At 45.4% G+C, this 207500-nt stretch overlaps 6 protein-coding genes across 9 annotated transcripts in view; 4 read left to right on the forward strand and 2 right to left on the reverse strand.

The window, feature by feature from the left end:
- Positions 1–2677, forward strand: part of setd5 (SET domain containing 5) — a 23010-nt gene extending 20333 nt beyond the window's left edge. For both annotated transcript variants that reach the window (XM_036531003.1, XM_036531004.1), the window contains exon 23: positions 136–2677. In XM_036531003.1, the coding sequence (XP_036386896.1) occupies positions 136–717 (582 nt within the window). In that variant the 3' untranslated portion in view covers positions 718–2677. The remainder of the gene's footprint in view (positions 1–135) is intronic.
- A 13910-nt stretch (positions 2678–16587) lies between these two features.
- Positions 16588–63409, reverse strand: lhfpl4a (LHFPL tetraspan subfamily member 4a). Of its 2 annotated transcripts, XM_036531375.1 has the most exons (4): positions 62163–63409; positions 26820–27056; positions 24427–24443; positions 16588–16891 (listed from the first exon to the last, which is right to left on the reverse strand). In XM_036531375.1, the coding sequence occupies exons 1-4, from the start codon at positions 62566–62568 to the stop codon at positions 16838–16840; spliced, it is 714 nt and encodes a 237-aa protein (XP_036387268.1). In that variant the 5' UTR covers positions 62569–63409; the 3' UTR covers positions 16588–16837. The 2 variants fall into 2 exon arrangements, with proteins under 2 accessions (XP_036387268.1, XP_036387270.1); XM_036531377.1 differs by lacking the exon at positions 24427–24443 and having other exon boundaries at positions 16823–16891.
- Positions 63410–69791: 6382 nt separating this feature from the next.
- On the forward strand, positions 69792–92850 carry mtmr14 (myotubularin related protein 14). 2 transcript variants are annotated; one of them, XM_036530483.1, is made up of 19 exons: positions 69792–70628; positions 71171–71319; positions 72052–72160; positions 73234–73309; positions 77514–77574; positions 77864–77986; positions 78376–78449; positions 78811–78881; positions 79123–79197; positions 79512–79578; positions 80544–80629; positions 81237–81313; positions 82500–82536; positions 82892–82962; positions 83222–83280; positions 84917–85052; positions 85568–85744; positions 88905–89063; positions 91582–92850. In XM_036530483.1, the coding sequence occupies exons 1-19, from the start codon at positions 70494–70496 to the stop codon at positions 91760–91762; spliced, it is 1923 nt and encodes a 640-aa protein (XP_036386376.1). In that variant the 5' UTR covers positions 69792–70493; the 3' UTR covers positions 91763–92850. The 2 variants fall into 2 exon arrangements, with proteins under 2 accessions (XP_036386376.1, XP_036386377.1); XM_036530484.1 differs by lacking the exon at positions 88905–89063.
- A 2021-nt stretch (positions 92851–94871) lies between these two features.
- Positions 94872–176111, forward strand: LOC118778775 (copine-9-like). The gene is made up of 21 exons (XM_036530486.1): positions 94872–95151; positions 103553–103593; positions 111981–112027; positions 118729–118832; positions 128464–128503; positions 129004–129006; positions 130737–130813; positions 154485–154548; positions 157063–157166; positions 157544–157648; positions 159037–159078; positions 160460–160535; positions 160713–160766; positions 160894–160955; positions 161847–161893; positions 162070–162251; positions 165433–165560; positions 171040–171142; positions 171825–171882; positions 174879–174952; positions 175929–176111. Exons 1-21 carry the CDS (start codon positions 95075–95077, stop codon positions 176109–176111), a joined length of 1671 nt encoding a protein of 556 aa, XP_036386379.1. The 5' UTR covers positions 94872–95074.
- Positions 176112–185201: 9090 nt separating this feature from the next.
- Positions 185202–194028, forward strand: si:dkey-156n14.3 (zinc finger protein ZXDC). Its single transcript, XM_036532337.1, has 10 exons — positions 185202–187306; positions 187773–187925; positions 188407–188485; positions 188901–189031; positions 189581–189751; positions 190737–191491; positions 192223–192307; positions 192457–192626; positions 192841–192942; positions 193330–194028. The coding sequence occupies exons 1-10, from the start codon at positions 185215–185217 to the stop codon at positions 193414–193416; spliced, it is 3825 nt and encodes a 1274-aa protein (XP_036388230.1). The 5' UTR covers positions 185202–185214; the 3' UTR covers positions 193417–194028.
- Positions 194029–194967: 939 nt separating this feature from the next.
- cfap100 (cilia and flagella associated protein 100) lies at positions 194968–205053 on the reverse strand. The gene is made up of 16 exons (XM_036532338.1): positions 204934–205053; positions 204402–204461; positions 204030–204098; positions 202970–203073; positions 202282–202468; positions 201291–201358; positions 200290–200453; positions 200032–200112; positions 199759–199943; positions 198849–198954; positions 198535–198580; positions 198204–198358; positions 197507–197642; positions 196906–197108; positions 195681–195774; positions 194968–195081 (listed from the first exon to the last, which is right to left on the reverse strand). Exons 2-16 carry the CDS (start codon positions 204451–204453, stop codon positions 194968–194970), a joined length of 1764 nt encoding a protein of 587 aa, XP_036388231.1. The 5' UTR covers positions 204454–204461; positions 204934–205053.
- Positions 205054–207500: the final 2447 nt, after the last annotated feature.

A 207500-nucleotide genomic window follows, 5' to 3' on the forward strand; every position in this document is an offset into this window, starting at 1 on the left:
GTCTGCGCTTGTGTGTGTGTGCGTGTATGTATGTGTGTGTGCGTGTGTCTGTGTGCGTGTGTGTGTGTGTGTGTGTGTGTGCGCGTGTGTGTGTGCGCGTGTGTGTGTGCGCGTGTGTGTGTGTCTGTTTTGCAGTCGCTCATGGCGGAGTCCCACCAGCAGGGGGAGCCCCCCTCCTTCCTCCAGCAGAGCGCCTCGTCCCCATTCCGCGGCTCCTTCAGCCCCTCCGCCCCCTCCCCCGGCCAGAGCTTCTACCCCCGCCTGTCCTCCCAGGATGCCCCTCTGCAGCTGTCCGCCAGCCCCGCCCACTCTTACCCCAGCCAGGCCCCGGCTTCAGCGGACTCCAGACAGACAGGGGGCGCCCAGCAGCAGCCCGGCGGCGGCCTTGGAGTGGAGGGACCTCACCTGTACACAGGTAGCCACCTGAAGGCCAGCCTGTTAAACGTGGGTGCGGGGCAGCCCGGCTCGGCCGGGTCCGCCCCCAGGTCCCCCTTACTGGCGCAGGGGACCCCCAAAACGGACTCAGGCAGTGCCGCGGGTAGCCCTGCCTCCCACGCTTCCAGATTGTCCCAGCAGCCAGGGGTTCGAACCTTAAGCCCCAGCAACCCTGGAGGCCGCGTGCACGCAGCCCCCGGCAGCCAGCCCTACCCCCAGCGGGGGACGTCCCTCAGCCAGTTCCAGGGCTCAGGGGTACGGACACAGTCGGGAAGCTTTTAGGATGCCCCGCCTCCTCGCCACAAACCTGTGGAGCTCCCCGGGGGGAAATGTACAGACCTAAGGAACAAGGACTTGGCTTTAGAATCGGGACCTTTTATTACTTTCTCTTTTCTCTTTTCTTCTGCCGGGACGGAGGATACCGTGCCCCGCACACGGCAACGCGTGGGCTTCAGCGTCACCGAGGAATTCAAGAGAAAACAAACGGACACATTAAAAAAAAAAAATCATGTAGAGGTTTTTAATTCCCCCTCCGTTCACAGACGTATGTACAGACCATGTGCAAGCAGGAGACATCGACGGGAAACACAAGTACAAGTATCAGTACCTGTTGTTTTGGTACTTTAAACGATTATAATAAAGAGCTATAACGCCAGTACAGTTTGTTAGGTTATTGTATGATTTGGTTTACAGCCAAGTCAGTCTTGCAGTAACAGATAACGTTTTATTTGTAAATTTGAAAAAGTTACAAACTAAACATATATTTGTATCATCCGTTATAAAGATGCAGAGAGAAGAGGGCGAAATATATGTGAGACTGGCCCCCTGAAAAGATCATTCCATAAGATTTCCAGTTTCTTTTTTTTCTCTCACATGTGTATATCAATAAGAGATCTGGAGTCAGGATGTGCTCTTTTTTAATTGATCTTTTATTTCACTTATAACTATTCTAGGCTTGCTATATTGTACTTGACTCATACAGATCTTATAATCCATGGTGCTGCAGTCTGTTTTTTTTTATTTTATTTATTTTTTTAATCCAATAATGTTCTCCACACATAGTAAAATCCTTCAATCTCTTTGTAATCGGAAACAGGCTTGTTGAAAATTGACTCACAGTGATTGGAAAATGTTTTTTGTTTTTTTTTGAAAACGGGCGCATAGTGATTGTCTCAAAACCTTCAGTGTGCAGGAATGCAGGGAGAACGAGAGGCCAAAAAAAAAATCAATCAAAACTTTGTTTTCTAAAAATAAAAAAATCCTGTAGGGTTTCTGCAGAATTTTGGAGAAATTTGGAGAATTTATTTTCTCCCCTCGGACCAACCCTTGCATTCCGCACACCGGTCGAGGGGAAGGGAGGTGCGTGGGAGGATGTTTTGGTGGAAAAAGCTGCTGGGTTCTCCTCATATTTGTGTTGTTGTTTTTTTGTTTTTTTTTAACACAAGTGCTGCTTCAAGAATTTTCAGTTTCCACAGAATGCTGTACCTCTTTTTAGGTTTCTCACCAACTGAGTCAAAAACACAGCGACGTTGCAATGTCATGTGCCCTGACCGTTTGCTGAGGGACAAAAAAAAAACAACAACAACAGTGTAAAACAAAATCGACAGAAACGACAAAAAAGAAATGCTGAAAAGTCAGGTAGACAGTACACTCGTCTCCCTTCAAAAACAAACAACAAAATAAAAAAGAAAGAAATGACCCTGGACAGACTTTCCCTGACTTGGGAACAGTGGAATACAGTGTCTGCCTGAGGAAGACCGTCTCTTTCACCTGCCAATCACGTGGGTCTTGTAAGGCTGGGACCTGGACAGATGGTCACGTGATGCGTCATGTGACCCATCCCTTTGCCTCACCTGTAACAGACATAAGGGTACTCACTGGTTACATGAATGTTTCTCCTGACGGAAGACTTCAAGAATACTTGTGACCCAAAATACCAGCACCTTAATTAAAAAAAAACAAACATTATGTATGATCATGTGTACTTGTATAAAATGTGTTATATACTGTACGAAGAAAATATAGTACACTAAATTTGCAGCATGATTTTCTTTTCAGACTGACTAATGGTTTAGAGCTGAGGGTTGAATCTGTTCTAAAAGTAGGTTTTTTTTTGCCCACCCGTTATAAGGTCCTGACAGTTAAAAAAATGCAGTATCCAGTTATTTTTTTTCTTTTCTTTTTAGCTAAAGATTACATCTTTTTTACACAAAGGGCATAGTTATAACTAGCTATTTGGACCTTCCAAACAAGGAAAAAAAACAACAGGAGATGTTCTACGTTTTGATAATAAAATACTCATGATGATAATGACGTTTTGAAAATGGCCGTTTCGCTATGTCCTGCTTTACTGAGGTCAGCCTGCCACAGAGGAAACCCCAGACACTCTCAATTCAGCTTTTTTGGCACTGCTTATCAGTACAGATCAAAGGAGTATTTAAGTAGTTATGCAAAAGTGAGAACTCATAGACATAACTAAAGTAGTGTCTTTACATGGCTGTCATTTAGCAGACACTTACCCAGAGCAACTTGCATAGGTTATAATGTGATCATTTTACACAACTGTATATTTATTGAGGCCATTCTGGGTTAAGTACGTTGCCCAAGGGTACAACAGCAGTGCCCCAGTGGGGATTCAAACCAGCAACCTTTTAGTTATGAGCCCTGCTCCTTACCGCTGTGCCACACTGCAGCGCCTCATTGGTGGCATTTGCAGATAGCATTAGCATGCACCTCCTCATTCCACGTTTTGCCTCTTTTGGTAGGTGCAGGTGTTAGTGGTGAGGGGGACGTGCACACCCCAGGGAAACCCATTAGCCTGGGGCTGATCTGAACCCTGCTGTCCGTGGGACGATGGAACGCCTGCCGCGGGGGGGGGGGGGGGGGGGGACAGGACTTCTAAGCAGCAGATGAGTGGAGTAGCAGTTCCTCTCATTTCTGAATGCAGCAGCTGCTCTTTTAAGATGTATCTTCCATGCCTGGAAAGCGCTAACAGAAGCGCTTAGCAGTTCATCTTCCTGCCGAGTGGACAGACAGTCACTGCGTGGGAACAGCTTTGGGCGGTGGGGGGGGGGGGGGGGGGTCTTCCTGACTTAACACCTCAATAACACCTCAGGGTGGTTATTGGATGCACTCAGACGGTCCTCTGAGCGCGTGTCAGAGAGGGATCGGAGCGAAGCTTCCTCTGCCTCAGGTAGTCATCGTGAGAGAGAGAGAGGGAGTGAAGCGTCATGCATAGCACCGCCCAAAGCGCAGCATGGTGCGGCTACCCGATCCAGCTGTAGGCTCGGCTCTCCCTCTCTGGCAGCTCCCGGCACACCACCCGGTATCCGTACTCGGTGGAGACGCGGCGGCAACAGCCCAGCCAGGAGGTGGGCTTCTGCGGCCTGTGGGTGGGGAGGAAGCCTGCTGAGTACTCGCGTGCACATTTACACAAATACGTTACATTACATTATTGTCATGTAGCAGACGCTCTTATTCAGAGTGACTTGCATAGGTTGCAGTCTAACATGTTACTCAGCTGGATATTTTACTGAGGCAATTCTGGGTTAAGTACCTTGCCCAAGGCTACAGCAGCAGTGCCCCAGTCAGGAATCGAAACGGCAACCTTTCAGTTACGAGCCCTGCTCCTTACCATTATGCTACACTGCTGCCAAGTATGCCTACCTTCAAGGCCCGCAACAGCGTTGTGAGACGAGCAGGAATCTCAACATCTTGTTAAATTTGTCGGTCAGGGTCACACAAGAAGGACAACCCACTTTGACTGAGAGCTGTCCAAAAATTTGTCGCGTTTTTTTTGGGCTGGTTGTGTTGCAAGAGGGCAGTGAAAATTGCCACAAACAGACGAATAATTTACTGTCTGCAATTTGCCTCATGTTCAAGTCCGACAAAAACGCTTAGGGAAATAACAATACCAGGCACCTTTTTGTAGCACTCTGTCAGGCAGGTTCACAAATGAGAGTCAACCCATTTGGCTGAGAACCAATCTAAAAATGTGTTGCTTGTCTTCATTTTTGGTCCGGTTTTGTTGCAAGCGGGAAGTGTAACTCACGAGAAGCGGACGAAGCCCCTCTGGTGGCAGTAGCACTTGTTGCAGCCCCTGAGGAAGGTCTGCCTGGGCAGGAGCAGGGTGGCCTGGTGAACGCACGCACCTGAGCAGTGAAGGACACAGGTAAAAGGAAGTCTCTCCTCATGAGTGAGTCAGGGACACAGACCACACGGGGTTAACCGGCTGAAATATTACCGATACCTTCTCTCGTTTCAGGTGTCATCTGATCCACCGTATTGTGAATGACAGAGTCTCACGTTGTTTGATGAGAATACTGGAGTTACCGTCAGGGAGCTGAGCTGGAAATGTCACACCGAGAGTTATTACAGTTCAGATTAAAACGATGCCGTTTAGCAGTTTTGCTTACACCAAATTAACGCCTTCTCTTTCACGGTTTTGTGTTAACACACTGAATTAGAATGACTGTGACTTAGATATTCTGTAATCTGCCTGTGTACGCCACTCTAGTTCAGGACGCGTGGGGATGACCAGCACAAAATGTCCATTAGCCCTCCCTCTAAGCATGTGACCACGCATATGACACAGCATGAAGTCACACCAGCTCTCTTTACCAGTGTGACTATTTCCCACTGTGCACCTCAGTGTGAAGGAAAGAAATTTTCAAGTTCACCACACGTGTCTGCACGTGTCCAAACACACTGTACCCCTGAGAGTCAGCTTCACAGCCAGTCACCCCATTACTTGTGCATTTAGCTTTTATATAAAGCTGATCATTGCAGTGAGGTAAAGCTGGGAAAGGCTGGGGAAAAGAGAGCTCTAAGACTGAACGGACTGTCTGTTAAACAGGCAAGCTCAGTTCAGGGTTTACCGTGATGGCTATCTGGAGGGATAATTTCTTCATAACTGCGGAATAATTCATGTTGATGGCGTATTCTTGGTTTTCCACGGATAGCACTGAGCCGTGCCAGGAGTAAGCTCGACAGGCAGCACCTTCCCGTGATGGGAGGGGTAGATCCGGGGCTCGTTAAAGTGCACTCCACAACCTTTAGAGTTGCACTTCACTTCCTGTCAGCACCATTGCCAGAGGATTGACCTTTGACCTCATCCAGCCTGTCTGAGAGAAGCAGCACTGTCTCTCCTCTCTTGCTGAGGAGAACGTGTGGCCACCAGAGGGCGCTGTTACACCAGGTAGGTACACGATGGTCGGCTCTTCACTCTGCAAAGATGAGCTGACTCCGTGCCTTTAAGCTCCACTCCAGTTTCTACTGGAACCGCTGAGACAAACCATTATTGCTGTGGGATTGGAGACCTTGTGTAGCACATATTAAAACAGCTCTAAGAAGTTAGTTCAAATTGCTCTTCTCAATAGACACATCTAAGAAACATAATTTAGGAAAATGTTATTATTACTGTTATTTCAAAAAATTAAATAAGTGTTGGCATTACTCCTAAGAAATATTATGGAGGAGCTAGAGGTGAGTATGTAGGAAGCAGCGTTTCAGGAACCCTGCCAGGTTTGGTGAGGTGTGGAGAGGTGAGCCTTACCTGTGTAGTGGTAGACAGCCGCCTGTGTTGGAGCCATGCTTCAGGTGAGGTTGAGAGACAGAGAGACGGGCCACAGCATGGCCCTCGAGCTGGGGACGGGGGGCACAGACGTGCCTCTCACTCGGCATGCTGGTGTTGGGCTACTCCCCCACAGGGAAAAACCAAAATGTCCCCAAAACGGATCTCAAAACTACAGCCACAGGGACTCCAAGCATTTGGAGGCTTTGGCAAAGCGCTTCCGAATAATCAGAAAAGGGAGGCATCCGAAGATAAAACTGTGAGGAACGGGCCGGGTGAATGAGGCGGCTGACAGAGGTGCAGGTGTGGGAGCAGAGGCTGTCGGAGAGAGGAAGTCCCCACCCTCAGTCCTGCTGCTCGCTGTCCCGATGGCAGCCGCCAGCGTTTATATTGCCTCCCGCACCCGTCTGGGGAAGTTGTCCTGGATAAAACGCCCTCGTTCCATCCCATTCGTGAGTTATTTTTCATCATCCCCCCCCACCCTCACCCCTACAGGTGCCTCTCACCTGTGTCTGGGCGCATCAGGTCTGGCTCCCCGGGAAGGAACGTTCCTGTGAATGTTCTCTTCTGTGTCGTTGGGATTACATGAGCTATGTGCTGTGTCTGGAACGTTAGCCATGGGAGGGTAAGGCTAGCACTGATGGGCGGGGCGATGTTGGACCGCTGTCAGAACCGGCAGTGTTCTGTGGAAAGGAACGTGTTCTGTTCTTGCACTGGTAGAAAAATAAAGTGAAGGGAAGAGTGGAATCTATATGAGCAGGTCTTGTACAAAGTAGCGGTGCAGTAGGTCATAACGACCGCACATACCACCGGTGATCCCATTGAGGAAACGTCTGAAGCGCTGGGTCTTCGTGACTTTCCTCTTGTACCTGCGTGGATGTTGTTTTCGTGGAGGCTGTGTAGCCCCCTTCTCCAGCCAGGGGTACTGGTGCAAGGCGCAGAGAGGCCTTCACGGGTTTTGATGGGTCTGATCCTCCCGTTTCTACTGCGTTCTCTTGTTCCTTGAGAGGATAAACGTGTTCGCAGATGGACCAGAAATGGTTAGAGTGGGGGTCAAAGGTCAGGGTGGGGGGGGTTATCTGTATCCCCTGCCAGTCTCTTTCCAGGCCCCCATTGACCGAAAGGCAAGAGAGTCGCCCTGAAAAGTGCTGCTGCATGGTGGGTCTCACCCTGTTTTCGAAACTGCCACGCAGAGTGATATCAACACCAGTACGTGCTCAACCAGACCTCAGTCAGGACAATCTGTTCTTTCTGCTTCTACCCTCTCCCCTACCTGAGAAAAACCTGTAATCGTTCACTCCTTGAGTTTTCCCTCTTCACCTGTGTACTGTGGGCTGTTCGATTCTCAATAGTCTGTCACTTTGGTTTTTGAGCTGAACAATCCACTTCTTAGAAACCTAATGATCGCCAGAGTCTGTGTTTGTCCTGTCTGACCAGACCATTCTCGCTACTTTAACAACAGTAATTTGTGCGCAAGTGCTGTAGCTTATTCTTTCGTCCGTTGAGTAAGAGCTAGGAGACCCACACAGGTGCATACCTTGGCCCAGATGTGCAGTGAGCTCATAAGGATGGAATCGGGTCAGCAGTGGCGCAACAAGCACAGTGAAAGCAGCTCAACAGCGCCTCCCCGTGGCTGCAGAGTGAACTTGGCATCCTCTGCCTCGGTAGTTTACTGCCGGCTGGCAGACAGACAGGGGTCTGACTGCGCAGACTTACCTCTGCCCGGCGCCTCGTCCCGCCTCCACTGACCTCGCCGCCGGAGGTGTCTGCGGGAGGCGTCTGTCCGTCCTGCGGTCCGCCGGGCCCAGCCACACTCCCGGTGAGGGGAGCAGACAGGAAAAGAGCCAACCGCCAGACCGGCTGAAAGACCGGCCATCTGTGTTTCTCCCCCCTCCCCCTTCCCCCCGCCTCTCCCTCTCTCTCTCCCTCTCTCTCGCTCTCTCTCTCTCTCTCTCTCCCTCTCTCGCTCTGTCTCTCTCTCTCTCTCTCTCTCTCTCCGTCTCTCTCCCTCTGTTTGCATCCCAGCATTCCAAAGGGCCTCCTTTCTGTCCTCCTGTGGTACAGTGGTGATGGTGTAAGGGTGATTGCGGTACACCTCTCCAAATCCCGGTGGAGAGGGAATGAGAGCAGGAGGGGGGAGGCTAGCCGTAGAGCCAGGAGCCCCAGGTGTCTCCTCATCCCCCCCCCCGTCCGTTCCCTGCAGCCCGAAGCCCAGACGCCTCCTGCTTCAGCTCCCTGACCCTGCTTGGCTCTTTAATGGCTGCCTGACCCGAGCATTCAGAACCCAGGGTCCAGGCCAGGCTAAGCAGGCTGCGGCGGGGATGTTTTGGGCCGGTGTGACCCCGCAGGTTTTAGGGGGGTTAGGGAAGGTGGGGTTCACAGGCATGTCACACCGAAGGCTGCGGTGATAACCCCCACGGTTTGGGCAGAGAGCGAAACGCCAGTCACAGCTGACAGCGCATTCCGCCCGTGCCCCCCCCGGCCATCTTTTTTTTCCGCCTCTCTGTGGCTAAAAATAGCAGCACGCTAACCGATGCACTGGAGTGGAGAGTTTTTTTTTTTTTTTGTTTTGTTTATTTTGTGGTGTGCCAGGAGATTTTTTCCGGAAGGATGAATTTCACGTTAATGTGTTCTGTGGGAAACTAATGTCCCTCCATCCCCTTTGCTTGTTACTGCCTCCACTGACAGAGATGCTTGTGAAATGCAAGGACGCAATACTCAACATCCTAAAAAATGGAAAATAATCGCCTTGGGCTCACAGCATGTCTGTTGCGGTTTGTGTTGTATTGACACAAAACACTACTGCATAAGACATTTCTCTGTTAGGTTTGTACAGTCTACAGATCAATTCAACCAAGGGCTGCTCTCTGCTGTTTCGTCAGCAGGTTACCTCACACTACCTTTTTAAGATTATCGCTTAATATTAATATGCAAATGTAGGTCGAGATTCATTTCTGAGGGAAAAGGTCAGGGTTTTTTTTAAGATGAACCCTGGGGAAAAGGCGTAGTTGCATTTATGAAGCACTTGCCAAGTCAATGGCCCCTATACAAGAAGATTCATAAGTGCTTTCCACGAAATGCTTTCTGATTTTTAATGTGTTGTCAAGCGAACTCAGGTGCCTTGGAAAAATACAGATACAAATACAACCTTTTAACCTTTTTAATCTCCCAATTTCACACATATTTCGATTTCTTCCTCCTTGCTCCTTCTACTGATATTCGAATTGACGATTGTATACTGATGCGGTAACAGTGTGGCACAGTGGTAATGATCAGGGCCCCTAACTGAAAGGTTGCAGGTTCGATTCCCTGCTGGGGCACTGCTGCTGCACCCTTGGGCACTTAACCTACAATTTCCCCAGTAAATTTCCAGCTGCATAAATGGATAACGTGAAATTGTAACATATGTAAGTCACTCTGGATAAGAATGTCTGCTAAATGACAATAATATAATGTAATGACCTGTAAGCCTACTGTACTCTGTGGTGCAAACAAAGCAAGGCACCTTTACGTAAATGTAACCATACGGTGCCCGTAGGAACGGGCTGTCTGCATGGATTGCAGTCTGTAATGCCGGCTCGTCTGAGCACGTCAGGGGGGGGGCTCTGAGAGAGGTGTGGAGTTCCCAGAGTTCACTGCTGCCCGATGCCTTCTCATCGTGATGCGGAACCAGGTAAGGACGCTAGGGCAAAGGGTGACCTGCACTTGTGATCACCCACGAGGCCCCGTTTGAGGACACGCTCGGCTCACTCACCCCCTACCCCTGTCGCTGTGTGCCGAAACGGTCACGGAAACGAAGGCCTCCCGCGCGTGGGTGCGGAGGGCGCTCCTCTCCCTCTGATGGCCCCTCGGTGGGTAATTTGATTACGCGGTGAGTGTTGACACCTCCCTCGATGATTGATCTGGTTACGCCGCCGTTGCTGATGCATTTCCCAGCGCTCCTGCCTTTCAAAGCACCGACCAAGCAAATCGTTTTACATCACAGATGAGGGGAAAAGTCTTAACAAATGACCAGAACATTCGAGATTAGAATGCTCTGACGACTCAAAGACAGCTGGGATGGAAATTATTCTTCCAAATTTTTTTCTGGTTTGGCCTAAACTTTGTGTACGACATCAGAAAAATGTTGTTTGTTTGCATATTAATTATAGTAATGTACTTACTATGAAATGAAGAACAACCACTGTGCAACTAACAAAATGGCTTTCCTTAGTACTGTTCTAAGGAACATTAATTCTGTCCTTTATCCGGTTAGCGCACTGATGATTGAGTGTTAGTCGAAGACAACAGGCCCAACATTAAACTGTTTCTGATGTCAGCATCAAGTGCAATGCTCTTCTCCCTCTGACACCCGGATGGGATAAAAGGATTGAGATCACGGCACTTTGAGGCTGTATTGCATCCATATTGCTAAAGAAAGAAGAGTGATGAAAACACACCTTCAGAATAACTACTATTTTCCATCAGTTTGAGTCCGCTTACAGTCATTTCAGAGCTGCCATTTCCAGCGCAGAGTGGAATCTGACCTGGTACGTGATTTCATTTTTGCATTTATGTTCCATTATTGTATTAGTATTATATTAATAGCATTGGCAGCAGTGGTATAGCATAGTAGTAAGGAGCAGGGCTTGTAACCAAGTGGTTGCTGGTTGCTGGTTCAAATCCCTGCTGATGTACCCTTGGGCAAGATACTTAACCCACAACTGCCTCAGTAAATATCCAACCGTATAAACACATAAAATTGTAACCTATGTAAGTCACTCTGGACAAGAACATCGGCTCCATGACAATAATGTAATGTACTGTACTTAGCACATACACCATAAATGAGTGGTTTAAACACAGGGGTGAAATGCTGAAGTGACTGGCGCCAGGGCTGTGTTCGTTTGTCTCCCAGTGATAATGGAGCAAAGTCTTCAGCTCCAGAGCCTCTTGTTCATCACTGTGGGTCGGCCATTTTGTTATGAATCTGAGACTGGTCAAATGAACAGAGATGGAACCGCACACACTAAAGCAACTGCACACATTTTCCCCACTTGAACTCATCAACCTGGTTTTATTGCACTTTCTCAATGAAAGCTTAAAACAGTCCCGTTGTGTTAGTTTCGTGAAGCTGGACCAAGGACCAATTGCATTTTCAGAGTGCTTTCTTTATGCCAGTTATGGAACATCATGCGAAAATTAATAAGCGAATCATAGCATAGCATTGCTATGCATCACTAGTGTTGACAAATGCTAATTTTATGTTCATCTTCACTCATCTAATTTTCCTGTTTGATGTTACTAAAAATCATTAAAATGAAAGTAGTTATATCCAATAAATAAAGTGAAATGAATACCAAGCAAATACAATAGGTTTTTATGTACTATAAATTCTGTATTTTTTTTTTACCCACCCATTGAACAGATGTTTGCTTTAAACCACCACATCCAGCCAGAAAGAATTCAAAAGTTGGTCATTTCATTTATTTATTTTTCTTTAAAAAAAAAAAAAAAAAAACAACAATGTATATGTGGTAAGTGACAGGCGTCTGTCACATTTGACTTTCCAATGAAAATCTCGCATAAACATTCCTATTTCATAACATCAAGAGACATCGTAACATCTCAAGAAAAGGAAAAAAAAACTGCAATTGAAAGAGTTTTCAAGAAATGATGCACACTTAAATAAACACATAAATAAAGTAAAACTGTTCCACAGTTTTCTTATCTCCTTTTGGCACATTAAGACAGAAAAAAGAAAAAAAACACTTAGAGTATTAATTTGGCGCTGATGTGCGACAGACGACAGTTGGTCGCTGGTGTCACACAGAGGTCGCGGTGAGATGGCCGACCTCAGACACTCGCTGTTTTCCCACAGACACGCTCAACACTGAAAATGCCATGACATTTTTATAGCGGCCAAGCCGTGTTACTGCTAGCATTATTCCCTTTCCCCTGCTGGCTCAGCAGACTGACATGTATGGACCGCTGTGGCGCAAAGGCATAACACCTTGAACAGGCAAAGCGACCTCCTTAAAACATGTGTCAGTCTTGTTGGAAAGTGCGAGTCTACAGTGCGAACCGGGTGTAGCTGTGTGAGCCCAGCCCTCCCTGCTCAGTGGGGCGGGAGACCCCGCAGGAGACCTGATTCTGAGGGCTGACAACAGCACAACACCTGTGGCACAGGTACACTGCAAGCCAAAGACATTCTTTCACATACCTACTGAAACAGGGGCCTACTTGTGTTCCAGAAACATCCCTGCTTATATACTTATAAGTAGTGTGTGTATATGTATATATATATATATATATATATATATATATATATATAATATATACATATACATACACACGGACACACATATATGTCATAAATTTTATACAGCAGAATAAATTCTTAATTTTCAATTTTCAAAGCCACAAAGGCAGATATCTGTAAAATGTGTCTCCTTTGATAAAATAAAAATAATTACATGGGTTTCATCACCAAACAATAATAACCTATACCATAGAATACTTAAATGAACATACCTTTATTTTTATGAAACAATATTAAAGCAATAAAAAACAGCCACGGTGGCACATAAAATATGTTCTGTTTGTGTGTCTCTGTCTGCTGGAACGTGAATCTGCTGAACATGAGGAGAATGTTAGGGACAACTAGCAGTTTGAGCTGTCTGCCACAGGAAGTCATGTGACATGGATCTGCACTGAGGCAGCTGGAACTTGTAGTCCAGCTCACATTTGGCGAAACAGCACATGGGTCAGTTGTTGCAGGTGTAGCACGCTGGCAAATTGAGGATCAGACATAATCACGCCATACAGTCATCCCTCACATACAAACACACTTCACTGACGACATTCTGTTTATTTTCTTTTCTTTGCCAGACTGCAGAATACAACTTAATGTAAAAAAAAAAAAAACTTAAGTATGCGTTAGAATGTCTGCACACCCTCATACTTTTTTACCCAAACCAGTGCGGGTGACATCAGCACGGGTCTGCGTTTGGAGGGGTGTACTGGATCATTGGCACATTCGGGTGGTCAGAACAGATGGGTTTTACACTCACAATTTGAAGGGAATAGCCTTTCATTTTGTTTTGAAAAACGAGTTTAAAAAAAGAAAAAGAACTGATGAAACAAAGTGACAAAAATTATTTCCAACACACTAATGTGTGACCTTTCATTCTTTTTTTCTTCTTCTCCACAACCAAACCGTAGCATTGAGTGTTTGAGTTGGCCGAGTTCGTCAGACAAAAGAAAGACAGAACACCGTTTCTAAAAATGTTTCCCACGGTAAGGGTGGCGTCGACTCTGAGGACGCGAAGCCTGAACGGAGATAAGCAGATTTATTCAAAACACTATAATACTCATTTAAAAACCATAAGGGAAACACAGACTTTGAATGTACAAGCTCCTACTGATAATGACACTCAGCAAGAGCCCGGGGGTGGGGTGGGGTGGGGTGGGGTGGGGTGGGAGCTGGATTCGAAAGCTTGGTGACTCTATACAACACATGGGGGCATCACTTGCATTTTGGGGGGGGGGGGGGGGTTGCCATTTGTTACTATTCCTGCTCTTCCTCGGTTTTTCTCCGTCTGCCTTCATCAACTCCTCTTCCTCTGTGATTTGCTACAGCTCCAGTTAAGAGTCATCTCCGAGACCTGGCCTGAGTGCAGACACACAAAGGGGCCTTCCAGGGGGAGACGTTTTAAGCACCATACAGAGGAGTTTACCATCTGAGGAGGCAGTCCATCTCTCCACAGGATCCCTTCCCAGAATCCTATGCTTTTTTTTTGAGGCAGGGCTTCCTTGCTTTGCATGAAGTGGATTTAACCTCCCTGGTATTTCTGAAAAGGCGATGAGGATTCCTGTGGGTTTCGAGTGGATCGATGACCGAGCTCGCTCTCCTGAGGGATCACCTTTTGAGGTGACACCCTGACACACCCCCACAGGCTTCTGTGGTCGCCTCAAGCACAAATGTTGTTGTGTCATCAGAGAGACAGCCAATCAGAATTAGAGTCCAATGTTGCTAATAGTGTCATCCTATAATATTTGCTCATGCTGAAAGTGTTACTTAAGAGTGAGGGGAAAAGCTATGACTTTTGTGACACCGTGTAAATTTAACATGACTTTACCTACTATATTGGTTAAATCTTTTTTCTAAAAGGTTCTTAAACTATATTACTGTCAAGCCAGCATCATATTTTTTTAGCTTAGCTTGTGTTTTGAAAAAAGAAGAAAAAGTTCATTTCTGCTTTTTATTTATTTATTTTTTTTTATTGTAAACATCTTTTCAAGCAGGAGATAAACCTGTTTGTTGCACCTTTTTTGATCAGATCGATTCCAGATATTGACACCAAACCGATCCACCATACAACCTGTTCACTATGCTGTGACAAAACACAGGTTTTAGACAAAAGGTCAGGTGCTTGGGCCATAGGTGTCAGAGTATTTTTGTAGAAATGCCGTTTTTTAATGTCTTTCTCCATTTGACAGTGGTTCTTGACAAAACTAGATACCTGTTCGTGGATGATGACACTTACAGCTAACTTTTTACACCTTCCACAGATCTGTTTTGCATTAATCTCATCCCTTCTCTTCACTCTTTGCAATGCCGGCATGACGCAATGATACAACAGACATCTTCCTCCGATTGGTGACCACTTTAACCTGCTTTTTGAGGGCGGAGCCACAGCTCGGGCCAGGAGAGAGTCACAGAAAGCGTGTAATTCAAAGACACACCCTGCGAGTTCTCAGAGCCCCTTTCCTAACAGCCACACCCTCTGTCGTTGGCTGGCCCTATAGACTACTCAGTTCATGCGCTGCAACGTGCTGACCACATCATTTTCATCCTGACTTTGATTTTTTTTTTGTATATATTTGTATGTGTTGCACCTTCCTGAGAGTTTGCTCTGATCTACAAATATATATTCAAAACCGTCCTATGCTAAGTCAGTGGTCGTTGAGATGTAATACTCTAAGGGCTACCTCAATACTCCATTAGATGTGTCACAGAAACCGGACAAAATGATGTCTCCTTTCCCAAATGGCTTGGCTGACTTTTGACACTGGCAATAGATATTTTTATTTGTCTAGAAATGTTAAATTGCATCTCTGTTTATAAAAAGCAAAATAGTCTTTCCTTGTGTTTTGAATGCAACAGCTAACCATGTTGCAGCATGACTAACCAACTTCTAGACTAATAGAAAACTGTCAAAAGTTATCAAAGGTTTGCTTTTCCTCGCTGGCTTCCGATCCCCGGGTTTTTGGTTGTCTGCCTGCTGTGACGGGGCGGGGGCTTACTGCGAAATGCGTCACACGGGTCGTTCACTCCCTCGCTCTTCCTGGGAGGAACGGGAAACTACGCGCTGCAGTAACGGCGCTGTCTGCACTGAAACAGCCGTGGAGTTATTCTAAAAAAAAAAAAATCACAAACGTCAAAAAAGGATACATCGCCACTTCTCCGGGAGCGGCGGGCGGGGGAGGGGCTGGTGGGAGGGGGGGGGGCTGTAAGGGCTACAATGCTATGGAGATGTCACACCACACTACGGGTTCTGGATGGCACAGTGTGTAACGGTGTGAGAGAGACAGCCGGGTGGGCCGGTGCTGGTGCGCAGTTCCACGCACGCCACTCTGAGGGTCAGAGCAGGGGGCCCGCTTCCTCGCGGCCTGAGTAAAAATGCAGCATGCAAGGGCAAGAGACCGAATGAATCAGGAAACCAGAAGAGGCAGAGTCACGCGGAAAAAAGGCTTTTTTTTTTTTCTCATCATCATCGTACCCCCCCCCCTTTCTTTTTTTTTTTTTTTTTTTGAAGGATAGGAACTGAGCAAAATGAAACATAACAGACAACAGCTGAGGGTGGGACGTATGAACCGGAGGGGGGGTTGCGGGAACGCTTCCACTAGGCGGCTTTGCGCCCGTCAGTCTCGATCTGTGAGGAAGCGTGTCCGGTGCCCAACACTGTCCTTTCGTACGTCACTTCCTCCTCGGCCTTCCGTTTGGACAGAGAGTGGATACGTCGGGCGTTTGTGGGATTTTTACCAAGACAAAACTGCAAAAATCCGAGCAAAGCCTTGATCTCGAGGCCTAGATGGGGTGGCAGTCTGCCCAGGGATGAAGAAGGATGAGGGTGGGTCAGTAAACGCGTACAGTCGTTACCCTGTTTCCTCAAAAAGATACTATTTACAACTTTGCTGTCCTTTCCTCAATGTCTTCGCAAGTAAACCACATGTACAAATAAAGAAATGCAGAGTCTTTCATCTGAAAAGGGTGGTCTCCAAATCTACACTCTGTGCTGTACAAATTTTTTTTTATTATTGTTATCTTCTTTTGTTTGTAAGTCTCTGAAGCAGCATCCAGGTGCCCATGTGGAATTTGCCATGATACCTATGCTCATTGTAAGATTCTTCTCTTTTTTTTTTTTTTTTGGAAAGCCGGAAATAATTTTGTTTCTTTTACAAATGAAATAAATAAATACTGCTGTTGCAAGCATAAACATCATTGATATTATCTTCAAAAGTAATAGTAATAATATATTATTATTTATGATTCTCCCAGAGGTGTTGTTTTTTTTTGTAAAGCTGCTGTGGATTTTTTTAATATATTCTTATATTTTTCTTCAAACAGATGTATTTATGTTGAATTATTTTCCTCTTTTGTTAGATTGATTCCATTCCAGTTCTATATTACAAACGGCTCTATGCACGGCTCCAAGCTGAGGTGGGGCTTTTCACCTGAAGAGTGCAACGAGGGGAGGGTGGTGGAGAGGAGGAGAGGAGGAGCAGGAGGAGGAGGTGCAGAAAGAGCAGGAGGAGCAGGAGGAGGTGGCAGAGACAGGGACCAGCCTAGTGGAACCGCTGGATTCCAAACCTCGGGTCTTTGCTGTCCCGGATCTCAATCTGGGAAAACAAGGAGAAGAACAAGAGTGGAATGAGTGAGGTAGGAGAACAGAACTTAGAACAGGGTAAAGGGGGAAGGGGAAGAAGGAGGAGGGAAACATTAGGAAAGAAACTCCGCCAGGATATCAAGTCAGGACATGTATAATTGATATCCAATAAGGACATGTCTTAACAATATCGAAAAGGGTCACAACGTGGATATTGGATAAGAGCGCACACCTGTGCCGGGTTTATATTTCACCTGCTGTGTGCACCTTCATTTTGATTCTATCTGACCTCATTGCCCTGCTCTGTGTGTTTTCTAAAGTCACCGTAGTGCTGTTTTTGCTCGTCTCCTACATAGCTGTGTACCAGGACACGTTTTTCTATAATGCTTGATTTCCTGAACTCTCATGTCCAGAGTGTGAGGTTCTTGGATCTCACGCTAAAACTGTACTGAACGGTTATTTAGCCCATCAGGACTTTTGGTAGTTTCAGAGAAAGTTCACAGAGTTTGGATTGGTTTTACACACTGTATGCGTAGATGCCACTGTCAGTGAGTGAGAGTGAAATGGAATGCTTTGCGTGGCTGAAGAGAAGCAAACCTGAAATTACCACCAGCAAGAGGCTCATTTTAACCTCATGAGATCGGGTTTTTTGGAAAACGTTTTCTGTATTTTTTTTTTCCTTTTTGTGTGTTTCCATTTTTTTTTTGTTTTGCCCATGTTAGTTACTACTAAGTTACTTTGAATTTGCTAAACAAAACTCAATGACAAATGTGAACAATTAGATACAATTAGCTATCATTTACCTCGCAACAAGCATCCAGCAACAAGCAAGTACTTCATAGTAGTTGCCATTTAATTCATGTAATAAACGTTACAGAAAATACAATATCATTCGATGCCTAACATGAACAAGGTTTGATATGGCACAAAATACGTTCAGCTACATGGCTATAAGGGACCGTGAGACTGTACTGCCTTTTATTGCAAGTTCAGCATAATGGCACACAACACAGTTTCAACTTCTCAGCTTAGTTGAGCATTTTAGTCCTTTTCACTGGCACATGGCAAAGCTGATTTAGACCTTCATACTATAACACTGTGGCGTCTGGAGCCCCAACGGGCCCAAATAACACACAACACCAGCATTATAGACGCCTGAGTGTAACCTGTTTGGGTGACACTTTAAAAGTTGTAAATGCTCTATAAATCATTCATAACTGCATTATACATCATTCATACCTTGGTGATGTTTAGCCCAGCACTGCTAAATGTTAGTAAATGAGTTATTACAGGGCACACAAGTTTACAGTGTGCACTGTTTTAATGAATTCAAATATGTATCTGAATTTAATTACATATAACTTATCATGAATATAAAAATCATATCAATTCAACAGCATAGCCTTGCATCCTTTGATGAAATTTTAATTATGTATAATGCAATCCAACAATGCTTTTCTCACACTCACACACCCAAGTCTTTCAATGAGAGAGCAATTAGGGTCCTCCTCTTACTAAAGTGTATTTTTTCCCTTATTCATGTCGGAATGAGGCATGGGGTGTTTATAGACACCAGGGCAAATACGGAGGAAAATAATGATGTATAAACATCAGTTTGGAGCACCCTATTCCAATTCCTTTGGTCTAATCCAGGTCAATAAACTCTCCTTCTGTACTGGGGTTTAATACACCAAAACCTTTGGTGTTTTGAGTGTTTTGTGCTTAACAGTTTGTTTGATAGTTTCAAACTGAGCGTTAGTTTGGCATTTCAAACTCATTTCACATGGACACTAGCTGTTTAAGGTTCTCATGGAAAATGCACCCTGCATGAAAAGGCTGTGAAATTCACAGATTATGCTTAAAAAAGGGTCCTCTAATGTGAGTGTTTCTTGGGTCAATCTGAGCTGGAGACCTCGTGTGGAATCGTGCACTGGTGTGGAGACCTCTCTGCATTTGGGAAGCACTCTGCCAGGACTGGAGCCCCTGCATTGATATGCCTGTCCTGGCATTTATCCTCATTTTACATTACGTTATGGTCATTTAGCAGGTGCTCTTACCCAGAGCGATTTACAGTTTTTATATATTATCCATTTATACAGCTGGATATTTGCTGAGGCAACTCTGGGGTAAGTACCTTCCAGGGGTACAGAAGCGGTGCCCTGGCGGGGAATCGAACCGGTAACCTTTCGGTTACGAAGCTTGCTCCTTACCACTACACCACACTGCCACCCCTTTATTTAAAGGGTGAGTGCTCCGGCCACATTGCTGCTCTGACGCACGGACCCGAAGGCTCAGATTATGGTGTGAAATATGATGGAAAGACATGAGGCTGACGCTCAGTCTCTGCATGCACCCCTGGAGAATAATGCGTGTCCCTCGCTGGGAGCCCTGGTCGCTTTGGACAGGGATGGCGACCAAGTGGCAAGAGGCAGGCAGTGGATCCAGGTGGTTTCGTCAGGGAATCCGCTGGACTCCCTACAGCAACGAACGCTGTTGCTGAGCCCCGGTCACCCATGCTTTCGGGGGCTGGAGACGCCCGAGAGGATCAGCATCCCCAACCCAAAAATGCCTCACTGCCTGCGGTGCGTTCAGGTGACCGGGCAGTGCGTCGAGGAGTGCGCGGTTTGGCAGGGGCTAGTTACGCCTGCGCTCGCGAGCCTCCGGGTTAATAACCGCAGTGGTGCTTTCAGGTGACTCGTCCCTCTAATGCAGGGCCAATTTAATGAAAAACGGATTAAAAAGTAAATCAATCAGAGCCTAGAAAGCCAGCACGTGGAGGAGGGGAAGGGAGATTACAACATCATTAATCTGCTTACAGGCACTACCTCTGCCCCTGGCAGGTGTCAAATTCAGCTGGGGGAGGGAGGAGGGGACCTGGAGCACAGACAGGACTGAGTCATTGCATTCCTTTGCGAAACATACGCTATGATGCTGAGACACCACCTGGAACAATTGCCCCCTCCAACCGGGATGTTGTTTGTTTTGGGAAGACTGCCTAGTTTTCCTCTACGTGCAATATTTACACAAAGGCCAAAAAAGTCTACATGAAATCGCTGATTGCACTGGGACAAACTTCTTACATTTAAAATGTGCCCTGTTTTCTTTTAAAAACAAACAATACAATATAAGTACAAAAGGGCACAGTCTCACTGATCAAGGTGCTGCATCAAAGTGTTGCAATGCTTTTTCAATGTTTTCGTAGCGCAGAACTGCAGCGCAAGGGGAAACACTTTTTTGTTTTTTTTCGCTACCTTCAGCTGTACAAAAACACAGACAGTGCAGAGAGCGCAGTTTTTGTCCCGATCGTGCCAGCGCGTAGCCCCGCGTAGGAGGGGGTTGGTCGCATTTTTTAAGGCATCATTGTGAGCATCTGCTATGCAGCGGCATGTCACACCCTGATTCAGTAAACACGCATTTGCTAAGGGATCGTCTGTGCAAGGCTGTGCCGGTAATCCCCCAACGTTTGACAGGGAGGGGAAATCAGGTTATCTTAAAGGGGTATCAAGACGGCTCACAAATAGTGCAGTGATGTGCACTGTTCATTCAACGAAATCGAACAGGAGACATCGATTCACAGAATGAAAAACAGCACATTACTGTTAGTCTGTTAGTATTAAAAACAGAAAGCTCTATCGATTTATCTTCTTTAATCGCGGTTTAAACCGCATGAACACGAGCTGAACCAAATCCAGAGTGATTCTACCTGTAATAGACACTTCAGTTAGCATACATTTATAGCTACCTTTGAAATTCAGTTATCCATAATACCTCATTCAGACATACAGTGATTGCTGCAATAATGTTAGTAATAAAGCGCAGTAATAACACTTAAACAGTCTGTTAAGTTGTGTTTTCTTTTAATTTGTTTAAGAAGTCATTAATGCTGTCTAGTTGTTGTTAGGTGACAAAACAATATTTTAATATTGTTTTCACTTTGCGAAGGCTGGGATGTTTAAAATAATACACTTGTTAAAAATCAATGACATCAGATTCAGAAGCAGGCCATACTGAATTTATCCGGCAGACATGGGTGACTTTTCTCTCTGCACTTACTACACGCTTGCCTGTGGCCCGTACAGAAACGTCACATCCAGTACCTGGAGAAACTGTTAGGAAAAACGCAACAAGTCCGCTGGTGAGTTTCACGCCATGCCCTATCAGGCATTAAACTCCTCACCAGTCACCTCCTCACCTATTTTGGCTGGAGACCGCCGAGAAACACACGCTAATCCACATAGCAGTCCACTCTCGTCTTACTTTCACACTGCAGCTGGCAACACACGTGGCTGAAGCTGAAGTCTTTCATCGCTCTAACTCTAACCCTAACCCTAAATTTGTTTAAGAAGTCATTAAAGCCGTCTTTCATCACTCTAACGCACGTGGTTAAAGACGCAGTGACCCAGAATACTGCGTTTAAGGAAAAGCTCAGTTCGGCTCCTGTCCGAGGCATTGCTAACGTTACCCACAGATGCAGCGGAGGTGAAGGATGCATGCAACATTCTGACAGGCAGCAAACAGACACAGACATGACCGGCACTCGTTAGAAGCAGCTCCTTTCATGGTGACATAGTTAGACCTTCCAATTTTTATGCGAGGTCCAACCCTGTCTGCCCCCCCCCCCCCCCCCCCCCCCCCCCCCCAACAGGAGTTTTCACTTGTGCTTCTGTCTTGAAAACTGCATGGTGTTATGAATCTCCCCATCTACACGCCTCAGTGATGGAGTCTGTTGATCCATGGAGCTCCTGATGGATTCGTACCCTGGTGAGTTAGGGGGTTGCCAGATGACACGATGGAAGTTAAAACCCACCCGGCCATCAGAGAGAGGAGACGGGGTGCAGGGTGACAGCAGCGGTCCTGTCAAAGACAGCACTGAAAACTCAGGCTGCCTTTAACCCAGCATGGGACACACGCGTTAAAGGCTGCGATGAAGTCTATCTGAAGTGTATCTGCCTGCAAGCAGTCTGGAATGATAAGCGAACTACATGCCCTTGCAGGAAATGCTTTTTCTTGCTTGCCTTTTCTTCTTTGGGAGCCCTACCATAGAGTTTATGACCTGAAGCAGATACAGCTAAAAACATCCACTTACTTTAAAATAGATAGCATTCCCTATCCCCTACTCCCTCTCTGCATTCCCCCTCTTCCCCTGGCTTTGATTATCCATTCCATCCATTTCTTCTTCCATTTCCAAATTTCCTGCATTTTTCCTTCTCCTCAATGATCTCTGAGCACATGCAACATCAGGTTTGCTTTTGGTCCCCCAATATTTATCCTCCACACATCTTCTGTTATTGCCCTCATTTAGATTTAACATGGTACTCTTTTAATATAGTGACACATATGCCTTTGCTACAACTGTTACAATGATGAGGTAATGGTTAATGCCTCTACCTTGCTGTTCATCTGCATACCTGCATGTGTAACTCTTTCAGATTGTTTAGTGAAGCTATAATTGTAATTCCGCTTGCAAGTATCACAGCTGGTTAGCTAGTTAGCTGTATTGTATTATTAGGGCGTTTTGTTTGTAGTGTTTGGAGTAGAACTGTACATGATTAAATTCTGACAGATATAATTTTGGGCTCGATGGACGCCCTCCGCAATGTCTTTATGGTCCCGTGTTTCTGCTGTGTCTCCAGCTGAGACCGCCTCAGTAAATGGGACAGACGGACAGCCGTGGTCGTGGAGAGGGCGGATTGCTGGTGAACTGTGAGATGCTGTTCTGAGGACTCGGCCAGGGACTGTGCCAGCTAAGTTGTTCATTTTATAATATTTTATTTCACACACATGCAAGTTTCTGGTTTCAGAAAAAAAAAATATATATACATTATACACATGTGCATGGAAGGGAATTTTCTATTCAGACATCTGTTTGCTGTTTAATGCCAGACAATCTACATCTGCGCATCCACTAGTTTCTGGGTACAGGGAAGGAGGACGAATAAGACCAGAAGGGGATGAAGGGGATGGAAGACTACACTGGTCAGACAGCTGACTCGTCTGACTGACGGTTGTTCGATAAGGACAGAGATTACGCTGGAACTCTGCGCGGCCACTGTTTCTCTTTCACACTGGAGTGTAGCTCCCTGAGGCAGTTTGTTCTTCCTCACGTCCGCATGAAGTTCCAAGGTAAAAAAAATCTCTCACTGGTCGCGAAACGGTCCTTATCTTTGCGCTACAGATTGGGTTGCATGGCAACCACGTGAAAATTTTGTTTCCTCCACTTTCCTTCGGGTTGTCGGCTGTTCATTTGATACTGTGCGACTGGCTGCAAAGCAAAGAAGGAAACAAAACATTTTTTTTCCCGACAATAAACCGAGGCAAAACAAACACGTCAACACCACCAGCACTAAACAGGTCACAAAAGCATGCTGGGATAACATGCAAATTGGCTGGCAGGTCTGTTGAAGGAGCTCTCTATGCTATCTATCCTGAAGGCAGAACTCTACAATATCTCATCCTCTCTGTAATCCCCTCTATCTCCCAGAGATCATTGTTTCCCTCAGTGTGGGAAAATGCCTCAGGTTCAGTTGTGGCCCAAATTCATTAATTGGATTTTAGTGTTTTAGTCAGCATGTATAGATTCGAGATGCAGTGGTTAAATCTTAAATCCATAGATGCTGACTGAGTATATTTTTTTCTCCCTTCCAAATGTACAACTGCTGAATTTATTCTGTCCTCGTGTTGAGCTCTATCAGAGTTTCTGGATTTTCTTTTGCTGGCTTCTTCATGGCCTAAATCAGGCCTATCCCCCACCCTCATTGATCAATGCCCACTCTCAGACTTAGCTAAATGACCGATCTTAAAATAATCAAATATTTTTGTACTTGGCGAACCACTTTTCTGCACCATTTGTTATGTGGTTCTATGTAAAATTTTGTACCTCGAGGTAACAGTTTTCTGTGATGCAAAATGGGTGAATGTATTATTTTTTTTTTCCTGTTTGGAACATCATCAGTGCATTTCAAGATGAATTTTTCATGGAGCCACTCGTCTCTCATACTGTAACACTCCTCTGTGAGTCCCTGGAGACTCACAGGAGACTCATTAAGGGACATGTTTTTTTTTTCTTTTTTAATTCTGAAAGCGTATTTGCCTGCAGTCCCATACACTAAAAGCTGAAGCTCTGTGGTACGTTTCTCCTTCTTTCGATGTTTTACAGTCCACACATGGAATGCCTCGTTCCTCTGGGAGCTCCTTTTCGCCTGGAGGACCTTAACTACAGCATGTTACCACCTCTTGCTTTCCAGTACTCTCCCTTGTCCCCCCTCCGGGGAAGCGGGGAGACTGCAGTCACTACAGGATCTCGCTTTAGTGAACCGGCTCACGTGACCGAGTACCACATCATTGCGCAACTGCAGCTGAGGGCTAACGGGTGAGGATCAGGCACGACACCATGTTAGCCAAGGCCAACGCACACAGACTGAACACCAATCCACACGCTTTATCCACCCAGACAATAAAGTCTGCGCATTGCCACGACAACTGCCACAACACTGTTTGTACGACAACCACGGCGCACACAGCACAAAGCCACAACACTGTCAGACTTACCCTGGACACTGCAAAATCTGCAAAGACAGAATAGAAACGGCATTTTAGGTTATTAATGTTTTTTTTTTTAGCAGAAAATATTTTCTCAACTGAAACTATACAAGATGTGCTTTACATTATTTTTGTATTTATTTTTGTTTCAGTTCAGCAGTGAGCCTCGCTCAGAAACAATAAATGAATGTGGTGTGTTTTGAGCTGAAGCCACAAATCTAAGTGGACTGTTTATGAAACGATTTCCTTTCTCTCTCTGTTGCGCGAGTTTTTGCTCTCGTTGTTACAGTATAATGAGTGTCTTCGCTTTTTCAGCCTCCAGCCAGGTGTCCAGGTCTATGGCTGTGATTGGTAGGGATACACTCACAGCCAGATGCAATCTAATATTCCATTCTCACAGGAGTCCTCTCTTCTCACTTTTTTCCCCTCCCTGTATTACAGTTTGTGAAGCAGTAATGAAAAAGGACCAGGGAACATTGGTCTGAAATTGAAAGAACTATTCAGGGTTTATTTCCAATGCCTTCCCCCTTCCTGCAGTCCTGCCACCCAGAGAGGCGTGCAGCTCATGAGAGATGCAGAGAATCATCTCTCTATTGATAAAAGGCTGTAAACAGGGGCATCCTCATTGGATTGTTCCATTTGAAACGAGAGAGAAAACACTGTCGCTTTAGAGTAGAGAAGCAGCAGAATAACCCCCCACAACACGTGTGATGGTTACATGAAGTGTAGAAACGACAGGCTCTGGCTACATGCACTACACTGCAGGGTGTCACAGTGCCTAAGGTCTAACAACATGTAGGCATCCACAGCAGTCCAGTGTGTGACTTGCATTACAATTCTGGCTTTTAGAAACTCAATCAATTCTCTGCAATAATTAAGAGCAAATTCCTGCACACAGAAATGGGCTTACAATGCAGCTGACTGTTTCCAATCTCAGGTGAAACTAATCGTTAATCTTAGTAAGGGGGGGGGGGGGGGGGGGTTTGAAAAGAAGACATTTCCTCCTCTAGATTCAATAGGGTGTGCAGAACCACTAAAATCCCATCGGGGACTTCCATATCCTGTGGAGATGTTTGTGGGGGGGCTCACGAAAAGGAATATCCCCCAGAGCGATTGGGTGGGGGGGATGGGTGGGGGGGGGACTCACGAAAAGGAATATCCCCCACAGCGATTGGGTGGGTGGGGGGCGGGGGGGCGGGGGGACTCACGAAAAGGAATATCCCCTGCTATCCATCGTATGCTACCACTTCTGCCATGGGATTCCATAACGCATGCTTGTTCTACTTTAGTTACTTTGGAAATCCATTTTGTATCATTGTGCATCTGGGGATTAATGCACAGTCATTCAAGTTAATCCAAATATATAAAAAATGAGGGCCAAAGTCTTCTGCACTGGTTAACCCGGGTGGAAATGTAACGCTAAATGTCCTAAGTGAATAGGGGGGGTTTGACTCTGTCAGTGAACCTGCGATGGAGCTGGTCATGGACGTGTATGCATGAAGCATACATATTGCGTAAACAGTCTTTGAAATATGTGCATATGTATGTGTGTGTATTATATATACACAGATAAACAAGTATGAAATTACAGCAGAGTGGATTCGGGGGAACAGATAAAGCAGAGGAAAAACTGGCAAACCACCAAGCTGTTATTGATGCAACACAGGCTCTTAGGCACAGATGCCGTACCCCCCACCCCCCCCCCCCCCCCAAAATGCGCTGAAATAGAATTAACATCCAGAGAAGAGAGAGAGATTGTGAGTGTGGCAGCCACACAGCTGTGGAGCGTGGAGTCACAGGGGACAGTACCAGGCATCTTATCCTTCTGGAATCTCATATGTAACCATGGAAACTTCCTCAATAGAATCGGGCAAGTATGAAGGAATTGTGTGAGTGTGTGTGTGTGTGTGTGTGTGTGTGTGTTTTTTTCTCCTTTGGCAGCCTACTGTATAATCTCTCGCTTCCTCTCTCTGATCGTGGTATTATACCTCCATCCCCCCTCCAACCCCTCTTCCTCCACTCATTTAGTACAGATATATTCTGCCTCTGTAATTAAAGAAAATAAGACATTCTGCTAAATGCCTTTATACGCTGCTCTGTGCTTCACATCTAGAGTGTTCCTTCAGTGACACGGCAAGCAGACCCTATAAAAGTCTGTATGAGGACACTACCCCCGGAAGATAGGCCGAAATAAAAGGTGAATCCTGTATGAGCAAGCGTCTGTAATTCCTCTAGACATGGGACAAGAACTTCACAACCCTCTTCAGCTCACCAATAAACCTGGCGTCCGAGCCTCCAGAGACCAGGGAAACTCGGACACAGGTGAGCCGGGTCACGGTGCCTCGCCCGTCACCCATCCCCTGTCCCCTGTCCCCTGTCCCCTGCCACCCCCCCCCCCTCACCTTTGTTCTCCGCCTTGACCTCCTCCTGGAGCAGGTCGGTCTGCCGGTTGCCGAGCACGAAGGCCAGGAAGGAGAGGATGAGGGCGTCCAGGATGCCGATGATGGCCAGGATGTAGGCCCAGCGCACAGAGCAGTTCCCCAGGGTGTACTTCCCTGTCTGTTCCCCGCACATGTCCCGCACCACCTCCGCGTCCCAGCCGTCCGGGAAGATCATGCAGCCCAGGACCAGGCACACAGCTGCCGGGGGGGGAGTAGAGAGAGAGAGGGGAGAGGAGAGAGAGGGGGAGAGGTAAGTTAAAGTGGAGGTGAGGAGCGTGGATAAAAACAGTGAAAAGCTAGGAAAGTGACGAGTTAACAACAGTACACAACAATGTGCTGAAGAGTATACAACAGTATAGCATAGTATGGGTGGCAGTGTAGTATAGTGGTAGGGCGCAGGGTTCGATTCCCTGCTGGGGCACAACACCCTTGGGCAGGGTACTGAAGCCACATTGCCTCAGGAAATATGCAGCTGTATAAATAAATAACATGTAAAAAATTGTAACCAATGTAAGTAGTTGTGGATAAGAGTGTCTGCTAAATGCCAATAATGTAATGAATGGATTTCAGTGTTAATAAGGTGCAGACAAAAAGGGGTTAAATCCAGAATTTGATTTTGTAAATCAAAATGTAAACGACAATAATGTCATCTTCCTACAGTACAGAGAGATGCCGGAAGTGCTTTGGCATGGAAATTCCTGCCTCTGCATCACCAGCTGAAACTGAGAGTCAAACTCTGCCCGACTCTCACAGAAGTCACCCCATTGCAGTCCCCACAGTGGCCTTACGGGTGAGCAGACAGACAGGACAGAGGGACAGACAGGCAGGTAGAGAGGTGTCCCAGGCCGGCTCGTCTCTCTAACACGGCAGCGTTTCTCCCCGCTGAGCGCAGCGCTGTGACGGGAACCCCCCGGCCGGCTCCCCCGGCCTCAGTCTCACCCCGCTGCACGGCTGGCGGGTTCGAGAGGGACAGAGGCTCTATGGGCTCATGCGGAAATGCCCCCCACCCCCCCCCCCCCCCCGCGCTTTCCCTTCCACCACCAGCTGAACCTGAGCTGCAAACTCTGTGCTTGTACACTCTGCACATGCAGACCTCAGAAATGCCCCACACCCCCTGAACTCCGCTGCCCACGGGGCAAATGCAGTATCCTCACCATGCCTCCCTGCCGAGGACCGTAACCCCTAAACAGCACCCGAGAAGCTAATCATTCGCCGAAAATCCCGATCGCCATGAGCTGGCTTTGTATCGAGAGCCAGCAGCAAAAGAAAGTACAAAAGGACCCTCAAGCTCAACCTCTGAGGGTTCATCAAGGCCGGGTTAACGTATGGATTCTCTGCAGGCCCCCGGCTTTGATGGGAGAAACCTGGAATTAACTCTCTGGCGCTGCACCGCATCCCGTACCCTGGAGTGATTCAGCATCAGATCAATGCGTTTTATCGCACCGCGTCTAGAGGCTTCCCGTGCGTTTAGCCCTGCATCCCTCTGCCGCCGCTGACCTTCCGTTTGTAAACGTGTGCATGTCTGTGGCTCTCTGCTGCACGCATCGTACAGATATGATCCCGGTCTCATACTACAGCTCTTCCGTCGCCCGCCTCATCCTTTTTGGGGTTTATTTATTTATCTTTAAAGACATGGGTTGGATATTTGCGTTAGAATATCCACACTGCTGAGTGTGAGTGTTTGTGGAGTGCTCGTGAGCCGTTTGGCAGAGCAGAGAGAGTCCCCGATGCGGGGAGCAAAGTGTCAGCAGATGGTGACTGCGCTGGGGATGTCACTGCCAAATCCGGGGATACAAACGAGGCCGTCGGCGTGCTGCAGATGGTTTCGAGATCTCCAGACCCCAGTCTGGATGTCCGCACGACTTCCCGGCCGGGCTGACTGAAGGACCACATCCATCAGGGGGAAGGAGGGAAGTCTTGCGGTGTCTCCACAGAGTAAGGGGTGAAATTTCAGGCCCCTTGTTGCTTAAAGAGAAATAAGGGGCAAGGCTCGTAATCAAAAGGTTGTTGGTTCAATTCCCAGCTGGGCCGCTCCTGTTCAACAAGGTACTTAACCCATAATTGCCTCAGTAAATATCCAGCTGTATAAATGGATAACATTTTAAAACCTAAAGTGACTAAAGTTGCTCTGGATAAGAGCGTCAGCTGAATACCAATAATGTAATGAGGTGCAACAGAGAGTATTCAGTTTTTTCAGTTTGTGTCCCAAATTAAGCTATTTTCTTTTCTCTGCCCTTGTGAAGGAGAACCATCACCTGCCCCCTAAAACTATTAATTGTTTAATTTTTAATTATTTAAATTTAAATGTGTTATTTAAATGTTTCAAGGATCCTGTCTTTAAATGTTCAGCCTTGTCAATAATTGAGTTCAAGTTAATCAATTACATCTGAACAGGTCACTTGTTAATTGTGTAATTGTAATTGTCTTTGTCTGTGTAAGCTAGTCATGGGTTAATTACCCATCACCTGCCAGTTAAGGCCTATTAAATACAGGTGTGTGGCTGCAGAGCAAGGAGTCTGTTTGGGTCAGGTTTTGGCTGTGTGCTCAAGGCTGGTTCCTTGTGTTTTTAAATAAATTCATTCTTTTGTAAGTTTTTGCTTTTTTGTCAGAAGTGTTGGCCAGCCTCTCCACAGCAATTTAGAATCATACTTAATTTACTAAGACTGGCAGAAACAAATTTCTCTGTAATAGTCAGTGGGTTGTTCATTCTGCAATAGCTTTCTTTATCATGGGTAGGGGTTCTTTTGAGGGTCCAAAAATACTACAACAACTCAACATTTTTGTCATTTTTTTAAAAGTCAATTAAAAGGCAGAACAGGAACTCCCATGAGACTCCAGGGGAGGCACTGACAAGCAGCGATGTGCCTCCCATCGTTACAGCGATCGTGACAGTGACACTCCTCTAATGGTGTCACACTGATTTCTCAATTTTTTAACCCAACTTTGTTTTGAACAGAGACAGATGATAATTAGCGTACCCGAGGCTAGCAACCGGAGAAGATGAGACTGTGTCATATCCTTCCTTAATGTAATGACAGAAATGGTAAAGGAATATATATATATATATATATATATATATATATATATATATATATATATATATATTTCATTTCTTTCCTCTTGAGAAACACATTTTTTTTTCTGTCACGTATTCCCAAAAGAGTCATGGTTTTTATCTCAAAGGTACATCCCTTTGATCTTGCTCTAGAACGCTCACCAGAGTTGTGGAAGGCTGAGCCTGATTAATTATTGATAATGAAGGAGAGGGGGGAGCAAGACTCGAGGAGAGAGAGAGAGAGAGAGAGAGAGAGAGAGGAGAGGGGGAGAGAAAGAGAAGGAGGAAGAGAGAAGCGGGGGAGAGAGGAGAGAGAGGGAACAAGATTCTCAGAGAGAGAGGGAGAGAGAGAGGCCTAGAGGAGAGAAAACCTCAGAGTGGGAGACAGAATGAGGGGAAAAAGGGCATTGAAGAGGGAGAGAGATGGAAGAGAAGAGAGAAGAAGGCTGATGGAAAGAAAAGAGCGATTCCAGGGAAAGGGAGAGACGAGGAGAAGCAGAGGAAAAAAAGGAACATAAATGGAGTACAACTGTTGGGACAAAGCTGCCTCACCATTTCAGCTGTCCTGTACCATTAAATAATGTACCATCTTTTTTGGGTTCACTTCACAGTTCTCCATACAGCTTTGTCCTACGGACACCCCCCTCTTCCCTGAGAGACCTGCCCTTACAGCCTCTTCTCTGAGTTAATGGGTTAACACTGTAACTCCCGTCTACCAAAAACACTTCCCCAGCGTGAATTCCCTAACCAAAACCTAAATCATTAATCGCTTCACGTAAGATGGCAAAATGGAGACTTGGAATGGAGACTGCTTGTAGTACTTCTGTTGTTCTGCTGTTGTTGGGCTCAAGCTAAGTTGATATTTTAGTGGTGAGGAGCAGGGCTCGTAACCAAAAGGTTTCTGGCTCGATTCCCCGCTGGGACACAGCCGCTGCTGTACCCTTGGGCCAGGTAAATGGATAACACTTAAAAACTATAACCTATGTAAGTCGCTCAGGATAAGAGCATCTGCTGAATGACCATAATGTAATGTAACGTAATGTATTGCTGCAGTCCCATCACACTATCCCATCTCTGACCCCTGGAGCTGCATGTCCCCTTGTTCGTAGCCTGGGTTATTGACTTCCGCCCTTGTGAGCATGCACAAAAGCCTACAGACTGTGCGTGTGTGTGTGTGCGTGCGTGCGTGTGTGTGTGGGGCAGCCTTTCTCTCCTGACGGTGAAATAACCACTCTCCAGACTCTGAAAGGCGGTCATGTCAGGCTCAGTAATCCCCAGTGATCACTGATCTCTGGCAAATTAGCCAGTGGGAGAGGGCCCCACTGATTGGTCATGGCCTTGCAGCTGTGTGGAACCCAGAATTAAAACAGACACAGAAACAGGCACTTGCCCACACACACACACACACGCATACACACACATACATAAACGCACACACGCATTCACACACAAGGGGTTTTTGCAGTGACAGTATACTCCCAACCTCACAAGCATTACCTCATCATAACTGTGCATCACTATGTGAGCATGTGAGCATCCTTCAGACTTTAATCACAGAGATACCTGCTAACACAGACCCCATATCCATCCACAGTGTGCAGCATGAAGTTCCTAATTAAGCACATTTAAACTGCAGACATGCTTCTCCATTTATGCCAAATGTGTTGCAACAAGACAGCAGCCAATCAAAACCTTTTTCCACTGGATGACAGATCCCTCGAATGAGGCTTGCGTGGACCCGGCTGGCAGGGACCCTGGCATCTCAGGGGCTCTGACCACCAGGTGGCACCTTTGAGACCGTTTGCATGGCTCAGTGTACGGCTGGGGGGAGAGGGGTGATGAGGTAATTATCATTACTATCCTGAGCTGGGGGGGGGGGCGTCGGGGGGGAGGCTCATTACATGCATGGGTGAGCCTCGTTACACTGACAACCGCAGGTTGAGTGCTTTGACAATTAATTTCTTGTTTGCAATATGATCGAGAGCGGCGTTCACAAGTGCTTTCCGTAGTGTTTAATGGTCAGAGCCAAGCTTTTGCTGCGCACCCTGCGGTCTGGGGGCGAGGCGGCGGGGGTGAAGGGGGGGAGGGGCGGTACCAGGGACGGGGTAGCTGGGTCTGACTGACTCCCAGGTGTCGGCGTACTTCATTGTAAATTGCAGCATTTACCCACAGGAAACGTCCTCTGGTCCATGCTGAGTGGCTCTCCCTGTTTACCGGAGGGCTACAGAGCAGTTCAGCATCCGTAGGCCTCGGGACTCCCTCCGCTGCCTGTACCAAATCCCTCCCTGATCCTGCTCCCTGTGCTCTCCCTGCTCAGCGCGTTTGGCCCCAGGTGGAAGATCAACGCTCTGGAAGAATCCTGTTCTGAAAGGAAAAGCTCTTTGAAGTTGTTGTTTCGCCAGCCCGTCCACCACACCCCCCTATCACCTCCCCCCACAAACGCACATCAGATACAGTATTTCTGGTCTTTTGCGCAGCCAACTTCAAAGGCTGTGGCGAGCTGGCGGAGCAGAGAGAGAGCCCTTAGTTCCCCACAAAGGTCGTCTCACTGTGTTTAGATCTCACGCTTCGGTCAAACGAGCGGTCAGACACAGACCCCGCCCTGTCCCCGTCTAGGAAGTGGCAGGGACTTGGAAACACCAGAAATCCACACCACCAGACCTGTGCCATTCCCCTCCATACTGTTCGTCTCTCTCTTTGCAGTACGGCCTAGCTGAACAGCCTTCAGAGACGACTGAATGTAACGTAATGTAACATTACGGAATGTAACATTACGTTACATTACGTTATTGTCATTTAGCAGATGCTCTTATTCAGAGCGACTTACAAAAAATACGCTACAGTGCTATCCATTTATGCAGCAGCAGCAGTGACCTAGCAGGGCAGTGCCTTAGGGGGGAATTGAACCGGAAACCTTTTGGTTAGCCCTGCTCCTTACCAGTACACCATACTGCTGCCCAAAAAGACCCATTATCTCTTTATTTTGAAGACACAGCTGTTAAGCCTGTTTAGAAACACAAACGTCTGACTGAAAGACGCAAGGATGGGTGGATGGCAAGGTCAGCTGTCCCCTCCTGGGCTCCAGAAAGCTTCTGAGCCATCAAGCTGGGAGCTAGAACTCATGCACTGTCCCTAGCCAGGCTGACTTACAAAGGCAGGGCTTGATCTGTATGTGTTAAAATGGTTTTCATCATACTTTTTGTTCTCTTTTTATGTGTGGTTCCACAGCTTTTGATCTTCCACTCCTCCGAATGAAAACCCCGCATTTGTCATTTATTTGATTCTTGAACCATTATAAAACAATAAAATGGGTTCAGATATCTTAATGGAATCTCCCACATTATGGGAAAAGGGCCTCAACTGCCTCATAAATAGAGAATTAACTCACTTTTATCGGAGCCTTATTCCCTGGAGGTGTTTCATCTTATTAGCTAGTATCCCACTGGCTTCTTACTGGAGCTGGTAGCCGTGCCTTCTTAACTGGCTTTTGGGAAATGCAGTCTAAGTCTGATGTGAACAGAGAATGGACAGATGTTTGCTAATAAAACTCAAACAGACAGTGAACTTTAGTCACTAATAAACCTGTTATTTTCATTCAAAACGAACATCCGTGTAACAGCAAAGGTTATTAGGGCATCACATTGACCTCTGGAGACAGTGAGAATGTTATTATCCTCTGGCCAGGAGGAAAGTCTGACCTTTGGAGTCTTGCAGGCCAATGCCGAACAAGACCCTGGATTCAGAGCTTCCAGTCCATCTTCTTCATCTAGAAAATCTGTAGTCATAAAAACCTCTAGAAAACCTCTAGCCCTTTTTTTGAACCACCATGTTCAAGATGATTTGTTATTGAACATGAATATACATTATATTTCATAAATCTGTTCAATGTTGCATGGTTTTTTTGGAAAATAAGTTATTGTATTTTGGACTATTCAGACATGCAAGGGACATCAGGACAGACTCTCATTATTTCTTTCATTAGATTTCCAAGACCAATCACAGAGGCTCAGTATAAAACATTGCACGGCCAAATAAGATTTTGCCTTGAAATGTCTCCCCAAACTGTGCTCCCATTTGAAACTTTGCAACAACTGGATCAAAACACAGAACCTTCAGCAATATTAAAATACTCCTTAACCTTAAGAAAGCTAGATCTATAAACATGACCACATGAGCATTTTTATTCGATATCAAAAAAAGGTTTAAAGGATTTTTAACACAACTGTGCCTCCTGTTGGATAATGTTACATTCACGATTCTCACCATAGCTATAGGTATGTATGCACAGTTAATAGCTTCTGTTTTCATAATGGACATATCAAATCCTATCAAGATCCTATCAATGTTAACGGTATTATACATATTAACCTATTTGTTTGAAATCAACAGATCATTTAGTGTGAAACAAACTTTGGGGCTTCAAAAAAGGAAAGAAAGCACTGAACTTTTTGAGTTGCATCCATGATCCCATAACCAAACTCAATTATGTGACCGAGCACTTACAAAATGTTCATTCATACATAGGCTGATGATCTGGGGATTTATAACAGAAGGATAGAAAGTATTCATGGTTAAATCCTTCCTATTGCCTAGCTTTCTTTCCCACCATTAACACTGGGAGTAAACACATCTGAAACTAAAGTGTGTTGTCCAGGGCGGGGACAGTGGCCCAATATGATGTGACAGCAGTTGTGAAATTAGGGTAATGACTTGATTTGAGGTTTTCATAAACAAACCAATGTTTTTTTCTGATTTTTAGAGAGTCATGATTTTTAGAGAGTCATTCCCACTACATTTCCCATGTAGTGGGAATGATCTCTCATAAATGGCATTTCTGACTTCATCACTTCAAACCTCACATTGAACGCTTTCAAATGGGGATTTGGATGCTCTTAGCCTAAGTTCTTTAAAAAAAAGGAAGGACAATTAATATAACTGTTCATGCTTGCTGTTCTGGAAAATAATGTTGTCAGACCACAGGACATCTTTGCTATGGGTTAATTACATCTTACATAAAATGCACCCCAAATTAATTACGTCTGAGGCTCATGCAGTTTCATCAGCTAAATACTCCATAATGTGGAGCACATCGTAAGGATTGATGTGTTTTGAAAGTGTGTTTCACTTCCCTCCATTCACCTCACGCTGAGCATGTTCAGAGAAAACACATCGATTTTGCAGGTCAGCGGCAAACAACATCCGCACAAAAGGGGGGGTGGGGGGGTTTCGCTTATTCAGATCCCTGAACCCCCCCCCCGAGCTCACTCTGCAGCACAGACGCGATTCAATTAACGCAAACCCTCGGAGATACGGAGTCCGGGAACCGGAGCCCAGGGGAACAGGAGGACAGGCGCGGCCGGCAAATGCGAGCGAGGTGTTTGAAGCAGCCGCGCACAGACGTCTTAAATCACCAAACCCATGGCAAGCATTCACTTCCACCGTGCTTTGAAATGGCCGACCGCCTGCCGTTGGGTGCATATACATTAAATAAGAGTATTGATTCTGTTTTAGAGACCGGTGCGGCCTTTCTGCCCCTGAGCGGTGGAATTCCGGGGGTATTAATTACAGCTTGACAGGGCAGCTGTGGGGGGTGGGGGGAGCTGGGAGAGGAACAAATGGGTTTATCAATGATTCAGAAACTGGGAGCTCGGTCAGGACCCATCCTGGGGCATCGCGGGGTCTTTGCTGAAATTAAATGGGGATTAGCATTCATGAACCCGCACGAGACTGCAGCCGAAAGGGGGGTAGGGTACCTGGGTCGAAAACAACATCGCCCCTCAGTTATCCTTTTGCCAAGAGGATGCCGAGCTCTCAGTTCTGTGTGGTGCCTCACCTCACCCGGTACACTTGTGTGACACGTGACATCTCAGGCTACCTAATGATGACACCTGTGCTTTAAAGCACCTTTGACCCTACAAAGCGAGTACTGCTTTGAGCATGAATATTTATTGAGTATGCTGCCTGATGATACGTTTGGTGCTGTGTTTGAAAAAGAGTGATTGTTTATGTCAGTGAGGCTGTCTAACACACTGTTCCTATACTAACACCCTGTAATTAAGAAGGCAATCTTAAACTGGCTAAACTAAATTAAACTGTTTTAATAACAGGATTTCTGGCTTTAGCTCTGTGCTCTGTAATGACAATATAATGCTTTACCTATTAAAATTCTCAAGCCAGTTTAAGTTCATTTAAATTTTGTTGTTGCACTCCTCAAGAAACATCTAACTCTCTTTTTACAATCAATATTCATACGAGTAAAATAATTTTTAATTTTTTTTTTTTTTTTAATTTAGTTTAATTACAGTTACGACCAGTCTCAAAGATTTAAAGAAGATGAAGTGGTCATAACATGTTTCAGTCATATTTGTATCAAAATATTCAAAATGCATTTTTATGAAGCCTGTTTGAACCATTTGCCAATAATGAAGAAAGAGAAATATTTTTCCATTAATTGGCATGGAGACACACCCCTACAGTCCCCTATAACCAGACCCCACTGCTTTACAATAGCTGGAAATAACAGCCGCGAACAGTCCTGATTTAAAGATCTCTGGATGTTGTGTTGCTGTGGAAATGTGCAGCACCTGCACGTCTTTGACTTCAAACAAGTCTGAGGGGAGTGTTTGACCAAAGGTGCGTAAAACGGGAGCTCAAAGGGAGGAGGTCTTTGTGCAAGACTGACTGACTGAAGCTGACAACACCTTGAAGAAGAACTGATACTTTGCAGTGGTTTATTTAATTGTTTTTTAACGTGTCAGTTTTTGTATAAGCAAGCAATGTACTCACGATGAAACTGTCATCTTCAGAGCAAATAATATAAAATAAAAATAATATATAAATAATAATATATATATATATATATATAAAATAATATAATGTTACAACTCATTTTACTGCTGAAAGCACATCAGTGTCAGAACTCAGGCAGGGACTCAGGCGCAGACAGCGGAATGGGGTGCACAAAGCGAAGTATAATAAAGCCAATACGGGGAATCCAGAAAAGGTAGTCAAAACAGGCGAAGTCGGAAAACCAGAAAAGCACGGCTAACAGTACCAAACAGATCCAAAAACACGGTCGAGGGAAACAGGCAAGATCGGTGAAACAGGCTGGCAGGCAGAACAGGAAAAACAGCTTGTAGCGAAACAGATAACTGAGACGAACTAGCAACGATACAAGAACCAAGCAGGGAAGATATAGGGCAAGGCCGATGAGGAGATGGGATGCAGGTGTGCAGGCAGGCAGGTAGAGACAATCAGGTGGGCGGAGACAGGGCGGAGAGCGGGGCAGGGCTAGAACATAAGGAAAAACAAAAGCACATGGACAGGGAAAAGAAAACAACCGGCTAAGATGCCGCAGTCATGACAATCAGCTCTATTGCCCTCAGTTCTCCGTGATGAGACCGCTGAACTTTGACAGGAACACACTTGTTCTATTGTTCTATCTTAGTACCTGCAGGATGAGTTATATTTAATGTGTCCATATCTCCACTGACCTGGGTCAGCAATGCAAGAAAATCACATCAAGGTCCCTGAAAGTTACTATCTGGCCACTGGGTAAGTAAGCATCCTTGTGGCTGTATGCGTCTTGCTGGTGGCCAGGTCTGTACTCCAGACATTCAAATCCAATCACAGTGTGCCCATAATGCACTTGTGTCATGAATGTGATTGGTGGATTCTGCTGTCAATTAAGAATCTGAGTGAAGGAAATGGATGAAGGATGGTAATTTCAGCAATTACTGGATTTTCAGTATAGCAGTTTCGGCTCTCTGACAGTGTTAGGGTTAGGGTTTAGGGTTACAGACCTTACTTTCAGATTACGAATATTTGCCAGGCTCTTGTACACTCACAGCCTGTATCTCCTTACTTACAGCCTACTGTCCTTAAATCCTAAATTCATTTTCCTGTACCAGGGACAGCACACCTGAGGTCTCATGCAGCCTTTAAGAGCTTCATATGCTGCCTGTGAGTGTGAAGGGAAAAAAAAAAAAACATCCATTACGAATCAGATGAATCCTATGATTTTAAAATGCTATTGTAGGGTCCTGCAATATATGAAAAAAATCTATTACAGTACAGAAAACATGAAGCCCCTTCTGTGGAGGTTATCCTTGCCATCTCACCACAAGCACAAAAACAGCAAAAACAAAATGCATGTTTAGCAAAACAAGTGTTCCTTCACCTCCTCCTCACATCAGGTGTAAAACAGCACATTTCACCTACCAGGTGGATAGATGCATGACTGTTCCCTAAATTAAATGGGGTAAAACAGATTTGAAAATATTCTGTAACGGATGCCATTGTAGACCCACATGAATATGTATTTGCGGAGGGGGGGGGATGGGGGGGGGACTTTAACCTACCTAGAAGTCGGAGATGTGGATCATTTGTCATCAGCACATCACACTACTGTTGACTCCTCAGTGAAGAGGAGGCTTCACTGCGTGAGGTCATTTCTCAACACGGGGGAGTTTATTATATACTGCAGGTATAGGGAACCTCAGTTCTGCACTGCTGAGCACCTGATTCACGCACAGCAGAAGGCAAGGGATGGGCAGTGTGTTGGTGGAAGCCATAGCAACACCCATAAAAACACAGGAGGAGAATAAAAAAATTACAAAACAATCAATTTACTTCAAAAATTGTGTGAAAACCCCAGGAAATAAGGACGCTGCAAGAGCCACCACAAACCAACCAACAGCTCATCTAACTACATGGCTCAGTACACCTGCACTGAAGTTCCCGCTAATGAGGTGGGTGAGAGTCATTATTGTTCAGGTTAGGGAAAGGTAGAGGGTCCAGAGTGGATCAGTCAGCAAGGCGTTTGCTTTGCGTTGAGGCTGAGGCCTATGGACCAGGCTTGAGACCGGCCATGTCATCTGCTGAAAATTACTCAGATCCTGAGATCTAACAGTGACAGAACATACGGACTTTTCCGTATGTTCTGTCACTGGGGGGGGGGGGGGGTCGATAGGGTCTTCCTTATCCCACTGCTTTCAGGAACTCTGCCATTTATCAGGCTTCTGTGAGCAGCTCCTGTGATGTCAGTGGAGTATCCTTACGTACCATAACATCTTTAATCAGTCTTTCTCAATATTCGACATTATAAACTGGCAATTCATCTTTGTGTTGACATAAGAAGCATTCATTCACATTCTACACTCCCTTGCAGTGCCCGGGTCATTCCACAGTCACTAACTCCTGTCAGATGATATCAGTGTGGGTGTATCTGAGATCCATTCCGAAATGAGGAGGGTGCTGTCTGACCCCTCAGTCTTGAGGCCTATGTCCATGTCTGAGAGTGTAAAGGCACTCCACTCTTTTACCCCTGCGGTCCCTCCTTTGTCGTCTTAACAACACCACTGCGAGGGTTAAAAACGGTTTTTGGTGGGGATCCCGAGTTTCTATTGCACGCACTTTATGCTCACTCTCTGACTTGGAGCCACTGGAGAGAGGAAGGAGGGAGGGGGGAGGGTACCGCTCAACGGTTGCTGTAGTAACGGATGGGAGAGAAGCAGGGAGTGCTCCTTGAGGTGTTTCATTAGAGCGTTTCTTAAAATGTAAAAAAGGGAGGCAAAGCTGCCACATTGGGCTGGAACTGGGCAGGCAGGTGGGCAGATGGATGGGGAGGATGACAGAGAGGAGGAAAACGAGAGAGAGGGGGAGAGGGGCGGGGAGATGGGGAGGCAGAAAGTGAGAGTGAAGGGAGAACGAAGGAGGAGGTAGAAATAGAGATGTAGAGAGAGAATGAGGAGGTAGAGAGAGAGAGATGAAGAAAGAGAAGGAGGAGGTAGATGATAGTGAAAAAGAAGAGAGAGAAGGAAGAAAGAGAGATGAAGAGAAAAAAGAGAAGGGGGGGCTGACAAGGAAACAGAAAGACAGGAAGAATGAGGAGAAAAAAAGTGAAACAATAATAACAATGTCCTTCATGACCCAAGCAAAATTACAGCTCAGGCAAGATTAAAGCACTGCTACCTCATCTAATTTAGTGCGTGCCAAACTGCCTGGAATCTGCTCCCTGCTAAAACAGACTGCAATCCCTGCGTGGAGGGCCTGTCTGTCCATGTCTGAATCAATGGGGTGTGAACAGGGAGCACTTTCTACATATGGAAGAGGCCTCACCAGATGGAGCAGAGAGGGACGATCATGTAGGAATTGAGGGTGCGCGTGTGGTTGTGTGTGTCTGGGTGCATGCACATGTGCGTGCGCGTGTCTCTGTCTGTGTGTATGTGTGCACATCTCTGAAGGTCACATGTGCACATATGTGTGTTGCTCATCTCATTGCAGTAGTGACACAGTGCGAGAGGCTAATGTAGCCCAACGGCCCTGCCCAGGGCACCATAATATAGCCCAACGGCCCTACCCAGGGCACCATAATATAGCCCAACGGCCCTACCCAGGGCACCATAATATAGCCCAACGGCCCTACCCAGGGCACCATAACATAGCCCAACGGCCCTGCCCAGGGCTCCATAACATAGCCCAACGGCCCTGCTCAGGGCACCATAACATAGCCCAACGGCCCTGCCCAGGGCACCATAACATAGCCCAACAGCCCTGCTCAGGGCACCATAATATAGCCCAACGGCCCTGCCCAGGGCACCATAACATAGCCCAACGGCCCTGCCCAGGGCTCCATAACATAGCCCAACGGCCCTGCTCAGGGCACCATAATATAGCCCAACGGCCCTGCCCAGGGCACCATAACATAGCCCAACGGCCCTGCCCAGGGCACCATAACATAGCCCAACGGCCCTGCCCAGGGCACCATAATATAGCCCAACGGCCCTGCCCAGGGCTCCATAACATAGCCCAACGGCCCTGCTCAGGGCACCATAATATAGCCCAACGGCCCTGCCCAGAGCACCATAATATAGCCCAACGGCCCTGCTCAGGGCACCATAATATAGCCCAACGGCCCTGCCCAGGGCACCACTGGCTTTTTTTTTTCTTTTGGCTACTGAAAGTGATGGCTGAGCACGCAAGCACACACAGGACAGATGCGCGCCACACACCTTCACCTCTCACACACTCTGTGCGTTTAAACCGTCCTCAGCACGGTCACACACCTTCACCTCTCACACACTCTGTGCGTTTAAACCTTCCTCAGCACGGTCACACACCTTCACCTCTCACACACTCTGTGCGTTTAAACCTTCCTCAGCACGGTCACACACAGGACAGATGCGCGCCACACACCTTCACCTCTCACACACTCTGTGCGTTTAAACTGCGCTCACAGGCATTGCACACTGACACAGGATCCCTCAGCCTCTCACTCTGCCAGCCAGGCTTCACATGTGATCACAGACGTGCACACGCATGCAAACGGGAGGAACGTCCTCAGCACGGTCACGCAGAGTCCAGCTGCTGCTTCACCAGACTCAGCTGCGTAAGACAGTACAGGGGGCGCTGACATGGAGGGGGGGAGTCGTGTGTGTGTGTGTGAGTGTGAGTGTGTGTGTGTGGGGGGGGGGGGGGGGGGGGACGACACTGAGGGAATGTGAGGGGAAAAACACAAACAACATTCCAAAAAGAGGAAGCCGCTCGCTGGTGCAGCTGATGCGAACAGAAAGAGGGGCAACCGTGGCAACTGGCCGGGCCCTGGAGGTGGCAGCTGCCATGCTGTTTCACTGAGCAGCGTGACCCTTTCACAGCTCCCACTGGCTGTTTCACTGAGCAGCGTGACCCTTTCACAGCTCCCACTGGCTGTTTCGCTGAGCAGCGTGACCCTTTCACAGCTCCCATTGGCTGTTTCGCTGGTGCCACACAGAGTGGGAGATCGTGGGGGTTAGTGGGCCTGGGTGTGTAGTACCAAAACCGGGCAAACCAGGCCTTCCCGCTGCCTCTCTCACCAAAGGGCTTCATTACTGACTTTGAAGATGCAGTCAAATGGCTTGTTTTTCCTCCCGATATTAATTTGTTCCTAATTGAAAAGCTCACACTGCAGATATCTCTCCCCAGGGATCAGCCTAACCCCGACCCTCTGCTGAGTTTGGCGTTAGTCTCTCTGAAGGCTGAGCATGATATGACCATGAGCTTTAATCGCTGTGTGAAACGGCAGCTGCGTGTTAAATGGATAATGTGCGTGCATGTGTGTGTGTGTGTGTGTGTGTGTGTGTGTGTGTGTGTGTGTGTGTGTTTGCAATCTCTGTATGCGCAACTTCTCCCATTAGCCTTCCTGCATTCCTTCCCCAACAGCGCCAATAATAAAAACTGAACTAACGGTAGCAAAGACCTGTGATCAGATTATCGTAACCGATTTGAAAAAAGCAACAAGCTCAACAATGCTCAAATGCAACAGCCGCTTGATGGCCATGGAGTCACATCAGTACACACACAAACGTACACAAACAATTTTAATACATTTCAGCGGCATGAAGAAGCTGGTCTACTACTTCAAACATACAAGATTTTGTTAAGAACACAGGAATGGAGGAGAGAACATGATTCATTTATTATAATCGAGATAAGTAAAACATGTAAATGCATTCAGAATAGATCTGACAGGCACGTCATTCCCCAGTCATGTGGAAATGTGGAAAGTTGCCAGACAGATTTAGTCAGGCTGGGGGAAAGGAGTTTCAGGAAATTACATTATTGACATTTAGCAGATCCATTTATACAGGTGGATATTTACTGTAGCAACTGTGGGTTAAGTACCTGGCCCAAGGGTACAACACCAGTGCCCCAGTGGGGAACTGAACCAGCAACCTTTTGGTTACAAGTCCTGCTCCTTACCACTATGCTATACTGCTGCCCTATGCTACACTGCTGAAGATTACATTACATACATTTAGCAGACACTCTTATCCAGAGAGGCTTCCAGCACAATAGAACATAAGTGTATCCACTCAATTGAACGAGCAACAGTGTCAGACCAGGCTAACAATAGCCCCAGACCAGTGAGTGTGAGCATAACACTGTTCGAGTTAACTTGTGCACTCTTACAGAAGCCAAGTATAGTACAGTACAACAGTCCCTAGAAGACAATCCAAAATACACCACAATACTACCTACATACATACTACATACACAATGCTACCACAATACTATCCGGTGTTAGGGAAGGGATTGAAGTGGAACCGAGATGCAGTCTGAATAGATGGGTCTTCAGTCTGCATCAGAGGACGGGCAGTGATTCTGTTGTCCTAACCTCCATGAGGTGTTCATGCTACACCTGAGGGACCAGTACAGACAGGGGTCGTGTCTGAAAAGAGCGACCCCGTCGGGACAGGACAGCCAGCTGCCCTGTAGATGCAGAGCACAGCGATCTTGAGGGAACATAGGGTTTGATGATGTGTAAAGATGTGTACGGACCCTGTCTACACACACACACACACACACACACACAAACCCGTACTGCTGTTTTCTCCCAGGGTCTGGCATCCACGCATTCACTCTCACTAATTGACACTAACATGCTTGTTATATTGACTTCTCGCTCCTTGATCTACCCTTCACTTTCTGAACAGCTCAAAACCCCTTACCAGCAAATGGCTTGCAGAATGTAAAATCTTTATGCTGCTTTCTGTGAAATGTGGACAAAAAAAGCAGGTGTAAAAATGACTAATTAATAAATACATGTAAGAAATGGAATGAATGCCTTCCTCCCCCAGTCCCTAGGGCAACAATGCAAAGATGGATCAATAGTATTTGCTATTCACTGAGCAGAGTCTTTTTGGATGGGGCTTTAGCAACTTATGGAATTATTTATTGACCTTGATAATTAGAATGTGTGCATTTCTCAAGGATGAAGGAGCTGAAATATCAGGGTGAAACAGGCCCTGGGCTCTGCAGAAATCTCTCTCTTCTGTCTCTCTACTAACTGCATTTAATGATGCACGTGCAAACACGCACGCACGCGTGCATGCACACAAGCGCACAAACACACGCACATGCACACACACACCCGCGCATGCATAAATGCAAACTAACTCACACAGACGCCCACACGCATACACATATGGCCATAAACACATACATGTATGAATGTGCACACATACAGCATGCACATAAACACACGCATGCACTGCACACACAAACATCACACCCCTCACAAACACGTGAGCGCAGACACCGATACAAACAAGGCAAAGACACGCTATGATCACTCAGTCGAGCGGTTTACCCTCCTTAATAAATTACACGTTGCACGCACTGTACATGTAAGCATATGGAGAGAGAGAGAATGTATGCAGGAGAGACTGAGGTGTGGTTTTTCGTAGCATGCAGCTGTACGACAGCAAGGAGATTAAAAAAAAAAAAGCTTCACAGCAGGCCTGGCAAGAAAGGAGGAAAGAAGAGACTAAGGACACTTTGATTTACAGTTTTTGGGCCCTTGCTACAATCACAGGCAATCTCTCACCCCACAACGCGCATGCTCTCTGGAGCCCCACTCTATTTCACAGCCTCCCTCTGTCCGTATGGTCTTACAGACACACTCTGACTCCGATAAACAAAACCAATCCCGCAACATCTCCCTGATGCCAAACACTTGTTTACTAGTGTGTCTCATTTGCATTTCAAGGGGTCTCTGCAGGGTGTCATTTCAGCGGGTGAGAAAATATGAATAAAAGAATAAAGCTGTTACAGGGATCCGGACGGAGGAAAGTAGAATAATTACATTCACCTGTTGCTAAAATTATGTAACATTTCATTCAGCATCGACTACAAGGAGACCCATCACATCAAAGAGCTGCAGGGGGAAAAACAGCCAGGCTCGATTCTTTCATTTCAATGAGAGAACGCAGAACTTACAATTAACACTGAAATGTTAATGCAGTTGTGTGTGTGTGTGTGTGTGTGTGCATCTATAATATGATACTTTTATATGATACATACATATATTTTTTAGTCACCCAGCTGCAGAGCATTTTTAAAACCATGCTAAAACATCTTAACATCTGGTATGTAGTTGCACACCCACACACATGCACATTATATATGTGTGTGTGTATCTGTATAAGTATAAATATAGAAAAAAATATGTATGTATGTATGTATATATATTACACGCAAAAGATACCTTAACATTCCAGTGTTAATTGTATGTTATCAAGCAAGCAATACTTGGCTACCCGCTATAGCGATGTGTCGGTGATGTCCCACTGCAACCCCTGCAAGGGGTTTTTGTGGTGCTACGGCACTGCGCTTGTCTCCAATTTACCAAAAAGGACATCTTTCCATTAGCCCGGCTGCACTCCCCTGACTCAGTTCACAGTCCTGTGGCAAATTTGCCTTGTCGTAATACGAGTACAGTCCAACACGGCCCCCCTTGTTACCACTGCGTTATCGTGCTGCATTGTTAGAACGGAATACAGCCATTCAGATTCCTCCCCCCGAGGCATTCCATGGAATACTCGATTCAGTGCCTAACATTCCATGCTCTTAAGAGCAGAGCCCAAGGCCTGTGCAGAGCGTGTCACGAAGGGCAAATCTAACACTCATTTTCACAGCGGCTATGCAAAACGGCAAACAAACACAGCTGCAGCAAGCTTCGCTTTAACCACGGAACCATGCTTACCCATGAAACATTCCAGCGCATAAACACTACTGACATAATAACAAGCTGCAACGCCGAGCTGCTTCTATTTGTGTTATCCTCGTTTGAATGCATGTGCATCGTGTCGGATGGCTATGGGTGTGTTAGGGCAACGACCTTTGTGCATGCATTCTGTTTCACGGTAGCTCTTCCCATCACTGTTCTTTTTGTTGTGCTTCTCTAAATATGGGTTTGCTTCCAAAAAGATCTGCTTCAAAAATCATGAGAGTACAATTTCCACCTATAGCTTCCATCGGGCTTGGTGTAACAGGAGACTACTTCACTGAAACTGTCTACATGTTGTTTGAGCATTGCATTTATCACTGTGTTACGGTGCAATGATCTTGCTTTGCAACGCTGCTGCTAAGGTTAGAAAATTCTGCCTGAATTTTCAGCTATCACAAAGTAAGGGAGCAATGTGGCCACAACGTTGCTGCAGTGTAACGCCGCAGTGACGTCTGAAACTCTCAAGCTATCAACCATCACCAAGATGTGAGGTGTCCCTGAACCTACAGTATGCTATAAAACAATGTAAGTTTTGATGCTCTACCACATTTTAACAATGACAGGAACATTCTGGAATGCAACATCTGCAACATTGGAACACTTTGGAACAATGATTGCAGCACAAAAAATATGCTTTCATGATTTCAGATACATGATACAAAAGGACACAACACAAGAACAATTTTTGTTTGCAGTCTCCTTCTGAGACAATAGCAAGCTGTGCTTGATGAGGCAGGATTCAATTACCTAAAAGATGTCTTTATGTTTGCAGAATGTATTCCCGGCAACACATGGATCAATATTCATTCCTTGCTCTTGATTGAGAATTTTACAGTTTATTGTTTAATCTAATCCAATTATCTCGTTCCTGGAAGGGAAATTTACTTCTGTAAGAAGAATGCAATTTGCTTCTTTGTAGAAATGAGTCATAATTAAAAATCTATAGTGGGTTATCATGGCGTGCTGCCAACAGCACTATGAACCGACACCCCCTGTGCATATTGCCTTGCCTTTGGACACCGTGGAGAAATAAACACACCGATAACCAGACGTTTCATAACCTGGACTCAAACAAAGCTGTAGCAGGGGATGGGTGTGACCTTCTGCATTCGATTTCTTATTTTAACCGTATTTGTTACTGCCTAATATCACTGCTCCCCAGAACAGCCTCTCCAATTGAAGCAAAAACAATATTCAACAAATTAACACTAACTCGGCCAAAGTCTGTTTGGAAGTTTGCACCCCAGCGCGGAGGGAAAGCTCCAGAGACCAGAACTCAGCGTTCTCCAAATGCAGATGACCAACTGGACAAAAATGACATGCATGCCATGGGACCAGTGACCTCTCTTTCGCAACATTCTGTAAAAGAGATCTGACTTCCGCGTGTCTGAGAGTAACTCCAAATGAGGCAGCATGACTGTGGAAATGCGATGCAGGACAGCAGGGATTTCACTGCATGTGTACGGGCTCCAAAAAAAAAAAAAAAATTGAACACAACACTGCCATTTTCTGCTCTCCACCATTGGATCCACTGAGCCGAGCCATACAGTATAGTCAGTCTGGACAGCCTAAGCTATCAGCAAGCTATGCCTTTATGTGATGCTGGAGATGTCAGTGCCTAATCTATGTGCAGCCTTGACCTCTGACCCCTGAACCGACACCCTGAAGGAGCCCATCCCAGCTGCAGCGCCTCACACATTCCGTAGAGGGGCGGAGTCTGCAACCCGGGACAAGGTGCATCGGTAGGGGGTTGCGCAATAGATCGGGGCCAGTGAACTCAGTGAAAACACAGCCCCGGGAAACTCCAGCTTGTGTCCTGACAGCAAAGGGGAAAGAGAGAAAACAGATGGGGCCATGGTCTCCCACAGGAGAACGCTCCGCAGAGAGGACAGGGAGTTCAGAGGGGTGCACAAACATGGAGAGCCTGCACTAACCTGGCGTGTGCAGCCAGGATTCGAAAGGATTGCACACAGGCCGAACACAGAGCTCACTGCTTCAGCGTTATCAGAACAGCACTGAAACTGCAGGAAACCAGCTCATCGTGCATGCCGTGCAGTAACAGCCGATCTGTGGGTCCACTGAAGGAGGTCATGTCTTGTCTCAGCTCAGGCCAGCTCCGGGTCAACTCAGATCTTGTTCTGTCAGGAATGCAACTGCTGCTTCCTGGGTTGGCCACCAGATGGCCACAGAACTTCCTGTGCGCTCTGTCTCATTTAGTCACTCTCTTTCACTTGTTACTTCGTTCTCGTATCTGCTCAGTCTCGAGTTGCCAACCTAGCCATGTGCGTGCGTGCGAGCATGCGTGCGTGCGTGCGAGCGTGTGTGCGTGTGTGCGTGTGTGCATGCGTGTGAGCGTGCTGTTGCACCAGGCCTGTTTTGTATCTCCTGAGTCTCCAGTAAAGGTAACTTTACTTTCCTTGAACCCGAACCTCTTGTGTTTTGAGTCACCTCTGCATGCAGGTTCCCTCGTGCTCCTTGTCACACGTTCAGAGCTCTGCCCTGCTTTGCAGAGATGAGGCTGGACAGCGTGCTCACTGCTGAGGAGGATTAGCCGGAGCGCACGCTAAATCACCGTGAGAATTTATTACTCTGTCCATCTCCGTATTGATCCACCTGCTGTCATCGCTGCGCTGTACTGTACTGTATTCCTGGCTGTCACATTCAACGCAGCGATAATTTCATTGCCCGTTCCAGCACTGTGGTTGGTCATAAAGCATGCAAAAAAATGAGCCCTCATAGGCGAGCCGTGGGATCGATACTGGGAGCTCAGCCAGACGCTCGCAGGAACAGGGGCGCACGAGAGCGAGGGGCTCCTTTGTCAACCGCAGGCCTCTCCGCTGACCCCCGCGATCGCCACCCCCCCTCCCCCCTCCCCGGCGACCGACAGGGATGAACAGAGAGAGCGCATTCGAAGAGTCGCCCGCAATCCGTCTCCTCTGACCCCGTCGCTTCTCCCCCTCTCCCATTCTCGGCTGAGGTTCACCAGGCCTTAGCCAAGAGGGCCCTCATCTTCATTCCAGAGTCGATACTTTTAGCATCAGTATTCTGGAGCTGTCCCGGGATTGGCCGAGAGAGGCTAATCAGAGTCGGCTAATCGGCGAATTGGAGCGTCCACTCGGCTACTGTACCCTGACCGTGCGGTGGAGTTTGACGTGGAGAAAGGGGCAGGGGTGAGATGTCTTCAATGCTCACCCTAACCAGCCATTACTACAGAGAGGGATTTATGCAAATAAATACACCCTTTTAACGTGATTGCAGGGGGCAAAAAGGAACAAACCGGGATTGAAGTGTGTAATGGCTCAAGGTGATCCCTGTGGAGAACTGCATTCTGGGGTTCGTATTTCCACATAGATGCCTGGTACTGTGATGCTTGAGGAAGACATCTATTTTTGTGGGGTCCATCAGAGGTCTGTTTTTGTCGGGAAGAGAGGTGTGAAGCCTATGCTTGCATGCACAGAGGTGTTATAAGCCATTACAACCTGACACTGGTCATCATCATCTCAAACTTTGCCTCTCTCAAAGACGGCCTTTGCCAATTGAAATTTACTGATCCTCTGCACAGCATCCAACAGCATCCTTTGCCACTCACACCCACTAAAAGATGTGCCCATGAGCGTGAAAGAATTAGCGGTGGACTTTGAAGCTAAACAGAATGTCAAACCCAAACATGTTTTTCTGGATCCTCCCAGCGATCTGAAATCAGCACTGTGAAAGCAGACTTTGACACTCTGTGGTGTGATTACACAACTGAGGTAACGTAACATGTGAAATAAATAATTTTTGCCTCTGGTCAGTCTGCCAGGTTGATTCAGCCCAGTCAAGCTGCACTGAAGCTGTTTTCAATTCAACATTTTTCCTGCACCCGCCAGCTTGTCATCTAACCTGGCTTTGGTGTTTGGCTCTTGGGCAGGGATATTGTATCAGTAGCTGTAGCTGTTACCTCTTTCTATGATAGAGCTGTTAAGCCTATGAAAAACCCCTCACCTGGACGACCAGTTGCTATGCATTTATGGGGCAGAGGCACAAAACTCACTGAGGGTCTTTGACCCACTGGTGAAAGGTAAAGCGTACACCCCAAGACCTCTTGGTGGAGGACCAGGGCCACGAAAGAACTGAGCCGGAGCTGAGAGAAATGAATCTGTCATGTGAAGAAGCACAACGAGTTGCAAAAGACAAGCAGAGCTGGAAGAGAGTTGTGGATGCCTTATGCTCCACAAGGAGCAAAGAGAATGAATGAATGGGTGGGGAGATATCTTCCCACATGAACACTCTTTGTGTTTGCCTTCTCTCTCTCTCTCTCTCTCTCTCTCTCTCTGTCCCGTCTTTCTAAGCATATGTTCCCCGTTTCTTCCTGCTACATGTTGCACGATAGGAACGCATCTTTGAAATAAGGCTGGAGAACATTCAACTCTGCACTATCGGACACTCTGAGTGGTCGTTTGCTGCAGAGAGATTTTGCCCAATCACATCTGCGTTGGAACGAGAGATGAAAAAGAGAGAAAAAAACACCCCGGCTCGACACTCAGTCTCACTTTACTGTTCTTTTCACTTTCAGCATTGAGGGGTTTGGAGAGAAAGGACAAAACTGCTTCTTTTAATGGCCAAGAAATCAATACGGGGGGAAATGCAACAGTGGAATGAGAAAGCCAATTAACACACACAGTGATGTCCATTTGTCGGCATACTTTAGGCCCAGTGGAGGGAGACACATTGCAATATTTTTCAGAGAAAGTTGCAGGCTACTTTGAGAGTTTGCAAGGATGAATAAAAACAATTGTGCAGGTTGACCACATAGTCAGCATGAGCTGATTAACCTATTATCTGCACCCTAGCTGAGAACATCAGGCCCACATCCAATCCCATTAGAGGGTTCCCTGCTGCGGCCGCACCAGAGACCACTCCTGCAGACTCTGCTGTGTGACAGCGCTGCTGATCCACACTGCACAGCGCCAAGAACACTAACACACACACACACACACACACACACATGCACACACGCACACGCACACACAATGTACACGCACACACGCACGTGCCTACACACAGACACACACGCACATACACACATGGGTATGCACACATAAATACACGCACACACACACGCACCATGTGCACACACACAGACACACACACATGCGCACACACACGCACACGCTCACACGCACATGCACACACATGTGCACGCACATGCACATTTACACATGCACACGCACATACACACAAACACACAAACACAGAAGAAATTGTAGGAATGTTCCTTAATGCAGGGTCAGCATCACTGGCTGCATGTCTTCATTTGACCAGCAAATGTTTAAAAAGTCTAAATCTTCTGTGTTTCTGAGCCAGACTCTTCTCCCTGGATCTTAGCCTTTACTCGACGCGCCGGTGTTACAGTGAGCTGCACTGTACCCGTGATACACCTCTGATCTGCCAGAGATGATGGTTTTGCATGGAGGGGAGAATAATTGGAGGCAGCTTAACCTCCGGGGGGGGGATTATAAGAGGGAGAGGAAGTGTCACCGTGGCGATGAAAACCCCACCAATCCCCATCTGATTGGAGATTAACTGCACGTTCAGGAGAGCTGCCAGACAGGCTGCAGGTTTAACCGCACTAAGGTTTCGCCGTCCAGCGCAAAAACTCCGTGAAGAGACGAGCAAACCTTCCCCGTTTCTGCCTTCCTCACTCTCTTCTGATGCCTCTTTCCCGCCTTTCTTTATTTCAGACGTATTTCAGATATACTCAGATTTATGCTTGCTGTCCTCTCAGTTCTCAGAGACAAATGATAGGAATGGCCCTGGCCTCGGTGAAAGAGACAGCCTGTTTACACACAGGGGCATTGGAAAGGCCGCCACGTCAGGAAAAACAATGACATCATTGATCATCTGCTTTCCAGCAGGATGGATTATTGAGCAGCATCGGGGACACGGGCTGGAATCCTTAAGGAGAGAGGATCAAGGTCAAGACCAAATCTCAGCCTGCACTCTCCACAGACACCAAGGGGAGAAACTGGTGTAGGCCAAATGTTTTTCTTTTTTTTTTTTTAGAAAACTAAGCTTTTTTCTCACTGTACCAAACAAGATGCGCCTGCAGTGGGTATGGTCTTCATCTCATACACAGTCCTGTTATGGTTGCACATAAGTGCTAATTTAAATGAAAACCGTTGCTCCTTCAACCAGGGGGGAGAAGCTCCCAGATGGATCAATAATAATGACAACAATAAAGAAAAAGAGTGATTACTCCCCTTCTCCCCCCTCCATTTTGGAATCTCTAGACATTAGGCTATGAGCACACCCCCAACCCCCCCCACCCCACAAACACCTAACACTGATCTACTGATCTGCTGACAAACTCTGGTGAGACAAAGATTTGCGTAGGAGGAAGAGAAATTACTTAGTAAAATAAGGGAACCTGTTCTTTTTTTTCTCTCCTCTTGCGCTCACGTCTTTGTGTATCAAGGGTTTTTTTTTTTTTTTTCAAGCAGGGTTACTTTAGATCTCTGAAATGGGAGACATAATCTGAAAGTAGAGAATAGGGGTCTTAACAGGGAGAAAAGGGGTACGCTGAGAGAGAGAAATAGAGAGAGGGAAGAAGACACAGAAAGAGAGAGAGAGAGAGAGCAAAAGAGAGAGAGAAAGAGAGAGAGGGAGAGAGAAAAGAGAGGGAGAGAGAGAGCGAAAGAGATAGAGGGAGGGAGACTGACAGAAAGAGAATGAGAGAGAGAGGAAGACAGAAAGGGAGAATAACAGTGGGTGACAGAGAGACAGACAGAGAGGGAGACAAAAACGGAGAAAGAGTGGGACTGACACAACAGTCATACAAAATTCAGAAAAATGGATTTCAAGATCTGACAGGTAGGCCTTACCAAGACGTTTTACAAAAGAAAATAGGAAAACCTACGAAAATGAGATATATTGCTATATTTTCAGAAATATGTTAAGCCCAGGAGTATGTTGCAAATAAAATTAAAATACATTAACAGACACCAGAATTATATTGCCATATACCAAAACGGCAATAATTTACATATTTTAAATATACTGAATGTGATAAACAGTTTTTCAAATGGGTTAAATGTTGGGACACGCGCTCCATCCTTGTCGGACTCCTTTACCCTCGCGTAACCAACGGCGGCCGACTCTTTCCTTCCCTAAGCGATTCGGGCTCCTGTTACAGAGGCAGAAAGGAGTGTTTAATTCGATTTGAATCCCTGTTTTATTTTTCGTTGCCCGTGCTTTGTTTTGCCTAACTCAGCGGGAACTGGGTTATTGTGCCTCAGCCAATGGCGGTCGTACCCCCCCCACGCACACCGACACAGAGCCGCAACAATGGCGCTGCTGACGGAGCCGCGGCTGAATCGTGACTCCCCTCGCTGCCAGCAATGCCGCCTCACCTACACCGCCTCGGAAAAATAATTAGAAGCACTAAAATGAAAGAAGAAGAAGAAAAAGGAGAAGAAGAAAAAAAAACACCTGGTCCCACACCGTTATTTTTTTTTTTTCTTTTCTTGAGAGAGAAAGAGGAGAGTGATTGAATTCCGCAGCTGGAGTTTCAGCCTCGCGTGAACAGCATGGAAATATATTATCTGCCAGTAAGTTATGGATGTCTGGGAGTGACTGCTCACTGCACAACCTGCGCGTCTTTAAGGTTCGGTATCTCCCCTCAACATTCAGCTCCCGCATCAAAAAAAAAACAAAAAAACCAGAGGTGGGGCCTACTGCTGTGTGACCTCACTCAATTCTGTTATGACATCACTGACCAACCACTTGGATGAAGAGCAGTGCCTTTAGAGCTCTTTCCGCTGGTTTGCTCAGAAACACTGTGCTCTGAATGGCCTCTGATGTAATATCCTAACCAACAGCAGCGCTGATTTGGTCCTATTTTCCATTTTATAACAACAATTCCCTTTTTTCAAAAGGCATTTCATTCCACTAGGGGACCCAAGGTTCGAGTGGTATTCAATCACGCTGCCCTCTAGTAACATTGCTCATTGATATTAACAGTGTGGGGCGCAGTCTCCTGAGTGTCCCTGGTGTTTAGGTCATGGCCCCAGGGAGAACCCAGGGGAGTTCTTCTCCAACCGGAAATCTCTTTCTCTCTCTCTGTCTCCCTCTCTCTCTCTGTCTCTCTCTGTCTCTCTCTCTCTCTCTCTCTCTCTCTCCCTCTCTCCCTCTCTCTCTCAGCACCCACAGCCTGGCTAGGGCGATTTGACAGGCAGTCACTTACAGGGCCCAGTGTTACACAGGCAATGCAAAATTTCAACATGTCACTGTCTACGGGAGGAAAAAAAACCCTGCCAGAAAAAAAAGAAGCAAAGCACCATGGGAGAGCGGGGGGTGATGGGGAGGGCAGGACAGGGGGTGGGGGGGAGGTGGAGGGAGGGTTTTGGGGGTGGGGGGGTGAGGCGCTGTTGCCAGCTTGATTTCACTTGGTTGAGTGCAGATCATTTTGTCTGCGTAGATTCGTGTATAATTTTCCCCACAGATGTGGCAGCTGTGTTACTCATGCCTAGCAAGGCAGTGGGACTGAGGCTTGTACAAAAATAACCTGTGTCACATGTCTGCCGCACAAATTTTTCCGATTTCCCCCCTGTAAATCTGATACACGCTGCTTTAGTTCTTCTCATGGTTCAGCTGCAGAAGCTCCCCCAGTCAAAAACGCTGGTATCTGAAGACGCTGCATCATCTCCTGGGTCCTGAGAGAAGTCTCCCTGACAGAGAGATGAGATATAGCTATACAAGCTATATTTCTTATTTCTCTCTCTCTCTCTCTCTCTCTTTCATTCTTTCTCTGTCTCTCTCTCTGTATACATATATATATATGTATATATATATATATATATATATATATATATATATATATATATATATATATATATACATATATATGCAGCAGAATGCAAATGGTTCAGGAGGTTGATTTGTAGAGAAGCCCTTGATGCCTTGATGTAGGGCTTAGGACTACAGCTTACTGCACCACTGAAATGCCTGCTTTTCGCTTCCATGTACCCCCCAGGACCTGCTCTCTGTATTTGAAGTAGCAGTTTGTGCTGAGCTGGTCGAACTCTGCCAGGGTTTTCTGAGGCCTCGAACGAAATGCCTGCAAAGTTCCCTTTGTTCCTGGCGAAAGAGATGCAGCACTCATTGACCTGTCTGTCTCGGACTTTCTTTTTTCCCCTCCTTGCCGTGTGTCCTTCCCTTTCAGGACTGACTCGAGTGACAGTGATGTCATTTTTCTTTGCTCTTTGGAAAGAGTCGCCAACATTTGTGCACATTATTTATGTGCAGCTCCAGTCTTTGAGAGCCAGCGGTGTCCAGCAGGTTCAGTACGGTGCCTCTCAATTACTGACTGAGAAGAACCAGGACAATCACAGTAAAAGGGCTCTCTTCTACAAATAATCCCCTCATTCCCTGAGTTCTGACTGAAAACAAAATAAATGTTTTCTGCATCCTGTTGCAGAAGAAAAAAAAAATACACACTCGGACATCACTCCTAAAAAATTCCTGTTCTTCAAGGCAGTGTAAGTAATTCTTGATGTCAAAAACAATGTTCAGATTGTTGGACTCTTTGTTCCCGGTTCAAAACTCTCATCACCTTCCACCTGCTAAGCTGCACTGTATGGCAGAAGTGAGACAGAGTGAGTAGGAATGCCTAGCAGTAACTTCCCACTGGCTGCAGCATAATAATTTAGGCATTTTTGCTACAGACACTCTCCTGAGGGGAGTACCAAGGCAAAGCAAGTCTGTCCAAAAGCTCAGAGCTATCCGGACCCGGTACTGATCTCAGCACCATGCGGGAACTCAGTGCTGAGAGGCACACAGCCCACATGTTCCAGCTACAGCAGTCTCTCAAACATGACCTTTTCAGCCACGAAGGAGGCGACTGAATGAGCTTTCGCAGGCGTTAATGAAAAGGTCAGAGCGTTCAGAGGCGCTCCCGCCCTCGCTCCTACCCCCGTTTCCCCCGAGAGCCGTCCAAAAATAACACTCAAACAAACGAAAAACATCCCCAAAAATTCTGCATCTGGGCGGCTGGTGTGATTTCAGATGAGCGTAACTGGTTTTCGGAGGTCCTGAAACTTTTTATCTCCATACCTCTCAGTTTATTTCGACACAGCGTTCATCATCATCATCGTCATAACTGTCATTTCGCAAAGAATGACTTGCATAGGTTACAGTTCTTTACAATGTTATCCATTTATACAGCTGGATATTTACTGAGGCAATTGTGGGTTAAGTACCTTGCCCAAGGGTACAACGGCAGTGCCCCAGCGGGGAATTGAACTGGCAACCTTTTGGTTATGAGCCCTGCTCCTTATCACTATGCTATACTTCCCTCAGCTTCCTGCATCATTGGTTCTTGATAAACCTAAAAAAAAACACTCAGCAAAAATGAACCTGCATACCCTACCGAATATTATAGAAACTACGTCATTGCTCAAATATAAGCAGTGCTGCAGCTGTACAGCCAAGAGTAAATCATATTTCAAAACCGATCCAAAAGTCCAGGAGCTGATGCAATTTCATATTATGAACAAATGTGCTGTTAAGAAGAAAATTCATGTAAAAATGCCTATTGCATTAGGCTCCAAATGTTTCAATTTTTGTAACTCAGAACTGAGGGAGATCTTCTTGCAGAGCAAAATTTTGGCAAAATGAGACGAATGCTCCTTTCAAACCCTGCACACTTCATTCCTCAGAAAAAAATATTTACCAGCTTCCAACCAAAAGATCACATGCATATAGGGGTGCATATGAGGGCGGATGTCCTTTACCACTGATATTCCAAAGGAGCAATGAAATATTGCAATTATCTCCAAAATAGCAGCCAACCCTCCTACCACCACACACACACACACACACATACACACGCACACGCACACGCACACGCACACGCACACGCACACGCACACACACACACACACACATACACACGCACACGCACACGCACACGCACACGCACACACACACACACACATGCACACGCACACGCACACGCACACGCACACACACATACACACACACACATACACACACACACACACACACACATACACACACGCACACGCACACACATACACGCTAGTGCTACCAGGCCCTACAGAGGTAGTAAACCATGGGGACTAACAAACAAACCTAAAAAAAGAAAACGGACACAGAAAGACGTTGAGAAAGAGCAAGCAGGCCGAACCCAGCCCTGCCGCCGATGCTGTTCAGCTAGGAGAGCCCGGCCCTGCCGCCGATGCAGCTCAGCGCAGGATAGCCCGGCCCTGCCACCGATGCAGCTCAGCTAGGAGAGCCCGGCCCTGCCGCCGATGCAGCTCAGCTAGGAGAGCCCGGCCCTGCCGCCGATGCTGTTCAGCTAGGAGAGCCCGGCCCTGCCGCCGATGCAGCTCAGCTAGGAGAGCCCGGCCCTGCCGCCGATGCAGCTCAGCACAGGAGAGCCTGGCCCTGCCACCAATGCAGCTCAGCACAGGAGAGCCCGGCCCATAACATATCAGTCCATAACACCTTATGCACAAAACAATGATAACTGATGTACCCTAACCCGAACATGGAAATTTACCTTTATGCTTCCCACTCCCATGCAAGAAAATACACATGAATAACAATTTGTATGACACCTTCTGGTTATTATTCTTTACATTACATTATTTTGTAAGCGTTGTAAAAGTACAGAAATATAACCACACGCCCAGAGAATATATAGAGAAATATATATGGAAATATGTAAAGAAATGTGACTAAAGCATTGTTTTCAGGCGACCTGAATGAACTCCCCCCTCCCAAAGTCTGCATGCAGCATCTGAGCTCTCCACTGTGAAGCAGGCAGACAGAAGCATATGACTCATAGCCCTGACAATAGCACCATTTATCACACCTATTTGTTTTAGCCAAACACATTAGACTAATAACATGGATAAAACAGCTTATTCATGTATTCACTGATCAGAAACAATGTCTTGTGTCTCTTTTCAACTTTTCCCCAATTTTGTTTTATTTATTTATTTTTTGCTTCCCCTCCTGAGATTCTTTCCTCATGACTGAGATGTCTGATGAATCATGGGAGTAGAGCGGAGTTTATTATAGGCACAGATCTCTTTACTAACGTACGAAAATAGACGTCAGTGATTACAGCAGGGAGGGGAGGCGAGGTTGTGGGGATGTTTCTTCACATCTTCATCCCCAGATATGGCCGCTGAGTGTTCAGCCCCACCCCCCCGCAATGCCCCTTCTCTCTCTCTCCGCTCCCACCCCAGGGAGCCTCAAAAGCACACAGGCATGACCTTTCACCCCGTGCCTATCCCCAATAACTGTCTGTGCCCAATCACCATGTCCCTGTGCTACTGGAAGAACCACCGCAAAGCGCAACAACTCCTGGAATAGGTTCCGCAAAGCGGGTTTCGGTGCCAGCATGCCTGTGACTCTTCACGAAAACGCTGGACTTCAGTGAGCTCCATCTGTGTTTGCCCCGTCGGCTCGGGAAATATTTTTGCGAGGCTTGTGATTGTGACTAGCACTGGGCACGTGTGAAAACGCACACTCACAATCCTTTCCCGACTCCATTTTGCGCAAGTTCTTTTTTCACAATTCACTCATGAAAAGTCAAACACCAGAATGTCATTATCTGATAAGCAGAGCTGGGGAACTTTGTGTCTTTCATGTGAATCATGCTGCAGCTTCATACACCAGATTCAGCGCTGTTAAATCTACCTGCTGGAAAATTAGTTTTCATTATTTTATTTTTTTTTTATCAGACCATAAAGACTATGAAGCTAGTTGCGTGTGTCCATCACTGTGTGCTGTACGCCCCCCTCCCTTTTTCCAAAGTGGTTGTCTTTTTCATTCATCTTAAAATGAACAAAAAAGAAAGAAAATCCGCAGCTTCTCTGATTTCTCCTCCTCCATGAGAGACGACTGTGGTCAAGACAAGCGATCTTTCACTTAAATTTATTTTTTCACGTTACACTACCCTTCTGCACGACCGGGGCCCGCAATGACAGGTCACAGTACTTTAATAAACTGTTATTCAGCAGCTTCTGAAAGGTGCGTTTTCCATAAATCAGCAGAGGCCCTCACAGAAGCACAATTTGCGTGCATTTTGCTGTCATATTCATCAGTCTCGGTGGCATTTCGGAGCGTTCCAATAATCCAGATCAGCTGCAGAGCAGTTTTGCTACTCTGCATATTGAGCGTTTCGTACAGGAACAGGAAAAAAAATGGCCGGCATCCCAACCTTTGAGCGAGAGGCGGGATTTCTGATATTGATGATGCTGAGCACAGAATCATACTGTTCCTTTCACAATGAATCTCGGCTCATTCTGGCGGAGCAGTGCCTGGAGCTCCAGCCTGCGAGAGGCCTCATCCCTGCGGAGTGATATTTCTTCTCTCCTGCTTAATGGTGTGAGACAAACTCTGATGAAAAGAAATAACTTAGGTGTCACTTTAGATTCCGGGACATGTGTGGCCTAGCGAGCAGCGTGGTGGGGGTTGGGGGGGGGGGGGTGGGTTGGATCACCCCAACCCTTCAGCTGGGGTGGAGGTGGAGAGCCGGATGTTAGGAGTCAATACTACTCAGGGCCCAGCACGCCACATTAGTGCTCTCTCCCACTGTGCTCATTAATCCCTGCCATCGATACCCGCTCCTTAAAGACCACAAAGGGCTGCCCTCTGAAAAATTACCAGTGCTTCGCCTAATAACAATTAGCATTTAGCACATATATTTAACTGGAGTGTGGTGTTTTCTGAAAGAAGCTCTAAGAGTGATTACAAAAGATAACTTGCTGAGCGGTAACTAACCCAGCCCTTTCTCTGGAATGCATTTACTCTTCTACCAGCTCCTGGGAGCTTATCGTCATTATTACATCATTATTACATCATTATTACATCATCATCATCCTCATTATTACATCGTGCTCACAAAAAAACAGTTTGGGCAGGTTGCACTGAAGGATTAAAATTTTAAAAACAAACTGAAGTTGTTTCTTCAAGTGAAAAGTCCCATTAGTAAACGCACATTACAATAATCTGATGGGATATCAGTAGCATCTGTGTGTGTGTGTGTGTGTGTGTGTGTGTGCGCGCGCACGCGCTTGTGCATGCCTCTGTGCACGCTTCCGTGCAAAGGAGCTCTGTGCAGGTGACTGATCACTCAAAACAAATCACCTGCTGTGGAAACGTGCTACAGCTTGCGTTTCAGATGGATGCGAAACACTCCTCAACTTCACAGCCCAAGTCATTAAAGTAAAACCCTCACCTGAATTAGCAGGCAGCGGCTAATGTGTATTTAGGCCCAATTAATTTGCACCTTGTCTAATTAATTGGAGGGGGGGGGGCTTATGTAATTAGAAATCCGCAAGGAGCTGCCATGCGATCAGAAGCATATGACGAGCGGTTTGAGCGCAGGTACCCCTGAGCTGGGACAATCTGTTCCCTCCCGGGCTGCACAGTTCCGCAGATCCACTCAGACGGAGAGCGGCCCGCGCCGCTACACAGCGCTGCTTACCGCCGCGTCCAAACTTTGCCGCTCCGCTGCACGGGGGAAAACCCCTCTGTTTGTTTCTCCTGGCTTCCTGAGGTCTGCGGCCCTGAGTCTGAGTCAGCAGCATACACTCACTCGTCTTGCAGCTGGAGCCTTTAACCATACAGCGAAAAACCAGCAGCGCTAATTCAACTCCAGTGTGTTTACTTAAGTCTGAAAAGCATCTGTGTTCTCACACTCTTGCATTTGTTACACACAGTGTTGAATAATTAATATTAATATAATATTAACACTTTTGATTGTGCAGTGGACAGTAATACCCATGCGTGCAATGAGAGGGCCAATATGTCGTGATGACAGAGTTACCATCAAAGCGTCTTGAGCGTGTCTCTGACAACTGACAGGCAGAGAGTCTTGCCCCCTCGCCAGATTTACCTCAATTAACAACACTGCAGTCATCATTTGGTTACATCATTCGTGCAGAGACACTGCTGTTTCGAAGATATACTCAAGGCCTGCTGAAAGTGTTCGGTTAATCGTACAAAAACAAGCAGTGTTCTTGGCATACCATTCAAACAACGGAGGACAACCCAGCCGAATTCCTTTTGATCTGGGAATTGCAGCATGCTTTAATTTTTATCACACTATCCTCCTTCATACCGTGTTCAGGATTAGATACGTTTTTAGAGGTGCAGTGAAATGGCAAGAAATCTATGCAGCAAACTGTAGCATTGCCCACAGGAGCACATCATTGTAGCATGCACGTAGGCTACGTTAAAAAGATAAAGCCCAGAGCTCAGAACAGGAGTTTCTCTTACAAACTGCAGATTGTTTCTCCTAACTCTGAGCATCGCACTTGAACTTATTCCTGATGCAGCAGTGATTCAATGAGACTTATATAGAGGTAAATATTATCCCTCAAATTCCCATACATGGAAATGTTGTTTTGCATATGTCATATCATGGCTATTCATGAAGTAGAAATGGGGACCACACACACAGAGTTGGAATTGATCGGGTAGGTTACTTTGCTCAAGGTACAAGCACTTAAAGATGAAGGTTCGTGCTGGAGATTGGCCTCATGCACGTAACAGTTACAGTTTCGTGTAATTATAACAGTGTAACATTAATGTATTAGATTAAGTAAAAAAAAGAAAGAAAAGCTTTACAAGGAGGTCTTCCTCAAGCAATAGTTGCATAATCACTTAAACTGCAAGTCGGGAAATACATGGTGCAGGAATAAATAGTGGAATAAACGGTGCACCATAAGAGGCAAATAAAATGATATTTAAAGACGACCGTGCTTTTTTGTCAAACTGGGTGACTACAAGGCACTTTTGCTTGCCAAACATTTTCAGCTGCCTTTGCGCCCAAGGCAAGACACAACACTTGTCGGCGTTAGACTACATTAGCCTTGAACATCGTCTTTCAGGGGCATTTCAAATGTTTCTCCTTCTACTGTACTGTATCAAACCCGATTTTAATTCTGTTCAAACGAACGCTGCAACAGCGAACCGTTCTTTTATTTGGGTTACACGACACAGCATAAACGTCGCAGTCACGCAATAGCCGTTGGAACGTAACACGGAAGCAGAAATCAAATAAGGGCATTTCGCTTCACAAGATGTATGACTTGAACGTAATCAATGTTTCTCTGTGCATTAAATAATAATTCCTTCAGTTGCTGGGAACCCCGAGAGGGATCCCTTATGTAATTAATTTCTTATAACGTTCCGCGTTTTGTTGCACATATTTAAAAGTGCGGTGACGAGTTGGAGGGCTTGCACAATAGCCACACAATACAAAAGGTTTCAGATATTACGTCGACAAAATAATAACGGTAATTTTATGATAATAGTGATGACTAGTAATAAAGGTAACTCTATTCTATTATGATCGTACTCACTGTCGTGTCATACAAGAAATGTTTATGTGCCATCTAATCACGCCGAAGTCAACACGCCATTGCTGGTAAATAAATGGTATATGCTGCACGCGACCGGAATGTTAAGAACTGAAAGCTGCTCCTGCGCAAACTGGACAGGTCGAAAGGGGGTACCCCTGCACGCAAACACACACACACACACACACACACACACACACACACACACACACACACAGTAGCTGAACAAGTATTACAGCCGAAAGCAAAAAAAGGAGGCCATATTAATATTAGGCCAACGGTTGAAAGCATGACGGCAAAACCATGTTGGAATTTCTTACCACAGAGCAGCTGCATCCAGGCGCATGTCTTGTAGACGGTGGCGGTGTTGCAAAAAAAGAAGAGGGCGAAGCAAGCGATGCAGCCCAAGATGAGGACCATGGACAGCAGCACGAAGAAGGAGGCCGCTTTGAAGGCGCCGGAGGGGATGGAGCTGAAGTCGGCGAAGGTTCCCTGGCAAGTGAGCTCCCGGCTGGAGATGCCGTTCCCGACGCAGTAATGGAACAAGCCGAAGTAGCCGGCGTGCGGGGTATTCACGCTGTCCCCGATCCAGTAGGGCTGAATGAAGACCACCACATTAATTATGGCGAAGCATATGGTGAATATCGCCCACAGTACCCCTATGGCCCGCGAGTTTCGCATGTAGTTGTCATGGTAAATCTTGGAGGCTTCTTGTGAGGGCAGCATTTTTACCAATTATCTGCCTATGATTTTTTTTTTTTGCTCTCCCCTTGTCTCTGTCTCCCCTTTATCTTCCTCCTTCGGGTCCGCGAAAATGCTCCCGTTGTCAGAGGATGTGGTTTAAAAAAAAGGTCCAAAGAAATAACGGTTTTGTTAATTATGTGAAGGTCAGCACCGCGGCGTCTTATTATTCAGATTATTACGCCACGATTCTCCGTTTTCACGAGGTTTCACTCCCAGCTGATTAAAATGCGATTAATTAAACACCGGGAAGTCATTCAGAAGCGACGAATAAAATCCTATGCGATTCCCCTCCACCTACTTTCAAACGGCAAGGAAACAGCCGAGGCAAGCGGGCTCACATTGCACAAATCAACAAAAATGTACAACAAAAACTGACAAGCTGCCTTTCCTTCGATTCAGCACAGTGTACGTATTAATAATGTATTTGTTCTGCCTCCCATCAGAGTCAGCGTTGAAGGATGGACACACTGCGTTGCCGGGTACCAGTGATGAATCTTCGGCAAGCAAATTAGGATATAACCCACAATACAGTAGGAGCATCCGTGAGACGCTTGCTCAGACAGTCTCCGTTGATACGAGGCCCCCTGTATAAAAATATATACAGATATGTATGTTCTCTCTCTCTCTCTCTCTCTCTCTCTCTCTCTCTCTCTCTCTTTCTCTCTCTCTCTCTCCTTCGACGAATTAAAATAATTGCAGATGTGTTCGATCTTGCGCTGCAGGCTCTCGCTGCCAGGACTCCATGATTGCGATTTTCGCCGTCGTCTCTCGCCGCTTCCCTCTTCCTCCTTTCCTCCTATCCGTCTCTCTCCTCTGCGCGCTCACGCTCGGGAGGGATGTGGGGGACTGTTGACGACGGCGCGTACATGTATCGAATATTGCAGGAATTTGCATTATATATCCTGCCCCCCCCCCCCCCCCCCTACCCTCTCAAATTTACAATAAAACCGTACTCTGACACAAGCACAAACTCATACAGTCTAACGAAACAGTATGGTCAGGGCAACGTACAGAATTAACATCAGCTTGCGCAGGGATTGCTGGCAACAATGCAGAAAATAAAACCAAGCAATGTGCAATAATAGCCGAGTTATGAATTGTCGTATTTGGATTCAGATGTACACTTTAAAAGCATATACTAACAACATCGAAAACCACAACAACACCACCACCATCATCACCAATAACCACAACAACAACAACAATAATATTAATGCATTACACATTATAAATATATATATATATATATATATATATATATATATATATATATATATATATATATATATATAATATATATATATATTTATATATAAATATATATATATATATAAATATATATATAAATTTATGCTGTTCATGCTGATTATTTCACTGACAGGATGGTCAGATGAAGAGCTGACAGGTACAGCAATAGTGCTGAATTACAGGTCAGCTCAAATGTAACAAATAGCCTGACAGCATATGGGTTCCTGTAACAAATCATATCTGGCCAATTGCAGTGACCTTAAACAGGGGTTTAAATCTCAGGCTTAGACCACTGGACCACTGACCTCTATGCGGCTTGGAACAGCTGTTCCTAATCTCATTTATTAAGAACACCTGTTCCAGTTGTAATGGAGTGCAGTGGCCCTGGTTTAAACCTGAGATTTAAACCTCTGTTAGGGTCGTTGCAATTGGCCTGTCAGAGATATATATGAGACCTTCCTGAAACTAGAGGACTGACGATTTGCCTCTCTTTGGAGCTGAACCCTTTATACTGGCAGACGGACATCAGTATGAATGTACCAGTATTTTCATTTATGTTTTGTATGAAAGAACAATAAAAAAGTATTTTTCTAAAAAAGATAGTTTCATGATTTGAAAGTTTTATATGAGGTAATTTCCCATACAAATTTAACAAATTTTCCAGAAGGTACATTCTTAAAAAATCTTACAGAAAAAATACCTGTACATGAACAAATCAATCAATCCATTCATCATCTAAATAATTAAAGAGAGACAGTCCAATGTCAACAATTCATTTGGCTGTATATGTCTTTATACGGTTTTTGGGAAAACTATGGGAAAGTACCAATGCAGTCTCCCAGCAGAAACGTAGCTATAATGTAAATTTCCAGGACCAAATAAACTGTAATGGTAATGAAAATGACCTACAATGCTGTGTAAGTACAGGATAGGTAATGCTTGCTTAAATCATTTTGAAGTAAAAACTGAACCACAAAGAAATTGGGTTTAATGTTGGCCTTAAGTAGAGCAGAAAAGGTCAGTATATCTACATCTGCCAAAACTAATAAACAAATATAACAATACATTTCTCAGTTTCCCCTCTTACAGTGATTTGCAAGTGTTGTATTTGTTGCAGCTGTTGAATGAATTCACCAACCAGTATTGCTAAAATCTCCAGGCATATGTGTGTGTATGAGAGCATGTGTGTGTTTATGTGTATGTGTTTTGTGTGTGAGTGCAGGCGCATATACGTGTATGCATGTGTATGTGTGTATTTATGTGTGTGTGTGTGCGTGTGTATGCGTGTGTGTGTGCGTGTATTTACAGTGTGTGTGTGTGTGCGTGTGTGTGCGTCTATTTACAGTATGTGTGTGTGTGTGCGTGTGTGCAGGAAAAAATACTCTTGGCCCAAGCCACTGTACTTTCCAGATGGGTCTGCTGCAACTCTGTTCTGCCTGGCCTCTTGGAAAGACCTCTCCAACTGACTCAGAACGCAGCTACTCAGCTGACCCACCAATACCCACCAATGCACTCTTCTGTCACACCTCTCCTCATCACCCTCCGTTGGCTACCTGTTATGGCTTGGCAAAAGCTCAAGACTCCCAAGCAATGGCAAAAAGCAGGCCTATTCTTATAACCCATTATCACAAACTACGCCCCCGCCAGACCACTTTGCTCTGCCACATCTAGGTGCCTTGTCATCCCTTCCTGGAATGGTCACCCATCTTGGTCCTCACCTCACTACTCTGTTGCCTAAGTGGTGGAATGAGCTCCCAACAGCTGCCAGAACATCGAGACTATCACTATTTGATCACTATTCATTTCCCGGCGCAGACTGATAACCCACCTATTCAGACTACATCATGGCTCCTGGAACTCTGACCCCTCCCCTTGCTAACACTGTGGTAAGAGCGGTTGTAAACCCGGCGGCAGGGATTGGGGATAAAAGCCTAGAGACAGAGGCGAGAGCTGATGCTAAGCATAGTGTGGCAATACAAACTAGCGTTGGTACAACCCTGGTGGCTTGAAAATGGCAGTAATAATTAAAGGTTAGGCACCTGATAACTGCAATAACTCCGCTTGTGGCAACGTTTCCCACAATGACACTATATTTCAAGGATGTCACTGATGATTCAGTATCTCTGTGGCTACCTGCTTGTCCCCCTTGTATGCAGTTTTTGTAGAACACGTAAGAGCATCAGCCAATGACTAAATGTACACGTAAGATTAAAGATTGATGGAAACACCCTGTGGTACAGGACTGTATAGATGACAGGTGAATCTGGGGTGACAGAATCCTGAATGATTTGCACTGATTTGCAAACGGTGTCTGAAAAATCATCAGTTTACTTATTGAGTCCTCTATCACACCTGAACTGTCCCCTGTCAAACTTGTAGTCCTTTTTTTTAAACTTATAGGTTATTCTATTTAGATGGATGACACAACCACTACCAGGTCATCACATTTGTCTTTTTTATTGCATAATGCCTGTATCCATGTGAGCATATTACACAATTCTCATTTGCTTTATTTGTAAATTTAAGACATTGACGTAAGAACATGGAAACATGAGCATTGAACATTTATATACGAGAGCACCTTGCTAAAAGAAGATTCCAGAAGATACAAATGCAATGATTTTGCTTCCTTTGTTTAATTTATTTATCGTAGGAATTCAATTGTTATTACCATCTTCTCAGAATTCAGCAAACTACAAGAGTGGTTTCCATGTAGCTTTATTTGTATACAGTACTGTGTGTGTGTGTGTGTGAGAGAGAGAGAGAGTGCGTGTGTAAATACACACATGTATTTCATAATAGTTTTCCATATCAGTTAGTGCTCAGACTCCCTGTGAGAGCATGCTCAGCGAAGAAATTCCAATATTTCAACCCAGGGACGTTTCTAGCTACTGAAAAGATCCGGGGCTAAGTCAAGTTTGCCTGCGGCCTTTCTTTTTTTTTTGAAGGGAGATCGGCATCGGTAGGTTGGGGAGGTTGTATCTACCTTTATAATAAATAAATATTATCACACCTTCGGATGCTGCAAGTCAAGTTCCGCTCTGTTACACAGTCTGTCTGTTGTTTTGCTATAAACACCTCCTTTTTCATGGCGAAAATATTCGGGGCTAGGCTTAAAATATTCAGGGCTATAGCCCCGAATGATTGGACCTAACGACACCACTGTTTCAGCCTAAACCACGGCTGTTGGAGCTACATTCCAGCTAAGCGCTGAATTCATGCAGCGTTCTCTGTAACCGTGTTGGGATAGCTGATCACTCAATATGGGTGACACTGAAAAAAATGCCTGCTGTCTGCTGTCAAGTATGAATGAACAAATTGCAGATATGTATCCTACAGAGTAAGTATAAAAGGAGATAACATTCTGCCTTAGATTAGGCATATACATTCACCTCAACTAAAGTGTTTTTTTTTCAGTTGTCTACATGCACCAACTGTCTATTAACTGGCAGTATACTTAAATGTATTTTAACCCATTTTTTCACTTTCCTTATACCCTGGAGCCAAGAACAGTGAGTCACAGAATAAGCTTCAGTGAAGTAATAAATGTCACGTGTTTTGTAAAACAGCGAGCAACTTATTAAAACACACACACGCATAATCACACACACATACACAGAGATACACACTCACATATCAAAGATACTTTCATCTTCGAGTGCTGTCATCCACTGATCAGAAACGCACCAACTTTCACAAACCCACGCCTGTTTGTGCCAGGGGATAAATCATTATGATGGACACACCCACACACCACCCACTAACGCCCATAGGGTACACTAATGAGGAACACCTAATGAGTTGAGTTTATTATGCATCTCAAACCCATGCTTTCACACCGGTAAAATGTCTGGCCCTGTTTCAAAGTACTTCTGCTCTTCTGTGGCTCGAGCAACAGAAATCCACCGTGAGGGCTTTTGCCTGTCATGATGAAATACTCCAGAGAGAGAATGTACACTACAGAGGGTATGAACTAGCCTACAGATCGCCCTTTTCTGTGTGACAACTTTCAAGAGCTTGTAAACACTGAAGAGCCTACATTTCAACATCAGTCGCAAACAAAGTATAGACACGCTACTTACAGCAGGAAGCTAATAGATTCGACAGGCAGATCCATGAACTGCTGAAAGACTGGCTGGATAAATATTTACCAGTATGAACAGTTGATTACAACGATTAGTATGAGGCAGCAGTGTGGCATGATGCTAAGGGCACAAGACTTATGACCAACATGCAGGACTGAATCACAGAAGTCATAGTGAAAAAAAATTGTCTTACATTTCTGTGTGGAATCTACATTGTATACATTAGCATAACACTGTTGCATACATACTGTGATTTTTGCTCTTAGGCGACTGGTATGTTCTGTTTTGCTGTAGCCCTTTAGTTTCCAGTATAGCATTACGGGTATTTCAGCACACTGTCCAGCCTTGTTTAATAATATGCTGTTATTATACAGTATAGCTTTATGGGCATTATAGCACAGTTTTATATTACGTGACTTTAATTCAGATGTGTTTCTGAGATTTGGCTTTGTACTTTGTAAGTTTCTGTATTAAAATGAGTAAATATGGTTATATTTTTTTCTGCTGTTTCATATAAGGTACTGAATCTGAACTGATGATATCCAGTCAAATAAATGAAAGATATGTAAAATGTAAACAGAATGAGGCTGTCTCTTATGCAAATAAGTAATGAAAAAACTGGAAAAATAAAGTGCTATGGAAATAAAAACAAACTTGACTATCCACAATGACTTTCAGTACACTCTTCGGGAATGCACAGACTTAATGCTCAGAAAGCTGATTGCTCTTTACACATCCAAAGAAAGAGGACCTTCACTCTTACTTTAAGTGAACTTAAAGTACATACTTTGTATTAATACATACAAAGTATATATACATACATTAACACACAGGCACCCCCCCCCCCCCCCCCCCCCCACACACACACACACACTCCCGAAATAATCTGTTCATCTCACTGATGGTATCACTAACAGATCTAAAAAGCGTGTGAAAGAGTTGCACTCTGAATATCACTTGGCTAACACAAACAGTGGGTTCTTCCTCTAAATGAAAAAACAAAAAAAAAAAACAAAAACAAAAACATGAAATTTGGCAAAAGACAAGCATGCGAGTCTTTAGTCTCTTTATGACTCTTCATTCTATATGCTAGATTCCATCAGATTCCTCTTACACTACAGGTAACTCACATCGCTGGGATTTCACCACAGGCTGACTCCCACTGATTTTTATGGCATTATGATGCTTTATCTGTGTCCTATGATGCTACATTGGTCATACAGGAAAGTGACCAGAGCATAAAGCATACCCTCTGGTGTCTTCTGTGCTTTAACATGATTTTTTTTTTCCCCCACCAATATTTTTTCTTATTTAATAACATGCAAGTGTGTATCTGTACATGCTGGGAAGGTGTGGGGTGAACACACCCACTTTGTTCCCAGAAGCATCGACATTAGGCTTACTTTATAACAAGTGAAACTGAAATAAGAAAGTGGGAAGCAGGCAATGTTCTTGTTCATCCCAATATCAAGGAAACAAATAGTTGTTACATTACATTTACACTATTACCATTTAACAGTCGCTCTCATCCAGAGTGTCTTACAATGGTTACAATTTTCACGTTATCCATTTATGCAACTGGGAATCTACGTTGGGTTAAGTATCTTGCCCAAGAGTACAGCAACAGCAGTGACCCAGCAGGAAATCAAACCAGCAACCTTTTGGTTACAAGCCCTGTCCCATACCACTGTGCCACACGTTAGGTTTTGTGAGGCAAAAGTACCTTTATCAAAATGATGTTGCAATACCGTCAGCTGTAGCAAAGCTAAACCGTGTTCGGCACCATGACGTCACTTCAGGAAGCTGTTCGGATGACGTCATACGGACGGAGAGGCGGTGTTTGTCACGTGTCGATATGAGTTTCCTGTTTACCAGTCGCTCCATGTCGAGTCTGCGGTTAGCCTAGCTACACTTTACAACCAGCGCCGTGCATTTGACAGATTACAAGCTTATTTTTCATCCGCTCCTGCAAGAGAATTGTGTTTTTAGGCTACAAAGCCTCGTCTTACTGTTATTTAGAGCGAAAGCTGAAATAACATGAAGGCATGACATTGAAAAACGTGACGAGGCCAGCGGTCCTCGGGATTTCCTGACTCACTTCCCCGCCTGGCATGCTAGCAGCTTCGGCTTCCTATCTGTGCTGACCTTGGAGGTTGGATTGTATCATCAGCAGTAGAAGGCTGAAAGCGCTGAACTAGGAGTATGGACTGGGAATCGTGTTTTAGAGTTGTGTGGTTGGCTACACTCCGTAAGTTAAAGTAGTGGTTTATTTCAGCTTGCTGGCTAGCTAATTAGCTAGCTAACTATATTTAGCTAGCCAGCCATTTTCGGGGACACCTTGCAGCTAGCAGGCTAGCCGGCTAGTTAGCTGGCTAGTTCAGCCCCGGACTTTTAAGTGATCAGTTAGCTAACTTCTCCGTTGCCCTGAATTCGGGACGGAAACCCGGCCCCTTCAAGCGGGCGGTCAGGAAGAAACTGGCCGGGAAGGGATGGCCTGGCGGGTCTTCCCGGCCTCAGGGTGCTGCGGTGTTTGAGGGAGGACGAGTGCGGATAGAGCCCACCGCTGCCCGGACGATGATGGCCTCATCGCCCTACGCGTCCGACGGCCTGAGCGCCTCCGGGATCTCGGGCAGAAGGAGCGAGGAGATCGCGGATCTGATAGATTTGTTTTCCAAGACTCAGTACAGAGCGAAGGAAGTCACTCCCAGGGTAAGACCAGAGTGTAGTGTTGCCACTTAAGGTTCGCTGGCATGAACCTGTTGATTGCTTTACTGTCATTGTTGATATACGTTGTTAATATCTGGAGGTTGTTCTCAATTTGCTAGCTAGTAAACTGGCTAAATTGAAATAGTGTGCTGACGGTAGCTAAATGTTAACGCGAACTGCCAAATCAGTACGTCTCACAGCGCTTGATTTATGATTAGTTAGCTAGTGAGACCAGCCGCAGGATTGCTACACAGCCAGATCGCGGGATGATAAAAACAGTCTTGCAGAAGGAAGTGTGTGTGTGTGTGTGCTGTTGCATGACTTGCATGGCTGTTGCATGATATACTAGTCAAAAAGCTGCTGGAAACCCGAGCACGCTCTCCGGTACTGTAGGAATCCAGCAAGAAATCGCTGCTGGAAATTTGTAGACCACCTTCCTCCTCTACATCTCAAGTTTTCTGATCTTCGTCCCATTAATGTATTATTCTTGGCAGAAGAAACTTGTATTCATTTCACTGATCGCCTTTTCGTGTCTGTGCTTTTAGGTGGAACGGATAGAAAAGCGTTGTTTAGAGCTGTTCGGCAGAGACTATAAGTACAGTGTTATCCAGAATGTCAACGGGGAGGTGTGCGGACACTATCCCAGGCAGATCGTCTTCCTGGAGTACGAGAGCACGGAACCGAATAAAGACAGGTACCCTGCGCTGCCGTGTCCGGCCACCGACCTGTCCTCTCCCCTGTAAACGCTGTCACTCTACTGTACTGATGTATCCCTAATGTGTCTGCTTCTCTCTTAGCTGTATTCTGTTTCCTTTGCTCAGCTTTATATGTTTACACACAATCTTTTTTTTCTTCTGTTCTCACTTCCCTCCTCTTCTCTCTTCCCCTTTCTGCCACTGACGGTAACGTTTTCACAAATCACGTTCATGAGATAATGTGCTTAATGCTGCTTTAGAACGGTTTTACAACATTACAATGAGCAAATCAGACATAAGTGTACAGTGTCATATGAAACCTCTCTCTTTAAAGACAGGTTATGCACACAGTATGTGTGAGGTCATTCTCTCACAGTGATGGTTTTGTTTTCAATGCAGTGGTGTGACGGGCAAATTACACCTAACCGAAGTGTACAATGTCATAAGAAATTTTTCTCTTTAGAGAAAGGTTATCTGCACAGCGTGTCAGGTTGTTCTCTACCAGTGTAGCTTGTTCCCTTTGGCCTCAAAGCAGCTTCCAAAGCTTGAAGATATTGTTTCCGTTATTCCTGAGTACCACTGTCATGAACTGTGAAATGTATGCATTGTCACACTTTAGCATTGCTCATATCATTTCAAATCCTTGACAAGCTCTATCACCTCTCACCCCTCTCCCTTCCTCCCTCTCACCTCTCCCATCTCCCCTATCGCCCCCCCTCCTCCCCCGCCAGGTATGAGAGCACGGTGCAGATCAGTAAGCTGCAGGACCTGGTGAACCGCAGTAAGATGGCCCGCTGTCGGGGGAGGTTTGTCTGTCCCGTCATCCTCTACAACGGCAAAGTGAGTGTTCTGACCGCGCTGCCGGTTGCTCTGACCGCGCTGCCGGTTGCTCTGACCGCGCTGCCGGTTGCCCTGACCGCGCTGCCGGTTGCCCTGACCGCGCTGCCGGTTGCTCTGACCGCGCTGCCGGTTGCTCTGACCGCGCTGCCGGTTACTATGAACAGACTGTATTGTATGTTACTCTTTTTGAACTGCTGGTTCTGCAAACTGAATTTCATGGTGCTCTCACTGTCTCTGTCCAGTGAATGTAGATATATAGATTTACGCATAAAAATATAACGTATAATAAGAAACAGTATAATATTAATCTTGTGAGCACTTTTTTGTAAACATGGAAAAGTATAAATATGTAAAACCTTTTTTATTACAAAAAAACAGTTTTACATCTGAACAATGGTGTAGTTAGCAAATATATTTGAAGTATATAATATTTGGATAAATAGTTGAATATAGAATGAATTTGTTGGATTTGGAGATAAAGATGACACCCAGTGGTTGGAAATGGCACATTTCTTGAAACAGGTGTAATTTTGACTGGAATATTACCAAAATAACATAGGTCATGTAATACTGATGTGTAAAAACAGAGCAGATTGTTTAACTTTCCTCAGTCCTTTTGACACCCATACACCATGTAAGAATGTGAAACAGCTGAATTCATGTGCTTGAAAAAACATGTGACTTACTTTGCAGCACAGTAAGATGAGCTCTGTGTGCTCTCAGGATTAACCTTGCTGTGCAGATAAAATGTTGTTTTAGTGTGTGTATACCAACAATACAGAGTCCGCTGTTTCCGGTAAGAGGTTTATCTCGATCTTGTGTGGTTTCGATTCTTATAAACTGTATGTGTGCATGACTTCCATGACTTCCATGTTAGTGTGGGGAATATTTGTTCGATTATTTATAGCTGTACCATTGTGATGCGAGGTCAGTTGTGATGGTTTTACCTTTCCGAATAAGAGTTAATAAATAAGTGTGGCAAAGCTATGCCCATGCAGCGTTTGCAGTGGGAGTCAAGGTTAGTATAGGTGAGCAAACCTCCATTAAACTGGAACCGTTTCCCTGCTTCACAGCACATATGCCGGTCTTCCACTCTGGCTGGCTGGGGAGAGCTGTACGGCCGCACCGGCTACAACTACATCTTCTCAGGTGAGTTCAGCAGATCTGAGACGCCCAGGTTCAGTCTGGCTGCAGCAGGAAGCTCTCAGGTGAGCCTGGCAGCTCGTAAGGAACAGGGCTCATAACCCAAACATCGGTCGTTTGTTTCCCTGCTGGGCCGCCGCTGTTGTACTCTTGGGCAGGGTGTGTAGCCTGTATTGCGTCAGTAAATATCCAACTGTGTAAATGTAAACGTGTGAAAATTGTAAACTATGCGAGTCACTCTGGATAAGACTGTCTACTAAGAAACTGTAATGTAGTGTAACAGAGTAGGAGTGGACAGGTCCTCTCGGGTCAAACTGTCCCTCACCACAGTGACACTTTGGGAAAGAAAACCCACAAGGTGAAGGTGAAGGTTTTGCTCGACATGCTGTCATTATGCTGTTTTTATGTTGACCAGAATCACTTTTTTATATATATATATACCTTAATTTTATTTCTGTCACTGTGGTTCAGCATGACTTAATTACATCCAGCTGCACCACACAGATGAATGTTAAACCTACTTTCTCCTCACCCTTTGGTGTTCGCTTCTCCCTCCTCCTCCACCCTGTCATATTCACACTGTCTCCAAAGTGCCAGCTCTGACTGGAATATAAGAGGAAATAAGAGGACTTTGTAGTGTAGTGTATATTGGTAGCGGTGGGAATAGTGGGTCTCATTCGAGTGGAATAACAGCTGGACACACAGGTGGATGTGCATCTTTATCTGTTTATTTAGGTTTTTTGCCAGATTATATTTTCTTGGGTGATAGGTCATTAAAGACACACTGCACACTACAAACTGAAAATGACCAACTCGTATACTACAAGGACTGTAAGTTCTGGATTAATTTCTGCATGGATTCATTTCATTCATAAGTTCATTAGTTTCAAGGCAAGTGACTGAGCCCTAAAAGGTTTGGTCTCTGTGCTGGTCATGGACATTCATTGTGCTGGTCTGTCATTCAGCTCAATCAACAGTTCTACTACATGTTTAAAACTACAGCTGAAGCTGTGTCCTCTTTGTTGTAGGGTAGTACTGACAAGTAGGACATACTTCCAATCCTGTTAAGCAGCATACCTTCATACCTGCCTGCCAGTTTGTTTCACTTCTCTTTTTAAGGTGGCATCCCGCTAACCGCCCACAGTTTGTTTTGAGTTACCTAATCTCTGCCTGATTACATTTTTTGTATGGTTAGAAAACATTACTGTATTTTTCTGCTTCAGTGGGGCCAGGTATAGTGATTGTTTGTGTTCAGAAGTTGTAAGGCTGAAGTTATGTCGTTGAGTCGGCTGTGTTTTCTTCCTGTTCATTAAGGGCTGCATTAGATCCACGCGGTTTAACTTACTGGAGGCAACTGACCCAATGCTGCCTCCATCTGTGTACCTCACTGACCCTGCATGCGCACACACACACACACACACACACACACACACACACACACACACACACACACACACACACACACACACACACACTGACCCTGCACCACGACTCCCACAGCCTCTGAACACACACACACACACACACACACACACACACACTGACCCTGCGCCAAGACTCCCACAGCCTCTGAACACGCACACACACACACACACACACACACACGCGCGCACACACGCACACACACACACTGACCCTGCGCCACGACTCCCACAGCCTCTGAACACACACATACACACACACACAATGCCATGAGTTCCACAGCCTGCCCCTGCACTCTGTGTCACCCACAGGAGTTTCGCTAAACAGACGCACCATTAACCGTCAATAACATTCCTTCAGTCTTTTCAGGGAATTCTTGCGGAAATGCATGAGGATGTAGTAACCTTTTCGGGGAACGTGAGGGTTGTGGTTACTTACATTGTCAACGCACATCAGATTACTGAAGTAGAGTTGTCTTTTCACAGTGTGAATTGTAAAGCCCTCAAGGTTTTCGCCAACTCTGACTGTGTTTTTAGATCCGAATTACAAAATATGTGATTTAATTTATATGTTATTAAACTTGCGGCCTGCAGCTTCAGTCTCAGAAAGACTGGGAGTGATGAAAACAGTGCTTTTTATAGCTGCAGATCTGCTGCGGTTGGCTGAAGGAATTCTAGAACTTCTGGAACCCTTGTGGCATGTTTGATGTGCATATTAATAGCAGCACCACAGAACATACACACGTCCGAACTTTGACTTTGCTTTCATCCTGCATATAAACACACAAAATATCTGTAAGTGACAGTTAATGCGGTGTCCCTTGGTTACCGCAGTCCCCTTCTGATTGGTCGGTGGTAAAGGTCTGGAATGTGGGCAGTGTGCAGCACAGTTGAGGCCACAGTGCAGCCGTTTTAGGTGTAATTAAATTGTGATTGAGTAATTGAGTGAACCCGTGCCGTGCACGGTGTCAGGCTGTCTGAGGAAGCGCTGCGGACGACAGAAGTGATTTGTTACCAAGGCACAGTTTTGGCAGCACCTGAGACCCCACTGCCTTCTGCCAGCGACCAGATATCATAAACATGCCTCCTCTCCGGCATCTCAGCTCCGTATAGTTTGTTGTAATGAGTTTTTACCTTTTTGTATTTTTTATCTGTTCCTTTTGGGCAGTTGGTCTGTGATTTTTTTTTAAATAGGGGCAGGCATGCCAAATATAATGATCGGGACACATTTAAGAACAATTGAGATTTGTCAAAATGCAAAAAGAAATATTGTATGATCTGTGGTTCAAATATCGTTGATGAATGCGACTGGAGTTACACATAGAGATCCCTCTGAAGAACAAAATATAAGAACATATCTTTTGTAAATTACTTTTGATCCTTTCTTTTTGATAGTTTCATAAATTAGACCCTTTGCTTACAAAGATGCAACAATAATGCAAAATAGAGTTAAAAAGCATTGCTGTTGTCAGGTTGGAATGTTTGTTTTTAATTTCTTGTATACCTACAGTTTGTAGTGCAAGCTTAATCAGCTAGCGAAATTTTAATTTAATTTGATATATATGGTTTGCAAGGATTTCCACAGATATGATACCATTTAATTTCAAGCACAGCTAGTGTGTTGATGTAGGCTTGCTGGTGTTTTGTTTGCTTTTAATATGAAAAAAATGAAAAGAGATCAGTTTAACAGATTGAATGTGTGGTTCCTGCTCGCATCACTCTTAAATTGCTGGCAGTGCCGGCTCTTGGGCGAACGTTAACTGTCCCTGTGTTATTACAATTATCAGCTGATCACACCGTTTCTTTGCCTCAATCAAATTATTTTCGCGTTTGGAGAGTTCTGGTGTTTGTGGGTTATGTTAAAACCGTCTTTAGTGTCTTTTACTGCTTTTTTTTTCGCAGTTTACAGAGGTCCCTGAAAGTTAGCTTCCGGTACTCCTTGTTTGTGAATGTAGCAAACAACCCATTGACCTTGGTCCAGTGTTTTGTGTTTTCTTGGGGCGTGGCTGTGGTGCGGAAGCCTACTCGCGTTACCAAAGCAGAGCAGACATGGCGGCAGCTGGCAGAGCTAGCGTTAAAGCTGTAATAGCTGACTGTTATAGTAGCTTGCTGTAATTATAGCTTCCCAGCTAGCTACCGTGCCATGGCGGCCATTGCTCACCAGTACTATGAGGAAACGGAGTGAAGCTGGTGCTGGAAGGACACTCCAGCCTGCTGTGAAACATGCCGACGGTTTTGCTTCTGTTTTGCATATGTGGGTCTAGGAGCCCTTGTTAAAATAGATGGAGCCATGAGCCAGGTCATTTTATGTATACATAAAAAAAATGCATATTTTGTGTCATCCTGATTCCTGTTAAATCAAGGTTATGAGTATGTTTGTTGTAACGCTGCTGCTGTTTGGTAACTGTTGTCACTTTTGACGCTGTATGCCAACACTACGAGAGACCCTGGAACTGGACTCAAAATTCCTTGTATGTGTAGAAGCATGCTTGGCCTTCTGATACAGATTCTGAATAAATACGGAGGGCACTATATGTAGGAATTTTATTGGGGCTAATTATTTCCATATGATTGAGGTGTCCTCCCCTTCCTGTTGTGTTGCCAGAATGAATGAGAATACTAAAGAGTAGGTGTTGGTGCTGTTGCAGTGTTGGGTTCAGGACCTGTTTTGTGGTTACACAGGCAGAGAGGTGAGCAGGTGCAGTTCTGCTCTGAGTCCTGATGTTTCTCTCTCTCTCTCTCTCTCTCTCTCTCTCTCTCTCTCTCTCTCTCTCTCTCTCTCTCCTCAGGGGGTTCTGACGACCCTTTGGCAGAATCGGAGGAGGTGCTGGAGGATGACAGTGCAGTACGGTGAGACCGTCACTTCCCTGCACTGCAGTGCGGGTCTTTCCCTCACACAAGCCCTGTTGGAGAGCTTCACTGTGCTTTACAGATTACTTATGTTAACCCTAACCTCTCTTCCCTGAACCCCAGTGCGAATCTTTTCCTTGCATAAACCCTGTCACAGATTTTCACTGTGCTGTAGAAGTTGCTTATGTTAATATTTAGTAATATTTTTTGATTTGGCCTCATATGCATATTTTAGGCACTGGTGCTTTGCTCGTATTTGTAATGGGCGGACCCATGTGCTCTTGTGCAGAAACGGGGACTCCCAGCTGTTCGACAAGGTGCGAGGCCTTGACATTAAGCTGCTACGCTACCTCTCAGTGCGCTACATCTGCGACCTCATGGTGGAGAACAAGAAGGTCAAGTTTGGCCTGAAGTGAGCAGCACATTTACCCAAGTTTACCCGCCGCTAACCGCGCTAGTTTCTTGCGGATCCTGCGGACGAGCCTGTATCTTTACACAGAGAGCAGAATTGGAGACAGAGAGTGATTGAATGAAGTGAGCTTGACTTCCACAGCTGATGTTTGTGTGTGCGCGTGTGTGCGCGTGCGTGTGTGCGTGTGCGCGCGTGTGTGCGCGTGCGTGTGTGCGTGTGCGCGCGTGTGTGCGTGTGTGTGTGCGTGTGTGTGTGCGTGTGTGTGTGCGTGTGTGCGCGCGTGTGTGCGTGCGTGCGCGTGCGTGTGCGTGTATGTGTGTGGGATGAAATAATGTACCACCCCAGCACCCACATATCCTGTGTCTCTGTTCCGTTTCCTTTTGTCTCAGTGTCACTTCCTCTGAGAAGGTGGACAAGGCTCAGCGCTATGCGGACTTCACCCTGATCTCTGTGCCTTACCCAGGTGAGTGCACGCTGCCTCGGCTCCCTCCTCTTTCATGTCCCATTGTGATGTCATTCTTTGGACGTTTAGACTCCCCCTTAGACCTCTCCTGTTTCCTGTTTCATTGTGATGTCATACTCTGAAGTGGGTGTGGCTCAGTGAGATGGGCTGAGGATGCCCCTCCCACCTGGGCAGCAGAGCAGGACAACATGATGTGTTCACTTGTGTGGTGGTTTCACATGGCCACAAAGAAACAGTCTGGGGGGGGGGGCTGGTAAAGGGAACCGAAAGTGCAGTTTTGGGAAGTGTGTTACACATGTGCATGTGTCAGAGCGATAGTTTGGATAAAGTTTCTTTCCTGAGCTCTGTGTCCTGTTTTCAGGCTGTGAATTTTTTAAGGATTACAAAGACAGAGACTACACCGCTGAAGGGCTCGTCTTCAACTGGAACCAGGTATTGCGATAAATACAACGGTTGTCTTCATTGAAATCAAGAGCGAAATGATGAAATTAGCAAGCAGAAAACCTGTGAATGTGATGAAGAGATTAATAATTGGGAACTCTTACTTCACAAATGTAGTGTTGGTCATATACTATGTCATGTCATACATGCTCATCAGTGGGTTGGTGCATGTTGGCTCTGTTGGAGATGAGTTCCTGTAATTAATTGGATGCTTAATGGTTTTGATCTGTAGGACTTTGTGGATGCTCCCTTGACAATTCCTGCTTCCTTCACCAAGAACTTGAACATAGACTGGAGTGAATATCAGGTACGTCATTCATATACCCTTTTATTCATTTGTAGTCCCATACTGCAGTTTCAGAATACAAGAGCTTTGCATTTGATGACCACTGTCCTCTAGTGACACCTGCTGGCAAGGAGCAGAACTGCACACAACTGGTGCACATATTTGGCCTTGGTGGACTTTTTGACTTACATACGTGGAACATTGCAACCAGTGTAAATTATTCAAATGCAGCGCTTGTCTTTGTTTGTTTTGTTATAAAATTAACTGGGCTGAGGTTGCTGAGACGACACTGAGGTAAAATTTCATGCGCTCTCCATCGCTTCCTCTCCCGTCAGTCTTGGGACCTGGTCCAGCAGACGCAGAATTATCTGAAACTGCTTATTCATATCATCAACAGTGACGGTGAGTGGCCTCCCTAACGCTACACTGCCTCTGATTTCAGTTTTTACCAGTACAGCGTTCTGTCCTTCAACAAATATCTTCATCCACATCAGTTTATGGACATGTCACACTTCACTCAAACTCATGTAATTGTAGACCGGGCGGCAGTGTAGCATAGTGGTAAGGAGCAGAGCTCGTTACCGAGAGGTTGCTGGTTCAATTCCCTGCTGCTGCACACTAGGGGCAAGGTACTCACCCATAGTTGTCTCAGTTCTGGGTCTCAGTTCTCAATCCAGCTGTACAAATGGATAACATGTAAAACTTGTAACCCATGTAAGTCGCTCTGGATAAGAGCATGGACTAAAATGACGATAGTAATAGGCAGTGTATAAAGATGTGTTAATTAGTGTGATTGCATGATTCTTATGCAGTTGTTCAGTAAAATACTAAATGTTCTTTCAGTCCATGTATCTGTGCATGCGAGTGCGTTGGGTGGCTATCCCACTGGCCCCTGCTGGTGCTGAAGCTCTTGGTTAATTTATGCTGAAATCTTGTTCTACCTCTCCGAGAGACCGCCGTAATTGGAGTGAAATCTCATGGACAGCCCAGCAGGGCTGATTACCGCTAATTTGTGATCAGCCTCGGAAATTCCTTTAAATCTCTTGGAAAAACACACTGAAATGAATGAGAAATATAAATGAGCCTTGCAGTTCTGTCAGAGTCCCAGCACAGCCGTGATACGTGTTCCCTCTGCGGAAGAGCAGCCCGAAATGACATGGGTGTGGAAGTGGACATACGGACAGATTTAAAAAAGCGTGCTGCAGTGTACCCAAAGCTGAATAAAACATCACAGATACAGTGCAGTTCTCGAGCAGTTAGCCTGGACAGTCGCTGGGTTGGATTGTGTTGGGTTTTGTCTGCGGAGTGCTGAGTGTGATGGTTCTGCCCTGTGTGTCTGTGCTGTGCGGTTGGCGGTCCCTCCGGAGATGAGAGCGGGTTGCTGGTGCACTGCATATCTGGCTGGGACAGGACCCCCCTCTTCGTCTCCCTCCTGAGGCTCTCTCTGTGGGCGGTGAGTGTCTTTCCCTCCTCTTTTCTCTCTCTCCATCTTTTCTTTTTCACTGACTCTGGTCTTTCCCTCTCCCTTCTGCAACCCCTCTGTGCCTCGGGGGCACAACGTCTTCCAGACTCAAATCTTACCTCAGACACCTCAGGCAATTTGAGTTAGTTTTCCAGGGCAGTGATCCATACACACCTGTTCCCTCCGTTTCTCCCAGATCCCTGTGAGCCCAGCTGCTGGCCGCTCTCCAAAGCACACTAATCATACTGTCTTAAAATCTGGTGTGTAGTTACATACCCACACACATTTGTGTATAGATATATGTATGTATATACATACATATATGTATGTGTGCGCGCGTATGTATTTCATATGTCTATGCATATATCTGTTTGTGTATATATATTTGCATAGTGTATTTTTGTGGAATGATTTTCTCAAAATTACGGAATTCCATTTTCAGTCACATGCAAGGAGGGTAATGTAGAAGCGTGGCTTTCACGCATTTCAAATTCATGGTTTACGGATACGTAGACCACGTTCTGCCTGCGCTTACTTGTGAGAAAATGATGGAATTCCATCACTTTAGTGTTTACTTGTCACTGTGATTGTTTTATAGGATGGTGCTGTCCATGCCAGCCTGGAGCCAGCTGAAATTCTCTATCTGACCATCGCGTATGATTGGTTCCTCTTCGGGTAGGAGTTCAGATCATTTTTATAATTAAAGATTAATTGAATATTTGGCCACTAAACACATTACAGTTAGGGTTGCCTAGAGACTGTGTTCTACATATGAATAATTGAAAAAGCAACATAACATTAAAACGTTCCGGCAGAGAAAGGGCTGAATGGTATGGTGGTATAGCTCTCTGGAGGTTTCTCTTATAATTACTGCTTCACTTCTTTCTAAATTTAACTCCTCAAACAGAAACGTGCCACAGCAGATAGCTGTGGTAATTATTTCTCACAGTTCTCCTCTCGCTCCTGGGACCTCAGCCAGGGAGAGAGGGATTCTGCCTGAATCATTTTCTCATGGCCCAGGCCTCTGTCCCTGCACAAAATCAATAAATGAACTTTAAACGGTGGTCAGGACATATATATTTTTGTGCGTATTGATCGTGTTATGCAACCCGCCCCTTCATCACTGGCATCCAATTGTGCTCTTGTTGAAGGCTAATTTGTACAGTCTGAACTGAGGGGTCACAGGACAGTTTCCCGTTCACCACAGTCGAAGTTACAGAGCTGAACACTGTCCCTCACTTTTCAGTCAAATGATGAATGGGCTAGCCTCGCTCATCCTTTTTCTCCACAGTGTACATACACAACATCCTGCTCATTGGTGCATTTGAATTAAATGTCTGTCTGGAAGTGCGTGTAGTCAGATGTGCTTAATGAACCGGACACACCTCATTCTTCATACTACTACACAGTAACTCGCTTCATTAACCACTGCAGTTTTTTGCTGTTTTCATTCAAGTGTTAGTTGAGTGTACAGTATTACATTCAGACAGGTAATGTATTAAATTCTTCCAGAGGAGTCTCTTGTAATATAGGCTTGTGTAATATAGCATCTTCAGTTGGCCCCTTTGGTTCATCACTGACTGCACTTTAAATCAGGCTGATAGCATGATCCCTGTAGCAGCAAGTGGGGTAAAAAACAGCTCTGGTGTTTTTTCCGTCGTTATTTAATAAAAACAGATTATGCATATGTGTGTATATAGACAACTATTAACTTTTAATTTAATCCAGATTAGTAGGTTTGGTAATTCCGGAATTTTTCTGTGAATTCAGAATGCTCATTTAATGAATTATTGATTGGTTTGCAGATGAGAGAAAGATGAAATGGCCTGTTCAGTTACATTATTAATTTCTTGCATTACAGACACATGCTGCCCGACCGACTGAGCAAAGGAGAGGAGGTAAGTGGGAAAACTGATTAATATCACGGTAACGGCTTGTGTTTAAGGACACTGAATCAGATTGTCTCTTTCGCTCAAGCATTGACCTTGTTTAGGGGTAGAATTGTCATCCCGATTGTTGTTATTCGTTCTAATGCCTATAAATAGCAGTTAATCAAGACAACAGCACAGACTTATTTATCCGTTTCCGTCTCAGGCTCTGTACTGTTAGTCTCGTTCCATTGCATCCTTCAGCTGCTAGTTGGGATGTCAAAGTGGATGCTGTTCTGTTTTCAAAGACTAGGGGGCGATATTCACTAATTTATTTCTTCCTTTCTCCCATTGACACTTCCTCTGTGGACCTTCTGTGTTGCAGATTTTCTTTTTTTGCTTCAATTTTTTGAAGCATATTGTCTCAGAGAAGTTCTCATCTGTGAGGAAGCAAAGGTGAGTACACAGGGGAGTGTCACTGCAGTGTGAGAGTGTTTCAGAATTCACATGCGCATGTTAAACCCAGGCTATACATCCACCGCCAGCCCTCCAGCATGTCCTGAATGTTAAAATGGCTTATACACGTCTGTATTCAAAGCAATAATACGTTGTGTCATGGTTGATGTTTTCTTACATGGTCCACATACCTTATTTTCTGTCTTCTTTGATCTTGTGGAGTAATATTTCCTCTGCTTCACCGATGCATTCCGCACAGAAGGAAGAACTCCCAGTTCAGAGACACCGAGTTCACAGTAGAGGACCTCTGCCTAATGAGTAAGTTGATCTGCTCCTCCATTCCCACAATGCAATGCTGTTACACGAAAGGACATGGAAGGCCGTTGTGCTTAGGCTTGGCTCCATCTTCTGTGTTCTTCAGATTTCCGATGCAGAGTGCAACGGTTTCGGTGTGATATTGTTGGTATTTCTGTTAGTGACCAGTCCAAATAAACCTGCATTAACCTGGAACCCGTGATTTTGGCCACATCTACACTGCAGCATGGGTAAATTGGCCAGATTCTCAAACAGTCTGCCAGGTTCCTCAAGTTAAAAAATGGCCAACTACTCATCCTCTCTCAGATCAACTGTATACATCTTTACCACTGCTGTTTTAATGCTCACGTGCGGTATGTGAGGGCTGTCCTGTTGCAGACTGTGCCGAGAGGCATTCTGTGCATTTTTGGTTGGTGTGGTGTTGTCGCTTCCAGAGTTTTTTGAGGCCCTTGAAATGTACTGTGTTAATTAATTAATATTTCCTTATCACCACCACCACCACATTTGCCGTCATTATCATTTCCTTCTTCTATTTGAGCATCTGTGATTAGAGACCCCGGTTATTCACTAGGCTTCATGTTTGTGCAGTCAGTGATATGGACAGCACAGAGTTGGGAAAACCTTTGGCTGACCCATAGCTGCTGGAGGATTATGGGTCTAACGCAGCAGCCAGCCCGGACGCAAACCCTGCTCAGCTCAGTGACAAAAGGACAGCCCCTGGGACGGCCACTCCCCCCTGTAGACTAGGATTAGTAACTGCAGACTGAGTCGGTCATGAAATATACGTCCATTTGCCATCTGCTTCTGTGTCCTCTGCGTGATTAGGTTGCAGCTCATGTGCAGAACAAAATGAAATTCCATGCCCTTCAAAGACTGATACTAAATGTAAAATTGTAATTCTCTAAAATGTATATTATTCAACTCCTCTTCTCACTTTTTTCTTGTTGGTTTTGAAACTCACAAAAATCCAACTTTTCAGCTTGCCCTCCGGTCAGAATTTGTTCAGTGGCTAACAGGTGAAACTAGGTATAAAATAATCAGTGGAAGGGCAGCATTTCAGGGTCCTTCTGTCTGCTGGGTGATGAAAGGGGGTCTCACTGTGGCGGGAGGAGGCTGGAGGCAGCTTCCCACTCAGACTCTGAGGGCGTGTGCCGGGTGTCTCTGCTGGCTGTGAAGGCTAAGGGATCCTGACTGCATTTCTGCCCGGTGAGCCCTGCCCAGCCTCTCGCTCTCAGTGCTGCTGGTCTGTTCTCCTCTGTAGGGAGAGTGTGGGTGTGGGCATGTTCCACACGTCACTCATCGTATCATTAGCAGATTAGAGCTCATGTTATAAATCCTAGATCAGTCACTCCCCCTCAAAAATGCTGTGTCACACACCCAGGCTTGTGTGTTGCCCAGGTCTAGTCTTGGTTTGTTTCTCCGGCATGCCACGCTATTGGTTAAGAACTTCTGCTGAGATGAGAGAAGAGCCAATACCCGGAGCTCTGACTCCGGCTTGGCTGAATGCGTTAGGGCGTGGTCATCGCGGCCCTTCTCGCGGTTCTGTATCTCTGGCCTCATGACCCCCCCGCTCGCGGTGAGTGACCCGGTCCCGGTGCTCCCGGTGTGGTGACCCGCTGTGTGTTTCTGTGACCCTCAGAGCCCATCCACCGCGGCAGCGTGACGAGTCTGAGCAGCGACTTCTCCCTGATCACCGAGGACGCGGTGGCGGGGTTCAGCCTGCCAGCGGAGGGGGCGGATCTGCTGTCCGGAGCGCCGCAGGGCCAGGCCGCCTGGTGAGAGCCCCTCGCCGTGCCCAGTGCCGAGCGGAGAAGCTGGGCTGCTGTCAGCAGACAGCGTTTCGGCAACGCAGTGCCGGCACAAATGTGTGCCAGAAACAGTAAATGCTGGATGATGGATGTTTCGTTGCCTCTTGCTAACGTGTTTGAATCTGTGTGTGTGTGTGTGTGTGTGTGTGTGTGTGTGTGTGTGTGTGTGCTTGCTTGTATATGTGTTTCTGTGTGTGTGTATGTGTGCATCCGTGTGTATCTGTGTCTCTGTGTGTGTATGCGCATCCATTTGTGTCTGTGTGTGTGTGTGTGTGTGTGTGTTTGTGCATGTGTGCGTCTGTGTGTCTATGTTTTTGCATGCGTGTGTGTGTGTGTGTGTGTGTGTGTGTGTGTGTGTGTGCGCGCATACTTGTGCTTGTATGTGTTTGTGCATGTGTGCGTCTGTGTGTCTATGTTTTTGCATGCGTGTGCGTGTGTGTGTATGTGCGTGTGTATGTGTGCGTGTGCGTGTGCGGGCACAGGCGGAAGACGAGGACGTCCTCGCCCCAGACGGTGATGTGGAACAAGCCGACCCCCCTGGAGGACAGGCTGCTGCACCCCCTCACTGACGCCAAGTCCTCCAGCTCCTCCTCCTCCAACCAATCAGAGCATGGCTTCACCCGCACCGGTAGCAGCCCATTGGCCGTGCCAGGCAGAGGGTAAGCCTCCCGCCGCTCCGGTCTGAGGCGGGACAGGCTGGTGTTTGTGTGTGACTCAGCGTTTAGCTGTGTCTGTCCGTGGGCTTCACCGGTCAGCCTCCGGATGTCTCTGTGTGTATTTCTGTGTCTGTCTGTCTGTCCGCAGATGATTCTGTTTGGTGCTGTGTATAGCTGTGTCTCTGTCAGCCTCCGGATGTCTGTGGCGCTGCATTTAACTGCAGTTTCTGTCAGAAGATATTTATGGACTTCATGTAAAGCTGCACCGCATGTGTTTGCGCCTCTCTGAATGAAGTGTCTCACTGGGGAAGCCACACTGTACAGGCAGGAGTATTGTTGGGGGGGTGCTGGGAAAGAGATCGGGGCTGAGATGGGGGTCCGTTGGCAGTTTGGCTTCAGGAGTTCAGGGCCTCTGCCACAGAGGCCTCTCAGGGAGAGACCGTCCCCCTGCAGGGCTCTGTGTGTCAGGGAGAGACTGTCCACCTGCAGGGCTCTGTGTGTCAGGGAGAGACCGTCCCCCTGCAGGGCTCTGTGTGTCAGGGAGAGACTGTCCACCTGCAGGTCTCTGTGTGTCGGGGAGAGACCACTCCCCTTGCAGGTCTCTGTGTGTCAGGGGAGAGACCACTCCCCTTGCAGGTCTCTGTGTGTCAGGGAGAGACCGTCCCCCTGCAGGGCTCTGTGTGTCAGGGAGAGACCGCTCCCCCTGCAGGTCTCTGTGTGTCAGGGAGAGACTGTCCCCCTGCAGGGCTCTGTGTGTCGGGGAGAGACCGCTCCCCCTGCAGGTCTCTGTGTGTCGGGGGAGAGACCGTCTCCTGTGGGTCTCTGTGTGTCAGGGAGAGACCGTCCCCCTTGCAGGTCTCTGTGTGTCAGGGAGAGACCGTCCCCCTGCAGGGCTCTGTGTGTCAGGGAGAGACTGTCCACCTGCAGGTCTCTGTGTGTCGGGGGAGAGACCGTCTCCTGTGGGTCTCTGTGTTTCGGGGAGAGACCGTCCCCCTGCGGGTCTCTGTGTGTCGAGGAGAGACCGTCCCCCTGCGGGTCTCTGTGTGTCAGGGGAAGAGGCTCTCGGTAGCAGAAGAGATGATACATGAGGAAAAGGTCAGGCAGGGAGACTGGGCAGGGTTGTGCGTGTCCCTCAGTGACAGATCCAGAGCTTTGCTGCAGAGCAGCTTGTGCCTTTGGCCTGCTTTAGCCTGGAGGATGAGCAGAGGTGGAGCGCTGCTGAGAAGGTGCTCATTGTCTCAGGCCATAAGCCTGCGGCGGTTGGGTGCTTCTGCTCGTGTGTGAACTTGGGTTAATTTCAGCCAGACGTAGAGGCTGCTGCTTCTGCTTACACCACCCAGCTTTCCTTCCTGGACACTGGGCAGGCCGCTGGGTACTGGGCAGGCCGCTGGGCACTGGGCAGGCCGCTGGACACTGGGCAGGCCGCTGGGTACTGGGCAGGCCGCTGGGTACTGGGCAGGCCGCTGGGTACTGGGCACTGGGCAGGCCGCTGGGTACTGGACGCTGGGCAGGCCGCTGGGTACTGGCCACTGGGCAGGCCGCTGGGCACTGGGCAGGCCGCTGGGCACTGGACACTGGGCAGGCCGCTGGGCACTGGGCAGGCCGCTGGGCACTGGGCAGGCCGCTGGGCACTGGGCAGGCCGCTGGGCACTGGGCTCTCTCTGCCAGCTGCTGGTGGCTGGACACTGTAAGCTGAGCGCTGGGTCTGCTGTTTCGCCTTGGGGGCTGGTGGCTTGCGTCTGCAGCGTGTGCATGACCCGCAGTGAGGAGAAGGAGGGCAGCACTCCTGAGTGATCACCATCACAGGCAGTCTGTCTGACATTGTGCGGTTTGTCTGCTTGTTGACCTGACTGCCAGGAATGCGTTTTGCTTTGTGTGTGTGTATGTATGTGTGTGTGCATGCAGATGTGCATGAGTGTATGTGCGCATGTGCGTGTACGTGTGTGTGTGTGTGTGTTCATGCATATGTGTGTGAGTGCGTGCGCATGCGTATGTGCGTGTGCATGCATGTTTTTTTTTGAAAGAAATTCGAGAGATCTTTGGGCTGGCATGTATAAACAATATCATCCTAAATCAGAAACATAACCTACTTGGAATTTTATTCTTACTTTTAGCATGAAGCAAAATTACACTTTAAAATATTCCATAAATTTGTACAGGATTTAATAAGTAAAGTGGCCCTGTGGTCAGGTTTGATGTGTAATACAGTATGAATGAGCCATCTCTGCGGTGAGTCATGGCAAAGTGCAGGAAGACCAGACCTGCAACCCGTCCAGACGCTGCTGATGTCACTGGAGGTAAGGCAGCTCTGAGCTGTCGCCCGGAGCTCACTGCCGAAATCAGGCGCGTTTCAGAAGAAAGACTTTTACAGAAAAGTAAATCTTCTCCCTGCACAGTCCACCCGGAGGGAGTCGCAGGTGTAGTGACGGTCTGGGACCTGTTTGCTGGAAGAGTCCACCTGTCTCTGATTATCAGTAAATGCTTGCGGCTGCTCTCGTTCTTTGGAGGGTTTATCCCTGGACGAACTGCACCTGTGAGGCTTTATAAAGTCATTTTGAGCGCGGTGCCCCTTTCAGGGCCTGTTTGAGCAGTCAGTCTTTATCTGCTCTGTAATTGTGCTCTTAATGAAATTAGTGTCCTTCACTGGGCTGCAGTGGAATATTTGTGTATCATCCTCTGTTTTTTCAATAAAATTTCTATGCGTGAGGAACTAAGACAGAGCAGCTGCATAGGTATGAAAAGGCACGACAATGTAGGCCTCTGCAATTAAGAGAAATTAGACCAGCGTATGGATAAAAACAGAGCAGGAAAATGGCTTTTTACATATGAATCGGCAGAAGCACTTCGGGGAATGGGTCTCTTCATCCCTCCTCATGCAGGCCGCTCCTTTTCATCTCTGGAGCGGGGATTAATTAGATTGCAGCGATAGGAACACAGCCCCGCCAGTCTCGGCTTTTGGCTCCCTTTCATCGCAGCACAGTAGAGTCACCCGCTTCTGCCCGCAAAGTTCCCCCGAAGAGGCCACCGCCCTGCTGCCCACGTCTGCCCCGCCCTGACCCCACCCACCCCCGACTCCGCCCCCTGACCTGCCCTCTCTCCCTGTCCCTCCCCTGACCCCGCCGTCTCTCTCTCTCTCCCTCTCTCTCTCTCTCTCGCCCTGCAGATCGGTGGGGGAGTACGTCCGCTCCGGCTCCTCGCTGTCCACCGAGTACGGCAGCTGGCAGATCGTGTCTGGCTGCGGCAGCATCCATGACCATGCCCCGCCCCCCGCCGAGTCTCCCCTCCCCTTCAGCTTTCAGGACGAGGGACCCAGCGGCCGGATGTGAGTCCCGCCGGAGCGCAGGGCCGAGACGCAAGCATGGCCGTGTGCCGGGAGCGCTAGGGAGTGTCTGTGTGTGTGCGCGCGTGCGTGCGTGCGTGTGCGTGTGTGTGTGTGTGTGTGTGTGTGTGTGTGCGCTCGTGTGTGCACATGTCTGTGTGTGTGTGTCTGTGTGTGTGTGCACGTGTGTGTGTGCGCGCTCGTGTGTGCACGTGTCTGTGTGTGTGTGTGCACGTGTCTGTGTGTGTGTGTGTGTGTGTGCACGTGTCTGTGTGCTTGTATGCGTGTGTGTGTGTGTGTGTGTGTGTGTGCGCACTTGTGTGCATATGTTTGTGTGCGCGTGTGTGTATGCACGTGTGAGTGTGGGACCACGTGTGGGTGTGTTTGTGTGTCTGTGCGTGCGTGCGTGTGCACGCTTGTGCTTAGTTATAAATCACCTCTGTAAATGGTATGGGTACTCCACATTGAGTGAGGTGTGCAGAGAAAGTAGTAGCCTACGGGTGGTGAAGCAGGCTGTTGTGAAGCGGTATGAAGGGTGAGGTATGTCCTGTTCCTAGAGCTTGGTGGAGACTGGATTTATTGTGCCGCTGGTGTGTGGCTGTGACTTCGGCAAGCATAGAGCGTTAGTTTATAGGTGTGTCCCCATTGCTCAGACTACATAGTAGCCATTGTTGGTGCTGTTCTTTAAGGAATCCGCCATTTGTCCTTACCTCCCCTCATGTAAACCCTTGGTGTGCTTCTCGCCTCTGGTCTGTGTTATAGAAGCGGAGGCTTCTGTAGGCTACAGGAGCTCGGCGGTGCTTTGGATTCGGGCAGAACGCTGGTTCCTTTTCTCTCCCTCTCCCTCACAGTGACAGCACAGCTAAATGGCCGAGAGGCAGCCGTTCGAGCGCTCGCTCTGGGAGTAATTAGGCAGGCAGTGGGGCCAGGGTGAGAGAGGCCGGAGTCAGTCGGTCTCCTCCCGGGGAGGCGGAGGGATTACAGAGATCCGCCAAATAAAGCGGAGAAACGAGCTGCTCTGTCTGCCTCCCCTCCGACGACCTCCTCAGCAATGAGGGGTTTCCGCTCACGCTTCATCATGCCACCAAACCGAGCGTCGCCAGGGAACGCCGTGCCACAGATATCGCCCGTCCGTCTGAGAGCGGGCACACAGATATCGCCCGTCCGTCTGAGAGCGGGCACACAGATATCGCCCGTCCGTCTGAGAGCGGGCACACAGATATCGCCCGTCCGTCTGAGAGTGGGCGCAGACAGGCGCACAGATATCGCCCGTCTGTCTGAGAGCGGGCACACACATATCGCCCGTCTGTTATTCCCCGCAGCCTGACACCGCTGCCTGTGGGTACTGGGGTTGGGATCTACCTTTATGTGAAATTTCCTCCTCCTCCTAATTGCGCAAAACTTGTTTCATGTGCTCAAGCATTGGTTGCATTTCTGTACTTTTCTCTCTGTCATTTGGCTCATATTTAAAAGGGCTGGGTAATCTGTCATGAAGAAGGCAGCGTATTCGGTGTGTGTGCGTGACACTTCCTGCCTGTAATCGGCCGACAGGTGAGAAGCTGACAGCCTTTGCTGCTGTTTGAAGTCTCCCTATTTTCCCATTTCCCAGGAGATCTTTCCTCAGGTGCGACTTAGCGCGCCCGCTGGCTTGTGTGCAGCGGTCCTGCGAGTCCCATCCAGGCTGGGCTGTTTTGCAGGGGTTGGGGGGGGGGGGGGAGAGAGAGAGAGAAAGGGAATGGGGGGGGTGCTTAGAGAGAGCGGGAGAGGCGGTTTATCAGCGGCTGCCACCTCCTGCCCTGCTGCGTCCCTGGGAGCGGAGCTGCAGTCGGGATTAATCTGTGCACCGAGCGCGCTCAGTATCTCCCTCTCACAGCCCCCCTCCCCGCCCGCTCCGCCCCTCCGCCTCCGCCTGCACCTCCGCTTCCCTCACCTGGCTTTCAGTTACTGCCTTTATTTTCCTGATACAGATAGAGGCGTTGCACCGGTCGCTTTTAAAAGCTTGCTAATCTGTGAAAAAGTGAAATGGAGGCAGCGGTCTCTGCCCTTAAGGGGCTCTTGCTGGGTTTTCACAAGGCTTTAGTGCAGAGGGGTTACCTAAGTGACTGAATAGGACGACTCATTCATTTAGCTGAGCTGTACAGTACTGACGGGTTGAAGGAGCTCCTCACAGACACTGGAAGCATTTGAAGTCCCGCAGAAAGATTGGCAGCTGCCTTGTAACCCTTTCTGGCTACAATCTCAAAGAAAGCTAAAATCCCTGAATCACCTCAGCAGTGCACTGCTTTGCTAGTAATCCGGTGGCAGTAACCTGTTAGCAACCAAGAATATCCTGTGGAATCCTCCCAAGAGTTTACATGGTTAGTGTCAATCAGCCTGTTGATTACAACAGCTGTCAGCTGTCTCCTGTTGGACCTGAATTTAGGTCTCTGTGTAATACCTTCTGAACAGGTGTAGTTAAAGTGGAAGGTGTAGGTGTGCGCCTTGCTGTACCTGTGACAGCTCTTCCCTTCCCTCTGCCCAGGTGCCCGGCCCCGTCGGAGCGGCAGGCGCGGCTGGAGGCGGTGCGGGAGGTCTTCCTCGCCGCCTACAGCTCCACCGTGGGGCTGAAGTCGGCCGCCCCCAGCCCCTCTGGCGCCATCTCTGGCCTGCTGGAGCAGTTCGCCCGTGGCGTGGGTCTCCGTGGCACCAACACGATCGTCTGACGGCCCCCCGCCCCCCCCCCCACGTCTCCGATCCCGGGACTCCCGAGCGGTCGGCGGTGCCTGGTCTGCCCCCCAACCTGACCGCGGACCCCGCATCGCCCCCTGCTGGATGCTGTGAGGACTGCAGTGTCTGGAATGGGAACTGCACTGTAATCGCACAGCAGACAGACTCTGCAACAAGTGCCAATCATCCAGGGGCTGAAGCTTCCTGTCATTTTACAGTTTTTTTTTTTTGTTTTGTTTTTATTTTATTTTTTTTTGAATGCCAAACACGACTGTAGTCCCCAGGTTTTTTTATTTACGCTTTTCCACACTATTTTTTTTAAATGCGTGCATGTGTTTGAATGATGGGGCGTGGGGTCTCTGAGCCTGTCAGAGTATCAACGGCCTAAAAGGGAAGGGTTTATCTCACTGATGAACCCCTAAGAAAATCCAACACGGTTTATAACAAAAATCAAACATTAGGCATTATGTGTGTGTGCGCGTGCGTGTATGCATGTATGTGTGTGTGCGTGTCTGGGGTTAAGAAACGGTTAGAGCGAAATACAAGATGGCATACGAAAGGAAACTAAAGGAATCAGCAAAGGAATACATGTGTTTTTTATTATTATTATTATTACTTTGAGATTCAAAGTGCTGAGCTTCCTCTATAGAGCACGCAGAATCTGTCCTTGGTTGGTGCCATAAAGCTGCTAGTCAAACCAAGCTTAGAAAAATACTGCATTTGAATCATTGATCTTCTCTGTAGCCACGGATAGGTGTGAAAACTGCATTACACATTTGTAATCCGCTTTAGCGCGTAGCCTGAAGGAGGGTCTTCCTCACTGTAGCAAGCAGAAGTCCATTCTGAGCCACTTTATGTTCAGTCAGTTGCTAATTTTTTTTTTGAACAAATCTCAGCGATTACCTACACATTTGCACATAGACAGTAGCACAGTGTGATACAGGCAGAGTATAGGCCACCTGCTCACCTAGAGTCGTAGTTATTCGTAGTTTCAGCCACTGCCAGCCATGTTGAAACTTATTTTGTGTGTCCGCACTGGCCAGTGATTTGAAGAAGTCCGATTCCTGCCGCAGTGCCACTTCTCTCCTTGCTGTTTGGCGATAGTTTCCTTTGCACTCAGACGTAGAAGCCAGTCGCTCTGCACTCAGGACTCTGCTGCCACATGCCGGCTGCTGCAGGCGGTCTGCCATGCCTCAGCGTCTTAAACAGTTGAGAGGAACGTCTGAGTGGAGTTTGCTGATGCAAAAGTCACGTTTTTGGGAGGCGCCGGATGTTCTGGAAGCTTCTCTGTACCTCTGCACCTTTTTTTTTTGTGCCTTTTTTTCTTTCGGAGAAATAGTAATATAGAGATTTCTGGGTCTGAGTTCCCTTCCCTGACATACTTGTGTACATTGGTTTTCTGTATTTTATGTTTTTTTTTCTTTTGCTTGAAATTTTACACGTTTATTACAAATCATACAACTCCTTTAAGCATTATCTGTGATTTACTTTTTTTTTTTTTAATTTGAGAAGTGAGTACCAGGCTACTTATTGCTTTTTTTTTCATCAGCTTTCAGATACTGTCAACATTGATTGCTGCCTGTAATAATCTTTTGTTTTTTCAATCAAATTTATTCAATCAATTAAGGCTGTATTTACTCATGCTGTGTACTGTGTACAGTACATATCCGATATTTTCCGACTGCATTATGTGGGAAAAGTACACAAAGAAGCCATGGAGGGAGCTGGAGATGGGGAAGGACAGGCGGGGCACCACAGCCAGGTCTTAGAAGCACATGTCTGGAAGAACAGACTGCTCTCACGGGCTATCTCACAAACTGATTACTTTAGACGTCCGGCTCTCGGTTCATCCTCGGTATACCGCGTGGAGAGATCACTCAGCCTCCAGACTTACCTGTCACCTAAATGTCAGTCAGGACGACCGAGAGACAGGGTCGGTCACTGTCAGCCTCTTTCCCCCGCAGGGGGAGAGGCTCACTCTCCGAAAGCCGAAAGGAAAAGTGTCTAGGATTCGGCCCGGCGTTGAGTTATCAGTAGTGAAGTCTCATTCGGTCCGGACTCATTTAATCGGGAGCCAGTGATAGTTTTCTGCCTTTCTCCTGTGTGGATAGATCTCAGTTTAGAGGAGCAGGAAGAGGGAGAGGAATGCTCTAGATTGCATGGCTGTAGTTATCATTTTAATGGAGGAAATAACTCCAGACTCGGGCCCTGGCTCACTTTCCCCCCACATCGTCAGGTTATTTTAGTCTGAATAATAATACTGTAGTAACTCACCACTGACCTACTTTATTTTGTTCACAACGGAGGAGCTGCCCGATATCTTTCAGTGGTCCTTTATGTAAGGAGCGAGACAAAAGCACTTGTTTTAGCATTGTTTTGCATGGTATTTCCCCGCTGAAATCAAATTTTAAAGGTGTATTTTAAAATGAAATGCAATCTGCAGAGGCTCTTTGAGTTTCTGAGGTTATGAAAGGCATTTTAAGATGGAGTGTTTTATTATGATTATCTTTTCTTAATACTGAAATACCACGTTGCACTCACTGCCCCTTCATTGACGTTCTGTGTAAAGAGTGACATGTTTTTTTTTTCGTTGTACAGTCAATGGGTTTTAAATACCGTAATTTTATTGATTCTTCGTTTAAAATTCACTTCACTGTTGTCAGGGATGAGTCGCTTGTTGGTGGAGAACGTTTGATAGAGTTGTAGAGTGAGAATTCAGAATAAAAGTAGAAATTGTAAAAAAATGGTGTCTGTTCATTAGAAATGTAAACTGCGCAAAACGTGAAGGAATTATATGATGAATGTGCAAAGATTGTTACATTCCGTCTAAGCAAGTTTTATCCCGTCTTTCCTGTCGTTTCTCTTCGGAAAGTACCATCACCGTCTGTCTTTATCCAGTCAGAACATCTCTGGACTTTACTGTGGTTCAGGACGAACGAGTGTCCTCTCCCTCTGTAGCTTTTATTGACACCTCTTGCAATGTGCGCATCTTTCTTGAGAATATCCAACTGAGGCGGTAACGCCACCTGCTGGCGGAGAAAAGACTCCGGTTAGCGCTCCAGAGCGACGCTCGCTTCTCACAGCAGCGATGAGGAAATAAGCCGCATCCACCGACGCGCAGCGCTGTGCGTGGATCGTCTCGGACGGGCTTGCTTCACCCACAGGTATCGGCTTCGTTATAACTCCGCCAAGACGCGTGGGCTTTCCCACTGAATTGTCATTTGTTTTCTTATCGTTCTGGACGCACCTAAATTAGGCTAAGTGGTTGGAACTTAAGAAATAATAGAAATTAACTGAAAAGCCCAAGGATGGCGACAATAGGAGACTTCGATCCGCTCCACTCCAACGTACCTGCAACAAAGATTGAAGTTACCGTCTCCTGCAGGTAAGCACGGGACTTTACTGTGTTGTTCTTATCGCGTGTCCAGTATGTATTTACCATATTAAGGACCCTAAACTGCAAATGTAAGCCAGCGTTTCTAAAATGCCGAGAGATGCGAACTTGGAAGACCAGTTTTCTGGAAACGGACTTTGTACACAGCCAGCGATTTTTTTAAACCATAAAGCTACAAGTGACATCCGTGTGCATGCCGATCTAATATAAGTCGTGTCTGGCATTCAAACGCTGTATTCGATGTTTTAATGTAGATGAAGGGTGATTTCGTGTTTTCGTACAATTAACAACCGTTTGCGTGGCATGCACACGTGGTGGCTGGGCAGTGAGAAGGTCCTGTCAATGTGTGTGAGTCGACATGCACATTTCATACATGACAAGTTGGAGATCACACACGATTGCAGCGTAGCGTTAGGGCAGCAGGTAGGCAAAAGCCGAGCGCAACACGGGGTCTTGCAACAGTTTTAAATATGGGCGAAGTGGAGGCGGAGAGGGAAGGTGTGGGCGAAACTGATTTTCTCTGTGCGAACTAGGTGTGTTAGCCCATGGTTCGCAGATTACGCGTTTTTTGTTTTTGCAGGAGGAAAGTTTACTTGTTCAAGGCACTACTGTCGCTGTTAATGGCAAGGGAATTTCAACAGTTATTTTTTGGCCCTGATATCATGTTAAATCTAAACAGGATAGGGTTGAGGGTTCCGTGTTGGCTTTAGCCTGAATTTAAATATAAGAGTGCACATAATGACAGTCTCTTGTGGTGCACAGGTGAGCTACCTCGGAACAGGCTGAATCTGCTCCGACTGCCTGGAGAAACAATACTGTCTGCCGTCACGAATCGCGAAGATGATTCCACTGTTTACTACCTGGTTATGAAATACTTGGTGACGCAAATCGATCTGCTTGCTTGTTAGTTCATAAGTTGCAGAAAAAAGTGAGCATACCTTGGACGACTCGACACATTTTTTTTCTGTTAAAAACGACATCAAGACAGACTGCATTTCCATACCAAGCATGATTTTTTTTCCAATTATCGAAGTGCAGACTGTTTAAATTATAGACGCCATTACCCGTGAATCAAACACACTGATTTTCTTTAGTTTATCTATCCATACTATATGTATATATACATACATATACATTTAGGTCTAATTCCATGGGTGAGAGGCATGATGTGAAAGAGCTAGGCCCATTATGAGCTGAGCCTTTGCAAATTGTTCACCTCAGACACATTTATAGACATTGAGAATGAGCAGTCTTAAAGATAAATAAATAACAGAAAAATACGTTCACAGCAGAATTTCCCCTGGCTTTGAATCTGCCACAGTTTATATTTCTGTGCATGCTTATGTCACACCCAAACATGAAGCAGTGTTTTCCAGTGAGGTCAAGTGGGTTGGAATCACACTGCTACTTGTGACTCACAGTCTGATATGTATGAATTTATGTAAGCTGGCAGCTTTCTCAAATCTGGGTGTGCACTCGCTTTTAATGTTTTTTGATATACTCACAAGGACATTGATTGTGGACATGCTGTTCCTCTGGCTTTGAAGTTGTGGCATTATGCACAGTGAAAATGCAGAGTCTGAACAGGAATTCTAGAAATTTCTAGTGGAATTTATTCACAGTAAAGGTGTGTGTGTGTTGTGACCTGCAGCATTCAGAAAATTGTGTCAGCACCACTATTATACTGGACCTCTAAAGCTGTGCATAATTTTTTTACACAACACAAATGCAACGGAACTAGTCGTATTCCTGACCCACTTACCAGATGGTGAATGTGTGGCTTTACCTCCATAAGACTTTTAAAAAATTTGGCCCTTTTTTGCTCTACAGAACATATTCATGTCCAGTTCAGATCCTGAAAGCGATTGATTGCAATTTGTCCCTAAAACTGATTGATGCCCCAATGCCAGGTACTGATGCCGTCTTTGAAAAAGCCTGCTCTGGCAGACGATTGGCTGCATCTCGTTAGAGGCATGTGCCTGGCGTTTTCAGCGAATCGTGATGGGAGAATTTACGATCCGGCCGGCCTCCCTGCTGAAGTTGCTGCAGACGCCTGATAACAGTTAACTGAAATCCAATTAATTGCCGCCGCTGTGTATTGTTTCAGCTGTGCGTCTCAGAGAAGGATTATTAAACATATGTGGGACGCGTGAGGTTAAGTTGTTGCTCAGTTGTATTGCTCTGCTGCGTCAATGTTTTTAGAGAGCTTATAAAATTTATTAGATGGCTTATAAAATATTTATGCCCGACAGAGATAATTCCAAGGTGCCTGACTTCTCTCCTTTTTAACTTTCAAAAGGAGTTCATTACTCGTTTTGCCCAGGAACTGTTGGTATGCAACAGGAAGTAATCTATGAGGAAAGCTTATTGTTTTTTAATGCAGTACTCATCAGTGTTTTCGTCTTTACATTTGAGCAACAGTCTCAGCTTGTTGACTAGAGGGGACCCCCCCTAGACTGAAGGTAACCATCTGAGGTGACTACACACAGCGTCATACCGATGGAGTAATTGTGTGCACTCGAGTCAAATCTTCTTGGCAGTCAGTTGTACCTCAAAACATGTACAACAAAACCAGGGAATAACCTAAAACTGTGCCCGTGTCTGACACATACGGTATGTGTAACGTGTAGCGTGTGGTCAGAGTGTATAGAGTGTGGTTCCTTCTGGAAAGGTTTCCATGCTGGCATGTAGATATGTTGGACACATGTTTCGGGGGGTCCTTTGTTTCACCATTTGTAATGGTACGAGTGGCCAGGTACATTTAATCAAAGCGGTGTGTTGCATACGTAGAAAAGATTTTTTTCCTTCTCAATAGATGATTGGAACTGCACAGAAAAACAGTTTGTACCCCCTTCTCTCTCTCTCTCTCTCTCTCTCTCTCTGTCTTTCTCTCATTCACCCTCTCATTCTCTCCCAGACACAGGCTGTACAATCCAAACTTCACACACCTGTAAACACACCTGAACATGCTGGCCGGGAGCAGAGGCACAACAGGCTCTCAGAGAGCAGGGGCAGCGGAGTGTTCGGAGCAGAGCCAGCCTCTTCAAGGCCCCTGGTGGAGAACGGATTAGTGATTTTCAGAGCACACCCAGTGAGCTGCAGCCTGCACTGTTAGGGAGTGTCGAATCTCACGGTTTACTGAAAAAGCCCCTCAGATTTGGTTTAGTGTGCAGTCTTTTGCAGTCAGGTGCTTGTCACTGTAAGAGCTGCAAGCGGCAAAAACAAAACAAACAAAAAAAAAAATCTGCTTCTCGTCTCATTTGTTGAGGTCAAGTGGACCCTAACAGACACAGAGGCTGCTGCTTTGGTCAGGATTTCCTGAACAAACAGGCACCACAACAACAAGAGTTCCCCATATGGTCTATTTGCACATACTGTAAAATACTCTTTTTGTGGGATATTTTGAAATACATTTTTTGGCAAAATCTTAGGTACGGGAAGCTGTGTGGTATAAATGCTATGATTTTTGTGTCTGTATGTGTTCAGTTTTTTTTTTCTGGAAGACAGGAAGGTCCTTCCCACAATGCACTGTGCACAAAGGATCAGAGCAGAACCCCCCGCCTGTCATATGCGTGGTCTTGATTATCTCAGTCTTGTAGAACGTAATTGACACTGATCGGCCTGAGAGCTCCGCCAGCAGCAGCTCTGCCTAATTTCTGTTGCGCGTTTGTTTACAACGGGACAAACGGTGAATAAAATTTCCCTTCATTGCCTTTCTGAGATAAACCGCAAAGACGTGCCCATGTCACAGCGATGGGAACGGGTGTCAGAGACCGAGGGAGACGGGAGCTTTTCAGCGGGACTAATTTTCTGCTCAGGTAAAGACAAGGCAGGCCTCATTAAAGCACGCAGCCACATGCACCCTGTGATTATGGCCTCCTGGAACCGAGCTTCTCCAGCCTCCTGGGTACCGCATCTCCCTGGAGAGGCATTTTATTTGCATATTCTGCGGTCCAGAATTATTTTAAGTGCCTTTTAAAGAGGTTATTTTAAGAGAGCTCCACTGGAGATTTTCTCTGTTTGAAAAAAGAAAAAAAAAAAAGAAAGCTCACAGACCCAGGAACCCCTAATTGTGCATTCCGAAAGACTCGCCGTATTCTGCCGATATTGAGCAGGTTGTTCGGCTGCCGACTTGAATATCATCCCCACTTCTCTGTTGCTGCTGTCATCTCTCAGCTGCCACCCAGCCTTCAGAGAGAGGCGTCAGCCTCTACATCCAGCGACGTGTGGGAGTTAAGATGATTATTCCTTTCTTCTGAGGAGAAACAAAAAAAAAAAACAGAAAAGAGTGAGGTGAGAGAGGTGAAAAAGGCTCTCGAAGTAGGGAGCGGCGATACGTTTTATTTACAGCGGACCGAGACCCGCGGTGGCTAACCTTGCCTGACTGGTGGGGTCCACAGAGAGGGGCCAGTTTTAAGAGAAGTGACGAGCTGACAGATTGGGGTCAGGTGAATTCCCCCAATGCTGGTCCGAGGCAGCAGGGTGTCCACCGGGGGCGGAGTGAAGAGACACGTCGGATCCAGCCTCGGCGCCCAAGACAGGAAGCGGAAAGCAGAGACGTGAAAAATTGAGCATGTCGTCAAGAGACGGAGCCACGCTGGACCACACCGTGCCTGACCCAAACCATGTCCTAAAAACTGCGAACAAACTGCAAGCCAGGGAACTTAAGTTCTGGAAGCTGTTACAAGTGGGTTGCACAGGCAGGTGCCAGCAGCATTCATAACGCAAGCATTACAAGCAGAAACATAACACAAGCATCACTCAGGCATTACCAACACAAACATTACATCAGCATTACCAACACTATTGCACAAGCATTACCAACACAAGCATTACATAAGCATTACACAAGCATTACTAACACGAGCATTACACAAGCATGACATAAGCAGTACCAACACAAACATTACACAAGCATTGCCAAAATGAGCATTACATAAGCAGTACACAAGCATTATCCACACAGACATAACAGGAGCATAGCACCAGTATTACAGGTGGCCTGCTAGGCTTATCTGAACACGGCAGAGTCTCTCAATACATTAGTGCAAGACATGTTGTCTGAAGTTGTTTGTATTGCTGCCATTGGCTGGAGATTCAGCCGTTTGAGGCTGTGATGAAGGTCAGGACCCCCGCAGAGCCTGTCCACATTCGGCTCCACAGAACAGGTGTCTGTCAGTTCCGCTGCCGTTTACGGCCCTCCGAACTCCCATGTCAGTCATTTCGATTTTCCCCGCTCGCGCTCAGGCGCTCATCACACGCCTCGCCGTCCATGCAAACAGCTCGCGACGCAGATCACACGGAGATAGCCGTCACTTCAGATCCCGCGTGCCGGGCTGACGCTCGAGAGACTCTGCAGGATCTCTCCAGGGGTGTTTGCATTCCTAAACCTCTCATTCCACCGTGATGAACATCCACAGCTGAGGTTAGTGCGTTTTTGCAGGTGGCACACAGCGGGAGCCTTAGGAGCTGTTTAAGCTGTCATTTACAGGCTCCGGGTTTGGAAGGTTTGGGCAAGGGGCTCCCGAGTGGCTCAGACTGTAAATGCACTTGTTCTGATGTCGGCTGACATCTAGGCTTGACTGTGTCATCAGCTGACAGTGACTGGGGCCAGCACCGTTGGCTTATGTTAGGAATAGTGACATTGATGACACCGGTGGGGATCTTCCTGTCCTCCATTTTGTTTTTGCTTTTGCACTCTGGGACTTGTAGTGTGAAAAGTGTTGGTGGTGTGCAAGCTTATTATAGGATTGCTCTCTTCATGCTGTAGCATTTTGCCCGAGTGTGGAAGATGCCATGGTAAGTTGTACTAAATTTACTGACTTCCTGATCCCAGCGTCAGGGGTAAAAACCATTAATTAATGATTAACATTTTGGCAGGAGTATGGTCACCCTTTCTATGATATGGTTTTTTTTTTTCCAAATTCAGAGCTAAGAGGTTCAGAGCAAACCTGTAAATAATGATCTGAACCCAGTGCTGGATTTCCTGGAGGATGTCGATACGACCCCAGCGGGGGGGGGTATGGGGAGGAGTGACTGCGTTTGGTGACTGGGATTAGAGGAGAGAGGGGCAGCTGGCAGAAGGAATAAGGTGCGAGGTTGCCACGACGTCACGCCTCTCGAAGGAACCCGGCGCTCCCACCGCCCGTCTGCGGAGAACGTGGGACAGGTTCACTTATCAATTCCGCCAAAACCACGCTGACGGTGCAGAGCTGGTTCTTTTTTCCTTTTTGGGGGTTATGCAGTAGGCCCACAGACGCGTCCCTTCCTGTAGCTCTGAGCCAAACCAGGCAGAACTGATGTGAAATTGATTGCTCGCTTATTCAGTCTTTTGAGATGCAAGCCACCGTCGGGGGACTCTCAATAGGAGAGTGTGCTCGCTGCCTTATATAAGACCGACTGCCTGCCCAAATGAGGAAGGGAGATCCTATTAGGCTAGCTGAGCATGGCGGAGGCTCTGGCTCTCCGGTCTATCTTTGCTGGGAGGGTCGTTTAAATGTTTGCACATATAATATGCTGTTCCCTATGTGTGCGGGGTCCCGTTTACCCGATATCTCTCCCCGCGGCTGTGCAAAGCGCTGCCTTATTTCAGAGCTTAATGTTGTGAATAAAGACAGCAGGACTTAGCTCTGTTCCTGGAGGTAGCGGTGACCGAAAGCGTTGCCACGTGTAACAGCTTCGGCTGCAGGCTGAAGCATTGCATTGCTGCGCAGCCTCGTCGGTCTTGGCTGTTTCACTGTGTCGCCAGGAAAGCTCGCATCGTTCCATTGCTTAGTAAAAACTGTAGAGCGCGCACATCCGACGGTGTCTTTTAACAGGCGCCGGTCACAGAGAAACGTAAGGTCGGTAGTAAAAACAGCGTCCACACATTGTTTACAAAAATGCCTAAGATTGAACCTTAAATATATGTGAGCATTTGTGGGCTCTGTTTTTATTACCGATCACTGCATTGCTTTACATAGTAATTTTTCATAAGACAGGTGATCTCCCCTTAGTCCCCCCCCTCCCAAAACCTACAATATTTCACCTGTAGGTAATACCACATAGCCCCCCCCCCCCCCCCCCCCCCCAGCAAAAAAAAAAACAAACTACTCTAATTCTTTGCCACATGCTATGTGGCAGCGTTCCTACTCTGTCCAGTATAGGGGTACTCCATGCTTAATACCCTCTCACTCAGCATCATAGTTTGCTGCTGAAAGAACTTTGTTAACTTTGTTAGGGGTTTCCGTATTGCCTTGGTTATTAATTTCTCTTTTAATATTTACATAAAAGATTACTTGTTCTGTGCATTTTTTTGTTGCTGAGAGCAATAATGTAAATGTTTGCTAGTCTTTTTTCAGTGGAAAAGAAAACACATTTATTGATTTAAGTTCTGTGAGCTTGACAGCAATTAATTCATGTTTACTCTGTATTGCTAATGAATGCATAAAAACTATCTTGAGCCTAACGTCAGTGATAAACTAAATGATTCCTATTGTAATGAATTGCCTCTGGTGTGATTTGGTTTAAATTTTGTTTAAGCTGTCACTAGTGTTCCTCATTTTCAGGATTGGTTCTGTATAAGTCATAAAGTGATGTATTAATGTGGATGGGGGGGGGGGGGGGGCTTACTCGAGACTAGCACTCAGGGTACCCCCTCCTTCTTTGTGTTGTGACTAGCATTCCCCACACTGGGGATCCAATACAACATTATATGCTAACATATTATGAAAATTATATGCTAATATCCTAGCCAACCATTTTCTTCAGTACTTTTTTGTTGTTGTTTTTTTATTTATTTATTTATTTTTTTGCACATTTTCAGCGTTTAAAAATGTCTCCTGCAGGCTGTGAAGGTGATGATGATAATGACAGTGATGATAAAAGTGATGAAGCAAATGTTCCCCCTTTTTAGCTGATTCATGTTTGCTTTGTCTTTGAAGTAAAGCTGACAATTACCCTCTTCAAAATCTCTGGATCCCATCACAGAATTATCACACGCTAATGATGTAAAACATTATCCATTTACTCATTTTCATAACAAAAGAATTCTTCCATAAGTTTCTGCTCAAAACAATATTGCACCCTATTGAAGATTTTCCTGTGTAACTCTTATGACAGTATCTTCATAAGTTTTGAATAAGAAGGCACTGGTGCGGACATGCTCCATTTTAATGTTAAAATTGTACTGCATTTAGATAAGATGCTGTTTTTGATTTTGCTTCTTTATTTAATCAGTCTCAGTTTTGCATGATTAATTCTTGTGTGAGATGATAGTAAGATGATTCAGATAAAAAAAAGAAAAGATGAATATCTAACCATGGTTTGGGCACAGTACTGAACTGAGATCAGTTAGGTAAATGTGTTTTATCTGTAGCGTGTGTCCTTACTTTCCTTTCTCTTGTTTCCATAGGAACCTGCTGGACATGGACACCTTCTCTAAGTCAGATCCTGGTATGTGATACGGAACCGAAATGGTGTCATAAGAGGCTATAACTAATTTACAGTAGTTTCTTATGCCATAACAGTCGCCCAGTGTTTTCAGCTTAGAAGGATACCGATGTGATTCTTCTTCAGTATAAGTTTCAAATTCTGTGTTTCTAAGCTCCCATGTGAGAATGTGAAAGGATGTGAGGTGAAACCTTAAACCCGAGTCCTGTGTGATCATTAAAGACCCCGCCTCGGTCCTTGTTAATAGCAAGGGTGGTTTCCTGGCTAAACACCAATTCTGACTCTCTGAATTTGCCCACCTGATCATCTCCCGGATTTAATTGGCTGAATTCCTTCTTGCCACACCAGCTGATGAGTAGTGGGTCTTGGGGTGTGTAGTGGGGCTGCACTGAATCTCCCCAGGTAGGGGCTTCGAGTGGTAGCAGTTCCCTCTCAAAGGCCTTTCAGATTATATGGAAAGTTTTGCACACAGACAGTGTGTTGAGTAAATTCAAATTCTCGTAAGGCAAAATAAACCTTAGTATTGTGAGGTGTGTGCTTAAAGAGGGGTCACTGCTGGGGAGAAAAGCTGTTCTCATGAATATCTGAAGAGGCCTTTTTCTTTTCCTTTGGCAGATTGTGGTGTGTATGAGGGAGAGATTGCAGTGTGTCTGAGGGAGAGATTGCAGTGTGTCTGAGGGAGAGATTGGAGGACTGGAGTGTGCAGTGTTCTCTGAAAAACCAGTACCAAGGGTGGCATGAATTTGCATCATTTATGATTGCACTAAAATGTCAAATTTATTAAATGTTTCTGGACCTGTGTTACTTTGGGTTTTGGTAAAACATTTAAGCTCTGTTTTAGCTAAAATGAACAGTGAACATTTACCATTACATAAAAATAACTGTAATAAATGCCATGTGTCCAGGCTTACTGTGTGCGTGCGAGGTAACGTGCCCCTGTCTCTGATGCAACACCACCCTCTCTGCTGCTGGAGGGCACTGCAGGGGCCCCGGGAGAATGGAACTCACAGCTAACGAACCTCTGTCTCCCGTGCTATTCCTTTAGCTTCTGCTTGCTTAATTACTCCACAGCTCTCTGGTTCTGGTTCAGAGTGCAGTGAAATTCCTCACAGGTTAGGAAGATGCACTGTGTTGCTGTGCACTGTGCTCAGTCTTTGTGCGACAGAGAGGATGCTCTGCATGCTTTCAGGGATTCTCCCACTTTTAATAAAGGGTGACTTTCAAATGGATTTAGTTTCATCCTCGTCTACCCTTGTTCACCTGACCTTTACTAGCGAAGCAAATTACATTAAATGGATTACTGTGTGGTTGTTTTGTGCCTCCTGTATGTATGGGCACGCGTGCACGTGTGTGCATGTGTTTGTGTGTGTGTGTGTGTGTGTGTGTGTGCGTGTGTGTGTGTGTGTGTGTGTGTGTGTGTGTGTGTGTGTGTGTGTGTGTGTATGTGTGTATGTCTGTGTGTGCATTTGTGTGCGTGTGTGTGTGTACCCTCCTGCCTAATGCTGTCAAGATGAATCTCTGTTATTTTTCAGTTCTAGAATGCCTTATTTTGAAGAATCATTTTATTTGCCATGAATGCATTGTTTAACTTGTGCAAACAACATTTTTAATAACGGTTAAAGATGAGAAAAATGTGTTAACACCACTGGCATTGAAATTGTGTGATTAAAAAAAAAAAGATTTATATTAGAAGAAGACTGAACACTTACTATTTAGTTTTTGCTATTTGCATTGCATCGGTTTGCTGTCCAGCTGTCCATCTCTGGCTGTTTGGTTTGATGCTCAATCACTCATTGAAAGAGAAGGCTGATTTTTGGAAAGGACTAAATAAGTTGGTGTGAAGATCACTTTAGCCAATGAGCAGAGACCACATTTATGACACTTATTGAAAAAACACCGGTCTAAAGTGATTAAAGTTAGCCTACTCTGTACCTCCAAATGGAGACCAGTTAAGCCTCCCTTTGATTAATGTTATCATGAGCAATCTTTACCGCTGACACAGACGTGTCCAATGGTGGGCTTTACTGAGATTGTAATTGTGAGCATTTATTAAAACTAATTAAGTCGCAGGGTATTTTACAAAGGTCAAATTTTAATACCTGGAGGGTTTTTCTGGTCTCTCTGGGAAAATGTAATTGAACGAATGCCATTTTGTGTAATCTTTTATATTGACTCTCTCTTCAGGCTACTGATGTGAAGTCTCTGCTGTAAATTTGCAAAATATATATATTTTTTTTCCAAAGTGGTTGTAGGCTTGAAGCTTGTGTTAAATTCTTAATCTGTGTAATTCATCACCCCAAATAGTAGGTTTCAGTTAATTATTAATTTGGTTTGAATGGAATAAAAGAATGATGATAGAGGTCACTCAGTAAAAATATCCATACAGATCACAACAGTTGCCATCCAAGTGTATGGAGTCCATTTTTGGACAGATTGGTTGTCCAATCAGCCAACTATACAATCAATCAATCAGTGCAGTTGTCTGCTGTTGTGGTGGGTAGCAGGGCTTCTAACCCACAGGTTTTCTGGTTCCATTCCCTGCTAGGATGATGCTATTGTACCCTTTGGCAAGAATTGCCTCAGTAAATACGCAGCTGCCTCAATAAATATGCAGCTATGTTAATGGATAACATGTAAATATTGTAACCTATGTAAGTCACTCTGGATAAGAGCTTCTAAATGACAATAATGTGATGTAATGTAATGTTCCTCCACGAGGGTGACTCAGATTTTATAGTGGCTTCTGCGTTTCTCTATATAATTGTAACCCACCTAAGCTGGTCTGCATAAGAGTGTCTGCTGAATGATAATAAGGTAATGTAGTCAGTGTTTATTGGGCAATTTGATGTGCAGCAAGGGCCATATTGTACAGAACGCAGTTCTACACAAAAATATATGCAAACTGAGCAAGCCAGACAAGCCGTAATAAAGAGATACTGAAGCGAATATACAGGGCTTTGGGTGGGAGGAAACGGGCACAGACATAGCCGAAGATGTGAGTCTGTCCTGTGTGTTTGTCCTGCCGTGGATGTTTGAGGTGCGCTTGCAGTAAGTGGCGTGGGCTTTTACCAGGCTGACTGAGCAGCAGAGACGGTCCTTTGAAAGCCGACGAGAGCTGGTACTCCAGCTCCGCTTCAGAAGAGGCTCAGATCAGTGGGCTGGCCTATCAGATACTCTGAATCAGAGGGATTAGCGCGTCGGCCTCTCGGCCAGGGGCGATACCGATCCGGTCAGAGGTGTTCCGGACATCAAAAAAATAGAGGCGCGAAGCGTAAAGGCGAGTCCGGTACTCACGGGGACAGAGATCTTTCATCTGTCCGATACTCATACCCCCCCCACACCACCGCCCTGGGCTTCTGTTTAGCCAGCTGGATGGGGGACATCAGCTGCAGAAGAATCTGCATCACATGCCTCTAAAAATGCACCAGCATTGGAATATTTGTTCATATCAGAATGGTAACCACTGTTCTAAACCACCGGACTGGCTCTGCTCAGCTGCCTTTGAATCTGAGTGTTTTGAAATTTTAAAAAAGGTGCATGCTGTAAGATGAGCTGGCCTGTAACCATGGCGATAGAAGTGCAGGTTTTCATCAGTAACCTGGTAATAGGACACCCTGGGTGGCACTTGGTTTCCAAAAGCATTGACATTACATTACTGTCATTTAGCAGATGCACTTATCCAGAACAAAGGTTACAGTTTTATCCAGTCATACAGCTGTATTTCACTGAAGCTATTATGGGTCAAGTACCTTGCCCAAGAGTACAACAGCGGTGCCCCAGCTCGGAATCAAACCAGCAACCTTTTGGTTATGAGCCCTGGTGCTTACTTCTACACCACATTGATGCGCAAAAAGACTCGTTTTCACAGGCCAGCCTTGCTAGGTTTACATGAGGAGTTCCGGCGCTTGTGCTGACCAGGGTCTGGGTATCTAAGCTGCTTCTCAGCTGTCTCCACCTCGTTCCCACCCTCCTGTGCTGCTGTCCCCACTCTCCCCCTCCAGCTGCATAACTGACAGCTACTCACTGAAGACTGTCAGCTACTAAAGACTGTCAGCCGTGCACCAATTGTGGGCAATTTACACTGACTGAGCTGAAAGCTGTCAGAACCGGAAAGACAGGATGTGTGATGGACACCTTTTTTTCATGTTCTTACATTTTTAAATTAGCTTCATTTATGGTTGAGCAAAATGTAATTTACAACCCTGCAGAAGGCTGGAGTGGGCAAAAGTATAGGATGTGTATTTGTGTGAGCGGCCCTCTTTGGCCCATTGACTTTTCTATAGGCTGCTGCAGTCTTTTTAGCATTTTTTCACATCAGTCTCCCAATTTCTCAGTCTAGAACCTTCTTTGAGAGAGCTCCTTGACCAGTGTCCAGAGTGCTGGACTACCAAAGCCTCATTATTAGGCTACCAAGCCATGATACATTTGTTTCAACACTACTGCCACTGTCTTGTGTATTTAAGATGCTGAGGTAAGACATAACTCCTTGTATTAGAAGCTGTATGTAGAGTCCTTGTTGTAGGCATATTTCATTACATTACATTGTCATTTAGCAGACGTTATCCAGTGTGACTTACATAGGTTACAGTTTTTACCTGTTATCCGTTTATACAGTTGGCTATTTACTGAGGCAACTGTGGGTTAAGTACCTTGCCCAAGGGTACAGCAGCAGTGCCGCAGCTGGGAATTGAACCGGCAACCTTTCGGTTACCAGCCCTGCTCCTTAACCACTATGCTACACTACCAGACTGTCCCTAAAAGCAGGCACGTCTCATCCATCCCCGTGGCAACTGATGTAGTCACGTCCTGTTTTCTGTGATGAGGAGAAGAGAGAATTCTCTGAAAGCTCTCGGGGAGCGTCCTCTTGGTGGGTGCATTACATTGATTGGTTTTGCTGTGGCCCTCCCCCTGTCTGTGCTGGGGGGGGGGGGTGTTGCAGTGTGCAGTCAGGGGAAGATGCCAGTCATTAAGGTCTTCTTTGCTCGGTTGTGATGGCTCCCCTCCTAATGGGCCCGTGTCGGTCTTGAGCACAGGAGGGGACTCGGGTAAGGAAGACATGCTAAAATGCTAAAATGCTTTCATCCTGTGAGACCCCAGTAAGAGCACCCCCCCCCTACCGGAGCTCCTGCTGCTTGCATCCGTCATATATCTCCTCCATTAGCCCATCTTTATGCTGGGGTTTACAGGCTGTTCCTGAAACGGATGCAGCTGAAGGGCTAATGATGTGCTTTACATATTTTCCATGCAGAAGTCTTCCTTTCGCTGCAGTGGTGCACTTACACCAGAGATTGTTTTTATTTTTATTTTTTATTTTTTTAGTTGCGAATGCAAAATGTGATAATATTAACAGTCCACCAAAATGGATCAACCGATTTGTTCTGTGGCTCCAAGTGAATTTATAATTGGAATTTTTGGCAGATAATTTATTTCAGATTAATTTGGAGATGTACTTTGAACGGTAACAAAACCTGGTGCAATCTTGAATTAATTAGACTTCAATGTTAAATAGCAAAATGGTGTTTTTTTCTGAACTATCAGAAGAAATGTACTGTACTCCTGCTTTTAATTTGCGCACAGAAAATGCCATCTGAAAAACTGTCAAAAGCACTGAAAAGTTCAAATGAACCAAACTTGGCATTTGTCAAAATGTCCATTTATTAGGTGCATGCAACAGTTTTTTTTCCTTGAGTACATTACAGACATAAATTTGCTTTTGGAGAATACTAAACCAGGTTATCAAGCTGTATAAGGTCTGGAGCTCAGGGGATGCTGCACAACGGCCAGCATGAGTCTGGCTCAAGAAAGTAGGACAGTGTGTGTGTGTGTGTGTGTGTGTGTGTGTGCGTGCATGTGTGTGAGCATGTGAGTGTGTGCATGCATGTGTGTGAGCGCGTGTGTGAGCATGTGTGTGTGTGTGTGTGTGTGTGTGTGTGTGTGTGTGTGTGTGTGAGCATGTGTGTGTGTGAGCGTGTGAGTGTGTGCATGCATGTGTGTGAGCGTGTGAGTGTGTGCATGCATGTGTGTGAGCGCGTGAGTGTGTGTGTGTGTGTGAGTGTATGAGTGTGTGTCTCTTTAATACATTTTGTGCAATGGAACATCTGCAGATGTGTACATGTGTTGACTGGTGTTCAGTAACTAAGTGATAAAAAGTTGAAATCCCAGTCTTCATTTGCTGATGGTTTATGCGGAGGCTGCAGGGGGGCCGCTGGTTGTTTATGCATCGCTGTCATGTGGCAGCATCATTTCCCTGTGTGGCAACAGAGAACAGAAAGTGAAATGGACAGCAGTCAGAGTCTGGGGAATGGCTGAGGTTTCCTTCAGCTGCACTCCACTATTCAACATTCAGTTTAATAAGTCATCATTAAAATTGGTTTTGGGGGACAATATTTGGAGATAGTTGTCTCAGTGAATCCTGTGTAAAGTCTACATTTGCCTCATGTTATTAGTATTTTCAATGAGTTTGTGTTTAATGACAGTGATACAAGATGCAGTGGCTGTGCTAAAATTCAAAAGTCCTGTATTAAGCATCCATCCATTATAAGATTTGTTAAAAAAAAAACACATAACTACTTCGGTGAATCTATGGAGTACTCTGGTCACTTGTATGTTAACAGTGACAGTAGTAGTTGTCAGTGATATGGCTGAAAAATACTCAGTTTTCAACCGCAGTGTGATTGAAATGTAACTGTCTGCTCAGCTTGCTGTGGGATAAGGGCTGGATTTGGAGTTAGGATTGGCTCAGTCTTAGAGTACGTGGCAGGGTTAAGCATTGGTTCAGAGTGAAATAATGTGTGATTCCAGCACGCTTGTGCTGTAGTTATAGAGTAGTTAATGTCAGGGGTGGACCTGCTGTGCTGGGAGGTTTTTCCTTCAGCGGATGAAGAATGAAGACATATACCGTGATGCTGATGAAATCCTTCAACTTGGAATGATTTGTTTTATTAAATTATTAGTGAATTTAATGTTTTTTTTCCCTAAATTTAATTAATTGATTTGTAGTTTAGAGTGCCTCAATCATTAGTAAGCAAATATGACACTTGTAGCATGGCTTTTTTTCGTGAGTTAAAATCATATTAAAATGTTATTAATGTTGTTTTCTTTTGTTTCCGTGATCAAATTAATGGTGAATGAAGCAATTTAATGATATTTGTTTTGGTACAAGCATTTGTTTTAGAGAGATGTATTCATTCAACTGGAAACAAAATGTATGACTTTTCTTGTATGGTTAGTGGCTTTTTTTTTTTTTTTTTTTTTTAGTAGTTTGTTTTGGAGAGTTTTGGAAAAATTGCCAATGAAATTATCTGTGTCAAAGCAAGTATACAGAAAAAACTGTGACGATCTGACATAATTGGCAGGTTATGTGCCGAAATTAGCATGTTTTGCTACCTTACTCAGTTATGTAAATGATAGTACCCCAGGCTGCTGGAGTCGTGCCGGTGCTGTACAATGGTGACTGATTGAAGGAATGGGGAGACAGGAGAGAGCAGCAGCGTGCTGGCGGGACGGCTACCTGCTCAGATCTGTTTCAGAGGGGAGGGAGTGGAAGTGCCTCTACACAAACAAACTAATTAACTCAACACCAGCATGGGACTGACGAGGGGCTGTGTGACACTGGCAAAGACGAGTGAGTGTGTGTGTGCGAGTGTGTGTGAGTGTGTGTGCGAGTGTGTGTGTGTGTGTGTGAGTGTGTGTGCGAGTGTGTGTGTGTGTGTGTGTGTGTGTGTGTGTGTGAGTGTGTGTGCGTGTGCGAGTGTGTGTGTGTGTGTGTGTGTGTGTGTGTGTGTGTGTGTGTGTGTGTGTGTGTGTGTGTGTGCGAGTGTGTGTGCGTGTGTGTGTGTGTGTGCGAGTGTGTGTGTGTGTGTGTGAGTGTGTGTGTGTGTGTGTGTGTGTGTGTGTGTGTGTGTGAGTGTGTGTGTGTGTGTGTGTGTGTGTGAGTGTGTGCGTGTGTGTGTGTCTGTGAGAGAGAGAGAGAGAGTGTGAGTGTGTGTGTGTGTGTGTGTGTGTGAGAGAGAGAGGGAGAGTGTGTGTGCATGAGTGTGAGTGTGAGTGTGTGTGTGTGTGTGTGTGTGTGTGTGTGAGAGAGAGAGAGAGAGTGTGAGTGTGAGAGAGAGATTTTGAATAAATGTTCACATTAAGAAAATGATTTTGGAGAGGGACAACAATGAAATTGTGCATTGTTTTGTGTAGATTATTGTTTATAATTGTGGTAACATTTCGAGTTCTAAAACCATGTACCTGTTGTCGTTTTCCTGCCCGTTTCTCTCTCTCTCTCTCTCTCTCTCTCTCTCTCTCTCTCTCTCCCTCTCTCTCTCACTCTCCCTCTCCCTCTCTCTCACTCTCAATCCTTTTCTCCCACTATGTCTTCCTCTCTTCTCTGTCTGTCTCCACAGTTGTGGTGCTCTATGTACAGGCCATCGGGACAAAGGAGTGGAGGGAGGTGAGTGTTATTATTATTATTATTATTATTATTATTTTTATTATTATTAGTAGCAGTAGTATCATGTATTCATCATTGGGCACCAGGCTGAATCAGCAAGTGCCATAACATTGCTCTGTGCAAGAGCTGAAATGATTGGTTACACAAGTAATCTTTGCATTGTACAGTGAAAGTGCTTGCAGTCGGGTAGCACATATAGCATATTCTCCAGTGCCGAGTGTTGAAATGTGTCTTCCTCATAAACTCGCTGAGGCACAGTAAACGGAAACCCTACAAGGCATTGGAGAATGAAGGTATTTTTAATTACCCTGATTAACACCTTCCTCTGACCCAAATGATCAGCAGCTTCTCCTACATGTTCCATTTAAATCTGCATGTAATTGCATCTTTCAATTAATTTAGCATATTATCTGCAAAGTCTGTGAGCGTCTGAAACTGAACCCTTGGAGAAGAGCTTGGTTGTTCATTGAAAGCACACACAATACTGATGACCTGTGCAAGTGTTATGTATGAATGCTTGATAAATCCATCCACATATTTACAATTTTGATTGGCCATTGAACGACTCCCAGTGCTTTTTTTTTAAAAAAAAAACCTCCTTTTTGAATCCCTGTGTAAAAATGTCCACCCTTCTTGTGTCATGAAAGGCACGCTCCCCAAAAAGAATGTCTGATACCCAGTTATAAAAGAATGGACCCTTAATCCATTTTGAAATACTCCACTGTTTATTCAGAAAGCACTGTGATGCTGTTGAAAGGCACAAGGCCTCTCTCTCTGGGTTACAGACACCGTTATATCCCTGTGGAGAGCAGTCGAATATCAGAGCAGCAGAAACCAGACCGTCTCGTATACCAGCGGTGGGGAGGAAGTGGTCATCAGAGCTGTAACGAGCCTCTTTTAATGAAATATTACACAGTAGCTCTTCCTCCGTGTCAGGTGGTACACCAGAGCCCCTGATCTATGTTTGATAATAGAAGTGTGTATGTTTGGTAATAATGGTAATATACAGACCTGGGCCTACAGCTACCGGGGGTGTGAGGGCGTGAACGAGGCTTCAGAATCTCTCCAGAGAGCAGCTTCCCACTCTGTAGGAGCTCATGAAATATTCACAGGGCAGAGGGAGCCCGAAAGGGGCCTGTCTCTCTCCTCTCTCTCATACCTCCCGCTCCCAGAGTCCTACTTCAGCCCCATCTTCAGTCCGGTTCCATAATTCGGCTCCGGCGGGGGACCACTAGCGTGTATATTGCACCGGGGCCTGGTGTCTGCGGACACCCCGGCGGAGCCGTCGGAAACCCACACAATCACGCATCTGTGTAGCATCACAGGCCCGATCAAAGGAGAGACACTCGTTCAAATGCAAAAGGGGGAAATACATGATGCATTGGTGTGAGTCTGCAGTGGCGTACATCCGGTATGTAGCCCACCATTTCATTCTTGAGCAATTTATGAAGTGCGTTGCTTCCACTTTTGTCTTATCTATAGTCTTGATTTCAACAAAGATTTATCAAAACAGTATTGCATTTTGACTTGTCTTTACTGTAATATGCATGATAGAACAGAGCTCTGAAATAATTTGGCGCTCAGTCAGGCTCATTAACCAAAGCGAGTGCGGCTCTGTGTCTCCGGAATATTTCGGTTCCTAATGGCCAATAGCCTCTCTGAAGCTACTTCCAAGCAGAAACCACACAAACTAAATGAGCGTCTGGCAAATCGTTATCCACCGGTACCGGCGGAAGTTTAGGAAGACGGACGAGGGAGCTGGAAACTGAAAAACTGAAAATGACAGCCTGGGCCCAGAGTGGAGCCAGCTGTCAGGAGGTGATTAATGTACCTGGATTTGAAATCTTTACCCTGGTTGGTTGCTTGCGGACGATGATGACAAACACATGGAGGGCTATCTGATGAAACACTGCTCCGGTGACCTTTGACCCCCTTGCTCTCCTTTTGCTCGCCCTTACCTCCACGGCAATTGATTTATGCCTTCCAAACTGTCAGCTTCATTCTGGGGATCGTTTTGGAGGAGCATAATGAGCAATTTTGCTGGAAGTATCGACTGGACCGCAGGGCTGTATATTAACCCCCCCTGGCTTTTGTGGCTCTGTTTTGGTGAATGCAGAGTGGTGTGAATAGATCAATTATGCTTTCACGGTGAAACCTAAAGCATCACAAATTTAGTCATAATTTTACACATCAAAGTTCTGTGTGCGACACTTCCATGCAGTGTAAAATCAAAAAGTATTTGGATGTTAAATAGTTTTATTTTGTGTTGATAACGGCTTAATCTGCACCCTTAATGCGTTAATAATTGCAGCCCTACAGTGCGAGATGTCAGCACGTCTTTCGTCTTTGTTACGGATTCTGCCTCTGACTCTGCCTTGTCTCCCTTCTCTGGGGAGTCCTGTTTAATTTGTGCTTTGTTCGGTTATCAGAGGAGTGCTTCTCTCTGAGGGGCGCAGAGACAGCGCAGTGAGATGCTATCAGGTTTCGGAGGAAAATGCATGGGCAATATTTATACGTCAATTTGTAGTCCCTTGCCGAGACACTGCCTGCCTGTGTGAGCCGGCTGATCCTGAGGAGATGATTGATGTACCTATTTGGAGATTTAGATTGGACCCAACGTACAGCACTCTGCAATCCTATTCGGCTCGAAAGATTTCTTGGTACAGCGCAAATGGTATATCTATCCAATTTAAAATTAAAACATGGTAAAAAAAAAAAACTTTTAGCTTAGGTAAACTATCAATGATTCAGTTATTATCAACATTGGTACAGGAGGCATCATGTAACATTGCTACCTAAAGGCTGCCTTGCTCAATTAAAGATCCATAGAGTTTTGTTGTCATTACTAGAATATCCATATATATCCGCTCCGATGTTTTAGATCATAAAAAACTTGGGTCAGTTATGGGGGAATCGCAGATAATTAGCAAGATGTATTTTGAATTGTTTATTAAAGTAACATATCAGTTATAAAAAAAAATCAAATATGAAAAACATGAAAAGGAAGCAATGCAGAGTGAGTGTTCATATCCTGCTCATTTTCTCCTGAGATAGACACATGTACCAAAACATGTGATAAGATAATTAGTGACAGCTAGCATTTGTTACCATGTAACGTTACTTACAGGTAATGAGCTAGCTGTGATGAGTTTTGTATTTTGCCTGTATTTGGTCTTGCTGTTTTAATGGTGGCAGAATTTTCCCTCCTTTCCAATAATGTGTCCTGTTTTATGTTTATGTATGCACAGTAGTCTTACCACTATCCCTACCCCTGCCATCAAAATGTAGAGTTGCAAAAAAGTTTTGTATTTATTTCCATTAATGTAAACTGAACATTCATACATTTTTGACCACCGGTGCAGATAAAATGCACACCATATAATTCACAGCCAGATAATCTGGAGCTGACTGTATGTATTCAAATACATACCATATCATTTTTACAATATCATTTCCATTTATCTGTAATTTTATGCCACCATCTCTAAAAATAGCCCTCCAACACCCTCTGTGCACTGTGAATTGGTGCTGCTCTCCTGTGCCAGTTTGGACGAGACCCCTAAGTTCAGTGGAGTTCAGCGCTGTTGTGGCTCATTTCCACTCCTCGGGAGGTTGAGCAGAAATGACTGTTTTTCTGAAAGATGTAATTCCAGCCAGTCCTGCCGCTTGTGCACTTTCCCCGCGCGAAGTCCAGTCCGCATGTGTTTGGTGAGATACTTTTGGAAAAATGTCACAGATTAAAACAGGAGGAACCGTTCATGGACCAGTCCCTTCATCACAGCAGTGAACAAAACCGCCTTCTGCTCCCAATGTTTTCAAAAGTTACCATGAAATCTACCGTAAAAGCTAGGAGTGGAATCTAAGCCACGGGAAGGGGAAACTGGACAGCTTTGACTGTTATTTGTACTACTGATAAAACGGTGAGATATTCTCCAAAGTAGGGTAGAACTGGATAAGAGTTAAAAGCTTCACAAACCCTTGTAATTGCCTGCTGAAGTGTCAGTAAGAGCCGCTGAAAAATCCCTTCTGTCTCTCGATGCTGGCTGGAGTGTGTTCATTAGCCCATCTCCAAACGGCTCGACCGTGCGCCATGCATATCTCTGTGGGAGGCAATATGGCCGCTAACCTACTTTTCCAAAATTTGGAAGAGCAATCGCTCGCCTCCCGCCTCAGTGAGACGACTCAAATTCAGTAGCTGGGATGTCATTTTTCGGAACGAATGTGCGCGGGTTTTTACCTCACGGGTCCTTTGGGAGGTGGCGGATGTTCAGATTTCATCTAAAGATCTTTCAAGGGAGTTATTATGGTTATATATAAAGGGGAAACAGACCTGAGGTTACCTCTCACTTGAACCGCGCAGTATGCACATTTACAATTCCAATTTAACGAGGGAAACATTTTGAAAAGCCAAAACATTCTCAGCTTTGCCATCTTAAAATATTCTGATGAACCCACTAAATACCATAATGTTTGTTTTACTACCCACTGCCCATGCGCTGTTGATTTTAATTGGACTTTTAATATCATTTGGAAACCCATTTACTGTCACCTTCTGAATAGGCACTTACAGCTTTTATGCTTCTAGGTTTTAAACTGTCAGTTTAACTATTTGAGTACTTAAGTGTAGAAACATTGCAGATCACCTGTAAAAGTTGCTTGAATGGTGTTATCAGGGATATCATCAGTTAAACTAGCGTAGGTTAAGTAGCTTGTGCCATAACTGCACCAGAAATGTATGCAGGTTCACTCAGCTCAGAGCTCATTGAGCTTCAACTTGTGACCACTGCTCGTCTTTCCCGATTGCAGTTTTTCCTCGTTTTGCATATCATCATAATTATCAACAGCCTTCCCCTTGACACATTAAATAATTTTTCCATTTATATGACTGATACACTTTTAATGCTGCCACCAACTATTTGACCTCTTTCACAAATTGATGTATTTTTTTTTATCTGTTGCTTTAAAAACTTGATGATTTTGCATGGGAAGATGATTTTTATAGCAGAAACATATTGGACATTAGTGTTTGCATTAATATGACAAACATGTACACCTTTTTAATTGCAATTTAGTTACTTTAAAGTACGAGTGATATTTCATTTGGTGTTTCCATTGTTTTGTCTACCCCCTGTATATAGCTATAGCTGTTTATAAGGGTATAAGTATCTATTTTTTAACAATGTAATATATACCCAAGCACAAAAATATGTTTGTACATTATTACTGAAAGGAGAGTAATTAGTGCTGTGTTCTGCATCACACATTGATAACCCCCATTGTTTTAATTCATGTGACAGACATTCAAAAGCTACACTTATTCGTGGTAAGTACCATGGTGACTATTTTCTGATTGACATACAGCTGACCCCTTTACACCAATTTTAGTTAAACTGTTTTTGACACTGTTTGTAATTAATAAATAAAATCAAACTTCTGCCAATGAATCATGCTTTAATTAGAATTCAGCCAGTAACCCTCACAGTGCAAGGTTGTCTTAACTCGTATTAAAGGGTCTTAATCATTAAACAGAAACAGAATCCAAAGGGACTGACGCAACCTTGTGCCATCCCCCGACAGCCCCCCCCCCCCAAAAAAAACCTCTCCTGCACCATCCTGGCTTCTGCTTGTAGGAAGACACAAATAGGCCAGATCATTCGGCTGACTTTGTGAGAAACGCTTTTCGAAATGCAGAATGAAAGCCTGGGTCTTTTAAAGCCATGTGTGGCAGTAGCGTTGTGTCCTCAGAGTCTGCTGGCAGGGTCCAGTGGCAGGGTCCAGCGGATGTTTCGACATCCTCAGATTCGTCTCACATACACTCCCATCTCCGCCCCCCAAAACCCAGGAGAACCAGGGGTCCTCAGCATGTCTGGAACCTCTGAGATTCACTTCAGTGAGAATATGGAATATGGAACGCTCCATGTTCCGAACTGTTGCTGTGGAACTTTGTTGCATGAATGTGTAATACCTGATTAAAAATGATGCACACGGGCGCTGACAACGCTGTTCCTTCATCCCTGGTGTAATTGGGAGTCAAACTGAATTGCGGATGTACTCTTTTAATGCTGAAGAGCATTACAGCAGTCTCTGTTCTTCCACGCGCTGGAAATTGACAAATGTATCTCTTCGAGCTTGTTTAAAAGTGCGAGCTACCGCTGAAACCATCTCCAGCTTTCAGGCTTTAAGTCATAATGCCTTCATTCTATGAACCGATTACATTTAAGGAGAGAAAAAAAAACTACATAAAAGATTACAATATCCCAAAAAGAAATTCAATATGGCTTGATAGAATTTGATGTTGAGTCCAGTAAACTCGCCTGTAAGAGCAATAATGGGCTGGAGGGTGTAGAATTGATAGAAGGGATTATGTGCACTGTGGGATAAGGACATGGGCCGGTATTGAAGCTGTGCTGGAATCAATAGCTCATTACAACTGTCAGAACGCACACCTTTGGGCCTGCTGGCCAATGGGGATTAATGTCTGATATGAGGGCAGATAAGAGTCCAGGCCAAGCATGACAAGCTCAGAGACACTGAGCCATCGTCTCTCGGAGGCTGTGTGGGAGTTTGAGCCTGGCCCTTGTCCCGGGTGAAGGTGTCACGAATGGCAATTTTAAAGATGGAGACAACATTGTCCCCAGCAATATGAATCGCAGTGATATCACTTACATTCTCTTCTCCCCTCTCTTTCTCTCCACGCCTAGTTTGGCAGAACCGAAGTGATTGACAACACGCTGAACCCCGACTTCGTGAGGAAGTTTGTCCTGGATTTCTTCTTTGAGGAGAAGCAGAATCTGCGCTTTGATGTGTGAGTAAGATGCTCAACAGATCGGAGGGATAAGCCATGCCAGGGACTGGGGGGCCAGAGTTCTGCTGTTTGTTAGGCACCAGTCTGTATCTGATTTCTGACTCCAGCACAAACAGTGACCTCAATTAAGCAGCGAACAGATAAAGCAGCAGGCAAACCAGCAGACGCTTTGCCCAGAAGGATTCAAGCTGGCATCCACCTCCTGCTGCTCCAATGAGCCCACATCCCTGCTCACTTTGTCAGACCACCACTTCATGTAACTTTTTAAAAATATTTTTCATTCAGTGATCAGATTAGGGCTTCCAGAAAAAGTCTTTCAAAAACTTCTAAAGGTCCTGCACTCTACAAACTGCCAATGATGAACGTCATGCGTTTCCTCAGCTCACCCTATCATTTCACGTGTTCCAGGCTAGAGCTCACACAGACAAAGCAGCTCTCTTTCCCACCACAGAAAGGGGACCGGATCCACAGTAGAGCTGCTGTGGAATGTTCCGGTGTGGAGTAGGTGGAACTTGGGCAGGGTATAAGCCAATTCTACAGCCATTGATTTGGCGTTTACAGTGAGAATCCACTCAGCCAAGCCTTTTCTCTCCTCCTGTATCAATACCAGATTCATTGCGGGTCTAATTCATTGACAGCTGGTTCTGGCAAACTTGATACAGGATGTAAGCATAGCTGGAATGGGTATTGCAGATAAGAGACGGTCATCCTCCTGTCTTTTGGTAATAATACCTCACAAGTTGAGCTGAACTTTCAAGGCTGTCCCTCGCTGTTGCCTTTTACACAAACATCACACAAACCATCCCTTTAGGAGATTAGTAGTATCTCCCTGAGAAAATCTCTTCTCAAATCCCAGCCGAAACCCTCTTCTTGGTGTGAAACAAAAGACTCATTTTCTATATGTTATGAGACTTGTGTTTGGATAGCGCCGTGTTAAATCCTTTTCTGATGAAAAATCCGCGACAGGAGGTCAGAGTACAGAGGGAGCCGGGAATTCATCAGTTGTGCCGAAACGAGGCCGCTTAAGCTCCCTCTCATTTCGGGGTGCGCTGGTGGTGCAGTACCCACCGTGAGCCCGTGGCGGATGTGAACGGGAGGCTGGCAGGGGACGGGCCATCAGCTCAGAAGCGCCTAATAAGCCGGGGATTTCTCCATTTCCACGGCGAGGAGATGAAATGGTGGGAGAGGGAGGAAGAACGGGCGGAGCCTCGCCCCTGTCTGAGCCGCACGGCCCGCTCGGAAACTAATAACCGCTGAAACAGCGGATACTTATCAGCCGCACGCCGCGTAGCTACTGCTCTGATCCAGCCCTCTGCTGAGCGGCTAACGGCGAAAATGAGAAGGCCGTAGCAACGAAAGTGAGACAGCCCAAAGCAGAGGACTCCTAAGTGCTTAAGAACCGCGCGCGCTTATGAACGTACTATACTGGTGCAGAACATACCGGAGCCAGTGCTTTGAGAGGGACACAGGCTGGAGCCTGCAGATGGTGGGGGGGTGGGGGATGGGGATTAGAGGCATCCGTACGAGAGCAAAGCATCACCACAAATACAGATAAGTGCAAGCGGCTACAGAGCCAACGAGCCTCACAGTTCTGATAAGTTTCCACTGTGAGAGAGAGAGACAAAAGCAGAATGCAGAGAACGTTAATCAAACTGAGGATAAGAACGAACAGCAGACAAGACTCCACACAGCAAGCTGTATCTTTTCTTTTATTGGTTCGGCATTTGTATTGGAAGCATTGAGGGCCCCATCCTGAAGCCGTTGCAGATTTTGTGTATCTGTCATTATAAAGGTGTGTGCATGTATTGTGTACACAGGCATACCCAGCAGGAGGAGAATCAATTCTGCTTCCCTAATCAATATTTTAACAAGCATGTAAAAGTACAGGAATGAAGCTACAAAATAGAGCTGTGTGACTTATAGGGTATGAATAGAGAGGCTTAGGTGAGCTTCACCTTATTTTACCGTGTTTTCTTTGGCAGGTTCTCCAGACTGCTGTTCTGAGTTTTCTTCTAGGCCTTCATATAAATAAAAGTGAAACTGAGCTTTTGTGATGGAAGTCGCTACAAGCTTTGGTGTATCATATTCATAGTTAAATGGAAAAAGATACAGAACATTTGATCCCTTCATCTGAGTCATGTCACCTGATATCTCTGGGGTCATGAACTTCCTACCTTTCGTTTTAGTCTCAGATTTTTTATGACATCCTTTAGCTGTCATAGAACTAGACAAAATCATGCTTGTTTGGATCCATTAATTTTTTTTTAAGCCCGGGGCAACTCGAATACTCTGTGCTATAATTATTGAATTTTTCATGGTGCTGAGAAGCTGGCATTTCAATCAACAAACATTTCTTTGATTAAGACGTTGAGAGGTGGATGACACACAGTCAGTAGGAAGACACAAAGAATCACACAGCCTTAATTTTAGGTTCTGAAAGGTCAAGTCAACAATTAATATGACATGAAATCATGTACTTGGAATTATTTTGTCAAATGAATCAGACAGATTCTAATAATACATTCTCGTTTACTTTTAAAACTGCAAAAAAAAGTGTTTCATTTTGATACTTTGGAGATATTTGGCATATATACAGTATGTGTGTGTGTGTGTGTGTGTGTGTGTGTGTGTATGTTTCCCAAGGCACCCCAATGTCCTGGATATATAACATTAGATGTGTTATTATATGTTATGTGACTGGAAAATCACAACATTGCATAGCATTCAATGAACATGTAGGTGTGAGAGGTCAAATCAATGCAAGCATTCCCCCTGTTAAAATGACAGGTGCAGAAAAAAACTGCAGCTCAATTTCAGTCGCTGTTAAAGCAATGAACGATTTTTATGTGCCACTTATGCAAACACATAACGCTAACATGCTCTGAAATGGAAAACAGCGTGGTGCTCTGTGATAAGTGGTGACTGGTTGGACATATGGCAATGCCATTTCCCAGAGAAAAATGAGTCTCTCTATTAGCCTTCACGCTCATCTGCTGCCTGCTCTATTCTGTAGTCCCGGCACAGCTGATTAGCAAAGGCTCTGGCTTCAGGACAGCAGCCCAGCTCAAGTCTGAGTCAATCACTTTGCGGTGCATGCGAAAACGGCTATCTAAATATTAATGGCTATTTGAAAATATTAGTGCCCGCAGAAAGTGCAAATGTGCCTAGGTACCTGCTAGTGCAAACATGAAAGATACAAACAGGAAATACAAGAAAAGGGGCAAACAGGAAGTACACCAAAGAACAGGAAACTGGACTTACAACTCTTCTATTTTACACAGTCTGTATGTATGATAATCTACCCTTATTATGTTCATACCACCCTGCACCATATTCTTAGTTCATGTAATTGGTTTTATCAGGCTAGCACAGATGAGTTTGGTAAACAGGACATGATTTATATCATTGTTTTCATCAATTTGTCACTTCTCCCTCCTGCACTGCAAGTCCAGACATGCGGAAGGCAAACAGATGGCAGAATAGGCCATAGTTATTGCTTCCAGCGATGTTATAAAGACAGCGTCCTGTCTGAGGTTACATACGGAGGCAGGATCTGTGGGTGTATGCGTGTATGTGTGTGCGTGTAGGTGTGTTTGTGTGTTTGTTTGAGGGTGTGTATACATGTGTTTGAGTGTGTGTGTGTTTGAGTGTGTGTTTGTGCATGCGTGCGTGCATTTGTGTGTGTGCGCGAGTGTGTGAGTGCATCTGTCCGCATGCATGCATCTTCGCTGTGCTTTGTGCAATCCTTTAATGCACATAAAATCACCACTGTTCTGTTTTAGTTTAATATAATTGTAATTATTCATATATTGTTTCCCCATTGATGTTGATGCCAATTTGGCGCTGTATGCTAATTATGCATGCATCTTTTGTTTAGCTCATCAAAGGCTGCCCCAAATTCCATTATCGTTAGGAATATATGTCAGTTCATGGGATTTTTCGGCAGTTTATTGTTCTGCAGTGATAAATCTCATTTTGAGAGGGCTCTCAGGCCCATCATATGGTGTGTAATTTCGCTTCATTCTGTAAGAGCTTACAGCTCATCTCCGCAGAGGCAGCGAGAGTGATGGATTGAAGTGAAGGGAGGGAAAGAGAAGGAGTTACAGCAGGAGGGAGAGAAGGAGAGATGGGAGAGATACTGACCTCATAAAACACAACAGCAAAATAAACAGAACCGGGAAAAACGGCCTCAGTTTCCTGATACAGCCACAAATACAGTGCCTTTTAACCACATCCTGTTTTTTGAGAGTAATATGATTTGTAAAGTTAGTATCATAAGGAGAAGCTACTTAATTTTACTTTGCATTACATTACATTACATGCATTTAGCAGATGCTCTTATCCAGAGCGATTTCTAGCATAATAAAACGTAAGTGTATCCATTCGATTTGAACGAGCAACTTTGCAATCTAAGGTTGCTCTTCTGTAATTCTTATTTTGTGTGTCTCCTCAAGCAGCCTGTGCAACCTATCCCTTATCTGAAGTAATGCAGTTGTGTTGTTGTTTTTTTCATGTATGGTCCTGTACCGGTTAACGCCGACAGGCCGGATCTCGTGTTCGGTTTCGTGGTGTTCCATGTTCCCGGAGACGCCGTGTTCACAGATTGACTGACAACCCCCGCTACGCCCGACGCCCCCGTCTGTCCTGCTCTGTTAGCGATTGGCCTTTGAGCAGCAGCTCTGCCTGGTGTAGCCTGGTGTTCTTCAATCCCATGATCCTTGGTGTGGTCACTTCACCTGCTGCCTCCTGGCTCCCTCAGTCAGCCAGAACTGGAGACACCTCTTACCTGTCACATAGCTGTCAGGTGAGCTCAGCAGAGTGAGAGAAAGACGTACATATACTTACACGCACACACACGCGCACGCGCGCACACACACACACACACACACACACACACACACACACACACACACATACAGTGCCCTCCCTCTTTCTTCGTACCCCTCACTTAACAGGAGCAAAAACCTGCATCTTGGATATTATATTCTGTTTAAAAATTGATGTAAACTGTAGTCTTAATAGCACTGCGCAGCACAAATTCAGGTTGTTCACAAATAACCAGTTTTAAATGCAGAAAACGCAAAGGTGACTCTCATTTACACCTTTAAAATGGAGTCTGAAAGGACAAATTCAGACCAACATTTTGTTTATTTGAAGCTCAGGAGAAGTTTCTGGAACAAGATGCCGGCATCCAAGGACTTCCCGTTTCCTGTGGTATGGAAGGATTGAACACACAGGGGAGAGTCATCACCTGCATGCATTAACATCAGGGAGCTCTCTGAAGACTGCTGGCAAATGGTCACTGACCTCTACAGGCTGGGAGATGCTTATTAATGAATTCACAAAAAGTATAATCTGCCACTCTACCAGTTTATCACTAGTGTCTGTTATTAAGACATGTAGGGCTATTGGCACCGTGGCAGCCATGCCAGGAAGAAAGTGCGTGTCTGTCTTGCTACCGCAGGTTACCAGATAAATGGTTAAATCCAATGGTGACAATTGGACACCTAAGCAAACTGGCATCTTCAGGTTACAAACTGCCCAAAAGGGCCACTGAAAGTCATAAGGAAGAAGCTTCTTTCCAGGGAAAGATACAAAGAGGCAGCTTGAATTTCCCTCAGCAACATCTGAATGAAACTGAATTTTTTGTACATGCTGATCAGCATTATATTTAAGGTAATAAGGTTATTCTAACTTCATTTATTACACTTACCATAATCACATGCTCAAAGTGCAATATGGCAGGGGTCTTTTTTGTTTTCGGGTTGTTTTCAGTCTACTGGTGCTGGAGAGGGAGTCCTTATGTTCAACATGCACCATTTTGGCCAAAAGCCTTGTTCCCCTTGCCAAGACACTCAAGCTTGGCCAAAAATGGACTTTCTAGCATGACAATAACCAAAGCATTAATCCAGACAAAGTTAACTTCCAACAGAGTTTATTAATTGAGCGCAAACCAAACATTCTCAACTGACCGTCACAATCTCCAGACCTTAATCCCACCAATGTTTTGCAGTTAAAAAATACAAAAGAGCAAATTCACAAACAACATTTGCATATCTGTGGGGAGCAACGATCGAGAATTCTCCGGCAGAAGTGCCAGAAGCTCATAAAACACTACAGGATGCGCCTTGTCAGTGTAAGTCATGCCAGAAAATGATTTGCAAAACACTATCAACAGGGTAGTGAATAAATGTGACCCCTCATCTGTCCTAAAATTATGACTTTGCTATAATACTATTATGATTAATGTGTATACAGTATGTCTTTCACAATGTGAAAATACCCTTCATAACATGTACATATCCTTCACAATATGTGAATATCCTTCACAACATGGAAATACCCTTTACAGCATGTTATCCAGTCGTGGGTGTGTATGTATGTGTGAGACAGAGTAGTAGGACAGCTGTTTGGAGCCTGGCAGACCTTTGATAGGGAATGCCTTGGGAATCATAAATGCTAAAGCGGTAAAAAGGGCTGTTTTTCCACTGTCTTCTGTTTGCTGTCAGAAGAATGAAGAGTTTTGATATTTATTATTTATTTGAAAGACAATGTTTTGAAGAGCAAGTTTAGAGGGTTGTGACAGTTATTGTGAATCCCGGCCTCTTGTGGATTTTGGTGTTGTTGCTTTAACCGTTTTCACTTGTCCTCAGGTACAAAAGCCTGTTTTAGAAACATGGAGCGGGAGTCCATGAGTCCAGGGTGGCTTGAGTTGTGACTCTTTGGGACAACATTTTGCCATTCCGTGCTACACTGTACTATATATTTACCAGTGGTTCCCTTCAAATTACATGTTATTTACTGGCTGCTTTTGCATGGTGGGATATGTCACAGAATTTTACGTAAACACATCTCCCTGCTTGTTCAGCTGCTGAAAAGGCAATTAATCAGTGCAAGTTGCGCCAGTCTTGCTGTAAACTGAGCGCAAACCACTGCGCAAACCAACTGAGGAAGTCTTCAAGGCAATAGTCTGTGTAATTCAGGTCAATGTTCCAATGTTCCTCTCTCTTATGAGACGAACTCCACGGCTGGCTTGCTTGAAAGCGTACTGTTCAAAACACCATGCCAGCAATTTGTGTGGCACAGAATGCTCAAATAACTGAGAGCTGAAATGTACAGAATTTCTAATGAAGAGAAGCAGGGTAATTGAACAGGAGCAAAAAATGATTAAAAAGAGCCATTTAATTTGAGTCAGATGCCATGACCTGAAGCAAATTGGTTGGGGGGGATTACAATTTATGAATGCAGCCTGTAGCCTGTAGTTCCTATATCTAAGGATGTGTTTCTCTATAATATACTACAAGTCTAAATCTCTCTTTCCCTATCTCTCTGCGGGTCATTTTTAACATTGTGAAATTAATTGGAAATGACCTTTATTTGTGTGGATGAATCTGTAAAGATTATTTCTCAAGTTTTCTCAGTGATATAATGACACAGTCCAAAAGGGCAGCATAGTGAGGCAGAAACAGTGTATAACTGATTGTGTGTGTGTGTGTGTGTGTGTGTAACAGTAAGAGAGAGTGTGTGTTTTAGCTTAATGTGGTTACCCAGCATCCACTTTTCAAAATGATGAAAATCACAAATTATACCTACTTTTGGGTATAACAGTTCTAAAATTATATTAAAATCAGGTCAAATTATTTTAATGTATTTCATTTAAATTTTTTTTTTGAACATTCACCATTGGTTTAAATGGTTGCTATGAAGAAATTTGTTGCTATGTGACATGCGTGGGGGGAAAGCATCTTTATTATTTCTAAGGGGAAGCAGCAAGCTCTGATGGTTATTTTTATAACACTGTGGTATAAAAAAAGATTATTGTGATTGTTAAGAACATAACTGGCATGGCTGACCCCTCCACTCTTTTTTTAGCCAGATATCTAGCTAGCCATATTATGAAGCAAACAGTTGAGTGAGTTAGATAGTTAGTTAGTTAGATGCTAACTATCGATTCGATTGCTTGTTTTCTGTGAAGAAGTGGTCATTGAACAGTAATGGTATGCTCTGAGGGTGGTTTCTCAGACACAAATTAAGCATATCTCTGGACTAAATTACTCTTTTAAACTGGGCTTGTGAAAGTTGCATTTAATAGGTAAGGCTTAATTTAGACCTGGACTTTGAAAAATCAGGATTTTAAAGTTTGCTTTCCAAAATAGAAAACCTGAGCTACTCCAGAACTGTATGAGAGTATAAATTTAACCCTGAAGGAGGCTGGTGTAACCTTAGCAGTTTAGCTAATGGCACACGAGGAACATGGATTAACTGGACTACGTCAGTGATGACAGACACCGTAAACACCATTCAGAAGAGGGTTTATTGACAGGAGCTACCCAAATTATAATTTGGACGAGATAATTTTAGGGGACTGTTTCTGGTACAGACGAAATGCAGTTGAGATAATGTCACTGCTTCTGCTAGGGTTTTCTCAGGATTCTGTGAGGGGGACATCCTCATCCCCTCTGCTCTGCAAGCATTGATCAGTTTAAAGTTGTTTACACGTGGGACTTTTCATCAGGGGACATAGTTAATCTAATTAGGTTTTCCCTGGATTATCTCTGAGTAATCCTTTACTATTTTAGTCCACAAAAGTAAGTAATCTGAAGTTGTGAAATTTTAAAGAAATATATTTTTCATTTCTGGATTTACTAAAATAAAGTTAGGCCTGCTCTGGACTTAAATCAGTTCTGGGAAATCGCCCATTGGTGTGGGAGCTGCTTGCTAGTGATGTACCTGTCTAGTTATATCTCAGTTAAATGTCAGCTACATCTCTCCTGCTGAGTCTGCAAATAAAATATTCCTGTTGTGTTGGATAAACTCTTTTTTAATTCAAGCGTTCATGGAGTAGTCAGTGTCAGCGATGGCAGAACTGCATTTCACAAAAGTGCATGTGTTCAGGTTGGGCCTGCATCAAAATGCACCCGCAGCAAATGATCTAACAGACATCTCTTACACTGGCCGCCAGTGTAGATTACAGGACACTACAAGTAGCAAATGCTTTGGATAACACAAATCAGCTGACATTTTAAGCGTTGACAATTGTCAGAGCTAAATCCTCTATTTTTCATTACTATTTCTGAAATGATAATTTAAGATAAAATTAGGAAATGACTGCAAGGTAAATCTGTGGACCATGAATAGTTCAGAAGTTTTCAACCTTTAAAGCAAACTAAGAAGTTAAATTATGAAAATCATTAGTATTGAATTGGTAAAATGCACTACATTGCCTAAGATACGTTCTCCGATAAGTTAAGTACGATAAGTTCTCCACTTGACATGATCGTTTCTTAAATTTCTTTCCTTTTAAAAGCAGTTTTCTCTCAATCTTGTGTCATGTTATAGAAATACACCCCCAGGATATTACCAAAATAGTTATTTAAAAACTTCTTCTAATTTCTAAACAAAAAAATCTGCTTGAATGATTAAATCATAATCTGTATCATTTAGGGAATAAATTGAGGATGAGTGAAACCTTAAGGCACTGTAGAGGCAGAAATGCTACTGCAAGTCGGTGATGTGGCATTTTAATGTCTGGAGACAAAGTGGGAATTGCCTTCTGAAAACAACATTTGGTAAGTGGACCTTTGTGGTTAATTTCAGTTATCACTCTGAGTATTTTTCTGATTTCTTATAGGTACAATGTGGACTCCAGAAGTTCAAATATATCAAAACATGTAAGCTCTTGTATGTCTGCATGTGCCTGCAATTTGCTATGCCAGTGTGTTTATCTGCATGCCTGTCTCATGTGTATCTGTTATCGATGGGAAGATCTCAGATCCACCTGCAGTGGCACTTACTGGATACACACAGCGTTGATGTGGAAGCTTTGCCCCGTCATACCGCAGTTCATATCTTGTCAATTTCTGGCTGATTGAGGTGAATGGCGATGTCTAGCTATGAGCTGGAGCTTTTCCTCTCATTTTAATCAGTGCCACGCATTTGTTTGAAAAGCGTTTGACTACAACCCCAGCTTCTCTCTCTCTCTGACTGCTGGCTATTATGGAGGTCTGTAAAGAGCCGCATCTCTACCACATCATCTGACTTCTTTGTTAAGAAATTTCATTGCCAAGGAGAAGTGGGTGGGTCAAGGGAATTTAAGTTATTTCCTCTACTCTTTCTGTTCTAACAGTTCTGTTTTTATTTTCTTTCCTGCTAAACAAATGTGGATGAGCAGAAGGTCAGTAATTTATTGTGAGCTCAGATCATGAAAGTCATTCCGCCGTGACTCACCAGATGTTAATTTGATGTAATGCCTAAGTGAAGTGTACTTGCAGACAGTCCCTTTCTCCTGGTTCAGCTCTTTTTTATCAAGTGCCTCTGCATATGCACCTGGTCCCCAATCTTGTATTCAGAGAACCAGCAACATAAAAGATAAAATGGCACACACTCCAAAACCATTTTATTTAATTTTCTAGTCGTGTTTGTCTGTAATCAGAAACATATAGCAGGATGCTTAGAAATGCATAATACTATGGGATTGGCTTGTCTGGCTTCTCTTCCACTGAAAACCACTGAAAAGATAGTAGACAGTAGTGTAATGAATTTCTATCATATCCAATTAATCTCACTGATTGCTGATTGCTAATCTATCACTGATGTTAGATTTTCAAGATGATTGGTCATTTAAGTAACGCCACATGAAAAAAAGACCAATCATATATCTTGCTGTGCATGCTCAAGAAAACAGGCAGCATCTTTTCACCAAATTATTTGGCTGAGTTTGCAACCAATTTGTCATGGAGCACCTATATCTCTTATCAAAGAATTTAATGGACAGTGTATTGTAATGATTTTGTAGCATTTTGCAGCATTTTTGTAGCATTTTGTAGCAAATAATCTCATGTAACACTAATTGTAAAATTTCAAGATTGGTAATTTAAGTAACACCATATGAGCAATAATAACAATAATATGTCAATAAATTATGCAACTGTTTGTACACCTGCTGTCTTACCCAAGACATTGGGCTTTCTTTGTCTTTGACACCTTCCTTACTCACATTGTTGTATGCCATTGCTAGATGGACATTTTTACCTATATTCCATCATTTTTAGTCAACTGAGTGATGCACAGTACATACGGAATTTTATTGGACAGATTACAGAGATCAGTATTCTTCCAGTCATGTTGGTCTCCCTTTTCTCAGTGCCAAGACTGTAACTTTGTCTTTCATAAATCTCTCAGTTAATCACTTTCATTAGGGGACATCTTTTATCACTTTTATGCATATCACTGAACAAGTAATGGCTAAAGCATTCCTCATTTAACTTCCTCAGTTAACATGCAGTTTCTCTGTGGTCACAATAATCTTTGCTGGTAAGTATAATAATTTACAAATTAATGGTAACATTTGATAATGATGGTAAAAACCAGGTGGCCAAGTTTTGAGAAGTTGTATTCATGGTCGTTTCAAAGTGGTCATGGCTTTTTTTTCTTACTTCAGTCCCATTTTTTGCTTGGAATATCTGAAATTTTTGGGATGCTGCTTCATAGCTGGTCTTCTCTCTGATGGAAACGCTTTTCATTTATGCATTTAATTATCCCTCCATGCCCTTCATTTGCAAAGTGACCATCTGCTGGCCTGTCTTTGCCGGGCGCTCATTGTGTCTTGACGTTTTTGAGGTCTCTTTTTGCAGAGCACTTATTCATGTCGCCCTAACGGGCCACCTTATGCCTGGGAATCCATCCCAAAATAGAAAGCACAGCTCTTACAGAAACCTCTTACTTTACTGAAATGTTTCACCTGATCAACACACTCACTGCAAGCAAGCGGCGTTCCAAATCTTTAAACTCGATCATTAAAAGCTTAGATTTCCACACAGCCTTGGATGAAATTGTCCTCGGTGGAGAACTTGCCCACTGCAGGTAGACGACACACCGTTGATGTTATTAATCTTCTGTCTTCAGGACTTCCTGGGACAGACATTCTGCACCCTGGGGGAGATCATCGGGTCCAAGGGCGGCCGACTGGAGAGGATCCTCTCGTAAGTCCACCCACGGCACCTCATTAGTGGTCCATATTCTGCGCCTTCGCAGTTTTAAACGCCCTTTTGTAAGGGCTTGGTGAGTAAGCATGCAGGAGCTCAATTAATCATGTTCTCCCTGTGTCTCTGACCCCTAATGACAAGTGCTAGAACACTAATGCCCTTCTGGGCTGACAATGGCTCAGTTGGGGGGTATAATTTATTTTATGGTAAAACCTTAAAATTGAAGGTCGGATTGTGATTGATGTGAACCTGGTGATAATCTGAATAAAATGTCAATGTGCCGGATTTTTCATTTTAAAAGATGACCGCGATTAGTAATGATACAGTTGATGATACAGTGGTTTACACTCGCTGTGTTTGAGAAAGATTTAGTGTCTACTGTCTCCTGGGCTGTGCAGATAAAAGATAAGCTGGTATCAGACCACAGGATACACTGCATGTGTAAAGGTTTACTGTGATGCTAAATTTGACAGAAACACATTCCATTATTTATGGATGTGCAAACCTCTACATTTACATTTACATTTATTTATTTAGCAGACGCTTTTATCCAAAGCGACTTACAAAAGTGCGTACAGTAAGTGTAGCGACAGTACGGGGTAAAGGCGGCAACAAGAAACAATTTAAAAAGCACAGCAATTTACGACAGCACTGATTGGGGGGGGACAGCAATTGTGTGCTGGGTCAGTCCAGGTAGAGTCTGAAGAGGTGCGTCTTCAGGCCCCGTCTGAAGGAATGGGGTAATGGACAGGGAGTTCGTTCCACCACTGGGGAGCGATGTAGGTGACTGGGAGATGTTCCCACCACTTTGGCCTTTGCTCTGAGGGGCAGTCAGAGCTGTATGGAAAATTAAATCTATATAAATGAGAGGGTTTTTTTTAGATTTAGTGTCACTGTAGTAGGTACAGCACCCTTCAGCACTTTTTCTGCAATTATCAGTTGAACATAGCCCTGCATGGCCGATTCCTTATTGACTACATGTCATTTTTTCAAAAACAAAGGTAGATGGAAGACAGTATTCTCCACCAGATAAAGAGGTCTTGTGTGCGTTTAGTGTTCACTGATCAATACAGTGAAGTCACAGAACAACTGCAGTTCATTACATGAATGTGTCATAGTGTTGTATTGCACATATTGAAAACCTGCACACTGAGATTGTCAGCTGTGTGTAGCTGATCAGATTAGCAGCAGTTTTAACAGTCGCGTCCAGGTTTGTTCTCTCAGCAGCGATGGGGTGTCGGAAGGCTCTCAGTAATGGCTCTGCAGAATTGAATTGTCAGACTTTTTCCTCACTTTTCCTCAATTTTTTTCAACTGACACAAGTGGAACAAGTGTCGCTGTGCTTTCTCGACAATATAGCAGCGTTATTGTTCTCTTCAGCATGTGATTCCCGGGAAATCTGGCCATTTCAACAACGTTCCCATTTATCTGAAGAGATACTACTGTGACGTTTCATTTCCAAATACCAACCACAATTTCTTCTCTTTTTTGAGGTCCTTGAGAAAGATACTGTTGCTTTAGGGCTGGTTAACTGTCCTATAGATCCCTATGGGTTTGAGATAAGTCTCATAGGCACTGTGTCGTCACCGACCGTTAGAGGACGTAAAACAGGGGTGCCATAGTACGTACCTGGGGGTGTACCTGTGCACAGGTGATAGGTTCAGAAGTCTGTTATTAGACATGTAGAATTATCAGGATTTTTCAGCTTTCTATACCAGTTCTGAGGGATGATTGTGCTGAATGCAGAGCTGCAAGCCATTAATTATTGCATAAATATGAGGAGGCATTTTAAAGTTCCGGATGGAACAAAGACCCACGTTACAACAGTTTCTAGAGATCTATAAGAAGGACATGAAGTCTGCAGTGGATCAACCTGTGAGCTAGAGGTTGGACTTCCGGTATCGTTGTCCAAGGAGTTGCTGATATGCTGCTAAATATTATTACTGAGCAGGATTTCATCCGTTGGGACTGGAATGATGCTGGATAGCATATAACAGGCAAGCGCTTCATGCTGCTGGTTTAGGGGTGCGGGAAAGAGCAGTTTTTAAGTGCGGAGGGTGATGTGTGTTCAGGGCCAGCAGCTTTCGTGCCGGTTACATCATGAAGAGGAAGGGAGGGTGGGAGCCTCAAGGCCATAACCAATTGCCAGTGCTGCTACAGAATGTACGGATCTTCTTGGGAAAGGTGGGGTCACCACTCTAAGCCAGAACTGACTTCTCCTATTCTAAAAGCTCCAGGAGTTGTTAGCAGCAGAATCCTGCTTCAGCTTGCCCTTAATGCATTTAAATAAAAAAAAAAAACTGTTTTCTGTACCTGGTACTATTAAAAAAGATGTCTGTGTCCTTTCTAGTCAAGTCATTTCATATCTTTCATAACCCACAGTTTGTCATTAGCCATAAATCTTTACCCACAATTACCTCAGTAGATATCCGGCTGGGTAAATCGATAGTATGAAAAAATTGTTACCTATGTAAGACACTCTGGATAAGAGCATTTGCTAAATGACAATAATGGAATGTAATGTAATGTACAACATCATATTCTAATGTAAAATGCATGCAATAAAAAGGCTAATGCTATATCCCAGGGTCGTGTACCTGTGGATTCATTTAAATTGTCACATGCAGCCTTACGGATTTTCCTATCAGAGCAGCCAAAGATGCCTTTCAGTGTTTTAACAGCATTAGGAGTCAATTTGCATACTTTCCTTTTGTTAGTTTTGATTTAATTGTCTGTGCAAAGGGATCAGACAGATAGCAGCATGATCTGAGTGCTTAAGAGAGAGGGGTAATAGAACTGGGAGATCAAACTGTGGCGGTGATCAGATTTCAGGTGGCAAATTAAATATCTCTTCTTTGCTCCTTTGCTCCTGAAGTTTAAAGCACTGATTAAAGTCTTTATAAACAGAGTGGAGTCTGGATGCAAGTTCTCTAAAAAAAAGCAAAAGAAGATCATTTTGATCAGCAAGCTGCCGGGTAGGAGCAGATCCTGTGGTGCGGTATACACACACCCACCTGTCAGAGGGAGGACAATGGCCAGGGGCAGTGGAAGGTAGAACGGCTTCCATCTTACCATCAAAGTTTCGGCTGAGATGAGAAGGAAACTTGGAAAGTTATCTAAAAAAAAAAGCTCACACCACTGCCAGTGGACTTGTTAGGAAGTCGATGCAATCTGTTTGCCCTGTGTGAGGAACTTTCAGGAGACACAGGGAAGGAGACACCGAGCCATGGTTTGGCCGAAACAAACGGAATAGGCTTTATAGTGCTGTCTGAAATGCACTGTGTACGGCGGAGGCTTTTTTTGTTTTTCTGAGAGAACAAACATTAGAGAGGAACATTCCAGAAGGTTGAAGACGGAGGTTTAGGGGTATAATTCGCAGCAGAATACCCTCGCACCATCACATTTGTCCTGGTTCCTGTGGTACCAGCTGTTGTGCTGTTTATCTCTGTGTGCGGAGAAGGATGCTGTATCGGCGCGTGGCTGCAGGGGAAATTATCAGATAAAATCAGAAGCCTACGATGGCGTTAACTGTTCATCTCCTACTGAATGTGCGGCAATTACAAGACAACTGCATCTGAGTATACAGACCTGACTACAAAAATACCCAGCAGGCATGTTGAAACAAACACCACAATGTTGCCATGGGTTGGCACCATCTGGTTCTGGAAACGCTAACTGGAATATTGGTCTTTAAATTACAAGTTGACCCTTAACAATCTCAGCCTATTACTCAGTATATGAGTGGAATCCTTTAGGCTTCAGGGACCCTGCTCCCACACGCTGGATCTAATTGGCCCACCAGTGTAGCAGTTTATCCCATAGAGGAGTGGTCAGACCTAATGAGATGAGAGGAAGATGAATGTGTCCTTTTGGTATTTGCAATGAATATGGTTTTCCGCAGGTCTGTAAAGTTTATGGAATGGCAATACTGAAGGTTTTTATGAGAACAATACTGATGGAAGCTGTGTACTGTTGGTTATTTTTTTCCACGTCCTTGAGCAGTGGCTGATTAATAAGTTACACTCAGGTAATTTAGGGGAAGTGACGAGCCAATCCAAGGCTTATTAGCGTTAAAATGAACATCTGCCAACATCTTAGGTACACATAGGATTTCAACCCATTCATCAAATATGACAATAACACCTTCGTCAAAGGTTGTTATCACTGTCATGCTCCTATTGCAGCTGGTTCATTGAAAGGCATTATAAATGATCATTAGTGACGTAATAATGGGAGAGTATAATGTATAAGTGTATAATATATATAAGTATAAGTATAAGAGTATAATAATGTGGATTCATGACCCCAAAAAGGGCGGGGCCATCAGTGACTCACTAATATGAACCAATGGTAGCATTTTGCTGTTGAGATAAAAGTTTACAGGTCAGTGATTTTACAGCATTTGTTGTTGAAACTCAGGAAGTTTCTCTTTCTCATCACTACATTCTACCCAGGGTTGGCGGTGTAGCATAGTGGTAAGGTGCAGGTCTTGTGACCAAACGGTTGCCAGTTCAATTCCCTGCTGGGGCACCGCTGCTGTACCCTTGGGCAAGGTACTTAACCCACAATTGCCCCGGTAAACATCTAGGTGTACAAATGGAGAATATGTTAAAACTGTAGCCTATGTAAGCCGCTCTGGATAAGAGCATCTGCTAAATGACAACAACGGAATTCAATGTACCCAGTTTTCACACATTCTACCACAGGTCCTGTTTTCTTCTATAGATGAAGCAAACTGTCAAATATGGCTAACCCTCTCCCAGGAGACACACAGCTGTTAAGTGTCCTCTTGGTGCTCCTCCTACCCTGCAGTAATGGAAGCACACCGACCTAAATAAGAGACGGAGGCAGTGCAGAGATTGGTGTTTCAGCGGAGTGACGTTTCCAGTGGCACTGCTGAAATGGGGCACACGCAGACCTTTACAAAACCACAGTGGAACATAGAATGTTCTGCTCACTTCACTGACCGGTTTCTATGGTAACCGAGTAGATGTGGTATTCTCCTGCTACTACAAAATTGTTATTGGATGAATGTAGTTTTTCTTTTTTTTAATTTCTATTCCTTTTTTTTGTTTTAAAGAGGGAAAGATGAGGAAGCACTTTTGACCTTGAGTTATGAAGAATCTCTAAGATCACCTTGCCATGCTACAACTGCTGCACCCAGAGTTAACAAACTGCACTCCCTCTCTCCCTCTCTCAGTCTCTCTGTCCCTCTCTCTCTACCTTGTCCTCTCCTCCCCTCTCTTTTCTGCTGCTCCACGTTGAAAAGAATCACATTTATTGTGAGAAGCAGGACTCACACAGATGAAGAGGCTGCGGAGGGCAGCTTTTCATGTGTTAGGGTGGGATGTTAGATGCATGCTAAATAAGTGGGAAATGACAACAGCCTACTAAAATATCTCCTGTGCACTGCCATTACAGCACAGCTACACTGATTTTTAGACCACAGCTTGTTTCTGATACAGCTGGGCCCTTTGGGAACAGTGGTACGCTGGTGGCTGACAGTTTGAGTGACAGGTTGTGGTGAGTGGTGTCCACACCACAGGTTCTATTCTTCGTACCTGCCGGTACGTGTGGGATAGCCCCTCTCTTCCTCTTTTCTCTCTCTCTCTTTCTCTCACACACACACGCACACACACACTCACACAGTTTGTTACAACGTTTGGATATCACTGTTGGCTCTGTCCTCAGATGTGTCCACATGAAATTTCACACATTAACCGAACAGAGACATACTGCAGGTGTTATATAAACCTGGTCTACATACCATAGAGCTATCCTTTCCAAAAGGCGGCAACACGTCTCACTGAGAATGAAGTGAGGGAGACAGAGAGAGTCTGAGAATATGACCAACAGGATGAGGGGATGGCGGTGGGGGTGGGGTTAGTGGAGAGGGGTGTAAGGGGGGGGGAGGGGGGAGGGGGGGGGGGGGGCTCCCCCACCTGCCTGGATAACCTTGCGAAGACGGGGGGTTTTCTCTTCGGCAGCATGGGGGGGGGGGTTCCTGGTGATTGATGGTTTTCGGCGATGGTGCAGCTATTGGTGCAGTATATATTTTCATTACCGATCCTAACCGAGGCATGCTGTTGACTGCCGGGGGCCCCGACCCCAGCCAGCTGAGGAGGCCCCCTAATCATCGTGATTAATGCAGCGTCCAGGTGATTTATGCCACACACCACTTCACTACGCCCCTGATTGGAAAATGAAGAGTTTTCATTATTTAACAGGTAGCTGCCTCTGACCTACATAAGGAAGGAGGCTGAAATAGAAGCAATTTTTTTTTCAATTTATTTCCACCCCCCTCACCGCCCCTCCAAATCCCCGCACACCCCCACCCAGTTTTCTTTTAGTGACAAAGGAAAATTCAAAAGGAAGAGAAGTCCCTCTCCCTGGGGTTCGAGATTAGAAATACAAATTGCTTTGCATTAAAAAAAAAGTCTGCAAATGATTTTGGTTTGTCGACTGTGGCTTTAATCTTTAGCCAGGTTTAGCTGAGAGACAGGAGAGCGGGGACTGCCGAAGCTCCTGCACTGTGCCGCGCCTCTTTACCCAGATATTACCGCCATACCTGGGGACCACCAAAGCCTTTTCACCACATCCACCCGCCCACAGCAGAGAGATCTGTCCAAAGTACTTAAACACAGCCCCAAAGCACCATTTTAAAATGATTTTGCCTTGGATCTGATGTTGCCAAAATTGTCCCTCCACTTCTTGGGCAACACACAGAAGGGGGGCGTATGTCTTGAAGCCTGGCTTATGTGAAAATATTGATTCCTCGTGTCATATTCTTTTTTTTTTTTTCTTTCTTTGGGAGTGGGCTGAGTTGCCAGCTAGAGACAGCATAATGTAAAAAGATCCCATCACCCGAGGTGTAGACACAGTATTTACAGCTTCAGAGAAGGGCCACCCACCTTATCATAAACTTATTGCCCTTCTGACTTTTTTTTATTACTTTAATTTATATTGCAAAGCTATGTTTGGAATCATTTTGACAAATGTAAGCCTGATAAACTGACGATTAAGCGTGTGGATGCCGTACTGAGTGAGTCAGGGTCTGTCATGTGGTGTACAGTTTCTCATATTTACCCGGTATTGTAAACTGGGAACGAGCTGGAAGTTGGATCCACTGCAAATTAAGCCCAGTCATTTGTCTATGGGCTCTTGATTCTAGCCTATAAAGAAACTGCAACCACCTGGTCTTCCTTTGTTGTATTTAGCAGTGGGTTAAGTTTTAAGTTAAAATGTGAGTGCCTGTGTCAGATGAACCTGACGGAAGCCAGGTGTATTGCCTTCTTTTTCATCTGACCGTGTTTTGAGGTATCCTGTGATATTTCTAGACGTTTCGCTTAAATCGCCAGCGCCGTGTTGCCATGGAGAGACTTTTGTTCTGGAGCAGGAGACTCAGTTGTGGAGTTATGGCAGTGGACACCAAGGCGTAGGCAGTGTGGAATTTGATAAAAAGGGCCACAGCAGGTAGAGATCAGCGCTGTTTATTGAAACCTCAGCCTTTTACTCTTGCTGATGCAGCTCTGGGGTGACAGAAGGGGGTTCAGCTTTGGTGCCGGGCTTCACTGTGCCGTACCAATGGGAAATCAACACTCGGCAGAAGCAGCTGCCCCCCCCCCCCCCCCCCCCCCCCCCCCCCCCCCCAACCCCACTCTCCCCGACCTCCCCTGCAGACACAGCATGAGAGAAGAGGGAGGTTTGAGGGGGACTGGAGTGGATGCCTAATCACACAAGCGATCACTGTGTCCCGGCTCTTAATAGGTGTCATTTTAGATGGGATCTGTTACCATCAGAGAGAGTCGGCAACAGCCTGCTTCCATAAATATTTAGATTCCACTTGAGCAAGATTGCCTTCCTCCTAATGATATGCAAATTATAGGGAGATTGGCATTGAGTGAGGAAATTAGCAGCAAGAGGGTTGGAAAATACAATATTTTCACTGCGGCCTTGATCTGCAACAGCGGTGTGAAGTGAATTTTTCGAGGTCAGTTGTATGAGGATTTTGGCCAGGCACTTACTATTATTTATATTCCCATAGGTTTCAGCGTGGGCTGAAGTTTCCTAATAGAATTTCTTGTGATACATTCTTATTTTTTCTGCAAAAAACAATGCATTCGCAGTACCCTTAATCACATCCTTCCCACTCTCCATCCCTGATGCTGCAGGCACACTGCTGCCGGTGGCAACAGAGGAGTAACAGTGGGCGGGGTTTGTGTCTGTGACATCACAACCCCCTGGGAGTTCTCTGACAGAGGAGAAAAAAGCATCCATCAATACGGAGCGCATGACATACCGAAGACCAGGTTACAGAAGGGCGAGTGACATAGATTTCTGAAGAGCTGCAAATGCATGAAATACATTTCCAGTTGTGTTTTAGGTCAACTGAAAGCCACCAGCACCCTTGGGTATGTCAAAACTGATAAGCTGCACTGCCAACTGTCATAAATTACCCTCTGTAGCAAACACGCTTATATTTCTGTGTGTATATTCAGGTGGCTCCAATGACCGGCATCCCTCTATATGTTTACAGTAGCGCTAACCTTATTTCTTTTTTTGGTTTCATTTCTCCAAGGCTGTGTGGTAGAATTGGCCCATATGAAAACCCCACTGAGTGGTGATTCTTCGCTGTTTGGGTACAGAGAGGGCAGCCCTGGTTTTATGTAATTCTCTGTCTGCCGTTGTGACTTCCCATAGTTTTAATAACAATAATAATAGTAATAATAATAATGGATTACATTAATATAGCTCCTTTCAAGGTTCTCAAAGCAATTTACAGTGAAGGGGGGACTCATCTCAACTGCCACAAATGTATCAGTATTGTAATATAATTTGGATTCTGTGATCTCGTGACTGTGATGTGGGGTGAGTGTAGTTGGCTTTCTTTAGTTTCTAGGCTGTCTAGTTTCAGATTAGAAGTTAACTTGGGGTAGGGCTTGGACAGTGTTATACTGAGACTCACTGGTCTGGGAGTGTTGTTAGCCTGGCCTGACACTTGAGAGGATGCACGTCTATTCTTTAGTTCTGGAAGTCACCCTGGATAAGAGTGTCTGCTAAATGAATGAAATGTAATTTAATGTAAAGTATAACACCCACCAGGGTGATGGCAGCCATTTTGTGCCAGAGGGCTCACCGCACATCAGCTGCAGTGAAGAGGGAGAGAATTATGCAACCAATTAAACTGAGGGATTATCAGGTGGCCAAATTAAAGGAGCCTGATTGGGGAATTTAGTCAGGGCACTGGGGAACCCCTGCTCTCTGTGAGAAGTGCCATGGGGTCTTTAATGACAACAGAGTCAGGGCCTTAGTTTAACGTCTCATTATAAAGTTTTAATCCATGTGTGAAGTTTGCAGTGTGTGCATCTTAACCCTCCCACTCACTATAGGCGCCCCCCTCTGCTTGCAAGACCCATGTGGACACTCTGAAATGTGTTCATGTCCAAACACAGCCAACCGGTTCATTCAGCTGCTCTCAGGAGTTCAGAAAATTGCCTCTCTGCTTCCTCCCCACATCTCCTCCCTCATAACTTTAGGGAAAAAAAATGTCTCTTAGAGTCATTCAGAACTCTCAACTTTATGCAGGTTAAATTTAAAGACATTTTGAGAATGCACGGTTTCCATTTCTGTAATAAGCCTTATTCAATATTGAGAGACGTGAGGCTGCTGTTAGGAGAAAGCCATTCCTCTCCAGAGTGCCCTCTCTTTTCCCTGTGTCTGCACTTACAGGAAGTGCTCATTGCCAGCAGAGCCATCTTCACAGATCATTACTGCGCAGGTGTCAGATGCCAAGGATGGTTCACGTCCTTGATTTTTCCTTCATCCTACCGATTCCTATTAACAGAGCTTGTCAAAAAAAAAAAAGTCACCGCAGATTCCATCAAAGCATATTAATGTGCTGTGCCCTCAATTTTGTGTAAGGAATATATTTTTTTGTAATATACAGAAACACACAAAATGTTTTTATCGTTTTATTAGACAGAAAGAAAGAAAGAAAGAAAGAAAGGAAGGAACAGCAACAGTAATGGTTACTTTTGTTCTTGCTGTTAGACTGAATCTGGCCCAGAGTGGCTGCCTGTCATTTATCCTTCTGCATATATAATTCTTGTACCATCATACATCTTCCTTCAGTGGTAATAATCCAGTGAAATGTAATGCCTCATATCCCATTCCAGGAGGTTATGATAACGTTTATGGGGCTCACGTGAGTGAATATGGATATGATATGCATAACTGCAGTAACTACCTTCTCATTCCCTATATCCCCATTCCCTGCTCACATAAAGTTGCCCCACTCTGGTCTTTGTACTCTTGAGCAAGTACATTTAGATGTATGCTACTGAAAGGAATGGGCACCCGAGCTCTGTTTCTGGCTGATCATTATGCTGGTGGTCTGACCAGCGACACCCTAATATGCATACTGATAGCGGCATTATTCCCGCTGCTCGAAAAATAAGAAGCTGTCTGGAATACTTGTTGCTATTCATAGAAGCATAATAAGTGATCCTGCTGGTGATTTCGAGATTGTAATCTCTTATACAGTTGCGCTGTTTGCATGCTTTTGCTTTTTAGCTTGTTTCTTTGTTTGTCTGTTCCTGTATTGTGTAGTACTTGTGTACGTGTGGGTATTTTTTTTCCTTTCTTTGTACTCTTCACATTTTGTAGCATCATTATGTGCTTGTGTTACTTGCCCTTTTCCACGCTGCATTGCAACCGTATGTGTTCATTTCATCTTTACCAGACACCCTCGAAAACGAGACGTTGCATTTCAAGAGGTTTTATCCTGTTAATGCATTTCAACTAATAATAATAAGAGTTTAGGCTGCAACATTCTTCAGAGAACTCCGTCTGTGTCTTTGCCCGCTCTCTGTCTCTCAGCAGTGCTCAGACAACCATGAAATATTGTTGGTTTCAGGGTCATTGCTGTGTATGCATTAGGAGTGACGTGGCAAAGTAATTAAAATATTCTGGGTATTTTGTGTATCGTCAGTTGCTGATTCTGTGGCCGGCTATTTAACAGAGATGCAGGAGCTTCACTGTATGTCTGGATGACTGTGTCTGAATGCTCTCCTGTCTGAAAGAGTAAAGAATAGAGAAGGTGGACAAGGTCTGGGAAACGGAATTGTCTCTTCACCATCTGTGTTGCATCACAGAGCTGTGAGTTAGAAGTCATTAGACTGTTTTAAACCTCACTGTTGTGCAGTAGAAAAGCAATCATTATGACCCAGGAAGGTGATTACTTCAGCGTGTAATTACTGTGATTCATTATCCCAGTTCCGATCTACAGCATAATTGATAATACACAATTTGGGAGGGGATGGTCACCTCTTAAATTTCAATATTTTTAATTATAGGCATTTAATTTTAAACAAATATCGGCATGTGCCTTTTACTTTAATGAATCATATGTCAAATTATGCTTTTCTTGTTTCGAATGCCACTCACACATTTTTAATGACTTTCGTGAGGGTCAGTTTAAAAGACTGTAAATTACTATGGCCAGTCCTATCAATGCATAATAATTAAATCCAAGGCAAAGAAAATTGTTTTATGCTCAAGCCTGGAATTAGAGTAACAGAAAAAAGTGTGTCTCAATTTATAAAACAAACGACCTGCCAAAGATGTATATTGAAATATATGAGCTGGAAAAACGGAGTTAAATTAGCTGTGGAGGTAAGGTGACAGTGTGTCTCTGAAGTTTTATGATCTACAGGCAATGAATCCCACTTGAAGTGCTCTCCCCCTCTAGGAAAAGCAGTTCATCAAAATGATAATAAAAATGCTTATTGCCACGGTGCTGTCTTCCCGCCTCTTCGACCAGCAGACACCTTTCAGAGGCACATGCCTGTACGAGGCAATGGTGGCGATGTTAGCTCCACCACCTTCACGGTGTGGTTTGCGTCTGGTGAATGCATCTGTACATCCGAGTGTAATTGCTCACAGCGCAGGTGAAATACAGCACTGGCTTCTCACCCCTGCATTCTGTAGCTTACATAAGAACCACGTCAGATGTTCAAAGGAAAATAATTTCACAGTGATTGCTGCTGAAAATGAATTTTGAAATTATAAATAGGATTTGAACGGATGATCTCAGCACACGTTTTGTGTTAGGATTATTAATAATCAAAATTTTGACACTGTAGTGAATTTTGAACTGTGAAGAGTTTTAAAACCATTTTACGATCATTTTGAGGTATTCGGTCATGCTGTAGTATTTCCATTTAGAGTAATCATGTTGTGGTATTAGGTCATACTGTAGTTTTTTTCCTATAGAATAACCATGTTAGTATGATAGTACTTTAAGTGTCATTTGGTTGATAAACTATTGCTATTTGCCAAAAACAAGATTAGATGAATTAAGTAAATCATATTTGAAGTAACAAACTCAATTTTTAACCATCAATGAACACTTGCATGCCCAATGACAAACTGTAGACTTTACTGTTATTTACATCCCAACTGCAGACATGTTTTTTGTGATAGCTGAGAACAAAATATTGGTTCCATTTTAAAGAATTTGCTGGGAAAACTGATTTTGAAAAGTGCTAGACTTTTGCCCAGTAGGGGAATGTTGCACAGTTGGCTGGATTAACTCTGTCTTGAAAGGGGATTGGCAGTTGGTGGCCCATTTAAAACATGTTCTAGTCATGCCGACTAATTTTATTCCAGCGTTGAACTTATGAGAGTAATACTTTTTTAGTAGCTTGAAAAGGGTTGGAGGGATTTGGCATCTAATGTACCTAGTTTTACAGAAACCCAGATACGAGAGTGTTAAGGTACATTTGTTACTGACTTTATGACTCACTGCAGAACTAGATTCTGTTATCAGCAACTGACTATGCAACTGAGATATGCACTTCAAATGAAAACTCAAAAAAGGGGAAAAAATATATTTTTTATCTGCATAATCTCCAATATCTCAGAGTAGGTCAAACTCCGATAGCAGCTATTTCTCCTTAATCCCACAGCCCTGCCCTTTCAAGAAATATCAGATCCCTGCAAAGCACACTGTGTTTTGAAGTTTCAAACTATCATTTGGAGCAGGAGGAATGGTTTTGCAGGAAGGGACCTCGCGTTAGATGGAGGAGTCTGCTGGTCCTTAATTTGTTTCTGTCACACAATAATAAACTTGCAACCTACTTGTTAAAAAAAGGTTTTTTAACGTTGTAGGGACAGATGTTTCAGTTGCTTGTTTTGTCTTCTGAGAGTTAAGAGTGATAGGCAAATGATTGTTTCTACGATCCAAAAAAAAAAAAAAAAAAAAAAAAAAAACACAGAAGCCTAAACCCCCAAACGCCATTAGTGCAGACAATTAATCACCCCCTGCTTTGATAGGCTGCTGCCCAACCTGTAATTTTTGGGCACTTACCAGCCTCATAAACTTCAATGTTCATTTTGTCCGTTCTAAGCTTGTTAGTGCATTCAGCTGGCTGTTTGCTTCCCCGGTCTCTGTTATTGAATTGGCCTCCATTCACATTTTCCACAGAGTTTGGATATGTGTGTATTATAGCCTTATCAATTGTATGTACACGCTGCTCCGCCTTATAAAATATGTTATGTATGTCTGAGGTCATGCACTTCCTTGAACCTGTTGATGAACCACACATCTTCTATCACCTGCACAATGCTTGCCTTCACAGTGACATTTGACTAATTCTATCCACCCTAGTTTCCTGTAATTACAGTCGTTCCCCCCCCCCACATCACTGCCTCTCACATAGATATTCCAACGAATATATCCTCAAACATCCTCCTACCTCCCACCCTCTCAGCCATCCAAAAATATTCCTTCCTTCATTTTGCATCACGGCTCTCAGTCAAACGCGATCCCTCTCTCTCTCTCGTACCAGACACAAGAAGCCTCGGTATCTGCTGAATGGATCTGAAGTGTGCTGATTGCATAGCCAGGGCGTAATCATCGTCCAGGCTCCGTGTGCGTATGATTCTGGGTTAGTCATCACATTGTGATGTGCAAATCACCTGCTTTTGACAGAATGGGGGCCTTCATTCTCATGCGTCAGAATTCTGGGGGTTTGCACAAAGATTTGAGTGTAATTTCGAGCAGTGGTGCGGTGTTTTATCTTTGTCCAAATAGATAATTAGCTTCGGGACCCTTCCCCCGCCGCCCACAGGTGTCCTGTCAGCCTTGTACTCACCTTTAGATGCCCTGAAGGAGAACTTAGAGAACAGATCCTGTAGAATTCTGTCTGCCGCTGTCGGCGAACAGACTCCTGAACTTTGTCTTGTTAATAGTACTGGCGTCAGGGGGTATTTATAGTGACAATTTCCCTCAGGCTACCAGCATATTTTATTTACCGTCTGAAGGGAAGAAATTATGCTTCCTCCGTGTTTTGACTTCAAAACAAATAATTGAGTTTCTGTGTGTGCTCCACGGAGGATAGGAGGAAAAAAAAAAACAACATTCACCGATGTTAACATATTCATGTTTCATGATTTACACGCATGTGGAAATGGATGTGTCAATCCGATGGTATACTGCCGTACAACAGACCAGTGTTTTTAAGTAGCACAGGGTCTTTCCAAGGATATGTGCAGTACATCAAAACCGCTACTGTGTGATGTGTGTACAGTCTCCTTACATGAAGTCAGGAGTATGTATTTGAATCCTTCTTTGTTCTGGAATGCCATTACCAGGCGACTTTGGCCGATACTGTTCTGCTGTTACGCACGCAGTCATAGTCAAAGTGATCAACATATAGTGCTCTTATGATTTTCCTCTCTTTGCCTCTCAGCCTCTTTTTTACGCATACATGTGTCTGTTTATCCATTTATCTCTTAACCTGTCTGACTCCTATCAGAGTGTGTCATCTGTATATGAATGTAGCAGCTGTAGGTGTGTGGGTTGCCGGGGTGAGAATCCGTATTTGCGGGTGCCGTGCAGTATGTATGTGTGTGTGTGTGTGTGTGTGTGTGTGTGTGTGTGTGTGTGTGTGTGTGTTTGACACTAAAGTGAGTCTGCATTATGCTGCTTTACTGTATTAGTGCGCCTGTTCTCCTACTGCGAGATTGTCTGCGTGGGTTGCTTGATGCCAGGAGACTCCCCACTTGGCACTCTCTCCTGGTGTTTGGGGAGGGGGGGAAAAAGGGGGGGCGATGGAGAGGGTGCAGGATGCCTCGGGCTAATTTTGTTTTCAGTGGGAATAAGGGGGCATAAGGTACGTTTTGACGAGTGTTCGTCTCCGGGGAGTGCCAGTGTAGGGGACCAGATAAGAGAGAGGGAAGAGGGGTAGAAGAGGGGGGGGGGGGGGGTGACGGGAACTTCTCAGAGAAACGGGTCACCTGGTCATGCCGAGCCCCCTCGTACCCAATGACGCAGCGTTAGCTACGTCACTGTCTCTCACTCGGGCTCAGTGGGCTCAGCGCTTCATACGGCTAATACAAACACTGCTAATCCAATTACATTTCCTCCTGCAGATTCAGATACCACATAACATATGTTGCTGTTTTCCTCTGTTTATTTGCCTTTTTATGTTCTGTTTTGTTTTTGAACAGACTGTTCCGTTTTCTAAAAAGGCACCATAGACCTGAAATTAGCTTTGTGAAGCTCAGGCTTTTGTTAGTAATGGTGAAATCTTTTCTTTTTTGTGAAGAATGTTTTATTATTATTATTCTTGAAATAGTTAAATACTCTTTACATATTTGAAGGTGTCAATCACAATTTGTCATGAACCATTCAAGATGTAGCATAACCATTTGGAGTACATCCTGTGTATATCTACTTTATATTTTTCTTTTGTGCAAATTCAGATATAATGATCAACGTTATAATTATGCAAAACTCTAATTGGTTTGGGCTTTCAGAAATGCTAATTCAACTTGTCTAATTTTTCATTCAAGTAAAAAAAAAATCTTTCAAGGTTTTCAACATTTTCAAGGTTTATATTTTACAACAACTTGAATATTTTACAATTTTTCTTGAATGATGACTTAACGATGGTATGTCAACGTGTGTTTTTGTGCTATTTTTTTAAACAAAACACAGGATAGAACAAACTGTCATTTTTTTAACCAGGAAATGATCCCACTGAGACTTAAAATCTCTTTTACAATGGAGTCCTGGCAAAGATAGCAGTTAAACAGAATCAACAGTGAACAATAGGAAAATCTATTGTATATATTTTTATAAATATTCCCATATTGATTATAGTGAACTAACAAGTATTCAGACAAAACAAGTGTCCTTTACTTTGATTTGATTGCTAACTTGCAAGAAAGCTATAACGAGAAACAACAGACATATAAGGTAATGAAGTCAGTTTTGCAGCAAGCATCATACCACTTTGCAAGGTATATGCACAGAACCCTTCCAGAGACACAGAAAGAAAAATATTTATCTTGAGGCAACAAGTTCATACAGTAATAACTTAATATCTCAAGGGAATTACTTTACATGTGGAGGGGATGACTTATTAGCTTGAGGGCATGATTTAATCTTGTGGGAAAAAAACCTAATATCTTGAGAGACCACATCAAGCCCTCTGGAGGAGAATGTTGTTCCCACGAGGTATTAAATTGTTCCTTTGAAATATTAAGTTGTTCCTCTAAAATTCAGACCTCCTTCCCGCAAAATGTTATATCCCTTCCTTCAGTGCTAATAAAGATTTAGTTCCTTGAGATATTAAATTTTGGGGTGGGGCAATCACGCAATCTGTAACGACATGTATTGCAGAGGGTGTGGTTTTCCATGAAATCAGCCTCAACCCACATGGAGCATCTTATTTATTGATATTGGGCTGGGATCTGTGTGACACTGGAGAAATGAGTCATTTCTTGTCCTCCACAAGAATCCATGAATCTAGCGTAAGTGTTCTTCCGCAAACACATCTTCAAGCAAACATGCATCTGCGGCTGATACCTCAGTAGGTCTGACTCATTTAGAAAAATGACGAATGTTAAGAAGTACCGTGTTCAATATTGAAATGCCCTCCTGTTTTCAAGAGAGTGGTCTGACCCCTCTTCAAACGTGTCTTACTGAAGCTTTCGCAGAAAACATCAATCGGGTGCTTTACCTTTTCCAATGTCAATGTGGCTCTGCGTTCTCAGGGGTGAAGAGAGAACGCTCTCTTGGTGGGGTAGTTTTGTGTGTTTGTCATGCTCTGAGTTGACATTAGAAGGGGTACAGGAGGGGGCTTTAGACTATTGATGGCGATGTTAAGAGTCTGTGTACGGGGGGACCTTAAGATCCCAATCTGAAGGACTCCCACATCTGAAGGTCTCAGGTAAAGGAGGTCATCTGGTCTCAGGAGAGGCCCTGCCTGTCACCGCCTGCTCCACTGAAGCAGACGCCAAGAGCTCATTCCTCTTATGCTTTCTGATGCACCATCAGCTCTCTGAGCTCAAATCTCACCACTTCCCTGAAATAATCTATTAAAAGACAGAGGTGCTGTCTTGGGAAACTGTTTTTATTGAGTCTCTTAATCAAAGCCTTTCTAACCCCCACACTGATGCTGGAATTTAATTGACTTCATCAGTTTAAACTATTAAATGAGTAGACTTGAAGTCTGTCAGATTCATTATAATAATACACATTCCATCAGAGATTTGCAGGAGGAAGTGATGGTGAACCTACGTAATATAATTTTTATTATTATTATTGCTCCCGATGCATTGCAATTAAATATTTCATGCCTCTATTCTAATCATGCAAGGGATTCTGGGACCTCAGGAAAGTCATTGACAAGCTGTTCCTTTCCCACGCCTAATGCCAGCCAGGAAGTACAAAGCTGACTCTCCACAGAGTCAGGAGCCATTAATGTTTAACGATGGTCTAATAGCCTGTTCCTGGAGTTTCATTTAACCTACGCTGAATGCTTCAGTTTATTCAAAGTTCAGCTTTAGGTGCAATGATGGAAGCAATACGTTACATGATAGTTTTGTTTTTTTTCCCCCAGACTTGTTGACCATAACTCACGGTATCTGTTTGCCCCATAATGGGAGTGTATCAGGGCTTTAATATACATTTCAGTGAAATTAAGAGCAACATTCAGTCTAATCACAGTGTAATCTGTCTTTGGTTTTGAACGAGGAATGCAAATTATCCTGTTTTTCCCCTATCTTGCAGAACGTTTTTTCTTTAATTCTAGTGACCGCTAATCTCATAGCTGGGAGTAAGAAACATTTAAACAAGTGTTGTTTTTGTATCGCTTGGGGAAGCACATTTTAGCTCTGAGTCTGGGCCTCAGCCAACCGTAATCTCTGTTGCTAATGCGTCACAGCAGCGTACAGACGGGGTTCTCTCAGGCTGCTTCATGGAGCTTCTCTCTTCGAGCGTTTGGAGTGGACCCACTCTTCAGGGAGACTGGAGGATCCTGGAGCCCTTTTTAAAGTCTTAATGAAGCTGTTTCGATATTCGGCTTAATCCTCTCCAGTGCCGAGCGCAGCTAAAACTGGAGCGCCGCCAATGAAATATTGAGGAGTCGGAAACCTCACTTGTGACAGCTTTCATACATATGCAAATGCCTGTCCCTCTTTTCGGGGGGTAGGGAGGGATGGGGGGTGGGGGGGGGGTGATCATGGGCGTCAGGAGGCAAGCGGTGTCGTGGGGGGGGGGGGGGGGGGGGGTAACAAACAAACATGCATAATGAATTGGCCTTGTTCTGGAAAGGGCGATGTTCGTGTTTTACCACTCACGCTCGGAGGAGGTCTGAGGGGAGGACACCGCCTCAGCTTCCCCGTGTTCTGCCGCGATCAGACAGGAAAACTTCAGTTTCTCTCTGCTTCCTGTGGTAAATAGGGTTTGATAAGCCGCCTGCTCGTTGGTAGTAGTTCTGGCGCTTTAGAAGCGAGATCTCTCCCTCGCATCTCTCATGTCCAGGCTTTGAGTGGCATCTGTGTATCTGCGTCTGAAGGCAATCTCTCCCTCAGGTCTCTGAGTATCCTACCTCAGGACGGTATCTGCAGGCCATCTCTCTCAGTTTTTGGAGTACCCCCATTAATCTGCAGACTTCTCAGTGGAACTTTGTCACACTTCACTTCACTTCATGTTTTCCTTGCTTTTAGTTTAGCTGCAAACATATTTTTATTCCTTTCATATATTAGATATTATGCAGACAGAAGTTGTGGCTATGGAGCGTTCTTTTTGATCTGAAAATGCAGTTGGCCAAGCATGACTCGTTCCTTTCATTATAAACACACACTGCCAGAACCCTCACAAACGTCAGCATACCAAAAAGTGTGCTTCTGCCATTCAACCTGGTAACCTCGCGTTTCTAGAACCGCACACCAAGGTTGTTGATGGCAGGGGTAATGCCTCTTTTCATACCTCTGATGCCTTTATTGGATGATTGACTGTCGTACCCTGATTTTTCACCATATCTGTGCCGGTGCCGTTACAAACTCCAGAAAAGACGGCGCTGTCAGAAAGTCCTCCTAATTGGAGCGTAGAGGGGAGAGATTTAAGACAGCCGAGGCGAAGCTTGACATATTTTCCCCTTGCGCAACTCCGCTCCTCATTCTTCTCCCAACATGAAAGGTTTTCGTCAAGAGGCCGGGTAATTGAATGAGCCGATCCCGCCATCGGTTTCCCTGTGCGCCTGGCGTCTTTGTCGCTGGGTGTTGGGTAGCGGAGGCTGCGGGTCGGGCCGGCCGCACGCACGCGGGGGGGGCTGCCGTACTCAAATGAGAGACCCTCCTCTGAATGCCCTGCTGCGGTGGGAGACCTACTTTCCGAAATTTCTCTTTTTCCCTCTGTGACAAATCGCAGCATGGAGGAAATCAGGCAGCCGAAGCAGAGGTAAAATTGAAAAGCTTTATTGTGACGGACACGGCCGCAGACACAAAGTTTCCTCCAGAGACTCTCCAGCTGTGAAGGTTCGAGAGAGGACCTCTGCTTAGAGGCCACTGCTGCGTGTGTGCAAAGTCCAGGGGACCGATGTTAAAAGAGGTGGACCTTAACTGGGCTCCACGGGGATCAATTCAGTATTCCATTCTGCGTGATTTTTCTGTTTCAAACTAAGCATAACCCAAACCATCCCCAGGGAATGACTACTAATCTATCCCTCAGGTGAATTTGCTTCCTTGTATATTGGTTAGTCTAATTGCAGGGACTGGATATATTAGTGTATGAGAAAGTCATGTGACTTATGATATGTGCCCCTCATACACAGACAGGAGTTGTTTCAGGATTTTTGGATCTTCAGGCACAGTTAATGATATTCTTCTCCTGTGAGGAAGAAAAGTGCTCCTTACCTTTTCAGATCCCACCCCCCACGTTGCTATGGTAACGGCATGCTCATAGGGAGAGGTCACCTCCCACCTGACCTGCAGCGTCATTGTGGTTTTGCTGAACTGTCCTCAGATCAGCTATGGCACAGGGACATGGCGGGGGGGCACAGTTAGGGCGGGTTCCTCTTCTTTAATTTTAATCTTGTATCACAGCTTTCACTGCCATATCTTCAGCCCCAAGAGGGCCAAAAGCACCTCTCCAAAACCTGTTTTCCGAGGGCGCATCCAAGCTGCCTTCTCATGGTCAAGGTTGTTGGTACTCCTCCATCCCGAGAGGGATTCATGTCTTCATATCTACCTGGATCCAAACAGCACTCTGTCCTACCTTCCCATCAATGTATGTTGCCAAGTCCATCTGTATCAATGCACATCACGTGTTGTGAATGTGGGTGGGTGGGGGTGGGCGGGGGCGTCGTAGGAGTTGAGATTCCAGTACATCTTTAAGGCTCCCAAATTCTCCTGATACTGTTGAGGAACATTGATAATTAGACATTCAAAATCGCCTTTCAAGAGCTGTTATCCTGTTAGGGAGGGCTCATGGAGCTGGATGGCAGGACAGGATGACATCGATATGAAAATGCAGTTTTGAGGTCGTTATGCCTTTGATAAATAATGGACTCTAAAGAGAAGTGAGAAGTGAATAGATAAACATTTTTAAGACTAAAAAGACATAAGATTAATAACAGCGGAGCTGAAGGGGAACCCCATTTAAATAATTAAGAATAGGCAGTTTTCTGGCTCCTATGTTAAAGCTACGTTCCAGCTGTCAGGTTATATAACGCGTGTGGGAGATGGGATGTTCTGCGGCAGAGGCGAGAGTGGGAGGAGAACGAGGTGACGAGACTTCTGCCGAACAATGGAGTCTCCCAAAGATGCTCTCATCATTCCCAGCTTGCTCTGCCTGTGTTTTCTCCGTTGCACTCTGCTGGTAATTGTGCCGCTTTCCATTTATGGTCCAATTTGTGTTCCTATGCATAGAAGTGCTACGCTGAGTGTCCTGAAGTACATTAACACAACCTTTCATGTTCGTCTGTTGGCTGGAATTGTAACACGTCTCAGATCACCCTGATCCAAACATCAGATTGAATGTCACAGGGTGTGGTTATGTAACTTCACCTTGTCTCCATGACATACAGGACCCAGTGCTTATTTGATCGGTGTGTGGGCCTCCAGTCACGGTTGTGTGACATTGTCAGTATCACTTCAGGCTGCACATCAGTTGGTGTGGGCTGATTCCCAGTTCCAAACCGGACATGGTATGCAGATGTTGCCCCTTGTCCTTTTTTTTTTGTACGATATGGAGGGCGTTTTGATTTGGATTGGGCAGATCTTGAGTTTTGGAGTTTAGATGTGATTATCTTAAAAGTATGCATGGTCCTAGACCCAAACCCTGTGTTTTTGTGCAGGGTCTCTTAGAACACATTTAGAAATATGATTTTACATGGTCAGTTGGGCTTGATAGTTGAATAGAATTAATATTTCTTCTACCCCATTGGATGCTGTAAGGTACTCGCAGAGGAAGGCAGGGCAGGATACTTTAACTAACAGTACATAATGCAGATTTGACATCCTAGGTGTGACGAGATCATATGTGTGTTATGGACCAATTTAAAGATGGGATTAGAAAGGGTAAGAAGCATTAGAAATTCACAATTAAATTTGTGCTGACATTTTGCAGCTGTGTTCTGTGACCTCGACATTAGATGAAGGTAATGGCGGACATGCATCCATCAAAACGGGGGGCAGGGGTTCGTATATTAGCGGATTAATCAGCAGTGTGCCCTGATTGGGCTCCTTTATTAAAATAACAACGCGGATTAAATGAAAGGGAAAAGATGGGCGTCGTGTGGACTAATAGTGTTTGAAATTGGAAGCGTGCGGGTCAGTGACCTTCTTCATATGATCTGTACATGAGGCGGCAGCAGTGGGTATTGCGCCCACGGGCAGAACCGTTTCCATGTCCTTTTATACATTCTCATGTCCTTCTAATGTAATCATCGTGTGAGCCAGCGGGCTTGCGTTTGGGATTGATTTCCCCACCCGGTTCAAGGGCGTTTGGGAGAGGCTGTTGCCCTCCCTGTGTAAGGGGGATGTGTGGAGCTGGTGGTAGGTTTGCTCCGTCGGGCAGGTGGGGGCAGGGTCCGCTGAGTGTACCCCCGGGACTCAGGGAAACTGCTCCAGAACAGACCTTCGGATAAAGTGTTCCCTACTCCCTTATCCGTTGTCGTATTGATTCTTTCCTCCAGAAGCATTTTGATGCTATTACGAAAGACAGTCAAGCCACAGTTGAATTTATGTACGAGTAGTAGGCAAAGGAAATTGTCGGTCCGAATGTTCGTAATGTGTTAGACAGCTGAGGTGGGGGTTATAGTGTATATCAGGTGAGTGTACAGTAAAGTACTCAGGTGGAATCCGTGGTTTAAAATGAGAGCTGAATGATGTGAAGTTCAAACTTCTACTGTTTGTACAGGCAGGATCACATCTTTTTCGGAGCGTGACGAGACCGTAACATCTTTTATGAAGCCATTTCTCCAGCGTGACATACAGATATTCTGACAGATTGAATGGGGATTCCACCTTCTGTTCCAGCACACCATTGGATAACATGATTACAAAAGATAACTGGTCACCCCATGAATCATGTAATGGAAAGTGCAGTGTTAATGCATGAATTAATCCACTTGAACGCCAGTGACTCTAAAGGATGACAGAAGTGGTGAGTAAAGAAGAATAAATTTCAGTTAAAAAAGAGAATAGCAGTAAAATATCACTGTGTTTTGACAGTTTCTTCTGAAGATAGGCATTCCATTATTTGACACTGAGAAAAAAAGGAGACAAAAAAGAAGGAAATATCACTCTGTGTGTGTGTGTCATTGCCTTTGTGTACATGTATGGGTGTATGTACATGTGTGTGCATGAGTATGTGTGCTAATTCACGCACCTGTGTGTGTTTGTGTGTGTGTGTGTGTGTGTGTGTGTGAACGTGTGTGTGTGCTCCCACATGCACCCATGTGCGTTTGTGTGTGTGTGTGTGTGTGTGTGTGTGTGTGTGTGTGTGTGTGTGTGTGTGTGTGTGAACGAGTGTGTGTGCTCCCACATGCACCCATGTGCGTGTGTGTGTGAGTGTGAGTGTGTGTGTGTGTGTGTGTGTCTGTATATGGAGACAGAAAAGGGCACCCTGTCTGATGTGGGATCTGAGCTTGCTGGTGTGTTTTGTCATTCTTCCCACTAATTAGAAGTGAAGAAGCTGCCCTTGACCTGCAGAATGCAGATGGCAGTCTTAGGCAGACAGTAATTGTGTGTCCAGCCAGTAGGATTGACCTGCCAGTACCAACCTGTCTCAACAGACACACACACACACACAGAGGAAGTTGTGTCCAATGTGATCAATAGCTTTTACTTACTTTTTTCTCCTTTTTTCCAGTGGGATTCCGGGGAAGAAATGCGGGACCATTATATTCACCGCTGAGGAACTGAGCAACTGCCGGGTCAGTACAACGCTGTGAAGTTACTGTACACAAGTTTCTGTGTTTGAGAGAAGCCACAACGCAAACCTACAGATCCACAGATACACACATATATGTGGCAGAGCTGAAGTGAGTAGCTTGTGTGAGTCCTGCTTTAAGCCTGTAGGGTAGCAGGTAGCTGAGCAGTTACAGTGGTTACGTCACTCCCTGAGACTTGGATAACTAGCGTTGTTGCCGATAGAGTTAGGGGCAGATTGCCTTTAGCTCAACTGGCAACAACGCAGGCTGTAAGGGGTTGGCAGTGAGCAGTGAGAGCCCCGGTTCGAAACTGACTCGCTCGCTGACCCACGTAACATCCATGCAAAAACACAACGCAGTCTACACCCGCTACATATAGGTACACTCCAACACACACACACACACACACACACACACACACACTCTGCATGTACACATCAATCCACACGTTGCACACAAGTATTCATAAATGCATACACATTCGCTGTTTTACACTGTAAGGAAGAGTAGGTAGTTTGTTTTGAATAGCTCGGAGTCAAAGATACAACAGTGCCGAAGAAAGGAGCCAAGGAAACATTTTGACAGAGAGAGGTTGTAGAGCAGAATCCCCCAGCTCCAACTTCTTGCCCTGTCTCTCTCGTTCCTTTAGCGCATCCTTTTTTTATAGCCTGACAGCGTGTTGAGATATCTTAGCTGGCACCAGCTTCTTTTATCTCTTTATTCATCTAGGCTTTCTCTCTGAAAATAAGAAGACAGGTACTTTGCTCTCATCTGGTGTATTCCTCTCACTTGATAGATGGAATAGATGTTGTTTTGTTTGACAGGTTCCATCGCAGAGACTTCAAAAAAGAATCTTATATTCCCCTCATGGTTGTGTTTATTTATTGTGAATGTTTGGTTTCAAGCTTGTAACATATCAGCGGACAGTGCAAGTATGCGTAGATCAGTGATTCAGGTGAGGAGGGCGGAGCTGACCTCAGTGCAGTGTGAGATGTTACTCATTAATTAAAGTGAGGAGGGCGGAGCTGATCTCAGTACAGTGGAAGATGTTACTCAGTAATTCAGGGCAAGAGGGAGGAACTGATCTCAGTGCAGTGTGAGATGTTACCCAGTAATTCAGGTTATGAAGGAGAGGCTGATGTCAGTGCAGTGGGAGATGGTGGCTCTTGGGGGGGGGGGGGGGGGGGGCATCATTAAATCAGGGCTCTACACATGACTGGACCCACTCAGGGCTCCACGCATTCCCGCAGACCGACGCAAATAAACAACTGTGTCTAGGGTAATGAAGACACAATCACCCGTTCAGCACATCGAGTTATCTCCCATTCTTCTGCAGGGAGTAAAACCCTCTGAATTATGAATCATCCTCTCCTACCTCAATGGCTGAGTGATTATGAGGCCCAATTAGGAGGAGACGTGTTTGTCATGACGATGATTGCACAGCCAGCCCGTACAGAAGGCTGCCAGAGACTGAGTAATGAGGAAACTCCGAAACTTCTGGCTTCTGGGATTGAACCCCCCCAAACCAACAACCCCCCCAAAAACATCTACAACTGTTCATCATCCAAACCCACGGTCATTGCATAGTGTGTGCTCCAGAATCACTCAGCTCAGGCAACCTCAGGGTGGGTCCGTGGGTTGATTCAGGAGTACTGGGTAGATTTTTATCCTGGAAGCGATGCACCCCCCCCCCCCCCTAGGTAGCCCTGTGGGTTGGAGATGGTGTGTCAATAAAGGGAGATGGGGGGGTGTAGAAACATGGTCACAGCAAACCATAGCACAGACACAAAAAGCCATTGAAAAATTGAAAAAAAGAAATGCAGGAACAAACAGGAAATAAGCAGCCACGCCGCCTTAGGACTCGCCTTCTTTTGCATTCATTGAGCAGCTGATTGCTGTGACCTTTGACCCATGCATCTGCTGTATGCTTGCCCATTAGGCTGCACTGCAAATTTATCTTTCATGTTTGTTTTTTTCTCATCATTTCTGTGCCCACTGCTAATTCTGTGACTCAATTCAATAATCTGTTTTTTTTTTTTAATTAGATTTGCTACCAAAGGTTGTGAGGGGGATTTAATTTATTTAAGAAGAAATAATTAATCTGTAGAATGTTTTTAATGTTGTGAAAGGGGGAAAATGCCCAGAAAGCAAACCTTTTTAGCAAATCTTTTTACAGTCACCTTGCAGAGGGATCTGAAGGGCATTTGCTCTGAATATGTGTTTCATTAAAATGCAATTACGTTTTTTGCAAAACGTAAGATGTGTTTTGGCCTTGTGCAGATAGTTAAAGAAAATGTAAACATGTTGGTATACCCACCACTCATTTTATGGTGCTATTTCCTCACAGCAGAGAAAGATTTTCCACCCAAGACAGTCTCCGTCTCCCAGCTCACGCCTTACACCTGTGGCCATTCCAGTGTCTGTGTATCTGTGCGTTTCTGCTCAGTCGTACTGCCATTCCTACAGTACCAGCATCATATGCATTGTGCCTCTGAGCTCCATGTTTATTTTCTACAGGACATTGCTACCATGCAGCTGTGTGCCAACAAACTGGACAAGAAGGACTTCTTTGGGAAGTCAGACCCCTTCCTGGTGTTTTACCGCAGTAACGAGGATGGGACGTGAGTGTGAATGTAGAGCAAAAGCAGTCGAAGCCTGGCCCAGTGTACTTCAGTCAGGCTCTGTGTTACAGTCAGTCTCTGTGTTCTGTGTTACAGTCAGACTCTGTGTTACAGTAAGACTCTGTGTTACAGTCAGGCTCTGTGCTCTGTGTTACAGTCAGACTCTGTGTTACAGTCAGGCTCTGTGCTCTGTGTTACAGTCAGACTGTGTTACAGTCAGACTCTGTGCCCTGTGTTACAGTCAGACTCTGTGTTACAGTCAGACTCTGTGTTACAGTCAGGCTCTGTGCCCTGTGTTACAGTCAGACTCTGTGCCCTGTGTTTCTGTTAGGCTGTGTTCTCTGTTTGGCAGTCAGGCTGTGTTCTCTGTTTTGTAGGTTCACTATCTGCCACAAGACGGAGGTGATAAAGAACACGCTGAACCCGGTGTGGCAGCCGTTCACCATCCCCGTCCGGGCGCTTTGCAATGGTGACTACGACAGGTGAGCGGGAGAGAGGGGACGGGGCGGGACAGGCAGCAGTGTGGTGCAGACACTCACTCTGTCCTGAAGCTTTTTTCCCTGGTGTGCATTGCCTGGAAACGCTCAGCCTCTGACCACGGAAGGAGCGTTCGGTCACAGAGCAGCGCTCTCGCGTCTCTCTCTCTCTCCTCTGGATCATCCGTTATGCAGGGAATTCTGGGAGTGGCAGCGCACTCTGTGCTGATCAGAATAATGCCAGCAGTTCGGCCAAGGACTCCCACAGGCCAGCGCTGGCGTTATTGGGATTATCACAGAGGATCAGGGCTCCGATCCACTCTGCCTCCTCCACGAGCGGAACAGCCAGCTCTCCCTCCCACAGCAGATACTCCCTCATCAGAGAACTGGCAGGACTTTTGCTGGTGCTTTTGCTTTTATTTTGTTTGGTAATTCTAACTCTAAGACGCAGCGCAGTGAAAGAGGACAGCCTGACTTTACTGTTGCATTTCTTTTATAGTCAGCAAGCGTGGGAAATTAGATTAGCCCGAAGCCAACACGCATAAACTCTATAATCCCTCTGTATTTCTCACCGTAATGAAGATTGAGGAGAAGTGTAATGTGCATCTTGGAGCTGATGTTTGACAATTGGCAACTGCGTGTGCTTTTTCATGCGCTTGCATTAGCGTGGCATCAGAGACAACAAGACTTCACTGCGGATCTGTCAGTTGTAGTTACTGTAACGAGGGTCTAAGCCTGGCTACCCAGTGAGCCCTAATAGATGCGTGAAAATGGTTCAAAACAGTTTAATTAAATTTTTGTTAGATTCTGATTTTTCGTTCCAGCTGCTGTTTCTGAATTACCTGCTTTCATTTTTTACTTTTTAATTTAAAATTTTTATGGTTTATTGAAAAATTATTTGTTGCAAGCATTTTCCTGCTGTTTATGATATAGTTTAATCAATCTTGATTTCAGTATTGTTTTAGCATTATAATTATTATGCTCAAGAAAACAATTTTCTCTTTTGCCCTTGGAAGAACTGGTCTCTCCCATTATGCAGTCACCACCACCTTCCTCCAGTTCCTATTGGCTGTTGCCAGGTCAGGTGGTTTATGCCTCCGTGTGCTGTTGGCTCCTGGGGGCTGCAAGAGTTCTTCCTCTTGATTCAGTAATATGAATATCATATGGATCTTGTGTCAAATGCTACATCATTATTTCCTAATGGAGAGGTTGATTTGAAGCCTTGGGCTCCTGGAGAGCGGGAGATATCCATCTCGTCTGCGAAATTAAAATGCATTCATGCTCTTTTCTCTTCTTGCTCTCTCACTCGTCTTTTTTCCCCTCTCTCTCTCTCTCTGTCATCTCTGTCTCTTTGCTTTACTCATCACATTCCTAATTTTCTCGTTTCTCGCCAGAACGGTCAAGGTGGACGTGTACGACTGGGACAGAGACGGCAGGTAACTCTGAAAAATGTCCGCCCGCCCCTCCATCCTCCGGCCCATTGTCAGCGCTCCTTTCTCGTCCGCTGGTTCTGAATGAGCCCATTTCACAGTGCTCAGCTGTCCGAGCTCTGGACAATTTCTGAAAAGAGGAGCGATAGTTTCAGCATTGTCCTTTTTTATGGTGATTTTATTCATAAAAACCTCATTCCCTCCGGTCTGTCTCAGAATCTGCTACCGGGTACAGTTTTATTTTACACAATTCCTCTACGGTCTGTATTCATTCGCTCTCTTTGACAGCTGCATATGTCAACTTGATTGGTATACACATTTTTTACTTATGTTTTTGAGCATTATAATTTAATGTAGTCCCTGTGGTCCATTATGTGAAGCAGGTTCAATGTTACAATTCATTTTTATAAGGAAAGACAACATATGAAGTACATTTTTCATATACATGTTTCATGCCATACTTTTGTCATGGAGACTCCATGTTGTTTCAGTGTACTGTATCCATAGTGGGCAATCACTACTGGAATGAGACATTAGGTTTGTACAGCCATGCCATACAAAGAAACTCACGCCCCCGTTCACCTTCACATTGGGGCAGTCGGATTTAGGATGTTGTTTAAGTACCACGGAACATCACACAGGTTTGAGTCATAGATTCAAGCATTGCTTCATAATGTTTTTCAATTACCGCCGAACTTGTAATAATATATAGCATATGTAAGAATAATGTAAAGAAGAAGAAGAAGAAAATGTAATATTTGCCTAAATTCATTATTCAGTTATTAAGGACAGTTAAGGGCTGCAGTGATTTAGTGAGGTTAGACCCTTAGATCATCAGTCACTTCTCTGTGGTTTAAGAGCACGCAATAACGGAGAGGCACTAAAATGCATGACACACATTACTGGAAGATTTGGTGCCTCCTTCCCCCCGCTACGCTCCCCCCCCCCACACCCCTCTCCGCCCCACTCCGCATACCCCCCTGTGAGTTTGCTTCCTGGGGAGTGAACTGGGCTGCACTTTGATATTGTCAATCCTGAGATGGGTTGTCTATAAATATTTCAGCCACACACAGAGACAGTCCAAAATATTCATAAGGATATCCACGGCATTTGGGAGCATTTGGGGGGGGTGGGGGGGTATGGAGAAATGGTGTGCCCGCACCCAAGGTTTATTTTATTCAGTGCAGTGAAAAGCATAAGCATCCAAACATTCGGAACAGAGGGGGTGAGTCGGGGACAAGAGGTGCTGGGCTACAGCGAACAGCAGGGGTACTGTAGGGAGGGACTGTTGTGAGGTCATAAGTCTCATCCTTCTACAAACCCCCCTCTTTCCCCCGCGCCCCCATTTCCCCCAATGACTCCCCACTTCTTCCAATGACCCCCACAGCCATGACTTCATCGGCGAGTTCACCACCAGCTACAGAGAACTGTCTCGCGGCCAGAGCCAGTTCAACGTCTATGAGGTAGGAGACAAACCGTTGGAAGCTGGTATCGCTTCCTGGTTCCCCATGTTTATACTGAACATCTTGTTACATTGAAGTGGCCTTTTCTTTAGATATTTTGATTCCTATTGTGATAGAATGTTTGATGCTCCCGTCACTCAGATATCAGTTAATTCATCTTTTTTGGTACCATATCAGGTTTTAAATCCCAAAAAGAAAGGCAAAAAGAAAAAATACATCAATTCCGGCACAGTAAGTACCAATTTCATCACCTGCCTGTCATATTTGCAAATGTGGTAATTCATCACGAAAAATTATCCATCATCGTAAAACGTAAAAAACCAATCTGGCATAATCTTTCTTCCATCGCTGTCTCCAGGTGACTCTGCTGTCCTTCAAAGTGGAGTCGGAGTACACGTTCGTGGATTTCATCCGCGGAGGGTGAGCGGAATGCCAATCGCATCAGCGTTAATTAAGAGCTCGGCAGCTCAGCACGCCGACAGCTATCTGCCGGATCCTCATCCGCGGACACACCGAGCTGTCGGCTGCACTGCGGTTTCCGCAGTTTCCCTGTCAGATAACCCCTTTATCAAACCCCCAGCGAGGATGTTTCACCTGACTGCCGTTTAGTGCAGAGATGGACTCTCCGAGGTCTTTACAGACTCAGTGTTAGCACTTCCATTAACATGGATGAACATGTGACACGTAGTAGTGACTTCTAGTGGGCGGGGGGGGGGGGGGGGGGGGGGGTGCATGATCAGACAGCAACGTTCTCTGAAAAGTGCTCTGAAAAGTGATAAATTCTTCATCTCCTTACAATTATTTAGCCTACATTATCTCAGGGCTCGTCATCAATTTTGCCTGGAAGAAATATTTGAAAATGAAAACCAGCGGGAGATCCTTATGGGCTACATTTATGCTGATCGTACATCATGCCGTGTGACATATATATGATGAAATTACTGTATTTTATGGATATTTCATCTGTCACTCTTATCAATTACCATTTAAGCGGTGGCATGGTCTCAGTAAAGGGATTACAAAAAACTATTAAATTGGAGTTAATCTGAGACTCTGTGGAGGGGTGAGACATTTAAATGGATTCCGTGGTGGCTTAATTAAGGAGAAGGATTTTCTCAGCCAAATGTATGGAAAGATATGATGTTAGTGTGGAATATTTGCATGTAGCTGTAATGTGTAGGGATCGCCAACATTTGCATTTTCTCTGGTTGTATAGTATGAAGGTGCTGCATGTGAAGGATGCACAAGCAAATGTGTGAATCTGTGTGCTTTATTAGTAGGTGAATTTTTACAATGTTCTTATCTCTCCAGGACACAGCTGAACTTCACAGTAGCCATAGACTTCACCGCGTCCAATGGCAAGTGTTTCCCATGCTGAGCATGCTATGTTACAGCTATCAGAGAATGCTATGCTCATGCGTCTTCATACAGCTATTAACGATAACACTAGTGCCACATTTATGCTCTACACCAAATCGCGCTGAATTGCACGGTGTGTGTATTCCGAAAAATGAGGGAGTTGTGTCTTGTTCAGGCAACCCATCTCAGCCCACCTCTCTGCACTACATGAACCCATACCAGATGAACGCCTATGCCATGGCCTTGAAGGCTGTGGGTGAGATCATACAGGACTACGACAGCGACAAGCTCTTCCCCGCGTACGGCTTCGGCGCCAAGCTGCCCCCAGACGGAAAGATCTCACACGCGTTCCCTCTGGTAAGGCGCCAGATTGGGCGGAAGTGATTCAGCTGTCACTCGACCAATTGCCATTGTACTAGAGGGAGCTTCATTCATAAGCTCCATTTAAATGATAGTTGTACAGTATGATTCTCTGGGTTATATCCAAAGTATTTTCCATGGGAGTTGTGCGTGGCCACCAGGCTTCTACACAGTGATTATAACTGAAACTTATTTTAATGTGTTAATAAGTAAAAGCTATGAATAAATCACTAAAAGATAAATTTAATGATTGTTCTGCAAGGCTGACAAGCTTGAGTGATGGGCCTGACAGATCTGTGATGTGGTTTTCTCCAGAGATGGGGCAGACAGTTGGGGAAAGAGAACACATGAATCATGAAGCACACAACAGTAGATGTAAGAAATGGAAAATTAAGAAAAATGGACCTGCACAGACTCACAGAAAGAAAAGTACTCTGGTGGACAGGAAATGGCGAGAAAAAGATGATGTACCAAAGGAAAATGGCAAAGAAAATGATTCTTCTCTTGATGTTGTCTTTTACCTGACTGTTGATGGTACACAGGACTCACTGATTAGAGAGGGAAGAATTGTCCTTTTCCTCGAGATTTGAGGACCGTCCAATTACTGCAGCTTGCACACAGTAGTCACTTCCGCACTGTTTCATGTTGGGAAACAGATGAAGTCGAGGCGTTCTGCGATATGGAACATCTGCCAGTCAAATGTTCCGTCAGGAGAGGAAGGAAGCACGAGCAGATATGTACAGCACGTCTCGGAACTTGTGTGCAAACTCGGTGCGGCGGCAGCTTTCTGACGCAACGGCTCAGAAATGCATTCAAGTAATTAATTCAAAACAGAAGTCCCATTAACACTACAGAGGGACGGGAGCCGCCTAGCTTTCGGACTTACGTAACTTTTTTTATTCTGCTTCTTTGTGATAAATAAACTCATTCCCTTGCTGAATGAACAGTCCTGTTCTTCACTGCCTTGAGGGGAATGGAAAATACTAGACTTATTCAAGAAGTTTTTTTTTTTTTTTTTTTTTTTTTTTTTTTTGTAAGGGGCGGGAACAGGCATGAAAGCATTGGTCTTTTTAACTATTCTCTTCGAGAAGTAATGTATCCTCTATTCTGCTAACCAAGTAAATCTGCTCACATCATGGTAATAATGCACATTATAAGCTGGTAATGATGTCCACACGAAATAAACTTTTTTTATATGAATGTAACGCCTAAATTCATTGTTATTTTATTTTCCCTGTGAGGTTGCACAGCCAAGCAATAGCAGGCACAGAGAAAGAGACTTGAGGAGATCCAAAAATAGCGTCTATAACTTCAATTTTTTCCAAAATGTTTGGACATTTCTTACATATTCGTACACGTTCAGGAGATTCATCACTGTCTTTAAGTTTGCATACTCCAAAAAAAAAAAAAAAATACAGCCATCATTCAGTCAACTTTCCAAATTAAAGGCTACCATAACAAGCCAAAGGTGGAGCACAGTCAAGCGCTGCTATTTTAATTCATTGAGACTGCCTAGCAGTGGAGGTCGCACGGAGTTCTTAAGGCCCTGATCTGAGGTTCTGTGCTTGGCTCTCTGCTAAATTATTCTCAGCATGGGCGTCAGCTTGTTTTGAAAAGTGCAGGGGACAACGGCGGGTTTGACGTGTTCACGCCTTTTTAAAGTGGTGGGAACGAAATGGGCCAAGACAGAAGGTGGTGGAAATGTGTCCCCAGCGTAAATGACGCCCATGATTCTCAGCAGTTGCTTCTCTGCAGTGGTTCATGTTCCTGAATACTTTTACGAAGATATATATGTATTTTTTTTTACATTACATTATTGTCATTTAGTAGGCGCTCTTATCCAGAGCGACTAACACAGATTAAAATTTTTATGCGCCATCCATTTATGTAGCTGGATATTTACTGAGGCAGTTCTGGGTTAAGTGCCTTGCCCAAGGGTACAGCCGCAGTTACCCAGCAGGGAATTGAACCAGCAACCTTACGGTTACAAGCCCTGCTCCTTACGACTCTGCATTTTGTACCTCACTGTAACCCAGGGGCAGCAGTGTGGCAGAGTTGTAATAGGGAACTTGAATTTGCTGCTGCTCTACAAATTAGTATGCATTCTTTAAAATCCCTAAAACTTATTCAGGAGCCTGTTCCAGCTGGACCTCTTCCACTCTTGCTAGCTGAGTAGCACTTTCTTGCGGAACAGCTAAAGGGTCCATCTCCTCGCAGTTAATGCGATTAGGAAGAATTCAGCTCATCATTATGTGCAATTCAGTCAGGCCCAGACATTGTCTGTCAGGGGTTTGGTATGTATAGTTTCAACTTTGACTGGAGGAATTTAACAAGTGTAACTTTTTTTTGTGACATGGACAACATTTTTCATTAGTATTTTTTTCAGTAAACAGTCTCTCCCATGTAACAACCCCAGCACACTTCTTTGCCCCAAAGCTATCTTTAAGCTCTGTCAGTTTAGCTGTTTTGTAAACAATGTGATCGACTATGTCTAAAAGTCAGGACTGATTGGCAAGCAATAATGGCAAGCAATTTTAGATATAGTGGTTTTTACACCTACTAGCATCTCATTAAAATGGCACCTTAGTGTTGCACTAAGAAAAAAATAAGATTAAGAGGCTTGAGTTGACAATTCAGCCAAGTTTTCTTTTTTTTCACTCCAGTTCTACATTAAAGCCTTAAAGCATTATTCTAATTAGGTGCAACCTAAACTATTTTTTTTTCTTTCACACCATTTTCATTTTTTAGGTCAAAAAGTCTTTTTTCCCATTTTACTTCTGTGTGATCATTTCTATTCATAGACATGGCAGAGAGCCTGTGGCTTTTAAATGCAGGGAAAATGGAGTTTTCACTGTCTTTGTTAGGCTGACTGGGTGTAGGAGACACTGAGAGATGAATTGACCTGGGGCATTAGTGAAGGGGAGCTTAACTCTAGCTGTAGTTCTCTGCTCATTCCAAGAAACCATTTTAAGAATTACACTAGTGCACAAAAAAATCTGATTTCCTCTGAAAACTAAACAGTTATACTGCCCAGTATTGGTTGTCAATATTTTAGGTTATTGAGATGTTGCCTTTTGATGCTGAGTACAGTTTTATGGAAAGGAATGCGTTAAGGATTTCCTCATTAGAGTCTCCCAAGTCCCAGCTCACTAATTCGATTCTGTCCCGTCTCCCGCAGAACTCCAACGGTGAAAATCCCAACTGCGTGGGCATCGAAGGCGTTCTGGAGGCTTACTTCCAGAGTCTGAGAACCGTGCAGCTGTACGGACCCACCAACTTCGCCCCCGTCATCAACCAGGTGGCGCGGTAAGACATGGCAGGGCAAAGAGTGGGGTTCAGGTGGAGTTACGAGTACGGAGTGGGGTGCGGGTGGAGGTACGAATGAGCCCTGAGTACTGCCCTTATGAATATGATTCACACAAATAGATAATTAGCACAAAATATTCATATCGTAGCTTAAAAAAACAAACATTGTCTGGAAATCACTAATCACTAGTTCGAAGTATGCGAGAGTGTGCACAGGGCCTGTTTTTAAAGCCAGCCTTCAGTGCTATCATTTTTCAAAATTAATATGAATGAATATGTGTGTACCTAGTGAATTCACCAGTGAGAAATGTTAGGGCAAGTTTAGATAACATCTGTCTGACATTTTTGAAGTTATAATGAGTAACAAAAAAAAGAAAGCAAAATTGTCTGTGGCATTCCTCGCAATAAATCCTGGTTGGGTATGGTCAAACCTTTGTGAATTCAAAATGATGCATACTAGACTTTATTTTATTTACATAGCTGTATCCATGACCCATTTTAAAATGTGTTTTAAAAGCTAAAGATAAGAGCTTTATGGAATGTTCGGGTTGTAACTAGTGCCCCCATCACCTTAGCAACAAGCAAGTGACAGTAGTCAGGGAAAGCTGGCTAATGTCTACATTTAGAAATTAGCTTGCTAACATTGCTACTGTGAATACTAACTAGTAGGCCTGCATGTTACCATGAAAAACTGGAGATTACGTGACCATTATTACTGGCTAATTCACCCTTTTTAGCTAAAGCCGTAAGAGGTGATGGTATCCTACCAGCTACATATCTCTTGAATTTACCTAACTAACCATAAGCTAGTTGTCTAGTTGCAAATTAGCAAAATGTGCATGGCCATATGATTTAAAGTCATGAGTCTGTAGTGACTGTTGAAAGTCTGTGGCAGAAAGCATGGCACATGGGCTAAAACACCCATCTCCAGTCAGAGTTTGAGTTCAGTGAGTCTCACAATGACAACAAATTGTGCTGCTCATCATTATGTCAACATTTTGATTTTACAAAATAAGCCCAGGGAGAGCCACAGCACTCTGACTTGACTGATTTTCCTGCCAGTCTTTCCAGGACACTCTCCCTTGCTAACCGGTTCGGTGCTGTATGTGGGTTCGCTTCACACTGCATGAGTTTACCGCAGGGCTGGTCAGTGGGTTGCCGAGGATTCCGTCACAGCTTGAAAGAGACTGGGTGAAACAGATGATCACCGTAGAACCGCTTTACTGCCTACAGAAAGAAGAAAATTGTATGAAATTGTATGGCCACTTTATACTGTAACATAATTCCATAGCAATCTTTGTATCCATTTTAGGAGACATCTGTGCACTGTAGCTCCTGAACATGTCTGAGACTATATATTCTGACATATATACACTGAAACCAGTGTATATATGTCAGAATCCAGGCAGATACTGTACATAAATATGCATCCATCCAATATGCGTTCACACACTCTTACACACACACACACACACACACGCACACACACACACACGCACACACGCACACACGCACACACGCACACACACACACACACACGCACACACACACACACACACACACACACACTCCTGCAGTGTTCAGCCCCTGGGCTGTAAGGCTGTGTGTTTCTCTGTGTCATGCAGTCCCCCTGGACCATAGCACTCCCTCTCCCTCTCCATCTGCATCCTCAAAGGTTCCCTGTGATGGCAAAAATAATTGTCTTAGGTGGGCTTCATGTGTGCAGCTGAAGGGAGACATGCATTCTTTATGTGTGTGACTGACACTGATACTGGGCCATATAACAGATGCAGTCTATCAGACACAAATTGTACATTTTTCTGTGCACAGCATATCTGAGCGGACGAGTCAACTGAACTGAAATTCCTTCTCTTTATGCCACTGTTCTGGAACTATCTGCTTCTGTTGTGGAGATACTGTCAGATTATTCTGACATTAAGGCTGAAAACGGCTCCTGTTAGCTACTGTATAAAAGGAAGCTCATCTCTTGTCAGTTACTGCTCAGCAGTGTGGCGTAATGGTAAGGTATATGGCTTGTAACCGAAAGGTTGCTGTTCTGAGTGCCCGCTAGGGCACTGCTAATGTACCCTTGGGGTCCTTGCGGTCTTTAAGAAGTCTTCTGACGACCCCAGAAAACAGCTTTTTGAAAACCGTGCAATGTTAATTTAATGCACAGTCGATACGGTTTCATTCTGGTACTGGTGACATATCAGCAATATTCCCTGCACTAAACTACAGTATATAAACACTTCTCTAGGACCCTCTAGGATCTTAGCTCCTCTAGGACACCCTTGCATATATATGAGATGTTAAAGTCACAATGTCCCTCCATACAACACTCTTTTCTTATCTCAACATCTAGTGTAATGTGAATTTACTTGTGGCATTTTCCATTTGCCTGTAACAGACAATTGTAAGGTATTTGCCGCTGCACAGATTGTCGATATATGATTGTGTGATCTGCAGACCTTAATATTGCTTGACAGCAGGGTGCCACTCTCAATCTGTAGTAATATTTGTCACTGAGCCAGGCTGCTGCTTCCTGCAATCTCTACACACTGATTGATTGCTCCTCGGCACTCAGAGTGGATGTTTCATTGGTGCATACAACACTGTGACCACCCTCATATAACCAGAATCCATCACGCCTATGCGACGAGCTGTATCTTCAGACATCCAGACTTTTCGCTTGAAACGCCCATCAAACCTGACGCAGCTGGCGGCAGGAATCAGGGTAAACAGCAAATCAAAACACTTTCGGCAGTCGTAGACCAGACGGAATCACAGGGTGTCATTTCACGACTGCTTAGCTCCGCTCGAAAAGCAAATTGCGAACCTCCTCTTATCTGTGCGATGAGGGGCGTTATGAGGACAGAGCACTTGCGTCCGGCCGTTAGCGTACGGGCGTTCTCAACAGCAGCTGGTGATACCGCGGCAGGCTCGGCGGGAAGGGGCAACCTGCTGGCGACCGCCCCCCCCCCCCCCCCCCCCCCCACGCTCCCCACCCCCGGGCCCCCCATGGCGTCGCTGGCCGTCTGGCGGGATGCAGAGAGGAACCGTTTTCCACGTATTTACACCTCTCTGATTTACACGGTTCGTCGTGACCGTGGGCATGAACACGGTGACGCACAGGAAGCAGACTGGCATAAACACCTGCACAGCTGTGTCCTTCCCAGGACAGAGAAGCTCGGAGCCGATAAAACGTGCCGCTCGCCGACATGCTGTCTGTTACTGCCCGGGACGGGTCTGCAGGTCTGTGTGTAGGATTTCGGGTGGCAGTGTGGAGTAGTGGTAATGTGTAGGGCTCGTATCCGTTTGATTCCCCACTGGGGCACTGTTTGGGTAAGGCACTTAACCCACACCTGCCTTAGTAAATATTCTGTTGTATCAATTAATTTTGTATATTATATATAGAACTGTTACCTATGCAAGTTGCCCTGGATAAAAGCATCTGCTAAATGACAATAATGTCATGTAATTTCTGTGAGATTTGATTCAGAAGCAATGGTGCCACACAGGCAACAAAGTGTACAACATATGCTTTGTGGGAGAGGCCCCGATGAGGTCATCACTCCGCGCCACGTTGCTCTCGGGTAGAGGATGCTAAACAAGGACAGGTCCCGGAAGCCCGTTCAGCCACGGCGCAGGTGGGCCGGCCGGCCAGCTTCCAGCCCTGGCCTGTTTCCCCGCTCCCCCCCCGGCTCACTGCGGGAGCTCCAGCAGAGCAGAGGTGTGGAAACGTGGGGGGGTGACAAAGCCCCAGCGTGGCAGCAGGTGGGACGGAGCAGAGAGGACACTGGCTGCTCCCCCGCCCCCCCCCCTCCCCCCCCCCCCCCCGCCCTCCCTGCCTGGCTCTCAGCAAATGTGAGGGTTCAAATCCTCCAGCACAGCCCGGCATGCAGGGGCATAACGGAGATCAAACGCTGGAGGTACGATTACTACGGTGATCAGGGCGCTATAAATACACCATGAAAAACAATACCGTAGGAATGCATTTACAGTTACTGATATTTAAACCGAGGGGAAATGATACGACCTGTACTGTACATTACATTACATTAGTGTCATTTAGCAGACGCTTTTATCCAGAGCAAATTACATAGATTGCAATTGTATCCATTTACATGGCTGGATATTTACTGAGGAAATTCTGGGTTAAGTCACATACACTGACCAGCATAGAAAGGGCAAGAGCCGACAGCGGCTCAGAACTGGAGAAAGTCTGAATGCCTCAGCAACTGACCTGCACCTCTCAGGCCGGGGGGGTGGGGGGGGGGGGGGGTTGCGCGGGGGTTGGGGGGAGCGGAGGGCCATCGATTGGCTGGGCACTCGTCCAAGCGTGACTATTTTTATCAGGGATTTATGACCCCTCCAGCCCGGTCTGGCCGAGGGGAGAGCCGAGCAGGGGACACTATCCAGATGCTGTCTCCTCCTCTCGCCACATATCAGGCTCGTATTTATAGCCCGTCAGACAAAAAAGAGGAAAGAAAAGAGAAGAAAAGACAAGGTAAAAAAAAAAAAAGAAAAATAGAAATTGAAACGGGGCGTTGATGTAATTCCGCATCACACTGCTCATGGCTTGTCTTGATGAAAAAGAAAGACAGGGATTTGGCAAAGAGCGGAGCGACATTTTGAGGATTTTTTTTTTTCATTATAACCGTCCTCTCTCATGATCAGTTCATGGATTATTATGGCAATCAGAATCATGGTATAATTTAACCATATGTATTATTATTTTATTGGTGTGACCTGCTTATTTGGTATACTCCTGCAAAGTGCTGGTACTCCAGCCCAGCTATACTGTGTACAGGTTATTCTCTGTATCAGTGGTTTTATTATTTTGTATACATTTTTCTGCCTTTTTCACCCAATGTTTTTATTGTGGTCGCCAGTTGTACTTTAGGCTAATCTCAGCATGACAATCTCTCCATTGACAAAGGAGAGAGCGCAGTCCTCCAACACACACACACACACACACACACACACACACACACACACACACACCAATGTGACTCGTTTTCACACCACAAATCCTACAATGCACCAGGAAGCAGAAGCAGTACAGAAGGTAGGCGTATCTCCGTGATGTCATAGGATTCCGGAAGAGTCGTTGGGTGCCAACATACCCTCCCCTACACCTGTCATCAAAGCCAATTTTTCCCGCCACTGTGTGCTCACGGTCATTGTCCATTCGAACCCGGACATAGGGCTCAGCCTTCTATCAGAATCAGGGCTTTAAACAACTGAACCATGCAGGTGGCTGTGTTGGTGGTTTTACAGAACTATTCTAGGCACTTCTAAATACTTTACACCCATGAATATTAGAGGAGGCAATAGCACAACTGAATGAAACATGTCCAACCAGTCTGAACTGTAGTTTAACCGTAGCAATGTTATTTGAGGTCCTGTAATTGCTCCAGAAGAGAACCCGAGTGCTGTAACGCCACCTCTGAAAGGTCACACCTGTGTTGTACCCCAGGTCAGCGGCCGACGTGACGGACGGGTCTCAGTACTTCGTCCTGCTGATGATCACAGACGGGGTCATCTCCGACATGGTCCAGACCAAGGAGGCCGTGGTCAATGTGAGTATGTCGGCCATCGGCTGTCCGCCTCGCGTGGAGCCCGAGGCGCGAGTGTCCGCATGGACTGCAGGACGGATAGGTTTATAAACCGTGTATGAAAATGAGCGAATGACGTTTTATTTGTGATCTGCAAAACGTGTGTCATTTTGCAGTGTGATTCTTGGCTCTGTTATGAGCATATCTGTTCCAGCATATATGGTATCTCTTCCAGCATATATGGTATCTGTTCCAGTTTATATAGCATCTGTCCCAGCATATATAGTAACTGCTCCAGCATATTTTGTATCTGTTCCAGTGGACATAGTAGCTGTTCCAGCTTATATAGTATCTGTTCCTGCATATATAGTATCTATTCCAGCATATATACTATCTGTTCTAGCATATTTCATATCTGTTCCAGTGTATATAATTATCTGTTCCAGCATATATCATATCTGTTCCAGCGTATATAAGTATCTGTTCCAGCACATACAGTCATACAGTCGCTGTCGCAGCAGCAGCAGTAGTGATAATTTATTCAGTGGATGCGTAATGCGAGCTGATTTACAGTATGTAGGAAGACACACTTTGTCATGGCGCCCTTGTTAGGAGGAGGGAGGCAGTGTGTACTTCTCAGCACCCGTAGTGAAGCGTTTGCACTCGGTGGGTGTGTGTGTGTCTGTGTGTGTCTCCGTCTCCCCAGGCTTCATCCTTGCCAATGTCCATCATCATCGTGGGAGTGGGACCTGCCGAGTTTGATGGTGAGTGCGTTGCTGTGGGTGCGAGGTGGGAGGGGGGATGGGGGGGGCGAGCTGGAGAGTCCTGCCCCTCTCTGATCCAGCCACGGTTAAGCTCTCTCCCGGGCACCGTTTTTGCCATGCTGTGCACTGATTGGTGGTAGCCTGGATGAGCCGCCATGGCACAGTACTGTCTCAGACCCGTGAGAAGAGAGAAGCAGCAGTCTCCTGGCTGACATTTCTGGTGGCTCTCTCCCTTCATGAGGCCGAAAGAAGGACCATTATTGTGGGTTTCACTGTGTCCACCAGCACCAGCTTCCAAGAGATCATGTATCACCCTGCCCTACCCGCCACAGGAAGGTATTTTATTTGCTTTTTAAGAGTTCCTGTGGCAAGACCTTCTGCTCCGAGATGGCAGGGGTGGAATTTAAATCACAAAGCATATATAGTTCAGTTACTTCCTGATAGGGAATCTTTGATGTTGCCAATATTGCAACAGAATCATGGCATGGGGCTGGTTTAAGTGGAGACAGTACATTTGGAGAACTTGAAAGCTTCAAACCCCTTTCCTATCCCATTTACAAGGATTCATTTGGGCTACATTTGTCGGGGGGGGGGGGGGGGGTGTTGTTTTTTTTTTTTGGCTTTGATTGAATGGTCTAGCACTGTGATTACGGTGGACTAGTAGGTATGTCTGTACATGGAGGCACAGAAAGTCTTCACTTCGTGCTCCTTAATGGATAAAAATTGGTGTGCTGGCCCTGGCGCTGCTTATCTAGTCTGGAATGAGTTCTGAGAAATGACAGCCCCGAATAAAATTCTGCTGTCTTTGCAGTGATTTGACCAATACTGAATACTTTTCAAGAGGCACTCACTCTTCCAGAGTTCACCGAATTGAAAGGGTCTTGCATGAGTGCTGTCTAAAAGCTTTACCCTAATACAGCTAAACCCTCTTGTTATTTTTCTTTTCTTCTTTCGACTCTTCTTACTTTACTTACTTTGATCCTTCTTTTTTTTTGCAAATTGGTTGGTGTTCTGATGAGTGCAGTCTTATTGGTGATCTCAGTTGGATGTCCTCGAGGTCTGAAAGTGGTCTTAGTTCAGGTGTCCGTGAGGTCTCATTTCAGTCCCTGTGATGTCTCACTGTGGTCTTGCTTCAGTTTCTGTGTGGTCTCCGCGAGGTCTCAGTGTTGTCTCAGCACGGTCTCAGGTTCGTCTTCGTTTGGTCTTGGCCTTTGCTGCCTTTCACATTTGGAGGCTCACAGGAAAAGGGGAAGTCCAGTTAATTTGTAATAGAAGATAATCAAATAAAGTCAGTTATTTTTAGCACGAAGCCCTACTAACTTAATCTAATCTCGGCGGCCTCTGGTCTTCAATAATTTAAACATTTTGAAATTTTTACGTGCGACTGAGGAAGGTGTGAGGGGCAGATATGAAATCACGAAGCACAGCGAATCGGAACGAAAATAAATGTATACATTGGCGACCTGGGAAATGAATTTCCTTCCAGAATTCATGTTGGGTTAACGATTAGCATAACTTAAAGGAAGTGCAAATAGTACTGCGTGGTCCTGGGGGGGGGGGGAGGGGGGGTGAGCGCGGCTACCCGTGCCTAACAAGCTGCTGGGTCTCACAGGGACCTATTACATGCTGAGCTGCTGTGGGAGGGCTGGGGGCAGCTGTTTCAGTGGAACCGGCTATGAGGAGAAAACCTTTGATCAGCGGGGGCTGCCCCAGTCCTCTCTGCCTGCACCGGGGGGATATTGGTCCCGGGACAGCCCAAGTAAACAAAGATTGCTGCTCTGCTCGGACGCCTCCTGATACAGAAACTCACAGCTAACAGCATCCTCGTCGGTATTTGGGGCCCGCTGTCCCGGCTTCACCTCTGACATTTTTGTAAACACAGGTCCTTTTTTTCCCCATCCTCTGGAAGTCTTCTCAGGTTCTCCTCCATCGTGAAAATGTATGTTGTATTTGTGCTGTGAGGCCAGTGTGTTGTGTTTGTGTGATTTTTCCCAGTAGTCCATGTATTATGCAGCTTGGTATCTGTATGTGTGGAGGTGTTATCCCGCTTGTGTGGTGATTGGTTTGCTTGTGAGACAGTGTATGTGAGTTGTGTAGGCAAGTTTGTGGGGTTTGTGTGTTTGTATGTGCTTGCGTGTGTATGTGTGCATGCATGTGTGTGTATGCAATCTTAATGTATATGTGTGTGTGTGCGTGTGCATGTGTGAATACATGTTGTATACGTGTGTGTGTGTGTGTGTATGTGCGCGTTCATGTAAGTGTGTGCATGTGTGTGTGTGTGTGTGTGTGTGTGTGTGTGTATGTGTGCGTGTGTGTGTGCGTGTGTGCGTGTGTGCGTGTGTGTATGTGTGTGTGCACGCGCCTGCCTATGTGTGTGATTTCAGAGCGCTGTGGCAGTAAGAGCTACAGGAATCTCAGTGTAACACTCTGAGTGTCCCGGGAGACCCCCACCATGCTGGGCCACCTTCCGCCCAGGCCTGCCGCCCCCTCCTGCCCCCTCCCGCCCCCTCTCCCCCCAGCCCTCTGCAGCCATCTGTCAGCCCGCTGTGCCACAACCATGCTCAGTTCCTCTGTCTCTCCTGGTGCTGCTTACCTGCCCCTCTACACCTGTGATTAATGACACGTCTGTCAGCAACCCATCACAGCAGAAGCACAGAGCTGCCCAGTCTGTCTGAATAATCACAAAGCTGATTATTAGGAGCTGAGCAGAAAACCTTGTGGGTAGCCTTGAACCACTGTGCCAAATCTCAGGAGCAAATCTCATTAGCTTTCAGAAATATAATGATCTATTTTTGTCAGTACAATATTTTTTCCCCCAGAATAATCATGCAAGACTATGCAGTAGAACTGGGCTGTTTGCATATTGAATTAGCAGTAGTGACCAGCATTTAGCAGTATCATCAAAGCTATCAGCTAATTTGATTGAAAGGTTTCACTTTTGGCAGAGTGACCCCTAGTGGTGGAGTCTGATGCAAATTCCTCTTCTTTCTCTGCAGCCATGGAGGAGCTGGATGGCGATGAAGTCAGAGTGTCCTCTAGGGGGCGCGTTGCTGAGAGAGACATTGTACAGGTATGACTCTTTTTCTGTCGCTAACTGTCCTCAAGGCAGGCTCTGTGCTGTGGAGGGAAAATCAACAGTTGTTTCCATTTCTTCCTCGTACTGTTAATTCTGACACTTTTGACAATTATATTACATTATTTGTCATTACATTATTGTCATTTAGCAGACACTCTTATCCAGAGCGACTTATATAGATTACAGTTTTTACATGTTATCCATTTATACAGCTGGATATTTACTGAGGAAATTGTGGGTTAAGTTCCTTGCCCAAGTGTACAACAGCAGTACCTGGTGGGGAATCGAACCAGCAACCTTTTGGTTATGAACCCTGCTCCTTACCGCTATGCAACACTGCGACCCATACGCAGTGATTGAACACTGCTAACACTGAGCGCTAACACCCATTCGCCTGACCCTAACCCTAAAACTGAGCACTAACACCCATTCTCCTGACCCTAACCCTAGCACTGAGCGCTAACACCCATTCGCCTGACCCTAACCCTAAAACTGAGCACTAACACCCATTCTCCTGACCCTAACCCTAACACTGAGCGCTAACACCCATTCTCCTGACCCTAACCCAGCACTGAGCACTAACACCCATTCCCCTGACCCTAACCCAGCACTGAGCACTAACACCCATTCTCCTGACCCTAACCCTAACACTGAGCGCTAACACCCATTCTCCTGACCCTAACCCTAACACTGAGCGCTAACACCCATTCTCCTGACCCTAACCCTAACACTGAGCGCTAACACCCATTCTCCTGACCCTAACCCTAACACTGAGCGCTAACACCCATTCGCCTGACCCTAACCCTAAAACTGAGCACTAACACCCATTCTCCTGACCCTAACCCTAGCACTGAGCGCTAACACCCATTCTCCTGACCCTAACCCTAACACTGAGCACTAACACCCATTCTCCTAACCCTAACCCTAACACTATGACTAACACCCGTTTGCCTGACTTCCTGTCCTGCAGTTCGTACCGTTCCGGGACTACATCGACCGGTCGGGAAACCAGGTACTGAGCATGGCCCGCCTGGCCAAAGACGTGCTGGCGGAGATCCCTGAGCAGCTGCTGTCCTTCATGAAGTCGCGGGGGATCGAGCCCCGCCCAGCCCTGTCGGCCCCCCCCAAACCAGGGCTGAACATGCGCATCTGAGGGGCAGGGGGGGTGGGGGAGAGAGGGAGGGGCAGAAGAAGGACTGCAAGAGCGCTGCCAGATTTCCACACCTTCCCCAACACGTCGTGTACCCTCTGCAAGAAAAAGTCAACTCTGTACATGATCACCGCTGTAAAAAAAAAAAAAAAACTTCAAAAGTTAAACCGTCGCCAGAGTTTCACCTCTTCAGCCATCAGAACTACTTTTCCTCCCATCCCCTCCAGGGTCACCAGGGTCAGCTGCTGACAGACGGAGAGTTCAGTACTGCAGTCAAAGACCAGATTTCAGCAGGCTTTCACCTGGGGGCTGCGAGATTGAGACATTCTCCAAAGCACGTGACCTCCACATGCCAACAGAGCCTTCACAGTATTGATTCGCCTCCTTGACTTTCTGACTATCACCACAACAGCTAGCACAAATGAGCCCCTCCCCCGTCGCTTTAAGGTCATGGCTCTCCCACAAATCCTGCGATGGCCATTTTTTTTCTGTGCACAGTGACAGCAGGCTGACAGAAGGAAGGACTTCATTGATCCTCGTTTGTCTGCTGTGAAGTTTTCTGGACCTAATGTGTAGCAGTTTGACTGTGTAGTTTCCTGTCTTTGTCATTAAATGTCTGTTGACCGTCATGGAAAGGCTTGGGAAGAAGGAAGTGAGTGGAAAGAGAGAATTCTGTGAGTATTAGGTTACCTGTGAGCTGTTCAATAGTGCTGGAGTGACCGACACAAGCGCATGGACTGCCAAGGGTTGCATGTGCCCTCTGAAACACACCCCCTCCCCACCCACTTTCCTCGGTGGTGTGGATGGGGGGTGGACGAGCCCATCTGTAGATCCCGCTGCAGACTACTGGCAGAGAGGGCTGCGCTGTGAGGAAGTGCATGTCCGTTAACACACGGGGAAGTCTCTAACACTTTCTCTCTTCGAAACCACACAACTCAGACTGAACCCAGATGGAGTCCGTGAAAGCCGCTGTAGAGGAAATTTGATCTTACCGTTTCCAAGTTGGTTTTGACATTAATTAAGGTTTCCCACTCACCTGCATTCACGCAGCAAATGTTAGCATACACCGCATATCTAAAATGCATGATATGTTTATTTGTATATTTCATATATTGGCATTTAGAAAATATTTTATATAGGAAGAGACAGCATGTTGTTACTTATGATATTTTATCATAAGTAACAACATGCTGTGTCAATCATATTTTCCCACTCATCTATGAACAGAACTAACTTAAATTGGAATATATTCCTGTCTGGTAAGGGTTAGAGGGGGTAGATTTTCCATACCTTTAAAGACACGCAGTTCGGGGAGAATCAGAGGGTCTTATAAATAGTCATACAAATTTTGCAAGTCTGATTCATACTGCCTGAAACAGCCACTTGCCTTTCAAATGATTGTTTACTTGCTTATGCTCACCCCGCCGCCTGTCAGTGATTTTCAGAGCAAAAATCATAAGAGTCGCAACTTCTTACAACATCATTAAAAAGAGGCACATTTGGGAGACGGAGCGTTGGACTCGGAATACACAATGCCTTTCGCTTTTTAACCGGCTTAACCTAACCCTCCTACCCCCCCCCCGCCGCCTTGCCCGACAAGCCGAGCGTGAATAATTGATGCAGCAGTTAAAACCGGCGGATCCGTCCCGTCTTCGCGTTCGCTTGGAATCACAAAAGCGCCCGTTGCGGGCCGCAGGCTCGGAGGAGCGCTACACACGGTGAGGGCCCCAGCGATGGCGTCAGAGCCACGGTTACAGTCCTCTGTTCCGCGGAAAGACGAACGCCTCTTCCCAGCGCGCCGTTCCTCTGAAAGGACCGATGCACCGACAGGAACCCGCGGACGTCACTTTATCAGATCAGCCGTTCGGCGAAAACGCTGCGCTCAGATTTTATTTATTTATAAAGCTCCTTTCAAGCAGGATAGCGCAAATCGCTATACTAACAATCAGCTGACAGTTGGTACAGGACATAGACATCAAAGGCAATTGCTAAGTACAGACAGTGAATACGGAATCGAGAAAAGCGGAAAAAAAATAATTTAGGGATATTAAAAACTATTCTGTAACAATGACTCTTAAGTTTTTAGAGAGTACAATCACTGACTCGGGTTTTGCAACGTTGTTTACTCAAACACTGTGACCAATTTGCTGTTCCAGTGCATGTTCTGCTGGTTTTGATTTATTCTTTTTTGCTAAGGACAGTTGGGAACAGATTGGAGTTCAGCTCTGCCTGTGTGATAGCTGTACAGTGTACATACCGTTTCTTCCTACCTGATTCTGACCAGAAAGCAGCATCAGTTACTCCTGTCAGTCACTGGCGTAATGGTGGGGCCATGGTGTCAGCAATCACTTTGTTCCCCCCCGGAGTTTCCAGGGAAAAAGGCCTTTCAGCTGCTGCATGTACCCGTGGGCCTGCAGTTCCCATCCCTCCCCGTTCCCTCCTGGTTGTTATATCAGGAGTGGGAGGACTGAAGATGAGAAAGCCTCTGAAAGATTGGCAAAGTCGGTCTGAGTTCTGGAACTTTACCGTGTCACATGGAGCCTGGTCTCAGAACAGTGCACCTCTTCCTACCCTCTCTCTCCCTCAGCGGCTGCTGCTGCTGCTGGGGGGGGTGAACAGGGACACGATGTGTGTGTGAGGACGAGACGCGGCCAGAACAGAAAACCATGCATGTGGCAGCTACTTACACAGGAGATACGCAGGAGTCAAACGGACAGAATACGGATGCGTGGCCTTATTTTCTCTCACATTCTCCACACGTGCTGTGTGTGTGTGTGTGTGTGTGTGTGTGTGTGTGTGTGTGTGTGAGAGAGAGCGAGAGAAAGAGCAAGTTATCTGTGTGCTGTGTCTGTACCCTTACATAGTCCTCAATACAGATCTTGATTACCAGGTATGGTAATGGACATATTTTGCATGCCTATTTGATCATACCCTGCTGAATATCGTTGTTTTCATAATGACTGCAATTATTCATCAAACATCAACAAAATGAGTGTTAAAATTAGTGTGACATATAAAATCACATATGTATAAGTTTTAAAATGATCCCACATATGTGCAAGTTATTATGACAGTTGTCAATATGTATGTATATACTTTTGTCCATTTTCTTTGTTGTGTATAGGCACTGTCAGTGTAGTATAAGAAAATCTAATATGGTGTAGTTACTTGTGGGTATTATTTTTAAAAAGGTTTAGGGTACGTCTTTAACCGTACATGTGAAATATAGATGTAAATATGCATTATTAACATTCCAGGTGCACAGAGATGGTGGCCCCTGCTTTGAATGTATGAGCAAAAAGGTCTCGGCTAATTGCAAAGAAACAAAGTACAAGCGCATGAATTTACGGGCCCTTGTCAGCTGGAGGAGGTCCATGAAAAGATAACTACATTTATTCTTTTTCTTAATTAACTTCATTTGGGCCTTGTCAGGCATATGAGCATTATATGACCGACAGGAGGCAGAACTGAAATTGGGGTTATATACCATAATCTTTCACAAACATATAGTAATAAACAAAAACACTTTTGAGATGTATATTATTTTCACATTATGTGTGATTTATGGGCAAGTGGAAAATGTTTTGCTTTTCTCTGCCCTCTGCATAACACGTTTTGCAAAAGCATGAATGTTCAGATTGATGCTAAGAGATTGCACCGTATCAGTGATCTCTCTTTATGGCTTCCCTTCCTTAGAAGTCCGTATTTGCTGTGGTGTTTAGTGAAGGGAGTAACAGACATATCATATCACCACTCTCCATGCTTGTTCATGTAAAAAAAAAAAAAGCTTTTTGTGCCAAAATGATGGTCTGTGAATTTAAAGATTTTTTTTCTTTTTTTTTCGTATACAATGAAAATGCTAAAAGTTTTAAAAATGTGTGTATTGTTGTGTAGGAATCAGAGGTAGTCCCTGATGATGAGAATATTTTTTTTCTGCATGAATAAGCAGACCTTAATGATATGGTCAAACTGAGTTCTTTTAGTGTCGTCTGGATAAAGCAGATAAAATGGATGGGAGACTTAAATGATCGACAGCACAGCAGCCTTACTGCTGTGGTTTTCCCATACGTACTCCAAGTCTGTAGGGATTATTATTATGACTTCTGATTTTTATTACCAAGTAAATATTCTCTGCAACCGACATTGTTTTCATGTGTCTGATTAGACATTAGCATTGAGTTGAGTGGGGCCTCCATTCAATCAAAGCACAGAGTCCCTTGTCTTTATGTTTGAGGTATGATTCCAAGTAAGCATTACATTTGTTCATTCCGTAAACCTTTTTGATAATGTCGGCGACTGCACAGCTTATTAGGTTGTGCAAGAAACTAAAATCGTGCTTAAATTCTGTACCCAAGTTTAAGGGCAAAGCTCATTGTGATTGGACGAAACTCATGACAACACGGAGTGAGGCTATGACAAACCTCTAAATAAAGGACTGCTGCGCTGTGGTTGGTGAAGCTTATGGTAAATTTCTAACAGTTGGTGGCACACAGTTCCGCGATAGAGTCATGGTCAGCGCTACCACATAGTCGCCAACAGAAGTGTTTCTCTGGCCCACAATTTGACCCAGTCATATGTGGTATTGTTTTTGATACTTGTGTGCTTTCGGAGTGCTCCTTCACTGCCTGCCTTCAGCTGCTGTCTTGTTTGGAAGCTCTACATTGGTAACCCCCCCCCCCGCTCCCATTCAGCGCTTAGCGTTATTATTGCAGAGCTCTGGACTTGAGAGCTTTGCTGTTATCCTCACTGCCTTCAGAGGCACTGGGACCCACCTGCAATTAATGTTGAATAGAGGTCTTAGTTTGCTAAGCTCCAGTCACCCTCATGCCTCATGCCTCTGTGTTCCCCTCTCTGTCTGTATGAAGTCGAGCGTTTCTCGGAGGCGGCTGACTGCCCTCTGCGGGTACCTGCGGCTTCTCTTATTATGCGCCTCACTCCTCTGTCTCTCCGGAAGCTCTCTGGAGCTCTTTCTTGCACTCCTGTTAAGCCTGAAACAGCGTTCTGCCGCTCTGAAAGACATCGCTGGCAATATCAAAGTCAAACTAAATCACGGAATTTTAATGGTATTGGATTAATATCGCACTCACACACAGACATTTCCCTCACAGTCGTTACCTCATCGCTTGCCTTTTTTTTTAAATACCTGTTGTGTAAATGAGGTTTCCATTAATGGTGGCAAATCAGAGTTTTATTGTACATGCATCCCAGTGGCTTACAGCTACTGATTTTCAACTTTGCTGTGTGGATATGAGCATCTGGTAACATTAAAGCACTTTAAACTCAATTATGGTGGCCACAGCTTTGTTTTTGTTTTGCCTGACCAGGTCATCTGATTGGATCGTTACTTTGGAGCTGGGCAGAGATAACAGAGACCAGATCCATCGGTGCCCACATACCCTAACTCAGCTCAGATAAACATCATTTTAAGTTGAGACACTGTGCTTTTCAAGTGGAGGATTGCAGACTCCAATCAATAGCAGAGTACTGCTGTTATACCCCTGTGCAAGGTGCTTATAGCACTTATGGGGGGAAAAAAAAACGAGAGACACGGCAAGAAAGCGCTAAAAGCAAAGACAGGATACAATCAAAGACAGGGAGAATTACAAAGGAGATCCCTGGAACATGCACTCACCTGTTCAGGCTGAAAATAACTCCAGGTAGCGCCACAATCTTTAATCTCCTTTCACAGCGAACAAGTTTTTCAATCACATAACTACTGTGTGCCTCCCAGAAAATCCGTAATGCTTTTATTGATATATTTTTATGTTTGTGACTCAACACCCCCAGGATCTGTGGCTTTGTAGGTGCTTTTTCGCCCCCCTGCTCTCCTTAACCTGCTGTGGATTGCGCGCTTTTGATTCCCTCAAAATAAAGCCTGGCTGTTTTTGCAGGGATGGGAGAACAGTTCTATAGTGGCGAGACTGATCTCATCTCGCTCCTGTTCGCTGCATCTCTCTTCCCGCTTAAAGCTCCGCAGCAAATTTGCTGTTGGTTTTTCGGTACTTAAGTGAAACAAATTCACCTTTGACCTTGTTGTTGCCGTGCAATGGCTGTCCACCGCGCGGCTGCAGATGTTCAATCAAGGCTGTGTGACGCATTTCACTTACGTACAGAACGGTTTTTTTTTTCCATTTCAACTTGCAATGTAATGCAAAGATTTCAAAGAGAGAATTTCTGTGAGAAATATAAAATAAAATACGCGACCTTGAGCTGGAATTTAATGTTTTCAGGCCAAACCAAACAGTTTTACATAACAGCATCCCTCCAGATCACATATGTTAACAAGCACAAATTTTAATTGGTGCAAACTTTTTCCTTCCCATGAACAAAAGAATACTTATATACTATATACTTTATACTAAAGGTCACATTACTAAAAACAACATCTTACTAACAACACGAATATTTGCAGTGTTTCATTAATATAATCTTTGCACCGGTACAGGTCTGGATAATGGGGGGGGGGGGGGGGGGGCACTGCTACAAGCTGGAAAACTTGTGGTAGTTTCAGATAGATACGCAAACAAGACCAGATCATTCAATGTTGGGTCACTCTATCTGAAATCTGGTGTACAGAGTGGAAGCCACACCCAAGTATCATTTCACATTCGAATGCCTTCGTATAAAAAAATAAATGAAGGCCAAAACAACTGAAAATTCTAAATTCGGTGATTTTAAGTGAGACAAAATAATATTTACACATTGCATTCTTATGAAGAGTTGATCTGAAAGTTGGTGTGGAAGACTGTTGGAGTATGCTTTATACTTGAAGAAAAAAAAACATTTGCAAAACATGCTCATCAATGTTTTTGTCTTTTGTCTTGCTTTTAAACAGTTTCTTTCATCTTAGAAACAATGACCTGATTAAACTTTTCTGCATGTTAACTTCAGTCCATTTGAATTAATTGGATTACAACAGACAGTAATTTACTGAAAGATCCACCCTGCTGCTGTGGGGAGTTCAAATGCAAACACTGCAAACATTCATGGCTGTTGGGCTCCCTCTTGTGGACACAACAGGTAGCACGTTAATCCTGACGAATTAATACACTTGACAAACAAAAAATGTATTCCTTACAGTGTAAAATAAGCATTTTGCAGCAACATGATCTCGCTTGTTTTCATAAAGGCAGCAATATCAGGTTGTTGTTATGGTCTGCTATTTGCATTTTTACCATTTTACTTATATAAGATGGAGACTAATTGACAGAATATTTAAACTAGGCCAGTTTTTATAGGTGACATCCTCATCACACACTGCAGAAGCTGGAGACAGAGAGAATGAAGACTAAGGTGGGGTACATGTAGAGGGGGCATTGGGTGACACATTCATACACTTGTAGAGTTTTCCATACTTTGTGAAATATGCCTTACCGTTAAATATGTATTACTAAAATGATGCTACCATCTGTTTAAATGATTCCATTTAAATCCATTCAGTCTCATTATGTAGTGACAGTGTGAGGAAATATGGTTCAATTTCTTGCACTCAAAAAAAAAAACATGTATTAGTGCACCTGGCATTTTTGAGGGAGGCTTCTGTCAGTGTCCCACAGCACCACCTTGTGGTGTAATGAACCAGTTGCAGCTGCTGTTCCTGTTCCTGTGCTGGTCTTAGCACGGTCAGTGCATCAGTGCAGGCTGCAGAAAATCGATTACTTCATTTAATGCAGCATCAGAGGCAGCAGGTATAAATACAGGTGCACAACAGGTGTGGCTGTTGTATGTTGGTTTGCCTGACATCGCTTTCCTAGACTTGTGGAAAAGTTTCTGGTGGCTGAGTCCTTGTCAACTTGTGACTCATATTCTCCATTGCCAGGTGGGCAATAAATTTTCCAAACTTGTGGACATATTTAGGGAATTGTTATTGAAATCCATGTATAACATATTCAGTCTTCCCCCTTTATAGCTCTTTTTGTAACTGTATAACATAATTACACCATCAGTAAGTCTTCTCTGAATACTTTTTGAACAAATAAATACATAAATAAATGAATAAACCTCAGATTCTTTGTGCTTGGAATCATATTTGGATTTTAACAATTGTCATTTAAACAAGCATATATATATATATTTTTTAGAAAACGTATAATAAAATTCAGAGCATTCTCTAAAGTCTGCTGTCAGAGATCCTGCTCCTGCAGCACCTCCTAGACTTATGACATGTCCTTCCTTATAAATACGAGGTTCTGTCTTGCAGGGATGTTGCTGCCATTGTCATTGCCATTGCTCCCTGGCCGCCTCCACACAGTCTGCAGCGGGCAGGAGTGCAGCTGCTGGAAATGAACGCTTTAGCACACCCCTCTCAGCTTTACTTTCATCCATTAAAGACAGACAGGTACCTGCTACTCTCTCCCCGCAGGGACCCTGAACCCTAAAAGTCTGTGCTTCCCCCCTCTGATCCGAGGAGCTGACCACCTGCACAGGTGTGTGCAGTAAAAGAACACCTGGCGGCTCTCACGGCTCATACCCATCTTTCCTCTGAGCTCTGCGTGGCGAGCATGCTTAATGAACGGTAAGCATATGGCCATTAGACAGGTGTCACTGAAAGGTGTTGTCATCTTTACACTAATTTAGTGCATTTTTGTCTGTATTTTGCAGCTTTTCTATTCAGCATAAGTGCCATCATTGGGCCACCCTGACCTCCACAGTCGTATCCAGGGGTGTGCCTACAAATTTATAGCTGACTCACATATAGGGGGAAAAAAGTAGCCAGGGTTTGGATGAGGTACGCTTGTTAAATATGGAAACAAAAGCTTTTTTAACCATGTCGATATTCTAACCATGTCTATTATTGCGCTCTAAATGTGTAGTGTCACTCCATTCCAGCGACAAAGTCAGTGATTTGTTGAAAAATCCGTTAGGTTAACTGCTTAAATTAACTTCAAATTGCAGCTATCGTATGTGTTTTTAATTTAATTAAATATGTTTTGCTTTTGCATTCAACGAGACATAGAAATGTCGATAGGCGTAAACGCTCAATCCATGTCGGAATGGATCCAGTCCACAATTTCCCTCTTACTTCAAAAGGCCGTGGCTTGTAGGATCTTATTACACATTTGCGGAGGGCGGGCCTTCCATCCGCCGCTGCTACAGGGATACCAAGATGGAAATTCAGGGGCTCACGATTGCCCAAAACATTCACCATAAACATGGCGTCTCACGTCGGACGGGCTTGTCTCCGCCGGGAACGGCGACGGGCGCACGCTGCCGCGCCGCGCCGAACAAAATCGGAGTCAAAACCGATTCGGAGTCAGGCGAGCTGGACAGTGACAACAACAACAACCGGCCTAGGACATCTCCCTTTCGCCTGCTGGCGGAAAATGGCAGCGGCGGCTGTCAGTCCCTTCTCAGGCAGAACGGCAAACTTAATGCGCAGCAGCAAACGCACGCAGAGCCATCGGGGCTCCGTAACGTGATCGGTACGCAGGGGAAGAGTCTTAAAGAACAGCTGCTGCAGCAGGACTGCTTGGAAACGGGGTTAAAATGCGACTTTGAGAATGGGGAGAGCGGAATGCAAATGGCGCTTCCTGTCTGCCTGGTGGAAGAGGGTCACGTCGAGCAGCAGCAGCAGCAGCAGCAGTCTCCGGCTTTACGGCAGCAGCATCAAGGCGGCGCCACCCTGCAAAATTCTCTGGCGTGCGAGACCGTGTCGGCTGGGAAGGGTAACAACGTCACCGCCGCTTCGAGCAACAACCGAAAAGACGAGGAATTCTACGTGGTTTTTAACATCGTCCAAGAGGGAGACAACGCTGGCTCCAACAAAGAAATGGGCAGATCGGTCTTTCTTTCCAAAGATGGAAGGAGGGTGATCGGGAGGGATGCGGATTCTTCCAAAAAGCCGGACACGGACGTGCAAGCCACTCATCTGCTTATACACCAGGATGAAAAGTTGCTCGGTTTGGCAACCAGGAACTCAAGGAAATCTGGTAATGTCGGGAATTTAACTGGTTCTAGTCCACATGGAAGGTCTGACGCTACAGTGACGAACTGCACTCAGCGGACTGGATTGAGTTTTGAATCGGATGGCAGCGTTGTTATGGCAAATGATTTCGGCAAAAGCGAGCGGTGCAGCAATCAGCCGTTGGATGAAAGCACATCAGCTAATGATGCTAACGCCGGGTCCACGGATCAAACGCCCGTGGAAATGTCTCATCAGTCTGCACAAAAGTTCCGCAGTTCATTGGTTTCTGATAACGCGGCTTTCGCTGAAACGACGCACATGACTGATGTTAACAGCTCTGATTACCTCTCCGAGTTCACTACCACAGCCATGTCCAGTAGCACCGCTGGGGGCTCAAACGTTTCCTCTTCGGACGAAACGTTTTCCGGGACCATAATGATCAACAACCAAAGCATCATAGTGACCATTGAAAACGGCGTGTTGACGTTAGCGGCGCCTCCAGACGGCCAGACACCCAAAGACGACGGCGTGGCTAACCTCAAACATCACCTCGGGGTGAAAGACCACCAGGACATCGTCTTGATAAATTACGACAGCGCGACCAAACCGGCGGGGAAGAGCAATCTTGCGGTGGGTTCTGTCCAGTATGAGGACTCGAGAATGGCCGTCAGCGACTCAGGTTTGTCTCTCGACGAGAACTGCTCCTTCTCGGATGCGGCTTCGGCTCTGGACCCCTGCGCCTCAGTGAAGGAGCAAGAGGACGGGACGCTGTGTTCCTTAGGCGACGGCGACATGATTAGCCCGGGTTCCAGAGGAGTGATGCAAGCGGGGTTTATCGTGTGTGACAGTGATCTGCAGCCGATGAAGCTCGGAGGAGCGGTGGGGTCGGTCTCGAAGAAAGGTGCCCTGGTCACGTACCGGTGCCCGCAGCCCGAGTGCGCGGATGTCTTTGACTCCAAGCACAAGCTGAAGATACACCTGCTCTCGCACACCGACGACCAGCGGCCCTTCAAGTGCACGCTGGAGGGCTGCGGCTGGTCCTTCACGACCTCCTACAAACTCAAGCGCCACCTTCAGTCGCACGACAAAGTGCGGCCGTTTACTTGCGAGTGGGAGAACTGCGGGCGGAAGTTCACCACGGTGTACAACCTGAAGGCGCACGTCAAAGCGCACGACCAGGAGAACGCCTTCGTCTGCGAGATCTGCAGCGAGCGCTTCCGCAGCGCCACCAAGCTCGCCAATCACCAGCGCACGCACTTCGAGCCCGAACGGCCCCACAAGTGCGAATTCCCCGGTGAGAAACCCCTCTAAGTTATGTTAGTGAATGATAAGCATGTTGTCTGAGTCATACAAAAACGAACCTGGTTTAATAGCACTACATTACATTACATTATTGTCATTTAGATGACACTCTTAACCAGAGTAGCCTACGTAGGTTACAATTTTTACGTATAATTCATTTATACAACTGAATATTTACTGCGGCAATTCTGGCTTAAGTACCTGGCCCAAGAGTTCAGTAGAAGTGCCTTAGAGCAGAATCGAACCACCAGCCTCACTGTTTTAGTTTGTAAGAATCCCCAGTTGTGGTGGCTTAGACCTTTCTGTCGTCTTCAAGACATTTATAATGAACGCCGTGATTTACCCCACTGCCCCTTGTTTGCTCATTGTGGACACAGATTATGTATATGTGAAGTATAGTTATGACAGATTATTCCACGTGACAGTTTAACTGTTTCTTCTGCGTATGAATTCACCAGGCTGTGAGAAGACCTTCATCACCTTCAGCGCCCTGTTCTCCCACAACCGAACGCACTTCCGGGAGATTGGCCAGTTCACCTGCACCTACCCGGGCTGCGACAAGCGCTACGACAAGGCCTGCCGCCTCAAAATCCACCTGCGCAGTCACACAGGTATGGAGAGAGGGGGGAGGACTGCTGCGTCCGGGATACCAGCACACTTGCCTCCTCCCCCAGTGAATTTTAGTGTCTTTGTACAGTCCTGTCACACAGAGGTATTTCAGCAGTTTTCTCAGATGAATTAATAATTTGGTCTGATGCAACTTTGCTATAATGTATAAAAGTGAAGCTTTGTGTGCAATGTGCTGGAGTATTTCATGAAACATATAAGTATTATTAAGCATATTATTTTTACTGACAATAGTGAAATACTGATATAGTATATATTGAGTTTTGGCAGTTGTGCTGCTAATAGGTCTGAAACAGAGCTCAGTCTACAGTAACAGCAGGCTTGTTGGCAGCTACAGTATAGGGTCTTTTGCATTACACTGTCCATGACACGTTGCATTATTGTTTAATTTCTCATTTGCTTGGTTAGAGGCCTTTATCCGGTGTTGTGTGCAGTGCATTGATGCCCTGATTTTCCTCTCGGCAGGCGAGAGGCCGTTTGTGTGCGACTCCGAGGGCTGTGGGTGGTCCTTCACCAGCATGTCAAAGCTGCTTCGACACAAGAGGTAAGAGACATTTGGGCAGTCTCGAGTCTGAGGAAATTTAGCACAGATTTATGCAGATTTATATGTGCTTCATGGTCCTGCTTTGTATCTGAATGTGGCTAAAACTGTTTGATATCTCTTTGCCCAAACCCAGAGGGAAGGGTTAACTTCCAAAAATATGAGTGAGGGCAGTTAGCTTTGACCTGTCCCTGTCTTTTCATTGTCTTTTCTCTTCCTCAGGATTGAACCCTGAACATCTTATCCGGTTACATTACATTACATTCATTTAGCAGGCGCTCTTATCCAGAGTGACTTCCAGCACAAGAGAACAGAAGTCTGTTATTAATTTAAATGAGTTTGGGCTGGGTTTAGGGTTCCTGTTTCTTGTGGCTCTTTCCTAACTGCCCCCCCCCCCCCCCTTTCTCCCATGGGACAGGAAGCACGATGATGACCGGCGGTTCACCTGTCCGGAGGAGGGATGCGGCAAGTCGTTCACGCGGGCGGAACACCTGAAGGGCCACAGCATCACACATCTGGGCACCAAGCCGTTCGAGTGTCACGTTGAGGGTGGGTGTGGCTGAGGGAAGCCCCTCCCCTTATTTGCTCAGAATAGAATCCCACAATCCCGCTTTCCTAAGATTGCTGCAATGTGTCACCACTGTCTTTGTCCCTGGGAATGTCCAGTCAGCGGTGTTTACATGGACTTGCCTGTTTGGCTGCTCATTTTCTCTAGAACTAACCTGCTGTGTGTGATAGAAGCAGGAGTAATATTATATCCTGTGCACTGAAGTGTGTGTACATGTGTGGGCTCCTGTTCTGAATCATGCGTGTGTGTGTGTGTGTGTGTGTATGTGTATTCTCATGTGCTGAAGTCTGCATACATTTATAGTCTTGTGTTCTGGAACGTGTGTGTGTGTGCATTCTCCTGCACTAAAGTGTTTGTACATGTGTGGTCTCATGTTCTGAAACATGTGCATGTGTGTGGTGTACATGCTAAAGCCTGTATTTATGTGCATTCTCTTTTAATGGATCGTGTGTGTGTGTGTGTATGTATGTGCGTGTGTGCATGTTCTCCCATCCTGAGGCGTATCTCTGTGTGTGTGTGTGTTCCCACAGGGTGCAGCGCTAAGTTCTCCGCGCGCAGCAGCCTGTACATCCACTCTAAGAAGCACCTGCAGGACGCGAGTGGCCTGCGTAGCCGCTGCCCAGTGGCCTCCTGCAGCAAGCACTTCTCCTCCCGGAGCAGCCTGAAGAACCACATGCTGAAGCACCACAATCTGAGTGCAGGTCAGCCCGCTGCCCCGCCCGCCCTGCGGTCCTGTCCTGTCCACCTCCCTCCACAATCCCCTGCCCCGCCCACCCTGCGGTCCTCACCACCTCCCACAATATCCTGCACCAATCACCCTGCGGTCGTCTCCCGCTCCCTCCACAATCCCCTGTCCCACCCGCCCTGTGGTCCTCTCCTCTCCCCCTCCCACAATCACCTCCACCAATCACCCTGTGGTCCTCTGTTCCCCTCCCACAATCCCCTGCACCAGCTGCCCTGTGGTCCTCTCCTCCCAGAATCCCCTGCCCTGCCCACCCTGCGGTCCTCTCCTCTCCTCCCAGACTCCCCTGCCCCGCCCACCCTGCGGCCCTCTCCTCTCCACCTCCCACGATCCCCTGCACCAGCTGCCCTGTGGTCCTCTCCTCCCTAGAATCCCCTGCCCCGCCCACCCTGCGGTCCTCTCCTCTCCTCCCAGACTCCCCTGCCCCGCCCACCCTGCGGCCCTCTCCTCTCCACCTCCCACAATCCCCTGCACCAACCACCCTACTGTCTTCTGTTCCCACATCTCCCTGCATTAGCTGCGATCCTCTCCTCGTATTTCATCACCTGGAGAATGCAAATGGAAAAGAACTGCCAGTTCATTGCTACAGTGTTTAAGCTGGATATAAAATGACTAAATGCTGAATTCAGAAGCAGCAGTGGGTCTGGAGCCTGGTGAAAATGAGCCTGTACAAAAGACAGTATATAATACAAAAGTTACACCTGTTGTATTAAAGTGGTTTTCATAATTTAATTTTTAAAATTGAATTTAGAAGTGAAGTGTTATTGACCAAATGTCAGGGTTGGCCAGGGTTGCAGGGTTTGCCAGTTGTATTTTATCACTTATCACTCAGTCTACCCTGTGTTCCACCTGTTACCAGCTGCTGATTGAACAGTAAAACTTACAAAACTCGAATCTGCCACCTCTGATTGGCCGTGTGGTTTCCCCCTTCCTCTTGCTGTCAGATGTCCTGAGCCAGCTGGAGATGAGCACATCTCTCACCCCGAGCAGCGAGCTGACGAGCGCGGGTCAGACGGGCGGGGCAGCGGGCGGCGGCGGGGACCTGGGCAACATTGACCTCAGCTCGCTCTTCTCCAACGTGCCAGCGGGGGGCGCCGGCGCGCCCGGGGTGCCACCAGCACGAGGAGCGGCCGGCCTGACCATGGACATGTCCCTGGTGAACTCGGGCATCCTGACCATCGACGCAGCCTCAGTGGGGGCCACTCTGGCGGGGCCCGGGGGAGCCTTGGCCCGGGCGGTGGACCCCCTAATCCTGGCGGCTGGGGCAGACATGAGCGCCCACGGGCTGGAGGGGGCCCTGGGGGCCGCGGGGCCCGCGGGGGTGCTCCCCCAGGGGACCCTGAACCTGGACGACGTGCAGACGGTGAACGCCGAGGCGTTGGGGTCGCTGGCCGCCCTGTCGATGCGGGGCCCCGCCCCCGCCGAGCAGCTCCACGCCCTCAGCTCCTCCAGCGCGCTGGTGGCCGACGCCCCCGCCTCCCTCGCCCCCTCCAGCAGCCTGGCCGGGGCCCCCGTGCCCGAGCTCCTGGCGTCCCCGCCCAAGCCGGACCGCGGTGGGGCGCTGCTGGGGGGTCCCGACGTGCTGGGGCAGCAGGAGGGCAGCAAGGTGGTGACGCAGTTCGTGTTCCCCGCCCACGCCGGCGGCTTCAGCGCCCAGAAGGACACCGAGCTCAACGCCGTGTCCGCCTGCTCCTTCCTGGTGAGTCGTGAGGAGCGCTGCTGGCGAAAACGCATTTGAAGAAGCGTTCGAAGCTGCCGTTCTCATTGGAGGGTAGGGTAGCACGACCGAGCGGTTTAAAGCCCCGGATTTAAGCTCCTGTCTCCTCAGAGGAGAGGGTCTGAATCCCTCCGGGATTGGAAAAATGCCTCTCAGCTAAATGGTGATGGACACAGTAGAAACCACAGGGCTGAGAGCTTAAACTCATATGCATAGAGTAGGGCTGCTTCTTGTATTTCACAAGGGTGGCAGGGTAGCATCATGATAAACAGCAGGGCTCGTAGCAGAAAGGTTGCTGGTTCGTTTCCCCGCTGGGGCACTGCTGCTGCACTCTTGGGCCTGCTAGGTAACGCAGAGTTGCTTCAGGAAACATCCAGCTGTATAAATGGATGGCACGTAAAAAAAAAAAAAATTGCTACTTATGTAAGTGGCTCTGCGTAAGGGAGTGCATTAAATGCCAATAATGTAATGGAGTTATGTAGCTCTTACCTTCATCACTTATTTGCCTTAATTATTTCATTACATTACATTACATTATTGTCATTAAGCAGATGCTCTTACTCCAGCAACTTACAATTTTATCCATTTGCACAGATGAATGTTTACTAAGGCAGTTGTGGGTTAGCTAACTTGCCTAAGGGTATATCAGCAGCACCCCAGCAGGGGTATGCTTTTTGGTCGTGGGTGTGTGAGCTGTGTGTCCCCGTTTTCAGGAGAGCGGGGGCTCGGCGCGGACAGACTACAGGGCGATCCAGCTGGCCAAGAGGAAGAAGCAGAAGGGCCCAGGTTGCAGTCCAGGTAACCGCAGAGGCTCATGGGATTGGTCCTAAATGCAGAGCCTTGATTAGTCAGGCTGCAAAAGGGCTCATGTAATTTGCTCACCTTTTGAAAGTTCGCAATCAAGTTAGGAGTGAAAGTGTAATTGCTGTTCCCCTCCGATCCTGCAGGTGGCCCCAGTCTGGGCGCGAGGAAGAAGGGTGTGAAGGGCGGTGGTGCTGCGGCTCCAGCGGCAGCTGCGAGCAGCCGTTTCGGGGAGGGCGTGGCGTCGGCCAACGGGGGCCTTACCATCCGGGACCCGGTTACAGGAGCGCAGTATGTGCAGATACAGCTCTTGCAGGTGAGCTGGCTGCAGTGCATTCTGGGACGTCGTCACATGACAGTGACAGTAAGGAGCGCAGGTGGTAGATAAATCAAACAGAAATATAGCATACAGCAGTGGTTGTGTGGAGTGACACAGCAGGTCTGCCAGCACAGCAGACGTTTCAGATGCGTGGCTCTGTTTAGCGTGACACGTTTCCACCATAACCTTTCCTCTGTGTCTGCGTTGTCAGGACGACCCAGCAGGCGACGGAGACCTGGCCTTCCAGCTGAGCTCTCAGCCCTCCAGCTCCCACTCTCAGCTCACGGTCGACCTGCCCGTCAACATCTTGCAGGTAGCGTTCTCACCTCCCTCTCGCCTGGGCTAATAGCTGCTTTTACACCTGGTGCTGTCAGAGCAGGTACTGCAGGCAGGAAACCAGGAACGCAAGCACAGGAAACGCAGGGGTTTCCGTGTACAAAATATTCTTCATTTTATAAATTCTGTATTCTCTATTCTTTTTAAATATTCTATATTTGAACTTGTTTATCCATAACTGTATGATATTTTTTTTGCATGTTGAGGATTTTTTGTGGCGGATATTGAGTTTCTCCCGTTTCTAGTCATGGTTCAGCACCGTAGCAGGTGCTCTCTGTAGGAGAGACTGGCACTGTGTCAGGGGCACTGTGTTTGTGCTGTGTCAGGGGCACTGTGTTGCTGACTTTGTCGCTGTTCTACATAGGAACCTGCCGCCACGACGGAGGACGACGCTGGGTCAGACAACTCCCAGTTCACAGGAAGCACCATCAACCTGCAGGACCTGGAGTGAGCTGTGTGCCCTGGAGACACGCGGAGAGAAGGAACAGCTGGTGTTCGGGGGCTCGTGGACGGGGGGGGGACAGGAAGCAGGATTCAGGGATGTGTAGAGGCGGAACAAGAAGTGGGGTACAGAGCGCGCCATTTGGGGCTCCGCTGTGGCCGGAGCTCCAGGGAGAGGGGCTGGCATGCCCTCAGCTTGGACTTCAGGTTTAATGATTTTTTTTTTTTTATTATTATTATTTTCCAACAGAAGATTGTTTCTAAAAGCTTGCCCTTTTGATAAGGCCTGTGTTTCTAAACGTTTCTATTCTGAGTGTGGCTTAACTGGAAGTAAGCGATGGTGCACCGTGGGATGGGATGTGAATTTGGTAAAGAGAGGTTTTTAGATTTTAAAAATACGTGTGTGCGGTGAGAATCCATTAAGCAGGTGCTTTTTTTACGTTGAGAAATGAAATGCTTTCCAGGATCATGTCTTGTGAGAGGAAGCACTTGGGCTGGAGCAGGACTGTGGTCAGTGCATGTGTTCGTCTGACTCTGTACTCCGGAGAGGCCAATGAGTGTCCTCGGCTTTTCACTTAATGGCCGATCACACACATACTGCCTGAGTTGTCTTTTTTTTGCCTTATGGACATGACATTTATATTGCAGTTAACTAGAGAAAAAACTGTTTATGTTGATTATGGTGTTTTTTTTATTTATTTTTCTATTGTTGAGTATCTTATGAAAATGTCATTTTTTGAAAATAAGATGTGTGCTCCATGTCAATAATGTCATCCCCATAGGGAGACAAAAAAAATCCACTTTGTTTTCTATCTATAGAGTATACGTATGTATAATTTCCTGTACTTATTTATTAGCTTTGGTTTACAAAATGGGAAAGCAAAATGAGAAGCTGAATAAAGTCCTGTTGATGAAGCACAAGGTGACAGTTGTGATGAAGGTCTGTTCTGATTGGCTGCAGACGGTTCAAACTGGGACAGTGATCATTCAGGTTCTGGTAAGTTCTGCATGCTCATAATATATGTACAAACACTTAAATTTTCTGTTTCTAATTTGACACATTTGAACCAATGAACAATAGAATTTGGTGGTTTTCTATCGATGGTCTAGTACAAATGTTAGATTTTCTTTGCTTTTGAAAAGGAGAAAGATAATCCAGGTGAAACAATTGGCTATATGAAAATGTGAAAGTGTTACTCTTGCTGACTAGTTTTTTTTTTTTTCTTCAAATTTAAAATTAGATCATATTAGGATATAGCTGGCTGTAATTTGACAAATAGGATGTTGTCTTAGTGGATTGTTCTAGCATGCATCCTGTTTGTTTTTGTCATGATTGGTTACTGTAGTGTGTTAAATGAGACCGCTCCAGAGAAAAACCTACTTACTCCCTCATACAACTTCCTGCCTGCATTTTGAAAGCCGGTTAACAATTTCATTTTTTATTCTTTATTCCTTTTTATTTTTAGAGTGACAAGAATTAACTGGTCATACTTATGTTGCTTTTAGTGTTCCAGAATGGGGAAAAAAAACGTTTCTAACACAGATATGCATCACATGACTGCTATGTAAAGAAATAGAGATGCTCCTCTTTCTCCTTGTCGGTATTGTCTTGGTCCAGGCTCTGCTTGACTTTGCGCTCTGGGGGTCGGGAACGAAACATCAGCTTCCTCCCGGTCTGAAACACAGGCCATTACTTGTCTTTCAACTTTAAATAAACAATACCTTTTGTGTTAACAGTCAGTTTCTGCAAGTTGCTTAAAGTCTGGTAAGGCTAGATTCACAACAGCATTTAAACTGCAGTTTAGACTGTCATTCTCCTCTAAAGCATCATGTGTTTAAATCTGGCCCCTGATATTATAAGAAACCAATGCATAAATCATGTTTTATCCACATGTTCAGTTATAATTGTATCAGTAGCCCTGATCCCACCTGCTATTAGAACATACAGTATTTGGTGCTAATGTCAGAACCTTGTCAAACTTTGAGCAACATATCAGCAGAAGGACTTTTCCACCCAGGCTGATGAAAGTTTGGTGTAATGTTGTACTGTTATTATCTCTCCGCGCGCGCTCTCTCTCCGCGCGCATTCTCTCTCCGCACGCTCTCTCTCTCCGCGCTCTCTCTCTCCGCACGCGCTCTCTCTCCGCGCTCTCTCTCCGCGCTCTCTCTCTCCGCGCGCTCTCTCTCCGCGCGCGCTCTCTCTCCGCGCGCGCGCTCTCTCTCCGCGCGCTCTCTCCCCCCGCGCGCTCTCTCTCTCCGCACGCGCTCGCTCACCGTTTTGGTGATGTCGGCCTGCGCTCTCTCCAGGGCCTTCCGCAACCTCTCCTCCTGGTGCTGCTTCTGCTGCTGAATCTTCTCCTCCCGCAGCCTGGAAACGCAACGCAGCAAAGCGTCACGGGGTCAGCATGGAGCTCACAGCACACACACAGCACCTAAACACACAGGTGCGTATAGAGAGCACCACCTTCACCACACAGGTGCGTACACAGAGCACTATCGCTTACCACACAGGTACATATAAAGAGCACCAACCTTACCCCACAGGTACGGACAAAGAGCACCAACCTTACCCCACAGGTACGGACAAAGAGCACTAACCTTACCACACAGGTACGTATAAAGAGCACTAACCTTACCACACAGGTACGTATAAAGAGCACTAACCTTACCACACAGGTACTTATAAAGAGGACTAACCTTACCACACAGGTACGGATAAAGAGCAACACCTTTACCACACAGATGCATATAAAGAGCACCAACCTAAACACACAGGTATGGGTAAATATCACTATCTTCACAGGTATGTATAAAGAGCGCTAACGTAACCATACAGATATGTATATAGAGCACTAACCTAACCACACAGGTATATATAACCACACAGATAACCATAAAGATGAGATCACCTCCAAACAGGTATGTATGACGATCAGATCATTAACCACATATTTACAATATTTCTCATGCCAAAGTGGCCTCTGTTGGAATCTTTGGCATTTGTGTAATGCTATATGCAATGTAAATTTTGATGGTTTCATAGCTTCTCACTTGTCATGGTGCATTTTTTGGTTGTAGCACCTACACTTCCATCTGAAATCCCTGCTCTGTGAAACTGATTGAGTTGCCTTGCTGTGTCAAGCTTGGTGTTTTGCTTGTGCCTCTAGACTCTTAACATGCTGTGTGGTTAAAACCGTCTGTCCGGTGTCTTTTGTTGATACTTACCGTAGAAAAAGAAAGTCCAAACTGCTTCAGATCAATGGAGTGTGTCAGTGTTATATCTGATTGAGCTAAGTCTACTAACACAGCAAAGCCAGCTTATTGCAGGACTGTGGTGTACCACAGCGGTAAGGAGCAGGGCTTGCAACTAAAAGGTCGCTGTAACTCAGTAACTATCCAGCTGTATAAATGGATAAAATCGTAACCTAAGAGTATCTGCTAAATGACCGTAATGTAATGTATCACAGGCACCGGTGAATGAACAGATCATGGAATGAACCTGAGCCTCCTCTCCCTCTCCTTGGCCCGCTCGGCCATCAGCACGCGGTCCCGCGGGATGGTCTCCACGTTCTCCAGCAGCTCTCCCAGCTTCCCCTCGATGGCGGTCAGCATCTGCAGGGTGCTGAGGGTCCCCTCGCTGTCGCCGACGCAGCTGCGGAACACCTCCTCCACCTTCTGCCCCAGTGACTCCAGCATGCTGTCCTGTGGAGGAGCCGCAGAGAGCAGAACCTCACAGATCCCGGCCCGCCCCGATCCGTACGATTGCCATAATTCAGACTCACAGGGCAGGTAAGTTTCATGAAGCAAAACGTGGAAAAACAACCCTTGTCAAATACCGCATTCTTCAAAAACCACAGTAGCATTGTAAATCCTGACTATAGCCAGAGTGTGACTGTCTCAAGGTCCAGTTATCCCTCAACCAACCGTATTCTCGCTGCTGTTGGCGGAAGATTATTACTCCCACTCTAGGTGAGGAATACAGATCATTCAGTGGGTCAGCGCCTTCCTCTTTTCTGAGGCCCCAAAGATCCAACCCCAAGCCAACAGTAGTTTTCCTGAAGATGCTATTGGCTCCTCTCTGTGGGTCAGTGCTCCCCTACCTGGTCGTCCTCTTTGTACTTCCCGTAGGAGAAGAGGCGGGCCTTGATCTCCAGCTCGGCCGCCCTGTCCTCCTCCTGCTGGATGCTCTGGGTCATCAGGTCAATCTGCCGCATCAGCTGCTCCGTCTCCCGCTCCCTGGAGACACAGCGAGGGCAGCGCCAGGGCATGGCGGGTCACAATACAGTACTGTCATTCGGCAGACGGGCTTATCCAGAGTGACTGGTTTATACACGTTATCCATTTGTACAGCTGGATATTTATTGAGGCTGTTCTGGGTTGGGTACCTTGCCCAAGGGTATAGCAGCATGGCTACATATCCAATATATTACCACATATTCATGTGGCCAAAATCAGAACTCAGAATCAGAACAAAAACTGTGACTTTGTGTTTTTTGCTCTTCACACTGTTCAAACATCTGAACTGGGTCACATGTTAGGGAGAAATGAGAACCGGGCCACTTTTAGCTGCAGTCTGAGCATAACCTTTGAGTGGTAATTCAGTAGCGCAAACTTGATGGATTTCATTCCATTGCTGTGCATTTCACAAACGTAGTGTCTTGATTATTAAATTTTTATGCATAGCGTGTCATATCAACTAATAACACCCATCATTCTGCCAGCCACATTTGATTTGGAGTGATTTGGACAGGAGGAGGCCTTGGCACCTCGTCGCTGTCCTGGTCTGTGTGCGCTCACATTTTCTGGCGGGTCTTTTCCATGACCTGGCGTAACTCCTCCAGTGCTTCCTCGGTCTCGCGGGAGTTCTGGATCAGGGAAAGATTCTGCTCCTCCAGCTCAGTCAGCAGGTCCAGCAGCTGCTGGGGGTCTGTGAAGTACAGCTCAGGCTCCTCCTGCAGGGGGCGCCAAAGTACATACAAACATATACACACACACACACACACACACACAGAGGATAGACCCTGGACACATAATACCTGGAGGCTGCATGCATAACCAGACACATTGTGCATGGAATTGAGGCTCACAGTATTTTGCCACAGGCAGCCAAATAAAGATGAAAACTGACCTCATAATCAGACAAGCTGGGATCCTCAGTTCTAGATTCTGCAGTCCTGAAATACAGGTGAGAGTGGCATTAAAAGATAATAGAGATAAAATTCCAGCCTTCATTTGAATCTACGTGTGGCCTATTTGTCAAAAAATACTACTGGAGGCCATGTCTGTGTCTTTGGCACACAAAAATATGCAGGCAATCAAATCCAATCAATTTCAACAATACGTGTAAGGGGAGTCATTGTACGAAATAATACGAACAGTATGAAGAGAGGGAGTTTGGCTCTTTGCTGAAGTGATGAACAGTGGCACTGAAGCTCCACTCACGGTTTCTGGCTTTGGCGGGCTGGCTTGGGGCTCTGCCGGGATGGCATTCTTGGGTCCCGCAGGGGAGGAAGCTCCCTCCTTACAGTGGAGGACCGGGACTCTGCTCCTATTGGTGAGAGAGCAGGTGAGCCAGGGGGCAAGTTGCAGTCATGCACTACATTACATTACATTATTGGCATTTAGCAGACGCTGTTGTCCAGAGCGACTTACATCAGTTACAGTTTTTTTTTTTTTACAATGCTATCCATTTATACAGCTGAGGCAATTGTGGGTTAAGTACTTTGCCCAAGGGTACACACAGCAGTGCCCCAGAGGGGAACTGAACCAGCAACCTTTCGGTTACGAGTCCTGCTCCTTAACCACTATGCTACATTGCTACTACATTACGTTCATTTAGCAGATGTTCTCATCCAGAGCGACTTCCAGCACAAGAGAACAGAAGTGTATCCATTCAAGCACGAGCAACACATGTATCATACGGAAATCAAACGACCATGAACAGCTTTTAAGAGAGGGTATAAAGGAATGGAGATTTGCTTTAAGATGATTCCGGCTATAGCAGAACCCACCAGGTGTGAAAATGCGATGCTCAGCCAATGATAAAAGTAAACATTTCATATCGAAGTTACCCATTCATCTGAACTATTCCATATGGTGACAGCTATCTAATTAGCTGGCATTATTTCCACCTAACTACAATGTTTCCAGTTTGAATATCTGACTAACACACAAAGTAACTTTAATACCAAAAGAAGGCAGCAAGCCAATGATCCTAGCAGCCTAGCATCCATAACTCCATCCAGACTGGGAATGGCAGATCAGCTCAGTTAGCAATTAAATAAATATTAAAGGTAATGAAATGTGCCCTGCTTTTGGAAATGATTGTGATGTGAATGCCTGTCACACATACGTTTATCTTGCTGCCCTGTCTTCTTGTCCTTGTCCTTATCATGGTCCTTGTCTCTGGCAGGATTGGCCCCCCGCATCTTCCTCTTTCGAGCCTGCTCGTTCTGCCACTCCTGGGGGGACAGCTTCAGCAGGAAGTCCTTGTACATGCTGTACTCCGTCAGGATGTCCTCGTATTTGGAGATGTCACTGCAGGTAACACCCGCGCAGTCAGAACATAACGCTGAATTGACCGGGACAGGGAAAAAAAATAAATAAACTCATCTGCACCGACTACCTTTTAATGGCCACCATTTTGGCTGTAATCCTCTTGATCTCGGCCACTTTCTCCAGCTTGACTTTGGCCTCCTGTTCTGCACTGCCGTGTAACAGAAAGAGGACATCATCAGGCATAGCACGAATTCAGATTCACTTTCGCTCTACTAATAGTGAAACAGCAGGAGGTGGTGATACAGCACAGAGGAATCCCTTTTTTTAGCTGCTGAATATTATATTTTAGGGCATGGAAGCACAGCCGTAAACTAAAGCTTCTTACATTCTTATGGCCTCCACTGAGTTCTTGTCGTTCTCCTTGAGGAACTCGTCAAACATGATGGAGTCCTTCTCCAGGAACTTCTCGGCCCGTATCAGCTTCCTCTCCTCTGTGGCGGCCACTTCCTCCAGGTGCTGCATCTCTTCGCGCTTTACGGTCAGAGCGTACTGAAACGCCATCACAAGACGGGCGGTGTTAGTAGAGGCAGGGGCTCAAGGTTTTGGGGACAGGGTTTTGTAGAGGAGAATGGGGTGCCGAGTTCAACGGGTCCTCGTTTTTTCAGACAAGATAAACAGGAAAATACCACAGCAACATACAGGTATATCAGCCATTCCTCTTCCTTAACTACCCCTTAAAGGTGCCGATACATGGAGGTAAACAGCAGATTGAACAAAACCTCACGGCTATGTCTGGAAAGTAAGTGTACTCTCCCACACACTATTTCTGAGCAGGGCCTTGGGAGGAAGACGTGGACATCTGGAGAAAATGCCATTTTAGTCTCTGTCATACCCTGTTTGCCAGCGGAGCTGTAATAGGTAAGTGATTGACCTAGTGCTGGGTTTTGCAGCCGTTTCTTCAGCAGAAGTACAGAAAGCCTTGAAGTAGAGTGGGTGGCACGCATTGTTTCAACAGGCCCTGCACTGTGTGGATGGTACAATCTGTACTGTTCCATTTTCAGACTGTAAAAACAGCGTTAAATTAAATCCAAGGAACCTGAGGAGGTGAACAACTTTTTCCAAATAAATTATTTTTCTCACATCCACTGCTGCACATATATCAACCGCAGCTATATTTAGCTGTTTATAGCAGGAACGTTTTTTGTCCAAATATAATGGTACATTATGTGACTCGGCACGCCTTTTGATTGGCTCCATTTAACAGGATGTCAATAGCTGGTGGACTGCAGTGTAAAGCGGGCACAGTGTAAAACATGCTCTTCTGTGGCCTTGAGCTTTGAATCATAACAGTAAAACGTGACCTTGAGAAAGTATAATCTTCCTTACCTCCAGGAGAAACATCTCCCGTTTCTTCCTGATGAATTCATTGATGCTCTCCTTGTCAATATTGCGATCTGAGGAGAAACAGCGGTAACGAGACAGCCTTTGCATGATGTAAAACAGCATAAGTAATTATGCATTTTGGAAGGGATGTTTTGGTCTGTTGGGTAAGATGAGGGATATGGGAGGTACAGTCTTCCAAGGATGCTAACCCTTTGGTTTTTGGTTGACTTCATAGCGACCTCAACAGCTAATTCAACAGTGAAATCACCACAAAATATGTAGAAGGTGTACACCTTAGATGAACTAAGAGAGGTATCTACAACACAAGCCAGGGTCCCATCTGAGGCCCCTAGCACCATATCATTGTGGAGAACAGTGATACAAGGTTTGCTTGATTGGTTTTCAGAGCAATATCCAATTCTCATCCAAACAGCTGCCATGTTCAGCCTCTGAAACTTGATTTAATCTACATATTAACACAGTACCAAGTGTATGTTACAATACTGAGCAACACAGTTACACAAATACCAACAGAGAAACTTACCATCCAAGCTATTTTAGCACAGGGCTGTTTAGTTATCACATAATATTCAGAAAGATGTTATTTTTTAATAATGTATTTAAGCAAGTATTTTATTTTGAGATTATTATACACTATTGTTCATTAATTTCAGATACTGTGAAACTCATACTGTGTAAGAATAAAAAAATGACTTGCTTAAAATCTTGACTCAAGAACTCAAGTTAGAGTAGCATGAATCACGGTCATAGTAGACCAAGAACTGTAAGGTGAATGAAATTCCCACTGGCTTCCAGGTAAACTCTGTTTGAGACCCCCATACTGTGCAGGACTCTGGCCCTCAGATATAGAACTGCCCGTCCTTCTGTAAGATTAGTGCCCACAGCGATCTGCAACTGTGTTTAGAATGCACATTATGTACACTCAATGTCAAAGCAGGCCAGCTGCAGGCTGCTGCTTCTGCTGCACGCATACCTTTGATCATAGCAATCTTCCAGGCAGGGTGGTCCCTGAGCTCCAAAAGCTTTTCTTCCCCGTCTCCTTGGAGACCCTCCTCCTCCTCCATCCGAAGCTCCCTCCGCAGCTCCGCCTGATTGGCTTTCGTCCGCGCCGCGTGGAGGCCCTTCTCATGGACCTTCATCTTCAGCTTCGTCTGGTGCTCCTGTCAGTGAAATTTCCAGCGTGAAACATACGCCGTAACCCACGGATACAACATGCAGTGTTCGGAGGAGGCTGAAGTTTGAGGCGCTTGTATGCTGTGCACTTCAGGCAACAACCAGAGGTGGTTCTCCTCCAACAATACCTGACAGTCCACTCCTACCAGGTCCAGCCCTACTCCCCAGCCTCTCATATAAGGTGGACCTCTAGGCTCAGTAGTTAGCCCATTACTTGTCTCCGTCTATATCAGATCATTGATATGCACTCTTGTGTTTTCATACCACTCTCATGCTCCTGACAGTCAAGTAAAGGAAAAGAAGAATGAGTGTACTAGTGTATGAGTGTATACCGATGATGAATACTAAAAACATGCACAGGGACAACACATGTCTATATAGGTGCAAACAGAACTGACTCACATTTACAAACTCATTTTAAGACACTTTATGCTTGTTACTGTTTGTAAGTGACTCTAAAGAGCAGACGGCGGATGATTCAGACCCACCATTTTCTTGCGCTCTTGTTCCGCTTTCCTGAGCAGGAAGATGTTGCTGTCGGCCGGCATCGTGAACGGGTTCCTCTCACAGTGCTCTGTGTCGCCCTCCATCTCTGTCCACACAGAAACACAGAGTCCAGCACTGCACAGAACAGCATCCGGGACACAGCACAGCCTATCCACAACCTGCAGGTCGACTATCTGACTCACCTCTCCCTTTCGCAACTAAATCAATTAAAAGCGGCAGTTTGCAGTTCTAATCCCAGAAAACCAGCGTGCTGATTGATTTTTTTTTTTTTTTTTTTTACCAATTGCTTCCCCTTACCCTAGGCATATATCTATTAATCATATGAATAATGAAGGTAGCAATCAAATTACGAGTGTTTGACTCTAAGAACAATCAGATTCTGTAGATGCTCTGCCTAAAAGCTTTTTAAGCTTTAGGAGAACTCAGGGTAATCCTGGAAACCAAATAATTTTCTTCAACATTATTTAGCCAAAAGGCAACTTCAGCAAATGGCAGTATTATTAAAGTATTGTATTCATGTCAGATAAAACTGAGTGATGTCTTAAATAATACTTTTTCTCTGGAATGTTTTTGAGCAACAGATATCATATATTTATCTGGATAAATCTGGATAAAGAATATGTGTTTCTATTGCCAAAAAAGTTTTTAAATGTATTTTTAAGATTTTATCAGTTTGGCTCTCTTTAACATTGTACAGCACAAATGATGAGTATTTAAAAATAACACGTTACTAATATGAGTTCTGCTTTGTCCAAACTATGCCTCATTACTCGGTTTTAAGTTCTCAAGCATTAGAGAATATCAGACAATTCGAATTTTCTCCAATTTAGGGCTACTTTCACTTCATCCGTTCAGTTGGCATATTTCTCCTGATTGAGACATAAATTCAAAATCCCTTAATCTCACAGCAAAATTAAAACAGTTACAACAAATCACCAATACGATGAATGGTACCTACCTTAAATGGTAAGTGTAGCAGCAACAAAGGCTAGCTCACAGAGTAAAAACCCTGGCTAAATTCAAGAAAATCAATCATTTTACCTGAGACTGTGGACTTGAGGTGCCTAGACTTGGCAGCAACCAGTGGACCAGCTTTAGTTGTCTTTTTCTCTGTAGAAAGTTTTTTGGCAGAACAATGAATACAGCACCAAAAACAAAATGAATTTCAAACAATGATGACTTTAACACTACAGGATGACTGCCACAGACGCTGTTATATGTACAATTGCTATTTAAACAACACAAACGTGCTTGCTTTCTCTCCTGGGCGGCCACAATAGCACACTTATAACAAGAATGATTGTTATGCATGCAGTGATAGGAATGGCTTATTATTTATTTTCCTATGCAGGAACGCATGGGTCACTCAAAGCGCCGCTTTCTCGGGCCGTTAAACGCCGTGCTCCCACTTACTGTGTGATGCGGGCTCCTTCACTAGGGCGTCTGAAGATACCGGCGATAACATCTTGTGAGCTGAGATAAGCAAAGACTGGGTCAGGTGTGTACTACAGCTAGGTCCTACATTTCCATATTCAAGTGTATAACATCAGGTGCCGAGCGCCATATCTGCGTAGGACATACTATCCTGTCTTTCAGTATGTTATCAATGCATGTCGTTTTGAGGTTTAGCAGGCTAATTACGTAGCAACCATAGGTCTATATTGGAAAACGAGGAAAAAGTCAATCTGCGGAGTTGGGTCGCTAATGTCATGTCACTTGCTCTCCGTGCTCAAGGTAGGTTGCGGTCTAACTCACTGAAGTGCAGTCTCCCATAATAGGTAATTGAATAGATGTTTAAATGAAGTTCTTTCTCGCAAATGGTCTCTGTAATTGTATTTGTTAGTTTTCTTGAATTCATCTAAGTGGAGTTATCAGACTATGACCGTGCTCAAATTTGACAATTACCAACTGCTTAGTTGCAACAGGAGTTTCAGAATGGTCTTACCTTACTTACTTTAGGCTACAGTAATAAAGCAGATATCATGAGTGGGCTATTTCTCTGTGTTCGGGAGCCTAATCGATGTGGCACGCCTGCATCTTGATAGGATTCTTTCCGACCCCTCTGGAACTCTTTAAGAGGTGTGTTTGTGTTCTGTTACCGTAGCAACGTGGCTCGGAAGATTTTTTTGGGAATTGTGTAATGCCGATAGATGGCAGCGGAGGGCCTATAATTCCGCTGTAATGGTGTTAACGCTTTGTGGCGCTGTTCTCTTAACCAGGTTAACACTCACACAAATACGCTGCCCCGGATCGAGATAGTTTCTCCATTGTCTCGTAAATTTTTATTACATTTTACAACTATTTACAGTCTCGACCTACACAAATAGCAGATCATCTATTTGCTTTTAATACGTTCAATATATAAAACACGTTGGCAACTCTGCTCATTAAGTGATTAGTACTTTTGGTCCCTGGGCTTACAAGTCACAGAGGGTATCTCTACCAGAGTGTGAAGCCCCCACAATCACTGCACCCAGCATTTTTATACATTCACCTTGTAATGCCCATTGCTGGGTTGTGTGCCTGGAAACAAAACACTCTCCACTTTTACAAACTCTTATTCGTTTTATTTCAAGAAAACCTTGAGAAAATAAACTTCAAGGTTCCATAATTAAACTGTTTCTGTAAAATTATTCATGCAAGTGAGTGAATCCCGATGTACCCTTTTAGCCAGTCATCCAGCAGTCAAGTGGGTTTCTCCCGGCCACAGTGTATCTGCCAACGTGCCAGCCCAGACTCACCCCACCACTCGAAACATTGCCCCACTGAAGGCAGCCCGTGCCAGCTGTCTTTGCCAACAGCAGAGATAGCGGAGAAACCAACCCCACATTTCATAACCCGAGGTCAAGGAACACAAAGGGCCCCCAGCTGGACCATCCTCCGGCTGTCCTCGGTTCTTACAACATGAATGGAAAGGATCCATGCTTCTGTGCTGGTCGGAATCGCGCTCTCTGTCACTGGTCAAGGCTAAAGATTAACCTTGGGAAAAGCACAGGGCACAGAGTACCTTTCCCTACGCCCATGCCCAGCTAACAGAGAGAAACAGCAGAGTCTGAACACTCTGCTGATCTTCTCAAACACGATAAGTTTGAAATCAATATACTCTTAGACTTTGTGTAATTAAAAATTTTGTACACCAGCAAGTCATTAGTCTGTGTTGTGATACAAGCTACTTTGTAATAATCTAGTGATATGTGATAAAGCAAATAATTTTAGCCTGTATGTATTTATGTGTGCATGTGTGTGTGTGTATGTATGCACTGTATGTAATTCGCATCTTATGTGTCAAATACATCATCTGATGTAATGTAACCAGGGTGACAGCTTAATGTGTTCTCTCTCTCTCTGGCCATGTTGAGGTGCACTTGGCCTTGCACCATGTCAGCCTCGAGTTGCTCAGATGGAGGCTATTTGTCAGTCTGTTCCTGCATGCCAGCCTTTAGCCCAACCCAAGAAGCACTTATGAATGTCAGCTTTGTTGTGCCTGTATATTATGTAGTTGTCTGCGGCAAAGCTGGTTTTTAAAAAACAAATGACATGTGAACGAATGAGGCTACATGGTTATGCTGTCTTGATTTTATTTATTACTGCTGCCAGAGTTATTCTGGTTAATTCTGTTTGGGTTGGCAGCATTGTCAGAGAATTAGCATTTGAGTGTGATTTCACGATTTAGTTTGAAATAATATTAAATGTACTCATCCTCAGTAAACAAGGATTTACTGTTAGATAATTCACTATTCACACCAATACTTTAATGAATGGCCACCCCCTCATTCATGTGAATGCACTTTGTACCTGCTTAGACTGAAACGACATTGTCCGTCTGCAGCTACTGTAACACATCTTCTAAGTGTAACTGTTAAGGAGCTCCTTACGTGTTCTGTGAAACTTTGTTACGGTGCACTGAAATAGCAGTAATCCAATTAATCAATAGACCTTCTGTGTTGTAGTTTCTTAAAACACACGTAGAAATGCTAATATGTTTTTTTTTTTTTTTTTTCCAGTACTGTTCAGTAGTGTGAAACGTGCACAGATGAAAACTTCCTGCCTTCTCATGCGATGAAGTAAAACTGAAAAGACGCCCACCCTTTGGCTTGGTTTGGCTGCGCTGGGTATCGGGCTGGAAAGTGAGCACACACTCTCCTGGTTCGGGCTGAGATATTGTTCTCCTGGGAGGCAATGTGATCTTCAAACCCAAGACAAACAGCAGCCACGCTGAGGGGCAGCCGAAGCCGGCCTGGTGTAAACACCACAAGCTCTCCATCGGCGGAAATGGAAATTCAAAGACGAAATAAAATTCGCAGAATAAAAGCCAGGCCGCGTTTAGTGGCAGTGTGGAGTTATATTATAAAACAGGCAGGCTTGACATTTTTTGGCAACGGTGACAAGGCAACTTTCACAGACGCCTTCATTCTCCATAAAGAATGGAGCCTTTGTCTGAATACGTCCGCAGAGGAAAATGAAACATGGTCACTGGACGTTGCACAACTAGTTATTAGTGATCCAGTTATA

The sequence above is a fragment of the Megalops cyprinoides genome, chromosome 6 (genome assembly GCF_013368585.1).
Source record: "Megalops cyprinoides isolate fMegCyp1 chromosome 6, fMegCyp1.pri, whole genome shotgun sequence".
NCBI classification, from domain to species: domain Eukaryota; kingdom Metazoa; phylum Chordata; class Actinopteri; order Elopiformes; family Megalopidae; genus Megalops; species Megalops cyprinoides.

Excerpts from the sequence above, each read along its gene's own strand:
- lhfpl4a (XM_036531375.1), bottom strand. The coding sequence starts at position 62,568 with ATGCTGCCCTCACAAGAAGCCTCCAAGATTTACCATGACAACTACATG. Across the intron at positions 27,057-62,162 it reads CTGGATGCAGCTGCTCTGTG|CTGTGTGCCTGGTCCTGGGC; the intron begins GTAAGAAATTCC and ends CCCCCCCGGCAG.
- mtmr14 (XM_036530483.1), top strand. The coding sequence starts at position 70,494 with ATGATGGCCTCATCGCCCTACGCGTCCGACGGCCTGAGCGCCTCCGGG. Across the intron at positions 72,161-73,233 it reads TCATCCTCTACAACGGCAAA|CACATATGCCGGTCTTCCAC; the intron begins GTGAGTGTTCTG and ends CCTGCTTCACAG. Across the intron at positions 82,963-83,221 it reads TCATCTGTGAGGAAGCAAAG|AAGGAAGAACTCCCAGTTCA; the intron begins GTGAGTACACAG and ends CATTCCGCACAG.
- LOC118778775 (XM_036530486.1), top strand. The coding sequence starts at position 95,075 with ATGGCGACAATAGGAGACTTCGATCCGCTCCACTCCAACGTACCTGCA. Across the intron at positions 157,167-157,543 it reads CGCAGTAACGAGGATGGGAC|GTTCACTATCTGCCACAAGA; the intron begins GTGAGTGTGAAT and ends TCTGTTTTGTAG. Across the intron at positions 161,894-162,069 it reads AGACTTCACCGCGTCCAATG|GCAACCCATCTCAGCCCACC; the intron begins GCAAGTGTTTCC and ends TGTCTTGTTCAG.
- si:dkey-156n14.3 (XM_036532337.1), top strand. The coding sequence starts at position 185,215 with ATGGAAATTCAGGGGCTCACGATTGCCCAAAACATTCACCATAAACAT. Across the intron at positions 188,486-188,900 it reads AAGCTGCTTCGACACAAGAG|GAAGCACGATGATGACCGGC; the intron begins GTAAGAGACATT and ends CCCATGGGACAG. Across the intron at positions 192,627-192,840 it reads TGCAGATACAGCTCTTGCAG|GACGACCCAGCAGGCGACGG; the intron begins GTGAGCTGGCTG and ends CTGCGTTGTCAG.
- cfap100 (XM_036532338.1), bottom strand. The coding sequence starts at position 204,453 with ATGTTATCGCCGGTATCTTCAGACGCCCTAGTGAAGGAGCCCGCATCA. Across the intron at positions 202,469-202,969 it reads AACAAGAGCGCAAGAAAATG|GAGCACCAGACGAAGCTGAA; the intron begins GTGGGTCTGAAT and ends TTTCACTGACAG. Across the intron at positions 200,454-201,290 it reads GGGAGATGTTTCTCCTGGAG|TACGCTCTGACCGTAAAGCG; the intron begins GTAAGGAAGATT and ends ATGGCGTTTCAG.